Source organism: Callithrix jacchus, chromosome 2 (genome assembly GCF_049354715.1).
Source record: "Callithrix jacchus isolate 240 chromosome 2, calJac240_pri, whole genome shotgun sequence".
NCBI classification, from domain to species: Eukaryota; Metazoa; Chordata; class Mammalia; order Primates; family Cebidae; genus Callithrix; species Callithrix jacchus.
In genome coordinates this window covers 47,140,625-47,398,073 of record NC_133503.1, presented here as the reverse complement: position 1 = coordinate 47,398,073, position 257,449 = coordinate 47,140,625, and the positions used below count along the sequence as shown (strand labels likewise).

At 38.7% G+C, this 257,449-nt stretch overlaps 1 protein-coding gene across 4 annotated transcripts; it reads left to right on the top strand.

The window, feature by feature from the left end:
• The first annotated feature begins 39,750 nt into the window (after positions 1-39,750).
• Positions 39,751-252,175, top strand: HTR4 (5-hydroxytryptamine receptor 4). Of its 4 annotated transcripts, XM_035288086.3 has the most exons (8): positions 39,751-40,016; positions 56,782-56,854; positions 148,686-148,811; positions 150,081-150,281; positions 179,241-179,394; positions 192,282-192,850; positions 233,147-233,222; positions 246,974-252,175. In XM_035288086.3, exons 2-7 carry the CDS (start codon positions 56,829-56,831, stop codon positions 233,205-233,207), a joined length of 1,137 nt encoding a protein of 378 aa, XP_035143977.1. In that variant the 5' UTR covers positions 39,751-40,016; positions 56,782-56,828; the 3' UTR covers positions 233,208-233,222; positions 246,974-252,175. The 4 variants fall into 4 exon arrangements, with proteins under 4 accessions (XP_035143977.1, XP_002744394.1, XP_008985741.1 ...); XM_002744348.7 differs by lacking the exon at positions 233,147-233,222; XM_008987493.5 differs by lacking the exons at positions 233,147-233,222; positions 246,974-252,175 and adding an exon at positions 215,998-219,899.
• Positions 252,176-257,449: the final 5,274 nt, after the last annotated feature.

Here is a 257,449-nt window from a genome sequence, read left to right as displayed (position 1 = left end):
TACTTGCTCCACCGCTGTGCTATCCCACCTCTTTAAGTCTCTTACAGGCTTATTTAGAGCCCAAATCTTACCATCTGAAATATCAGTGGTGGTCATTGTTACCTTTTAATTAACTTTGTGGGGAAAAGAATGGATTGTCTTGTTGATATGGTTTGGCTGTGCCCCCACCCAAATCTCAGCTTGAATTGTATCTCCCAGAATTCCCACATAGTTTGGGGGGGCGCAGGGAGAGGTAATTGTATCGTGGAGGTCTGTGTTTCCCATGCTATTCTCATGATAGTGAATAAGTCTCATGAGATCTGATTGGTTTATCAGGGGTTTCCACTTTTTCTTCATTCTCAATTTTCTCTTGATGTTGCCATATAAGAATGCCTTTCTGAGGCCTCCCCAGCCATGTGGAACTGTAAGTCCAATTAAACCTCTTTCTTCTCAGTCTCGGGTATGTCTTTGTCAGCAGTTGAAAACAGACTGATACACTTGTCTTTAAAATATTACTTGTGATTAGTTAACCTAAGAGAAGATATGGATATCAATGAGAGCAGTTTTCCAATATAGGAAAAGGCTCACATGTGAAAGGGCTCACTGATCTATTTCACATTACTCCATAAAACCGTGTCTGATAAAAGCAGTGTATAGAACATCATAGAAGTTACAGTTAAATATATAACTGCTATGAGACAAACACCGTGCCACAAGAACATTATATATGTTATTTTGGAGAATCCTTATCACAGTTAAAAGTCGTGGGTATTATATATATTTTTTTCCCTTGTTTATAGATTAGGATGTTGACACCTCAAAATGTTAAGTAACTCATCTAACATTGCAGAAACAGGAAGTAGCACAGCTGGTATTTAAATTAAGCAATCTGACTTCAAGACCCGACATCCTATCAATCATTTTTGCTTAATTGTCTCTTCTGAAAACTATAATAAGGCAGAATGTTAATCTATAAAAAGGAAAACACTAAGAATGTGGAGCTTCAGGAGGTACCAGATGGACTGATCCTTGTAGAGGCTATGCCCTATGTGGGCTTTGCCCACAAAAGAAAGAGGGACTCTGTGAACTGAAGCTCATTCTAACTAATCCTGTGTAAGACTCTAGAACAATATTTTTAGAAATAGAGTGAGTAGTGTGAGATAGAAAAGTCAGACTGCTTTGTGTCAATGGGTCAAGTGGAGTAGGTGAAATATCTTCTTACAGATAGAATCCACATTTAGATGGACAGTCTAACTCTATGCTCTTTTAATTCTTTTTCAGTGGCCTTTAAAAAACTTTTTGAAATTAAATATTAATTTTTGTTTTGCCATCAATAAAAATTAAAACAAGAGATCTCAGGTTTTTCAGTGTGTAGTTCACATTCATACACTAGAAATTTAGAATTCCCCTCAAGATAGTAAGAGATTCAAGAGAACACAAAAATATAATTACAATGCAAATACTAATCTCATACACAGGTGTCTTGAAGATTCTATAGACACATCTATATTTGTACACGATAAAAATTTTTCACCCATCAGCACAGTAGGGCTCCTTGAGGAAAGCCCTGATTGTCCTGTGCAACCCCTGTTATACATACATATGGCCATGTGCAGGAGATGTGCACCCTTTCTTAGATGCCAGGTTAATATTAATCTATACCAATTATTCAAAATAAGTTATACCAACTCTACAGCATTTTGATAATTCACTCAACTCAATGCTATACCTAACAAACTTTGCCATAACAGTGTTTTATAGTGAGCACCATGGAACAGCTGTATGTATCAACAGTTAAGACAAAATTAATTTTATACATTCATCAATCATAGGGCACACCTGTGATGAATCCATAGTACAACTATTTATTTGATAAGCACAATGAAAGCTATTGTATTTTAATCACTAATGCTCCCTGGGATAAGCTGGTGGCTGAATTAAGAATCTTTTTATTATCACTGTTCATGAACTGAACTTTATGTCAATAAATCTTAAGCATATCTTCATTTACAGGGAAGGTCTGCCCCCTATTTTACTATTGGATGGAATAACCCCTAACTGAAGTCTTCAGACTGCATGGGAAAGTCTCACTGTGACTCAGTGGCCACTGTTGCCAGAGGAATAAACTCCATGAGCCCCTGTTTCTGATTATTGACTTATTGCCATGAAACTCAGGCAAGTTATTAAACTTTTGTGAGTTTCAATTTATTTTCCTATAAAATGCTGATATTGATAGTATCTTCTCTGTGAGATCATGTTGTAAAAATAAAATGAAATAAAGCCTTAAAAGACTGTCATACACTGTAAAGTACCATGAAGGAAAAAAGTTATTACTGTTTAAACAGTGACGATCTGGCAGAGCCTGGACTATAGCCAAAAGAGGCTGACTCAGAAGGAGGTTTGTAGGGGAGCTGGAGGCTTGCTGAGGCATTGCTAAGGAAACCAGTAGAGAAATATACGTCACTCAGCCCCATCCTTATCTGCCTACTGCAGAGTATCTACCAAGAGCACAAACAGTGCAAGGGATCAGTCATGGATAATTTGAGAAAAAACACATCAGATTCCATTTAAGGAAAGAGAGAAAGTGGGAGCAAGCTCCAAAGAAGGAAAATGTTTCTCTTGGTTGCAAAGAGAAAGCACTTCCTGAACATTTCTAATCGACATGTGTAATGCCATCTGGAAGGCAGAGGGAGAAAGCTGGCTCTTAGGTTTCCTTTCTGAAGGGGAAGCCTTTGTCCCTGGCATCATTTGAATATTTGTAAGGAGCTGAAGTTTAGTAGCATAAGCCCTGGGAGTCCCTCTGGGCTTAGCTAGTGGATTTCACCGTCAGCTTCTTTGCTGAGTATAATAAACAAGTTGGGGTAAAAATGAGTTTTGTGACCATGGGAACTAAATTTGTGGAGAGTCCCCTATGTTCCTTTTTATCTTAGCAACATCTTTCATATAATCTCATACTTTTCCATTAACGCTTTTCCTCCCATAGTCCTGATTGCTGTGAGGGGTTATTCTTTTTGTTCCCTCTGTAACTGAAATCGTGGGTACCAAGTAAACATGACAGCCTGAACTTTCCTGAATGGAAGTCCTTACTGCCCATTCTCACCCTCAAGAGTACTCCTCACCCTGCATCAGAACTTCATTCCTAGGTGTCTCTATTTATGTTATCTCTATTTATGCTATCACTAAAAGCCACAAATGCTGGCTGTTTTTGACCCTTCTCTTTCTCTTACCTAGCATAATGTCAGTAAATCCTACTGATTTTATCTCCCTGGATCTACCCAGCCCTCTTCCTCCCACCAGGACTTCTCTGATTTGAACTTTTATTATGTATTGTCTGGACCATGGGTTTGGGCATCATCTCTAGCTTTCAGTCACTTTAATATCTCTTCCTAAACCAGCTAAAAACATCTTTCCAAAGGGCAGACCAATGTGTGACATTTTCTTGCTTGAAAGTTTCTAACTCCCTATTACCTACAGAAGTGCATACTCCTCTGTGCCATTTGAGTGAGTTCCTTTTAGGGGAAATACTGCATGACCAAACAAATAATTGCAGTGTTAAATGGGGCTTAACGGAGTGTGGTTTTGAACTAAGCCCTTGACATGATCAAGATTCCTCAACAGAGAAGGAATGGTTGTAGAGAATACAGAGAAGACTAGGTATGTAATCAAAGTTGTGTTTAAAATATTCGTCTCATAATTCCATTGGTCATTAGCAGCTATTTAGGTTTCTGAATTATATTTGGCTTGGATAACTGGGAGTAGTAGAGATGTCATGTGATAAACGAGGGATGTGTTAAATAAACAGCTAGAAAATCTGTTCCTTTGCAGGTTTGGAAGTATGAAAATTGGACTTGGGATCATCATTGAGAATAGGTAGGTGGGGTTTGTTGGAGAAAGCTGTTTATGGCCCATTTTAAAAACTAGATCACACTCAAAAATATTTGTGTTTTGCTTAGTAGCCTGCATGTTCTCATTTTAAGCACTGTTATTTGTAGCATTAAAAAACACTTAAAAGACAAAAAGTCTGGCTTTTTAAGAACTAGGAATCTTTTGCTGAAATCTCTATTTCTGTCATTCTTTTACATAGGGAATGGTTCAGAAATCGAACTAGAGGGTCTGTGGTTGATAGTTCAGATAACCACATGGGGAGAGGAAAGAGAAGAAATTGAGACCACAATAACTGATTTTGGTTAAGGCTAATTAAAAGTAGAAATAAGATATGCTCTCATATGCTTAAATATTCAAAGGGATACAATAGTTAGTTCTGGGAATGTATTTCTGCAATAGTATGAGATATTTTCACTTTTAATTTAATATCTTTATATATGAATTGTGTTTAACCATGAGGATATACTACTTTTATTAAAAAGTAATCAGACAGGCTTATATGTACTGCCATGGAAGGAATCCTAACTATACTGTTAACTGAAGAAAAGTGATAAATGTTATATATTGCATAATTTTACCTTGCTAGTAAATGTTTACATATATTCACATACGTGTATTTCTATTATAAATTTGTTAGCAGGCGTATATGTATGGAGAAAAAAGTATATTGAAGAGTAGATGCAGTAAATTGTTAGTTATATTTGTGTTTCCTGTGTGAGAGATTTCAGAGACGTTAACTTTTTGGGAAATGTAGGCCTATTACGTTTTAATTTTAAATAATGGGCTAACCTTATATGGTGAGAAAAAATAATAGAAAGTATATTTCTTATCAATTTCCAAGAAACACCCCACATTTGATGTGGTTTATCATAACAAATTTTTTTTTTTTTTTTTTTTTTTTGAGACGGAGTTTCGCTCTTGTTACCCAGGCTGGAGAGCAATGGCGCGATCTCGGCTCACCGCAACCTCCGCCTCCTGGGTTCAGGCAATTCTCCTGCCTCAGCCTCTGCATAGCTCCATGGCAGCTGGGATTACAGGCACGCGCCACCGTGCCCAGCTAATTTTTTGTATTTTTAGTAGAGACGGGGTTTCACCATGTTGACCAGGATGGTCTCGATCTCTTGACCTCGTGATCCACCTGCCTCGGCCTCCCAAAGTGCTGGGATTACAGGCGTGAGCCACCGCGCCCAGCCTCACAACAAATTTTTAAAAAATAGTATTAAAAGGAAAGCAGAAAAGTACCATGGAAATGTTCAGTTCCATAAAAAGACATAAAAATAGGGACTTATAAAAAACTTGATGATAGCCTATGTTGACCCTATGGATTAGGTAATCACTGGTCAGTGGCATATGGGCTATAATCCTATCATATAGAATTTAATTGTTCGTTTTTCACATTTGCTTTAAGGTCTTATTACATTTATATTGGTGTGTTACATTTTGTTCTGAGTTAAACATACTTTTCATAAGAATATATTTAAATATGTGATGATGGCATTTTACGAGGTCTAGTGATCCTACCACATTAGTGAAAGCTGCTCTGCCGCTTAACTTTGCAGGTTACTCAAGCTTACTGCATTTGGTTTTTTAATCTGTAGAATGGGGATAATAAAAGGAGCTTGTTCAGAGGCTTGTTGGGTGGAATAAGTAAGATAATACACTTAAGTGCTTAGAATAGTGTCTGCAATAAATCACTCTCTGATAACAGAGACACAGTGACAACAAGGATGGTAACGAGGTTAGTAAAATGATCCTGAAGGATCTTTGCACAAGGCAGTACTGCAGGGAGGATCCAAAATGCATCCTGAAGGCAAAGCCTCTTTTTTTTTTTTTTTTCAACATTTTCCACAGGAAGCAATGGCCAAGTCTCTACCTTGGGAGATAACCAGCAAATATGATACCAGTTTACACTTTCCCAGTTCACTAACACTTTCCACTTCTATGGAAGTAGTATGTCTTCAGCCTGAAATCATTTCACTTGAAACTTGCAAAGTATGAGAAACATGAATTGTCTGTCTAATGTAGCTATTCCTTACAAATCTCATTCCACACACCTGAGTGTGAAAGAAATGTAAGTTTATTTCTATGAATCATATGAAATTTGACTCCAAGTTGTCATCTTGACAGTAGGAGAGCAAATTTAATTCTCATCACTTTGGGGGAGGTTTTTCCTTATCTAGAACAAATCATCATTTTGGGGAAGGTTTTCCCTTCTCTACAGAACAAATCCTCTTGCCCCATCCATAGTGGCCACTGATACTCACTCTGTACACACTTGCCTGGTTCCTTAGCTGGGCACCAAGGTGCCTAACATGCTAAGCCTAAAGGGAGAATCTATTGAGACTAAACTTTCACTCCAAGACATCCCTCCAAGGTCCTAGCTCTTCCTTAAGGGTGGCTCTGGGAATCACAGCCCAAGTTCCTATTTGTGGAATTCACAGACCCATGCTCTCTTGCCCATATTGAGCATTCTTCTTTTAGCATCACCTTCCCCAGCACAAATGACCCCAGGAGCTCAGAGTGTGAGAAAACAAGGCCTAGAAGAGGTTTTGTCTTCAGGGCAAAAGTCCTGGCTATGTTTTCAAAATCTGTGTGTGCATAAATAGAACTAAAAAGAAAAACCATAGAATTATCTCAATAGATGGAGAAAGGCTTTCAATAAAATTCAACATCCCTTTGTGTTAAAAACTCTCAACAAACTAGGAATTGAGGGAACATAACTGAAAATAATAAGAACCATGTATGACAAAACCATAGCCAATATCATACTGAATGGGCAACAAGATAAAATTGCCCACTGTCCCCACTCCTGTTCCACATAGTACTGGAAGTCCTAACCAAAACAATAAGATAAGAGAAAGATGTAAAAAAGATCCAAATAGGAAGACAGGAAGTCAAACTATCTCCATTTGCAGATAACTTGATTCTATATACGCAGCAAACACCATAGTCTCTGTCCCAGATCTCCTAGATCTGATAAACAACATACAAACACAGTATTTTTTTTCTGTTTCTTAGTTATTTCACATAGGATAATGGCTTCCAGCTTTATCTATATTGCTGCAAAACATATGATTTTATTATTTTAATGTCTGATAATATTCCACTATGTATATGTGCCACATTTTCTTTTCTTTTCTTCTTCTTTTTTTTTTTTCACAAACTGGAGTGTGGTGGTGCGATCTTGGCTCACTGCAACCTCCTTCTGCCAGGATCAAGCAATTCTCCTGCCTCAGCCTCCTGAGTAGCTGGGACTACAGATGTGCACCACCGCGCCAGGCTAATTTTTTCATTTTCAGTAGAGACCATGTTAGCCAGGCTGGTCTCGAACTCTTGATCTCAAGTGATCCCACTGCCTTGGCCTCCCAAAGTGCTGGAAATTACAGGCACGAGCCACCACGCCTGAACCTGTACCCATTTTCCTTATCCAATCACCTGTTGATGGACACTTAGCTTTATGCCATGACTGCTGTTGTGAATAGTACTGTGATGAACATACATGAGCAGGTATCTTTTTGATATGATTATTTCTTTTCCCTTGGGTAGATACCCAGTAGTGGTACTGCTAGGTTGAATGGTAGTTTTATTGATTGATTGATTGATTGATTGAGACAGGGTCTTCCTCTGTCATCCAGGCTGGACTGCAGTGGCATGGTCAAGGCTCACTGCAGCCTCAACCTCCTGGGCTAAAGTGATCCTCTCACCTCACTGCCCCCTTCCCGAGAAGCTGGGAGTACAGGCATGTGCTAACATACCTGGTTATTTATTATTTGTTTAATTTTAGTAGAGATGAGGTCTCACAGTGTTTCCCAGGCTGGTCTTGAACTCCTGAGTTAGCAATCCTACCATCTTGTTGTCCCAAAGTGGATTATAGGCATGAGCCATTGCACCCAGCAGAATGGTAGCTTTATTTTTAGTTCACTGAGAAATCTCCATACTATTTTGCATAAAGGTTGTCCTAATTTACATTACCATCAGTAGTTTTAAGCGTTCTCCTTTCTTCACCTCCTCACCAACATCTGTTGTTCTTTTACTTTTTAATAGTAGCCATTCTGACTGTTGTAAGATGGTATCTCATTGCGATTTTAACTTGTATTTCTCTGATTAGTGATGTTGAGTAATGTATATGTTCCTTGGTCATCTGCATGCTTTCTTTTGAAAAATTTCTGTTCATGTCTTTGCCCACTTTTTATTGGGGTTATTGTTTGTTTTCTTGTTAACTTGAGTTCCTTGCAGATTCTGGATATTAGTCCTTTGTTGTCTGCATAGTTTGCAAATATTTCTCCCATTCTGTAGGTTGTCTTTTTACTTTGTTGATTATTTCTTTTGCTGTGCAGAAGCTTTTTAGTTTAATTAAATACCATTCGATTATTTTTATTTTTGTCACATTAGCTTTTGAGGCCTTAGTCATAAATTCTTTGAGTAGGCTAACATCTGGAAGAGTTTTTACTAGGTTATCTTCTAGGATTTTTATTGCTTTTTGTGTCTGATGAGAGATAGGGGTCCAGTTTCATTCTTTAGCATACAGCTATCCAATTTTTCCAAAACCATTTACCGAATAGAGGGTTCTTTCCCAATTTCATGTTTTTGTCAACTTTGTTGATGATAGTTGCTTGTAGGTCTGTGGCTTTATTTCTAGGTTCTCTGTGCTGTTCTATAGCTCTAACGTGTCTGTTTTTGTACAAGTACCATATTGTCTTGGTTACTACAGTCTTGTAGTATAATTTGAAGTCAGGCAATATAATTCCTCTAGCTTTATTTGTTTCGTTTAGAAGTTCTTTGGCTATTCAGCCTTTTTCTTTGGTTTCATATACATTTTAGATTTTATTTTTAATTCTGTGAAAAATAACGTTGGTAATTCAATAGGAATTGCATTGAATCTGTATATGGCTTTGGGCTATATGGTCATTTTAATGATATTAATTATTTTAACTCCATAAACATAGATATTTTTCCATTTGTTTCTATCACCTCTAATTTATTAAATCAGTGTTTTGTATTCTTCTTGTAGAGATCTTGTACCTCTTTGGTTAAATGTCTTCCTAGGTGGTTTATTTTTTGTGTGGTTTTTGTAAGTGATTCTTGATTTGGTTCTCACATCGAACATAATTGGTGCATAGAAATGCTGCTGATTTTTGTATGTTGACTTTGTATTCTAAAACCGTACTGAAGTAATTTATCAAATCTCGGAGTCTTGGAGGAGTATTTAGGGTTTTCTAGGTATAAAATTATGTCATTAGGAAGCAGAGATAATTTGACTTTCTCTTTTCCAATTTGATTGCCTTTTATTTCTTTTTCTTGTCTGATTGCCCTGGTTAGGGCTTCCAGTATTATGTTGAATAGAAGTGGTGAGAGTGGGAATTTTTATTTTGTTCCAGTTCTGAAAGGAAATGCATTCAGTGTTTCTTCATTGAGTATAATGTTGGTTATGGGTTTGTTGTATATGGCTTTTATCATTTTGAGGTATGTTCCTTCAGTGTCTAGTCTGCTGAGGAGTTTTATCATCAAAGGACATTGGATTTTATTGAATGCTTTTTCTGCATTTCTGTTGTGACAATTGTATGGCTTTTGTTTTGTGGCAAATCACATTTATTGATTCACGTATGTTTACCCATCCTTGCATCCTTGGACTAAAACCCACTTGATCATGGGTCACTTTTTGATGTGCTGTTGCATTCAATTTGCTAGTATTTTGTTGAAGATTTTTGCATCTATATTCATCAGAAATATTGGCTTGTATCCTCACCTGACTCTGGTGTCTTCACCTGAGTCTGATCCAACCTGATTCTGTGATACTTGTTTCATAGAATGAGTTACGGAGGAATCTCTCCTTCTCAATTTTTTGGAAATAATTTCCATAAGATTTGTAACAGCTCTTCTTTGTATGCTAGTAAAATTTCACTGTGAATCCATCTGGTCCTGGGCTTTTTTTAAAGGGGATTTTTATTACTGATTCAATTTCACTACCCATTATTGGTTTGTTCAAGATTTCTACTTCTTCATGGTTTAATTTTGGGAAGTTGTCTGTTCCAGGAATTCATCCATTTCCTCTAGCTTTTCTAGTTTGTGTGTGTAGAGATGCTCATAGTAGTCTCTGATGATATTTTGCATTTCTGTGCTATCGACTGTAATGTTACATTTAACATTTCTGATTGCACTTATTTGAATCTCCTCTTTATTCCTTGATTAATCTATGTAGCGTGTATAAATTTTATATTTTGGAATGAGTAATTTTTTGTTTTGTTGATCCTTTGTATCACTGTTTTGTTCTCAATATCATTTGTTTCTTCTCTGGTCTTTGTTATTTCTTTTCTTCTGCTAGCTTTGGGTTTGATTTATTCTTGCTTTTCTAGTTTTTTTGAAGTGTGACATCAAGATGTCAATTTGAGACCTGTCTTTCTGATGTAGGCATTTAACACTATAAACTTCCTTCTTAGCACTGCTTTTGTTGTATTTCAGAGGTTTTGGTATATTGTATTTCTGTATTAATTTTTTTCAGAAAATATTTTAACTTCCACCTTAATTTAATTGTTTACCCAAAGATCATTTAGGAGCAAGTTGTTTAATTGCAATATATCTGAATAATTGTGAGAATTCCTTTTGGTATGAATTTTTAATTTGATTTCACTGTAGTCCAAGAAGATACTTGATATAATTTTGATTTTTTAAAAGTTTATTGAGATTTGCTTTCATGGCCAAGCAAACGGTCTATTTTGGAGAATGTTCCATTCTCAGATGAGACAATTGTATATTCTGCAGTCAGTGGGCAGAATGTTCTGTAAATGTCAATTAGGTTCATTTGGTCTGGAGTCTAGTTTAAGTTCAGAGTTTCTTTGTTGATTTTCTACCTCAGTGATCTGTCTAGTGCTGTCAATGGAGTATTGAAGACCCTGTTATTGTGTTGCTGTTGATCTTTTTTCTTAGGACTAGTAAAGACAAGGTAAAGAGCTTGGAAAACCTACCTGAGGTTTTTTTCAAAATGAATCTGTGTGCTCCAGAGATGGGTGCTTACATATTTAGAATAGTTATAAGTTGTTGTTCAATTGAACCCTTTATTATTATATAATGACCTTTTTGGTGTGTTTTTAAAAAAATATTGCTATTCATTTGAAGTCTATTTTATCTGATATAAGTATATCAAGTATATAGTATATATTGCTGCCTGTTTGTGTTTTCTGTGTGGCACACCTTTTTCTACCCCTTTATTTTGAGTCTGTGAATATCTTTACCAGTTAGGTGGATTTCTTGTAGTCAGAAAATGGTTGGGACTTACTTTTAAATCCAACTTACCAGTCTATGTACTTTAAATGGGGCATTTAGACCATTTAAATTCAAAATTATATTGATATGTGAGGTTTTTGTTCCTGTCATAATGTTGTTACCTAATTGCTTTGTAGTTTCAATTGTGTAATTGCTTTATAGGATTTATGAGCTTTGTACTTTCATGTGATTTTATGACAGTGAGTATTTTTCTTTTGTTTTCATGTTCAGAACTCTTTTGAGCATTTCTTTTAGAACTAGTTTAGTGGTGAGAGATTCCTTTAGCACATGTTTGTATGAGAAGACCTTTGTTTCCTCTTCATATATAAAGCTTAGATTGGCAGATATAAGATGCTTGGCTGGCACTTTTTTCTTTAAGAAGGCTAAAAATAGACCCCAAATCTCTTCTGGCTTATAAGGTTTCTGCTGAGAAGTCCACTGTTAGTCTGATGGAATTTCCTTTATAAGTAATCAGATGCTTCTCTTTTGCTGCTTTTAGGATTTTTTTCCTTGGTGTTGACTTTGGATAATATGAAGACTATATGCCTTGGTGGTGTTTATGTAGCAGACTATTCCTCAGGTGGTGTCTGAGATTCTTGTACCTGGACGTCTAGATTTCTAGCAAGACCAGTGAAATTTTCCTGAATGATTTCCTCAGGTAGGTTTTCCAAGCTCTTTACCTTATCTTCTTCTCCCTCAGGAATATCTACATCTCATGTTTGGTCACTTTACAGAATTCCATTGTTTTCCTTAGAGGCTTGGTTCTTTTTTTAAAATTGTTTTTTATTTATTTTTGTCTGACTGGATTAATTTAAAAGGCTTATCTTCAGCCTCTGAATTCTTTTTTCTGCTTGTTCTATAGTATCTTTAAAGCTTTCAGTTGTTTGTTGTAACACTTTTAGTGAGATTTTTATTTCCAGAAGTTCTGTTTTTGTTTGTTTGTTTGTTTGTTTTAGATGTCTATCTCTTTCCTATCCTGAAATGTTTTTCTGATTTCTTTGTGTTGGTTTTCAACTTTTTCTTGGATCTCACTGAGCTTATTTACAATCTACATTCGAATTCTTTATCTGTCATTTCAGAGTTTTCAATGTGGTTAGGATCCACTGCTAGAGGGCTAGTATGATTCTGTGGGGGGTATTGCCACACTTTTTTATAGTGTCAGGGTCCTTGTGTTGATTCTTTTACATCTGAAGAAACTGCCACTTCTTATTTTGGAATTTACTTTCATGGAATGTCATTTTTCCTCCTTGAGGGAGTGACTGCTGTGCATATTGATGAAGGTTCTTTGGATTTATTTCTATATGCTTTTAGGAGCCAAGGGTCTGTACGAACTTCCTTGGTATAGACAGTCTTAGTGTAGTAGTTTTCTCAAATGCTAGTTGTTTCTAGATTTTAGTGTGAACAGGCTTATTGTCTCCTGCAGAGATTGGAGGTAATCTTGGAAGGCTTAACTTGTTCCCTATTCTGCAGTACTTCTGTCTGCAGAAATTATGTTGGGTTGTGCAGTTCACCCTACAGTCCAGTATGTGGTGCTTGTGGGTAAGAGCTATTCAAGCACTATACATTGGTGTCTGCAGAAGTTATAATGGACCATGTGGGTTGACCTCCCAGCCAGCAGGTGGTGCGATTTATTCATTTATTTTGTTTCATTTGGAAACTACAGAGGAATCTGGAAGCACAGCTGAGAGAGAAGGTGAATGGAGTGGAGTCACAAGAATACTGGCATGACTTAGTCCAAGATTCTCCTGCTCAAAACACTCTACATATTAGAGCTTCAGAGACACAGAATTCAACCCTGCAGTGTCAGGAGAGCCCCTTACAATCACATTGTTATAGTAACTGTAAGAGTGAAAAATTCAGTCAAACTTCCCCTGATTTTCAGCCACTTAGTATTTAAAAACTTGTAGAATAAATGCCAAATTGCTTGATTTTTTTCTTTCTTTTCAATCTAAATATGAAGGTTTGCTATGGTAGACAAACATCTTTAAATCCTTGGATGACTGTAATATGAAAACCATGAAGTTCTAGGATTGGAGGAGATTTTAGCATCTGTCTATTTTGCAGTTTTCAACTTTTTTTCTCCTTAAAAGCACTGTGCTGGGATATTTGGTTTTAAGCTCAGCTTAAAAATCCACTATTTATAATGTATGCCAATGAGGATATTGAGAAGATCTGGGGTAACTCACAGATCCCAAAGAAAGTTGACATAACAGGCAATAGAGAAGACTCGCCTGGACATCTTGGGAGCAAACTAGGCCGTTTTAGTCATCTTGGGCTAACATAACAGAATACCACACATTGGGAGGCTTAAACAACAGAAATGTATTTTCTCATGGTCTGGAGGCTGGAAGTCCAAGATCAAGGAGCTTGCAGGGTTGATTTGTGGTAAGGCGTCTTTTCTTACATTGTAGATGGCCACTTGCTCATTGTATCCTTATATGGCCTTTTCTCTGTGTGCTCACTTCTAGTATACCTTTCTCTTCCTATAAGGACACCCATCCTGTTGGACTAGGGCTCCCATTTATGGCTGTTGGACATTAATTACCCACGTAAAGGCTCTATCACCAAATATAGTCACATTAGGTGTTAGGACTTCAACATATGAATTGGGGTTGGGCAGGGATACAATTCAGTCTTTCACACCTATCTTCTCAAGAGCCTTTGGGGGGATGAATCTGCTCCAATTTTGTTCAGTTTTTGGCTTCCACACTTTAAACTTGTGTTCTCAAAGGATTTGTTTGCTCTGATTTGAGCCATGGAACCACCTGTAGGTCCAGAGTGTTTAGGGCCCTTGACTGACATCCCCACTGGTCCATGAAAAGTGGGAATGAAGGTAATTTCTTAAAGAAAAATTAAGTAAAATTATGAGGAGAAAGAAGAGTATGCAGAGGAGGGAATGGCAGGTGGTTAGGCAAAAGCAATATTTGGCTATTTTTTCAATTAACAATGTAATTAGGGCCCATTTGTATAAAGTAACTGTGGATGTATTCTGTTTTCTGTGGGAACAGGTAAACCTGCATTTGACTTATTCTTCCTCTGTCTAACTCCTAGAGGTGATCCTGTAGCCATCTATGAAGCATAAAGCATAAAAGCCATTATCCTAGTACCATTCACTCATTTCACAAATGGGGAAAGCAGGGTCCCGAGTGGAAAGGAGCTTTGCTCAAAGCTGCCCAACGGATCCAGGCAGAGTAATAATCATGACCTAGTCCTTCAAGCTCTAGTCCTAGGCAGCCCCTACTTTTGATAGTGTGATCACTGTGCATTCCATTCTAAGCAAGTTCAAATTAGAAACTACATTACATAGCTCGCTGGGGTATTTTTAGGCACTAAGCACTTTTTCAAGGGTTTTTAAAAACAACAATATCCAGACAGTCAAAAAGAGAAATTGCAAACATTGTGGGCAGTGCTTATCATTCATCAGCAGAGATCAGATATCCTTCAAAACTGTATTGTGTTGGGCTGATCTGCTGCATGATTAGAACTGAATGAAGCCATCAGTTCTCAAGCTTGGCTTCACATCAGAGTTAAGTGTGTGTTCTAGCAAGTGCTAAATCTGAAGCTGTTTAACATGGATTGGATCCCAGCAACACTGCCCAGCTGTATGACCCCCTGAAAACTGCTAAAGGTCTCCAAGCCTCAGTTTCTGCCTCTGTAAAAGGGGAACAAGTTTATTTTCAAACTTACAAAATTGGGAGCATTAAACAAACAACTGTCTGTGAACAGTGTAGCATAGTAGCCTGGCCCTGATGAATGCTCAAAAATGTTAGTGGTACAGAGTCAACAAGATTCTTCTTCCCTTCATGTGTTTTTTAGGCTTTCCCAAACCCTTTCCCATATATCCCTCCCCAAACTACAACAGTTCATTAGGTCCGCTACAATCCCATAAGACACAAAATTAGTTATTTCATGGAAGCAGAATTTCAGAAGTAAATTGGAATTGATCTGCTCTTAGAAATGGAAAGTACTCAATCTGGAAGGCTTGCTGTTATATTTAAATCAAACAGTGCTTAAAAGAGCAGCAGAGGATCCCGTCCAAAGCGGAGCAAAATGCTTTCCCCTTTGAGGGTGACGGTTCCTTTCCAATGGGAAAAGGCAGTCACCAGGGCTCACACTATCTACTTGTTCCGATTTGCGAATGAAGAATCTTCAAGCTGGAGGCCAGGAATCAGAGCAGGGAGACAATTTGTTGCCTTCTTCTTGCCTTCTCTTAAGATCCTGCTAGTGGTCTCAGGACAAAAAGATAGGTAAGGTGGTGGGCAAGGAAATCTGTGACTTATAGGAGGTACCCACAGAACAACTCCCTGCCAGTACTTGCGGAAACCTTAAAATTGACATCAAACTTCCTGCTCTCCCAGGAGGGATCTGTTTCCAAGAAAACAGGTTATGATGAGTAAGAAAGCAGCGTTCTGATCAAATTTGCATGCAGATTGAATTGTGAATCATGCTGCAGTTTGTGAGAAAGGTGACAGTTTGTGAACAGGTTTTCATATCTCCCAAGTTTTTCTGCAACCAAGTAAAACTAGATTTGCATGTGATATTCCTTTCTTTTTTAATCTTCTTTAGCTACTAACAGTGACTTTGGCTTGCCAGGGTTTCCCTCTTCCCTTAAAGGACCTATACCTCTGATGAGAAGGAAGATAAAATTACAAATTCTGTTAAAATGCCTTATTCAAGTGCCTTATAAGATTAAACTCTGAGTTTATTGATTCTGCAAAAGAATTGAACGTGAGCTGAGGCCATTGCAGCAGAATTGGTTGAGGGGTTGGGCAGCAGAGAGGGGGATTGGTAAGGTATGGAAAGAGTCCTATGTGGAGTTAGTTTAAATAACAAAGGGAACTATTGCCAGTAGATATTCTAAATATTTTTTTAAAAAGGAAGGAATAGGTAAGAATGGGATTTAGTAAACCTAGATTTTGGAGCTGTGAGCCTCTTGTTCTGGTTATCTGTTTCTATGTACCCTAATGATCTGACCTTCGCCAACTAGTGGCATAAAACACCACCAATAATTTTGTTATACTCATGGACTCTGGGTTGGGAAACTGGTGGAAGCTTGCCTCTGCTTCAGTGCTTTGAACTTCAGCTGGGAACGCTGGAAGTCTTGGGGTGACTCAACAGCTGGGGGCTGGAATTATCTCAACATTTGCTCATTTATATGTCTGGAGGTTAATGCCCTCTGTCCAGTGGGGCCTCAGTGGGGGCTGTTGGCTGGAACTTGTCATGTGGCCTTTCTACATAATCTGTCTGCTTCCTCCAAGTATGATGATTGAGTTCCAAGAATAAGCATCTTAAAAGGACAATGCGGAAGCTGCATCTCTTCTTATAACATAGCTTAGGAAGTTGTGAGTGTCATTTGTCATCACGGTCCTTCCGATCCAAGGAGAGGGAACATAGACCCTGTATCTCAATAGAGTTTTGATTTCACATTGAAAGAGGAGCACATGGCATGGGATATTTGGTGTGACCAGTTTTGGAAAACATGCTGGGCCACATCTCCCAACAGCATCTATGCAGAGCTTAAATTTTCTGCAATTTCTGATGGCAACATCTTAACCTGTTTAATATCCTACCATGGCCCAGCATGATCTGACTCCAGTCTCTCTCTGACCCCACCACTCCTTTGCTCTCTGAGCTTCAGCCATACCAGCCTTCCTTCTGTTCTTGAACACATCAACCTTTTTCTCACTTTGAAACCTTCAAGCACACTGCTTTCTCTGCCTATAATACTCTTTCCCTTTTGTATTGTTCCTCCCAAAAGGAAGATCAAAGAAGGTGATATGGTTTGGGTTTTTGTCCCCACCCAAATCTCTCACAAATTGTAATCCTCACATGTCAAGGGAGGGAACTGGTGGGAGGTATTTGGGTTGTGGGGGCAGATTTCCTCCTTGCTATTCTCATGATAGTGAGTGAGTTCTCATGAGATCTGATGATTTAAAAGTGTTTGGCAGATCCCCCCTCATTCTCCCTCTCTCTCCTGCCACCATGTGAGACATGCCTTGCTTCCACTTTGCCTTCTGCCATGATTGTAAGTTTTCTGAGGCCTCCTCAGCCATGTGGAACTGTGAGTCAGTTCAACGTCTTTTCTTTACGAATTATCCAGTCTCAGGTAGTTCCTTATAGCAGTGTGAAAACAGATTAATACAGTGGGTATATTTTTTGTTTTAAATTCCTTGATCTTGTTTCTGCAAGCTGTTGTATTAGCATGGAGAAAGCAGGCAACCAAGCTCATTCGCTGTTTTTTGCTTACACCCTACCTTTCTGAGCCACTGACCCTAAGAGAGGGTATAAATGATTTTAGCAGGCCAAACCATACCACCTCTTTTTAAATCTTCCTATGTCTGTGCATCAGGAGAAGCGATTTTGAGTATCACAGGCCCTGGCAGCCTTGATGACATCAAGGCTGCTAATTCAGAAGATGACAGGTCCCATAGGCTGTTTTGGTTTTTTGTCTCCCCCCTCTCTCTTTTTTTTTTTTAAAATAAATGGGCCACTGCAACTGCAACTAAAATCCTCCCACTCTTGAAAGTGACTGCCTCGTATTAGCAGTGGCAAAGTGACTGTATTCTATAGAAAAGAAGCCATCCACTAAAGCCTCAGTTATCTCGTAGGGACACCTGGGGCCAAAGAGCGGGCCAATCACTTTGACAAAGGTTGAAAGCATGTTTCCCTGAACCGATGTAACTCCACTACTGTAAACATTTAAACCCTTACCTCAAGCAGCAACCTCAACACTGACAATTTGATCTTCTGAAAAGAAACGCTTTCTTATAATACAGAGGTTGGTAAACTTTTTTTTGCAAAGGGGCAGATAGCAAATATTTTAGGCTTTGCAGAGCCATGTTGCAGCAATTCAATTCTGCAGCTGTAGCACAAAGGGAACCATAGAACATAAAGACGTGGCTGCGTCTGTGTTGCAATGAAACTTTATTTATGGGCACTGAAATTTTTCCATATTTAACATAATTTTCATATGTCACCAAATATTATTCTGTTTTTGATCTTTTTTTCAGCCATTTAAAAAGTAAAATCCAATCTTATCTCATGAGCTGTACAAAAATGGGCAGCAGGGCTGGATTTGGCTCACTGGCCCTAGCAATTTAATTCATTACTCTGGAATACTCCATTCCCTCCAATTCCTGATTTAAATCATCAGGTCACACAATTTCCCAGGAACAACTTGGCCAGTGGCAGCGGTTTCCTACTATCTATACTGGGACATCATCCCCCTCTGCTTTGTTAATTATTACATATTCTTTAAATACCAGTGTGAATTTCAATCCTTAGAAAAGCCTTTTAGGAGCTTTAATTGGAGTAACATTATGTTGCTTCATAGTTTCCTGTACATTTTGGTACTTATTATTCGCGTTTACACCTTTAATTTGTGCAGTCATACGATTACTGTCCGTCTCTCTTGCAAGACCATAAGCCCCAGGAGAGCAGAAACCAGGTTCCTTGCTCTATCTACTATATCCTTAGTTCTAGTGAAATCCCTGACACATAGCAGGGACCTCAAAAATCTTTAATGATTGAAAGAAATCTAGTTTTCTCTTGTTTGTTTTTGTTCTTTTTCTGAAGAGAAGCAGAGCATGTAAGAAAATGGCATTTGAGAAAAATCAGACTAGCTGTGGAGGCAGTAGGAGAATTTCTTGCTAGGGGTTTAAAATGGAGGCAGCCAGAACTGAACTCTGAACTCAAGACTGGAGAAGAGTGTGAGTTGTGGCCAACCATCACCTCCATGTTCTGAAAGCTAGATCTCTATGCGTCTATTAATTATGCCATCTTTGCTCACAATTCTCCTATTTCATTCTACTCACCACAGTTGTAATTATAGGTTTGTTTGTGTAATCATTTGATTACTCTCTGTCTTCCCTTCATGATTGGAGTGGTTATGTATATTTTGTTTAAAAATTGTCAAAATAAGAAGAATTTTAAGGCAGACATAGAATTTGAAAATGACATTAGATAAGATAAATAAGCTGGAAAATAAGTCCATTAGATTCATTTACTTGAAGCACAGTTTTTGGTCAAGTAAATTTTTCATCTCTTAATTTTGGTCTTGCATTATTCAGATTAATCTAACTGTATCTGATGCTCTGACAGGCTTTAGACTCTCTCTCTTATATTTAACATATTATTTAAGGGTAATGCCAGAGAAAGGCTGAGAATGTATTCATTTATTCAACAAATTTGTATTAGGAAATGCAAGATTACGAAAATACAACCCTTGCCTGAAAGAAGCCAAATATGGGATATTCATATGACTTCCCTTCTCCATTCCTATCTCATCCTTTGCTTGCTCCTGATTCTTCAAATTGGCATTTGGTTTATGTCAAATCTGGACTAATTCAGGAAGCCAATGGCTTATGAACACATTTGCACTGGTTTCTAGCTCTCTCTCTGTGTCCTGAGAAGTTGGCATGAGTGAGGGATTATATTCGTCAGGGTTCCCTAGAAGGCTAGAACTAATAGAATAGATGTGTATATAAAGGGGAGTTTATTGAGAAGTATTGACTCACAATCACAAGGTGAAGTCTTACAACAGGTCATCTGCAAGCTGAGAAGCAAGGAAGCCAGTCCCAAGTCCCCAAAGTCTGTGGTTGAAGGCTCGAGAGCCCCTGGCAAACCACTGTTGTAAGTCCAAGAGTCCAAAAGCTAAACAACTTGAAGTCTGATATTCGAGGGCAGAAAGCATCCTGCATGGGAGAAAAATGAAGTCTGGAAGACTCAGCAAGTCTGCTCTTTCCACTTTCTTCTGTCTGCTTTATTCTAGCCACAGTAGCAGCTGATTAGAGTGTTCCTACCTAGATTGAGGTTGCGTCTGCCTCTCCCAGTCCACTAACTCAAATGTTAATTGCCTTTGGCAACACTCTCACATACACACGCAGGAACAATGCTTTGCATTCTTCAGTTCGGTCAAGTTGACACTCAACATTAACAATCACAGGGTTATTGTCTGTGCCTTGCGTTTTCCATAGCCTGAGGATCTCCCTTCTCTGTTCCTGTATGGAAAGAGACATAAGCAATAAGATTTGGCTCCAAGTCCATACAAGGAATCTCTTGCTAGTAAGGGAAGGAAATCCAGAGAACACTGTGCTGACAGTTGGAAACCCTGGTGCCCTCCCAGCTCAGCCACAAACTCTTTATGTAGCCCTAGGCAAGTTGATTTTCTCTCTCTGGGTCTTAATTTCTTTTCAAAAAAGAAAGAAAGAAAATAAAAAAACTAGAAAAATGATTTCTAAGATTTTTCTGAGGGCTCATATTCTCATATTCAACTTGTCACTATAGGCCTGTATTTGGGAAACCATAATGAACATTAAAATCTATAATTCTTAGTCTAATGATCATTCTGTTTTGTGAACTTAACTTTTCAATATTTAAACAAGATCAGCCCCTGTTAAAGAGTCTTTGACTGAAAACAGCTGAAGGTTAAGAGGGTTTAAGATGTGCAATGGCAGTGATATTCTTTTAAAGGGGAAGAATCCTTTTGGGGGATATTTTTCTTTGAGTCAGCTCCAATCAGATAACAGATAGTGGGAGAGGACTTTTTAATTTAGGACAGCCACTATTTATTGAGCATCTATTAGATGCTATGCACTTTCCTAATTGCTTTATGTGTATTACCCCATTTAATCATATCGCAAGCACATAGCAGGATGCTTAGCCTCAGGATGAAAGTGTGAAGGGAACAATTAAAAATGAATTCTTGGCTGGGTGTGGTGGCTCATGCCTGTAGTCCCAGCACTTTAGAAGACCGAGGCGGGAGGATCACTTGAGGTCAGGATGATGTTCAAGACCACCCTGGCCAATATAGCGAAACCCCTTCTCTACTAAATATACAAAAATTAGCCAGCCATGGTGGCTTGTGCCTGTAGTCTCAGCTACTCAAGAGACTGAGGCAGGAGAATCACTTGAACTCAGGAGGCAGAGGTTGCAGTGAGCCAAGATCGCACCACTGAATGCCTGGGTGACAGAGTGAGGCTAGGTCTCAAAAAAAAAATGCATTCTTACTAGTTCAGGACTATGTAATGAAATGCCAGTGTTTATTTTATTCACCAACGACTTTCTAGCAGCCTTCTTAGTCTAAAAATAAGCCACTCACTATTCCATGTCACTGTAGCTTAAATCTCATGTTTATTAAACATGCGATTTAAAAGAGAGTGGAGAAGAATGATGTGGGAAAGGCCGACTAAGGAGGGTAAGGCCTTAGTAAGTATGTGGAAAGGGGTATGTGTTTGGCCTCGACTTATTAGCCCAGGGGATGGTTCATGTAGTTATAACCACATGAGTAGTTTGGAAGGGTGGGTTGAAGGAGATCTGTAGGAGGACCTTATTTAATGATAAAGTCACTCTTTTTGTTTGCAGGAGAGGCAGAAGCCAGATATATAGTGACATCTATAAGCAAAGGCAAGAGACATTGGTAGACAATGTGGGAAAAAGACAGGATGAAGACAGAGCTCACCATGGAGCAACGTAGAGGTTGTCTCAAAATAAGGAAGCTCCAGGGATGTGTGCAGGAGAGAAAGGAAGTGGTGAAGGGAGGAAAGAAGGACAAAGGAAAGGAGAGGGGAGAAAGCAAATGAGCATCCAACTATCTCTTTAGTTATTCTGCTTAGGTCTCTCACAGTTTCCTCATAATCAATATTTCTTACCTTCTAGAAAAAGCATGTTCAACTTTATTTTATTTGAAACACTGACTTTATCACAGAATAAAATAGGGTTGAGCTTGTTTTTATTCTGTCATAGAATTCTAGAATTGAAATTGTCAGATAGATTTTGGTGTGTCTCTTTTCAAAATATTTCTCAAGCACATTTATGTGGTCCCATCTCTACTACCACCTCCTTATTTAAACCACTATCATCTCTTGCTCAACTGCTTGAAAATCTTATCGTTGGCTTTCACATTTTTTATTTGCCTTCCAAAACTGTGATCTTGGAGTAACTTCAGTGATCTTTTGAGACGGGATTATAGCACACTCCTCCTTAAAATGCTTTGGTGAATTCCCATTGCCCTTGGAGTAAAATCTAAATTTTCTCCATCAGACACAGTCAATCTCCTCCTGTTCAGCTCTGCTGTAGCCACATGAGCCTTCTTTCCATTCTTCAAGCTCCTGACTCCCTTTTTCTTGGACTCTTTGCACCTGCACTTTCTTTGGCCTGGAACAGTTTACCTCCAGCTCTTTGCACACCAGTCCCTTCTCTTCCACTTGGTCTCATGTTAGGTGCTTCTTCCTGAATGATGCCCAACCCAACAACCTCTCAATTACTCTCCATAGTAGCACCTTGCTAGTTCCTGCATGTGACTCGCACAGTTTGTAAGACTGCATTTATTTGTTTGCTTGCTTTTTAAGTTGTCTGTTTCTCCTGTGAGACTATGTACTCCATGAAGAAAGACTATCTTGGCTCTTTTAGTTACTGTTGTGTCCCTGAGGCTTAGCATGGTGTCTAGCACATTATTGTTGGCATGCAGTAAAGAGTGGCTGAATGAATAAATAAAAGGAAGGAAGAAGATTATAGATCTAAACATTTTAGATATTTTATATGTATAAATGTATAAATGTATGTATATATATACATGCACCTACATAGATGTATATATAGTATTATTAGGATTGATGAATAAGCTTTTTAATTAACAAAGAACCATAATTTTATAAGCTGTTTTAAACATACTCCTACAAGAAAGAAAGGGCAGCAGGTATAATGTGAATACTTGAAATAGTGACATTCCTTTACTTTGTAAAATGATATTTTTAGTGCATTCATTTCGCTTCTAATTGTTGCTGCATTTATTTCAGTTCCCATGGGAACCTAGAGAAGGACTTTCCCTATCTCTCTGGGCTTCAGCAAAGGAAAATGGACCTCAACGCAGACTTCAAGAGCTGCTTCAAAATTGACTGCTCATCAAAGCACTGGCTGAAGACTGGCTTCATGTCAGGGGCTGTGCTGGGTGTTATGGAGAAGGAGGTGAAGGAGATATGGTGCTTACCATAAAGGAATTTTATGCTTACCATAAAATTCATGCATGAATGAATTTTAGTTCATTTAAATGAATGTGGTGGTGAGCTTGGCAGAGATTTTATGGAATTAAGGGAAGAGGTCAGGAAAGCTTTTAGAAACTGTAGAGGTAGTGCCTAAATTGTGTTTGAAATTTGTCCCGAGTCAGCAAATGAGAGAGGGGAGGGAAGAGTGGAAAGAAATCTAGGTTAATCATCTCCTATTTCAATTCAAAAGCGTAAAGGAGATTTAAAACATGGAAGGAAAAAAATGAGAGAAACTGAACTTCAGAAAAGTAAATTACACAGTCTTCCATTGCTATGTCCATGTGGGAAGGATGGATGTGGGTCTACCTAAAGAAAACTGAACTATGGAAGAAAAAATTTTCACACATTTGTCATTCTGGGTTTTTCCAAGTAAAAGGGGTCAAGTAGTCACCTTTGGGATACATTCAATAGTCTCATATAAAAGATTTTCTTAGGCTGTGGGTGGGAATGATAGAAGAAGACATACCAATCTGAAAGGGAGTAAGCTTGACCACGTGGCTGAGTGGCATCTCTGAAACCAATAGGGATAATGATAATGCTGTCATCCAGCTGGTTGGTCTAGCAATGGTGTTTTCATCAAAAAAGCACAGTCCCGCAATCTACAGCCATTTCAAAATAACCCAAATCTTTTGTAAGTATGTCTCAGCAACAGGAAAGTTAAGCATAATTTCCAGGAACATTCAAAATCCCTAATTTCCTGGTTTTTTTCCCACCTGCCTTTCCATCTTCAGGTGCTGTCTTCAGTTCCTCTGCCCTTTAGCTCTCTCCTCAAATCCTCACGTCCTTTTCATTACCTCATCATTTCCTCTTGACCTTAAATCCTGCAGTCTCATGAATTATAAGGAGGAACTCCCCATTTATGTGGGGGAGGAGACTCAAAGCTAATTATTTTAATTTAGTCACATTCTCATTAATAGAATCACTGGGACCCAATTCTGCTACAGACATCGAATCTGTAGTGTGAGAAGCAGTGTGTGAGAAGCAGAAGGAAATCGGTTAACTTAGGATAATGTTCTCACTTTACAGATTAGAGGTCTAAGGTCTAGAGAAAGGATCCCAGAGTAGCTTCTCAGTGCCAGGACTGAGATAAGTAAGGCAGTGTGTTCCTACTTTAATAGCTAAATGCCCTTAAATGAGGCTCAGAACTTAATTTTCTACTATGTAATTCTCATCCCAGAAGATTCTAGAGTGTCACAGTGGGATCACAATGCTACCTTAAAAATTTTCCTCGTGAAACTAAAATAGAATTTTTGCCTTCTATTTTTATGTTTGAAATATGTTAACATTGTTTTTGCATTACTAAATCTGCAGGGAGTTTACAACAAATGATCATAATAATGAGGTGCCTGCCACTGAGTCTGGCGGTTCACATGCATCATCTTTCTTAAGCCTTGCAGCATTCCTGTGAGTGAGGTAGCTCTGTTTTTACTTCACAGGAAACTGGAGATTGGGAGAGGTTAGGCTTCAGGTCACATGGACAATGGTGAGGCCAATGTCCAAGCCCAGGTATGGCAGAACTAAAGTCTGAGCTCTTAATCTCTGCATTACACTCATGAAATACATTGATTCAAAGGTGTGGTTATTGTACATCCTTATTCCCACAGACTAGGTGTCATAGATGAACACAATGAGAAGGAATAGTTTTCACTGTTGTGTTCAGCTCTGAAAAGGATTTAATTTTGGTGAACTATTGCAAGGCTGTGAGGAGTTTTTTGGAAAGCACGTCTGGGGTAGATTAACCTAAATTACTACCTGTGAGAGTTTTAATTTCTTATCAATTATTGCCCTGAGATTATATCTGCTCATTCTCCCTTTCCTCCAGGGTGTGTATGCTCAGAATCTTTCTGAGTTCTTGGAGCAACAGTTAAACTACTCCTTCCTTATCAGGTTACATGCTTCACTGTTCACACACACACACACACACACACACGATTCACTTCCTTTGCTTCACAATTCATTTCTAGTGTGTTTCAGGTTTAACTACTAGCATAAAACTGTGTGGGCCAGGTGCGGTGGCTCACGCCTGTAATCCCAGCACTTTGGGAGGCCGAGGTGGGTGGATCACGAGGTCAAGAGATCGAGACCATCCTGATCAACATGGTGAAATCCTGTCTCTACTAAAAAAATACAAAATATTAGCTGGGCATGGTGGCACTTGCCTGTAGTCCCAGCTACTCAGGAGGCTGAGGCAGGAGAATTGCCTGAAACTAGGAGGCAGAGGTTGTGAGGAGCCGAGATGGCGCCATTGCACTCCAGCCTGGGTAACAAGAGCGAAACTCCGTCTCAAAAACAAACAAACAAACAAACAAACACACAAACGAACAAACAAAAACAAAACTGTGTTTACATTCTTTATTATTTTAATTACTGTGACAACTCTGATTGCCCATTAACTTTAAGTTACTTCTACAAATAAGACTAGAGTCACTATTAATTAACTGGGATTTAATCAGAAACACAAGTATAATGTAATTTCTCTTGCTCTCTCATAGGTCCATAGAGAGACCCAAGTGGTGATAGCAACCAACCATTCAAGGCAATGTATTTCTGTAAATCCTTGGAGGACAATAATGCCTTAACCCAAAGCTGGCTCCCTAGGGAAGGTGTCAGACTTGGTAGTGGCCATCTATTCTCATGTCCTTAACAATGAAAATAGCTCCTTCATCTCCATTTCTAGCCCAGCTCTCTCACACAAGATCTCAGTGCTAAACTTTCAAGTTCCTGTAGGCATTATTTTTCAAATGTTCTTCAGCTGAAGCAAATTAAATGTTTTAAACTAAACTGATTATTCTAGAACTGTGCCATTCAATGTGGTAGCCAACAACCACATGTGGGTATTGAGCATAAGAAAAGCAGCTAGTCTGAATTTGAAATGTACTATATGTGTGACCACAATCAACCTCAAAGACTTAGTACAAGAAAAAGAGCACAAAATACCTCATTAGTGACTTTTATTGATTATGTGCTAAAATAATATTTTCTCTGTATAGAATTAAATAAAATACATTATTCTCCCTTGTTTCTTTTTACTTTATGTGGCATGCATATTTCTATTGACTAGAATATCAAAACTGCGAGAAACTGTCTAATCCTACACCTTATTTTATGATTAATTAAGTGTTAATAACTAGTGTTTATTAAGTGAGTGTTCATGCCAATCATGTGCCCTATCACCTTACTTCTACTATCTCATTTAATCTTTACTACAATCCTATGAGGTAGGTATCCTGGTTATGCCCACGTTAGAGAGGAAGTCTATAGAGGAGAAGTAGTTTGTCCAGTGCTACATAGCTTGTAACTCAGACACTTGGCCCAGCATCAATGCCTGTGAATGATGGAATATACAAGTACTTCCCAAGACTTATATGCCTGTGTATGGCTCCCTGGTTGTCTGTCACTGAATCCACCTATCTCTGGTAGCCACAGTACCATGGACTTACTCTTCAACTCTCCTAGCCCTCAATTCAGATTTCTTTTTCTCATTGAAATAAATGTGTGTACAATTTAATGGAAAAGTGATTTCCCTGGAGTAGGGGCCTCTAAAATTATAGCAAAATCTATTGTCTTATCTACAGAGGTAGAGGAAAGTAGCAAAATGTGAAGCTCCATGATGGAAGGTAAGTTTTCATTCTACCTAGAGCTGGATTTCTGTCATGTCAACACATGCAGTACAAATACACACACACAAACATCCCAAAGAGCAATCCCTCTTCTCAAACTCTTCAGGTATTTACAGTGTAGTTACATCTTAGACTTGATTCTGAAAATTAGTTGAAAGGTTAAAATGCCATATGGACAAAAATGATAACATTAACACATTTCCTTATAAAGGACAACATTGTAAACCATTATGTCATTTCAAAGTAAACCCAACCCAGCCAACTTCTTTTTCATCTTAGAATGGATTGTTGCTTATTTAGTTGAGTACCACATGATATTGCTTGTTTGTATTTATGGAGAATGTTATATAAAAGGTGTATTACCTGAGACACTAAAATCACAGCACGGTGAGATGCTTGCTTTGGGAGGAGTACATGAAAACTGGGAAATAAAATTTGCTCCTCTCATATGCTAACTCTAGGGAATATAGTTGCTGAATGATATAGATAATATAATTTATCTTAGTATTTGAATTATTTCTCTATGTTTTGACAAACGTGTAAAATCAAACTTATGTAACTTAAGTGAAAATGCATGTTACTCCACTATGTATTCAACTTTCCAGTTCCTCTGGTAAACAACATTAGTTTCTTATGGATCTATCATTTATGAGGGTTCTTAAGAAAGGAATATTAGAGATAGCAGGGTGTGAGCATTTGTCTTTAGTGAGCTTGAAGAATTCATGAATTTATTCATCACTTATTCTTAGAACAGTAACAAGGGTACCTTCTATGTGCCAGACGCTGTCCCAGGTGCTGAGATATTTGAGAGAAATGAAGAGATCAACCCTGTCTTTAAGCCACTCAGAAATGTTAGATGGTTTACTCATTTTCAAAAAATAAATGCTCAGGAGCATATGGGTATTGTCCCAATGAGTCAGGTAAATATTTTACATGTTATCTTATTGCTAGCATTATTACTATTATTATTAGAAAAAGAAGGATAAATAGGCTTGAAGGAAACAGGAAGTTGAAAAAATATTTCAGAACCTCTTGATCTGGTGGGACCTACTATAGTACACAATGTAGGAAAGTGGAAATAAGTCTGAGCTTTGGAGAAAGTGTGAAATAGTTAGGTACTTGAGTGGAAAAAAGCTGGAGGCTAGAATGGCAATTATTGCTTTTTGTTTCGTAAAGCATCTCTATTTTAAACTGCATAGAACCAATGCAGACAAAAAGATCTAGTCTGTTAATAAACTAGCGTGAATCTGTCACTGCAATTCTACACTTTTGGCAGTTTCAGTGTATATCTCTCCAAAGTTTTCAAACCATTAATCTTGTCCTGCTACCTCATTTTTTTAAGGCTATAAGCTCAAGAGAATCAAATTTCCAGTGAATTTGCGATGTAAATATTTGCCTTTCTGATTGCTTTTTGCTTTATTTTTTCCTCCTAAGTTCATGCCTTTTTTTCCCTCTGTTTTTAAAAGCTAATTGGCTAACTCATTTCAAAGACATCTCCTTGATTTTATATCCTTAATCTGGAATTTATTATACTTACTGTTGCCACAATGAGAGACAGTATCTACATCACCTTTTACCTTCCTCTATTTTCCCTCTTCAGGGTACTTTATGACCCAGGCTGCCTTCGGGATCAGAAAGACTCAAAGCTGTAAAGCTCACACAAAGCCAGGCTTTGTTATCAGCTGTGTGTGCAGAAGGGCACTAGCGCTGAGTGTGTGCCACCTCATACTCCTCTCACATGCTTTTCTGTTTTCCCCGCTTCACTTTCCTGGGTTCATTCCAAGATACAGAATGGAAGAAACCAGAGCTAAACTTGTGTGCCTGCGGTCCAGCTGTTATGCCTGGAGGTGAGTTGTTGTGAACCTATGCACACATCAGTTTAGAGTATGTGGGATGCAGTCTCTGCTTTAGCAGATTTGGTCTTGGGCCACACCTGCAGCTCTGAAGTCTGAGAATGTGGTGTTGGAAGACTGTGAGGTCTTCCAATTTGCCCTTGGAAACAACAGCCTGCTCCATTTTCCTTTGCTTTGAGCCCCGTGTGGTCACATCCTATACTTTGGTCTCTCCTCAACACATCTGATGCCAACTGCTATTCCCAAGTAGCTGTGTTATCGAGGCCCAGGATTCTTTTTTCAATTGGAAAATATTTTGCAAACATTTTATAGAATGCATATTGTGCCTTTTCTTATTAAAAGTAAGACATATTTAATGTAGAGAATTTGGCAAATACTGAAAATTATGAATTTTAAAAAGCAGCATGGATTTGGTTCTACCTTTCAGAAACAACCACTGTTAATATTTTGTGAACTTTCTCACAGGTTTTTAATCTAGAAACAGAAAAATTTCTACAGTAGGATGCTATTAAATGTGCTGTTAGGCATTCCACTTTTTGTCTTTGCAACATTTTGTGAACGTTTCCTCATTTTATTTAAGTAGTCTATGTGACCGCATTTAGAAATGCTTATGTGTGTGTACATATCCAGAAGGCAGTGATGTCTTCCATAATTTAGCTTTGGATTAGGCAGTGACCCATCCAGTATTCCTAATAGCATTACTCTCCCATTTGTGGCACAGCTACCACAAACCATGTAGTTTTATGTTTTACTCCTTACTCTTCATGCCTAATTGCATTTTCTTCATATTTTATTATTTACATCATTTTTTTAAATCTAGTAATACAGTGCTTGTAAGAAAAGACAAAAAATAATCTATTTACCACCTCCAGAAGAGAGACCTTTTTGTCTGAGTTCATCTATCAGGAATGTTTAATTTTGAAAAGTATAAAAAACTAACTGCATTGGTTAGAAGGAGGTTTATTGTATATAATGGAAAATTCAAATTAATAGTAGCTTAAACACTTTATTATTAGTTTTCTCAGGTATCAGAAGTCTGAAGATATATAGTCAATCTTTACTACTTAAGCTCTATCAGGGACAAAGGGTCTGGTAGTTTTCTTCTTCCTTATGACTTCCATTTTCAAGTTTTTGAAATGCCTGCTGTTGGAGTTCCTTATTCTACAGAGCAGTAATGAGTAAGGAATCAGTATAAATATGGCATCTGTGGTCATATCAGGAACTTTGAAGGAGACTTCTTGGAAGTTCCATACAGCACATCGGCTTAAATTTCACTGGCCAGAGCTCAGCCAAGGGCTGGGAAGTTACAAATATAGTCATTTGCCACTGAATAAAATTGAGTTTTTACTATTCATGGAAAGACATCAAGAACATTGGGCAGGCAATCAGACAACATATTGCTTCACATAACTGAATAGTTCAAGGGTTGTTTATAGCTTCAGGTACAGTTTGATCCAATTTATGACAACATAATCAGGACTTTGATTTCATTGTCTCAGAGTCTCTGGCTAATTCTCCTCATGGTGTTTTTACCTCTAGACTGGCTCTCTCTTGGCTGGCAGAGATGGCTTTAACATTTCATGATACATCATTCTTGTACCTCACTGTCCAAAGAAGTAGAGAAACGTTCTTTCTGAGACCTCTCACAGGAAGGCAAACATATTTTATTCCCAGAATCCTAAGCAAAGGCTCTTTGTGTTTCAGTAGCAAAGCTGGATCACTTGCTTATGCCTGATTCAGTCATTATGACCAGGCAGATGGGATACACTGATTGGTTTAGCCCAATTAAAATTATCCCTAGCACTGGCAATGAGTTTAGCTTCCCTACCAATACAGGTTGTCTGGGTGGGGGAGATGTGATTACTGCACATGAACATGGGCATAGGTACCTAAAGAAACCAGTGTTCACTACAACTTTTCTGGAAATTACCTCCCTCTTTCTATGTAGTATGCTTACATAGACACGTCTTCATTTGTTGTTTAGCAAACTCCCAGTATTATTTCCTCTTCTAGTCACCTCTGCAACTTTAAATGGCACAATTAAACTTTTATTTGAATGTTCACTCCATTAAACACAGGGGGTGGACATCTCTTGACTCTTATTTTGTATCATGAGGACATCAAAGTTTCTTTATCCACTCATCACACCTTCTCACCTCTACTTCCCAATTATTAATGCCAATTGTATCATTATTTTTATAATGTTGGGATTGACAAATATACATTCTATCCTGCTACATTCGTTAAGTCTTTTCAAATGTCCAGGTTCATTCTAAAAGTTTGAAATTAGAAAACAACATTTAAATTTGTATGACATTATGAATGCTGTTCCTCCAGGTGATTACACTTTCCTTCTAAGTCATCAAAGACATAAGCCTGTGCTACTGACATTTAAAATGGCTTCTCTGTTTCTAACCACCACAAATACCTTTACCACTGCTGTAAGCTTTTCAAGATCTTAAACTGATTTACCCTTTTTATTTATTTAATTTTCTTTCCTTTAGAGACATCTCTTCCATGATCACCCAAGGTGAATTAGACCAGGTCCTCCTGAGACTAGCAGCATGGATATTTCATATCCAAAAGGTAGATCTGGGGCTTAGAAAAGAATCTGGGTTGGAGCACAAAATTTGGGACTCGTTAGGATACAGATGATAATTAAGCAAGGCTTGTGGATGAAATAGTATGGGGGGTGTTGTAGAGAGTGAAAGGAGAAGGGGAGGGCTTTGATATTTAAGTGCTAGCCAGAGAAGGAGCTGGCAAAAGAGACTGAGCTTTTCAAATCTTAGCATCAAAGAATCAACAAGTTTGGGGAGTAGCAGAAGTGATGTTGAATCTCACACCTGGAACAGGGGTTCTTGCTTCAGCATTCCTGGCAGATGGCACCTAGCCTGTGCTTTGGTACCTGCAGTGCTAGACAGCCCCAAATGTTGAAACAGTTTTACACTAAACTGAATGCTTTTTCTGTAATATCCTAGCCCCTATTCCACCTTCTCATGCATCAGAAATCTGGCCTGATTGTATTGTTTCCCTCTGCATAATAGTGCTCCAAATAGTCTGAGATACTTAAGTGCTCAATACTTTTGATGCAATCAACCATTAATGTTGTTTTTACATTGTTGTTACTATTAACAACATTTTATTTCATAGTTGCTTGTGGCAAAAGCTTTAATGTCGGACAGCTTGAATTCCAATCTTGGCTCTGCTCCTTTCTAGCCATGTTTTCTCAGTATCAAGTTTCTTAATCTTTCTGCGCTTTATTTCATTTTCCTTTGGAAAATGGTAATAATGATGGAATCTCCTTCATAGACTTGCTATGAGGCTTAACTGAGAAAATGCATATAAAGTGCTTAGTACAGTGACTAGCAAATAGTATGTACTCAATAAGTGTTTGTTATGTAATAACAAAATAATGACAGTAATAATAATAACAGTAATAATGAGCTCCATTTGCTTACTTAATTAATGATCTCAGTGAGTTTAAATTGTCTGGGTCCAACTCCATCTCCTCTACTTGGCTTGGAGTGCTTTGAAAAATAGAGTCCTATCTTCTCATTCATCACACAGGGGCTACCACATAGAAAATGAGTAAAATGTTTATGGAACAAATACTTGCCAACCCCCTAGACAGCCTGGTTGCCCTTTATTTAACATTGAATGATAGTTCTGATTATCCACTAACCATCTTATTATTATCTGTAGGAGACCCCAAAGGATCTACCTGTACCCACAAATGCAAATATGTCAGCCACACTCACCTTGTCCCTCTTTTCCCTGACTATCTCCACTGCCTGCAATGCTGCCTGAAGATGAATCACTGTTGCCCTGCCCTTCATGGGAGCACCAGTGTCTGTGACAAAAAGGCTAGCTGAGAATGACATGAAGACCTGTCTCTCAAGGCCCGAAGAAAGGGCCTCCTCCCTGAGTCTAGCCCTGCCTTATTAATTAGACCCAGAACATAGCATCTTGTCTTGTGCCCAAACCCCTCTTGAACACTCCTATTGATTGTTGCTTCTAACACCTTCTCTTTAGAGCTCAGACCAGTCTAAGGGATCTTCTGGAGCCAGAGGCCATTCCCTCTCTCCTACTTTTCTTCCTACTGTAGCCCTTTCTCCTCAGAGCTTCCTTTCCTAGTTACAAGACAAGAGCTTCTAGGTGTATGAATGGGACCATCTTATTATTATCTGTAGGAGACCCCAAATGGATCCACCTGTACCCACAAATGCAAATATGTCAGCCACACTCACCTTTTTTCTCTTTTCTCCAACAAGAAGGGGTGGGGAAATAGACAGTATGGAAGCGAAGGCATGATGGCCAATATGAAGCAGAGACTCATTCAAAGATGCCCTATTAATACGCTATTTAAAATGTTTCTCTAAGTACACTTGTCCACGTTAAAGTTTACTTTTGCTGTATTCTGAACATGATGATTTCACAACTCTATAACTTTGTCAAAATTCACAGAACTGTACACCAAAACCAGCATATTTTACTACATATACATCTAAAAATAAATTATAAAATTTTAGTCTTGTCAGGATTTTCCCAGTACTTCATACTCTTGATGTATGTTTCATTGCTTTGGTTGCCCTTGCCCAAAAGAGCTGACTCAGAAGACTGTTTTCTAGATTTACTTTCCAGTACCCTAAATGTTCATTTATTTCATTTTTATTGATAATAAAACATGAATTAGTTAACTGCAATCTCAAACATAAATAGATTAAACCAAGCAATACTGGGAAGACTGGAGAACAAAGACTAGCTAGCACAGAAAGGGGCCAGGAGGCTCTTATCTGGACTGCGATAACTCTGCTTCACCACCCTTTATCTGCCTCTATTCTCTGCTGCTTCAACAGTCGGCTTTTCTGTGTTCAAACAGCAGGTTAATATGGGCTTTGATGGATAGTAAGTGATTAAGAATGCCCTATCTTGAATTGATGTGGTTTTGAGCTCTCTTGCTCAATTCTATTAATTCTTTTTGAACTAGGCTGACTTCTGGGCAGCTGTTTCCCAGTTAGAGGCAGTCTGAAGTCTCTCTCCTCCTTCTCTGGCTCCACATTCGTTTTTAAGTTACAGACATATGATGTCACTCTGTCTGAACACCTGTTCTGCTTTACAACCCCTCTTGCACATGAGTCAACTTCTTCCCAAGCCATCTCCTCTCATAAAATTGAGTGATCATCCTTTACTCCACACGGAATTGGTTTCCTTTGACCTCCAAAGGCCCTTGGTTCCTGGGTAACTGTGATCCCTCTGAAGAGGCCAAATGCTTAAGGGAAAATCCAACCGTCCCTGTGTTCATGTTTTCACCCATTCACCTCTTACCAAGTGAGTGTCCTAAGCCAGGTTCCCATGAAGTGCATTATCTCTTACTTACAGCAGATTACATTTCAGTGAGGGAAGCAGGGTAAGTGAAAAACACAACAATGAGTTAGTTTCAGAGTGAGATAAGGGTTATGGATGACATCAACAGAGGCTTGGGACAGAAAGTAATGGGGTAAGGGATAAATGGTTCAGAGAAACCTGAACCTGTAAAAACCCATAATAAGAGATATTTATCAGCTGGGTGCGGTGGCTCATGCCTGTAATCCTAGCACTTTGGGAGGCTGAGGTGGATGGATCACAAGGTCTGGAGTTCGAGACCAGCCTGGTCAATTTGGTGAAATCCCATCTCTACTAAAAATACAAAAAAATAGCTGGGTATAGTGGCGTGTGCCTGTCGTCCCAGCTGCTTGGGAGGCTGAGGCAGGAAAATTGCTTGGACCCAGGAGACTGAGGTTACAGTGAGTCGAGATCATGCCACTGCACTCCAGTCTGGGTGACAGAGCAAGACTCTGTCTCAAAAAAAAAAAAAAAAAAAAAAAAGATATATTAAGATATTTATGCTGAAACAGAGGAGAAAGCATTTCAGTTCTGGGAAACTGTAAATGCGAGGATCCTGAGACAAGAAAGAGCTGTGTGAAAACCTAAAGCCCACTATAGTTTCAGCACAGCAAGTGAGGAGAGAGCTGTGAACTGGGATGGGAGAGGAAGCAGTTTCTAGAACCTGAGCTTCCTGGAAGCTGAGTAGAAAAGTCGGAGCCACAAGACCCGCTCATGAGTCTGATGTGGGTTTAGGAGATAATAGTACACTTCAGAACATACAGCAAAAGAAGGATAAACATGGCCCTCTGCTGTAAATTTGACTCCTACAGCAAAGGTTTCTCCATTTCTAACTTTATTTGGAGGAGGTCTTGTTAGAAGTTCCTTCCTGACATAGCATGATTGTCTATAAGGTAAACTGAGATGCCTGTGAATGACCCATGTGCCCCTCTATGACACAGTGTCTTGCTCTAGGATCTTATCTACTCTGTCATATTTATTAAAATAAAGCCAGTCACCCTGGCTTTATTATGGGAAAGGTATTCACAGTTTGGTTTCCATGACTTTGCAGCTGCATTAAAACTCTTTGAATAACTGTTTAAATTTTTAGCAGCTCTTAAGTGGATGGAAGGTATGCAGTTTCAAGTTTGTGGATTCAAGAGAAGCATTGATTTATTTTAGCAATTTAAATTTGGAATTTAATTTCCATCTTCCTTGTTCCTTTCTCTTTGTTCTCTACCTATTTTTTTTTCTTTCTCTCTTTGTCTCACACACACATACACACACATACACCCCACACACAGGACTTTTCTGTAGCTAAGAAACCCTAAATAAAACAGGTTTAAAACAAGTTTTGAGACTTTTAAGATAATCTCCATGGTGTGGTGCTGATGACACACTCCAGGCCGTTTGGCAAGCTGCTATGTAGTAAGTACTTAGCAGGATATTTGTACCAGTTAAGCAAAGTATGGTGTGGACAACCAGAACAGAAACAAATAGAATTTATTTCTGTAGACTAGAAGAAATTAGCAACTGAAAACCTTAACATGTTCAAGTTTACAAGTGAAATAATAGAATGAAAGAACTCCATCTCTTTGAGTGGTGTTTCTCCATCTCTGAGCGGTAGCTCCACTGAGCTGGTTGTACTGGCGGGTTTCTGGGAGGGAAGCTGAGCCTGTAGCCTGAGCAGCACAGGTCTGGCACATTACAGGGACAGGGACTTGTAGCGGGCATTTAGGCTACCAGCTGCCATGTTACCTTCCTAGCAGCATCCTCAATTTACTGGAAAAATATATTGCCCATTGCGTGTAGTCATAGTGGTGGGACCAGGGCCTCTCCCTCCTATGCTCCGATTCAGAACAAGGGAAAAAAAGACACAGAGCTAAACTTGGCCATCCAGTGTATCTTTCAGGGACTCTGAACTTGGGAGAGTGCCCCACCCCAGGATGGAAAACTCATGGAAGCCATTCACTATGTCAGGAGTGATGCTGTGGTGTCTTAGTTAAGTTTGTCTGTGAACCAGTTACTGTGCTTTCTGCTTTTTCGTTCTCCGGAGCTCTTCTGGTGCCTGCTTCTCCAAGCCCGCTTCCTGGTATCTCAGTGGTTGGTTCTGTGAGTTTCTCATATCATTCTAATCGTTTTCTTTTGTTTAAGGTAGCTAGACTCTGTTTCCGTCATTTACTCTCAAAGGTCTTAATTGAGATGGCATAATAAATGTTCCTAGGGTGAATAAATTAACACAATAAAGATATGCCCAGATTATGTTTCAAGTCTTTTATGACTTTTCATTTCTTTCATCATAATCAGAGAATTGAACTGCATCTGTAGATGAATTTTCTTGAAGCTTGGATAAATATGAAAGTTTTATATGATGCCTTTTAGAGGAAAAACTGTTTTCTAAAAATTATTGAATCTTTTAAATATATGGTTATTGTATGGTAGTTAGAAAATTCAGACAAGCATAAAAAGAATATAAGCATATATACAAACATCTTATTATATAATAAATATCAATTGAAACAATCATGTTTAATACCTGAGCATATCTCATGGGAGGGATAATATAGTTTATGTGGTGAATCCCTCATGAGTAAACATTTGAGTTCTCTCCAAGTATTCACTCTTATAAAAAGTCCTGCAGTGAACATTCTTTTAGGTAAATTCATGTATGTATAAGCTTATTACCCTTAGGATACATTGCAAGAAATAGAATTGTTGGGCCAAAGACTTTGCATGTTTATAATGCTTTTACTCACAAAAATTGCCCTTTAAAAAGTTGATTTCAAAAATGAATAGCCCTTTTATTGTAGCTCTTCCTCAGCAAACAAACAAACAAACAAACAAAACAAAGAATGGTCTATGTTTCAAGGTATGCATCAGGCAGCCCCATTTAAAACCACATTGCATTAAGTGAGGTGCTTCAATTGATCAGCCCAACTAAACAGACGCAGATGGTGCAAAAAAATGTATTAATATCCCTGTCTGTTCAATACTACCAGACATTATACCTGCTCTCTTCGTTCATATATTTAAAGCTCATTTATGGAGTCCCTACTGTGTACCTGGCAAGGTTTGAGGGGTGGGGAGCATGTAAAAGGAGGCAAGATCTAATTTCCAGCTTTGAGGCATTCACAATCCAGTGAGCCATGGAGACCCAGAAATAACTCACAAACAACAGAGTGTAGTGGCCACTGTCATAGGGGAGGCATAAACACAGCATTCTGAGAGCAGCAAGCCAATAGCAGTTTCAACTTGTGTGTTTAAAGTCTTCTTGTTTCCTTCTCTCTCATTAGAAAGCACTACTTAAAATGAGAATGTGAGATACACCTTGAGAAGTACAAACAGAGAATTCTGTGGAAGTAAAGAAGGGAGACATCAAGAGCAACTCCAGGGAGTCCATGGGCGTTGGCGAGTGGTAGGACTGGCTTCATGTGGAGGTGCATTCCAGAAGAGAGGGCATTGTGAGCACCGGTACAGAGCAGAAAAGAAAAGAATGCATTTGGAGAACATGCTGCTTGAAATAGAAGGTTTGGGTATAGTAAGGTTGCTGAAAGTCTGAGCTACCTGTATTGACTTTAATAACAAGAGAAAGGATCTATGTGTAAATCCACATGTAAAAGAGAAGCATTGTATTAGTTACCTGTCACTGCTACAATGAATTACCACTTGGTGGCTTAAAACAACACAAATTCATTATCTTACAATTCTCTTGATCAGAAATCTGACATCTATCTCACTATGCTAATATCATGCTGTCTGTGGAGCTGCCTTTTTTTTCTGGAGGCTTTAGGGGAGACTGTGTTTCCTTGTCTTCTCCAGCTCCTAGAGACCATCTGCATTCCTTGGCTTATGGCCCCTTCTTCTGTCTTCAAAGCCAGTGACAGCTGGTTGAGTACTTCTCTTGTCCCCTCACTCTGACCTCCTCTTTTACCTCTCTCTTTTACTTTTAAGAATATTTTTAAGGGCCCACTTGTATAATACACAATAATCTTCCCATCTCAAAATCTTTAATCACATCTTCAAAGTCCCTTTTGCCATGCAAGGTAACATAATCACAGGTTCTAAGGATTAGGACATGGATGCTGACATCAATGAAGAGTTTAGACTGGAGAAGACCAGTTAGAAAATCTTTGATGATTACCAGTATATATAATTAGGCCCAGTGGAAATAAGAAGGAAGGGACAAATGCAAATAACAGAGTGGGAATAGACTCCCCAGGAACTGGCAAATGTTTGAGTAGAGAGTTAGGAGAAGGGGAACAGAGGTGGAGGTGTCAAAGATGATTCAGGCTTTGAGCATCCATGAGTGAGGGTAATGGCGTCATTAACGGAGGTGTTTGGTTTAGGGAAGTGGAGTAGTGCTAAATTCAAGTTTAGATCTTATTGTCATTAGAGAAATAATCTACAGCTCCTCTACTTTTAAATTTTTCATAGGGGATATGGGATAAATACATATTCAAGACATACATGCCAGGGAGAGAACTAATAGGTGGAAATGCCTGAGAGATATTGAGACAAAATCTCGGCACAACGATGGTGAAGAAGAGATACTTAGGATGGGGACGCAGATGGGAGGAGAAGGAAAGAGGAGAGAAAAAAGTGTAAGAGTAAGATGGGGAAGAAATATAGACCATGAGGATGATGGAAGGACCTAACAGAATAGAGGGAAAATGAGAGACAGGGAATATCAACAGAGAGAAACTAAGAAAGGGATCAACTCAGTGGTTTCTAGCATGAATAAATTGGCCAATTTAAATTTCCAGTTCACTTGAGATGTGCTCACAATTGTAAGTTGATAATTTTTAAGTTTGTCTTGGCAGATTTATTTACTTTCACAAATTAATCACTGTCCACAGCTTCTCTGTTTTGGTTAGGTTCCAGGACACCTCAGTGACTCCTGAGGGGGTGAATTAGTCACCCAGTAGCCACTTTGGCTCCCTGCCTGCCTCTGTGAAGGAAGGTTCTGCTCTCCCCTGTCCTTCCCAACATGCCTAGTCTAACTCTTGAATTATTTTATCCTTGGAATTTGAGGCCTTTGTCACGTGTTGAGGAAAAATGTTTTTCACTCTGTCACAGTCCTTTACAGATGATGCAACTCACTAAGTGACACACCAGCACCACACAGGTATGAGTTTACGCCCGCGTTACAGATGGGAACATTGAGGCTTGACTCTTGTTTAATTACATGCTCAAGGTCGCAGATCGTGAAAACTGGGAAGAACAGGCTAAGACAGTGTAATGGTGGGCTAACAGTTTGGGCAGGATGATCTAGGAAGACGTCAGGCAAATGGAATTATTGCCTCTGGAAAACTTCAGTATTATAGCCAAGGTGCTACGAAGCTCACTCTGAACCCTCCTCCCAAACTAACCCTGCGCTGGCAGAGACAGAGGCATAAGAAGGAAGTAAACTATACAGGGGTAGGATTTCCCCTGGCACAGACACCACAAACGCTTTCATATTTATTGTCTTTGAATAGAGGAAGTGGGCACTGAGAGAGGCTGACCAACTTGTCCAAGGTCACCCAGGAGCCTGCAGTGAGCCCAGGGCTCCCTCCTGCCCTCCATCAGATGGGCAGCGTTCAGGCCAGGGAGGGCGCGTGCTGGCCAGCCCAGAGCGGGTGAGATCGCTCCAGCCTGCCTCTGCGCCCACTCCCCTGTGCGCCCTGCTGCCAGAACGGCACCCCCGCTGTCCCTGGCGCCCAGTGGGGGCGGCAGCGGGGACCGCCAGGGCTGGGGGCTTGTTGAGCCCGCGGAGTTCGGCTCGGTCGGGAAGACGATGCGCGGCGAGCTCAGGTGATCCGGGGCTGGGGTCCTGCGCCAGCAGCCCCTGGCCCGCGCCTCGCGCCCGCCGGCTCCCCAGCGCGGGGGCTGGAGCCCGCACCCGAGGGGGCGGCGGGGAGGGCGCAGGCAGCGGCTGGGAGCGCAGCGGCAGCAGCGGCGGCAGAAGCTCGGCTCAGCGGCTGGGGGTGGCCGCTCGGATCTGCCAGGGCGCCTCGCTCCCTCGCCTCCGGCAGCGGGTATGTGCAGCAAGTGTGCCGGGGGTCGGGACTGCAGGAGCCCACAGGTGCCAGCGGGGACGCGGCGGGGGCGGGGCCGCCTGACAGAGTCGGGGGCTTGGGGGTCCTGGACTCAGGAGATTCGGCTTTGCGGTAGGGTGGGCTGCGTGCGTGGCGGCTGGGGTGTATGTGGGCTGGCTGGTTGTATACGACGTGTTTCCAGCGTGGGTCCACTGTAGGCTTGGGGCTGGTGCTTTGCACTTGTGTATGTAAGTACTTGTGAAACTGGATGTGTGCTCACTGACTATACAAGGAAGGTTGTGTATGGAAAGATTTGTGTTTGTGCCTGTGTGTAAGAAAGAGCATAGGCTATGCATCCATAGCCAAGTGTGTAACTGAATAACTGAATGTGTGTGTGAACTCTATGGCTGGTCCTTGATGTACAAAGAGTGTGATGTGTGTGTGTGTGTGTGTGTGTGTGTAAGAGAGAAAGAGAGAGAGAGAGGAAAGAGTGTGTCTTGAACGTCCACCTGGGTGTGTGTACGTGGCATGAGTGTTGGGTGCGCTGTGCTGCATAAAACCTTGGCGGTCACTGCTAGTACTCGCAACCATCCTGCAGTTGCCTTTCACAGAATCCCAATCCCGATTTCAGATGCATTTCCTCACAGCTTGCTACCCTGTGTGGCCCTGTGCTGTTAATTGCCTTTGGAAGAAGTGGCTGTTGATACAAGGAAGTGGCAGCTGGAGAGGTGAAAAAGTGGTAGGCATGAGCTTGTCTTCCTAGAGTTCAACGTTAAGAGAAAATCTTGGCTTGATTTCCATTTGGTCCAATCAGATGAAGAAACGGAATGTTTCTTAGGGTACAGGTTTGGCATGAACCAAAGATGACTTTTGATGGAAAGACACTGATTAACTTTGCCCTGCCTGTCTTCTATTGCTAGGATGGATTCTGGGGGCCTTAAAACTGTGGGGGACTGTGGTGGGTAGTAGTGGATATTTACCCTGTCCCCTGAGTGGAACTTCAGCATCAGTGACCAAGGGAGATGTTGCTACTCTCCTGGTGAGCCAGATAGTGAAGGAAAAGGACGTGGGTGATGGATGCGGTGCCCTGAAAACAAGAAAAAGTCAGGGCAGGGATGAGACGTGCAGAGTTCTGAAGAGCAGCTCTCACCTAGGAAATATACAAGTGTCAGGAAAAAAATTAGTAAAAAGTAAAGAGGTTTTGCAGCATTAGTAAGTGATTTCTTAATCATGTTTATTTTCCTCATGCATTTTCATCTTAAATTCTCTCTTATGTTTGCATCATTCCCTCCTATGGGAAATAGCCTTATTATAATTATAGAGGAGAGCCACAGTCATTATTTAAATGCCAGGAGAACTGTAGCCCACTGAAGCTAGCAGGAGCTTCAGGGAGTGTTTAGTCCAGCTCATATGGAGCAGAAGGAGGCCTGAGGTCCCAGAGGACAGTCATGTCTCTGGTTCCCCTGAGTTATCTGGATTTCAGTCATGATGCTGTTCCTTCTAGGGCCACCGTGTCCTTGTAGCCAACAAATCAAATGTGTAGCATTTCACCCTGCTCTTCCGGGCCTCCCTGATTCTATTCATCTCCTCATCTCCTCCCCCAGCTTCACAGACTAAAGGACAGCACCTGAAACCCAACATAAGCATCCTGCTGCCCCAAACCGCCTCCTGACTTTCCTGCCTTTTATAGAACACCACCATCCTCTACATCACCCAGTCTGGGAACTGAAGTCACCTTTTTATTCCTCCTCTTCCTTCATCAGTAGCTGCCATCGTTTTCATCAACAGGCAGGTTTTATGTCTTCTCTCAATACCTCTTAAATCTATTATGTTTTTCATTCCCACTGCCGCTACCTTACCAAGTAAGACCTTTATTTGGGAGTTTCTGGAGACAGGAACAGGTATAGACTGTGATCACTGAAAAAATGCAAAGCGAATACACCAAGTCAACACCCTCAATATGATGATCACTGTCTGACTAACAAGTAAAATCAGGTTTTTGGAAGAATCTGGATGATGGCTGTGGCATCATTATGTGACATAGATCATTTGTTTCCTTGTCTAAGTTTTGGTTTATTCTCCTGTGAAACGTAATTAATGATTTCAGCAAGAATCTAGTCACTACATCATTTCCAAGGATTCTCTCAATGCTAGAATTCTCTGATTGCCATTGATATTCTTGGTTTGAGCAAGAAACATTTCATCTAATTTTTTATGGTTACCTTTCTGATACTTAGCCAGTCCATTTGTCGATATGAAAATTCAATTTGTTGTTAGGAAAAGCAAACTGGCAAGGAGGGAAAGAGTGAAACACACTCTTGACTTCAGTCTGAGGTTGAAGCTCAACTGTATACATCAAGCCTTAGAGTTGGAGGAGTTTTAGAGATTACCCATTCTCACCTCCCATCAAGTGCCAGAATCTCCCATATCAGTGCCTTTTGAATATTGAAAAATGTGTCCAGCCTTATTAAGGTAACTTCACACCATGCAATAATTCAAGGTTTCTTGGCACTATTGGAATTTTGAGGTGTATTATGCATTGTTGTGAGGACTGTGCTCTGCATCATAGAATGTTCAGCAGCATCTCTGGCATTTATTAGATGCCAGTAGCAACCCCTACTTGTGACAACCAGAAATGTCTCTAGGCACATTGCTAAATGTCCTGTGAGAGTGGGTGGGAAAGTACCCCTCCTCCCACCAGTTCAGCTGAAAACCACTGCTGTCATTCAAGCATGAGTCTTGTAACCTTGTACAGAAACATCTTACAACAAAGTTTTTAAATAAACAGATGAATTGCTGTGTTGCTAGCTGCCTTCCCGCTCCCTTCCAACTTTATCACCCTCACACATTTACCTTTATCCCTCCCGGTTTTCACTGCCTTGTTGCTGTGCCTGGAAATGCTCAACATGCTGCTGAAGGCTGAGGAGCATTTGGGAGGCAAGATAATAATAATCTTAATAGCTCACATTAATCTAGACCTTGATATGTGCCAGATGCTGTTCTAAATGCTTAATGAAAATGATCTTATTTAATCTTCATTAAGAATCCTATGAAAGAGATACTTCTGTTACTCTCATTTTGGCAATGAGGTAACTCAAACAGAGAGGTAAAATAATGTACCCAAGTTCTCTCAGCTGTGGAGTAGTGACGCTGGGGTGGGATCATGTATTGTCTGATTCCAGAGTCCATGCTCTGAACCTCCATACTATAATGCCTTGCATGAATGGGATCTTGGTGTTACAGGGTGGAAAAGAGCTTAGTTAGATATCCCCAAGCCCAGTTGTAGATCCAAGTCTGCCTTTGGAAAACAGGAGAGACCATGAGTTTGTGAGTCGTGTTCAGCTGGAATGTGATTTCTCTCATTTTTATTTCTTCACACTCTCTCTGTTATTCAGAAATAGCTCAAAGGCATATGTAGAGTGAGAGGGGTGGTGGCAGGGTTGGGTAATAGAAAAGTGGGAAGGTGCAGGGGAAAGGAAGGATGGAGAAAGGAACAATGTATGATACCTTTATTTCTCCATTAACTTCTTCTTACCATCAATCTAACCTTCAGATATTTCTTCATTGTCAAAATTAAAGTTGCCATATTTTAAATCGACTCTCTCATTACACTTCCTGGTTTGTCCTTTGATTCTTTCATTCTTCAGGCTGTTGACTTTTTATACTATTAAGGCAGTAGAAAGTGGTACACATTTGAACAATGGGAGATACAATGTAAATGGCTATCCAATAGACTTATTCATAGGGCTAGCCTTAAATATAGTCAGAGTAAGAATGACTGCCAATGCTTGCAAATCTAAGGCATGTCTAAGAAGGTTGACTAATTTTTAAGACCTTATATCAACAAATTCACCGGTTTTGTAACTGCCAGTGAATAAATGATAGGACACTGGCTTTACCAGCCTCATGATTGGGTTAAGATAGTAGTTCTCAAACTTTCATGAGCAACAGAATAATTGAATTATTTGTAACACAAAGGATAAATGCCTGAGGGGATGAATATCCCATGTTACATAATCATGAAGTGATTATTACACATTGCATACCTATATCAAAACATCTCATGTACCCTACGTATCCACAAAAATTGTATATGAAAAAATATTAAAAAAACATAGATTGCTGGTAGGTTGAGGTCTGAGAATTTAAATTTCTAATAGGATCGCAGGTGATAATGTTGCTGCTGGTCTTGAGACCACTATTTGAGAACCATTGGGTTAAGACCTAAAGAACGAAAATGAAACTCAAAATCCAGCCACCTGGATTTTTAGAATGAAAATATATTTGATTTTAATATAACAAAACATTTGGATTCATAGGAATCAATGAGTAGAACAAGACTGAAAGGTCAATAATTACTAGGGATAAATTGACATTTCTTGCTAAGCATCTAAACTTTGCCTCCTGTTTCGAGTTTCAGAAAAACCTTTGCTTTTTCTCAGCAATTGTACTTCTAGGTTAGATTAATTCTGGTCTTAGATCTTGTCATATTCCTTGTCTCCACCTACCCCCACTGCTACTTTGATTTGGAAGATAAAGTTCCTCATTACTCACAGAGTAATCCAAATCAAAAGTCCTTTAATATCTTGTCTACTGCTGGATAAATTCTGAAGAGTCTCTTTAAGTTAAGAAAGCTATATTATCTGTCCATCCAGTTTGTATTTCTTCCCTTTCAAATCTACATTAGCACTATGGAGAAATCCAGCAGAAATTTAAGTCTGCACATTTATGTATAACTAATTAAATTTTTGATATCTCAATCAGAAAGTGTCTTTTAAAACCAAATTTCAAACTCAATCAACTCCTTCCTTCTTGAATATCAGCATCTATGATTTGCTTGTTGTCGTTGTTTGTTGTTGTTGTTTTGATGATCACACATCCTCATGCAAGCAAGGTGTCTCTAAGTACTTGCCCAGAAAGATCTGTTCTCAAACTCAGATTGACATAATCTTTATTGAATATTTTATAGGTTGTGGAGTTTCATACATCTAGTCTTCCTTGATTTTTCTATCAATTCCTGAGAGAAGTATTGTTTCTCTCATTTACAGTTGAGAAAACTAAGGCCTAGGCACAGTAAGAAAACTCTCGTATTAGTTAGAAGGCTAGGTGTATTAGTAAATATGTTTATTGGTTATACATAATAGAAGCCAACACCGGTTATTTAAACAAAAAAAGTTGGAATGTATTGAAAAGATAACAGTGCTTTTCCTTAGGAGTTAAGGAACTGAACTCCAGGAAGGATGAGAAACCAGCCAACTCTGGAAAACACTGCTCCCAGAGTTCATGACCCTTTCCCCATTGCTCTGTCATTAGTGTGACACATTCCCAGGAGTCTGTTCTCTTAGTTCAGATTCTCAAGAAAGAGATCTGATTGGCTCAATTGTTTATGGCCAAGAAGCTATAGCAGAAGTATAGTTGCCATAGGCTCATCCTTGTGGTTGTGGTAGATTTTCCCAATGACAAGTGGTCTTGTGGATGCCCAAATAAATGTCCTCTCCTATCACACAACTAGTACGGCAAAGACAGGATTTAAACTCAGGTTTGACTTCAAGGCCAGTATTTTTCTTCTCCAAAAGGGATGTTGGATGGAGAATCACATAGTGTGGCTTGTAATAAAGACGATCTGCTTTTCTTTTTGAGGTTACTCCACATTAGGCAACCCCAACAAAACATCCTGATCCTTTCATTAGTGCATCTGTCTTGAACTCTGATGCTACAGTGGGCACATCCGGGCTCCTCTCTGTCCACCTGGTTTCTGTGTCATGTGGCCTGGCTTCTCATTCTGCTCGTGTTTGTCACATCTGTTCACCTTGCATGACCTAACTCACAGATTGTACCCCATCTTCTACCTGTACGGTAGATCATCATTGCTGATGCCAAGCACTTACCATGAGCATTGCTGAGAGCTCTGTATCTCACTTAACTTTTCTAAAAACTCTGTTGTTGCCCTTTTGGGGCTTATTTTCCAATATTTTATTATGAAAATACATACTTAAGGGGCATGTTGAAAGAACTATATAGCGAACACTCATATAGTCACCAAAAAGATTCTATAAGTATCATTTTACCATAGTTGCTTTGTCATATTTCTATCTGTTCACCAATCCAGTTTTTGGATGATTGCAAAGTTGTTGTTTCTTGTTCTTGTTTTTATGCTGAGGAAACAAACCAAGACAGGTGACATGCCCTGCCCAAGGCCACTCACGAGGAAGTGATTGGGCTGGGACTTAACACTGGCAGTCTGGCTTCCCAAACCACCTTCTTTTTTGTTGGTTTTGTTTTTGAGACAAAGTCTTGCTCTGTCACCCAGGCTGGAGTGCAATGGCACAATCTCAGCTCACTGCAACCGTCACCTCCTGGGTTCAAGCAATTCTCCTGCCTCAGCCTCCTGAGTGGCTGGGACTGCAGGCACACACCACACCTGGCTAATTTTTGTTCTTTTAGTAGAGAAGGTGTTTTGCCATGTTGGCCAGGCTGGTCTAAAACTCCTGACCTCAGGTGATCCGCCTGCCTCAGCCTCCCAAAGTGCTGGGATTACAGGTTGAGTCATCGCTCCTGGCCCAAACCACCTTCTTAACCACCAAGCAGCTTTGTCTCCTCTGGAAAGGGAGAAGGAAAGACTCACTGAAGTTGAGGTAGTGGCAGAGCAATGTTTAGTGCACAAGTCATCTGATTCTCAAGCTCCATTAATTTCTATTACATTGAGCCACAAAAAATAGTCCATCTTCCAAGTAGTAGTTTTTCTTTGCTCCCCCAAAGATCAACAGTTTTGGTATTTTGCCATCTACCTCAGATCTCTGAAAAATTTGATTTTTGACACAGATGATTTCATAAAATGAATGAACTCTTTTTTCCTTCTCAATATTTAAAAATAATTTATGAAAATGACAGACTGAGAAATTATCATTTTGGATAACTTTTTGCAATGTTCGGAGGACTTTCACCTATGTTATCTTATTCGAGCTTCATGAGTAGCAGTGGATCTATAAGATAGGTGGGCTGGATGTCTTCACCACAGTGAACAGCTATAAATCTAGGGCAAAGCAAGGAGCTCAAGGTCACATGATGCCAAGAGCAAAGTTGGGCCTTAGTTAAAAACTTATTCTCTTTCAAGTGCTGATAGACATTCTGGATGCTTTGAGAGGCTAAATAAATACTAATTAGTAAATTAGGCTTGGCAAGCTGAGATAGGGACCACTGAGATCTGGATATTTTGTGGGATAACTTAGTGGTTAAGGATCTGGGCTCTGGAGTCACTGCCTGGAATGGCTTTGGGCAACTCCTCTTTCCTATGCCTCAGTTTCTTCATCTGTGAAATGAGAATAATTGCAGAACCTCCTCATAGTGTGATGCGAAGGTGAATGAGGTAATGCACAGGAAGGGTTAGGTTCTTGGTCTGTTATAAAAATGTGCCATTGCTCTTCTTCCACTTACTCCTCGGGAGCCCTTTCTTCTGTGTTAAATGGGCCCCTCTAAAATCTATGGGTATAGTTTTATTTTTTCTCCAGGGGTTGGTTTAGAAACTCTTGGTAGGAGACTGTAGACAGCAACCTTTCGGGAGGTGACATTTTATTAGTCTAGGAAACATGCAGATTTTGCTCAGGAATTTTCATCTAAGTGGCTGTAAATAGCCTATGTCTTTTGAGATTGCACTGATATGATCATCAGCACATGATATCTGAAATAGAGAATTCTGTATAAGTGGTTTCCTAATTCATGAGGTTCAGAAGAAATAGCACAGAGTGAGGACAGCAGAGGTAAACATGCCTGCAGAAACCTTCCTCTTGGCACGCATAGCAAATACTATAATTTTAGTCTCTCAGCCAATCAGGCATTTGCACAGATACAGAAAAATCATTAAAGAGGATTTCAGAAGGGTGCGTTCACCTGGACAGATTGCCCTCTATCCTGGCAGTGCAGGGTTTCTACCTGAACTACTTTCCAGGAATCATCTTCATCGGAATCTCTGGAGCATTTGTTAAAAGAAAGGTTCCCGAACCTACTGATTCAAAAATGCTTTGAGTATGGTGATGTCTGAACCTACAGTATTCCATGAGATTTTTAGATATACTAATGCTTGAGAACCACTTCTATGAACAGCGCAATTCTGTAAGATTCAAAATGCTAGCTGTAAAGAGTTAATTTAGATCAAATGTAAATTTTGGTATGACCTGCTCACAATTCCAGGCCTCTGGAATCAATAATGACAAGAACCCTTGGACATTTTCAAGCTCAGCCCTTAAGAGGCTTATCTTATAGAGAAGAGGAATAATTTCTGTAACCATATCCTAAAGTAGGTGAGATGGGCCCCTAGGTGCACAGCTGCCTTTTTGAAGAAGCAGAGTAGGAAACATGTACCCTCCAATGATTGGGACACAGAAAAGCTGGAGTCCACCTTGTTACAACAGCTGGCTAATATCATACTGTGAACTCGCTGAGCACCTGCTTTACAAGTGTTCATTTTCTGTTTTTAATTTTTGCATCAACCTTGTGAGGTTGTTGGTATGCTTATCCCCATTATACAGATGAGGCTGTTGAGGCTAACAAAAGTCAAGTATTTTCCCCAGGTCATATTGCTAATTAATAGAAGTAGGACAGATTCCAGGGTTGTGCTTTGAATCTGGGGTTGGTAAACTATCTGGCCCACTGCCTGTTTTTGTATGGCTTGCAAGCTAAAAAGAAGATATTTACATTTTTTAGTTATTTGAAAAAAATCAAAAGGAGAATAATATTTTGTGAGAAGTATAAATAATGTAAAATTTAAATTTCTATGTTTATATATTTAATTTTATTGGAACACAATGGTGTCCATCATTTATGTATTGTTTATGGCTGTTTTCATATGGCATAGCAGAGCTGAATAGTTGTGACAGTGACCTTATGCTCTGGAAAGCCTAAAATATTTGGTAAATAGCCAATTACAGAAAAAAAGTGCCAACACCTGCTTTAAACCATGATGCCAGCATTTCTCAAACTTCATTCATTTGAGTTCTACTTCGTGATTCTCACCACCTTTTCATACCATCTGGAACATTAACTGTGTAACATTTTTCTTTAGATCAATTAATTTTCCTTAAATAAATTTATTTTATAAAGAAACAGAAATGAAAGCGAAAACCAGTACCAATTGCGAGAAATAGAAAACAACTGTAAAAATAAATACAATATACCAAGAACAATGTATTTATGTTAGATTCAGCGAGATAGCTGGAATGGACAATGCTGGTGTTGCTTCATTTCCCTGCAGATTCCCTGACCATTTCTGTGTAAGCCGTCAGACTTCCAATGATGAACCTGCGACATTTTTGGAGGGCTTGTGTCAGTCTACTGGAATCCCCTTTGCACACAAGCACAATAAATTGGAGGTGCCTGAGAATCCTGAATATTCCACTGTGGATAGCTCTAACCAATAAATGGTGGGTATGGGAGTATCCATACTCAACCTTCCTACCCCCTTGTTTGGGATGATTCTGAGGCATATGTTTTACACCATTTCCCAATGCTTTCTTGTGAGATTAAGTTTCAGTGGCTTAATAATACACATCTTATTGACTGTGTCTCATTCTGTTTTTTATATTATTATTCTCCTATCAGTGTACTGGCACCTGCCAAATTAACCATGTGCATTTAGTCCTTATCATAAGATCTGCTTCTTGGGGTATGAACTAAGACAACAGTGTCTCTAGCAAAAGAAAAAAAAATTGTGAGCTTGAGACCTATTCTTCTCTATTATAAAAGATAGATTAGAAAATAACTAGAGGGTTTTCATAAACTAGCACCTATTTGAGTCCTTTTCATCAACATAAACAACATGACTAAAGTAGAAAATGAAAACAGAGCACATTTTTCACCGCATAATCTGATGAGTACTTGATGCTCTACATACCTACTGCCTAATACCATATTCTTTCTCCAGTGGGATATAAACCACACTTGGAGAATTGCTGTTTTGCCACGGTGGTTCTCAAAGAGTGGTCCCTGAACCACCAGCAGCAGTTAAAATGCAGATTCTCCATTCTAAATCTTCTGTATCAGATAGTTGGGAGCAGAGTTCAGCCTTTTTGTTTTTACAAGCCTCCGGGTGATTCTTATGCATGCCTAAACTTGAGAACCAAAAGAGTTCTGTTATCATTGCATTTCTGGATTTCATTAGAATTCATAATCATCTAAGATTTGTTTCTTTCCCTGAAACATTACTGACTGCTGGCTTTCTGGCCTCTACGCCTCCCACTGAGGTGGATCCTGTTGCTTGCCAAGGCACACAGATCAATAATTGGACAGAACTGATGATTGAAATGATCTACCTCACAGTGAGTCTCAAAATTCTCCTGAGCCTTGCACCCATTTCTCCTCTGGAGCCACAAAGACAAGGCTAATTCCTTCTCTAATTATCAAGTAGAACTTTCAGATTATGCCATGCCATTTATTCTCAGATGCTTGCTGATCATGTACTATATCTCTTTTCTCAGAAATTGTGGTCAAAAGCAGCTGAAATGTTAATCAAGTGATACCAAAAGCACATAAACTGAGCCTTCTCTTTTTTTTTCCCAAAAATTCTCAGATTCACACTTAATTCATTCTGATTTCTTGGGATCTCATCATATTCTTTGGTGAAAAATAATCTCTACCTTAAAAAAAATAAACCTGATTTATAGAAACACTCTAGAAGGTGTATTTCCATTATAACAGAATTGGATTCCATATTGGATATTCAGTTATGGAAATTAAATGGCTAGAAACTTTTTATTTAGGATTAAATCTTTCTAAATGACTTAGTTCAAATGGCATTTTTACTACCAGCACTAAAATGATTCAACATGTGGAACACAGGCTTTTCTTTTCTTAATAGTTTGTACATATTTTCACCTGTACACTGTAATTTAGAGCTCTAGATAAACAACATAGTTTTTTGGTGACAGACTAATTTATAGGCAAAAATTCTTTTAAAGAGAATGTATCAGCTGATTAAGGTTAAAAAATTGCCAAGACAGCATCCTATAAATTCTGAATGTTTCCCAGAAAACAAAATCCAAATAAATAGTCAAGGAGAGGATTTTTCTCCCATTTGGTGAGAGTACTTTCTCTGTTGCAAGTTTTCAGATGATTCGATAATTTTTTTCATACTGAAGGTCAAGAGAGTTTGGGGTACTAGGAAATCACAATTATCATGGAATCTATAAGATTGTTTGAGGGTTGCTTGCTTGTGTGATCCTGGTGGAACTGTGTGTTTTAGTGCATATGGCAGGTAGTATGTTAGAGCAGTGAGGTGAGAAAGCCAACAACAAACCTTTGGACAGGTAATTCTTACCAATATCTAGTCTTATACATTTCTCTTACTTTTATTCTACCTGATCAGTGGATGGAACCTATTTGAGACATTCTACAAGTTTCCTGTAACTTTAGAGAAGTTCTAATTGCTTGACATTTCTCCCTGGGGTTCATCTTCTGACCCGTTCCATTCTGCAACTGGGAAAATTGAGATCATGAATCATGAACAGACTTGTCTAAGAATAGGACAATGAGTTAGTAGCAGGGTCAGGTGAGGGTCTAGTTCCAGTAACTCCTTCTCCAGTGGGCCATAATCAATTATTCCATTATGTCAGGATCCCACCCTTAATTTGGCTGTTAACATAAATAATGTTTTACTTACTTCTGACACTTGTCCCAAAAAAGGGTATTGGATATGTCCTTTGAAGTAGAAATTTAACCTGGGTAGCCATACTCTATTTAAAAACATGGTCAATCCAAGCATATTTATGCATGAATATCCATCCATGCAACCAAAACCAGAGGAAACAAAACAGTGCACAGCAAAGCAAGCTGAGATTGTGACATAGCGCCAGGTTGGCAGATGTTGGCACTGTACCAAGCTACATCAATATTTCATTCCAATAGGTGGCAACTATTTACAGGTGAACCTTGTGCTCACATTTCTTATAATAGAGGTGAAACTACAAACCTTCTGTTAACCATTAACAACTATTTCACAGCAACATTTTGGAGAATTCTGAATCAAAAACAAGGGTAAAGATGGGGTGCACTTACCTTTTGGGTTTGCCCTTAAAACTTGTAAAGCCAGAAAACCTAGGATTAGATAGAATTGGCATTGAGTGCCTTAAATGAAATAAGCTCTTTCTCCTCCTCCTAGTCTTACAAGGAAAACTCAGCTTCTGAATATATCCATCAAGAAAAAGAAGCTCAAGGGAAGCTAATAGAGATTTTGTTGCTGCAATTTTACTTTTATGATGGATAAAATGTTCTGAGTAATTCCGGTGGTTTAAGCTTGTCTTCATGGTCATGAGAGACTATTGAAACATGGATTTTTACCTCACATGGTAAAAGTGTTTGACTCTTCACCCATCCCTTTTCCAGAACTTGCCAAGCTCTTTTTCCGATGATCTAGGACTGTCTCTGCAGGGGATTAGTATGGAGGGTATCATTTCTTGTCCCTTAGCCCAGGTATGGGGTACAGGGTGACTGTCATTAAAACACACTCACACCCCACATGCATACACACCAGGTATTAATGGACTTGAATTGGCAGAATGTTGAGAAGTGACACAACTTGCCCCTGAACATAGGAAATGTTCTGGGTTGATAGTGTTTTTAATTAGTAAGGCAGTGTTTTGTGAAGAAGCCAGAAATATAAGTATGCAAGATAAAAGCACTGGTTCCTTCCACATCCCCCTCACCCTATGCAATCTTCCCAGCAAGAGATGTTCCTATAATCATGGCTCTGATTAGTTCTCCCTAGTGAGCCCTGCAGAAAATAGTGGAGCATAATCAATTAATCAAATTAGGATAGGTACTAATCATCAACTCCTCCTTCCTCTGTTCCTTTCTCTCTGACAAAATACATGCTATCTCACTTGTTTGTTAAAGGCAATCATTTTAAATTTGCTCATTGGGTTTCAGTGCACAAAATCTAATAATGTATATGCTATGAATATATAAGATTTTCCCTGTGCTGTAACATTTTCATATGCAGTTTTAATGATATGAACTTTAGGTTTTAATGGCTTTTAAAGCTGAAACTATCCATCTTTTATTCCTTTTAATCTGTAAAACAATGCAATGTTGATTCTATTGTATATTCCTCAGGGTTCATTTGCTTGCTGACTGGAACACAACTCAAACTGGCTTAAGGAGGAAAACAGAATTTGTTGGCTCTAGTAATTAGGACATTCAAGTGTAAAATTATCTTAAGACACTGCTGGATCTTAAGCCTCAAATTACATAGGCAGGACAGTGGCATTCCCTGGGTTGCACCTCTGCTTTCCTTTGGGTTAGTTTTCTTCTCAGACAAGCTCATCCCATAGGGTGGCAATGATAGCCACCATCAGCTTCAAACTCTCTGACAACACCAGGGGAAAGAGAGATTCTTTCTAGCAAAAATTCTAGGCCTGGCTTTCCCTGGTCCAGCCAGTAACGTAAGGGATTCTTGTTGTCAGGAATGGACCATTCTGATTGACCAGCCCTGCTTATGTGTTCATCACTGGAGCTAGGGATTGAAGTGGGGAAGGGGTGTCTCCAGTAAGGAAAAGCAAGGAAAGGTGAAATAGATGGATGGATAGCAGAAAATTATAGTAAACATTCATTTTCATCAGGATACTCTCTTGCTCCAGTGAAAGGAAGTATAATAAGATGACAAGAATGATATAAGCTAAACCTGGAGTTTTGGAATTCACAGCCCTGAATTCTATCCCCAGATTAGTCAAGTGCTAGCTGTGTATGACTTTGGCAAGTCAATTAACCTCTCTGATCCTCATTCTCTTCATCTATAGATTGGAGGTTCGACTCAGAGGTTGGAGGAGGAGAAAAAGAGCAATGTCTGGCACTTATTAACACTTAGTAAAGGGTAACTAATTAAGATATAATGCTTTTGCTATTTTTTAAAATACAATATTGTATTCTGGGATGGTCCATATATTACCTCCCAGTGTGAAATAAACAACTCCTGAGTCTCAGTTTCCTCATTCACTAAAATAATGAACTACTTAGTTGACTCAGTAAATATCTATGATAAAACACAATATACTAGGCATTTTTCTAGGGCACTGAGGATGTCACAATAATCAAGACAGTGTCCTATGTCCTTTTGAAATGTATATTCTAGTGAGCAAGACAGATCACAAATAAAAAAGCAATTGACTGTATGTATATATAATATATATACTGGGAAGAAAAAAATAGAACAGAGAAAGAGGATAGACATTTTTAGAAAATGGGGTGTGAAATTGTAGTTAGGTGTTGAAAGACCTGTCTGAGGAAGTGATGTTTGAGTGGCACCCCTAAGGAAGTGAGGGAGTAATCCACGTGGTCACATTCCAGGGAAAAGAGGCAAAGTGAAAAGGCCCTGAGGTGGGAGTTTACAGTGATGGCCCCCAAAAGTAGCAAAACCAGTGAAATGGTGGGCAGGGAAGGGGAGGGGCATGGCTACAGTTAAGTTTGGAGAAGAGCTGGGGCCAGATCATGTAAGGTCTGGTTAGCTATGATAAGGAATTTGGATTCTGTTCTAAGTGTGATAGGAAGCCACTAGAATTTTATGCAAGCAAGAAATGACCTGACTTACATTTAAAAAATATCATTTTGTCAGGAGACAAATTGAGGGTGGGGTTATTTCAGAGAAAGAAATTGGTGGCTTGGACCCAGGTGCTGGGTCCAGAGGTGATGAGAAGGGTCAGGTGAAAGAATAATTTTCTTTCTTTCTTTTCCTTTTTTGTTTTCTTTCTTTTTTCTAGAGATAGGGTCTCACTTTGTCACCCAGGCTGGAGTGCAATAGCATAATCATCGCTCACAGCAGCCTTGACCTCCTAGGCTCGGGAGATCCTCATACCTCACACGCCCACCCCCCCCCCCCCACCCCCAGGTATCCGAGACTACAGGCATATGTCACCAGACCCAGCTAATTTTTTGTAGAGTTGGGGCTTTGCTATGTTTCCCAGGCTGGTCTCAAACTCCTGGGCTCAAGCAATCCACTCGCCTGGGCCTCCCAAACTGTTGGGATTACAGTGTGAGCCACTTCTCCCAGCCGGGAATCATTTTCAAAATAGAAAGAATGAGTTTGCTGATGTTTTGGTCTTAGGGTATGAGAAGAAGTTTTTTTTTTTTGTCTGATTCACTGGGTAAATGGTGGGCTATTTACTGAGATGGAGAACACTGGGGGAGAGCAGGCTTTTGTGCTGGAAATGAGAAAGGATGAGTTTAGTTTGAAATGCTTTTTAATTATCCATCTTGAGATGCTGGATGGGTGCTGTCTGTGTCTAGGGAAGACTCAATGTAGGGATAAAATTTTGGGAGTCTACAGTGAATAATATTGCAATTGTACTGTATTTTCAGCCACCAGATGGATGTGATCATCTCAGAAAAAAATTTAGATAGACGAGGAAAGAGGATTTAGCCCCATCACTTCAATAGTTAGGGCTTTATACTTGTATATTTCCAACAAAATATTATTCTAGATTCAAAATGTAAAACAGATAGATGTGGACAGAGCTTCTTTACTTCACGTTAGGAAATGGGGCTCAGAGTCCTGCAGGTGGAGCCTTCCCCATGCCTGCCCCAGGCCCAGAAATGCCCATGAGAGCTCACATTGTCAGAGGCTCTAAGAAACAAACATTGAAAAACACAGAGAGTCGAGGTCCTTCCAGATCTAATGATTGGTCCTTCTCTCCCTGGCTGCCAGCCACATCTGTTTAACTAACCCTGGCCAAGGTATCTAAGGGCCCAGGCTGAGCTTCATGGTTCTGTTACATAGATAAACAGATTTCCAGTTTCTTCTTGATAAGATTCAATTAGAAACTAGCAGAAAGAACTATAGAATATCAGAGCTAGGAGTGAACTCAGAGATTTTTTTTTTTTCAATCTCTTCTCTTTACGGAGAAGTGAATGATGATGCTCAGAAAAAAAAGGACTTCCTCCTGGGGACCCTGGAAGAAACAGTCTGGCCCGGCCCCTACATTCATCTATTCATCATGCTGTGGAACAGATGTGATGAAGACAATGAAATTATTTGCAAAAATGGAAATGAACAATTAGTTAAAAAGGTTGATTTTGTGGAGATCAGTGACTGCCCATCCATTACAGACTACAAGGTCATCTGAGAATCTGTGATGGAGGAACTTCGGTAATTTGAAAGTTAACTCTCCTCAATTGGGAATTCTTAGCCTGGAGTTTCTGGATGGGCCTGGAGTTACTGGATTCCTGAATTCAAGGAAGCATGGACTCTCTAGAAAGTGTGCATATGTGTGTATGCATATCTATTTTTGAGGGGCGCAGACCGTTCTTAAGAGTTTACCAGATTCTCAAAGAAATCTGTGATTTCCTACCCTCAAAATGGTTTAAACATTTATTACATTTTTTAATCCTCATAGGAAACAAAATGATTGACCAGTTTAGGCAATGTACTGTTTTAATCATAATGAATGTAGCTACATATTTTCACTAGTTACTGTCCTAATGTAGATCATAAAAAAAGCCATGTTTCTGGGAAAACAAAAAGAACAATAAACCGAGCAAAAAGAAGCATCCATATGTTTTAATCAACAGGCAATCAGTAGGATGTAAATAAACCTTTTGTGACACGTGGCTATACCACACCTCAATATGCCAAAAGCTTTTTGCTATAGTGTTGTTTATTAAATATTTCTACAAAACAAGTCATAATAGGAAGCAATAATTATTTGACTTTTTTTTTTTAAAAAAAAGGACTTGTATTTTTCAATGTTACTTTCATTTTTAACATCTTTTTAATTCCACATTGTAGGACCCTTTGGGCACTGAAATCCAGCTCACTCATGCTTATTTCCTGTAATGGACAAACTTGATGCTAATGTGAGGTATGTTACCTTTCTGTAAATATTGTGCTGTAAACTGTGAACGTTTCTGCTATGACGCCTCTAAAAATCTGTTGTTATAGAGTTATAAAGTTAATGGATGTGGATTTTCTTTGATGTTTCATATATAATCATGTCTATGGTACTGTTTGATTATTAGTGTTTTATCATTTTTGCTTAAGTGAAAAATGTAATATGGCTGTAAATGTTTCCAGTTTCCTATACTAAAAGTCTGCATTATGGAGATGCTGTTTGAAAATAGATTATTCATCTCTGTAATAGGAAAGAGATGTATTTAATTGGGGGTAAAAATAGCTTAAGAATATCTATCTGTACATCTAAACTTGAGACAAATTCACATTGCTTTTCATAGCAGGCTCTAGTTTGTCCACTTCTTTTCTTAACTAGATTATTATATTATGTGACATAATGGTTGCATGGTATAGTTACACAAAGCTAAGTGGTTTTTGTTTCATTTTGATTTGTTTTCCTGTAATTTTCTGCAAACCTTGGAGATGAAATAGTAGTCTGACTCCTAGGGAAGATTTTTTCTTTTTTTTTTCAAAAAGTCTTGCTTTATTTGGCACAATCAAATAGTACAAAGACAAATGTATTCAATAAGGCTTAAATGTTATGAATTGGCATTTGAGGCTGAGAAATGTCCATAGATATCAGTAGCTGGACTACATCCTAAAAAGTGCATGGTTGCTGTAATCATAGAAACTGTTTTTCATTCACTTGAGACCTATAGAAAAGTATATTTCAGGTATAGATCAGGGCCTTGTACCTCTGCGGTTAATGTAGTAGAAAACTATGACAAAAGGAGCTGTCAAATACCTTGACAGAAACTTTAGTGTAATATGACTTGAGTTCCAAGATGTACTATCACCCCAACCAGGGAATTCCTTGAGGGTAGAATGTATCTCATGATCCCTGGCAAAATCCCTGGCACATGGTATTTAATAAAGAGATGTTGATCAGTTTGTCATTACTGTACTATATATATATCAAATAAAGTTGTTATTTCCCAGAAGTACTGACTTGGTGCAGAGTCTTAGAACTTTAACATAGATTATTTGGGCTGGTGCCAGATCTTTAATTATCCTCTAAAAGTTTGTGAAATTATTTGCCCAGAGAAAGCAGAGTGAAATGCAGAGAATCTCAATTTTATTTTTGTTAATTAAAAGACCAGAGTGAGGAATATCATGGTGACACATTATGAAATTGTTTTAAATTTCAGCACTGTATCAAACTGGATGAGTTGGTCAAAATACACTTTTGGGGGAATAATTCAGATATTATGATCCCTAACGTTTCTAGCTTTTAAACATTTGTTTATAGCAGCATTAGATTCTAATGGCAGAACACAATTTGATTAAATGGACATTAGCCATCCTCCTGGGTGCTGTGGAACAATAGTACAGGATACAAGATGATATCACGCCCCAGAATCTCTGGATCATCCTCTCTGTCAGTTTTCTAACCAGATCTCTTCAACATATGTTCCTCCTCATCTACTCCCCCTCTCTATCCACAGTACTAATAACAGGCAAATCCCACAGACTTTCCACTCATGTCCTCTCAGTACAGCCTCTGAGTGTCCATAATAAAAGATGTTTGTAGCCTCACATTTACCAACTTAGGATGTATGCATTGTTAGGAATACATAAGGAATTTAGATGGTATACCAACAACATTTTTATTTTAAAATTAAATGTTTATTTTGAGCTTACCTTCTTATGATGATTAATACTATTTTGACACTTATAATAGTGAAAAATATTTTCTTGTATGATGAATATATTTAAAACATAAAAGTGGCCGGGCTCAGTGGCTCAAGCCTGTAATCCCAGCACTTTGGGAGGCCGAGGTGGGTGGATCACGAGGTCAAGAGATCGAGACCATCCTGGCCAACATGGTGAAACCCCGTTTCTAGTAAAAATACAAAAATTAGCTGGGCGTGGTGGCGTGTGCCTGCAGTCCCAGCTACTCGGGAGGCTGAGACAGGAGAATTGCTTGAACTCAGGAGGCGAGATTGTGCCACTGCACCCCAGCCTGGTGCCTGATGACAGAGTGAGACTCTGTCTCAAAAAAAAAAAAAAAAACTAAAACATAAAAGTAACCTTATTTTTAAAAATATTATACATTTTTATACTGATTAATAGAGGATTGTTCAAAAAAATCGCAAGGATATTATGCAAATGACTAAAGTCTAGAAACCCATGTCCTAGGTGTAATTAGCTAGAGTAAATTTTATCGTTTTAAAAGCATTAACCAGAAATTCTTATCTGGTAAGGGATGTCCCCACTTGGAAAAGTATCTACATAAGGTGAGTACTGAAAGGCCTGGGTTTCTAGACCAGGAGAAGAATCCTTTCACTTGCTCTGAAGATAGAAGAAAACGAATGGGAAAGGGAGTTTGGAGGAGAGACAATTCAGAGAAGGAGAATCTGGGCTCTGTTTGGAAAGGGGCAAAACATTAGTTGTAAGGGACTTTGAGAGTACAATCGCGTATCTTTTTGTTTTTTCTTTAATGTGGTGTGTTCGCTGACCTCTCTGAGGACCCAGTTCTTCAGGAAAATTGTTTAGCTTGGCTGTGAATTGATGTTGAATGTTTCTTTTGTTGAATGTGTGAGTTCAGCATGGGCTGATAGCTGATATTATCTCATTTAATTTTTAAAACAGTCCTACAAGATACATATCATTATTATCCCTATTTTACAATGTGTGGTAACTAAGACACAGAAGGTTAAATAACTTGCTCCAGGTCATAAAACTGCACTGCCTTTTCTTATATATAGATATTTTATCTCAATATGTATGTGCACGTGTGTGTGTGTGTGTGTGTGGGTATATGTACACATTGCTGAGATGACTGACTTTCCTGTCTTGATAAATGGTTTGGAAGAGAGGATGCTTGTGTGAGAATGAACACTCAAAGGAACAGGATGGCAGGAGACTATAAATGACCTAGGGAGATTTCAGAAATCTGAGAGAAAGCTTTAGACTTCCGCAAGTTATAGAATTGAAGGGCTCCAGTCAATTTTCCCCAGATGTCAAGAGACAGAGAAGTCCTAGTTGACATTTTCTATTAAGTAAAATGTCTTACAGTTAAATATTTTGTTCAGCCATACTGATCACTTCATTTTTTATTTGTTTGACGTCATTTAATTGAGTTTTCTAATTCAGCTCGGTCCTTGCTACTATGTGTTCGTCAGCATCCTTGGCAAAAAACATCAGAAACTAACTCTGACTAACATAATCAAAGGTAATTTGGGAGTAGCTATAGTGTACAAGCTCAAAAAATTGCTATGAAAAATGCTGGAGGACCAGGATTAGACATAAAAAAAGAACTTTGGGAGTTCCAGAAAAGTTATAAAATGGAATAATGTCCAACCACAGGAAGAAGTTGTCAGAAGATTGTCTTTATTAGTTATTACACATTAATTAAGCACCTACACTTTGTGTCAGAAAGAGGGAGACAATTTCCTTGGCTTAGGATCTCACAGTGTGCTAAAGACAATCACTGAAATAGAATATTTAATATGATGATAAAAGAATTCTAATAGTAAGATACATACAATGAGCTATGTTCTCTGAACTATAAGGTAAGACTAAAGAGTAGTCATACTAGATCTTGATTTTAGACATATGAGAAGTATTATAAGCATTTTCCTCTTAAGAGTCACCATGGCAGAGAAAGCAGTCGACATAGAATGGATTGAATCATGATGAAAAGCTGGTAGTGAATCAGATCCTAGTTGGGGAGGCAAGTTCCTGATGAGTCCTATCTCTTGGTAAATAGTGTCAGTCAACTTGGCAGTCAACAGGCTGCTCTTTCTAGACAATCTGACACCCACCTCGTCTGTTTTATTGGTCTGTTTTTCCCTCCTCAAGGCTTTGGAGGAGGTAGCTGCATTTTTTTTTTTTTTTGAAGAGTTGAAGAAAGAAAAATGGAAACAGTGGCTTTGGTGATTTTGCAGCCGATACTCTGTAGAACATCTTTGATTTGCATTTGGGGAGTGAGCCTTGCTGGTGCCTTACTATGCTTAATACAGCCCTAAAACACTTAATGCCTGGCCAGGCGCGGTGGCTCACGCCTGTAATTTCAGCACTTTGGGAGGCTGAGGCAGGCGGATCACAAGGTCAAGATATCGACACCATCCTGGCCAACATGGTGAAACACTGTCTCTACTAAAAATACAAAAATCAACTAGGCGTGGTGGCATGCGCCTGTAGTCCCAGCTACTCGGAAGGCTGAGGCAGGAGAATTGCTTGAACCCAGGATGCAGAGATTGCAGTGAGCCGAGATCGCACCACTGCACTCCAGCCTGGCAGTAGAGAGAGACTCAGTCTAAAAAAAAAAACAACCACTTAATGCCTGACTTCAGAGACAGCCATGCTTTTTGATTTTGTTTAACTAACAGATTCTCCCACTGATATGTGGTTTTCCTCAGTTGAAGTGTGATCCCTAAATGCAGCTCAGGTTTCTGTCAGTTTTTTCTTGCTGTTTATTACAATTTGAAAGTTTCTGCTTTCTAAGAAATTTTTTCAGTCAATTTATATTTTAAGTTCCGGAGACTACAAGTTTCAGGCAGGAGATACACAGGTGAAGGAAAGTCCATATATATATAAACCTGCACTTCAAAGTTTCTCAAGATAATGACTCCAGACATTGAGCAGAGGAAAAGTTTATTTTATATCTTGGTTCTTTTTAACTGTAGCTTCCTCCCACCCTTGACTCACCTGCCTGCCCATGTGCTGTCTACACTCTTGTTTTGCTGCCCCTGCAGTCCCTGGGGGCTTCTCCTTTAATAAGAACACCCTCATTTAAGAATCTGCTACTCCTCTACAAAATAACTTGTGCTTTCTTATTGATGTTTCTCGTTAGCAACCAAAAAAGCATCTTACAGAATTGTGAATCATATAAATGGTGGCATTTTCCACCCTTTGCTAAGGTTTCTAGGAAACTGAGAGCCAAATTTATAATCACCACTAATAAGTGTAGAAGATTTCTAGGTATGTTCAATGGCTCTACATGCATTTATTATATTTTCTTACCCTTTTGATCTCTTCATATTGTTTCCTTTGATTTTTAAATAATACATTGATCATTTTTGTAAGCCACTTTAAGGATGTAAAGGAAGAAGGAGGAAAGGGAGAAAGAAATCCAAAAAGGAAGCATTTTCCAGGGAAAGAATCTTTTTGATTCCTTTGGTAGGCTTGATGCCAGGTACTAGGAAGCCACTAAATATTTTTTAACTGAAGATCAAACTGGCAAGCTTTTATACACAACACAGAAAATCTAAGTCAATACCGAAAGCTGAACAATTTAAATATAAAATATGTAATCTTTATATAAAAGCAGTCACCTGCTATACACATGCAACAACATTAATTAAAAACCATAACAAAAGTGAGTAGTTGGCTTCAAATTAGTTACCCAATTGCCTTAATTCTGTCATGGCACCAAGTCGGTATTCATTACTGTAGATCAAGAAATTACATTTATTGGATTTCAGTGTAACCACAAGAATGAATTGAAATTTTCCAATCTTAGCAAATAAAAAAAGATAGAAATTTTTTAAATAGGAAAGTTGATTTTGGGTTTGATTAATACTGGTAAAAGTACATATTACATTTTACTAAAGTCTGAAATGAAATGGTAATTTTAATGCTGAATATTCTAAAGCCTTGAAATAATTCATAGAATTTTAAAAATCAATGTGTGTTAGTTGTTTGCCCTAAAGACTTATTGGTGTGAAATTGATTTGCAGCTGGAGTTAATTCATATTTGTAGCCTGGCAGTCAGAATTGTGAACTTATGCAACTTTAAGGCAATTAGATGTTTTGCAGGAAATCTCTCTTCAGGCTCTGAAATTGTGACATTCATTAGCATATAAGGAGAAAGTGAGTGGGCACCATTTAAAGGGGGTTATTTTTATGTTGCTTTAGAAATGCAAATGAGAATAATACTCAAGTTTATTGCTTGACTGACAAAATGGTGATTATTCAGTTAGTACTTTGATTAGTTCAGGAGCACAGTGAATATGAGGGGGAACTCATCCTATGTTGAAAACCCCTGTGCCTCCTGGGACCACAGGGGACCTAAAGCTAGAGACATCACGAACTACCAGAAGGAAGAAGACACATTTATATTTTGAAAGCAATGGTCTCTTGCAATGTGTGAAATTTTCTGGTTGTGGAATTAAGCTAGCAATCTTCTATATGTGATCCTATACATCTTCTAAAGTGCTCCTAACACAACTTCAACTACCACCACTATGGGATGCTGGAAAATTAGGGTTTATGGAAAAAGTATGATATGAGTTCAAGTCTTGACTTTCCCACTTACTGGCTGTACGACCTTGAAGAATTTATGTAATCTCTCTAAGCCTTCAGTTTTGGCATCTGAAAATGATATTTTTCTTAAGATTATAGGTCATCTTCAGAAAAACTAAGTAAAACTCTTAACATAGTATTTTGCACATGGTGTGCATAGATAAAATGATAAATGTGTCTTTAGTCATCACAAGTATCATGAGAAGTAGGTATTTATTATCCAAAGACTGATACTTAATTGCTATACTCCATAAGTTTCTTGATTGCTTAAATTTAGTATCCATTTATTTACTGGGCTGACCTTAATAATCAGTAATTAAAATTTTTGAATATCTATCCCTGATCATGCCCATTCTCTGGTGAGGAAACGAGGGTTTCCAAAGGTGATAGAAAACCTTCAATGTTGCAGCTAATAAGTGGCTTAGTCGGAATGAAACCACTGGCCTTCTATAACTTATTTAGCACCATTTTCTCTCTACTCTGCAGCTTCCATGGACTTGGGCTCAGTTCTGTTTGGGAATTGGAGAATCTGGGTTAAGATCCTGGGTCTCTTTGACTCCTGGTCTTGTGCTGGATTCCATACAGCCAGCTCTCCTTTATATGCAATCAATTTCTTGATTGGTGACCCCTGTTTACAAGAAAATACCCCTGGCTTATTTCTTTCTGCTTTTATATCTGTCAATGTCCAGGCAGGAAAATGGAAACTGTTTATATATTTCAAGCAAAGGGAGATTTAGTGCAGGTCACAGAGCTCCGGGGCAGAGCAGGGAGACAGAGATGTTAACCAGAGGTCAGGAAGCCTCATGATTCTCCTTGCTGTTATGAGTCTGCTGGAAGCACTGCCATTGCCACACTTCTGGAACCATTTGCTGTTGCTCTCACTGCTTATAGCATCTCCAAATACAGAAGAAAAAGACTCCTCTTTCTCCCCTCATCTCCCAAATTTCTATCTTGAGTCTCATTTGGAAAACATAACCAGAAGCCAGTGGGAAAGAAAGTCTGAAAAATATAGTTTTCAGGCTTCTGGCTCTCACTAATTGATATAAGTGCATAAAAACTGTGGCAAATAACAGATATAGCTTCCCCACTATAAAAGCTTGGGTTCTTCGGGAACTTACTGCTGTGGAGCCTGATTCACCCGGCTTTAGAAACCTGAGGGTGCAGATGTGATTGCATTAATAGAAGTATGTGAATCTCAATCTGCTTGACTGCAGGAAGTTCAGTCTTTTGTGCAGTTTACCTTGCCAGCCTGTTTTGAAGAATTTGATTATTACTAAAAGGGGTGCTCCTAAGTGTCCTGACTTTGTTTTGCTTGCCAAGCTGAACCTCGACAGCTTCCAGCTTTATCAGTTCCACTGGGGCATACTTTGAATTGCAGCCTGCTAAATGAGCAGTCTGTAGGCCTCAAAGCTTGCCCCTGGACTTTGGCAAAGCAGAAGCTCCTTGATAATGAAAATCCACCTCATTTCACATGTGAAATGAGAATATGTCTCCATGTCATACTTGATCAAAGTGGCTCCCATACTAAAACTGCTTGAGACAGAAGTATTTCAGATACAAGCAAGCATTGTAGCATTTCAAATTCTCAGACCTAATCTTCCCTGGAACACACGGTGGGTTGGGTTATGATGAATTTTGGTATCAACAGTTACATATTCTCAGAATTAGTATTGACCTGCATCGTTCTGGGTCTGTTGCTCAGTCAACCCTGGTGTATCTGGCTTCTTTTTTTATGACACCTTGTTATTCCTCCCTGCAGTTTGCTTCTTTTATTACCAATTTTTATTTAAATGTCACATTTTAATGAGATTTTTTAGATAGTTTCTTAGGACCTGTGCAAATCAGTGGATACAAATAGCTTGGCAGGGGTAGAAGTATTGCCCAAATAAAAAAGAAAAAAACATTACAAGATCTTTGTGACTTTCAGCTCAAGCCCAGTCAGAATTTCCTCTGTATCTAATGGATTACAGCATTGTCTAGATGGAAGGGTCACCTGGTTTCCTGTAAGACTGTGTCTTTTTGTCCCACTTTATAAGCAGGCTGTAATGAGATTCAAGAAATGTGATTGATGTTGTGAATTATTTACAATTTCTTAGAAGCTCTTTTCCATAAGCCTTGCCTATGACTTGTGGCTTCTTGCCGTCCTACAAAGCACAGTACACAAAAGAAATAAAAAAAATTTCAGAGAGGTTAAGTGATTTTTTTCCTCTGCTTATATAGCTAATAAGTAATTAACCTGGGATTAAAATCCAAGTCGTTGCTTTCAAAATCACTGCCTTTTTCAAATTATCTCCCAGCTCCCAAAGACAAACGATCTCCCAAGGTATATATAATTTAGATTAAAATGTTGCTCAACCATGAATAAATCTGTGAAAATTGATTTGGACAATAAAAGGAAAATATTAAATCACTGTTGTTTGATGCCTTGAATGTTTGACAGGAAGAACTCACTCTGGATCAAACATCTCTCCAAACATGTTACCCATGTGATCTCACTGATAGTGGCCCCAACATTACCTATGAGGCAACTGAGGCAGAGAAGAATCATTATTTTGCCCAAAGTCACATTTCTAGAAAGAGGCAAAGCTAGTATTTTCACCTAAATTTGTGTGATATCAGAGCCTATCCTTTGAACTTCAATGGTTTGCTTTTCTAAAGATTTCTTTGTGGCAGAAGGTCTATCATTTGACATTTTAGACTTAGGTTCTCAAACTGAAGGCCTAGCAGATAGGTTCATTTGGCCTGTCCAGGGTTTTAAAAATTGATTAAAATCCTTTTAGGGAACCTGGGCACTCTGCAATTTACCAGAGTCATAACTGTGAGTCTCTATTGTCTGAAAGGAAGCCATCTTGAACTGTCAAGTATTACAACAGCTTGCAGTTGTTCAGTGTGCAATCTGCCTGCCTCGCCCTGGAGGCCTTTTCACCTTATCACTTTCATGTTGAAAACAGTAGTAAGAATTATCCTCAACTTTGTAGAACCATATTATGACATTTAGTACCTGCTATTTTCTCCCTGGAATTCTGTTTTATTACCATTTAGCAAATAGGGTTGTGTTGAATTTCAGACATTTTTTCAATTGGAACAGATTTCTAAATAAATACCTGCTAAATGATTACCATGTTATCAGTCAGGTAATAATGTTCAGGCAATGCTTTTATTTGCATTTTTAAAGAATGTAAGAAGAATATTTTTTTCTGTTTTCTACCCACTCACTTACTCTTTAGCTTATAATGACTTCATTTAATTTCAGAAGGTTTTATACAACATTCTTATCTTTAAATATTCAATACTATTATACCTTTGTGCATATCAGATATAGATGCATATTTATTTTAAGCTTTCTCTATCAATAGTGTAACTGACGTTTCTAGCCTCATCTTATCTCAGATGCCACCACTGCTCATTATATGCAATTACTGCATTTCAAATTCTCAAAAGATGAATTCCAGAAAAAGTGTATATGCAAACAGATACATTAGAGTCATATTTTAAATGTTAAAAAAATTGGCAAACTTCTTAGCATTCAAAAAATGTTGGTAACTGTAAGTACAGCGGCATTGTAGAAAACTAAATATGAAAGTTCAGAAATACGATCTATCAGTCTGCACAGAAGACAGAAAAGTGTCAGGCATGTAGGAAGCATGATGGAGGCTGAATGCCAATAAGGTTACAGGGTTGACAGGAGGAGGGGCACGAGGAAACCATGACAGTAGTCCAGGGGACGTAGGATAAGGACCAGAAGGAAGAAGAAGGGAGTGAGGTAAAGGAAAGGACATAGACCCTAGAGAAATTTATGAAGTAGCATTTCTGGTAGATTATGATGAATTGCATGAGGAGGAAGAGGAAGGTATTTCTAAAGTGACCTTGGAGAGGAAGTGTGGTGCATAGGGAACGAGGACTTAGTTTGGCGTTGATTGAGATGGAGAAAACTGAGACATTCAGGTAAAGCATGTCTGCAGAAAGTTGGCTAACTTAGTGTGCCTTTCAGTTGGGAAATATTTTGGGGAGGATTCTAATTACATCTGCTGTATGCTTAATTAAATAGAAAAGAAATTGACTCCAAAAAAGGGCTAATGATCTAGAGCAGTAAAAGGTAAGCCTCTCTCCAAATATTAATATCCAGAAAGCTACCTTTATGTGCAACATCTGCCTTCTTCCGACTGAAGGGATCATTTTATTCTTTCATTTGCAACGACTACAAGCATTTTGCACAATTCTGAAGTGTGTAAAGGTTAAAACTACGACCTTTCTGATCTGAACTCAGAAAGCTTATGAGAGAAAAATCACCTGTTGCGTATTCATTGGTAAAGTGAGAAATACTATTTTCTTTGTACTTTCACTTCTAGTCAATCCGATTGTGAGAGCTGAGTCTAATATATTTAATAGTAAATACATTTTTTATGACTCATGAGGGTTACAGTGTAAGAAACGAGTAAATTTTTGGAAAATAAATAGTGCATTGAGTTACTGTGAGTTTTAGACGAGCTATGATAATTAAGAGTTTCAACTAACTTAACACTTTAGTAGAGGATAAGATAAAATCCCCTCCCTAAAAGGGAATGTTTTGATGGCTTGTCCTGGAATTGAACTGAATTTTATCATTGCACCACTGACAGACATTTTGCAAAACAAATTGAGTCATGCCATGGAGTACTGAGAATCGGAAAAATTGTGACTGATTTCTATTTGTAACTTCGAATATGTTATTTTCTAAGGTTGCGTTGCTGTTAGAATCACCCAGATTGACACCCCTAACTGAGGGCAAGGTGTATCAGCCAACCAGTCTTTCATGACTGAGTGACTCAGACCACTTCTCTGGACAGTCAAGCCTGAGGGTTGTGACTTTCTACACCAGTGAGAGAGAAATTGGCTATGAGTAGAGACTGGTCTTGGAATTCATAAAGCACATTTGTGTGAACAAAATCAGAAAAGAGGAGGGTTCAATCCACTTCAAGAAAGAAACTTTACTTCCAATAATCTTTTTTTTTTTTTTTGAGGAACATTGATGCTGCTAATTAAGAGTGGGGAAGTTGAAAAGTATTTAAAATATCTCATCTAGTCAAAAATTCCTAAGCTGTTAGTCATGTATTTCTTAAAGCTATAAATCATATTTGATTAATTTTGACATGCTTCTATCCAATTATGTTGAACTGATGAGGTTTTACTCTGGAAATAATAACTAGTACCCTTTTTATACCAGCTTAATTTTAGCAGTGTTTTATTTGGAATTATGTAACTTTTACTCTGCCACCCTCTCTCTACCCTTCCTGTCATTGCTGTCTTAAGACTGCCATCTCTTTTCTGCATGATTGGCATCATCTCCAAACTCCTTTTGACTGTAGTCCTCCCTACCTCCAATTCATTTTTTGACCAGATGACTGGCCGTCTTTCTACAGCCTAAGTCCCAGTCTTTCTTTCATCACCTCTTTCTTTGGTCAGTTTCCTTCTCGAACCTCAAGTATGAAGTCAGTTATCATCTCCTGACCCCCAAGCCTCCCTACCCCTTCTCTATGCTCCCAGACCGCTCTCTACAAATTGCTGTTATCAATGATTTATAATCGTCATCATTGTTTGTAATTGTTCGTTTAACATGCCTACCTCTGCTGACTTCATATGCCTGGTATTTAGTCTGACATCTTATAATGTTAGAAGAATTTCACTAAAATTGAAAATGGCTTTGTTTTATTTTTTGACTTTTTAAGCAATATCTCCACATCATTAAAGGGCCATGATAGAAAGTTTTGTGCCCAATGGATATTAATAACCATCACCCCCTCCAACCTATCCCCCCAAAACTTTCCCCACAACACACTGAATTTCACCTGCAGCCTGGAATCTGAGGCTATAGGATTTGGAGAGGAGACCAAAGGGTGAAAAGAACACAAGTTCTCTGTTTGAAGTTGAAAAGGCTTCTCCTGTGGTGCTGTTTGCAGATTTCATGGCAGGGGATCACTAATGACAGGGACAACATGCCCTTTATTTTGTATCCCTTAGGCGGGATCTATTCCTTTGCTCAGGTTGCCACCCTCACCACCATCCCTGCTGCTACTAGCTAACAGGCACTGAATGCTCAATTAGTGTAAGTGCTGTGTTCAACTCTTCACAAGTATTTTCTTGTGCACTCCATATGACTAGTCTATGAAGGAGTGCTCTTATTATCTGCATTTCATATTAAGAGGCACAAAAGTTAATTAGCTTGCCCAAATTTACACAATTAATAATAAAAGATAGGGCCAACCAGCCAAACCTGGGAGGTCTGATTGCAGAGCTCAGATGCCTGACTATCACATTACAGCTATTTGTAGAATTTGCAGACACTAGTATTATTACACCAGTTCCTAAGACCAGCATTACTCCTCTTACCTCTGCAAGTGCTATTACTGCTACAGCTGTTACTGTTCATTTTATTTCTACTGTCTCTACTATCATAACCGTAAACTCCCAAGACCTTGTTTGTTCCAGGTGCTGTGCTAAGGGCTTTAAGACCATGCCTTGTGTCACTGGGTCAGCAATACAAATAGTCCACTCTACTCTAAGAAGGAATGTCTATATCATCCCAGACAGGTGAGGCCATGTGCTCTGTGATTCAGGACCCCCTCCAAGAAAATCGGGGAGGGCGAAATGCCCTTTCAATAACCTTTCTATTTCTCTATGATTCATTCTCTAGGAATTCTTTCTCATCTCTAATCAGAAATCCTTCAGCTGCTGTTACCTCTTTTATTTATTTTATTTCATCTTTTTGCCATCCTTAGAGGTGACTGACATCAGCTGAGGACCTAGAATGTTAGCACAGGAACACTCCTAAAGAGGGTTGAACTCCTCGCCACGTATCAGAATTCCATTCCCACACTGCAGGATCCTAGAAAGCAGTAACTCTGCTTGGGCTTGAAAACTCCAGTCCTCTTTTTAAGTATCCAGGTAATTGATTACATTTGACTTTGCAGTTAACTAAACCTAGATTATTACATGTATCAGTGGAGAAAAGCAACAACAGTGAGATTGTGTCAAATCACGCAATATTTTAATAGGTCTGACAACAGGTTTTGTTTTATGGGATGTTAAGCTCATCCTTCGCTCCTTTGCTCCTCTCATTTTCTCTGCTGTTGTTAAGCATCCTAGTATTTCATTTGTCCGGTTGCTGTCCCCATCTCTTGTCTCTTCCCACAGAGTAGATATTGTCTGTATCTATGGAGAAGTCTTGGCTACTTATTTTCCTCACTGGGCTTGCTAAGATTTCCTTAAGATAAGTTCAAATGGCCAGATTTTCCTGCCTAACTGAAAGTCCCTGGGGGCAAGGAACTTGGTTCCATTTCAGTCTCTGAACATTTTCTAAGTGGGTAACTCTGGTTTAGGAATGGCTGGTGCCTTTTCTGTTCTGTTGCCTTTTCTCATTCCCTCCTGTCTTTTCCTCCTCTTCCTTCCCTGCATTGCATTCTGCTTGCCTTGTCTTCCCTGTTCCTCTTTCTCTCTTGAATTTCCACTCTGCTCAACACTCCTGCTCTCCTTCATATTCAAAATTTATATTTTTCTACCTCTTTTTCCTCAACATCTCTATCTCCCACAGGTTCCTCCCTCACTTAGTTTATTGGACATACATTTCCCTTTTGCTTTACAAATAGATTTTTAGGAGTACTTGCATACATATTTATTATGTGACAAATATTCACCAACTATCAATAATATGTATGGCTGTTTGTGGTTAAAAAGGAGTATGAGATAACAATTCTGGCTAGTGATAAAACCTTATATTAATGATTTATTTGTATAGTACTTCAAAGTTGCAATGTGCTTTCACATACATTGTTATCTAAATCTCACAAACTGCGGTAAAATAAGGGCAAGTATCATTAACCCAACTTATAGATAAGGAAAATGAAAATTTGAGAGGTATGAAAGATATTTTCTTTTGCAATTAAAGACACGCTGCTAGTAAATAACAGACCCAGTTTTGAATCTGAAGTTTTGTTTGAGTTCAATGTTTTCTTACTATACATGTGTCAGTAAGTAAACACAGGAGTATCAAAAGGATATCAGCCTGACAACGATGGCATCACAATATGGTAAACTATTGGTAGTAAACTATTGGTAGAGAGGCATGTTGGTTTCGTAGTGTTGTAGGCTGGAACACGTGGAAAGGTTAAGTAAAGTTTGGTGAGATGTGGCTGGGATTTGAAGACACAGTAACCCATCAGGATAGGGCTGGTTGTAGAGAAACATAACAGGTACATGAGGAAAGATTAGTCTACAAAGCAGTGTTGTAATAAGCAGATAGCATTAGGCAAATCCTGTAAATTAGACCATAGCAATAGATAATCTGGAAGCTGACAATTTTAAACCACAAAGAAATTTCTTAGTTTACTTAGAGAAGTTTCTCAAAATGTTGAGAAACTGTTGGAGTTCCTAAATTGGAAGGAATGATCAGGTAGACAGACTCCTGATCCTGAAGCTCCTGGAGTTTGGAGCAATTATTACAAGAGGCAGTCAGAACATCAGGATGCATTTGGATGCCAGTCAAAGCAAAGTGACATCTGGGTCACAGGATCCATACAGAAGCCAAGAGCTCAGAGCTGGGATCCAAATAAGCAGCAAGAATGACTTGATGTTGAATATTGTCAGTAATTCAGAATGAAGTATTGAAATGACCTTTGAATCACCTTTATTGTGGATGAACCAGATCTCCAGGGCAAGTTCTAATAATGTTAAGCATGCCCTGTAGACCATTTTTTTTTTTAAAAAAAAAAAAGACAAATGAAAAGGAAATTTCACGGTGAATGTACATCATCAGGAGAGACTTCACTAGAAGCTATCCCTTGAAGTACAGAAAAAAATAGATTATCCATGGAATTACTAAATATCTGAAGAGTGCTGTTAGTATTCTTACAGTTTTAATAAGAGAAACTTAATTCAAAATGGTTTCAGCAACAGTGAGAATTTACTAGCTTACCTAATTGAAAAGTTCAAGAACACAACTTGCTGGACCACAGCCTCAAAATTAGGTTATTTTGGCTCATAGGGTTTGGAAAGAGCAGGAGTTCAGAGAAGACAACTAAGAGAGTAGAATCCAATTGTGCTGGTTGGCTGATCACACTGGAGGTTTTTATGCCAAGGGCAAAGCCTACTTCTGACTCTCTGTCATGCATGGGCAGCTCTGAAATCTTGATTATAGATAGAAGCAATATGTTGGAATCCCCTCTCAGTGAACTGCTTTCTTGTTAGGAATTGGAAGACATGAAGTTAAATACCCTTGAATTTCAAAGAACCTCTTCTTATGAACAAACACTAATGAGTCTCCCGAATTCAAACAAATAATTACAGTTAAAATGTAATTTTCACTGTGACAAATGATTCAGCTAATATTCCTTCCTATTTATGGATATTTTTCTGACATATGCAAATGTAATTGTATACATATGTAATGAATGGGTGTACATGTGAGGAGGTGGCAGTGACTGTTCTTCTAAAGTGTGTATTCCGACATGGTATGAGTTGTGTGGTTACAGCAGCTGTTGAGTCTCAATGTGGTTTCCTTTTGGTTAGTCTGAGACAAGGCTCTGCTTGAGATGGAGAAGATAGTGAGGGCTAGGTCAAGGCTTCCTAAATATCATCTTATCACAGAAACTTGGAGAGAGAGGAAAGGGACTTTACAGAGCAGGTTGTCCAGTAGAAATATAATGCAGACCACAAATGCTAGCCACATATGTGATTTTAAATTTTCTTACAACTATGTTAAAAATAATTAAAAAGAAACAGGTGAAGCCAATTTTAATAGTTTATTCAATTTAGCTTAACATATCCAAAGCATTATTTCTGCCTATGCTCAATATATGAATTATTAAAATAGTATATATTTTTGTACTTAGTTTTCAAAACTCAGTGGCACATTTTCCACTTACAGCTCAGCTGAATTCGGTCCAGCCACATTTTAAGTATTAAACATGACTAGTGGCTACCATACCAGACAGTACAATTCTAGAACATACATTCCAAGATCAGCAAGTTACTCGAGTGGGTCACCAGCTTCCCTTCCTATTGCCATCCACACTGGAAACACTGCCAATCTATCATTCTTTATTCCTGTACCTGGTTCTGTTGTGACTTCACCTTCCTTTTCAACACAATGTTTAAGGCTGCCATTACAAACTGATCAGTTTCTTGGCAAGCAACTTAAAACCATTTTGCCAGCACAGATGGTTCAGCTTCTGACTTTTCTTCTCTTTTCCTCCACCTTCATTGTTGAGGCTGTGAAGCTCTCAGTGGATTTGGTACAGTTACTCTGCCCTTGCCTGACCTTGCCCCAGGTGAACATCCAGCCCTCAAGGATGGAGTCTCTTTTGCTCACATTGCCTCTTTTCCCCTAATATATCAACACATTTAGTTTCCCAAACTCAGCTTGTCTGTTGCTTGTTTCTTATACCCTGGCTATTTATAATGAGTATTTTTAGCATGAAATACCTCAGAGCTTTTAATTTTTTTTGGTATCCTTTTTTTATATTATCAATTGCCTCATTTCAGAATAAACAGACTATATTTTCCAAGTTCCTTCTTTGGACCTGATATGTTTCATGCTTTTCTGTTTTCTTTTGTGACTCTGTCAAGTTACAGCTCATTTCCTGCTTTGGCCTTCTTTTTTGATCTTCCTCCTACAGCTTGTACAATCTTGGCTGGACCAGGCAAACCACACACAAAGAAGTGTGAGGATACCCTCCTCTGTGGATTTGCAGTCGTGTTTTCAACTTTGCATTGCGTCAGTGGCTAGGCTGTGTGGGCTCCTGCTGGCTTCATTAGTGTTTTCCTTGGGCTTCACCGCAGATCCCTATTGATAGCCCCACGTTGTGTGTACATAGAATTTGGTCTGCAGCAAGAATCTGAACAAAAACAATTTTGTTTTGAATTGAGAGCAGGCAGTACCTTGGGTTTTCATTCCATAATTAACTTAAATGATTACCCAGTTTTCAAAAAGATTTTGCTTTGTCAAAAAAAAAATATATATATATATCTAATTTAGTAAAGTATCTTAATTTTCTTTGAACAGGCAGGGTTTGTAAGGACTTTTTTTCTTGCAAGCTTCATTAATTGTAGTTCATTAGAACTTCATAGATTATTAAAACTGGAAGGGACCTTAAAAATGATCTGGCCCAGTCCCAGTGTTTACAAATTAGAACAATTAGGTCTGGTGAAAATGGGAGATGTCCCAAGTCACCTACAATGGTCAAAAACAAAATTGGACTGAATTCTCAAGTTTCCTTACTCCAAAATCAAAACTCCTTATTCCTCTGTCCTTTTTCTTTTTCCTCTCTCTTCCTTCTTTCCTCCTCCATTCTTTCCTTACTTTCTTCTTTTCTTTCTTCATTCACTTTCTTTTCAATCTTACTAGAGAATCAAGATTATCTCCACTAAAATATAACCTTTACAGAATATAGTCAAGATATACCCTAACTCAATCTAAATAAAAGTGACTGGAATCAGCTGTATGTGTTATAATCCTAAGTATACTTCTGTGGTCACCAAAGCTTAAGTTATAATAGCTGGCAATTTGTATTAAACTGACAGTGGCCCTTAACTTTGAACTTTTAATATTCACATTCATTTCTTGAATGAGGACTTTAATGATTAACCAAATTTGAGGTTGACATGAAGGAATAGTGACAGGTTGAGCAGCCTCATACGAGGTCCCAGAAGAACGGAAAAGCAGGCACTAATGGGTTAAAGGTATGTGCAAGGTTAAAGTCAACAAAGGATGGTGGAATGCCCTGGAGCTTAGCACAGCAGTGAGCTGTTATCATCCCTGTGCCTGAAGGGCCGAGGGGAAAGAGTCATCACCAGACTCCACAGAGAGATCAGGAACATAGCTACTGCCAACCTGTAACCCACCAAGGCGGGAGATGAAGAAATGCCATGACTTCACTCTCTTGGTAATCTGTCCTGTTGAGTAAACCCAACTGGAAGCCGGAGGAAAAGGAGCTGGTTGATATGGTCCATATGCTGCGCCTGGCTGGAGAAAAGTGTGAAATGGATCAGAAAGAGCAGATGGAGCACACAGGACAATGGTAGTGAAAGGTTGCTGCTTTTGGCTGTACAGTATCTATTCCCCTTTTCCTTGCTGATAGCACCTTGATTTTGCTTTGGAGGAATGAATCCTCCTTGACTTTTGGGCTCCTGAGTTTTGGGTGGGGTGAGCTATGTCACCAGGCTTCAGAGTGGGCATGTTCTGTAGGTCTGGCCCCACTCAGAGCACCTGACCCCTGGCTACAGTGATTCAGAAGGGTACAATCAGAATGATTCCCAAGACTAAATCAGAGTGCTGCTTTTTCCCCTAGAGCTCTTGAGAACATAGAGGCCTAGAGATGCTGATGGCCATCTCCTCATATTTTGGAGAGTCTGCCCAGTGATGAAGCCATAGCTGAAGAGGTAATTGTTGAGAGACAGTGGGAGTGAGGCTAAGTCTTACTGACTTATTTGAGTCTGTGACTTCCTTCCACTGTGCATTCACCTAGCCCCTCCTACTGTAACTTTTAGCAATGCAGCCACACTTTGCTTTTGCTTGAGTCACTTTGAGTTGAAGTTTCTGAAATTTGAAACCAGAGTCCTGATTAATTCATTACCGTAAGAACCAGGCAAAGACTTGACTAGCGTAATACTACAAGCAGTGTGTGTTAGGCTGTGCTTGCATAGCTATAAATACCTGAGACTGGGTAATATATAAACAGAAGAGGTTTAATTGGCTCATGGTTGGTCAGTCTGTACCGGCATCTGCTTGACTTCTGGGGAAGCCCCAGGGAGCCTTTATTCATGGCAGAAGGTGAAGCAGAAGCAGAAGCAGGCACCAAAGCAGGACCAAGAGAGAGGAAAGCAAGAGAGACCACACACTTGTAAACAACCAGATCTCATGAGACATCACTCACTATTGTGAGAACAGCACAAAGGAGATGGCATTGAAGTATTCATGAGAAATCTACTCCCATGATCCAGTTACCTCCCACCAGGCTCCACCTCCAACAATGGGGATTACAATTCAATGTAAGATTTAGAGTGGACAAATATCCAAACCTTATCAAAATGGAAAGGAAATAATGATATAAGATTCTGGAATTAATAAAAACAACTATGATTGGGTTCAGGTGATTAACAGGAAAATGCAATAAGACTAGTAGAGTTATCTTGCAGCTGATCATTTATCCTGTTAATTACTCTTCCAAGTTTCATTAAAATAGTTAAATGATCCTGATGTAGTGCAGATCCTGGTGTATGTTGGCTATTGTGGAGTTTATAAGGTAAGTTATAACCTTTTTATATGGGTAATAGAAGAAAAAATTCTGTATGTACAAAAAATAATCTAGAAGGATATGCACCATTGCTTTCATTTACATTTCATTATCCTTTCTGGTGAAGATGATCACAGATACTGAAGTTCATTCACGTGTTGATATTTTTCCATTTTTTTTGTTAATGATCATCTATTGCTTTGTAATAAGAACAAAATAAAGCAGACTTATTATAGTCAACAATATTATATTATCACAGCAACTGAAGAGGGTAAATGCTGATCACAAGGGAGAGGAGTTGCTCACTAGCAGATAGAACATGCCCTTGTAATTTATCAGCTAAGTGAATGGACTGCTATGGGAGGGAAAGAAAGCTCGCCTATTAGGATCCGGAGGGAGGGTGTTAAAATAACTCAGCCTACAGGTAATGCAGCCCTGAACTAGAGAAATAGAAACAGACCATTTTTACCTACTTTCCCGTCTTGAGATAATGATCATTATAACACGCTGTGTCAACTTTCCATGAAGGAGAATTCCAAACATATTTTGGAAAAATAAACCGCCAGAAGGGTTTAAAATAAGTGTGCCTTTTCTCTTTCTCAGGCATCTCCAACAGCATGTATGTCAAAAAGCAGTAACCCCTGTGGTTATCGAGACAGTTCACTTGCAAACTCCTCATATTTCTCCTTCGTGTGGATGCCCAGAATCCATTCATTCGGCTAATACATGGCCCTTGTTGCCTAGCAACATTTGTGGAATTGCTATGTGTGCTTCTTAATCACTGTAAAGTCTTGTCCTTTATTTTATATTGAAATATAGAAAAGGAGAGAAAGCTCATGGAAAACAAAGGGAAAAGATAATGGCCAAACTATATCTTCCAGCTGCAAATTAAAGCATAGCATCTGGTTAAATTTAGACAGGACGACATTTTTCAAAAAACTGGTTTGGGTAGCACTGGAGAAATTGATTGACAAGTGAAAGTCCTGAATCAGCATTTTACCTGAGCAGTCTGCAAGAAGAGGATCCAGGAATTTAACCACTTAACATACCTTTAGGAGTTTACTATCCACTAGGCTATGAGGGCTGAAGAAAGCCTCCACTCACTCTTTTTCTCAGATAGTTGTGATGAGCAATTTTTATTGGAAGGACAACATCGTATTAGAATTGTTCCGAAATGCCCTGGCTTCTGATGATCCTTCTGGAACTTATAAAATTTGTATTTTCAGATTCTACAACTTCTGAGATAGTGTAAATTCCATTAATTTATTCTTCCCTGGAGTCAAATCTCACTCAAAACTTTCTAAGATTAATACTTAGGGTGAATTTTCACAGTAAAAAAAATCCTTAAAAATTTCTTAAACTGTATACATAAAGTACATTATACAAAAGTGGGACCTAATATTTCCTTTCTCAATAAATCCACATTACCATTTTTCTAGTGTTGGAACAGATTCTCTCGAGAACTGTAATAAGTAGTTGCCTTATATTTTGGGGAGTCGTGATGTTTGAAAATTCAAAAATTCATATCTTTGATCACCAGAATTATAAGCGAAGTGCCAGAGTTTGTCCCCAGTGAAGAACAGTGGAGACTGAGTTGACAGAAGGAAGAGAAGATACCCAGCTCTTGTCTCATGTTTATTTAAGAACATGTGATCAATCATTGGAAAACTGAACAGAATTGCCTGTAATATTCCATCGGCTCCTCTCTTTCTCTGTCAGAGGAGGTTAGCTGTGTATGCAATGCAATGCCATTATAAGTAGTGCTTTCTTTTATTTCCAATATCTTACCAATTTTTAGGCAACAAGGGGGTCCCTACTCCTAACATTCAATAAATCATTTATTAAATAATTATTCATTCTTATTCCCTATCTTCAGCACAGATCTAAAGTACGGCAAACTTGAAAAGGATCCTAACTGATATGAACCAATCTGTCCCTTGTCTGATGTGAGAATCTCTTCTGTATTAACACTCCTGATAGAATATGTAGCATTCTGATAGGCCATCTGGGAGTTGATGGCTGAAGATCAGGCAAGCTCCAGAACCAATAAAGTGTTAAATCCTACTCCTTCTACCTCCTTAATCCCTCTGAAATTCTTTCACATCTGTCTGACAATGGCTTGATTTAGAAAAGTATCATCTCTCACTTGGCTTACTGCAACATCCTTCTTGTTGGTCACGCTAAGGGGCTAATAGAAATGTTATTCTCTTGTCTCCCTCCAAAATCCATTCTGCATACTACATTTGGAGTGATGCTTCTAAAATGTCAATCTTGTTATGCTTCTTTTTTGCTTAAAAGTCTTCAGTAGGCCGGGCATGGTGGCTCACGCCTGTGATCCCAGCACTTTGGGAGGCCAAGGTGGGCAGATCACAAGGTCAAGAGAACGTAGACCATCCTGGCCAACATGGTGAAACCCCATCTCTACTAAAAATACAAAAATTAGCTGGGCATGGTGGTGCACGCCTGTAGTCCCAGCTACTCAGGAGGCTGAGGCAGGAGAATTGCTTGAACCCCGGAGTTGGAGGTTGCAGTGAGCCAAGATTGAGCCTGGCGCCTGGTGACGGAGCGAGACTCTGTCTCAAAAAAAAAAAAAAAAAAAAGGAAGTCTTCAGTAGTTCCCCATTGCTTTCAATGGATTAAAATCCAGACTTTTTCAACACGGCTGTTAAAGACTTGTGAGTTCGCCCCTGGTCTGTCTGTATTGTATCATACCACTTTCTACTTTACTGCCTGTATTCCAGTTCTAATGCATTACTTCAGTTTTTCCATAAATGGCATTCTCTTGCTACTGAGAGCATTCTTCTTCATGGCACATTCTCTGGAAAGCTTTTGTGGACTACTGAAGCCTGGATTAGCTGCTTCTCTAAAATGTCCCCATAATATTTTATATACTCTTCTCATTATAATATTTATGATATGATATGATAATTGTCTGTTTGTTTCTCCTGTAATACTTTAAGATACATGAAGGCAGGCACTGCTTATTTTACCCAGTTTCTTAGAACAGAATACACTGAATAAATATTTGTTGAATGAATGTGAAAGTAAGCTTGGTTAAAACTGTTGTCTCCAAAATAGCCTTAGTTATCACTTGATAAATCAGCTCTTCATCCAGACAAGTATATATTTTTGGATAGATTACAGATTTGGTGTATAGTCCATTCTGCCTAAGTTTGCAGTTGCAGTTAGACAGTCCAGAGCAAGGGTCTAAGCTCCTGCACCATTTCTCATCTTAGCTGTTGCCCTCCAGTGTTCCAATTGGGATTCACCAGGGATCAATGATTTGGCAGTATAGGACATTGCCAAATTAAATTTGAAAGTCTAAATAAGTAACTGTCATGGTTTCTCTAATTTCACATTGACTCCCCTAAAAACTCTAATCAGTGAGTAATGTGGGGCTTATCCATGGGACATTTATGTTTTAGTCTCCAATTATTGAAATCCACTAAGACAGCAGAAAGATAGAATATTCTGATAGCTCCTACACATATCTCCTTATTCTTATGACTGGACCAAATTGGACCATGGTTCCTGTGATGATAAACTAATTACTATGGTCAGAGAAACTTGGTGCTCCAATTGACTGGACCTGAGTCACATGCTCCATCTCTGGAGGCACGTGATGCCCACCCAGGGCACTTGAACTGTAAGTGGGAGTGGAGAAGTTCATCAAAGGTGAATTAAGGCCTTCTTAGGAAAAGAATGGGGAAATGATGCGGGGAGGATGGGTATAGAAACAACAAAGACCTATCAAAAAATGACTAATTTTATTTCTTTCAACTATCTTCAGTCAATTCATGAGCCCTGTACAGCACACATCACTGCTGCCTGAATCAGAGCATGCACAGGCCAGGCCAACATTGGTCCAGTCTGTGCCCACTGCTTTTTTTTTCCCCTTCAACAGTATTTGTGCTGTGATCTCAGAATATGGAAAAGAAGTAATTATCATGTGTCTAAGCACTGTGTTAAGAATATAAATATCTTCATTTCATTTTACAAGTGAGGAATTGAATGCCTGGGAAGTTAAACAATTTCTCTGGAGACGAACAGGAAGGAATAGAATTGAGGCTCTTATCTAGATGAAGGCAACGCCAAAGCCGGTGCCTCTTCACAATATCTTTTTACTTTCACCATTATGATTAAGGTTTAACTGAAAAAAGAATTGCTTTTATCTCCATAAATGATCTACTGTAATATTGCTTAAGTTAGAGGGACATAAAACAATTACCAATTAAACCTTGTACCTACAGTGATTTGAAACAGTGCTGTTTCAGGGAATGAATAAAAATCTTTTAAATGTTACAGAGAACTTCCAATAAACTGTTATTTTTGACAGGAGGCTAATTCATAGAAGTGACAAATCAGTTACAGACCTATCTTACATATCAAAGAACGATGGGACCTGTCACCAAATATTTTGCATGGATTTAAGCCATGCATCACAAATGTAAATCTAAATAAAATTTAAAATAACTCAGGAGCTGTTTTTTTATTTTTATTTTTTTAGGAGTTTTGGAGCAGAGGTTTAATAGGCAGAAGAGAAGAGAAAAAGAAACAGCTCTTTCTATAGAGAGAGGGGTCTCCTAGTGGAAAGGACCAGAAGCTGGTTTTTAATCATCACATAAACTTGATTATGTCTTTCTCCTTCATAGAAACAATAACAATGGCAGCTAACATTTATGAAGCACATATTATATACTGGATATTTAATAGTGTTAAATATATTACATGCATTATTACCTCATCTTACGAGTCAGATTTGGGTGGAGTTAAGCAATTTGCCTAAGTCAGAGAGCTAGTAAATAAAATTTAAATATGCATATGGCTCCATTTTTTAAAAACCAGTGTGATATTGCATTAACATCCTCAGTTGTGTTCACATGAAAATTCAGATTTCTTACATTGGCATTCCAAGTGTGTCAGCCTATCTGCAGTCTTGTTATACCTCATATTTACACCTGCCTGTATGCCAGGTGTCCTAGCTGTATCATGTAAACTGCAGTTCCTCAAATCCTTCCTGCATTCTCTCAGCTCTAATTTTGTTCATTTTCTATCCCTTCCCAATAATGTCCTCGTTCCCCATCACTGCCTTTCAAAGTACTTCTCATATTTCAAGTTCATTTGAAAGGACACCTGCTCTTCATTCCTTTTTTCCCCCGTCTCTACAATTCCAAATTAATCTGTTATTCTCTTTCAGTTTGTATTTTCAATATTTTAAAAAATTCCATGTACATTAAAATTATTTATCTGTTGAACTTCTCTTCTACCAGATTGTGAGACCCAGAGGGCACTTGCCATGCCTTATTTATGGGACTATCCCCTACTAAGCATAGCACAGATCCTGACATATTGTAGGGTGTGTAGAATTGAGTTGTGTTAATTCACCAGCATCAAAGATTTGCATGCTTCTTGGTAGCAGTTAATACACCGTGTGTTGTACAGGCCATTCAGAAAGAAGGCTGCTATACTCTGTAGGGTTAAAGATCTCTGCTGCAACAGTCTGGGTTGATTTGTTTTCTATTTTTTTTTTTTAAATCACAGAAACATTTAGTTTCTTCATCTGTACAATGGTGATACAAATCTGTTATATGATCCTGACTTCAGGGCCATAGACAAGTTTTCCTGAAGGGGACCCCTGGCCCACTTTGTCCACTCTGTCCTTCAGTGTAGCTAGTAACTGTGGAATGTGAAGATCCAGAGCATGCTTTTCTCATGAAAATGTAATCTGTGGTAACATAGAAAGAATTGAACATACTGAAAAAAGCAGAGACCCAAAAGACCAAGCAGTAGAATATCCTGGCCACAGCTGTGTCCCTGGTTCCAGTTGACCCTGGTACTAGTGGAGCCAATACCAGCTGTATTGTGCTTTTGTGAGATATAGCAGTCAGTTCCTATACTGTCTGAGCCATCAAATGCACTAGGTATACAGAGATACCTTATTTTACATAGTGGTTTAGAGTTTACAAAATGCTTTCCCTTTGTCATCTCATTTAGTATACTAGGTAGCCAGCCATCTTCTCCACGGTTTCTACCCCACTGGTCCAGGTAAGTGGTGAAAAACGTGTTTCCTGGAACAACTGTGTCAAGAAATAATAACATTACCAATGCCCTTAGTGCCCAGTCCCTACCTCTACCCTGCAAATGTAATTGCCATACATCAGTTCTGAATTTCATATAAATAGAATCATACATTCTATATTGTTTAGTGTCTGGCGTCTTTCACTAATCATTATATCTTTGAGATTTATCCATTTCTTTGCTTGCAAAAATGGTTAATCCCTATTCATGGCTAAATATTCCATTGGATGAATGCACCACAGTTTGAAAGTTCATTTTAACAGTGGGCCTTTGAGTTGTGTTGATTTTCATGCTCTTACAATGAGTGTACTACAAGTTTTTTTTGCTTTTTATTTTTCTTCCTTATGTGTACCCATTTCTGCTGTACTTTGAATTCATAGCAGGTTTGCTTAGATCACAGGCTATGTGTATATTCAGCTTTGCAAGATACTATCAGTTTTCCAACAACAGCGTAAGAGTTCTAAAAGCTGGCAAATGCTGGTATCAATATCCTTTGTTTATGAAGATTTCGTTCAAGTCTTCTGTTCATTTTACTTTTGAATTGACTGCTTTTTTCATATTGTTATGAGCTCTTTCTGTATTCTGAATAAAGCCATCTTTTCAGATATACGTATTGCAAATATATCCTCCCACTCTTTTAAAGGTTACTTTTGATTAACAGAAGCTCTTCAAAATGTAGTCAGATTTATCAATGGCTTATTTTATGGCTACTTCCTTTTATATCTTATTTAAGAAATCTTTGGTTACCTCAAGGTTGTGAAGAGAAAATCTCTAAGATTTTTTTTTTCTGGAAACTTTATTACTTTATCTTTCACATTTAGATTTACAATCCACTTAAGACTGAGTTTTTACATGATGTATGATAAGGTAAGGGTTATGATGATTTTTTAAAAATATATCTAGACATCTGATTGACCTAGGGGCATTCATTGAAAAGGCATTTTTTTCTTCACTGCACTCTGTATGTTAAGTCCGTGATGATTATGGCAGGGGTTTCCGAATCCTATTTTGTCCCTTTGCTTTGTTATTCAACTCTTGTACCAATACCACATTGTCTTATTTCCTGTAGTTTATGACATTTCATGTGTTACAGTGTGTCTATAAATGGCATCACTTTCAATTTAACTTACTGATTGTTTGTTGATGTTATGTCAAAATAAAATTAATTTGGAAATTAACCTTATATCCAGTTTATTTTCTAAATTAGTTTATTAATTCTAACACTTTGTTTTCAAATTATTTGAGATTTTTCATGTATAGAGCCATGCTTTTTGTAAATAATGACAGTTTTTCTTCTTTCATTTCAAACTCTGTACTTTGTTTTCTTACATTATCACACTGGCTAGGACCTCCAAAACACTGTTCAATAGAAGTAATGAAAGTGGACGTCTTTGCCCCTTTTTCATATTATGGAAAAGCTTTTACTACTTACCTATTATGTATAGTATTTTGTGTAAAATATCTTTATAAGATATTATTTTCTTATTGCATTTTAGGTTTGGGGGTACATGTGAAGAACATGCAAGATAGTTGCATAGGTACACACGTGGTGGTCTGATTTGCTGCCTTCCTCCCCTTCACCTATATCTGGCATTTCTCCCCATGCTGTCTCTCCCAACTCCCAACCCTCTGCTGTCCCTTTCCTATTCCCCCCAACTGACCCCTGTGTGTAGTGCTCCCCTCCCTGTGTTCTCATTGTTCAACACCCGCCTATGAGTGAGAACATGCGGTATTTCATTTTCTGTTCTTGTGTCGGTTTGCTGAGAATGATGTTCTCCAGGTTCATCCATGTCCCTACAAAGGACATGAACTCATCGTTTTTGATGGCTGCATAATATTCCACAGTGTATATGTGCCACATTTTCTCTGTCCAGTCTATCATCGATGGGCATTTGGGTTGGTTCCAGGTCTTTGCTATTGTAAACAGTGCTGCAATGAACATTCATGTGCATGTGTCCTTATAGTAGAACGATTTATAGTCCTTTGGATATATACCCAGTAATGGGATTGCTGGGTCAAATGGAATTTCTATTTCTAGGTCCTTGGGGAATCGCCACACTGTCTTCCATAATGGTTGAACTAATTTACACTCCCACCAGCAGTGTGAAAGTGTTCCTATTTCTCCACATCCTCTCCAGCATCTGTTGTCTCCAGATTTTTTTGTTGTTGTTTGTTTGTTTTTTGAGATGGAGTTTCGCTCTCATTACCTAGGCTGGAGTGCAATGGCATGATCTCGGCTCACTGCAACCTCCGCCTCCTGGGTTCAGGCAATTCTCCTGCCTCAGCCTCCCGAGTAGCTGGGACTACAAGCATGCGCCACCATGCCCAGCTAATTTTTTGTATTTTTAGTAGAGACGGGGTTTCACCATGTTGACCAGGATGGTCTCGATCTCTTGACCTCATGATCCACCTGTCTCGGCCTCCCAAAGTGCTGGGATTACAGGCTTGAGCCACCACACCCGGCCCAGATTTTTTAATGATCGCCATTCTAACTGGTGTGAGATGGTATCTCATTGTGGTTTTGATTTGCATTCCTCTAATGACCACTGATGATGAGCATTTTTTCATATGTTTGTTGGCCTCATGTATATCTTCTTTTGTAAAGTGTCTGTTCATATCCTTTGCCCATTTTTGAATGGGCTTATTTTTTTTCTTGTACATCTGTTTTAGTTCTTTGTAAATTCTGTATATCAGCCCTTTGTCAGATGGGTAGACTGCAAAAATTTTTTCCCATTCTGTTGGTTGCTGATTCACTTTAATGACTGTTTCTTTTGCCATGCAGAAGCTGTGGAGTTTGATTAGGTCCCATTTGTCTATTTTGGCTTTTGTTGCCAATGCTTTTGGTGTTTTGGTCATGAAGTCCTTGCCTACTCCTACGTCCTGAATGGTTTTGCCTAGATTTTCTTTCTAGGGTTTTTATGGTGTTAGGTCTTATGTTTAAGTCTTTAATACATCTGGAGTTAAATTTTAGTGTAAGGTGTCAGGAAGGGGTCCAGTTTCTGCTTTCTGCACGTAGCTAGCCAGTTTCCCAACACCATTTATTAAACAGGGAATCCTTTCCCAGTTGCTTGTTTTTATCAGGTTTATCAAAGATTGTATGGTTGTAGATATGTTGTGTTGCCTCCAATGCCTCTCTTCTGTTCCATTGGTCTATGTGTCTGTTTTGGTACCAGTACCATGCTGTTTTGATTACTGTAGCCTTGTAGTATAGTTTGAAGTCCAGTAGTGTGATGCCTCCCACTGTGTTCTTTTTGCTTAGAATTGACTTGGCTATGTGGGGTCTCTTTTGGTTCCATATGAAGTTTAAGGTAGGTCTTTCCAGTTCTGTGAAGAAGGTCATTGGTAGCTTGATGGGGATAGCATTGAATCTGTAAATTACTTTGGGCAGTATGGCCATTTTCACGATATTGATTCTTCCTAACCATGAACATGGAATGTTTCTCCATCTGTTTGTGTCCTCTCTTATTTCATTGAGCAGTGGTTTGTAGTTCTCCTTGAAGAGGTCCTTTATGTTCCTTATTAATTGTATGCCTAGGTATTTTATTCTCTTTGTAGCAATTGTGAATGGCAGTTCGTTCTTGATTTGGCTCTCTTTAAGTCTGTTATTGGTATATAGGAATGCTTGTGATTTTTGCACATTGATTTTGTATCCTGAGACTTTGCTGAAGTTGCTTATCAGTTTCAGGAGTTTATGGGCTGAGACCATGGGGTTTTCTAGATATACTATCATGTCTTTGGCAAATAGAGATAATTTGGCTTCCTCCTTTCCTATTTGAATACTCTTTATTTCTTTCTCTTGCCTGATTGCTCTGGCTAGAACTTTCAGTACTATATCGAATAGAAGTGGTGAGAGAGGGCATTCTTGTCTAGTGCCAGATTTCAAAGGGAATGCTTCCAGTTTTTTCCCATTCAGTATGATATTGGCTGTTGGCTTGTCTTAAATAGCTTTTATTATTTTGAGATACGTTCCATCAATACCGAGTTTATTGAGGGTTTTTAGCATAAAGAGTTGTTGAATTTTGTCAAAGGCCTTCTCTGCATCATTTGAGATAATCATGTGGTTTTTGTCTTTGGTTCTGTTTATGTGGTGAATTACATTTATAGACTTGCCTATGTTGAACCAGCCTTGCATCCCTGGGATGAATCCTACTTGATCATGGTGGATAAGCTTTTTGATGTGCTGTTGCAATCAGCTTGCCAGTATTTTATTGAAGATTTTTGTGTCTATGTTCATCATGGATATAGGCCTGAAATTTTTTTTTCTTGTTGAGTCTCTGCTGGGTTTTGGTATGAGGATGACGTTGGTCTTATAAAATGATTTGGGAAGGATTTCCTCTTTTTGGATTATTTGGAATAGTTTCAGAAGGAATGGTAACAGTTCCTCTTTGTGTGTCTGGTAGAATTCAGCTGTGAACCCATCTGAAACTGGGCTTTTTGTGTGTGTGGTAGGCTCTTAATTGCTGCCTCAACTTCAGATCTTGTTATTGGTCTATTCATGGTTTCAACTTCCTCCTGGTTTAGGCTTGGGAGGAAGCAAACGTCCAGGAATTTATCCATTTCTTCCAGGTTTACTAGTTTGTGTGCATAGAGTTGTTTGTAATATTCTCTGATGATGGTTTGAATTTCTGTGGAATCTGTGGTGATATAACCTTTAACATTTTTTTATTGCATCTATTTGGTTATTCTCTCTTTTCTGTTTTATTAATCTGGCTAGTGGTCTGTCTATTTTGTTGATCTTTTTGAAAAAACAGCTCCTGGATTTATTGATTTTTTGAGGTTTTTCGTGTCTCTATCTCCTTTAATTCTGATCTTAGTTATTTCTTGTCTTCTGCTAGGTTTTGAGTTTCTTTGATCTTGCTCCTCTAACTCTTTCAATTCTGACGATAGGGTGTCAATTTTGGATCTCTCCACTCTTCTCATGTGGGCACTTATTGCTATATATTTTCCTCTAGAGACTGCTTCAAATGTGTCCCAGAGATTCTGGTATGTTGTGTCTTCATTCTCATTGGTTTCTAACAACTTTGTTATGATTTCAATTCTTTTCCATTTGCTGAGGAGTGATTTACTTCCAATTATGTGGTCAATTTAGAGTAGGTGTGATGTGGTGCTGAGAAGAATGTATATTCTGTGAATTTGGGGTGGAGAGTTCTGTAAACGTCTATCAGGTTTGCTTGCTCCAGTTCTGAGTTCAAGTCTTGGATATCCTTGTTAATTTTCTGTCTGGTTGATCTGTCTAATATTGGCAATGGAGTGTTAAAGTCTCCCACTATTATTGTGTGGAAGTCTAAGTCTCTCTTTGTACGTCATTAAGAACTTGCCTTATGTATCTGGTGCTCCTGTATTGGGTGTATATATATTTAGAATTGTTAGCTCTTCTTGTTGTATCGATCCTTTACCATTATGTAATGTCCTTCTTTTTCTCTTTTGATCTTTGTTGTTTAAAGTCTATTTTATCAGAGATGAGAATTGCAACTCTGCTTTTTTTTGGCTCTTCATTTGCTTGGTAAATCTTCCTCCATCCCTTTATTTTGAACCTTTGTGTATCCTTGAATGTGAGATGGGTTTCCTGGATACAGCATACTGATGGGTTTTGGCTTTTTACCCAATTTTCCAGTCTGTGTCTTTTGATTGGTGCATTTAGCCCATTTACATTTAGGGTTATTATTGTTATGTGACTTTGATACTGCCATTTTGATTCTAGCTGGCTGTTTTGCCCATTACTTGATGCAGATTCTTCATTTTGTTGATGCTGTTTACCAGTTAGTATGTTTTTGGAGTGGCTGGTATTGGTTATTTCTTTCTATGTGTAGTGCCTCTTTCAGGAGCTCTTGTAAAGCAGGCTTGGTGGTGACAAAATCTCTGAGTAATTGCTTGTTTGCAAAGGATTTTATTTTTTCTTCACTTATGAAGCTTAGTTTGACTGGATATGAAATTCTGGGTTGAAAGTTCTTTTCTTTGAGGATGTTGAATATTGGCCCCCACTCTCTTCTGGCATGTAGGGTTTCTGCCGAGAGATCTGCTGTGAGTCTGATGGGCTTCCCTTTGTGGGTGACCCGATCTTTCCCTCTGGCTGCCCTTAGCATTTTCTCCTTCATTTCAACCCTGGTGGATCAACGATTATGTGCCTTGGGGTTGCTCTTCTTGAGGAATATATTTGTGGTGTTCTCTGTATTTCCTGGACTTGAATATTGGCCTGCCTTGCTAGGTTGGGGAAGTTTTCCTGGATAATATTCTGAAGAGTATTTTCCAGCTTGGATTCATTCTCTTCGTCACATTCGGGTACACCTATCAAACGTAGATTAGGTCTTTTCACATAGTCCCATGTTTCTTGGAGACTTTGTTCATTCCTTTTTGCACTTTTTTCTCTAATCTTGCCTTCTTATTTTATTTCATTGAGTTTATCTTTGACCTCTGATATTCTTTCTTCTGCTTGGTCAATTTTGCTGTTGAAGCTTGTTCATGCTTCATGAAGTTCTCGTGTTGTGTTTTTCAGCTCCATCAATTCACTCATATTCCTCTCTAAGTTGTCCATTCTTGTTATCATTTTATCAAATCTTTTTTCAAGGTTCTTAGTTTTTTTGCATTGAGTTACAACATGTTCTTTTAGCTCATGGAAGTTTCTCATTACCCACCTTCTGAAGTCTGATTCTGTCATTTCATCACACTCATTCTTCATCCAGCTTTGCTCCCTTGCTGGTAAAGAGTTGTGATCTTTTGTAGGAGGAGAGGTGTTCTGGTTTCAGGTGTTTTCCTCCTTTTTGCTCTGGTTTCTTCCCATCTTTGTGGATTTATCCACCTGTCGTCTTTGTAGTTGCTGATTTTCAGATTGGGTCTCTGTGTGGATGTCCAGATTGTTGATGATGAAGTTATTTCTGTTTCTTAGTTGTCCTTCTAATGGTCTGGCCCCTCTGCTATAAGACTGCTGAGGTCTACTCCAGGCCCAGCTTGCCTGGGGATCACCTGTAGCAGCTGCCAAACAGTAAAGGTTGCTACCAGTTTCTTCTTCTGGTATCTTTGTCCCAGAATGATGCCTGCGAAATGTCAGTCTGATCAGTCCTTTGTGAGGTGACTCTTTGGATATTCGTGGGTCAGGGAGCTGCTTGGGGAGACAGTCTGTCCTTTATAGGAGCTCAAGTGCTGAGCTGTGAATTTCATTGTTCATTCAGAGCTGCTAGGCAGGTACGTTTAAGTCTGCTGCAGCAGAACTCATAACCCCCACCCCTTTTTTTCCCCAGGTACTCTGTCCCAAGGAGTTAGGACTTTATTTATGAGTTTCCCTTGTGCTGCTGCCTTTTTTTTCAGAGCTGCCCTGCCCAGCAAGGAGGCAGCCTAGTCACCATCTGCCTGCAGAGGCTTTGCTGAGCTGCTGTAGGCTCCGCCCTGCTGCCCTATGAACTTCCCTGTAGTCCTGTTTATATGGGTGTGGTTAGAACTGCCTCAGCTGTGGTGGCACGCCTCCTCAATGGTGGACTCTCTCTGTTATGGTGGGTTGCCTCAGCAATGGTGGGTTGCCTAGGCAATGGCAGGCTGCCTCAGCAATGGCGGACTACCTCCCTAGGGTTGGAGTGCCTCGGTAATGATGGATGCCCTTCCTCCTCCTCTGATCTGGACCATCCCGGGTTCAGCTTGCCGTGAATCTCTCAACCCCGAGCATTTCCAATTGCTGTTTTTTCTGTTTGTTTGTGTGGGGGTGGGACCCGCTGAGCCTTATCACCTGGCTCCCTGCCTCAGAGCCCCCCCTTTTTTTTTTAATAAGTTGAATGGTTGACTCTCTCTCAAGTGTTCCAGTCGCCTGCTGAAAAAGGTGCTGGGATCTGTGTGATTTTCTGTGCGGTGACCCACTGTGCCAGCTGAAACCATGGCACTGAGATTTGTAGTGCTTTTTTTTGCCAAGGAATCTCCTGGCCTGGCTCTCTGTTTCAGTCCCATTTAATCAGATGAATGGGCTAATCTGCCTTCCCAGAGCTCCAATTGCCAGCTTAAAAGGGCAACCAGACCAGTGTATTCTGTACAGAGAGCCGCTGCACTGGGGGCGCCAGCAAAACAGCTGTTCTGGTGATCCATGGGGCTCCTCCACCTGGGAATCTCCTGGTCTGTGGGCAATAATGATCCATCTGGAAATGCGGCATCCACTTACCCTCTGTACTTTCACTGGGAGCTGCAATCCTGAGCTGTTCCTACATGGCCATCTTGCTCCACCCTCCTTTATAAGATATTCTTTTGGATTACAAAAATTTCCCTCTACCTTAAGATTGCTGAGTTATTTCTCTGCAAATCATAATTATCACATTTTTCAAATGCTTTTTTGAGGAGGTAACTTAAATATTCTTCTTTATTTATTAACATGGAGAATTGCATTGATTTATATTTGTTAAACTAACCTCACAGTGATGAAATAACTATCATTTGTTGCTTTAGATATTGTTGTGTTCAATTTGTTCATGTTTTGCTTAGAATTTTAGATATTTGTGATATAAATATGCATATATCTATGGTTCTTGTAACACCCTTTTAAATTTTGATACCAAGGTGATTCTGGTCTTTTTTCTTTAAAAATTTTTGTGTAAGTTGGTGTTACTCATTTCTTAAGTGTTTGGAATTCACTGGTAAAGTTATCTGGGCTGAAGATTTTGGAAAGTCTTTAACTTACAGATTTTTTTTTTACTGAGTAAATTTGGTAAATTATAATTTTTCTGGGAATTTCTCCATTTCATCTAAATTTTAAATTTATTGACATTAAATTCTTTATGTTTTTATTACTTTTGTGATATTTGTAGAATCTCTGGTATGTCCCATTTGTTATTCCTGATAGTAGTAACGTGTGTCTTATTTCTCTCTTTAAAAAAATTTTAATAAGTGTATCTAGGTCAATTGTATTAGTCTTTTCAAGAATCAAGTGTTGCTTTTGTTTTCTGTGTTGGTTTTAATATAATTAACATATGCTTAGCCTTTTCTGTTTCCTTCACTCTATATTTTGGGATTAACTTGCTTTTCATTTTCTAACTTCTTAGTTGGTTGTTTAGATAAGCTGTTTTGAAAAAATTATATTCTTAACAATTTTTTATAATATATACATTTAAGGTTACAAATTTCCCACTAAGTGTTGCCCTATTTGGATACCATAAATATTAATACATCATAATTTACTTATTGCTTAGGTTGAAACATTTATATATTCTCATTTTGGTTTCTTCTGTGACCCATGGTTTATTTAGAAGGATATTGCCTAATTTCCAAACATTAAAAAACTTTAAATTTATTTTTTAAGCTACTTTATTGAGCTATCATTGACATGTGGAAAGCTGTATATGTTTAAGGTCTACAACTTGATGAGTTTCAGGATAAGTATACACCTGTGAAACCATCACCACCATCAAAGCCATAGACGTGATCATTACCTCCCAAATTTCCCCCCAACCTGATTTATTATTATTATTTTGTGGTAAGAACACTTAACATATAACATAAGAGCTACTCTCTTAGCAAATTTTAAGAATATAATAGAGTATTTGCAGCTGTAGGCACTAGGCTGCGTGGAGATTTCCAGAATTTACTTATCTTGTATAATTGAAACTTTGTACCATTTGACTATTATCTCTCCATTTTTCTTACTCCCCAGCTTCTGAGAAATTATGATTCTACTTCTGAGTTGGATTAATTTAGATCCCATATAGAAGTGAGATCACACAGTATTTGTATTTCTGTATCTGGTTTATTTCACTTAGCATAATGTCCTGTGAGTCCACCTATCTTGTCACAAATGTCTGTCTGTCTGTCTGTCTGTATGTATGTATATATGTATGTATGTATGTATTTATTTAGACAGGGTCTTGCTCTGTCTCCCAGGCTGGAGTGCAGTCGCACTATCTCAGCTCACTGTAACCTCTGCCTTCCAGGCTCCAGTGATCTTCCCATCTCAGCCTCCCAGGTAGCTGGGTCTATAGGTGTATGCCACCATGCCCAGCTAATTTTTGTGTTTTTAGTAAAGAGGGGGTTTCACTATGTTGCCTAGGCTAGTCTCTTACTCCTGAGCTCAAGATATCCACCCGTCTCAGCCTTCCAAAATACTAGGATTACAGGAGTGAGCCACCACACCTCATCCACTTTTTAAAGGCTAAATGTTATTCCACTGCATGTATTTATCATATTTTATTTATCCACTCATTAATAGACATTTCAGTTGTTTTTCTACATCTTTCCTTTTGTGCAAAATGCTGCAGTGAACATGACAGTGCAGGTGTTTCTTCAAGACCCTGATTTCAATTCCTTGGATAAATACACAGAAGTAGGATTGCTGTATCATATGGTAGTTATATTTTTACTGTTTTAAGGAACCTCTACACTGTCTTCCATAATGTTTGTGCTAATTTGCAGTTTTATTACCAGTGTAGGGGTTCTTTTTCTCCATATATTTGCTCATACTTACCCTTTTAAAAAACAATAATAGCCATTCTATGGTGTGAGGTGTTATCTCATTGTGGTTTTGATTTGCATGTTCCTGATGATTAGTGATGCTGAACACCTTTTCATATGCTTGTTGACTATTCATGTCATTTTTGGAAATACATTTATTTGAGTCCATTAGCCAATGTTTAATTGCATTATTTGTTTTTAGTTTTAGTTTTGTTTTCTTTGCTATTGAGTTGTAGGAGCTCTGCATATATTTTAAATATTAACCTTTTATCAAATATGTGGTTTGTATGTATTTTCTCTTATTCTGTGGGTTGCTTTTTCATTTATTTTACTGTGGAGAAGCTTTTTAGTTTTATGCAATGCACCCTTAATTTTTGCTTTTGTCACCTCTGCTTTTGGTGTCATAACTAAAAAAACTGTACCCCAAAACCAAAAACGCAATAAAATATATATTTTTAAAAAATTATTGCTAAAACTAAACTCAAAGATCTTTTCAATTTCTTCTCAAATTTCTTTCATTACTGTTTTTTATTGTTCTTCTTGTCAGTATACAGATCTTTTGCCTCATTGGTCAAATTTATTTATAAATCTTTTATTCTTTTGAAATTATTGTAAAGGGGATTGTTTTCTTAAATTTCTTTTTTTATCATTCCTTATTAATGTATAAAACTACAACTGATTTTTGTGTGTTGATCTTGTATCCTGAAACTTTCCTTTGTATCCTGAATTCCTTTGTTAGCTCCAACATCTTTTTTTTCTGGAGTCTTTATGGGTTTCTACATATAGGAACATGTCATCTCTGTCAGTTCCATTGAAATAAGCCCAGTGAAGAGACTCCTTTAGTGACTGGTGCTGCTTAGGCCCCCAATAGTGTGTGAATACATTTGTATATATTAAGATAGATTCATATTTTATTTGTCCTTACATTTAAAGTAGCTGTCTTAAAGCAGTACATGTTTTTTGGAACCCAGTTAACAATGCTTTTCTTTTTATGAGTTTATTTAAAATATTTACATTCTAACATATTTTGATGTATGTCTACTATAGTAATTTTTATTTTCTAGTTGTTCTTTGTTTTATAATTATTTTATATGCTTTCCCAACTTATTTTGGACTAAAAATTTGTCTCTTATTATTGCTTTTTCTCCTTTATTGATTCCTTAGAAGTATATTCCTTAATGATTATTATAGAGATTAAAATATGCAACTCTGTGTTATTAACTTAATATAAATTTATACTTTTACCATTTCTCAAACAATACTAAGCCCTGAAACACTCTGACTCTATTTGTCTTTTTTCTTTCTTGTATGTTTTGCATATTAAAGCTAGGTATGTTTAAACTGCACAAAACATAATATATCGTTTGTATAGTAAGAAATAATTTAAATGTACTTACATTTATCCTTTCCATTGTTTTTCATTTCTGTTTGCATTCTCATGTTTTTCTCTGGGATCATTTTCTTCACAAAGAGAACTCTTTTAAACTTTACCAGTACTAGACATGATGACAAATTCTGTTTTTATTTGCCTTAAAGTGTTTTCATTTTTATTTCACTTTTGAAGGATAATTTTAATGGATATAAATGTCCAGGTTGACAGTATTGTTTTCTTTCAGCAATGTAGAGATTTCATTCTTGTTTGATTTCCATACTTACTGTTGAGAAGTCAGATGTAAGTTTTATCTTTTCTTTAAAGGAAGGTGTCTATTTCTTCCCCAGCTCCCAGGCTCTTTTTTTTTTTCCATTGTACTTTAGGTTCTGGGTTACATGTGCAGATCATGCAGGATTTAGCACAGGTATATACGTGGCAATGTGGTTTGTTGCCTCCATCCCCCCGTCACCTATATCTGGCATTTCTCCCCATGTTATCCTTCCCCAACCTCCCCACCCCACCACTGTCCCTCCCCTGCCACCCCCAACAGATGCCAGTGTGTGATGCTTCCCTTCCTGTGTCCATGTGTTCTCATTGTTCAACACCTGCCTATGAGTGAGAACGTGGTGTTTGATTTTCTGTTCTTGTGTCAGTTTGCCGAAAATGATGGTTTCCAGATTCATCTATGTCCCTACAAAGGACACAAACTCATCATTTTTAATGGCTGCATAGTATTCCATCATGTATATATGTCACATTTTCCTTGTCCAGTCTATCATCAATGGGCATTTGGGTTGGTTTAGTTCTTTGCTGTTGTAAACAGTGCCACTATGAACATACCTGTGCATGTGTCTTTATAGTAGAAAAATTTCTAATCCTTTGTTTATATACCCAGTAATGGGATTGCTGGGTCAAATGGAATTTCTATTTCTGGTCCTTGAGGAATCACCACACTGTCTTCCACAATGGTTGAACTAGTTTACATTCCCACCGTCAGGGTAAAAGTGTTACTATTTCTTCCCATCCTCTCCAGCATCTGTTGTCTCCAGATTTTTTAATGATCACCATCCCAAGCTCTTTTTAAAATTTTCTATTTACAATAGAGTTTTAAGCATCTTTTTTCTCTTTATTTTGTGCCTAGGTTTTCTTTTACTTTTTATTGCTCTTGGTTGGGATCATAATATTTCTTGATTTGTGATTTGATATGTTTCAGCAATCTTAGAAACTTCTTCAAATTCTGCTTTTGCCCCTTCCTCCTCTCCATCTTGTGGACTACCAATTGCATAAACCTTATACCATTTCAATGTATCTCATCTATCAGTAATACTTTTCTTTTGGTGTATTCCATTCTTTCTTTCTTTCTTTTTTTTTATTAAGTTCTGGGGTACATGTGCAGATTATGCAGGATTGTTACATAGGTATACACATGCCCTGGTGATTTGCTGAATCCATCCCCTCATCATCCACATTAGGTATTTCTCCTAATGTCATCCCTCCCCAATTCCCCTACTCCCTGCTATCCCTCCCCTACCTCTCCCACCCACCAACAGGCTCCAGTGTATTCCATTCTTCCTTATCCCTGTTATCCAGTCAGTGTTTTTCTCTACTGGCCTATCTTCCTGTTTTTTTTTTTCTTAATGATCTCTTTATCTATGTCCTGTAATCCATATCCTGCTATTACATTTATCAATTAAATTAATTTCAATAATTGCATTTTAAAATTCTAGAATTTACATTGATTTTAAAATCTACTTGTAAAATTCTGTCCATCTTCTCATCTGTTTTCTTGAGCATGTTAACTAGTTCTTTGAAAGTCTGTGTCTTAAAACTCCAGTTAGCTCACCAGTCATTCTTTCAACATGAATTTTGTTAGCAGAGAGAAGGCTAGTGGTTAGGCAATTACAAATATGTCTGACAATACTAAAGAGTAGATTTACTTTAAGTAGAAGATGATTTGGTCAGAATTTATTCAATAAATATTTTTTTAGTGCCTACTGTGTTCCAAAACACTTTTTAAAGTGCTAAACTTTATGGCTTGAAGGTCTTACTGACCACTAACCTTCACTGGTTTTACTTTTTCTGACATTACTGCCCTTCTGTTTTTTTTTTTTTTTTTTTTTTTTTTTTGAGGCAGTCTCGCTCTGTCACCCAGGCTGGAGTGCAGTGGCATGATCTTGGCTCACTGCAACCTCCACCTCCTGGGTTCAAGTGATTCTCCTGCCTCAGCCTCCTGAGTACCTGGGCCCACAGGTGTGCACCACCACACCCGGCTAATCTTTGTATTTTTAGTAGTGATGGGGTTTCACCTTCTGGCCATGCTGGTCTCCAACTCCTGATCTCAGATGATCTGCCTATCTTGGCCTCCCAAAATGCTGGGATTACAGGCATGAGCCACTGTGCCTGGCCTCAACTACCGGCCTTCTGAGCATCACTTTTCTGTCTCATTTCTTTATCACCAACATCTCCCCCAAATCAGTCTGTCGAACTTCCCTCAGCTCCTCCTCATTTCTTCTGATTATCCTATGCACATGTCTTTTTTATGGTCCTACTCTTTCCTCTTAATCTCAGAATCTTCCCTCAGAGTTTACTGAGGAATCTTAAGTCATACCAAATAAACCTTTCTTTACCTCCAACATTCTGGAATGAAGTTATTTTGCCTCCCTTGTCATAAATGTGCTCAGAATGTTGATTGTTCAATTATGGACATCTTCATCAGAACTTAACTACTTTAAAAAATTCATTTGTTCATCAACTTAACAAAATCTTTAATGGAACACTTTCTATGTGTCAATCACTGTTATGAGTGTAGGAGGTGCTTGTTCTCACTGATCTTGTGATATAGTGAAGAAGATGAGCCTTTATCAATCATAGAGGCAAGAATTTAATAGAGTCTAAATAACTTATGCAGGAAACAAACTTTATTCTTTAACATGTTTCTGAAAAATCATATGTTGGTTGGAGGGTCAGAACAGGCTACCTAGGAAAGTGACAGTTGAAAGGTGCAATGAAGAAAATATACAGTGATTGGGGAACAATGAAAAGAGCAGTGCAAAGACCCTGCTTTAGGAGATAACATGGCACCTTGGAGCAATTGGAAAGGAGTGAATATAGCTAGAACACAGTGACGGGCACAGTGTTAACTGGTAAGGACTAACAAGAAGCATGAGTCAGGGCTGGGCGAGGTGGCTCAGGCCTATAATCCCAGCACTTTGGGAGGCTGAGGTGGGTGGATCATGAGGTCAAGAGATAGAGACCATCCTGGTCAATATGGTGAAACCCCGTCTCTACTAAAAATACAAAAAAAATTAGCTAGGTATGGTGGCGTGTGCCTGTAGTCCCAGCTACTTGGGAGGCTGAGGCAGGAGAATTGCTTGAACCCAGGAGGCTGAACCCAGAATTGCTTGAACGCAGAAGGTTGTGGTGAGCCGAGATCGCACCATTGCACTCCAGCCTGGGTAACAAGAGTGAAACTCCGTCTCAAAGAAAAAAAAAAAAAAGAAGAAGACAGGTGAGTCAGTCATTAGGGACTTTTGGTGGCTACTTTTAATGCTTTGTTCTTAATTCTAAGAGTGATAAGAAACTGTTCCAAGTTGGGTTTTAAGGTGGCGTATGACATGATCGGTCATACATTTTGAACATATTACCCTCACTACTCTGGAAAAGAGCTTGGTTGGAGCCTAGAATAGGTGTGAATTTAGCTTCTTTGTGTAAAGAACTGAACTTGTTGTGGATAAACCGAAAATGAATATGACATGCATCCTATACATAAGAGATTCATGTAGTCAGAGATGTATGTAATAATGGGGCCATGAATAACAACCAATACAGAGCAGGGTGCCAAGTACCATAGAGAATGTCTGCTCTGGCTGTGCAGAGGATAGGAGATTGCTTCTGCATGAAACTATCAGAGAAGGCTGAATAAAGGCAGCATCTGAGCTGGGCTTCAGAGAGTTGGTAGAATTTGTATGTGCTGAGTCCTGGAAAGGATGTCCTAGTCAGGTGAGTGGTGGCTTCTGCTCTCAGAACACTTCTCACTACGTCTTCATGGGCTGCTTACTCTATGTTCTGCCTTCTCAGCTTATTACATTTAATCTGGTTTATTTCATAAGGCTATCATCATCTCTTCAAAGTCAGGGCCATAATCATCTTGTTCACTATGAAATTCTAGCACCTGGCCGAGTGCTTTTCATAGAGTCAATGCTCAATAAATATATGCAGAATGAATGAGAAATGGACATGGAGGCAGGAAAAATCAGAGTTCATTTAGGAAAAATGAGTAATTCAGTTTTGTTAGAGCAGTACTTCTCAATGGGGGCAGCTCCCTCCCCCCTCCTTCCACCACCAGGGGACAGTTAACAATGTCTAGAGAGTCTAGAGATGTTTCTGGTTGTCACAACTGAAGCGGGTGGTGATGCTACTAACATTTAAGGGTTAGAGGTCAGGATCCTGTGAAACATTCTACAATGCATAGATCAGCTCTCCAAAAAAACAAAACAAAACAAAACCCCAGCCCCCGAAATGCCAAGATGGGGACCCCTGAGCGAGAGACAAGAGGAATGGGGGGATACTAAATGAAAAAGTTGCTTGTGGTGAGTTAATAGAGAGTTTTTAATGCCTGGGTAAGAACTGTGAACTTTAAAGAAAAAACAAGAGTTGAAATTTGAGGTTTGCTTTTGGAAGATGAATCAGGATTACTTATTAATGAGGTGATGATAATTGCACCATTTAAATTTTCAGAAATAGATTTCCTGGACACATTCAGAGACTAGTAGTAAGACATTATCAGCACATACTAAGATTTTTACAAGTGTATTTTCACACAAGTTGTGCCTGTCACTTAAAATGGGTGACAAGTAACTGTAATCCATACATTCATACATTTGTGGAATTTTTTAGTCTGCTCATTAGCATGTGCTTAATTACTCTGTCCTCAGTTATTGCTCTGGGTGATAGGAGCACAAATGCCATGTGCTGCAATTGATTTGCAGCCACAGTCTTTGATCAGAAGTGTGTGGGTTGCTGATTGGTGTCTGAAGCAACTGATCATCTGCACTATACTTTCAATTAACTTGGAGAGATAAAAACATGATGTCGCAATAATTATTAGTCATTGGAGTAAATAATTGTGTCACTATGCTAACTCCTCATGCAGCCTACAATTTTATCCATTTTTGTCCTTGTAAATGGGTTGCATCATTTTTATAATTTATATGGTCACAGCCAAAGAACTTCATGGAGACTTACAAGATCAGGATTAAGGCCAGTCTTGCCCACAGATAATTGTGTGACCTCGAATACATCATTGTGTCTCTGGGCTTCCAGTTTCTTATTTGAACAATGACTGGGTTGGGGTAGTTCAAAATGACTTTTGAACTTAGTTCTGTGTAACCTCTGTTGTGGATAGATAGGAGAAGGATTACCTGTGCACAGGGATGCAGTATTATAGTCTTTAAATGAAGTCAGAGGAGATTCACACATACCTGTCTCATATGTTGGATTTCAAAATGTTTTATTTGAAACCAATTTTCTGGCTAGGAGCACATTTCAGAAACCATTGAACTAAATTATCTTTGAGATTCCTTTCAGCAACAATATTTTATGATTTTATTGCTTTTCCCACTGAATTACACTGACTGTAGTGCCAAGTAGGTAGCTTTATACACACACACACACACGCACACACACACACACACACCAGAATTATAAAATTATGAACCAGAAAAGAACTCATTGACCTCAACTTTTTATTCTTATAATTTCTAACCATACTATCTAACAACCCTTTTAGAACTCACTTAAGCATTTATCCATCCATGAGATTCTATTATTATATTTGTCACTGACAATAGATTTAAACACAAACACTCTCATATTATTATTAGAAACATGTGTTATACTGTTACTGAAATATAAACAAATGAATGTAATTCCTAAAAAGAAGAATATTGCTGCTGACTATAATTTAATATACTTTCACCACTAAGCATACACTTAGTATAATGAAGTGTAATAAAGAATAATAATTCCATCATTAGAAAAGATGTGACAATAATTCATGCTGAGAAGCTTTCACCTGGATTTTATGGATCAACACGTTGATTTCTCTAGCATATAAAAATATTCTAGGAATTTGAGCAGATTGAAAATTTAGTATTTTTGCAGCATTGGTCATTTGTATAAAGGAATTCAGAAGAAATTGACAAGAGAAAGAAGCCAAAAACAGAGCTCAGATTGCCAATAAGCTTGAATTTCATCTTAGAATTCTAGGCTTTTCTTTTATTTTGAAGGTGATTGAATTACAGTAATGATTTTTAAGCCGTAGAATGACAGGATTCAATTTGAATTTTTAAAATATTAGTTCAGTTGTGGTATAGATAATGAATCAGAGAAGGTTAAGTCTTGTAGCAGAAGCAGTAATTAGAAGGTTTATTTTAGGTATGAGATCGAAGAATTAAGTTAATCACATTAAAGGTAGAGAGAAATTGAGGCATTTCAGAAAAAGTAATGAGATAGAAGCCACAGGATTCACATATTTGAATGAGGGAGTAAGAAAATATGAGTCATTAACGATGATGTTGTGTTTCTTTCTTGGTTAGCTGACTGAAACAAAATCAGAGAAAGAGTAGTTTTAAGAACAAATGATGCAAAGTTTTATTTTTTAATGACTATGTGGAGTTCAAATGTATACTACTGTCACTGATCTAAGAACTCACAAGCCAAGAAAATGTCATGAAATTTGCCCTGGCGGGTCTGCTACCTGAAGGAACCTTGATACTCCTCTGGAGGGGCACACTCTGAACCAAAATTGTCCAGAATTCTCACAGGAAAAGTCCCATGAAAGAAGAGCTCACAATAAAAAATGCAAAAATATATGAGCGTAAAAGCTGTTTTGAGTGAGAATCAGAGGACCCAAAAGCAGAACATTTTTAAGTATAAAAACTTTAGATTGCAGACCAATTTGATAGAGATTACAACATTGTTTAAACTTAATGAAGAATAGAATAAGTTGAAACTATAAAATCGCCATGAGACATTATGATGAAGAATAAACCAATGTAGCCAAATATAACTTCTAAAGAGGAAAATATAGTAATCAAAATTTAAAATCATCAAAGGAAAATCAAACATTAGGTAAACTATAGTTGAAGGCAGAAGTAATGAACTAAAAGACTGAAGAGAAGAAATTAGCAAAGTTGTAGCACAGAGATAAATAATATCTGAAATTTTGAAGGACATAAGGGACAGAGGAAAATAAATTAGTATACATTTAGTATGAGACACAAAAATCAAATATGATGAATGGGGGAGAGGCAACATTAAAAAAAATAATGGCTGAATTTTTTTCAGAATTGATAAAGGAGATGAATATTAATGTATAAGAATAACAATGAGGCTGGACACGGTGGCTCACGCCTGAAACCCCAGCACTTAGGGAGGCCGAGGTGGGCGGATCACGAGGTCAGGAGTTGGAGACCAACCCGGACAACATGGTGAAACCCCGTCTCTACTAAAAATACAAAAATTAGCCAGGCGTGGTGGTGCGTGTCTGTAGTCCCAGCTACTCACAACGCTCAGGCAGAAGAATTGCTTGAACCCAAGTGGAGCTTGCAGTGAGCCAGCCAACATTGCACAACTGCACTTCAGCCTGGGTGACAGAGCAAGACTCCATCTCAGAAAAGAAAGAAAGAAAGAAAGAAAGAAAGAAGAAAGAGAGAGGGAGAGGGAGAGGGAGAGGGAGGGAGGGAGGGAGGGAGGGGGAGAGAGGGAGAGAGAGAGAGAGAGAGAGAGAGAGAGAGAGAGACTCCTAAGTAGAAAAAATGAAAGTAAACCCATATATAAACACATATTGGTGAAGCTGCGTGCTATCACAGACATAGAAGACAAATGATTATTAAAGAGAAGAGTCTGCTTATTTGCAGAGCAACAAATTTTCAGCAGCAGTAGAGACTAGAAAACATGGGCTATTATCCTTTGAGAGCTAAGATGATATAATTATTAATTTAGGCATCTATTCTCAGTAAAAAAGTATTTCTTTTTTAAACTCTTATTTTAGGTTTGAGGGTACGTGTGAAGGTTTGTTACATAGGTAAGCACGTGACATGGGATTTTGTTGTACAGTTTCTTTCATCACCTGAGAATTAAGCCCAGGACTCAATAGTTATCTTTTCTGCTTCTCTCCCTCCTCCCATCGTCTGCTCTCAAGTAGACCCCAGTGTCTGTTGCTCCCTTCTTTGTGTTCATAAGTTCTGATCATTTAGCTTCCACCTGTCAATGAGGACATGTTATTTGATTTTCTGTTCCTGTGTTAGTTTGCTAAGGATAATAGCCTCCAGCTTTATCCATGTTCCAACAAAAGACATGACCTCATTCTTTTACATGGCTGCACAGTATTCCATGGAGTATCTGTACCACATTTCCTTTATCTAATCTGTCATTGATGACATTTAGGTTGTTTCCAGGTCTTTGCTATTGTGAATAGTGCTACAATGAACATTTGCCTGTAGAGTCTTTATGGTAGAATGATTTATATTCATCTGAGTATATACCCAGTAACAGGATTGCTGGGTCATATGGCAGTTCTGCTTTGAGCTCTTTGAAGAATCACCGTACTGCTTTCCACAATGCTAAAACTAATTTACATTCCCTCCAGCAGTTTATAAGTGTTCCCTTTTCTTTGCAACCTTGCCAGCATCTATTGTTTTTTACTTTTGAGTAGTAGCTATTGTGACTGGTGTGGGATGGTATCTCACTGTGGTTTTAATTTGCATTTCTCTAATGACCGGCAACACTGAGCTTTTGTTCATATGCTTATTGGCAGCATGTACGTCTCCTCTTAAAAAGTGTCTGTTCACCTTCTTTTTAATGAGGCAATCATTAAAAAATGGGCAAAAAATTGTAAAAGGCAATCTCATTTACAACTGCCACAAAAAGAATAAAATATCTAGATATATATAGATAACCATGGAGGTGAAAGATCTCTACAATGAGAATTACAAAACACTTCTCAAAGAAATCAGAGATGATACAAACAAACGGAAAAACATCCCATGCTCATGGATAGGAAGAATCGATATCATTAAAATGGCTGTATTGCCCAAAGCAATTTACAGATTCAGTGTTATTTCTATCAAACTACCAATGATATTCTTCACAGAACTACAACAAATTTATTTTAAAATTCCTATGGAACCAAAAAAGAGCCCTAATAGCCAAGGAAATTCTTAGCAAAAAGAACAAAGCATTATGTTATTCAACTTCAAACTATACTATGAGGCTACAGTAACTAAAACAGTATGGTACTGGTACAAAAACATGCACATAGAACAATGGAACAGAATAGAGAGCCCAGAAATAAGGCTGCACATCTATGACCATCTGGTCTTTGAGAAAGCTAACAAAAACAAGCAAGGAGGAAAAGACTTCCTATTCAATAAATAGTGCTGGAATAACTGGCTAGCCATATGCAGAAGATTGAAGCTGGACCCCTTCCTTACACCATATACAAAAATCAACTCAAGATGGATTAAAAACTTAAATATAAAACCCAAAACTATAAAAAACATGGAAGACAAGTCAGGCAATACTATCCTGGACATAGAAACAGGCAAAGACTTCATGACAAGGATACCAAAAGCAAATGGAACAAAACCAAAAATTGACAAGTGGTATGTAGTTAAACTTAAGTTTCTTCACAGCAAAACAAACTATCCACTGAATAAACAGATAACCTACAGAATGGGAGAAAATATTTACACACTATGCATCTGACAAATCCAGCATCTATAAGGAAAAATATTTCAATATCAATGTCAAAACAAAAATTTTCAAACAAGACTGAGAACATTTACATAGAGTCTCTCACTTAAGTGTGAAGGACGGAGTTAGGAAAAAGGAAATTAAACCAAAAAGTAGAAATACAATTTAAGAAGTGATATACCCCCAAAATTTAATGAACACGTGGGTAGTGCTGAGAAAATATCAGCTTTGCTATTCCGTAGAAATAAAATAAAAATAATACCAACCCCATCTCTACAGAAAATGCAAAATTAGCCAGATGTGGTGGTACATGCCTGTAATCCCAGCTACTTGGGAAGCTGAGGCAGGGAATCTCTTGAACCCTAGAGGCAGAGGTTGCAGTGAGCCAAGATTGTGCCATTGCACTCCAGCCTGGGCAAGAAGAATGAAATTCCAACTCAAAAAAAGAAATAAAATAATAATAATAATGCCAATCATTTAGGTTAATAAAAACAAGATGGAAATAAAATCCTGGGGTTGGGGGAGAAAGAATACCATTTTTAATTAGAGGGGTGTTAGAAGTTTCTAATATGCTATTATGGTAGGCAAAATGTCTTCAACAAAACACAAAAATTGTAACCCAACAGTAAAGATTGTTATGTTTGACTGTATTAAAATTAAAGCTTCTGAAATTTAAAATCACAGAAGCAGAGAGTGAAGTAGTGGTTGCCAGGGATTGGGGAGTGCTGGGGAGAGGAGATGTTGGTCAAAGGGTGCCAAGTTTGTTAGACAGGATAAATAAATACTTCTGGAGATCTACTGGACAGCATGGTGACTATAATTAATAACAGTGGATTGTACACTTGAAAATTGCGGAAAGGGTAGATCTCATATGTTCCCAATACCAAAAGATGATGTTTGTGAGGTGACAGACATATTAATTAGATTGATTTAATTATTTTAAAATGCATATGCATATTAAAGTATCACATTGTATACCATAAATACATTTTTTTTTTTGTAAACTGTATCTTCATAAAGATGGGAGAAAATAAAATGGAAGCTTCTGTACAGCAAAATACACCCAAAACAAGGCGAAAAAAGCCAAACTAGATGAATTATTTGTAAACCATATAATCAATACAGTATTATAATCCAAGATATAAAATGTTCTTACAAAACACTAAGGGAAAAAAACCAGACAACCTAACCAATTTGGCAAAATTTTCATCTACGTATTTAGCAAAATTTTGGTATAACTATTTTGAAGAACCTTAAAATGAATACGTATCCAGTAACTTAGCAACCTCCCTTCTAGATTTTTGCCCTAGAGAAACTCTTGAACTTGTGCACAAGGATGTTGATTGCAGGTTGCTTATGGTAGCAAAATAGAGGAAACAAATTATCTATCTCTCATAGGAGAAAAAAATAATTGTTGTTTATTTATATATTGAAGTACCAATTAAGATGGACTCAGTCTATATGTATACTATAGACAATCTCAAAAGAATGGCATTGAATAAAAAAGCAGCTTTCAAAAGGATACCATTAGCATGATACCATTATTCACATAAACATAAAAATGCAGAAAACATTTAAAAAAACTAAAAATACTATATTTTTACTGTATTTGTATTTTATTTTGACTGTATTTATTTATAGATTATATATTAAATATATTTGTATATTTATTATACATTTATGATAAAAGACCCAAAACATACTGTGAATGATAGACACTGACTTTTAGTGTAGTGATAACTTATGGGGAGAGGGAGCAAAGCAAGAGAGGCTTTTTCTTCCCCCTGGTTCTTCCCCATTCCCCAAGTCTAAGACCCTCCCAGATTTTAACCTTGGCCAGCTGAGCTTTTTCTTATAATCATTGCTCAGATCTGATTGTACGGTTTGTTTACTCCACATAATGTAATGTTTTCTGTACTTTTTGGAATGTTTCAGAATTAGAAATTGTTTTAAAAATTGTTAAAGATAAGGTTGGTCTACAATGCAAGTGTTGCAGAGATTAAATGAACCAATCCTGAGAAAAGTCCATTGGTCCTGCAATCAGAGAGCTGACTGATGGTTCAGCAGGGGAGACTTAACTGGTTGGTGGCAGAGCAGGACTAGATCTAAATCTTATGAGCCTTGGTGTTTTCATTTCTTCCACTTGATCACGTCGCTTTCCTATGTGGTTAAAATTCCTTCAGAGATCCCCAAATCTAGCTACAAATCTAGTGGCAGGGTTAGGAAAACTGAGGGCAGTCAGTTATCCTGTTGAGGCAGGTACAGCCAGAAGAGGAAGTATGAGGGTGCAGAGGTTGTGCCAGAGGCAACTGTGGTATCTGCTGAGGGATGCTGAAGTACTGACTCTCACTTTTAAACAGGGTTTTCCCTGGAGCGAGGTGGGAGGATGGGGCCACAGCAAGAAAAGAGAAGAAAACTCTGCAGCCGGAGTTTCCCTTTGTTCCAGACTGTCTTGTTTCTGTAAAGACTTCCCCAAAGTAACACCATTCTCTCCCACAGTTTGGATCCCCACACACTCTGCTTGGAAAGAGTAAACAGTAATTAGTTATATAAAGTGACAGAAAAGATACGATACAAATTAGTGAAGGAGGATGAAGGTACAAATGTATCATTACGTAGGAGGAGCAAGCATCCTACCTTCCAGAGTTGTACTGAGAGGAAAAGCCCGAGAAAGGTGGGCTCAGCCCAGGCAGAATCTTGGAGATGTTCTGAAATTCCACCACCTGCCATTCTAGCTTCATTTCAGCTTCCAGTACTTCAAAGCATCCTTGCTCTATACCAGACCACAGTGGTCTCAAGTCTAAATTTACTGAAATTTACCAGATATGCCACTAACTTGCTCTGTGATCTTGAGCAAGACACCTACCTTTCCTAAGCCTGTTTCTTCATTCTCAAGTAAAAAAGTGAGAAAATTCTATGTCTAAATTTCTTCTCCCCTTGATATCCTATGCAACTATAAATATCTTCAAGATATCATCTTCCGTGCAACAAAATTGATCATTTACTCATGGTCAAATGTAATCTATTTATAGCAACTGGAGAAATTGCACTTTAGTCCTAAAACAAAGATGGTTCCAGGGACCCAGCAGTTAAGATAAGTTTCTAAAACAGCCAGAGGTGAGACAACAGGGAGCAGTGGGAGTTCCGGGCAGCTGCAGAGTGTCTGCCTCACCAAAAACATCCACATGCAAAGGTTTCAGAAACACTGTGCTGCCCAGGGCCATCAGAGTGCAGCCCCAGATTTTTAAAAAAAAGGGAAAAGAAAATCTGTGATGGAATTTCAGGCATCCATCCTATGAGATTTAAGAGGATTAGGGCAGCAGAGAGTAAAGGAGTGGGTGAGAGAAGTTGGAACATTTCATAGTAGAATCATCAGTTGCTGTCTAATTCACTATTTTTTTAGCTCTTTAGAGAAGTAGCCACAGATAGATTTCCCAGCCTCACCCTGCATACACATAGATTAATTTAGCCAATTAGATCTTGAGGCAAGTACTCAATTTCACTTTCCCCCTTGATATGGTTTGAGTGTTTGGCTCTGTGTCCCCACCCAAATCTCATCTCTAATTGTAATTCTTACATGTGGAGGGAGGAACCTGATGGGAGGTGAAGAGATCATGGAGGTGGTTCTCCCCATGCTGTTCTCATGACAGTCAGGGAATTCTCAGAAGATCTGATGATTTAAAAGTGACAGTTTCCCTTTTGCTCTCTCTCTCTCTCCTGCCACCATGTAAGATGTGCCTTGTGTGAAAACAGACTAATATGCTCCTGTTTCACATTAAAGGATTGGAGTAACTTTACCTCAGGATCTAATCTTATAAAGCTTAATACAAAATGGTCCAGTTTTTATACACTCACTTGTTCAACATAGGTTGCCAAGTATAGCTAACAAATATTTATCAGACAAAGATTGTCTCAGGAGCCTAGAATTCTAGAACTAACAGCATCACCCAATGTTCTTTTGACAAATACTTATTGGGTACCAGCTCTGGTTGCAGGCATTGTTCTGGCCTCTGGAATGCAGCAGTGAGCAAGACAGATAAGGTGTCTGCCTTCATGCAGTCCAGCAACAGGTATGAGAAAAAAAAAACTAGTAAGATAATTTCAGCTGGTTATATATATGAGCTGAAAGGAATGGTGAGTGAGGTAGAGAATGACAATGATACATTTTAAGGGGCAGTCAGGACAAATGGCCCTCAAACTGAGGCTTAAATGGTGAATTAATGCCATACAAATAAAACTAGGGATGCAGGGCATCCAGAAAGAGGGATGATAGTGTAGAAGTCCTGTAAAAGGAGGACGTTCGGCATGTTTGAGGAAATCAAACCAAGACTATACTTTTTAGAGCATAGGGAAATGGGAGAGTAGTAGGAAATGAAGAAACTCGGGGATCGAGTTTTTTATTTCAGCCATCCTGGTGGACAGCAATGAATACTTTGTGACTGTATTCCAACAAAAATATAAATCAGGAGTTTCAGGATATAGAGAAAAGACCAACCCAGTGGGAGTCAGGAGGCTTGAATTTTATTCCAATATCTGCCATTAACTGCTATGGATCTAGGTACACCTGCAGGTCATTTAACATCTCAGGGCTTCAGTTTCCTCAGCTGTGATTGAGATGATCATGTTAGATATACTTTGGGAAATGCCCCCACTATAAGGTAAACCCTGTAAGAACAGGAATCTTATTTCACTGATGTATTCACATATCCACAGTGACTAGCATGGTTCTGAACATATATTTGGCACTCAGTAACTATTTGTTGGATGAAGGTTAAGTTATCTTTCTATCTTTAGCATTCTAGGATTCTAAAGCAATCTTTGATGAATATTCATTAGCTTTATTTGGTAATTTGTGCCCCTCCATGACCAATCTACATATAAAGTTCTGAGTGTAATACATGTTGTTTGCTGAGCAATGAAATCGATTCTGCATGCATTCCCTGAATAAACAATGGATAATAATAAGACAATTGCAGAAATAGATTCCTACATTTAACCAGGCTACCATATACTGAAGGCTTGCAATGTGCCATTATAAGCACCTTATATATATTCTTTTATTTAAGTTTTAAATCAATCTTGTGAGTTGGGAAAACTGGCACTCAATAAAGGTAAGTAACAATGTCAGGCAGCTAGCCAGGACTCACTTCTGTAAGTCTGTCATACCCAGGCAGTGCTTTCAGGTTCTCTACTATGTTGTTTTCTGAGTTATTTTTTCTTTTACTGAATAAGATACTGAGTTATTAATAGTTCAGGGCTGGTGCAGCTGGCCAGTGATATCAGTGATGCATACCTCTAGCTTTTCATTTCGTTGTCCCTATATATGGCTTCCAGGTGGCTGCTGTTGCTCTAGACATCAAATTTAGGTTCAAAGAGAAGAAAAGGGAAGATGTGATGCCAGCAATATTTATTCATTTACTCAGAAAAACAAGTCTTCCCCAAATGCTTACTCAGCTTCTGCCTGTAACTCCTTGGCCCAAACTACATCTTGTTGCTGCTGGCAACAGGAGAGTTTGAAAAAGAGAGTAGCTTGATAGAATTGGGTATATTGGTGCCCACAAACAAAACTGGGGTTCTGTCACCTAGGAAGACGGAGAGAATAGCTATTGGAAAGGTAGTTAGCAGTGTCTGCAGTACCTAATAGGATAGCCTAGCCATTGCATTGTTACAGAATGTATGATTGCTCAGGAGTACTGTTGAGTTATGATGAACTATTTCCACTTTGTAATTTCTCCTTTGAGTTTTTTATATATAAATACACACACGGAAAGAATAAAAATAGTTACTAAGCAGAGCTTTGGAGGTCATAAACTAGGCACCAAATGGAGTGATGTAATTGGAAACTATGTGGCATTAGGTGACTGGACTCCTGATGTCCATCTGTCTAGTCCTGGCTCTGCCACCAGCTCATGACTTTAACACAGAAAATCCTTTTGTTGGGGTGACCCCCAATTTTCCATAGTAAAATTAGGTGTTTGTATTAGATAAAGTTTAAAATCTCTTAGAATACCACCCTTTGCTAATCTTATTTATGTCACTTAAGTATTGACATTAGAAAAGAATGGAAGAGCACAAAATATTTTATATGCTGTTATAAGAATTGAAAGAGCTTCGGAGTATTACTTTTCTCCACTAAAAGTTGGGTAATATGGAGTGAAAAGCTTTAAAACAAATAACAGATAAAATTAGATAAAGTAATCTGTATAACCAGAAGATAAAGATCAAATGTAAATGTTAAATGGGCTGTATTTTGCACTAGGCAATGCAAATTTTTCAAAGTCTAGTATCTAAATCCCAAAGACAATTGTTATAATTATAAATAAAACAATTCTTAAATTTTAAGAAACTAGGAGATTCTGGATCCTGGTGTTGTCAGTTTCAGGACTAGAGCTTCAACCACAGCCCTTCTTGGGCTATTAAAAAAGCAGCCGGGAAGCCAATGACCAGGCAGCTTTCCACTGAGCAGTGGATCTCCAGAAATACCTTGGAAAGACTCATCATCTCCACAGTTTTTACATGACCCAGATTAGGAGTGGGCATGTGTGTGGTAGGTGCTGCTGGAGACTTTTGCATATCTTCTATTTAATATAAAATGATGATGATGATGGTGGAAACTAGTATTAATGAGTGTTTCCTTTTTGCCAGAGGCTATAACTATGATAACCGCTTTTAGACATTGTCTCTAAGTTCAGTTTCTTCATCTGTAAAACATGAGTATTATTATTCTTTGCATCATTCTTTTATATAATGAATAATTATTGGGGACCTAATCAGCGTCAGTCACCAAAGGAGACACCATATTGGGCTTATTTCAAAAGGGCTGCTGGGCTGGAGGCCATAATCCAAAGCAAACTAACACAGGAACAGAAATCTGCATGTTCTCACATCTAAGTGGGAGTTAAATATTGGGTACTTGTGGACATGAAGATGCCAACAGACACTGGGGACTACTAAAGGAGGAAGGGGTGAAGGAGGACAAGGGTTGAAAAACTAATTATTGGGTACTATGCTCAATATCTGGGGTGAAGTCAGTTATACCCCAAACGTCAGCATCACACAATATATCCAGGTAACAAATCCACACATGTACCCCTTGAATCTAAAATCAAATTTGAAATTATAAAAAAAGACCACTGGAATGACATGATCTTATATGTAGAAAGCCCTAAAGACTCTACAAATGAACAAAATGGTTAGCACTTACAAAGGAATTCAGGCTACAAAGTATAGCTGAAGAATACCAAATCAACAACAAAAGTGAGTTGCATATTTATTCATTAACAATGAACTATCCAAAAAGAAAATCAAGAAAATCTCATTTACAATAGAATCAAAAAGAATAAAATACCCAGGCATAAACCTAACTAAGAAGGTGAAAGACTCTTTTGTATACTGAAAATTATAAAACACTGATGAAAGATTAGATAAAAATGTGTGATTTAGTATGCTTTTCCCAAAAAGACATTTGATGTTAAAATGTTTATCCTACCCACAGTAATTTATAGATTCAATATAATCCCTATCTAAATACAAAAGGCAATTGTTATAATTATAAATAAAACAATTCTTAAATTTTTATGCAACTACAAAAGATCTTAAATAGCCAAAACAATTTTGAGCAGTAAGAACAAAGTTGGAGTTACCACAATTTATGATTTGAGAATATATTACAAAGCTACAGTAATTTACACAGTTTGGAACTGGAATAAAAGACATATAGGTAAATGAAATAGAATAGTAGGCTCATAAGTAAACCCACACATATATGTTCAATTAATCTTCAAGAAGGATAGCAATAATACATAATAAGGAAAGAGTTTCTTCCATAATTTTTTGGGAGGAAACTGTATATCCACATCCAAAATAATAAAATTGTATCATTCATCATACACAAAAATTAACTGAAAATGAATTACAGATTTGAACATAAAACCTGAATCCATAAAATGCCTGGAAGAAACAAGGGAAAAGCTTCTCGTCATTGATTTCAGTAGTGATTTCTTGGATATGGCGCCAAAAGCACTGGCAAAAAAGCGAAAATTATAAGTAGAGCTACATTAAATGAAACACTTCTGAACAGCAAAGGAGACAGAGTGAAAAGGCAACCTACGCAATGGGAGAAAATAGTTGCTAGCCATATATCTGATAATGCATACATTTCCAAAACATATAAAGAACTCCTACAACTCAATGGCAAAATAATAAATAAGTAATTTGATTTAAAAATGAGAAAGGATCCAAATAGACACTTCTCCAAAGAAAACATGCAAATGACCAACAAAAGAGATGCTTACCATCACTAATCTCAGGGTAATGCAAATCAAAACCACTGCGATATCACCTCACACCTGATATAATGGCTGTTATAGTTTTTAAAAAGATAAAAAATTGTTGATGAGATTATGGAGAAATAGAAGTCCTTTAAAATGTAAAGCGGTACTGCCATTATGGAGAACAATATGGAGTTTCCTCAAAAAATTAAAAATAGAATTAATCCCAGCACTTTGGGAGGCTGAGGCATGGATCACAAGGTCAGGAGATTGAGACCATCCCAGTCAACATGGTGAAACCTGTCTCTACCAAAAAATACAAAAATTAGCTGGGCATGGTGGGGCATGCTTGTAGTCCCAGATACTCGGGAGGCTGAGGCTGGAGAATTGCTTGAACCTGGGAGGCAGAGGTTGTGATGAGCTGAGATCGCGCCATTGCACTCCAGCCTGGGCAACAAGAGCAAAACTACATCTCAAAATAAATAAATAAATAAATAAATAAATAAAAATAAAGAATTAGCACATGATCTAGCAATCTCAATTCTGGCTGTATATTCCAGAGAATCAAAATCAGGATCCCAAAGAGACATCTGCACTTCCATGTTCATAGCAACAATATTCACAGTAGCCAAAATATGGAAATAACCCAAATGTTTATCAACAGATGAATGAATAGGCAAAGAAAATGTGTTAAACACATAAAGTTGAATATTATTTAGCCATGAAAAGAAAAAACCTAATATTTGTGACCACATGTTTAAACCTAGAAGACATTGTGTTAAGTGACATAGGTCAGTCACAGAAAGACAAATATTGTATGATTCCTTTTAAGTGAGGCATCTAAAACAGTCAAAGGTATAGAAATAGCCAATAAAACGATGGTTACCACAGGAGTTTTTATTCGATAGATATAATGTTACTTGTACAAGATGAGTAAGTTCTAAAGGTGTATACAAAATAGTACCTGCAATTAACAATAAGATACAGTGCACTGGCCAAGGCGGGTGGATCACAAGGTCAAGAGATGGAGATCATCCTGGTCAACAAGGTGAAACCCTGTCTCTTCTATAAATACAAAAATTAGCTGGGCATGGTGGTGTGTGCCTGTAGTCCCAGCTACTCGGGAGGCTGAGGCAGGAGAACTGCTTGAACACAGAAGGCAGAGGTTGCGGTGAGGTGAGCCAAGATCGTGCCATTGTACTCCAGCCTGGGTAACAACAGCAAAACTCCGTCCAAAAAAAAAAAAAAAAAGATATAGTGCACTTACTCATTGGTTAATAGGATAGCTCTCATTAGAGTAAAAAGGATGATTTTTGGGGTGGTGGATATGTTTATTGCCAGGATTATAGTGATGGTAACATGAGTGTGAACATGTTCTAACTCACCAAGTTGTATATATTAATTATGTAGAGTTTTTGCATCTCAGTTGTATCTCAGCAAAGATGGGGGAGAAAGATTACTGGGAAGATGAAATAATGAAAACAGGCAACCTAATCCTGAGCTTAATCAATACTTGGAAGTATCTAATTGACTTTTTCTCTGCAGTGAGAACCATTGTTCCCATTTCATAGCTGAGGCTTGAGGCTTGTGAAGCCAATATGACTTGCTGTGAATGGCAATAATGTAAGCTATACCCCAAAATATCCTGCTCCTTAGGGTATGTACATAGTCCTTCTCCCTGGTATTCAATAAAACACTTATCTAGGTACTAATGTGAAGAAATTTGGCATGTAATATGAAGGTCTCCAAATCAGCTGACCTTAAAATAGAAAAATTATCCAGGTAGGCCAGATCCAATCAGATAAGCCTTTTAAATCTGAGTTCAGAGGAAAGAGATATAGAAATCATAGATGTGAACTAGGAGAGTGATTTGATATGAGGGAAAATTCTATGGCTAGCTTTGAAGATGGAGGAGACCATGTGTCAAGGAATGTGAGCTGCTTCTTGAGCTGTAAGTTGCCTCAGCTGACAGCAGTGAAAGAATGGGGTTTTTAGTCCTACAACTGCAAGACAGTGAATTATGCCCGCAATCATGTGAGCTGAAAAGGGGACCCTGAACTCCAGATGAGATCAGCAGTGATCCCTACCTACATTTTGATTTTAGACTTGTGCAGAGAACCCAGTCACCATGCCCAGAATGTGAGATAATAAATGAGTGTTATGTTAAACTGCTAACTTAGCAGTCATTTGTTATCTAGCTATAGAAAACTAATGTGCTTACTCAGGGCATGTGCCTAACCCATGGCAGAGCTAGGATTTGAACTCAGGTCTGGTTGACTCTAAAGTGTTGTTCTGAATCTCTCTTAATGTAGGGAATTACACAAATCCAGAATTCGGTATTAGGTAAGAAATAGACTAACTGCAAGTATAACATAGGTGATGTGATAAATTTGAAGTAAACTCTGAGGCTATGAGAAAAATAAATTGCCAAAAAATTACATATGCTATGTGCAACTCAACCAAAGTATAATTAGCATGAATGTGAAAAAGGAAGAAGATTGGCTGTGCCCCCAGGCTCAACTTAAAGAAAGAACGGTGACATATAAACACTTATGTACAGTTCTTTAATCGCCAGACTAACTTGGCAGAAGCTGATAGCTATAAGTGACTTGAAGAAATTCTCCTGTAAGAAAAGATCTGGAATTTGGACAAATAGAATTTAGTGTGTAGAAGTCGAAAGACTGAACATCACTACAGGTTATAATCCTTTGGGTAGGGATTGTTAGTTTGCTGAGTATAATAGCCTCCACCTCTGTCCATGTTCCTGCAAAACACATGATCTCATTATTTATTTATGGCTGTATAGTATTCCATGGTGTATCTGTACCACATTTTCTTAACTCAGTCTGTCATTGATGGGTATTTATGTTGATTCCATGTCTTTGATATTGTGAATGGTCAATGAACAGTCACGTACATGTGTCTTTACGGTAGAATGATTTATATTCATCTGGGTATATACCCACTCATGGGATTGCGGAGTTGAATGACAGTTCTGCTTTTAGCTCTTTGAGGAATCACTATACTGATTTCCACAATAATTGACCTAATTTACACTCCTACCAACAGTATACAAATGTTCCCTTTTCTCTGCAACCTCTCCAGCATCTGTTATTTTTTGACTTTTTACTAATAGCCACCGTGACTGATGTGAGATAGTATATCATTGTGGTTTTGATTTGCATTTCTCTAATGATCAGTGATATTGAACTTCTTTTTCATAAGCTTTTTGGCTGCATGTATGTCTTTTTTTTGAAAAGTGGATGTTTCTGTCTTTGCCCACCTTTTAATAGGGTTGTTTTTCTCTTGTAAATTTGTTTGAGTTCCTTATAAATGCTGGATATTGGACCTCTGTCAGATGCATAGTTTGCAAATTATTTTCTCCCATTCTGTAGGTTGTCTCTTTTCTCTGTTGATAGTTTTTTGTTGTTGTTGTGCAGAAGCTTTTAAGTTTAATTAGATCCCATTTGTCAATTTTTGCTTTTGTTGTGATTGCTTTTGGTGTCTTCATCATGAAATCTTTACCTGTTCCTATGTCCGGGATAGTATTGTTTAGCTTGCTTTCCACATTTTTTTTATAGTTTTGGATCATACACATTTCAGTCTTTAATCCATCTCGAGCTGATTTTTTTCTGTGGTGCAAGAAAGGGGTCCAGCTTCAATCTTCTGCATATGGCTAGCCAGTTATTTCAGCACCCTTTATTGAATAGGGAGTCTTTTCCCTACTGCTGGTTTTTGTCAGCCTTATCAAAGATCAGATCGTCATAGATGTGCAGCCTTATTTCGGGGATCTCCATTCTGTTCTATTGGTCTATGTGTCTGTTTTTGTACCAGTACCATGCTGATTTGGTTGCTGTAGCCTTGTAAGTAGAGTTTGAAGTCAAGTAACATGATGCCTTCAGCTTTGTTCTTTTTGCTTATGATTGCCTTGGCTATTAGGGCTCCTTTTTGGTTTCCTATGAACCTTAAAATAGTTTTTTTTTCCTAGTTCTGTGAAGAATATTGTTGATAGTTTGATAGAAATGGCACTGAATCTGCAAGTTGCTTTGGGTAGTACAGCCATTTTTATGCTATTGATTTTTTTGTATTCATGAGCATGGGATGTTTTTCCATTTGTTGTATCTTCTCTGATTTCTTTGACAAGCGTTTTTTAATTGTCACTGTAGAGATCTTTCACCTCCATGGTTAGTGATATTCCTGGCATTTTATTCTTCTTGTGGCAACTGTGAATGAGATTACCTTTCTGATTTGGCTCTCAGCTTGTCTATTGTTGATGTATAGTTATGCTAGTGATTTTTGTACATTGGTTTTGTATCCTGAAACTTTACTGAAGTTGTTTATCAGCTGAAGGAGCTATTGGGCTGAGACTGCGGGGTTTTCTACACAGAATCATGTTGCCTACTAACAGAGGTAGTTTGACTTTCTCTCTTCCTATTTGGATGCCCTTTACTTCTTTGTCTTGCCCTATCGCTCTGGCTAGGACTTCCAATATATGTTGAATAGGAGTGGGGAGAGAGGGCATCTTTGTCTTGCATAGGTTTTCAAGCGGAATGCTTGCTTTTCAGAAACTCATTATTTGTGTAAAGTATCAGTATTGATATGTTTGGCTTATTTAAACTTTTTTATTCCTATGGAGTAGTGAACTTTATGACTATAGTTTATTTTCTGATTATCCTATTAATGAATATTTAATTTCCAGTGTTTTGCAAATGTAGAAAATGAGTCCATAAATAATCACGTCACCTTGTGTACATGTGTGAGTTTCTTTAGGTTCTGTGCCTAGGAGTGGGTGGCAGGTGTATCTATCTCTACTTTACTAGTTAGTACCCAAGTTTTGTCAGGTGGTGATGCTCCTACAGTAGTTCATAATGGTTCCAGATATGTCAACACATGGCCATGCCAGACAGTAATTATTCCTAATTAAATTTTGTTAACAATGAGAATGTGTTCATATTTTACTCACGTAATTTAAAAAAGAAAGAGAGAAAGGGGGGAAGTGAGGAGAAATAAATAAGGAACAAGGAAAGAAAGGAATCCAGTTTCTGAGCTGGTGTGCAACTTCGGTGTTTGGACAGAGTGACTGGAGTCACAGGAAGGCCGTGTTGAGGTACAGACCTCTTATAATTGATCGGGAGATGCTTACTTCTCCTTTCATTAAGGTTTATACTGGCCTCAAAATTGGAGGTTGAGAAGAGCCTGTAATGGTTTCAACTTGGGGAAAAAAGACAGGTAGAGGCAGGCAGAAAGTAAAAAGGCAATGTATCCAGAAGCCCTTCTCAACTGGACCAGTGAGCAATACATGGTTCAATCAGCCAGCCAGCCATTTTATCTACAGCTGGTTTAGCTGATTTTCTAGTGTGTTTGGAGGTTGACTCTCATATCGACATACTAAATAGTTATCCTATCATGCTTGCTTCCTCTTGGGATAGTGTAATAAACTCCACTATAAGGACATTTTAGCAGCAGAATCCAGAGAAAATTATTTTATGTCACTTGACAATGTAAAAAATAAAATGAATTTTGTGGTGGATAGAAATTTCGCTTACTGTAGAATGTCAACGATAAATTATTTCCCTGAGCATGTAAGAAGTACCATATATTACAGGAACTGTGGTCCCTCAAGCCCAACATTCCATCACCAGCACCAGCAAATAGTGGTGGTGTCATGAAGTCAACTTTGAAAGATTAAGAAGTTAGTTTTTGTCACACATCCATTCAACATGCTTTCCTATGCACTACAGATGTAGACCCATGTGCACTCGAAGTGAATAAAATTAATCTTTTTGAATCTGAGTTTCTTTATCTGAAAATATCAGTTACAATAGTAATTCTAATCTCCCTGAATTATGTGGATTAAACAGAAATCATTTAAAAAGCTTTAATTGAAGGCTGCATTCAGATGTTGATTTTTAAAATTTGTCGTGTGTGTGTGAGAGAGAGAGGAGAGAGAGAGAGAGAGAGAGAGAGAGAGAGAGAGAGAGAGAGAGAAGAGAGAGAGAGAACGTTTACAGTATATTTGCCCTTTTATCATGTATTTCAGATGTTTTCTGATTAGTCGAACAGCCTTGGGTGAATAGCAATGCATTTTCTCACCCAACCATTTGCTGTACTGTCTGTAGCTGAATAGACAGCTACAGAGACTGATGGTCAGGTTCTGATTTTTATAAAGAAATATTTAGCACTACAAACTTTGCTATAGCAGCTTTTTCAATAAAAATCATTTCTCTCACTTTATGTTGATTTTTCTGATTATTGTCTCTTATTATGGAGAGAGTTAATATGCTCTATCCTTCTGCGGGAAGAAGAGCAATGATGCAAATATAATGGTCAGCCTGTTTCTCCCTGTTTTAAATGAGCAAAATTCATCCCATTGCTTGGCTGTTTAGCTGGTCTGATAACCATTTATTTTTCTTTAAATATCTGGTACACTTAGTGAAGTATTCTATAATTCCTAATTCTTTTTGTTTCAGAGTGGCAAGAGACCCATGTAAACCCATGTAGAGCATTAGTCAACTAGATAATGACACCGTAACCTTTATGGTGTCATTAACCTGCACTCCTCTAACCTTTGCTTGCAACACTCTGATGTTAGGGAGCTCACTACATTATGAGGCTTTGCAAGGCAGCTCTGGTGATTAGGGCAGGAATGAGGAGTAGCTACATAAATGCCAGAATGCTTTTCCTAGACCCAGGAGGTTAACTGCAGCTCATGCCACTGCTTGTGGTGCTCATTATGTTGTTCATTGTTCTGTCCTTCTGGACACACTGTATATTTGGACTCCCCATTCTCCTATGGTTAGGTGAATCTTTCTGACTAGCTCTGGCCAGTGAATTATTGAGTAGAAGTGGTATGAGTCACTTCCAGGCGGAAACACTTTATTACCACCTTGTTGACACACACGCTTTAACCCCTCGAGATCTATTTCCCCCTAGCATGGCAAACGGGAAGATCTGAGATGGTGACCACTCCATCTTTCTGGAGTGAATGAGATAAGCAGAGCCTCCCCAACAACACAAACAGACATGTATACTGAGTGAAAAATAAACCTTTGCTGTATTACACTACTGAGGATTAGGGGTTCTTTGTTCCCAGAGTATAATCTAGGCCAATCTGACAGAGACAATGGTGACTGACTGAGAACCCATTCTCAGAAACCTTCTGAGTACAGCATTTCAGCTATACAATTGGATTGTAGTTGTAGTATGAGAAGAAAAGTACCTTTCATTTCCTCTTAATTTGAACTGAACTCTACCTTCCAGGATCTTCCCTGACCGGGATTCAGCCAAACTCTTTAGAACTGCATGACAGTGTTCAGAGATTGGAGATAGCTACTCCAGAACTTCTGAGCTTTTTGGTCTGTCAACTGAGATCTCCATTTTCTCAACTGCTCTGCTTGTGCAGCAGGGAATAATTCTAAAACTTTCACTGTTCTGGTTAATTGTCTAGATGTGTTTTAGTGTCACTGCATTGTCATCATCCATGACAATTCTCAGGGAATCCTTAATCTTCCGGCACTTTTAGCATTCATGCTATCTTTTAGAATCCATAGCCTGCCTGTGGCATGTCATGCTCTGGGACGAAGAGGATGAGCGACAGTGAAAACGTATTAGAATTAATAGGTTGATTATCCTGAGACAGTCAAAGAATTACTGGAATCGAGAGTGCTAAAGAAAAAAAAAACAATAAAAAAAGAAAGAAAAGTGTTCTAGAGATAGGAAATGATGGTTTAAGAGTGGGATATTTTAAACAGAAATTGTTGGGAGTTACAGCTATTGGTAATGATGAACTCATGGATTGAACTTTGGAGTGAGTAACTGAGGAATTACAGAGCACAAACTCATTGAAGGAGAGCGGTTTGGTTCACAAAGCAGTTATCAGATGATTTTTTTAAGCGGCAAAACTTTCTATTCATCCATATTTCAGATCATGTATTTACTCTTAGATTACCTTCATAATTATGCCACTGGTGATTAAATAAAAATATTATTAAATTTAATCTATCATAGGGATTAAGATATCTGGTTCTGGACCATCTACCAGCTATGCGACTTTGGGCACATCAGTTCAAGTATCTGAGTCTCAGTTTCTTCATCTCTAAACTGGATATAGTAATGATATCTATATCCATATGCTGTTGTGACAATAAAAATGAGTTAATGCATAAAAATAGTTATCACTCTTTCTGGCATATAGTAACACTCAGATAATAACAGTTCTTTATTCCATTATTATTAAAGCAGAGAAACTGACAAGGCCTGAAGGCTTGAAAAGCTGCCACAGTCAACCAGTCAACCTTAAGGGGATATTTATATTATATTATATTTATTATATTATATTATATTATATTATATTATATTATATTATATTATATTATATTGCAGATTAGAGCCCACAATTTATCTTCAAGCTAACCACAAAGTCAATTTTTTTATCTCAGCAGTTTCTAGCACATAGAAACTTTTCTACCTTAAGAATTATTCTGAGAAAGAACAAAACACACACTCACATAAATACAACAAAATCCCACAAACTTGATTTGTAAATATTGTCAAATTAGATATTTATGTGATAATAAAATACAGCTTTTTATGGAAGATGTGTTAAAAATCCTTCAGGACTTTGAGAAAGGCTTGAAACTGGAGCAGAGCTTTCTAATTTTCTTGATAGGGAAGTAGTGTCACATCTGCCCCTGTGCTGCTCTCTCCAACCTTTGACATTCACTGAGCTTCTTTAACTGCCCATATCCAGGACTAATAAATCAGCAACACTCCAGTGCATTCATTTAGACAAGACACCTGAAGTGTGTCTTGTCTATCAAAACAGCCTAGCTCTTGAAAGTCATATTTTTCTAGGCTAATAATTCTCAATCACCTTAGATCAACTGCCACTCTCTTTTTTAAAACAAATATGGTGTAATACCCATTTACAATACTGGAATGAAATCTATGAGTAATCTAACATATCTATACACAATGAAAAATTGTCAATATAATGCCTTAACCGAAATACAAAGAAGCAATAAAAGGAGAGTGATTTTAAGTAAAATAACATACATTTTGTTGTATAAAAGCTCAGGTTCATCTACAACAGAAAACATAATACAGCAGTCAGATATGTGCATTTGTACATTAAGTTGTCACCATTGGATGTGACAACTACCAACCAAGTCTAACACAGACACCTTATATTGTATGTAGGTGACATACAGTGAATATTTGTTCTGAACCAAGTGAAAGCATGCTCTTCTCTTCATTCAGTGTTTGGAAATTACTGAGCAAAATTCTTTTTATTTATAAGTAAAAGGAATTATGTTCTAGATTAGATAATAATAAATAAATATTTTACTTACACAAGTGGCTGGTAGGATTTTCTAAAATCATAGAGAATGTGGCCTATAGAATGACATTTTTCTTATGAGGGATTGTTCCTCATGTTGTAATGTGTCACCTGATCTTCCTCTAGATTTATATTTGCTCCCCAATCATAACTACAACCCAGTATCCCAAAGATATTTCAAACATCCCCTAGGAGGTGGCACCACTTCCACCAAGAACGAGGTTCTAGATACGTTGACTGGTATTAATACAAGGAAAATGTTTTTAAATTACTAAGTCCACCCTAAACAAAATAAAACACACACACACACACACACACACACACACACACACACACACACACAAAATATACTGTTGTCCCTTATCATTTATACTCCAGACAGGCCAAAATGCAAATCTGATCATGTCACCCCCAGTTTCAACCTTCTTAAAACAATCACTGACTTGATGATAATACCTAAATACTTAACACAACCCCCAATCCCCTCCTGATGTGAGCCTTCCTGGCTGCATCTGACATGGGGAATCCCCTCACTGTCTGTGGTCTAGTCATCTTCATCTTCTTTCAGTTGCTGGACTAAGTTATGTAGTTCTCACGGGTGCACTTCCAACCTCCGTCCCCAATGTTTTCTGCCTTTTTTTCCTGTCAACTTCTATTCCTCTTTAAGTTGCAACTCAATTATCATCTCAAGAAAGTGTTTTCTGTTCTTCCATCAGGGTCAATGCTACCATGTGTACCTCCCTTTATAAAAGCCACCATAGCTGTAATTTTACGTATATGCAGTTACTGGATTCATGCCTGTCTCCTTCACTAGCCTCTGAGCTCCCTGAGTGAAGGAACTATGCCTGCTTCCTCTTCTCAGTACCTGCAATACAGTGGACTACCATGAGTTCATCTATATATGCTTGAGTTGATGAAGGAATGGTTAAATGAACAAATGGACAACCGTATGCCTATATCTAACCTAACATTTTTTTGCTAAGCCTCTTTTTGAGTCAGTGAGTTTGTTTTTTCCTGCTTGGATCAGGGCTCACACCCAGCTGCTTGGAGAAATTAATACTCTTGGGTATGACCTATTTGGCAAGAACAACACATTATCCTTCTAGTACAAAATGAGAAGTCTTGTGAGTTGACCAGAGTGCAAAATATGGGATTCACAGGTGAGGGAGAAGTCTTTCCTTATTCTTCAGTTAAACAAGTAACCCATAAGCATGTACTTTAAAGTTCAGTAATATTCCAAATGAAGAAGTCTCCCATCATCTTCAATCCCCTGCCCAAAATATTTGTGATTAACAATTGGATGTGCATTCCCATGGCCATGACCTCTGGATCTACTTATATTAAATGTGTACATGTGTATGCATACATATCCATATCCATCTTCCTCCTCTTCTCAGTTTTTATTTAACTCAAACTCCTATGATGTCGTTATGTCTAATGATCTATGATTTTTTTAAAAATATTTTATTGGATTTTAGGTTTAGGGGTACATGAGCAGAGCATGCAAGACAGTTGCGTAGGTACACACATGGCAGTGTGCTTTGCTTTTCTTCTCCCCTTCACCCACATTTGGCATTTCTCCCCAGGCTATCCCTCCCCACCTCCCCCTCCCACTGGCCCTCCCCTTTTCCCCCCAATAGACCCCAGTGTTTAGTACTCCCCTTTCTGTGTCCATGTGTTCTCACTTTTCATCACCCGCCTATGAGTGAGAATATGCGGTGTTTCATTTTCTGTTCTTGTGTCAGTTTGCTGAGGATGATGTTCTCCAGATTCATCCATGTCCCTACAAATGACACAAACTCATCATTTCTGATTGCTGCATAATATTCCATGGTGTATATGTGCCACATTTTTCCAATCCAGTCTATTATCAATGGGCATTTGGGTTGATTCCAGGTCTTTGCTATTGTAAACAGTGCTGCAGTGAACATTCGTGTACATGTGTCCTTATAGTAGAACGATTTATAGTCTTTTGGATATATACCCAGTAATGGGATTGCTGGGTCAAATGGAATTTCTATTTCTAAGGCCTTGAGGAATCGCCACACTGTCTTCCACAATGGTTGAACTAATTTACACTCCCACCAATAGTGTAAAAGTGTTCCTTGTTCTCCACATCCTCTCCAGCATCTGTTGTCTCCAGATTTTTTAATGATCGCCATTCTAACTGGCGTGAGATGGTATCTCAATGTGGTTTTGATTTGCATCTCTCTGATGACCAGTGACGATGAGCATTTTTTCATATGATTGTTGGCCTGATATATGTCTTCTTTCGTAAAGTATCTGTTCATATCCTTTGCCCACTTTTGAGTGGGCTTGTTTGTTTTTTTCCTGTAAATCTGTTTGAGTTCTTTGTAGATTCTGGATATCAGCCCTTTGTCAGATGGGTAGACTGCGAAAATTTTTTCCCATTCTGTTGGTTGCCGATCCATTCTAGTGACTGTTTCTTTTGCCGTGCAGAAGCTGTGGAGTTTGATTAGGTCCCATTTGTCTATTTTGGCTTTTGTTGCCAATGCTTTTGGTGTTTTGTTCATGAAGTCCTTGCCTACTCCTATGTCGTGGATAGTTTTGCCTAGATTTTCTTCTAGGGTTTTTATGGTGCCAGGTCTTATGTTTAAGTCTTTAATCCATCTGGAGTTAATTTTAGTGTAAGGTGTCAGGAAGGGGTCCAGTTTCTGCTTTCTGCACATGGCTAGCCAGTTTTCCCAACACCATTTGTTAAACATGGAATCCTTTCCCCATTGCTTGTTTTTGTCAGGTTTATCAAAGATTGTATAGTTGTATGTATGTTGTGTTACCTCCGGTGCCTCTGTTTTGTTCCATTGGTCTATATCTCTGTTTTGGTACCAGTACCATGCTGTTTTGATTACTGTAGCCTTGTAGTATAGTTTGAAATCCGGTAGTGTGATGCCCCCCGCTGTGTTCTTTTTGCTTAGAATTGACTTGACTATGTGGGCTCTCTTTTGGTTCCATATGAAGTTCATGGTGGTTTTTTCCAGTTCTGTGAAGAAAGTCAATGGTAGCTTGATGGGGATAGCGTTGATTCTGTAAATTACTTTGGGCAGTATAGCTATTTTCACGATATTAATTCTTCCTAACCATGAACATGGAATGTTTCTCCCTCTGTTTGTGTCCTCTCTGATTTTGTTGAGCAGTGGTTTGTAGTTTTCCTTGAAGAGGTCTCTTACGTTCCTTGTGAGTTGTATTCCAAGGTATTTTATTCTTTTTGTAGCAATTGCGAATGGCAGTTCACTCTTGATTTGGCTTTCTTTAAGTCTGTTATTGGTGTAGACGAATGTTTGTGATTTTTGCACATTGATTTTATATCCTGAGACTTTGCTGAAGTTGCTTATCAGTTTCAGGAGTTTTTGGGCAGAGGCAATGGGGTCTTCTAGGTATACTATCATGTCGTCTGCAAATAGAGACAATTTGGCTTCCACCTTTCCTATTTGAATCCCTTTATTTCTTTTTCTTGCCTGATTGCTCTGGATAGAACTTCCAGTACTATATTGAATAGGAGTGGTGAAAGAGGGCATCCTTGTCTAATGCCAGATTTCAAAGGGAATGCTTCCAGTTTTTGCCCATTCAGTATGATATTGGCTGTTGGTTTGTCATAAATAGCTTTTATTACTTTGAGATACGTTCCATCGATACCGAGTTTATTGAGGGTTTTTAGCATAAAGGGCTGTTGAATTTTGTCAAATGCCTTCTCTGTGTCAATTGAGATAATCATGTGGTTTTTGTTTTTGGTTCTGTTTATGTGGTGAATTACGTTGATAGACTTGCGTATGTTGAACCAGCCTTGCATCCCCGGGATGAATCCTACTTGATCATGATGAATAAGATTTTTGATTTGCTGTTGCAATCGGCTTGCCAATATTTTATTGAAGATTTTTGCATCTATGTTCATCATGGATATTGGCCTGAAGTTTTCTTTCCTTGTTGGGTCTCTGCCGGGTTTTGGTATCAGAATGATGTTGGTCTCATAAAATGATTTGGGAAGGATTCCTTCTTTTTGGATTGTTTGAAATAGTTTTAGAAGAAATGGTACCAGCTCTTCCTTGTGTGTCTGGTAGAATTCGGCTGTGAACCCGTCTGGACCTGGGCTTTTTTTGTGTGGTAGGCTCTTAATTGCTGCTTCGACTTCAGACCTTGTTATTGGTCTATTCATAGTTTCGGCTTCCTCCTGGTTTAGGCTTGGGAGGACACAGGAGTCCAGGAATTTATCCATTTCTTCCAGGTTTACTAGTTTATGCGCATAGAGTTGTTTGTAATATTCTCTGATGATGGTTTGAATTTCTGTGGAATCTGTGGTGATTTCCCCTTTATCATTTTTTATTGCATCTATTTGGTTGTTCTCTCTTTTATTTTTAATCAATCTGGCTAGTGGTCTGTCTATTTTGTTGATCTTTTCAAAAAACCAGCTCTTGGATTTATTGATTTTTTGAAGGGTTTTTCGTGTCTCAATCTCCTTCAGCTCAGCTCTGATCTTAGTTATTTCTTGTCTTCTGCTGGGTTTTGAGTTTTTTTGATCTTGCTCCTCTAGCTCTTTCAATTTTGACGATAGGGTGTCAATTTTGGATCTCTCCATTCTCCTCATATGGGCACTTATTGCTATATACTTTCCTCTAGAGACTGCTTTAAATGTGTCGCAGAGGTTCTGGCACGTTGTGTCTTCGTTCTCATTGGTTTCGAAGAACTTCTTTATTTCTGCCTTCATTTAGTTGTTTACCCAGTCAACATTCAAGAGCCAGTTGTTCAGTTTCCATGAAGCTGTGCGGTTCTGGGTCTGTTTCTGAATTCTGAGTTCTAACTTGATTGCACTATGGTCTGAGAGGCTGTTTGTTATGATTTCAGTTGTTTTGCATTTGTTGAGCAGTGCTTTACTTCCAATTATGTGGTCAATTTTAGAGTAGGTGTGATGTGGTGCTGAGAGGAATGTGTATTCTGTGGATTTGGGGTGGAGAGTTCTGTAAATGTCTATCAGGTTTGCTTGCTCCAGGTCTGAGTTCAAGCCCTGGATATCCTTGTTAATTTTCTGTCTGGTTGATCTGTCTAGTATTGACAGTGGAGTGTTAAAGTCTCCCACTATTATTGTGTGGGAGTCTAAGTCCTTTTGTAAGTCCTTAAGAACTTGCCTTATGTATCTGGGTGCTCCTGCATTGGGTCCATATATGTTTAGGATCGTTAGCTCTTCTTGTTGTATCGATCCTTTTACCATTATGTAATGGCCTTCTTTGTCTCTTTTGATCTTTGTCGCTTTAAAGTCTATTTTATCGGAGATGAGAATTGCAACTCCTGCTTTTTTTTGCTTTCCATTAGCTTGGTAAATCTTCCTCCATCCCTTTATTTTGAGCCTTTGTGTATCCTTGCATGTGAGATGGGTTTCCTGTATACAGCACACTGATGGGTTTTGGATTTTTATCCAATTTGTCAGTCTGTGTCTTTTGATTGGTGCATTTAGTCCATTTACATTTAGGGTTAATATTGTTATTTGTGAATTTGATACTGCCATTTTGATGCTAAGTGGCTGTTTTGCCTGTTAGTTGTTGTAGATTCTTCATTATGTTGATGCTCTTTAGCATTCAGTGTGATTTTGGAATGGCTGGTACTGGTTGATCCTTTCTATGTGTAGTGCCTCTTTTAGGAGCTCTTGTAAAGCAGGCCTGGTGGTGACAAAATCTCTGAGTACTTGCTTGTTCGCAAAGGATTTTATTTTTCCTTCACTTCTGAAGCTCAGTTTGGCTGGATATGAAATTCTGGGTTGAAAGTTCTTTTCTTTAAGAATGTTGAATATTGGCCCCCACTCTCTTCTGGCTTGCAGTGTTTCTGCCGAGAGATCTGCTGTGAGTCTGATGGGCTTCCCTTTGTGGGTGACCCGACCTTTCTCTCTGGCTGCCCTTAGTATTCTCTCCTTTATTTCAACCCTATTGAATCTGACGATTATGTGCCTTGGGGTTGCTCTTCTTGCGGAATATCTTTGTGGTGTTCTCTGAATTTCCTGCAATTGAGTGTTGGCCTGTCTTGCTAGGTGGGGGAAATTTTCCTGGATGATGTCCTGAAGAGTATTTTCCAGCTTGGATTCATTCTCTTCGTCCCCTTCTGGTACACCTATCAAACGTAGGTTAGGTCTTTTCACATAGTCCCACATTTCTTGGAGACTTTGTTCATTCCTTTTTGTGCTTTTTTCTCTAATCTTGGTTTCTCGTTTTATTTCATTGAGTTGGTCTTTGACTTCATATATTCTTTCTTCTGCTTGGTCAATTCGGCTATTGAAACTTGTGCATGCTTCACGAAGTTCTCGTATTGTGTTTTTCAGCTCCTTTAATTCATTCATATTCCTCTCTAAGTTATCCATTCTTGTTATCATTTCCTCGAATCTTTTTTCAAATCTTTTTTCAAGGTTCTTAGTTTCTTTGCATTGATTTAATACATGATCTTTTAGCTCACAAAAGTTTCTCATTATCCATCTTCTGAAGTCTAATTCTGTCATTTCGTCGCAGTCATTCTCCGTCCAGCTTTGTTCCCTTGCTGGTGAGGAGTTTTGGTCCTTTCTAGGAGGCGAGGTGTTCTGGTTTCGGGTGTTTTCCTCCTTTTTGCGCTGGTTTCTTCCCATCTTTGTGGATTTGTTTGCTGGTCGTCTGCGTAGTTGCTGACTTTTAATTGGGTCTCTGAGTGGACACCCTGAATGTTGATGATGAAGTATTTCTGTTGCTTGGTTTTCCTTCTACCAGTCTAGCCCCTTCGCTGTACAAGTGCTGAGGTCCGCTCCAGACCCTGCTTGTCTGGGGTGCACCTCTAGCAGCTGTGGCACAGCGAGGGATGCTACCAGTTTCTTTTTCTGCTATCTTTGTCCCAGGATGATGCCTGCCTAACGTCAGTCTTTTGGATATAGAGGGGTCAGGGAGCTGCTTGAGGAGACAGTTTGTACTTTATAGGGGCTTAATTGCTGAGCTGTGAGCTCTGTTGTTCATTCAGGGCTGTTAGGCTGCTATGTTTGATTCTGCTGCAACAGAGCTCATTAAAAAAACCCTTTTTTTTCTCAAATGCTCTGTGTTGAGGGGTTTGGGCTTTATTTTTGGATGTCCGTTGAGGTCCTGCCCAGCTAGGACGCAGACTAGCCACTGTTTGCCTGCCGAGGCTCCGCCCTGCTGTTGTGAGGCTCGCCCTGGCTCTGCTGTTCTGCTGTTCTCCGCCACGCCCTGCGGCAGAGTCTCTCTCTTGTAGCGGGTTGCCTCGGCAATGTCAGGCTGCGTCAGCAGTGGGCGTGTATCTCAGTAGGGACGGGTTGCCTCGGCAACGGCTGGCTGCGTCAGCAATGGGTGTGTATCTCAGTTGGGGCGGGTTGCCTCGGTAATGGTGGCCGCCCCTCCCCCTCAGAGCGTCTCTGCACGGGGCTTGTTTGAAATCGCGGTTTTGTTCGTCCCACTGGGCCAACCCTAACGCTCTGTCCCGGCAATCCCCTGGGCTGGCCCACTGTCCAAGTCTAGCTCAGTCTCAAGTCCCTCCCTCTCACGTCTCCGGTTGCCGGTTCAACGAGGCACCCAGACAAGCACGCCCTATGGGGAGCGCTGGGTAGGGCCAGTCGCCGCCACCCCGGCTGCCGGCTTCGCCAGGTGGAATATCTGCCTGGCGTCCCGCGTCTCCTCTTCACTTGGGAATTTCCCCGTTCCGTGGGCAACAAAGATCAGTCTGGAAATGCAGCTCAGACTCACCTCTCCGCGGACACAATGAGAACTCCAATCCTGGGTTGTTCTCACAGCGCCATCTTGAGTACTCCCCTGATCTATGATTTTTTATTGACTCATGTGTCTTAGATACATTATATTATTTGATTGTAACTATAGTACAGCTTCTGTACAATAGAATAACAACTAAATAAGTATGATACACATATATACAATAAAATGATAAAATATATTTTCAAATAAGTTTTTTTAATTTAAAAAGTCATTTTAAAAATTATTTTAAGTTCTGGAATACATGCATAGGTAAACGTGTGTCATAGTAGTTTGCTGCACCTATCAACCCATCACATAGGTATTAAGCCTCACAAGGTTTAGCTATTTATCCTCATACTCTCCTTCTCCCCCCAACAGGCCCCAGTGTGTGTTTCTCCTCTCCCTGTGTCCATGTGTTCTTATTGTTCAGTTCCCACTTATAAATGAGTACATAAAATGTTTGGTTTTCTGTTCCTGTGTTAGTTTGCTGAAGATAATGGCTTCCAGCTCCATTTTGGATATAACAAAAAGTCCGGAGGAAAAAAAACATGAAAGAACACCTGTGTGCCCATGACCCAGCTTAAGACATAAAATATTACACTATGACTGAACTTTCTGCTGATCAAATATCTTCCTGATGAAAGTCACATCTCCTTCTAATTAAAAAAAACCTTTTCTTCTGTCTGTCTTGACCCTACAACTACTTCTCTGGTTTCATTGTTTATGTATGTCTGTATACTTTATGTTATATGTATATGAATCCCTTCTTATTCTTCTTAAGACTTGCATAGTATTTTTAAGGGTATCAATGTGCCATGATTTAATTAATCACTTACAGATTTGTGAAGATTTGTACCGTTTCCAAATGTTCATTTTTATAAAAAAATATAGCAACACTTAACCTTCCACATGCCTTTGGACACCTCAGCAAGTATTGGGGCATTTCCCTAGAATAGATATGTGGAAAATGTGTATTCAAAAATTTCAAACATACTGGCAAATTAGCATCCAGAAAGCTTTACCAATGTATCCTTTCACAACCAGTCCTGAGAGTATGCTTTCAGCACATCCTCATCAATTCAAAAGATTAGCAATTTCATGTTTTTTGAGTCTGATGGGTGGAACTTGTATCTCATTGTTTGAAGTTATATTTTCCAGGCTACTTATAAATGTCTGCATCTTTAGTTAAGCTCATGGACATTTGTAAAAAGAAGAGTGATTCTACAATACATAATTTGTTACCACATGCTCTATGAGGGAAGGGGCCAAATCTGGGTCACTGTCAGCTATAGTTCCAAGGCCAAGCAAGGTAAATAAGTAATAAATATTGATTGGTTGGTTAGCTGATTGATTTATAGATTAGTTAATTACCAGACGTATATATACTTTTAAAAAATTCTCTAAAGAGATAAGATAATCTAAACTAAAAATAAAAGATGAATCTTATAATGGTTATGAAAGAACAAAAAAATGGGGACTAGGGTGGCCAAAAACCCTTAACTTTGAAATAAAGACAATTCAACTGAGTTCTGAAAACAAAACAAACAAATAATGGAACTGGAGAGGACAAACTTGTGAGCTCTATTGGATGTAACATATCCAAAGTCTTGAGGAAAAGATAGAGTATTTTATTTGCAAGATGATTGAAGTATCTGAAGGCAGTACTTTGGATAAAGTGGGTAAATAACCACATGTTATTGTAGCAGGTGATACAACCATATTTCCACGATAGTCTACAATGGCACCATTCAACGCTCAACTTGTATCTGTTAAGTATCTATTATAGGCCAAGAAAATGGACAAAGCCTCTGCTTTCATGGCACTTATCTATTCAGGGAAGACGGTTAATAGACACTAAAAAAGAAAGGAACATACAATACGTTCGAGAAATACCATCAGGAAAAATACAGTGACATAGTGGATCTGAGAATGACAGAGTATACTACATTCATTAGAATAATCAGAAAAGTGCTCTTTAATGGGGCTACCTTTGAGCAGAGACCTAAGTGAAGACAAAAAGGGAACTTAGTGGATATTTGGAAGTGACAATTACAGGAAGAATGCACAGGTCAGAGTGCATTTGACATACTGGAAAAATACAGAGAGGGTGCTATGCCTGGAGCAGAGGGAGGAGAACTGGTAGAAATTGAGATTAAAGGGACAGGTGGTACCAGATTCCTTATATCCTGGTATATTCTACCAAGTCATGTTAGAAACTTGGGATATTCTGCATGAGCTGGGAAGCCATCAAATAATTTTCAGTGGGAAATATACATTGTCTGCCTTTGATTTCAGAGACATAACTCTAGCTTTTGTGTAGTGCATAGGCCATAAGGGCTGGAAAATCAAGACAAAATTTTATTGCAAGAAATAAACTTGCAGGAAGTAAGTTAGAGATAATAGTGGCTTACAATAATATTAGTGACACCAATGACGAGAAGTGGTTAGATTTAGGACAAAGTTGTAAGCTCCAAAACATCTACAAAAGAGGGGAAGATTTTGTTAAAAAGAAAATTCTTATTATTTCTTTGTAGAAGCTTCAGGTGGATGGGCGAAAACCAAGAAAATTTGTTCCATTAAGCCCCGCACCAGTTTATAGCTACATTTGCAATTAAAAACTTCTTTTTTTAAAATTTTTTATTGGATTTTAGGTTTTGGGGTACATGAGCAGAGCATGCAAGACAGTTGCGTAGGTACACACATGGCAGTGTGCTTTGCTTTCCTTCTCCCCTTCACCCACATTTGGCATTTCTCCCCAGGCTATCCCTCCCCACCTCCCCCTCCCACTGGCCCTCCCCTTTTCCCCCCAGTAGACCCCAGTGTTTAGTACTCCCCTCCCTGTGTCCATGTGTTCTCATTTTTCATCACCCGCCTATGAGTGAGAATATGCGGTGTTTCATTTTCTGTTCTTGTGTCAGTTTGCTGAGGATGATGTTCTCCAGATTCATCCATGTCCCTACAAATGACACAAACTCATCATTTCTGATTGCTGCATAATATTCCATGGTGTATATGTGCCACATTTTTCCAATCCAGTCTATTATCAATGGGCATTTGGGTTGATTCCAGGTCTTTGCTATTGTAAACAGTGCTGCAATGAACATTCGTGTACATGTGTCCTTATAGTAGAACGATTTATAGTCTTTTGGATAAACTTCTTAAAATAAAGTGCACCAATTAGTAAGTTTAATAACTGGTTAGAGGAACAATACATGCAGATTTCATGTAATTATCAGTGCAGTTTCATGAGAAAGCCAGACATAAGCAATGCATTTTGAAAAAAACATTTTTCATGCATTAGCAATGTAAACATCCTTGATGGGAAATATTGGGAAAAAATTATGAAAAAATAATTCAAATTTTTTAGATTAACATCACCTAGAGATAACCATTTTGGATGTAGACAATATTAACATATGGAGTCATATCTAATAAATATAGGTATGTTATATGTATAAATATGAGGTAGCATGTATATATCATTTACCTGCACATATATATGTTTGTATATGTAAGGATGTGTGTGTATGTATATCACACACATATACCAGATTTGCATTTCAGTTTTACTCTACAATATTCAGATGTATGAAATGCCACATTTCTTTTAATCTCTAAATTAGTTAACTTTTCTGTGAGCTCTTCAAGCTAGGTCTCTATGGTGAATTCAACTTCAGACATTTTGTGGCCCTCTTTCTCTTTCTGGATTAAGCTGGACCTTTTGTTTTTCACTTCATGCTGGTCACCACCACCTCTACAGACTCCTCGAAGTCAGGAGGTTCTGTTGTTTCCCTGTCAAGCTTGACACCTTGTAGTTGTGCAAATCTTAGTTATTTTCTGGAAATGGAGGAAGAAGGTGGAGGAATGAATACTCATTCCTTGTAGCATTTTTGGAATTTTTTTTAAAAAATGTCACAAGTTAATCTTTCACTCTAGCATCTGGGCCCATATAAAAATATATGTATTTTTGTAAGAATTGAGTGTGTGCTTTACTGTGCTATACCTGCTTTTAACTTTGGATGGTATTTCTAAGAAATGTCCCCTGCTATTAAATATTTTAAACCTGGATTTCAATGGCTGTGTATTAAATAATTGTTTATGTAACCAATACCCAAATATAGACATTTAGATATTTCATGTTTTCCATTGAAATGGGATTCTTAGGTTTGCCAGATTGGAATGCCACAGCAAGCATTTCTAAATGAGCCTACTTTACATGATTCTGTCTTTGGCTCTAGGGATGACTAGTAACCATGTGCAGGGGAGAAATAGTGGGTGGAGGGTCTAATCCAGGTAGAGAATCTGAACTTCCATCTGTCTATTCTTGGGCAACCCCACCATTGTTCTCCACCTGTCTCTCCCATCTCCGTCACTCTCTCATCTTCTCTTATATATTGGGAACATGGTAGGGTGTAAGTGTGAGTGTATAGGTGTGGAACAGATGTAGAGCCTTTCTCTTCAAAATCCTTATGCCCCATCAAGGTATTGGATACTTTCTGCTTCTCTTATGATTATGCCAGCTCCACAAGTTCCCAAATTCTTACCCCTCACATTTGTTTACCACTTTCTAAACTCCACCTCCACTCCTATGAACTTTCAGCAGCTTCATTTCTATGTTTCTTTATTGCTATAATTAAATTTTGTTTTCTACCAGTTATGTCTGGAAAAACTCCAGTACATTCTTACTCATTCCCTCTTTTCTCTGGCCGCTATTTATACTTGTCATTTCAACAACCCCCAGCTGTTGAAATTACAACATGCTGTCATAACGATCAGTCATTGATCAGGCTGAGTTTCTTCCTATATTGTGAGCTAGAGGACCAGGACCAATGTCAATGTTATTTTTGTCTATTTGAAATGAATAGAAAAGGTGAATATTAATTCAAAAGCTAGGATTCAGAGAGCACACAGTACATGCCAAACAATAGTGTAAGTGTTTTACATTTATTAATCTTTTTAACAACTTCAGTGCCCAGAAGGTGACTAGAAAATAGACTTAAAAGTATTATTAGCCTACAGAGTACAATGTGGGAAAGGCTCCTGCTATTTGCTGGAGAAACTAGTTAACTCTTTAGAGGTTTGTATGTTATGTTAACAGCTGTAACTTATAACTCAAAGAGAGGATTGGTGGTCCAAATGCACTTCTCTAGGGGAGTGGTTTAGACACAGAATTAGTGGAACTATTGAGGTGAATGGGGGGAAAATCCCTTTATGTTGATTACTACTTTAAAATTATTTCAAATGAGGGCTACCTTGTATATCTTTTTACTTGTCTAACATGTATTTGTTGTGCTAAGTACTGTGGATACCAAAATCAGTAAGATAGTGTGGTTGGGAGGCACAAATCTTTAAATAAGAATTAAATATATCATGATAAAAGCTATGATATGTAATTGTATGATATGTATACAATTGAAGTATATATGACAGGGACAATATTGAGGTCAGGATGGCTTCCCAGACAATAAGAGATTTAAGCCAAGTGCTGAAGGACATGGAAGAGCTTGCCAGGTAAAGAAGGGGAAGGGGAAAAAGGAGTTTAACAAGTGTTTCTCATCTCACTGATTGGGAATTTGGGCACTTCTCCATTTAGCGTTGGTTATGGAACAATGTCAGAAATAAAGCTAGAGAGGTAAGTAGGCACCAGGTTAAACCAGGTCAAGATTTGCTATTTTATCAAAATTGGAATAGGAAGACATTACAGGATTTTGAATAAGAGGGAGAAATTAGCAAATTCCTTTTGGGAAAAAACATTGTAACTTCAGTGTTGAGAATGTTGGGAAATAGTAATTGTCGGGGCAGAATAACTAATTAAGAAGTAGCTCTTAATCCAAGGATGTCCCTGATATAGAATAGTGTAGTATTTGCATTTAACTTAAGCATACCCTCTCATATACTTTAACAACACCTAATGCAATGGTAAATACGATGTAAATGGTATTTATATGGTATTGTTTATGTATTAATGACAAGAAAAAAGTCTGCAGATGTTCAATACAGGCACCATTTTTTTAAAGACTATTTATGATTCACAGTTGGTTTAATCTACGGATATGGAACCACAAACAGAGGACCAACTATACTTTCACAGCACTACTATGTGCTAGGTACTATAAAACAGTATCTAAAAGGTGCTGGAAAATACTACAGTAAACATAACAGACTAAGTTCTTGCTTTCAGTGATCTTACATTCAAGTTATTCCAGTGTGTGTGGGAGCATAAGACAACAGCTGTGAAAATCAGTAATGCAAGTCAAGAGAAGAGAGTGATGGGAGGTTCTTTTTTAAATAAGTCTTTTCTGAAGAGAGGAATACGAGCAGACACCTGAATGAAGTAAAGGATGAGCTTGTCTGGTCACTGGGGATGGAGAGATCCATATGGAGGCAGCATCAGGTGAGAGGTGGGTGGTGGGGGTAGATGCATAATTGGCATCATCTGGGAACAATGTGGAAGTCAGGAAGTCTCCTTGGTGGGAAAAGCCCAGAAAAGGGAGAGAGTGGTGAGAGTTGAGATCATGGAAGCAGCCAGCGGCCAGCTTTGTAAATTCACGTAGGTTATGGTGAGGGCTCTGGGTGTTACTCTTAGTGGGATGACAAGCCATCTTAAGGGCAATGAGTATGGAAGTGATACATTCCAATCTCAATAGTTTACAAAGCTCTTTCTGTCTAGAGGATGAAGAGTGGATTGTATGTGAGAAACGATGGAAGCAGGGACACCAGTTGAGAGGCCTCTGCAGTCACCCAGTGAAGCATGATGTAGTTGGAACTAGAATGGCATAACAATAAGAGGCTGGTAAAGGTTGGGATCAGGAAACATTACGAAGGTAGAGCTAACAGGATTTGCTGATGTATTGGAAGGAGAAGAGACAGAGGATTGTTAAGAATGGCTTCCAAATTTTTAACCTGGGCAACTAGATATGATATGTATTCAGATGGGAAGCAGGTTTGAGGTTAGGGAAATCAAGCGTTCAATTTTGAACATGTTCAATTTAAGCTGTTGAATAGACTAAGAACTGAACACAAAGACAGAGTAGTCAGTGGGATAAAAGTGGTTGTGATAGGCTAGGCAAAGATGAAAGGAAGGCCTCTCCTAGGGTATTGACAGCAGATTGGAGAGAAGTGAAGGGATTTAAGAGATTCTCAAAGTAGATAATGACCTAGGTAAAGGAGTGTTAAAAATTAGCAAGATGCTGTTTCTGCCATGATGAACAGGAAGGGTGTTGCTTTCCCCTTAGTGAGAGAATCCAGAGGAGTGAATGACTCCCAGTAAATAGGCTCATTTTGGGCTCTTATAGGTCTTTGTGTCTCTATGCCATGCTCTTCTTTAAACATCTCGGGTCCCAAAAGAGCAAGGGCCATGAGACTTTTTCATAAAGGGTCTCTTTCTTTATGATCCTTTCATAAAGGGTCTCTTTACGACAGAGATTGCATGGTCTTCAGGCCGCGCAATCTCTGTCATAATTACTCATCTTTACTTTTGTAGTGTAAACTCAGCCAGAGGAACTACATAAGTGATTGAGTGTGGCTGCGTTTCACTAGAACTTTATTTATAGATACAGACAAAGGGCTGGATTTGGCCCACTAGCCATTGTTTGACTACTCCTGCAATAGCATAAAATTAAGCTGTTTCATCTCTCCTTGGGGAAAAGGATTTTTTTGCATCGTTAGAAGCAGAATTGAGAAGAGAAACTTTGTAGTAGTACTTTGCAACAGCAAACCAAGATCCTGGTAAAATATACAGAGCTATATCCTTTGGCAATTGGGCCCAGTGACAGAGGCAGCAGTTGCAAAGGAATGGAGAGCAGGTTACTATCAGAGTATGGGAAATGCCACGTTTCCTTGAGTGCTTATGCTTGGAGTAAATGACTGACCGAAGTGGAGAGGACATATGTGGTCCACATTTTTTTCTGTGTGTTGAATTTCTCATAATCACAGGAATAATTTCGAGGAAATGATCAGCCAAATGCTGAAAATGTGTCATGTGTTTTCCCAAAGGAAGACATTTCTGTGCCTGGTGAGTGTATTCCTGAACAATTGTGTGTAAAGAGATGTTTTCAACACAAACCAGAGATCCTATACTGTGCACATATAAAGCAAAAATGATACTGTAAAGAAAAGTAATCTATCTCTGTAACTGTTTGCTCAGTTCCACTTTTGGAAAATGGGGTTTCTTAAAGAGAGACTACCTCTGAGGTCTAATTTACTAGCACTGTTATTTGGCATTTCATTCCCAAGAAAAATGGAATCCTTGGTGGTTAACATGCTGTGAAGCAGTGGGAAACTCCCCAGATGTAGATCTCACCTTGTCTATCTGTTCTGCTTTGGCTTTACATTCAGAAGAAGTGGCCTCAGAAAACTCTTTCATCCTGAAATCCTTTGTATTCTTTACAGCTCTTAACTCTATTATACTCTATACAGAAAGATCCTCTTTGGGCTTTGACGTTTGTTTCCTGCCCATTATGTGTGATATTTGATGTTCCTGAAAAGTCTATTAAGAGTTTGCCTCAAGAATTTTACTCTGCATGTTTGCAGTTCAAAACTCCCTAACCTTCACCAGCTGTGCACCAACCATCTCTCTATGCTGCTGTCCTTGTCTATAGGGTTTTCAGAAAAAATCAAACAGAATTATTTTAGAATTACATAAAAACTCCATTACACATAATTTCCATTCTATAAGGTTTATTCCTTTTTTCTCTTACCATTTTCTACAGCCAGCACATTTTACAAGGCACATTAAGCAGTCATCATCAGTATTTTGAGTCTTAAGTTTCTAGACAAAGAGCAAAACTTTAGCGTGTGTTTTTTAAAGGAAATGTATTCACTTCTAAGTAAGCATATTTAAAATATAGTGGGAGAAATACTGGACTTGCAATCAAAATGCATGGGTTTAAATGCTAGCTTCATCACTTAATAGGTATAAAATATTACACCTCTTAACCTTGCTGAGCTGCAGCCTCTTTCGAAAAACAGGCATTATGATATATGATATAACGTCACATGATAATTGTGAAGACTGAATTAGCCAACATGAAAAATCTTCCAGCTGCATTGTTTGCCATACGGTAGGTGCTCAGTGCATCAATGTCAAAGTCAACCCACTACCAAGGAAGACACTTCAAAGTAAGGAGCTTCTGCTTTGAAAGGAATTTGCAAAGGCAGAATGAAGGTTAGGATTAAGGGCATCCCTTATAAGGTTCCAGGTCAGTGGTCTTCAAAGTATTGTCCTAAGACCAGCATCAACATTAGCATTACCTAGGAAATTGCTAAAAATGCAAAATTTTGTTTTTCACCCCAGATGCACTAAATTAGAAACTGTGGGTGGGTTAAGCAGCCTGTGTTTTAGCCAAGGTCTTCAGATGATCCTAGTGTTTGCTGGTGATTTTGAAGCACCACTCCTCTGATACTTCATATTATGGAACAATACTATTCAAACTATCTTATTTAATCCTCCTCAAAAAAAAAAAAAAAAAAAAGAAAGAAAAGAACATTTACTTGGAGACCTGAAAACTTATTTTAAGAACCCAAAGTAATATAAGCCAAATCATAAAAAATATTTTCTCCCTCAGAGAGGATTTCTACTTAATTCAAAAACACAGGATTTCAAATAAGTGTCATCTAGAACACATCTAGAATGTGAACAAATATGAAGACCACAGAGATGAGAACAAACAGAAGCAATTCATTCAGAGGATGATAAAGCAAGAGGATCAGCCACCATCCTTGGAATTTAGCAACTTCTCAAAGACAGGCAGGGGAATAAAAAAGCTTTATAAGCAGGTAAAAGAAGACTTCTGGTATCCTCGGATTGGAGGTTGTTGGCACTATGAAGCAGCAGGTGCATTAACAAGCAGTGGGACATCCTACGTAATTGCTTTGGGAGCAGCATATTTGGCATTCTGTTGTTAGTCTTGAGTTGGAAGCAGGTAGGAGGGTTAAAAAAGGGGGAAGCTAGCTTGCGGTTCTTGAACAAGTGTTGATCATTCTGGGCTGGCTGCCAGAGGTTGTCCATTGGAGCTTTATTGTTACACGTGGTCTGGCCATTGTCCATTTCTATGTTTAGTCTCTCAAGAATCCTAGGGGGAAAGAGTGCATATATTTAAAGGAAATGATACATACTTTAAAATGGTTACATAGTGTAGCTCAGGTTACTTGTTATAAGGAAAAACAACATGTTCATGGATTCTATTGTTTCCATTTTAAATAAAGAGGTATTTGAAAAATTAATTTACGTAAGTCATATTAGCAACACGATTATTATCTGATTTTAACTCTCCTCTATATTAAACTCTGATTTTGTTGATGGTCAGTAATAAAGGTAATAAAGAAGGTACACACATATAATTACAGATGGTCCCCGACATGATGGTTTGACTTAAGAATTTTTTTACTTTACCATGGTGTAAAAGCAATATGCATTCCGTGGAAATCATACTTCCAATATTGAATTTTGATCTTTTCCCAGGATAGCAATGTGCTGTGTAATACCATCTTACCATGTATGGCAGCAGCAGTGAGCTACAGCTCTCAGTCGGGTGGTCATGAAGGTAAACGACCTGTATTCTAGAGTACTCTGCTGCCAGATGACTTTGCCCAACTCTAGGCCCATGTAAGCTTTCTGAACGCATTTAAGATAGGCTAGGCTGTTAGGATGTCCTGTAGGTTAGGTGTATTAAATGCATTTTCCATTTAAAATATTTTCAATTTACAATGGGTTTACTGGAAGGTAACCCCATCGTAAGTCTAGGAGCATCTGTACTTGTAATAAATGATGTATACTGTCAAAACAAAAACTGCACTGGATGAAGTTAAACAGGTAAAGATGACTTTTTCTTTTCCAAGGCTACAGCAATAGGGACAGACCACAGTGCAATCTGATCTCAACTTCACTAAAACAAAGGGTAGGAGAGTTTTTAAGAAATGGAGTCTGGGCAAGGGATTACCTCATGTGTTATCTAATTAGCCTTACCCAAAGGAAAGGTAAACTTTCTCCTATCTTTATGACAGGAGATAGTTTTACAACTTGAAACAAGGTGTCCCCTTAAATTAGGCTCCTACCCTCCCATGCAGACTGAGAGATAAGAGCACTGTATTTCTTGCAGATTTCCTTTCAATGGGATGACTCCCAGGTTCTTGAGAATGTCAGTCTTAGCTTGTAAAACTGGTGAGTGTCTTTCATTTACACCTCAAGGCGTTAGAGAAAGAATTTGCAATTACAAATTTTCTAAACTCAATGCTCTAAGAAAAGGGAGTTCAGAGCTTGGAGTCAGGAGGAAGGCGATCTAAAGTTTAGTCAAGCTGAGTGGAACGTTAAGGCCTTCTTGGTTAATATTCAATCTTTTATCAGTATAGAAACCACCAGGGACCTTACATTTAAGGTTAATAAAATTCTAGAAAAAATAATTCAATTTTAGGCAGGCTCTCCCTTGTACTTACCTTCCCCTAACTGTTGATTGGTAAGAAAATGAAACATTATTTTCTCTAATTTAAATGTAATTCCTTTACAAAAGATTGTGCAGTGCTGGGTGGGATAGGTGAAAAAGATAGTTGGACAGGCAGTAATGGGATCTTTTGAGGATATGCTGTGTGAATTTTCAAGGATGTTTCTGGTGTACCTGACACTCCTCACAGGTGGGAGAGGAGGCACTAGCTACAGAGATCATTGGTGCAATGGTGGAGCCCTGTGGTCTAACATAACTTTATTGCAAAGTTTGATACATAAAAAGAGAAAAAGAAAAAGTACTCTAGTTTCCCTGCCTCCTTGCTTCCTGTCATTCTCAGAAATGGTCTTGCTGTAGTTCCAGGGAAGTATCAAGAATATATATATATATATATTCTTGTCTATATATACATGTATACACACACACACACACGTGTTAAAGATAATAAAGTACACACATATAATTATAGATGGTCCCTGATGTGATACATTGACCTAAGAATTTTTTACTTTACCATGATGTAAAAGCAATATGCATTCAGTGGAAACTGTACATCCAATATTGAATTTTGATCAATACTGGAAACTATACTTCTAATATTGACCAATATTGAATTTGATCTTGTGTGTGTATATATATATAAATTAATCTTGTGTGTGTATTCAAATATATATTGAATTTGATACATATATATGTATACATGAATATATATGTGTGTGTGTATATATGTGTGTGTATATATATGTGTGTGTATATATGTGTGTGTGTATGTATATATACATACACACACACATACACAAGCACATATATATATATATATATATATATATATATATATATATATATATATATTCCTCTTGGCTTCCAAAATACCACTCTCATCTGATGTTCCCAAAACATCCCGGACAGTCTTTCTCCATCTCCTCGGCTGGTTCTACCTTCTCTACTGCACGTCTCAGTACTGCCATTCTTCAACACCCTGACCCTCTTCTTGGGTAATCACATCCCTCTTCAGTTCTCTAAATCCTGTAGATATTCTGGCAATTCCAAGTATTTATCTCCTGCCCAGTCATCCCTTCTGAGCTCCAGACACACACATACATCCAATTGCCTACTCGATGTCTTCACTTGAATGTGTTATAGGTATCTCACACTTACTGTGTTTCACCTATCTCATTAAATTGTACTAACATTTATTCAGATATGCAATTCTGAAATATGGCTTTTATTTGTGCTTCTTCCCACCCACTCATGGAATCTATTTTTCTTATCTATCTCTTTACTCTCCAAATAAACCTTTAATCCATGCACATATCTCCATCTCCCCAGCGACCATGCTGCTTTTACCCACCATCTTCCTTTACCTGGACTCCTGCAGGAAACCCCTGCATATTTTCACCTCCCATGTCATTACTCTGCTTACATCACTTCTGTGTCTTATCACTTATCTTCCAATAGAACATAACCCTCCCCCCAGAGCACAACAAAACCCTCAGGGTCTGGCTTCTGACTACTTTCCTGAGCTCATCTCAGATGCTTAATCCCTTGCTTATTCTACTGTGATAATGAACATGAAAAGCCTTTCCTGTCTCAGGGCCTTTGCACTTGCTCTTCCCTTCAAATACAATGTACTTCTCCTGGTTCCCCTGACTCCCAAATTATCTGCATACATCAGAACTCAGCTGAATGTCACCTCCAGAGTTCCCCAATGACCTAACGTTTCCCTTTAACCCAGCATGTTCTCTATTATAATATCATGTTTATACCTTTTATACTTTGCTATTCCACTTGTTACTCAGGAACCAGCAGCATCAACATACTTAGGGGCCTGTGAGAAATGCAGAATCCCAGACCCTGCCTCAGACCTAAAAAAGTCAGAATCTGCATTTTCCCAAGATCCTCAGTGGATTACTATGAACATTAAAATTTGAGAAATGCAACTCCGAAGCCCTGATCACAAACTATATTTATTTCTTTTATTATGCATTTGCTTATGTCTGTTTCCATCCATACTGTGAACGCCATGAGGTCAGGGACTTTGTCCGTTTTCTTTACTATTGAATCTAGTACTCAGAACAGTGCTTGGTGTGTAGTTGGCACTCAATACATATTTGATGAATGAGAAATTTAAACTAACTTTCTCAATTGACCCATGAAGAGCTGAGGATTGGAAAAGTCAAGTGAATTTTTGAAGTCATACAGCTGTTTATGAACAAAACCAGTGCAAAAAAGCCCACAAAAAATAACAAGAAAAACATTCTTGATTCTCCAGAAACTATAAGGCAGTGTGTGTGCATGTGTATGTGTATGTGTGTGTGAGAGAGAGACAAAGTATAACCTAAGATTTCCTTTGCTATTTTCTCTGTATAACTATCACTGTTAATAGCAATAATCACTTATTTATCATACTTTTATCATTCAGAGCCCATTTTCACATATACTAACCTATGTGGAAATTTACCCAGAATTTGTGTCTTTATATTTTCTTTCATTAAGAGCAGAGAAAATGGCAAACACAGCCCACAAGTTTGTGGAGTTTACTAATGGATCAAAAGATCACCGAGAAAGCAAAAAAGAAGAGAAAGTAAAATTTCTCATAAGAATAGCTGTCAAAGAAACAATTTAGTGGAGTGGACAGCTCTTCAGCCAGATGAGAACTATCCAGTTGTGGTTGATAGGATTCCTTGAGGGTGTCAGAGGCAACCCAAGGACCTAACATGAATTTCACAGAAGTGGTTTTGAATTTATTTTAATTGTCATTACTGGACTTACTTTTGGTTCAATGGACAGTTCTACCTAATTAAAAAAGCTTCTTCTATGCTTAAATTTTACTTGTCACTCCTAGTTTAACGTTAAGCTGTTTCTAGCTCCTAATTGGCATGCTATAAATGGACCATTACATTGAACTTGGTGCTCTCTAACTCTGACTTTCCCACTTGATTCAAAATGTACCCTCACTGGAGCCAGAGATCTTCATCACAGAGGCTCTGAATCTGTTTTCTTCTTTTACAAGAGGAAAGACACCACAAGAGAGATGATACTAATGGTGGTGGTGGGGTTGATGGATAATTCATATTCTAAGGATATGTTTAAATCATAGACTATAAACAAAAAAGCAACCTAAAACAGCCAGGCCAGCCTGCCTCCAATACAGGAGCCTAGTACAGTATCTTGATATGTGGTCATCCAGGAATTCTTTTTTAATATCATGCTAAAATATAAGTAACAACATTTGTCAACATATAAAATATGTATTTTAAGCATATAATTTAGTGATATTAAGTCCCCAAAGAGAATGAGATCATGTACTTTGCAGCAACCTCGATGGAGCTGGAGGCCATTATCCTAAGAAAATTAACAGAGGAACAGAAAATCAAATACAGCATGTTATCACTTACAAGTGGGAGCTAAACACCGAGTACATGATGGACACAAAAAAGGGAACAAGAGACACTGGAACCTACTTGAGGGTGGAAGGTGGGAGGAGAGTGAGGATCACTACCTATCAAACTATGCTTATTACATGGGTGATGAAATAATCTGTACACCACACCCCCTGTATAACAAATCTGCACATGTACCCCTGAACCTAAAATAAAAGCTAAAAAAGAACATTCACAGTGGTGTGCAACGATTACTACTCTCCACTTCCAGAATTTTAAAAATCATTTCAAACACTCTATACTTCTTAAATAATACCTCCCCATTCCCCTGAGTTCCCAGTCCCTCCCTGATAATGACTTTTCTATTTTCATTCCCCACCAATTTGCCGATCTAGAATCCTCGTGTAAGTGGAATCACAATATTTTTTCCTTTTGTGTGTGGTTTATTTCACATATATATTTGTTTCATTTATTTTTAAGGTTCATCCATGTGGTAGCAAGTATAAAAACTTCATTTCTTTCTACAGAGAAATAACATTTTCTAGTATGTGTATACCACATTCTATTTATTCACTTATCTATTAGTACAAACTTGAGCTGAGTTCACCTTTGGGCTATTGTGAACAATGCTGCTAAAGACATTGGTATACAAGTGTCTGTTTGTATCCCTGCTTTCAGTTCTTTTGGGTATACACCTGGGATTGAATTGTGGGATCACACAGGCATTCTATATTTAACCTTTACAGAAACCATCAAACTTGTTTTTCCACAATGGCTGTACCATTTTACATTCCCACCGGCAATCCACAAGTGTTTCAATTTCCCCACATTCACACTGACACTTTTTATTTTTTGTTTGTTGTTTTGTTTTTTATAACTGCCATCCTAATGAGAGCAAATTAGTATCTCATTGCCATTCAGGTATGATGGCACTTAAACACTTTCTGTGCCAGGGAGCACAAAACAACACCAGGAAGTTATTGCAGATGATCTTTAGTTGTTAGAAGGCTCTTATTATCTGGCACTAAAGCTTGCCTCCCTCTGTCAGTGACTAATCCTTCACTGCACATCAGAGTCACTTGGGAGCTTTTAAAAATTTCTCCATCCAAGCTGCAATCCAGACCAATTAAATCAGCACCTTTGAGGGTGGATTCCCAGAATCAGCATTTTTAAGGCTCCTCAGGTAACTTAAATACACAGCTAAGGCTGTGAACCACTGCTTAAAATCCACCCACTGGTCCTAGTTAGCCTCACAACCTGTGAAAACTTTATCAATGAGCTTTCTCTGATATCCTTTATTAAACAGTGAGCCTGCAATCCCCCACTGTCCATCCAGTCCTCCTTACCCTCCTAGATTTTTTTTTTCTTTTGCCGTGGAGTATATCATCAGCTGACACCTTACATACTGTCCTGTGCATCTGTTTATTGTCAGTTTTGCTCTCTGTTTTGACTATTGCTGTCTCTCTGGGACATACAACAATGCCTAACACAGAGTAGGTGCTCAGAAATTACTGAATGAATGAATATGTAAATCTACTATTATTTAAAATGGCAGCCCTCAGGTAGTTAAAAATAGCTTTTTTATTTCATCCATGGACCTTCTTTTCTCTAGGTAAAATCTCTATAGTTTCAACCAGTCTTCAAAGACATTGAGTAATAAATGTTACCATTATGAGCATAATATAGCTCTCTTTCACTCAATCAGCAAGTAACTGAGCACTTATTATGTAATTCACAGTCTACATATGTAAAATTAATACATAATAATACATACTCTAGACTAGACACTGTACAAAAAAAAAATTAGCTGGGCATGGTGGCACGTGCCTGTAGTCCCAGCTGCTCAGGAGGTTGAGGCAGGAGAATTGCCTGAACCCAGGAGGCGGAGGTTGCGGTGAGCCGAGATCGCGCCATCGCACTCCAGCCTGGGTAACAAGAGCAAACCTCCATCTCAAAAAAAAAAAAAAAAAATGAAAACCAAAGTCAGTCTGTGGAACTGGGGGACAGACAACAATCAGTAACAAATCATTTCAGATAACGGTAAATGCTATAAAGAAAATGAAAAATGTTTGTTGGCTGTGGTACATTAAGTGGGGCTTAAATTTAATCTGAGACCTGAATGACAAGAAGAAGTCAGTCACTGAAGAAACATTCCAGGAAGAGGCACCTCAAATACAGAGGCGCTGGGGGTGGAGGAGACGAGTTTCAGAGGGGCTGTGAGTCAGTCTCAGAAGGACAGGGAAGAGAACTACCATCACCTCCTTTGCTAGTGCTTTAACTCAACTAACATGACCTAAGATCAAATGAGTTTTTGGTGGCCACATCAGCCTATTAAGGTCTTTTTCCTAAGTGTACAATTTTCCTCATTGAATTAAATCTTCCCTATCTAATGTTTGTGCTGTCGATAGTTAGAACTTAAGTGTGGAAGAGTGACTGAGATAAGCATATCTGGAATTTCTTTTCATCTAAACCCCAATCACAAACAATCAATCTGTGTATCAAAACTTCTCAGCAGAATGGAGGGATTTTCTCATTCTCCAACCACTGCCAGACTGGTTCCTCAATCCCTTTGGCACCTTTTCTTCTGTGCCATCTTAACAGAAGTTCTGGACAATGCCAAAGCCAGGACTTTGCAGGCTGCTGCCATTCAGAGTGAGCATGCATCTTAATTTTCAGTCAAAAGAGCTCAGGAAAGATAGAGAATTCTTGATTTTTGGAACCCTGTGTTCTCATTGCTGGGCTCACAGGACAAGCGGCTCTTCCAGACCAGCCACTAGCATGCTGTAACAAGTCAGTTCTTCTGTCTGGGCCCAGTTTTCCTGTATTCAAATGTGGAGTTTGGGTCTAGGATAAACTTGTTCAATCCATGGCCTGTAGAGGCACATGCAGCAGCCCAGGACAGCTTTTGATGCAGCCCAACGCAATATAAACTTTCTTAACACATTATGAGTTTCTTTTCACAAAAAAAACTTTTTTAGCCCATCAGCTGTCATTAGTGTATTTTATCTGTGGCCCAAGACAATTCTTCTTCCAGTGTGGACCAGGGAAGCCAAAAGATTGAACACCCCTGGTCTAGGAGTTTTAAGATTCTTTGAAACTTCATTAAAAAGAACATTTTATTATACTATTAAAGTTATTAAAATTCCTATAACTTCTGAATATTAATCTGCAGATATCATGCTTTCATTGAAAAGGGATCTTCATTTTCAAGTTAATAAAACAAATGCTGAGTTTACATGGGGAAGGCAACATTTGTAGACTTAGATGCTGAAATTCATGAGAACACAAATTTGAACTGTGAAAACAAGGACATACTGTGAGCACTAAAAGAAATGATCAATGGGGTGAAAGGAGCCACTGAGCTTATTTATTGGTTGCTATCTTTCCAGCGATCTTCACAGAACCTGAATTCATTTTGTCCAGGTGAACTGATGTAAGAACAACCATCAGACCTCTCCCACAATCTTTTTTCTCTGGGAGAGCCTATCTGTAACCAGAAGTTTCTGCATGGGCTGGAATGAGACCCTGTAACAAGATGGCTTTGCATTCAGGCAAAGTAACTGCTTGAATGCAAAGCAACTTGCCCAGTAACAACTGGTTCAAGTTGTTACTGAGCAAGCAATGGGATCCTTGCTGATGTTCATAGAAGCCAATACTTATAGCCCTGGATTTTGAGAAAAGAAAGGCTTTATTATAAGTTGACTGGCAAGGAAGAAAGAGGCAGAGCTCAAATCTGTCTCCCTGAGCTGAGAGCTGTGGCAGGTTTTATAGGGAGAGAGTAATAAGGCATGATCTGATTGGATCTTGGTGATAAGGTAATGCCAGGAGGTATGATCTGACTGGGTTGTGCCCTAAGGTGATGCTAGGGCTCTATATGATTGGATCATGGATCATGCCATGAGATGTCCACTTCTTTATTTGGTCCCCATGCCTTGGTCCAAGCACTTAGGTTCCACCCTGGGGTTGCATGCTTGGTTCATCTGGGCTTGGTCAGTTCAACCTGCAACCTGGGATTCCATGACAACTAAAACACAGCTCTCCATTTTATGCACAAAGTTGAACCAGATTGGGCTGCTCCTGCGGTTACAAAGTTACTATCATTCATTCACTCAACTTTTGCAACCTAGTTGAGTAGGTGCACAAAACAGGAATCAACCATATATGTCTGAATGTGAGTTGAACTAAGTGCCCTGAAGGAAAGCCGCAAGTTCTTGGATGGAAAATAACTACAATCCCAGTCTTGTTACCTCAGTTCTCTAAGCCTCATACTCCTCTTATGTAGGAGCTAACCAGGTTAACATGTCAAGTGGCAGGATCAGATTTTGGTGTATACTAAATGCATGATGTGTCATCAGCTGATGGTGAAGTTACCTTTCTGAAGGTCAATGATGAAAAGATGAATTTTCTATCCTGTGCCCCAGAGTTTCATTCAATTCTTTGTGTTCATGTGTGTCTTTCAGTTCCAAGGAGGGTTTCGGGTCAGTGGAGAAGGTCGTGCTGCTCACGTTTCTCTCGGCGGTTATCCTGATGGCCATCTTGGGGAACTTGCTGGTGATGGTGGCTGTGTGCTGGGACCGGCAGCTCAGGTGAGCAGCAGGAGGAAACCTTTTGAGGAATCATAGGTGGAGTTCTGAGCTCTCCCTGGAGAGTTGGTTGTGAACATTTTCACTATAATTTGTAATTAAGAAAGAAAACATTTATGGGAACTATATTTTTAAAATGAAAGAAGAGAAAAAGGGATTGCAATTAATTCTGAAACTCTAATACAACCAGTGTAAACACTTCAGTAGATTTCCATCCTGTCAGTTTTTTCTTTGTCAAATGTGTTTATAGTTGTGATCATTATATGCAAAATTGTTGAGAGCACATATAATCTAACCTCCCCATTTTATCAATGGTTTAGGGAAGACGTGGCTGACAAGGGACAGACCTAGAAATTAAATGTGTGCTTTTTGCACTTCTACTTCGTCAGTCTCAACCCTGGCTGCAATTAGAAGCACCTGATGCACTTAAAAAAACTATCATCCTGTGGTACTAGTGTGTCTCACATAGTATTTTGGAAATAGTTATATTTAAAAAGTTATTCATTGTTAAAGTTCAAATCTAATCAGGCATCCTGTATTTAACTGGCAATCTTTGACGAGAGAGGTGTTAACTCCCAGGGTGCCTGAACTAAATGATCTGGGGTGAGATCTCAGCATCAGTATTTATTAAAATGCATCAGCTAATTATAGTGTATAGCCTGGGACAAAAACCTTTGGGCCATAAAAAGGTATAATGAAGGAGTTCCTCTCTAAGTAAGACATCCACACGTCTAATGATGATGCAGAAAAGTGTAAAAGTGCAATTTTGACCAGTGTTATAAATGTGAGGTGCACAGTAGCCAGTCTACTAGTGTAAAATGGTGGACTGTGACTACAGTCACAGGGCATACCTTGGGGGTATTTCCTGAGAATTCCCGACCACAGACTGATGCGTGGGTGGGATGTAGCTAGGCAACCGTTGGAAGAAAGAGCATCTGCCTTGGACCTCAAAAGGGAGCTGTATGTGCAGGGGAACTCAGATTAGGGCAGGGTGGCCAGAAAGGAGAGGAAAAAAGAGCTTTTGGTACAAGGTAGGTCTAGAGAAGTCAGAAGAGGCTGGGCCATGCTGGGTCTTCTCAGCCATGTTACCGAAATGGAAATTGAATCTCACAGAATATGCTAAGCATGTGACTTTTTCTTTCCCCTTTCCCCCTCCCTTCTTTTCTTCTTCCTTTGCTTCTCTTTATCCTGTTTTCTCTCTTGATCTTTTCTCCCTCCCCTTTTTCCTTTATCCCTCCCCCTGCCTCCTCTCTTACACTTTTTCACTCACAGGAAAATAAAAACCAATTATTTCATTGTATCTCTTGCTTTTGCGGATCTGCTGGTTTCGGTGCTCGTGATGCCCTTTGGTGCCATTGAGCTGGTTCAAGACATCTGGATTTATGGGGAGATGTTTTGTCTTGTTCGGACATCTCTGGACGTTCTGCTTACAACAGCATCGATTTTTCACCTGTGCTGCATTTCCCTGGATAGGTAAGGACAGAGCAATGTGCATAGTGGAGCTCCATGCTGGAGACAATGACCTGATGGATATTGGGCAGTGTCTGCCTTTCCTTATTTATTAGAAGAAATGAATCTCAGAGAGGAAAATTTGGTAATTCAGTTACACAGTCACTCTCCAGCTTTTGTGGAGTGCCCCTTTTTAGTCAGGCCCTCTCTGAGGTGCTGCAGACGCACAGATTAGAAAGACCTGGAACCTGTCTGCAAGGAGTTTGCAACCTAAAAAGCAATAGAGGTCAGCAATCAAGTTTACTGTAGAGCTCTAAATTTTATATTGATGGCATGAAGAAAATTCTGAAGAAGCTGAGTGTCAAGAATGAGTACATCTTCCCAGAGGGCAGCAGGGGTGGTGGTTCAGAATGAAAATGCCCTATGTTTGAACATAACCCTTTCCTGAAAATATGTTTCTGTTATAATTTTATGTACATATTTATGTATGTGCATGTGATTATGAAGACTCTTTTCCAGAAAGTTACAGATGATAATAAACTTCTCAGTAATTTTATGCATTTTGGACCCAGGTCTAGCATTTCATTCTTGTTGCATAATTTTATTCTTTTTCTTCATATTTGACTTCAAGAGACCTAGTGATTTCCATCTTTGCCTCATTTGTTGCAGATTTATGCATTTATCACTTGTATTATTTTCCAATTTCTACAAATCTACATTTTATCATAAATGTAGAATGCAATCCAAAGTCAGGTGATTATACAAACATATGCTGTTCTCAATGTAGTCATATCTTAGGGGTTAGCACTCAAAAATGTGGGGGTGCAAATCACATATTGTCAGAATTGCCAGCGACAATGATTTCTTACTGTCTCTTGAGCAGCACAACAAACCCAAGTTTGCCTCCAGTCTTGGATAGATGACAACTCATACCTACTCAGGAAAAGTTTACTTATTTGAAAATTGCATAAGAATAAATCTGAAGCCAAACCTTTCTAGGAAACCTCTAGCCCTTCTCTCAGGGCCGCCCAAAGCAAACTCTCTACATCAGGCAGTTGATTCTACACTTTCTCCCATTTTTTTCCTGGCTGACTGGCTCAGCCTTTTAAAAATTTATTTGTATTTATTTATTTATTTATTTTATAGGAGCAAGTCTCGCTATGTTTCCCAGGCTGGTCTCAAACTACTGGGCTCAAGTGATCCTCAGGCTTCAGCCTCCCAAAGTGCGGGGATTAGAGATGTGAGCCATCATGCCCAGACAATTACTTTTTTTTTAAATTGAGGACTAGGAAAAGTAGTTGACTAAAACTAGAGATCATGGTATATCTAAAATATATAGATATATACTTTTAAACACTAGCATCATAGTCTTCCCAGAGAATTAATCACACTGGGAGAGGTAGTTAGAGACTGAATCCAGCTGAGGGGAGAGCAGGTTCATCTCCTATTTCATGGGACATATGTGCACTGATTGGAATGACAGGCATAATGGCCTGCTCTATTTAAATTGCTTTCTTCTTTTGCTCTGCCAAGTACATATAGTGGAATACACTTAAGTTAAATGCATGTATAATGAGACTGCACTATATAGCTAATGACTCTGGTAAAATTGATCTGCTGGCAAGCAACCATACCCATTACATGTCATAGTTAAAAATTGTGTTTATTAGCTTGTTTACAACAATCCGACTTCAGTATATGAAAGACTTTTAAAGACAGTCAGGATACACTGTCTGAAAGTTGACACTATTGGAAATAAAATGTAAAAAGTAGAAAGTTTATGGAAATCCTGCTGGGTAACCTGCATATGATCCTTGCTAAAATGAGTAGCAAGACTGTGGGAATTTGGAGAAGGCCAGGCTGGGGAGTTGGAGGCAGCTGAGGTAACCTCGAGGCCTGGGTAAAAGCAAGGGTAAGAAAAAGAGCCAGTCAGCCAGGAAAAAAGTGGGAGAAAGTGTAGAATCAACTGTCTGTTGTGGAGAGTTTGCTTTGGGCAGCCCTGACAGAAGGTCTAGAGGTTTCCTAGAAAGGTTCGGCTTCAGATTTATTCTTACGTACTTTTCAAATGAGGAAACTTTTCCTGAGTAGGTATGAGTTGTCATGAAACAGGATGAATTGGTCATTAAGAAACATCTACTTTAGAATTAAAGAGATTTGGGTTCAAATCCCAGCTTTTAACAGTTTTAGTTCTGAGAATGGCAATAAATGATTGAGCTTGAGTCTCGGTGGTCTTGTCTCTAACAACTGAGGAGCTAGCACCTATTTTATACGACTGCAGTTAGGTATAAATTAGATAATCCATTTAAGGCATCATTTTGGCCCAGCTCATCACCGTACTCCATTTTAGTGGATGCTGTGTTAATGTCAGTTTCTTGTAACTATCCTTACAACTCATGATCTTTCTCACCAAACTTGCACCTCCTCAGTGAATAGCTGCTCCAATAGCTGCATCATCTAGAAACCAGTTAGTTATTCTAATAGCAATCTTTCCGCATCTCCTACATTTAAATAACAACACGTCCTGTTCATTTTCTTTCCTAAAGAGATCTTAGTATTTCTCTCTAATGCTATAATTTGTCCAAAGTAATAACATTTCTTGAATAAATCACTCAACACTTTCCTAATTATTCCCTCAAAATATGTTTTATTCCCTTCCCATTCACTTGTCACTCACAAGGTCAAATAGCCATCTTTTTAAAATGCCACTCTGATATTGTTGCTCCTTTGCTTAAAATCCTTCAGTGGCTATTCATTGTACTGAAGACCAAGACCAGACTCGTACAGAGTTTTTCACCCTCTGTTTCCTGTCCATGTCCCCAGCTTCCCTTCACACCCTTCCTAACCTCACCTCTAGGCCTGTTGCCTTGGCCTTCTTTCTAGTTCTCCAGGGTTCTGTGCTCAGCCACCTGAGGCCTTGGCTTTTCCCTCTGCCCCTCCTTTCCTGCATGTCTTTCAGATTTTAGTTAAATCCTCTCTTCTTTGCAGAAGTCTTTGCTGACTCCATCAAACCCATTTTTCTCCTTTGTAGAACTCAGTGTAATTATAGTTAAAATCAATTCTATACTTTCTTCTTAAATGTCTTTCTATTCCAATGGGAGGAAGTTCAAGGCTACAAACAAGGGCAAGATCCCTGCCCTCAAAGAACTTGCATTGTTATGGGGAGGTTGGCAATTAACTGGCCATTTCATAAATACTTATTTAGGTATTAGGCAAACAGGATTGAACAAATGAAGTGGTCAGCACGTTTTCTTTGTGAGAGTCATGCCAATAATTCCATTTCTTTCTCTGACGGTGGATGTCAAAAACTCCAACACCATAAGTAAGATATCAGATGGGGTTTCTTTTACTTTGTTTTCCTTGGGGAGCTTGGGGATCTTGCCTCCAACTTGTATCCAGCTTTCCCTGTCCCAAGAGTGGGCCTCCCGTAGTGCTGGAGTCATTCATCCTGAACATAGCAGGGCAGTGTTTTAGCTTGGAAAAGTGTGGTTTTATTTATCATCTAGCATCTGTTTTTGCTGTGCCCATCCCATCCTAACAGTTTGATTTAGTTGGGCTGGGCCAAAGCACTGAGTGAATGTCTCAATGAAGTGTGATGTCCTTGTTAGATGTTATTCCTGGCAGTATGCCATGCCCTTCTCTCCAGAGCTGCTACAAGTCTTCTGGGATCAATGATAAGGGGTAGTGCCTTGGAGCAAGAGAGCCCACTTTGATTTGTAACTTCTCTCAGATGGCAGACTCCTGGATAAAAGCAAAACGTAGGACTCTTTGAGTATTACAAAATGCAGTTTCCCAACTCTCATTCTCAGCTCACTGTGCTTCTTGATGCTTTCAGAATTGAATTCTGTTAACAAAAGTTTATTGCCTCGAATATAATTTCCAAAGTGTAATTAAAATAAATGCACCATATAGTATGGTCATAGGAGATTGAAAACTGCTTTAAAAGCTTTACAGTACAGTTGATTTTTTTTAAGATCTAAAGTTCTGTGTGAATAAAAACTAACCAAGTAGTCATAATAGAGTACCAGTTTTAAAAGTGAAATATGTGGCAGCCATTTAATGGTAAATAGCTATGTGTGTTGTCCTAAAAAGATCTCACTGGTGTATTATGTTGGGGGAAAAAAAGCAAGTGGCAGACTCTAATCTTTAGCATAATTCCACTTTTATAAAATAAATATACAGATGTATGTATCTGGATTTACATGAGTGTGTGGAGAGAGAGAGAGAAAGAGAGAGAGAGAGAGAGAGAGAGAGAGAGAGAGAGAGAGAGAGAGAGAATGAAAAAGAAAGAACATGAATGAATTGTCCCCAAAGCATTAACAGTTGTTTATATGAGGGGTAGGGCATAGGGTGTAGTGCTGGCCAGAGTCAGTTGAATTGGCATTGGGACCCTTCACTTTTATTAATTTCTATAATATACAGTTTAAACTTCAATTTTCTCTTTGCTAGAAGGCTCAAATGCAAGCCCATCCACAAAAGCCTTTTAGCTGAAAATGTTGCTAGAATGGCACATTCCTCAGTTCTCTGAGAACATTCTGCTTTAGTGCTGGGAGTTCCCTCTGAGGTCAGAACAAGCCGGAGACCATGGAAGTCTTCCTGACCAGTATGTTCTCTCTGCTTTCTCACCAAACACCCTTGCTTCTCCCTCTAAGGGGCCCTTGCAATCTCTTGTGGGTGCATCACTCCCACATTGATCTTGGTTAACCTCCTCCCTGTTCACAAGCTTGTATCTGATTTATTCTAACAGTTCCTTATCTAATCCTCACAGATATTTTAAATCACAATATTAATAATACCTGAACATTATAAAAAATGTCATCAGTTCACAAGTAGAACATAAAAATGTCCCCCGTTCTTTCGATATCCACTTCCACAGCTGCATACCCTGAGATAACCACTGTAAATAGCAACTGCCTGTAAACACCAGTGATTTCGTATGCAATAAGCAGACCTATCTGAATATATTTTGAGTTTATTATTTAAGTAAGCCTTTGAAGAGTGCTTGTACTGTATATATGCCAATGAATTGCCTGAATGCAATGTTTTTACCAACTTGTTTATTGGATAATCTATTAGCAAGGTTTCTTTCAGCAGCATATGACAGATAATAAGCTGATTGTTCAATTAACTGGAAAGTGTGGCTTCCGACATGGCTCTCTACAAGGATTTGAACAATATTATCTAGTTTAACTTTGCCCCTCTCTAACTCTGTTTACCTCTCCTCTTTGTCTCCATCTTGTCTTCTCATTCTCCCTGTTTGCTTTCCTCTCTGTTTCCCTATGTCTCTTTCTCTCTTTCTGTCTGTCCCTCTTTGTCCCTATGCTGTCCATCAGCTCTGGTTTCTTGTTAGATTTTTTTCTTAGGCTGGGTTCTTCTGCCGGGAAATATAAATAGTTGCAGGCAACAAGTCTTAAACCATTCTTAACATGTGAGTCCATAGGAAGAGAAACCTAAGCGCTGTTTCTTACAGAAGAACTTCGGTTGGCTTTGCTTGAGTCAAATGCTCTTCACTTAGTGAGTCACTGTGGTGTGGAGATGACACATCCTGGTTCCTGGGCAGAGGTCAGGCACCATGACTCTCAGCTTTACAGAAAGCGTATGCTGTGAAGGAATGGCAGTTCCTACTGAAAAGATGGGTGTTGGACAGACAAGAGGAGATATCAACTCCCCTTTGGCTGGCCAGAGCTGACACATATCTTTATGAAGCCTACACAAAAAGCAGAAGTATGTCCTCTCCAAGTCTTCCCTATATTAGGCAAAATATTTCTAGATCCTTCTGCTAGCCTTGTAAGCCATACTTTCAGACTCTTAACCATTTTGATCCCCTTTCTCTGAACATGCTGACTTTGTCCTTTACTTAGCATCAAATGTAATTTCCTTTAAAAAACAAGTCAATTTCGGCCGGGCGCGGTGGCTCAAGCCTGTAATCCCAGCACTTTGGGAGGCCGAGGCGGGTGGATCACGAGGTCAACAGATCGAGACCATCCTGGTCAACATGGTGAAACCCCGTCTCTACTAAAAATTACAAAAAATTAGCTGGGCACGGTGGCGCGTGCCTGTAGTCCCAGCTACTCGGGAGGCTGAGGCAGGAGAATTGCCTGAACCCAGGGGGCGGAGGTTGCGGTGAGCCGAGATTGCGCCATTGCACTCCAGCCTGGGTAACAAGAGCGAAACTCCGTCTCAAAAAAAAAAAAAAAAAAAAAAAACAAGTCAATTTCACTTCATTGAAGACAGCACTCTCAATAGTATTGAAAAATTCTCTTTTGGATACAACCAGCTGAATTGTCGCCCTTCCTCTGCACAGCTCAAAAACCGGATGTGTTTTATGTGCAAAATTCTCCAACAGTTTCTTAGTCTCAGATCCTCTTTTAAACAGGTTTACTTGTAAAACATACAATTCTTACTTCAAGGTTATATGTTTAATCCTGTGCTGAAGATAAATGTGTCTGCATTTCTTCATGATCTCCCTGGAGTGTAACTCAATTTCATAATGTATAAATGAAAAGTGTCTGTCATTGCGAACTGTGTCACACAATTACATTTGTTTTCCCAATAGGATTGAAATGCATTTCACAAGGAATATATTAAAAGTTTCCCCTCCTCACATACCCTTTAAGGGCAGGTTCAGGCTTTGTGCATAATAATATTTGTTGAGTCGAATTTCATGCCAGAGGTATGAAATGTTATTTTCATATTCATTTCAGCAAACATTTATGAAGTGCTTACTAATTACTAGGAGTCGTTCTGGACATTGTAAATACAATGGTGAATGATCAGAAAAAGCTTTGAATCACAGAACTTTTTGTCTAGTTGGGAATATAGATAGTAAATAGGTAATTACAGTAAAATTGGTGACCCTTTAATATTGTAAGGAGAAGTTTGAAAAAAAAACAGCTATTGGAGTCTGCTAAGTTGCAATCTTCTTACAACTCCTGAGGAAGTGATGCTGACGCTGGGATCTGCAGGTGCTGTGGGTATCAGTAAGGGATAGGGAAAAGGGTGAGGCCTGGAGAGTGGCTGCTCCTGAAAACACATGTGAAAACCTCCAGGAAAGCCCTTGTTAACCAAAATCTAAATTCTGAACTTGGCTTTCACTGCTTTTCCGATGCGTTCTCAGTCTGATTTTCCTATCTCAACTCCTACCCATGAGTGATCTGTTATCATTCCCTGAATAGGCTATGTTTCCTCATAACTGCATGCTGCTACCTGTGCCTTGAGTTTCTTTTATTTTTCTGGCAAATATCCACCTTTCTTCAATATTCAGAGAAAATGTGTCACCTTCTCCAATGACTGACTGGGATTCATTCATAAAAATTTGTCATTTCTTCCTCTGAGCTCCCATGCAGCATTGAATGTAAGCATCATGATTAATACAAGGGTCTTAGTATGCACTTCTCAATAATTGTTGAATTTGTCTGCCTTGCTATAGAACATAAACTTCTTGAGAGTATGCCTTATCTCATCTATTAGTGTGTTTTTCTTACTGGAACATAATAGCTGCTCCATGCAAATTTGAGCATAGAATGTTGAGATGGTTGCTTGATATGACTCTGGGATTAGTTTCTCTGTCCTCACAAAACTCTCAATATACAAAGTGTTTAAGAATGAGTTTTGGGGTGCTAGTCTGCTTAGGTTCAGTCACAGCTTGACTGGTTGCCAAGTGTGTAATCATGGAGAAGTTATAAAATCCATTTTTGTTTTGATTTGCATTTTTTTAACGATCAGTGACAAAGGTTTCTGGCCTTTGTCTTATCTGTAAAAATTGTGCTGATAATAGAAAATTTATTCCCTTCTCTTTTAATACTTGTGAGGAATAAATAACTGAATGTTATTATTCAGTTAATAAACTGAACACTACATAGACCAGTGCATGGTACTTGGTGAGCATTCAATTAATGTTAGCCACAAGGACTATTCCAGTATTATTTTCCTCTTTAAATGCAAATTCCTAGTGGCTGTAGTGAGGCCCTTCCCAGACATTGATAGTCATCTTTTTCATTCTGACTCAAAGCTGAGTGCCCTTGAAGGTTAGTTAGATCCTTAGCTTTTCAGCCCTGAGTATGTCCCCTCTTTCCTTTGGAAATTTCATTCATCCCGTGGCTACACCTAAACCTCTGCTCTTGTCTCTTCCCTCACCTATGTCGCACACTGGGCCTTAGGGTTGTTTTTTTATACTTTAAGTTCTGGGGTACATGTGCAGAACGTGCAGGTTTGTTACAAAGGTATACACGTGCCATGGTGGTTTTCTGCAGCCATCCCCCTGTCATCTACATTAGGTATTTCTCCTAATGTTAGCCCTCCTCAATTCCCCCATCCTCTCTTATCCCACCTCTAGCCTCCCACATCTTGATAGCCCCTGATGTGTGATGTTCCCTTCCCTGTGTCCATGTGTTCTCATTGTTCAACACCCACTTATGAGTGAGAACGTGTGTTGTTTGGTTTTCTGTTCTTGTGTCAGTTTGCTGAGGATGATGGTTTCCAGATTCATCCATGTCCCTGCAAAGGACATGAACTTATCCTTTTTTTATGGCTGCATAGTATTCCATGGTGTATATTTGCCACATTTTCTTTATCCAGTCTATCATTGATGGGCATTTAGGTTGGTTCCAAGTCTTCGCTATTTTCAATAGTGCTGCAATAAACATACATGTGTGTGTGTCTTTATAATTGAATGTTTTATAATCCTTTGGGTATATACCCAGTAATGGGATTGCTGGGTCAAATGGTATTTCTGTTTCTAGATCCTTGAGGAATTTCCACACTGTCTTCCACAATAGTTGAACTAATTTACACTCCCAACAGTGTAAAAGTACTCCTATTTCTCCACATCGTCTCCAGCATTTGTTGTCTCCTGATTTTTTAAAGAACACCATTCTAACTGGCATGAGATGATATCTTCATGTGGTTTTGATTTGCATTTCTCTAATGACCAGTGATGATGAGCTTTTTTCCCTATGTTTGTTGACAGCATAAATGTTCTTCTTTTGAGAAGTGTCTGTTCACTTTTTGATGGGCGTGTTTTTTTCTTGTAAATCTGTTTAAGTTCTTTGTAGATTCTGGTTATTAGCCCTTTGTCAGATGGGTAGGTTGCATAATTTTTTTCCCATTCTGTTGGTTGCTGGTTCACTCTAATGATAATTTCTTTTGTTCTGCATAAGCTCTTAAGTTTATTTAGATTCCATTTGTCTATTTTGGCTTTTGTTGCCATTGTTTTTGGTGTTTCAGTCATGAAATCCTTTCCTATGGCTGTGTTCTGAATGGTACTGCCTAGGTTTTCTTCTAGGGTTTTTATGCTGTTAGGTCTTATGTTTAAATCTTTAATCCATCTGGAGTTAATTTTTGTACAATGTGTAAGGAAGGGATCCAGTTTCAGCTTTCTGCATATGGCTAGCCAGTTTTCCTGACACCATTTATTAAATAGGGACTCGTTTCCCCATTGCTTGGTCAGGGTTCTATCTCTATCTGCCTGCTCAACATCTTGTGTTAAACATCTTTCTGTTTTCTCAAACTCAGTGTGCTCAAAATAGACATTTTTATTGTAAACTGACACTGTATCATCTTCCATGTTGTACATTGAAGGTGAGTGTATTAGCTATATTTTAGTCATTGAAACATGATATTTTGAGGTCATCTTTTACTTATCTACCATAATCAGCTGGATGCCAAATTGCACCTATATCTTTTTTAAAAAGCTTTTATTTTAGTTTTGGGGGTGTATTTGAAGGTTTGTTACATAGGCCACCACCAATGTATAAATGTTCCCTTTTTTTCACAAATTCGCCAGCATGTGTTATTTATTGACTTTTTAATAGTAGCCATTGTGACCAGTGTGAGATGGTATCCTGTTGTGGCTTTGATTTGCATTTCTTTAATGATCAGTGAATTGAGATTTTTTTTTTTTTAAATATATGATTGTTGGCTGCATATACGTCTTCTTTTGAAAAGTGTTTGTTCATGTCCTTTGACCACTTTTTAATGGAGTTGTCTTTTTTTTTCCCTTGTAAATTTATTTAAGTTCCTTATAAATGTTGAATATTAGACTTTTGTCAGATGCATAGTTTGAAGGTATTTTCTCCCATTCTGTAGCATCTGTTTGCGCTGTTGATAGTTTCTTTTGCTGGGCAGAAGCTCTTAAGTTTAGATCCCATTTGTCAAATTTTGCTTTTGTTGTGATTTCTTTTGGTGTCTTCATCGTGAAATCTTTGCTTGTTTCTATGTCCAGGATGGTATTGCCTAGCTTGTCTTCCAGGGTTTTTATAGTTTTGGGTTTTACATTTAAGTCTTTAATCTATCTTGAGTTGACTTTTGTATATGGTGTAAGAAAGGGGACCAGCTTCAATCTTCTGCATATGGCTAGCCAGTTATCCCAGCACCATTTGTTGAATGGGAATCTTTTCCCAATTGCCTGTTTTTGTCAGCTTTGTCAAAGATTAGATGATTGTAGGTGTGTGGTCTTATTTCTCACTCTCTGTTCTGTTCCACTGGTCTATGTTTCTGTTTTTGTACTAGTATCATGCTGTTCTGGTTACTGTAGCCCTGTAGTATAGCTTGAAGTCAGGTGAGGTGATGCCTCCAGCTTTGCTCTTTCTGCTTAGAATTGCCTTGGCTATTTGGGCTCCTGTTTTTGTTCCATATGAATTTTAAGATAGTTTTTTTTTCTACTTCTGTGAAGAATGCTTTGGTAGTTTGACAAAAATAGCATTGAATCTGTAAATTGCTTTGGACAGTACAGCCATTTCAACAATATTTATTCTTTCCCGCTATAAACATGCAATGTTTTTTCATTTGTTTGCTTCATGTCTGATTTCTTTGAGCAATGTTTTGTAATTCTCATTGTAGAGATCTTTCTCCACCCTGGTTAGCTGTATTCCTGGTATTTTTTTGGGGGGGGGAACAATTATGAATAGGATTGCCTTCCTGATTTGGCTCTTAGCTTGGCTGTGATAGGTATATAGGAATGGTGGTGATTTTTGCACATTAATTTTGTATTCTGAAACTCAGCTGAAGGAGCTTTTTGGGCAAGTCTATGAGATTTAATAGATACAGAATTATGTTGCCTGCAAAAAAGGATAGTTGGACTTCCTCTCCTCCTATTTGGATGCTTCTTATTTCTTTCTCTTGCCTGGTTGGTCTGACTAGGACTTCCAATACTAGAAGAGAGAAGGCATCCTTGTCTTGTGCCAGTTTTCAAGGGGAATGCTTTCAGCTTTTGTCATTTCATTATGATGTTGGCTGTGGGTTTGTCATAGATGGCTCTTATTATTTTGAGGTATGTTTCCTCAATACCTAGCTTTTTGAGAGTTTTTAACATAAAGTGCAGTTGAACTTTATTGAAAGCATTTTTCTGCTTCTATTCAGAATACCATGTGGTTTTTGTCTTTAGTTTTGTTTATGTGATGAATCACATTTATTGATTTGTGTATGTTGAACTAACCTTGCATCCTGAGGATGAAGTCTACTTGATTGCAGTGGATTTACTATTTGATGTGCTGCTGGATTCAGTTTGCAAGTAATTCGTTGAGGATTTTTGCATTGATATTCATGTGAGGCTACTGGCCTGACTTTGTCGTTGCTGTTGTTTCTCTGTCAGGTTTTGGTATCAAGATGATGCTGGTCTTATACAATGAGTTGGGGAGGAGTTTCTTCTCCTCAATTTTTTGGAATAATTTTAATAGGAACAGTACTAGTTATTCTTTGTACACCTAGTGGAATTAGGCTGTGAACCCATCAGGCATGGGCTTTTGTTGGTTGGTGGGTTATTACTGATTTAATTTCAGAGCTAATTATTTGTTTGTTCAAGGAATCAATTTCTTCCTGGTTCTTCCGTCTTGGGAGGGTGTATATGTCCAGGAATTTGTCCATCTCTTCTAGATTTTCTGATTTTTGTGCATAGAGGTGTTTGTAGAGGTTTCTGATTAGTTACTTTTATTTCTGTGGGGTCAGTGGTAGCATTCTATTTGTCATTTCTAATAGTTTATTTGGATCGTCTCTCTTTTTTCTGTATTACTTTAGCTAGCATCCTATCTCCTTCATGTTTTCAAAAAACTAACTTCTGGGTCCATTGATCTTTTGAATGGTTTCTCGTGTCTTGATTTTCTTCAATTCTGCTCTGATTTTGTTTTTCTTTCTTGTCTTGTGCTACATTTGGGCTTGATTTGTTCTTGCTCTCTAATATTTTCAGTGGTGATGTTAGGTTGTTAATTTGAGATCTTTATAACGTTTTTTTTTTTTTTTTTTTTTTGAGAAGGAGTTTCGCACGTTACCCAGGCTGGAGTGCAATGGCGCGATCTCGGCTCACCGCAACCTCCGCCTCCTGGGTTCAGGCAGTTCTCCTGCCTCAGCCTCCCGAGCAGCTGGGATTGCAGGCACGCGCCACCATGCCCAGCTAATTTTTTGTATCTTTAGTAGAGACGGGGTTTCACCATGTTGACCAGGATGGTCTCCATATCTTGACCTCGTGATCCACCACCTCGGCCTCCCAAAGTGCTAGGATTACAGGCGTGAGCCACCGCGCCCGGCCCTATAACTTTTTGAGGCATTTAGTGCAATGAATATCCTCTTGAGGCATTTAGAGCTATGAATATCCGCTCAACACTGCCTTTGCTGTGTCCCAGAAATCCTGGTATGTATATCTTTCTTCTCATTAGTTTTAAAGAACTTCTTGATTTTTGTCTTAATTTTATTATTTACCCAAAAATCATTCAGAAGCATGTTGTTTAATGCCCATGTAATTGCATGGCTTTGAGTGATTTTCTTAAACTTGACTTCTATTTTATTGCAATATAGTGTGAAAGTGTATTTGGTATGATTTTGTTTTTTTTTTTTGCATTTTTTGAGGATTGTTTTATATCCAATTATGTGATTGATTTAAGAGTCGATGCCATGTGGTGATGTGGTTCCATGTGGTGAATGTCATGATGAGAAGAATGTGTCATGTGGTGATGAGAAAAATGTATATTCTGTTGTTTTGGGATAGAGAGTTCTGTAGAAGACCATCAGATCCATTTGGTCAATGTTGAGTTCAGGTCCTGAATATTTTTGTTATTTTTCTGCCTCAGTGATCTGTCTAATGCTGTTAGTGGGAGTGTTGAAATCTTCCACTATTATTGTGTGGGCATCTATGTCTCTTTGTAGGTCTCTAAGAACTTGCTTTATAAATCTGGGTGCTTCTGTGTTGGGTGCATAGATATTTAGGATAGCTAAGTCTTGTTGAATTGAACCCTTTGTCCTTTTTGACCTTTGTTAGCTTGAAGTCTGTTTTGCCTGAAATTAGGTTTGCAATCCCTGCTTTTTCTATTTTCTATTTACTTGGTAGATTTTTCTTCATTCCTTTATTTTAAGCCTATAGGTGTCATTACATGTGAGATGGGTCTCTAAGACACATACCATTGGGTCATGCTTCTTCTTCTTCTTTTTTTTTTTTTTTTTAAATCCTGCTTGCCACTCTGTGACTTTTAAATGAGGCATTTAACTCATTTACATTCATGGTTAATGTTGATATGATTCATACATGTCAGCATATCTCAAAGGCCTGAGAATGTTTCCTCAGCTTGGTTTATTCTGCTCTTAATATTTGTGATTGCATTGTGAAATTCTTGTATTGTGTTAGCTCTGTCAGATTCCTTATGTCCTTTTTTTAAACTGGCTATTTCATCCTTCAGCTTCTGTATCATTTTATCGTGGTTCTTAGCTTCCTCGAATTGGGTTTTCCCATTCTGCTGAATCTTGGTTTTCATTCCTCTTCATATTCTGAATTCTATTTCTGTAATTTCAGCCAGCTCACCCTGGTTAAGAATTCTCCTCGGAGAACTGGTGCAGTCATTTGAAAACCTACAACACTCTGGTCATTTGAGTTACCAGAGTTTTTGCATTGGTTGTTTCTCATCTCTGCATGTGGGTATTCCTTTAACTGCAGTGTAGATTGAGTACAGTCAATAAACTCTTTTCCTGCATGTTTTTACAGGGCCAAGGCATTGTGTAAGGTCTTTATTTGAAGATGACTTCTTGTCTTTGGTTTCAGAAATTAGGTATTTTTGGTGTTTAAGCTTTGAGGTATGATCATGTGGGTGGCATTTAGGCATATGGTCAATTGGAAGACTCTTGCTCAGTTGTGTGGTTTCCCTGTCTCCTCACAGTTGCAGCAGTGTTCCCTCTAAATGCTCTGAAAGTGTGGGTTCTTCTTTTCCTTGCATGCTGGCTGTAGATCATGGCTTGGAACTCCTAGGCTTCCCATTGCAGCTCTAGGGCAATTTTGGTGTTCATGTTCCTTCCTCCACTTTGAGGTGGCAGAAGAGGGACCTTAGTAGTGATTGTGGCCAAGGATCTTTTGCTTGTTTCTTGGAGGCTCCACCCTAGAGAGATTGAGGTCAGGAATTGCTCAGTGCAATCAGCCGAGGATGGAGGGTATGTGCTATGGGCTCAAGTCATGGGTTCCTTATCTGGTGCAACCAGAAGGAGTAGGTGGGACCCATGAGAGATGGTCTGGCCTTCTTTCCTTGGGTCAAGTGCAGCTTGTTGGAGGTATAGAGAAGGTACTGAGGGTCTTTGCTCTTCATTAGTCCAAGGCCAGTTCCACTGCAGAGGCAGTGGCAGAGAGGCTTTCAGTTGCCCCTGGAGTCTCTATCCAGGGAGGTTCTGAGTCACTGCTGGCTGGATACCTCTGGCAGGGGATGGCTCGAGGCCCATACTTGGAGGACCTGCCTTTTGAGGGGATATGGGAACAGGAATCTTCTTAAGTCTGGCCACTTTAATGTAACTGCTGCAGTATGCTGGGGGCCTTCTCTAGTTACTAGTCACTGTGGATTTCCCAGTACCTGGAGGTATCAACAGTGAAAAGTGCAAAACAGCAAACATGGCAGCCTGCCTCTCCCTCTAGGAGCTCCATTCTGGGAAGGTACATAGCTGTTACTAGCCCAAATGCACTTGTAAAAGGTGGCCAGGGACCCCATTTGGAAGGTTTTGTCTAGTGAGGAGGAATGGGTTTGGGAATTCACTTTAAAAAGCAGTCTGGCTACGTTTTTGTAGAGTGGCTGTGCTATGCTGGAGTTCTGCTTCAACCACCAGTCACCTCAGACTCCCTAAAGCCCAAAGGCTGGAACGGCTAAGTCATTCAAACAGCAAATATGGCATTCCACACTCCCTCTGGGAGCTCCATCCCAGGGATGTTCTGTCGGCCAGAAAGCAACAGCAGGGGATGGAGACCCCAGTTGGAAGATCCTGCCCAGTGAAAAGAACCAGGATCAAGGACCCACTAAAAAAAGCAGTCTGGTCACATTTTCATAGAGCAGCTATGCTGTGCTATGGGACAGTTTCTGCTCCTAGTCAACTTGGACTCTCCAAAGCCCAAAGGCTGGAATGGCTAAGTCACCCAACAGCAAAGACAGCATCCCACAACTCCCACTGGGAGCTGTATCTCAGGGAGGTGCAATGCTGTTACCAGTGGTGGCTGGCTGGGAATTCCCAGCCAGTTGCACTTATCCTGTGAGGTACTGTGGAAGTGGGGCCTGCAGACTGTCACTGCTCAGCCTGCTGGATTCATACCCTTTTCTAAGGGTATGTACAGAGATCTAACCTTTTGCTTTGCCAGGGTTGCAGCTACTTTTGTTAGGAAGCACAGGAAGCCCAGATATCTAGGGCTCCCATGTCTCTGCATGTCCCTGCATGGCTGCTCTGACAAGACTCCATGTAGCTCTATGGGTCAAACTGAAGGCTCCTTTGGAGTGGGTTCACAGTGGAATCTCCTGATCCAAGGGCTGAAAAGATCTATGGCAGCATCATGGGTTCTAGGGTTTGCACATTCAATCACTGCTACCCTGGGAAGGGGGTGTTCCCCGAGCTCCATGTCACTCCGGGGTGGGCCATTGTCCTGCCTTGCTTATCTTCATTCTCTGTGGGTCAAGTTGTTTCCTTGAGTAGTCCCAATATATGTATGAGAATGTACCAGTTGAAGGTGCTGTATTTACTCACTTTCATTCCTCTCCATGAGATTTGTGCATTTCTACGCTGCAATCTTGGCCATCCCCTGATCTTTGAAATACATCTTCTTCTTTATTCCTTCTTCCCATCCCATTTCTGGATTACTGTAATAGATCATGAGTTGTTCTTCCTGTATATTATCTTATCTGTCAGGTTCATAATTAAATATGTCTTCTTTCTGTGTGTCCTCAGCCCATACAGCTTCTAGGGCACTGCATAGTCTTCTCCTCTTCCTAGATAGGGTTACTTTTGTCTAGCTTTACCCCACTTACCAGGCATATACTACAGTAGATGTGGGTTTAAAACCCAGTTTTACTGTAGCCTAGTTGTATGATCTTGGATAAGTGGATTCAACTCTCCAAGCCTGAGTTCTCATATTTTAAATGAGGATGAGCACTGCAGGGTTCCTTTAGAAATTAGATATAACATAGAATACAGTTCCTGCCATATAGTGTGCCCTCAATAAATGAATGTTGTATGTAGCAGGAATAGTAGTAGCTGCAGCAGGAGAAAACAATATGGACAATTGCAATATAGTTAGGAAAATGCTGTGTTGTAGAAATATACAAGGTACTACAAAAAAAGAAAACCAGAGCAGAGATGGAGAACCACTCACTGATTTCAAGAGCCAGAGAGGACTTTACAGGGAATGTAACCCCTGAGCTGTATCTCGCTGAGTCAGTGAAAGAGTCAGTATGATGCTTTGAGATGTCATTTTTAGCAGGTTATTTTTTTTCTATAGTCTGTTATAAAATGCCTTTTTAGATGGATGACACTCCCTTTCTTACAAATTTTATTATCATGAAGGTACAGAATAATTTTTTCTTTTGAGATGGAGTCTTGCTCTGTTACCCAGGCTGGAGTGCAGTGGCAGGATCTCAACTCACTGCAACCTCTGCCTACTGGGTTTAAGTGATTCTCCTGCCTCAGCCTCCCAAGTAGCTGGGATAGCAGGTGTTTGCCACCACACCAGGATAATTTTTGTATTTTTAGTAGAGATGGGGTTTCACTATGTTGGCCAGGCTGGTCTTGAACTCCTGGCATCAAGTGATCCACCCGTCTCGGCCTCCCAAAGTCCTGGGATTACAGGCATGAGCCACCCACCCACCCACAGAAGAATATTTAAGAGAAGAACATAATAAACATTAAATTGAAGATTGCTTATGGGATCATAATTCCTTCAAGAGCCCAATCTGATGTCCTCTACATCTGTGAGAGAAAGGAGTCTCTCTCTGTCCCCCTACCCCTACAGCTTTTCCTTCCTGGAACCCACAATTCTGCCTCCACTCTTGGCTACTTTCTCAGCACTGCTTCCTGTCTCCAGCTCCTGGTGAATAACTTTGCTGGGTCTTCCTCACTGATCCTCCAGGTGCCTGGAAGCTTGCCAAGCCTGAGGACCACAGGGAAGAGGCCTTTACTTCTACCTTAAAGCTACTGCTGCTTTTCTCTCTTCTCTCACCTCCTCAAAGGGGGAAGAAGGGGAATTAAAATATAACAAAAAGAATTACTAAGAGCAGAAACACATGTCTGTTCATCCAGAGTTCTGCTACAAAACTGTACTGAACCACCTTCTGCTAGGAGGACTGCTATCCAACCAGTGAACCCCACAATTACCCCAAGCTACACATGACCTGTTTACCTGTCGTTATCTATTGGCATGTAACATCTACTTCAAAACTCAGCAGCTTAAGAAACAATGTATGATTACTAGATCTTACATGTAACCAACTCCATTGCACATGGCAAATATGATCTTAATGCTTTCCTTCACCTTTAGAGACCGATTCATTCACCTTTATATTTCTTAGAATCAACTGCCTGCTAGGGAGAGATGCAGAACCAAGCAACTTCTGTATTATTTGTTAGATAATGTAGAGCTCACAATTCCAAAATATATTCAAGTCTCTTTATAATAATATGTATTAAACAGATATTTATGTGCCAAGAACCTTCTATGTTTTAAACATATTATTTCATCAATTCTTTTTTTTTTTTTTTTTTTGAGACAGAGTTTCGCTCTTGTTACCCAGGCTGGAGTGCAATGGCGTGATCTCGGCTCACTGCAACCTCCGCCTCCAGGGTTCAGGCGATTCTCCTGCCTCAGCCGCCCGAGTAGCTGGGATTACAGGCACGCACAACCATGCCCAGCTAATTTTTGTATTTTTAGTAGAGACGGGGTTTCACCATGTTGACCAGGATGGTCTGGATCTCTTGACCTCGTGATCCACCCTCCTCGGCCTCCCAAAGTGCTGGGATTACAGGCTTGAGCCACTGCACCTGGCCTATTTCATCAATTCTTACAGTGAAGGAGAGGCATAATTGGGAGTAGACCTAATTATTCCCATTTTAAAGATGAGGAAACTTGCTGAGGTTAGTAACTGATTCTAAGACCACAAAGGTACTAAGTAGTTAAGGCAAGGAAAGTTGGTACCCAATTGTGAAGACAGAAAGTTGACTGGTACTATCTCCCCAGTTCTGACAGTCCAGAATTCCAAATTATTATCACTGCTTCTTGTGCCTTTTCTGTGGTTGGGAGGGCAGGAAGTGAGGAGGTAGAATTTTCCTTAATTGCAGAAGGAGCACGGAAGGGATTAGCATGGAGCTTAAAATACATGGCTGTCTACTAAGTTGTCAAAGTAAATTGTGTCCCCAGAGACATTTAAAAGCAATTTGATCACACATTTGCACATGGCTGCAGTGGAAGAAGCTGGTGGCTGGTCTGCAAAAGTGGATTTTAATGGCGTTTTATGAGCAATATTTTTGAAATGTTTTGCATAAGAAATTACTTTGTAAATATCCTTGCTTCATTGTAGTTGATCCTGGCCATCTGGAACCTCACTCATCATTTTAACATTTCATTTAACTACTTTGTAAAAGTTTTCTAGTTAAGGACGAATGGGAAATATCTAATGGAAGGCTGGAGAACGTTGCTGATTCATGTATTCCTGAGATGAGATAATCACTTTACCAATTGAACACTGTCCATCTAGCATATGAATCAACGGCCTCTTCTCTTGATTTTGTTTTAATTCAGCTTTTTTAGTAAAGTATGCAACAATGTTGCTTATGATGGACATTTTTCAGTTTAAAAAACTTTTGGTAATTCCTCCTAGCCTAACATTCAAAACCTCTAAGTCAATGGTTCTCAAAGCGTGGTCTCCAATCCACAGGCAACAGCATTACCTGGAAGCATATCAGATATGCAAATTATTGGATGCCACTCCAGACCTACCAGCAATCTGTGTTTCAACACGTCTTCTAAGTGATTCAGATGGATGATACGATCTGAGAACCACTGCTCTGAGACTTGCTCCAGTCAGCCTTTTTAGGCTTATTTTTGTCTGCTTCCCTGTGAACAACCTACAATGCCATTAACTTTGCTCTATTTTTATAGTGATATATGGATATAGAAATATACATTTATGGGTATCTATTTCATATAAATATGATTTCTCTCTTCAGGCCTCGGCTATGCTGTTTACAGCACCTAGACTATACTTCCCCACCATCCTGAGCCAGTCTCTAACATTTGACTTAAAAACCACTGTTGTAGAAAACCTCTCCCCATCCCTCACTAGATATGCCTATTCACATCTCCAAAACTTGGTGACATATTTTAATGGAATTTATTGTACTTAGTAGTGATTGAGAGTTTATTATTTTTTAAAAATCCAGTTTGTCAATATCCACAATATATCTGGCATTCCGCTAGCCATCATGAATACAATGCAGAACAAGGCAAACATTACTACCCTCATGGAACGTATACATCAGTTTGGGGAAGTTTTTACTTTTTTCCACCTCCTGTCCTAGATTATTTGCTCGTTGAGGGGCACAGGTGTTCTATGCTTCTGGGTATCTCCAAGGCTATATTAAGTTATGGTGAGTTGGACGTGGTGGCTCATGCCTGTAATCCCAGCACTTTGGGAGGCTGAGGTGGGTGGATCGTGAGGTCAAGAGATCGAGACCATCCTGGTCAACATGGCGAAACCCCGTCTCTACTAAAAATACAAAAAATTAGCTGGGCATGGTGGCATGTGCCTGTAATCCCAGCTACTCAGGAGGCTGAGGCAGGAGAATTGCCTGAACCCAGGAGGTGGAGGTTGCGGTGAGCCGAGATTGCACCATTGCACTCCAGCCTGGGTAATAAGAGCCAAACTCCTTCTCAAAAAAAAAAAAAAGTTATGGTGAGCAGAGTGGAAAGCAATGCAGTGGTTTTTGGTCTGTATACAATGCACCAGAACACAGTGCTGTCCTTGTGGCACCCCACTCTTAAGAGATAATGACACATGATAGCACATACAAAAGTCAAGGAGCCCCTGCTATTGGTGAAAAGTCCCTCATCTAAACCAGGGGTCCTCAATCTCGGCACTACTGACATTATAAACCAGTATTGTTATTGGGGGCTGCTCTATGCACTGTAGGATGTTGAGCAGCATTCCTGACTTCTACCCACTGGATGACAGCAGCATCTACTTCCCAATTGTAACAACAACAACGAAGTCTGTAGACATTGTTAAATGTCCCATGGTGAGCAAATTCACCCCAGTTGAGAGCAATAGGAAACTTTTTACCTGCAGAAAGTAAGACTTCAGAGAAATGTAAAAGCTCTCTTCAGACGTCTCTAGAACCACTATGCAGAAAAAGAATTAGGTAGAAATTTAATTTAAGTAGAGGAAAAAACTGGAGGTTATTGAAAACTGATTTTTAGAGAAAACTTTCTTAACTTCAGGATGCCCTTAAGTTTGGAACGTACTGCAGTAGGACAGGGTGAATTCCAAATCCCTAGCAAAATTAAGCATGTTTGGATACACACTTCATTTTGGAGGGGATGTATTAGTCCATTTTCACACTGCTGATAAAGAGATACCCAAAATTGGGCAATTCGCAAAAGAAAGAGGTTTAATGGACCCACAGTTCCATGTGACTGGGAGGTCTCAGAATCATGGCAGATTAAAGGAACACCTCATATGGTGGCAGACAAGAGAAGAGAGCTTGCACAGGGAAACTCCCCTTTATAAAACCATCAGAGCTTGTGAGAACCACTCATCATCATGAGAACAGCATGGGGAACACCTGCCTCCATGATTCAACCACCTTCTACTTGGTCATTCCCACAACCCATGGGAATTGTGGGAGCCACAGTACAAGATCTGGTTTGGGTGGGGACACAGCCAAACCATATCCTTCTACCCCTGGCTGCTCCCAGATCTCATGTCCTCACATTTTAAAACCAATACTGCCTTCCCAACAGTTCCTCAAAGTCTTAACTCATTTCAGCATTAACTCAAAAGTCCACAGCCCAATGTCTCATCTGAGACAAGGCAAGTCCCTTCTGCCTATGAGCCTATAAAATCAAAAGCAATTTAATTACTTCCTAGATATGATGATGGTATAGACATTGGATAAATACAGCTATTCAGAATGGGATAAATTGACCGAAACAAAGGGGCTACAGGCTCCATGCAAGTCTCAAATCCAGCAGGGCAGTAAAATTTTAAAGCTACAAAATGATTTCTTTTGAATCCATGCCTCACATCCAGGTCACGCCGATGCGAGAGATAGGTTCCCATGGTCTTCAGCAGCTCTGCCCTTGTGGCTTTTCAAGGTACAGACTCTCTCCCATCTGCTTTCACAGGCTGGCAAAAAGTGTCTGTCACTTTTCCAGGTGCATGGTGCAAGCTGTCAGTGGATCTACAATTCTGGGGTCTGGGGATGGTGGCCCTCTTTTCACAGCTCTACTAGGCAGTGCCCCAGTAGGGACTTTGTGTAAGGGCTCCAACACCACTTTTCCCATCTGCATGGCTCTAGGAGAGGTTCTCCATGAGGGCCCTGCCTTTGCAGTAAACTTCTTCCTAGGCATCCAGGCATTTCATTACATCCTCTGTAACCTAGGCAGAGGTTCTCAAACCTTAATTCTGTGCACTTGCAGGCTCAACACCACATGGAAGTGACATCTGTGCACTTGCAGGCTCAACACCACATGGAAGCTTCCAAGGCTTGGGCTTGCACCCTGTGAAGCCATGGCCCAAGCTCTATGTTGGCCCCTTTTAGCCATGCCTGGAGTGGCTGAGACACAGAGTACCAAGACCCTAGGCTGCACACAGCACAGGGACCCAGGGCCCAGCTCATGAAATCTTTTTTCTCTTAGGCCTCTGGGTCTGTGATAGGAGGAGCTGCCATGAAGACCTCTAACATGGGCTGGAGACATTTTTCCCATTGTCTTGGGGATTAACATTCAACTTCTCGTTACTTATGCAAATTTCTGCAGCCATCTTGAATTTCTCCCCAGAAAATGGGATTTTTTTTTCTATTGCATTGTCACGCTGCAGATTTTCCAAACTTTTATGCTCTGCTTCCCTTATAAAACTAAAAGCCTTTAACAGCACTAAAGTCACATCTTGAATGCTTTGCTGCTTAGAAATTTCTTCCACCAGATATCCTAAATCATCTCTCTCAAGTGTAAAGTTCCACATATCTCTAGGGTAGGCGCAAAATGCCACCAGTCTCTTTGTTAAATCATAACAAGAGTCACCTTTGCTTCAGTTCTCAACAAATTTCTAATCTCTGAGACCACCTCAGCCTGGATTTTATTGTCCATATCACTATTAGCATTTCAGTCAAAGCCATTTAACAAGTCTCAGGGAAGTTCCAAACTTTCCCACATCTTCCTGTTTTCTTCTGAGCCCTCCAAACTCTTCCAACCTCTGTCTGTTACCCAGTTCCAAAGTCACTTCTATATATTTGGGGGTATCTTTTCAGCAGAACCCCACTCCTAGTATTAATTTTCTGCATTAGACCATTTTCACACTGTTGATAAAGACATATCCTAGGCTAGGCAATTTACAGAAAAAGGAGATTCAATAGGTTCACAGTTCCATGTGGCTGGAGAAGCCACATAATCATGGTGAAAGGTGAAAGCCATTTCTCACTGTAGCAGGCAAGAGAAGAGAGACTGTGCAGGGAAACTCCCCTTTATAAAACCATTAGATCCTGTGAGACCCAGTCAGCATCATGAGAACAACACAGGAAAGACCCACCCCCATGATTCAACCACCTCCCACCACGTTCCTCCCACAACATATGGGAATTGTGGGAACCACAATCCAAGATGAGATTTGCATGGGGACACAGCCAAACCATGTCGGGGGGCTTGGGCATTTCATGATTCTCAGCATCCTTCAAGTTCTGAGATTCAGAATTTGTATATTTTGATTGTTTCCAAAGTGGCTTTTCAATGAGAGAGGCAGCTGAGTGAAGTAATAAGAGGTTTATGTCCTGGCTCTTGAGTCAGGCGGCCTGGGCTAGATGCCCAGGTGGTAATCTGTGAGACTGAGCAAATTTCCAACACTCCTGTGCTTCCCTTTCCTCATCTGTGAAATGGATACATTTATTGTTCCTGTCTCAAAAGTATTAGGTTGGTGCCAAAGTATCATGGATTTTGCCATTAAATGATACTTTGGCACCAACCTAATAGTTGTGAGGATTAAATGAGATCAAACGGGCAGAACCCTTGGTAAGTAAATAAGTAGTACCTATTATTATAAAATCAGCCAGGGCATTTTGCCTTACCTCCCTCCAAAGAACTTGCAAATTTAATTAGCTAGTTCTGTCTAGTGGTGGTGTATGTGTGTTGCAGGAGCAGTTCATGATAGGTCAGTTTTCTTTTTGTTATTAGCAGGGCATTACAATCCAAATATAGGAATTGAAAATCAACCATATATATAAAAGTCCAGTTATCAGATTTCTGTCTAGTTTATCTACAGACAAATATGAAATTTTTAAGGAAGCACCATTAGTTAACACTAGAACTCAATTTTTATTAATCACTTTATTCACTGATGTTTATTTTCACCTACCTAATTTAGATTCTTGAGTCTAGCCTTCAGAGGATGTTTACTTTTTTAGATTTTTTGCTTGAAAGAAAAGATCAGAAAGATGTTGGAAGGATATGAGGTGACTTATTTAGGTCTGCTTTCGCAAGGATGCCAGGTCTTGGTATGAATCTTGAGCACATAAAGTTAAGTAGATGCTGGAGTTTGAGCTCCAAATAAGAACCTTATATTCTATACTCAATGCCACTTACAAATCAAATCATGTTTACCCTAAGACAGAGGACAAGATTGAAGAAGATGTAGAGGACAAAATGCAAATAAAACATACACCTAGACATAATTCAATATTTCTCTTATTCATATTCTTACCTATCACTAACAATTTACCTAATCTAATTTAAATTGAAGTAAAATAAAATCCTTTTCCCCCCTTTACTTATTGATAACTAAAAAAATAGATAAATGATTTTTTCTGGGCTTGCCTGAGCACCCCAGATCCTGCAGTAGTAACTCTCTACATCTGTGTTTGGGTGTGTTTCGATGTAGTCCATCTTAGCCCCCTACAGGATGGGCTTGCTGTTCAAAACGCTTTATTTCTGGTATGCACTTTCCAGGAAACTGACTGTATATGTTAAATGTGTAAGGGGGCCAGGTGTGGTGGCTCATGACTATAATCACAGCACTTTGAGAGGCTGAGGCTGGTGGATCACTTGAGGCCAAGAGTTTGAGACCAGCTTAGCCAACATAGTGAAACCCCATTCCTACTAAAAATACAAAAATTATTTAGGTATGGTGATGCATTTCTGTAGTCCCAGCTACTCAGAAGGCTGAGGCAGGAGAAACAATTGAGCCTGGGAGGCGGAGGTTGCAGTGAGCTAAGATTACACAAGCACTACAGCCTGGGTGACAGCAAGATTCTGTTTAAAAAAAAAAAAAAACGGTGAAAGAGACTGGTAAAATGTGTACTACATTCATAGTATCCTCTTTTAAGTTGCATTTTAAAAGGAAATCGGTTGCCACTATTTAATTCTATGTAGCAGCAGCTCCTAGAAATCTAGGGTAAAGCAAATTAAAGCATAGAACATTTGGACAGCAGAATGTAGGGCAATATTGTCCATGGTATATTCATTATGTCAAGAGAAACTGGCAATATCCCAGGCCATGCTAGACTTAGAAATAAAGGTTTTCAGAAAAATGTTATGAGCACCAATGTAACCATACATTCTAAAGCCCTTTTTTGCAAATTCTTTTATTTTCCTAACATAACCCTCTAAACATCCACATCCATTTATGGAAATCAAAGAATCTTCTCAGGTAAGACATCCTGCTTTCTCAAATGTACTTTTTATCCTGCAAGATATTATTCATCTATTTAAAAAATTTTTAATTTTATGGGTACGTAGTAGTTGTACATACTAATGGGGTGCCTGTGATATTTTGATATGAGTATACAATGTGTAGTGATCAAATCAGAGTAGCTGGGATATTCATCACCTCAAACATTTATTGTTTCTTTGTGTCGGGAATATTCCAATTCTACTGCTCTAGCTATTCTGAAAGATATAATAAATTATTGTTAACTATCGTCACCCTGTTGTGCTGCACAAACATCTTATTTCCACTATTCAATTGTACTTTTGTATGCATTTGCTGACCCCTCTTCATATCCTCCTACATACTACCCCTCCCAGCGTGTGGTAACCATCATTCTACGTTTTACCTCAATGAGATAAATTTTCTTAGCACCATCACATGAGTGAGAACACGCAGTATTTATCCTTCTGTGTCTGGCTTATTCACTTAACATAATGTCCTCCAGTTCCATCCATGCTACTGCAAATGATAGGATTCTATGTTTTTATGCAGAATAATATCCTATTGTGTATATATACCACATTTTCTATATTTATTTATCCACTGATAGATTCTTAGGTTGGTTCCTACCTTGGTTGTGGTGAATAGTACCCTGAAGGATCCTTAATTTGGCCTTGTCTTTTGGAACTTTTGGATTTTTGTAACATCGGAGATCCAACAAAAATTTCTGAAATCTGCTCTTTATTTGGCAACATCATAGCACCTGGTTATGAACATTGACAATTATATTGATTACACAGCAAAGATAGGGCAGAACTCATTCTTCATTTATATCCTCTATTGCCCTTTTGGGATAATAGAAGAAAGGATGTCAAAACTTGAGCTATGATCTGAAAGTATATTGAATAAAACAAAGATATTTTTACTTAGGAAAAAAGTATACTATGAAAGAAACATCTGGCATTCAAGCCACATTTACTGTTCTGTGTGAGGCAGGATACTTTGCTTGCAAGCAACAGAGATTGCCTTTAACCAACTGTATTGGTTTGCTAAAGCTGGCATAACGAATACCACAAACTGGATGGCTTAGAAAAATACAAACTTATTGTCTCACAGTTCTAAAGACTGAAAGTTTAAAATAAAGGTGTCAAAAGGGCCATGATCCAGCTGGAACCTATAGGGGAAGGACTATTTCTTGCCTCTTCCTGACCTTTGGTGGTTGCTGGTAACTACCAAAACACTCTTGGCTTATGGACGCATCACTCCAATATTCCATCTTCTCATGGCCACCTTTCCACTGTGCATATCAGTTTCTGTGTCAAAATTTTCCTTTTCATAAGGACATCAGTCACGTTGGATTCAGGATCACCTGAAGACCTTATTTTGCTTTGATTGCCTCTTTTACAACCCTATTTCTAAATAAGATCACATTCCAAGGTTACTGGGAGTTGGAACTTCAATGTATCTTTTGGAAGAGTGAGGACACAGTTCAACCCATGACACCAGCTTAAGCAAAAAGATAATTTATTGGAAAGATATGAAGTGGTTTATTTAAAGAGAGAGCTAAGGAGTGAGGTAAGAGCATGCTGCAAAAGATCCAAGAAGCAGGAATGAATCCCCAGCCCTGCCATGGGGCTGCTGCTGGGATAAAGCGCCCTCTTTGCATCCCTCTGCAGGGCATTGCATCCTAGGAGAAAGTCAGATCACCTCACTCCTTGGCTAGAAAAGTCAGAATCCCATCATTTGTTTTCCCAATAACACCATAGCAACAACAAAGAGATAACTCTTGAAGGATTTGGAGTGCTATTAACAAGAGAAAGGAGGAAGGATGTTAAATGGAAAGGGACTTGCCCCCCAACAGGAAATCAAGAAGAAACAAAATTTGAAAAAAAAACTATATTTCATCCACTTCAAATTCATCATTAATTCTATGTTAATAATAAACCTTTGATGATTATGAATATCACCATTCAAAAAAATTTGCCTCTCATATAATTTGCCTTCCTTGTAAGCCAACAGTATGGAGGGAATCCAGCTAATCAGCATTCTTTCAATAACTGAGTTATCTTTAGTTTGACTTTGTAGCCATGTCAGAATTATAATAGAGACAATGGTTTTTCTGAGCAAGCCACTCTCCCATTCTTTGATCTGTTGTTTCTTGCACTCTGGCCCAGATCAGGACGCCCCATCAAGCTTCCAGCTACAAGGAGCTCTTGGAACAATGCGGTCAGCTGCTTCTCAATGCCTTGTAGGAGAGGGGGTATTTCTCCTCTCCCTGCTTTTGAGGCACCTATTCCTCATGCTCCAACACTGGGCCCTCCTCATTCCACCCTCTCTCTCAACCCATCCTACTACCACCTCTTCAAAGAATGTAGCCATTGTTATGTTAGTTATGCTTTGAATTAAGAAAAGAAAAGAAGAGGTGGGGAAAATTAACAAAGTGAACTGCACAAAATGAGGGATGTGTGGGGGTGGTTCATCATTAAATGATATAAAACCTTAGATAATAGACTTAGTCTCCAGGCTCTTTTGCATTTGTATTTTTTTACTCTCCCAAAGAGAAGTAGATGATAGATCTCCTGTAGCATTCTGCCTCTTGCGAAATTCCATGCCATGCCTGGGCATGGAAGAGGTGATTTCCAAGGCCATAATAATATGCAGGAATGGTCTAGGATTTACAGGCCAGACTGTTAAATGGGCAGGTTGTACATCTCTCTGGAGGCAGGACGAAAAAGCAAGAACATAGGCAGAACATGGAATCAAAAAAGTGTGAGCACTGAGTCCCATAAGAGAGGTCAGACTCTAATAAATGGAACTGGGGTGTCTCATCCAGTAGACAGGAAATGATGGAGCAGAAAATATACAAAATTTTACATCTTAATATCCCAGAAACAGTAAAATGGTTTGTCCCAGGAGTGATGCATGTTAATTCTATTCATGATTCATTGGTCAGGACCAGTCGCTTGGTCCTACCCAACCATAAGGAGGCCAGGAGGTATACGTGTTTGGAAGGTGGAAATTGGGTATCCTTAGCGCACAGCAGTAATGACTCACACTTGTCAAAATGCAAGCTCCAGGTCATTCACCAACAGGCTCTGATTCAGGAGATCCTTGGGATCTGCATTTTAAAAAGGCTTCCTCAGGTGAGTTTCATACAGCATGGCAGGGATGGGGGGATGGAGGGGAATCCGTGAACTACAATTTAAAAAAAAAAACACTGACTTAGAGCTCCATTTCCATGTAGGCAGGTGATCAAGGGGAAAAGGACAAATCTGAGATACAGTGGTTAGAGCTCAGATGTAGGGCTATGCCTGGGTCACCTCAAGTGGTAAACGAATAGGCTACAGGTGCCTGGACACTGAGGCCCAGAGGGCTGAACAGAAGCTCCTCAATGCACAGGCATCAGGATAGTGTTCGAACAGTGCCTGAGATAGAAAAGAAATTCTGGTGTGTGTGGAGCTCATCCAGATAGTGGGAGATGGAGAGGACCGTGGGGCTAACTGCAGGCAATGATTCTCAGATGTGATCCAAAGTATATATTAATATTTATATTAACAGAAACTCACAGGCCAGTATATTATATTGTATTACATAATCATTTTTTCCTCTGTTCTTTTCTCCCTTCTCTCTTCCTTCTTTTCCCCTTCCTCTACCACTTGCTCTCCTCTTTCACCCTTTATTATTTCTTTTCTTCTTTCCTTCTTTTTATTCTGTTTCCCCTCCAACTCTTCTCAATGTTTGTTCCTCTCTATCCCTTGCTCCATCCCCTCTTCCTCCCCTCTTCTCTCTCATACGTTCTTCTTTCTCTCCCTCCCATTCCTCCTTGTCCATGCCTATGCTCTGCCCTCTATTCTCTCTCCAGGTATTATGCCATCTGCTGCCAGCCTTTGGTCTATAGGAACAAGATGACCCCTCTGCGCATCGCACTAATGCTGGGAGGCTGCTGGGTCATCCCAACGTTTATTTCTTTTCTCCCTATTATGCAAGGCTGGAATAACATTGGCATAATTGATTTGGTGAGTACACACAGACCCCACTGGCTTACTGTCTGATCACCTTTACTTGGGATTCCTAAATGAATAAATAATATCAGATTGGGTATTCTAAGAATCTGATAGTGGTCTAAGTGATAGCTTAAAAAAAAAAAAGCTAACACTTATGAATGCTTATTGACAAAGATCCTCTCCTTAACCCAACTATAGTCAGACTTTTCTGAATCCTTCTCCCAACTAGGTCTTGACTTTTGGTCTTCTATGTCTGTTTTTGCATCACCCAGTTTTAGCAAAAATCTTGCTAACTTGGCTTAGCCAGAATCCCCTACCCTTGATATTTGATTGGGTTCTTCATCCTCCACCATCTCCCAGGTGATGTCTGATCACCTTGTCCTGTCTTCAGCAAGAGCCCTGCTAGGTTTATTTAGCCATAATCCTCTCTTACTCCTGATGTTTCCTATTGGTAATTTTCCATTCACTGACTCCCAGTCACCATGCTGTTTGGCTATAAATTTCCACTTTTCCTGGTTGTGTTTCAATTCTCTCTTCTACTGCAAAACCCCCTCACAGTAGTCCCTATAAGCTATCTTGATGGTCCTGAATAAAGTCTGCTTTACTGTTTTAACAAATGTCATGAATAATGTTTTCTTTAATATAGTTGTATACCAGAGTATGCTAAATACTTTATATATAATCTTGAAAATCTCCTTGTGGGGAAAGTATAGTTCTTCCTCCATTTCTCAGATGAGAAAACCCAGGATCACAAGCTTATGTAGGTTCAGGTTAAGTAAGATGCCCAATATCACACAGCTTGTAGATAACTGCACAAGTACTCAAAGCTTAGACTCCAGGGCCTGAGGCATGTCATTTGTCCCAAAAGGTCTATATTCCATTTTATGTTAAGAGTCTATAAGGCTGATGTATTAGTTGGTTTTCACTCTTCTTATAAAGACATACCCCAGATTGGGTAATTTATAATGAAAAAGAGGCTTAATGAACTCATAGTTCCACATGGCTGGGGAGGCTTCACATTCATGGCAGAAGGTGAAAGGCATGTCCTACATGGCAGCAGACAAGAGAGAATTAGAGCCAAGGGAAAGGGGTTTCCCAATATAAAACCATCAGATCTCGTGACATGTATTCACTACCATGAGAACGGTATGGGGGAACCACCCCCATAATTCAATTATCTCCCACCAGGTCCTTCCCACAATACAGGAGAATTATGGGAGCTGCAATTCAAGATGAGATTTGGATGGGGGCACAGCCAAACCATGTCAGCCGATGTGGACCTGAAGAAAATATGTCGTGTGTGTAGAGGCTGCCAGGGAATGAAGAGAGCCCCAGGCTAGACGTTGAGAGAACTAAGCCCTGAGCCCAGCTCTGAACTGTCTCATTTCCTGAAGGGCTGTGATCAGAGGATCTATTGGTCTTCAGGGAAGAAAAATTTTTACTAGGGATCTAGGAAGGTGTGCAATATATGCCAGGCATTATTCCAATCCCTGTGTATTGATTCTCCAGATAAACATAACTAATGAATGTGTGTGTGTGTGTGTGCGTGTGTGTGTGTGTGTGTGTGTGTGGAGAGAGAAAGAAAAAAACATATTGTAAGTAATCGGTTCATGTGGTTATGGAGGTTTACCAGTATCAAGAATTACATTCAGCAAGCTAGAGCCCCGGAAAAGCCAATAGTGTAGTTCCTGTTCAAATGCAGGCACACTAGAGCCCCGGGAAAGCCAATGTTTTAGTTTGAGTCCAAAGGCAGGAAAAAACTGATACCACAGCTGGAAGGCAGTAAGGCAGCAAGAGTTCCCTGCTATTCAAGCCTTCAATGGATTGCATGAGGTTCACCTGCATTGAGAAAGGCAGTCTACTGATTCATATGTTAATTTCATCCAAAAATTTCCTCATAGACATACCCAGAATAATGCTTGACTAAATGTGTAGGTACCCCATGGCCTGGTCAAGTTAACATATAAAATTAACTGTCTCACTCTGTCTAGATACAAACTTTTAAGAGTCTTTCAGCTTTGACATACTAAACTTATAATGAAAATCAAAATCTATGGTCTGGATTCATTAGCAGGAATCTATATTCCATAAGGAAGTTGTCAGGCACTCATTTTAAAATTGGTCCCAGGATACATGGAGATGTGGGAAGGGGAGTGAAGAGGAGAGACTGAGAGCAACAGAACCCTCAAAAGAAGGAGCTGCCCTTTCCTCTTTCCACCTCATTCTTAGCTCTTAGCCCTGCCTTGTTCCTTTTCAAGGATAAGACTCTAAACCAAGCCCTGAGCCAGGATTTGCATGTGGTATGTCAGAACAAGTATTCCTTGGGATTATGAAAGAAATGCTGGAGGCAAGACAGTGAAATCGAAGGGTGACTGCATGGATATTTTTAAAATCCTATCCAATTTATTTTAAACTGTTGGTTTTATCATTCTTGGAGAAAATGAAATCCAAATTTTCAACAATTATTATTACTCCAAGAATAATAATGGCCAGTAAATACTGAACACTTAGTATGTATGTATGAAGCCCCTGTTAATCATTATTCCTGTGAATCTCACTTAGGCCTTACAACGACATTATGAAGTAGATCCTATTATAATCCTCATTTTATACATCATCAAACCTTGGATCAGGGAGATTATTCACTAAAGTCATTGGCAGGAAATAGCAGGGACTGTATCTGAGCCCAGGCTTTGGATTCGAGTCTATGCTCTTAATTTTTATGCTAAACTTATTCCCTAATGGAGAATATCTTTGGAAGCATATGCTTCTGTGCATTGGGAACTTCTAATGAGGGATTAGCACTTTTACCTCCTGGCATAGAACTTCTAAAGGAAATAACCCAGAAAGTTTGTATTCATTTAGAGTGAGCCAAAGGCATTGCCTATTTAATTTTAATCGTGGTTTAAAATGGACCCTAATTCACCTAAATGGAGCATCTGCTTACTGTTAACATTCCTTATATTCATAATTGTCCACTAATTTGCACAGCAAACCTGCCTAGAGAGATACTAGCACAACCCACGTGGTCACAATATACATATGGCTGATTCGTGTTGTTGGCAGCAATTAAATTTTATATAGTCACTGCAAATACTGAACTGGCAAATACTGAATCTGCTTTCAGGAGAAAATACAGGATTAGGTTCCTGAGTCTCTGGTCACAACATTTTCATCAGCCAATCAATGTATAACCTTATTTTATGTGTGTCTCTTTTTAAAAACTCCTATTTAATTTATACTGTTGACTCATTAGCATTGCACTCATGGATGGACAAAGCATTATAATTCATGCCTGCATGAAGCTTGTCTAAAACATGTATTTTCTCTGTAAAGCACATCACAGGCTTTTTGTAATTATCAACACAAGATAGCACTTCAGCATTACACTTAGGGTCCATTTTAAACCATGAAATCACCATCAAAACGCACAAAAAGGCAAAATATGTGCTCGCAAATAACAAAAGGGACACCTGTTGAAGTGAAACAAGATGGTAGAGCATCACCTTGTTTGACTTCAGCTGGAAACACACCTGTCAGGAAACAAATTTTCCACGTGCGCATGAATATCTACAAATGACCACAGAGGCACTGTGAAAGCACCTCAAGTATTGATTTGAGGGATTGGGGGTTACAAATAAATTTTAGTGAGTGAATGAATTCACAGAGATGGAATCCAGGCATAATGATGACCAACTATATACTCACACATATAAACCTGCACATACATGCAAGTACAGATGCCCAAGGCCAGGAACCGACTCCAGGGACTTTTCCTTTGCTTAATGGAATCGGCTGTGCTTTTAAAGCTAAGCTTGCTAGAAATGTCCTATTCCACCCCTAAATTTTACAAATTGGTAACCACACCAACCGAGTGTAGGGTTGTTAACGTAACAGGAAAGAAACAGCCTAAAATTTCAAAGTGTTCATATAATAATTTTCTCAATTATGTTCCTAAACCTGCTTTCTCTTTCCATCATCACTATTTATTAAATATTTATAGATACTATACTAAATTCTTCACATGTTTTAATATCATCTAACCAATACAATATTACTATGTTTAATAGTCATTTTATAAAGAAAATCTTATGACTTCAGAGTCTAAGCTCATAACAGCTGCATTATTTATTCAATTACTCATTCAAGAAATAATTGAATGCCCACTATGTTCCATAGGTAACTGAGTAATTAGTGGTAAAAACTTCTCAGTTCATATGGCATTTAAAATCTAGTGAGAAGAAAGTACAATATATTTCAGGTGTTACATTTTATTTTAAAAAAACACACACACAAAAACAAGTAAAAACTGAGTGATGGGAAGATATTATTTTACATGTAACATTCACCTTCCTTAATAAAATATTCCTGGAGCAGAGTCCTGCAGGAAGAGAGAAAGCAAGGCATGTAAGCATCAAGAAAAAAAGTGTTTTGGAAGAAAATTGCAATAATCATGAAGTCCCTTGAGTAGGAGCATGCTTGGGTAGTTCAGGGAATGGCCTAGAAGATTACAGACAGCAGTGAGCAAGGAGGAAATTGGTAAGAAAAGTAGAGGTCGGAGAGGTAGCCTGGAGTCAGATATGACTACTCAGAGTGATAGAAGAAGCTTTCTAGGGTTTGGATGAGAGGAATGACATTATTTGCCCTATGTTTTAAAAGAATAATTCTGGCTACTCTGTAGAGAATGACTGTAGAATGGCAGAAAATAGTGGCAACATTTGGGAAGGAATTACAATTATCATGGCAAGTGATGATGCTAACATGGACCAGGACGATAGCAATTTGAGGTGGTGAGAAATTGTCAGATTTTACATATTCTTTTGCTCTATAAGTATTTATTGAGCCCCAACCATATTTGAGTATCTAATTCAGATGCTTAGGGTACATTATTAAACAGTATAGACAATGACCCACTTCCTTGTAAAGTTTATATTCTAATAAAGAGAGGCAGACAATAAGTGATGAGATGAAAATAGAGGAGATTAAAAATAAGCAGATATCTAGGATGTTAAAAGATGATAAATAGTATGAAAGAGCAGGTGAATGGGAGAGCAGATTGTAATATTAAATAAGGTGTTAGACCAGGCTTTATTGAGAAGGTGATATTTGAGTTAAGCCTTTAAGGAGGTGGGGGAGTTGTACTTGTGGATATCTCCGGGAATATACCAGGCCAGAAAAATGGCTAGTGCAAAGGTGCTGTGGCAGAATATTCCTATCATATCAAGGTTAGTGTAGCTGTTGCAGAGTAAATGAAGGAGGGAAATGCAGGAAAGGAAGTAAAAAAGTATGTAGGAGAAAGATAGTGTAGGATCTTTCAGGTTATTTTAAGAGCATTGACTTTTACTATGAGAAAAATGAGGAGCCATTGCAGAGTATTAAGCAATGCTCTGACATGACCTGAATTATATTGTTAAAGATTCTTTCTGTTTTTTTTCTGTTAAAAAAGCAGTCAGTAAGGGAGTCTGTTGAAATAATGTGACAGGTGAGTCACAGTCATGCTCCAACCTCCATGATAACAATGGAGACTGTGATTTAGAATCTGGGTATATTTTGAAGATTTAACCAACAGGATTTTTAAAAAATTAGAAGAATGTGAAAGAAAAACCTAAGTCAAACATCACCCAAGATTTTAGACAAAAGCACTGGAAAATTAGAGTGAGTGACCATCAATCCAGGTGGGAATACTGTGTGTAAATTAGGGTTTATGGGGTGGGGAGAGTTAAATGCTTGGCTTCCATGACATGCATTTGAGATATCTATTAGATATGCAAGTGGAGATGTCAAGTAAGCAGGTTGATATTAAATTCTGCAGTTCACAGGAGGTCCTGACGACAAAGAAAAAAGTGGAGCATTCTTAAAGATTAAATACCATCGAATTCCATATGACTAGATGAGATCACCTCACGAATGCATGTAGGTAGAGAACAGAAGTGGTCTAAGGAATGCAGAGCAGTAAAGGACAGTTGGAAGGAACAGCCAGTGAGGAAGAAAAGAAAGAAAGAGAAAATTGTCTTGGAAGCAAATATACCTTAAAACATGTTGTAAGGAGGGACAGAGAATTGTGTTTCTATATAAGGTGGGAACTCTCATGAGCATGACTATCAAAGCTAAATAAAACACACTGAATTAAATAGAAAATATGAAGATTAAATAAAATACTGTTTGAAAGATCGGAAAGTAACTGAAGCAAATAAGACTTGAGTAGCCATACTCTCCAAGAGAAAAAGGAGACCTCTACTATTTCCATAGGGGCCTTTATTAAGTCATATAAGGCCTGTGCAAAAGTAATTGTGGTTTTTGCCATTGAAAGTAATGCATTAAACACAACTTAAACATGATTGAGGTGTGCTTTTTATATTCTATCTGCTTGCCAGAAGAAAATCTAATTCTTCCTGGAGTAGGCTACCACCATCTAGAGTTTACTGTTAACATGCCTAATGCTAACTGTACTTTTTAATACATAATGTCTGTCCCTTAATTAAGTCACCAGGCCTTGTAAGAAGCAAGACTAAATGACCAAAAACTAAGAACATAGACAACAGAAACAGTCTCATAGGCAATCTGGATAATGGAGTCATTAGATGAGGAACATCTACGAAAAAAAAAAAGGAATTTAATGGAAATCTTACAACTAATAAATTCAGTAAAGTAAATAAGTATAATGATAAATTTACTAGTAGATTTGACATAGCTGAGAATACCTGTCCTGTAGTAAACTGGAATTTAGGTGATATCATTTTTTCATAATGATAAAAATATCAATTCAAGATGATATTATACTATAGCCTTGTAAAAAAAAATCCAGATTGAAGCACATATAAATAAATGGGCAAGATTTTATTACAGATCATTCTGGTACATATGTATCATATAAGAATATATATATATAGTGTGTGTGTCTATATATACACTTTTATGTATAGTGTGTGTGTATATATATATATGTGAGTTTTATATATACATATATAAAATACAGAAAAGTTCTGACATTCATATAACTAGTATTCTATTTGAAGAGAGAGAGAATGGGGCAAATGCAATATTTGTAGAAATAGTGCCTCAGAATTTTCCAAAACAGATAAAAGCCATTAGTCACGGATTCAAGAATCTCTCTCTACAAAGCCCCAGCAGGTTAAACAAAGAAGAAAACTGTATCTAGACAATTCATTTTTAAAATCTGCTGAAAATAAAAGTTGATAAATCTCAAAAATAATTGGAGAAAAATGATAAATCGTATTTAACTGGAAAAATAAAACTTAGAGCTTACCATGCAATAAAATGAAAGAAGTGAGAAGACAATGGAATGACATGGTGAAAATCTACAACTTAGAATTCTATACCCAATGAAAATATGCTTTAAAAATTAAGATGATATTAAGACATTTTTAGGCAAACAAAAATGGAGGGAATTTTTCCACTCCAGGTTTTATAATGACTTTTATAGGAATTTTTCAGTCAAAAAGAAAATAATTCCAGATAGAAGCACCATAATTCAGGACAGAGTGCAGAGCACTCGAAATGATGATTATGTGGGTGGTATAAGAGAACATTGACTATTAACATAGCAATAATACAAATGTCTTGTGGGTTTTCAAATGTATGTAGAATTAAAATGCATGAAAACAATAGCATAAAAGGCAGGCATAGGGCAGGTAAATGGAGACAGACTGTTTGGAATCTTTGCATTGCCAAGGAAATGGTAAATGTATGAAATAGACTGTGATTAGTTTTCACCCCTAAAATAAAGATAATAAAAGAATGTATATCCAATAAGCTAATAGAGAGAATGTGTTAATATAAAAAAGTATTATTCCAAAATAAGCAATAAAGATGGAAACAAGGGACCAAGAAACAGAAGAGATTAATAGATATCAGTAAGATCATAGACAAACCTAAATCAATCCGTAATTTTAGTAAATACTAAATTATTAAAAGAATAGATGCTAAAAGACAAAGTTGTCAGACTGTATCAAAACAAAATATGAATATATGCTGCTTGTAAGAGAAGCATATATTCTGTCACTAAATATAAAGTGACAGAAAAATTGAAAATGAAGTAATAAAAATACATACACTGCACAAGTGATAAACCAAAGAAAGCTGGTATCACTCTACTATTGTAAGTGATAGAATAAATTTAAGGCAAGCAATATTACTTGAGGTAGAAATATAGAAATATTTCTTGAACTGATAAAAATATCAATTAAAGAGGATAATACATGATAGCCTTATAATAGTCTATAAAACAAGATACTGAATGTGTAGATGAATAAAATGGTTTGTTTGTGAGTATATAATATAGATGTATATTCTTCATAGCTTATGCATGTATATAGCCACACTGGATGCAGATTGATCCCAAGAAGGGTAAGTGACATTGTGTTAAGCAGTTCTCTTCAATCAAGAGCTATTTCTAGAGAAGGTTGATGACTAAGACCTGTCAGCAGGCAGGGTTCATAGCTGGTAGAAAAGTTCTTCAATCTTTAAAAAAAAAATTAGTGTGTCACAGGGTCCAGTACAAATAAGACTTATTCCAGGAATTATAATGCGGTCATTGTAATTCATCGCATTGATAAAAGAAAGGAGAGAAAATCACATGTTCATCTCATTACTGCCAAAAATGTTTTGACAAAATTCAATGCCCATACATGATTTTTTAAAAATCTCATCAAACCAGGAGTAGAAGGTAATTTTCTTAATCAAGTAGAGCTTGTTGACATACAATTTTTAGAAAATATCATACTTAGTAAATTATTGAAGGCTCACTTCCTAAAACTGGAAATGAAACAATGTATCAACTACTCTCACTTCTATTCAAAATTAGACCGGAGGTCCTATCAAACTCAATAAAGCAAGAGAAAGTGGTATTAAGACTGAAAAGAGAAAAAAAATGTAACTGCCTTTATTTGCAGATCATTTGAGTATTTCCTGGAGAAAATTCAAAAGTATGTAAAGATGAAATATTCATTGATATCTAACTTAGCAAAGTTGCTGAATACATAGCCAACTTGTAATAAAAATCCTCACCAAGTTCTACGTATTAGCAACAATTAGCAATAGGAATTTTAACATGGTACCATTTACAATAGAACAAAGACATAAAATACTTAGAAATAAATCTAACAAAAGATGTGCAAGACATAAAGAAAATTATAAAATAAAGTATTATTGAAATAAACTTAAAAAGACAAAGGGAAGGAATTACCATGTTAGTTAATTCAAAGGCTTAACATTGTAAAGATGTCAGTTTCCTTAATCTTTTTCCTCTCATTCCAATCAAAATTCTATGAGATTTTTATAGACACTGAGACATTATTTTAAATTTTATATGGAAATATTGAGATATAAGATTATCCAAGAGTCTTCAAGAAGAGAAATCACAGTTCAAAGACTTTTGTAACCAGACATGTAAGATGTATGAAGTTATAAAAGTTAAAACAGTATATGCAGAGAGAGACAACTCAAGAGAACCAACAGGAAATCCAAACATGGAGCCATGCATATGCAGTCCTCTGATTTATGACCCGGTTTACACTGCAATGCAACTAGGAAAAGATAGTCCTTTCAATACCTGTTGTGGGGTCAATTGAATATCCATGTCTTGTATATTCATAATACCATACAGAAAAATAATTTCAGGTGAGTAGAAGAGTTAAACATAAAACCTGCTCAGGCACAGTGGCTCATGCCTATAACCCCAGCACTTTGGGAGGCTGAAATGGGCTGATAGCTTGAGCCCAGAGTTTGAGACAAGCCTGGGTGACACAATGAAACCCTATCTCTGCAAAAAATATAAAAAATTAGCTGGGCGTGCTGGCCCATGCCTGTAGTCCCAGCTACTAGGTAGGCCGAGGTGAGAGAATTGCTTGAGCCTAAGAGTCAGAAGTTGCAGTGAGCACAACTGCACTCCAGCCTGGGCAGCCCTGTCAAAAAAAAAAAAAAAAAAAAAAAGAGAAGAAAAGAAAAAACAAAACCAAAAAAGCCATAAATACTAGCACAATAAAGACATGCTAAGTGATCATTTGGAGAATGTCTTTAAATATTTTGACAATATTTTGTTTTTCTTCCAAGTCTCACTCTGTCACCCAGGCTGGAGTGCAGTTGTGCTCACTACAGTCTCTGACTTCCATGCTCAAGCAATTCTCCCACCTCAGCCTCCCTGGTAGCTGGAATTACAGGTGCCTGCCACCACACCTGGCTAATTTTTTATTTTTAGTAGAGACAGGGTTTTGCCATGTTGGCCAGGCTGGTCTTAAACTCCTGGCCTCAAGCGATTTGCCTACCTTAGCCTCACAAGGTGCTAGGATTACAGGTGTAAGCTACCGCACCCGGCCAGTATATTGATACTTAGAGGTAAACAAAGATTTCATAAACAAGATGCAAAAAGTACTAACCAAAAATATAAGTTCTTTCAGAACTTTTTTCTATCACAAGATAGCAAAGTGAAAAGCCATGTTACAGAGTGATACATTTACAACACATAAATCTGACAAAAGACATCTAGAATATAAACGAACTATTATATTAAAAATCAATAAGAAAGAGAGTCACAACTCAATTTTTAAAATGGGAAAATACCTGAATAATCAATTCACAAGAGAGGATATTGAAAGGGCAAACCAGTGATTAACATGATTAGTTCTCAGGAAATGCACAGTAAAACTGCAATAAGAAACTGAAGGGTTGTAATGAACTTAGATTTGATTCAAGTTTATTGGATTTAATTCAGAATTACAGTGCAATAGCCATGACATAGTAAACAGGGAACAAAGATGCAGAGAGCAGGGCACACTGAGAGTTTGATGTGACTTACTTGGATTGAAACTGAAGGTTCAGCTGCAAGAACTGGGACTGGCAAGATCTAGGCAGATTTCCTCATTCTCAAGGCAATGCTCTGATCCCATTGAAAGAACCAGAGTGCTAATCAGGAAACAGATGCAGAAACTCAGTCTCACATGCTTTCCAAAGGGAGTGATGTCAATGCACTATAATTATGTGGATGTGGATGCCTGGGACACTTTTCAGTAACAAAATATAAGACGAATTGTAATATAAACTGGTGGAAAGAGTCAAAAACACATGGAATATTTTACTTACGTAATCAAAGAAACTTTAAGAACATCATCAATAAATCCACAATGAGATACCACCACATAGTGACAATCAATTCCAAGTGTGAGAATGTGGAGTAACTGGAACTCTCCTGCTCTCATGGTGGGAATATAAATTGATACAGTCCCTTTGGGAACCATTTGGCTGTGTATACCCAAGCTATGGCACAGCAATTTCAGTCCTGGGTATATACCTAAGAGAGATGAAAATATATGTACACACACACACACACACACACACACACACACACACACACGTACAAGAATATACCTAACAGTTTTATGCAAAATAGCCCAAACCCAAAAGTGACTCAAATTCTGTCAGTATTGGAATATGTAATGTTATAGTTTATTCCTATAATGCAATATTATACTACAATAAAAAAGAATAAATTACATGTACATGGAATAATGTGAGTGATACAATATTAAGTTAAAGAAGATACAGATTGCGTGTGTTTTATTATTATATTGACAGTTGAAAACAAACAAAATTACATTATGATGTAGATTAGTGGCTATGTTTGAGCATATTAATGACTAGGAGAAGGCATTTGGGAAGCTGCTAGGTTTTTGATAATATTCTATAGTTTGATTTGAATAATAATTACACAGACATATTTACTATGTAGTATTTATTCATCTGTACATACACTTAATATTTATGCACTTTATATGCATTTGAAGAATGATGAGGGGTTCAGCTGTGTCAAAGGCGTAGATGACTCATTTAAAAGGAGGGACGGCAACATAGAGGTCACTGATAGCCTTGACCAGAGCAGTTTCAATGCAGTGATTAGGATGAACACATAAACGGAATGGGTTCAGGAGAGACTGGGAGGAGAGTAAGCTGAGGCAGTGAGTATGGTCTAGATTCTAACTCTGGTTGGGATCCAAGGTCCCTCATGATCTTGTCCTACCCAATCTATATATTCTTTTCTTCTGTTAAAATATCTGTCTTTTTTCCTCCAAAGTCCTCAGGTCTCTTTAGGCTATTATTCTATAACACATGCTGTTACTCTGTGTTATCTAAATGAGACAAACATTCATTGGGGAACTCAATAGGTAGAGAAATAAGTCTAGAAAAGTGCTCCTTGGCATCCCCAAAGAGCTAGTTTAGAATGGTATAGAGCAATGGTTCTCAAATATTAATCAGCTTTAGAATTATTGGAAAAATCTTGCTAAAAATATGTATATTTGATCTTCATTGCCCAGAGATTTACAATCAGTATATCGGCAATGAGAATGGAGGAGTGGCAGCGGGGAGTATGCAGGAATCTGCACCTATAATATGTGCTGTGAGGAACTCTAATGTTACTCATGTACAGACATCCTGTTAAGAGACACTAGTCTGTTATGTGCAAGCAGACAGGAAAGAGAATAGAGGCGGAATTTCACTACTGGTAGGGTAAATGGAATAAACAATGATTCTGTCTTTATTTTATTTCTCTTTGTCCTGGAGCCTTCAGCTCCTCTTGTACAGATAAGTTCTCTGAGCCCTGGGATATGATCATGTTCCTTTTCTGTCATCAAGGTTCTTTGTGTTGTAAGCTTATAAGAAAACCAAAGCTTTGCTGATAAACTTTCTTCTTTCTTTCCTTTCCCCTTTGCTCTTTTACTTTCCCTTTTTTCTTTCCCTGTTCTCTTCCCCTTCCTTTTATCTTCAATCCTCCCTTTTCTTCTTTTTCCCTTTTTTCCTTTATACTCTTCCCTATTTTTCCCACTTCTTTTTCACTTTTTCTTTCCATTTTACCTCCCTTCCACATTTCCTCTCCCTCCAACTCTCAGATAGAAAAGAGGAAGTTCAACCAGAACTCTAACTCTACGTACTGTATCTTCATGGTCAACAAGCCCTACGCCATTACCTGCTCTGTGGTGGCGTTCTACATCCCATTTCTTCTCATGGTGCTGGCCTATTACCGCATCTATGTCACAGCTAAGGAGCATGCCCACCAGATCCAGATGTTACAACGGGCAGGAGCCTCCTCCGAGGGCAGGCCTCAGCCGGCAGACCAGCATAGCACTCATCGCATGAGGACAGAGACCAAAGCAGCAAAGACCCTGTGCATCATCATGGGTTGCTTCTGCCTCTGCTGGGCGCCATTCTTTGTTACCAATATTGTGGATCCTTTCATAGACTACACTGTCCCTGGGCAGGTGTGGACCGCTTTCCTCTGGCTCGGCTATATCAATTCCGGGTTGAACCCTTTTCTCTACGCCTTCTTGAATAAGTCTTTTAGGCGTGCCTTTCTCATCATCCTCTGCTGTGATGGTGAGCGCTACCGAAGACCTTCCATTCTGGGCCAGACTGTCCCTTGTTCAACCACAACCATTAATGGATCCACACATGTGCTAAGGTGAGTATACTAACGGAGTTCATCAGTTTGGTGGATTTGTATTACTCAGAAGAGGTAATGCTCCAGTTTTCTGTTTCCAGTGGGTTATCCCTGAAACCTGCATATAATTTGCAAAGATTAAAAAAGATTCTACCATCTGGTCATTGAATAGAGTGGTGATTAAGAGCTCAGGCTCTGGAGGGAGACTGACTTGCATTCGAATCTAATCTCCATAGTTCTGTGACCTTTGGCAGGTCATTTAAACATTATTAACCTTAATTTTATTTTTTTAAAACTTAAGATAATGATCACTGTATCTACATCACAATGTTTTCATGAGAAATTAGCTAGTGTATGTGGAGCACACAGTATACCCTGACACTTAATAAGTATTTAGTAAATGTTGGCTATTATTATTTAAAGGTGATACTTTAGAGTAGCGGTTAAAAGCATGGGTTTTAAAGTAAAATAGATTTTGTCTTGACTCTCAGTGCTCCTACTAGCCATCTGCGTACTCTTAGTTTTACTTTCCTTATCTTTAAAGAAAGGTAATAATATTATTTTTCATTTCATGCAGGTTTTGTGATGAGTAGAGATAATATATTTATATAGGATCTGACATACAGTAAGCACTCACAATAGTACTAAAAATGTTATTAATAATATTATGACCAGTAGTAATAGCATAGTGCCTAAAAACCTAAGATGGCCATAAATAACATGATAAACTGAAAATAAATACAATAATAAATATAAATCAGTAATACCTTGTGATATAATGGTGTATGGGCAATCTAGAATTGGGGTAGAAAGAAAAGAGAGTTGATTTGGCTTAAGAAGCTCAGGGAAGGCTTCACAGAACATAGAACAGTATTTCATAAGAATTTGAGACATGGAGGAGAAAGCAGAGAAGCCATTTCAAGCAAATAGAACAGTAGAACAGTATAAGGAAGGAAATGAAATATAGGAGAATATGCAAATGTGCAGTGATTTTTTTTTTCCCAAGGTCACATAGGTGGATGGAGGTGGGAGTGATTTTGGAGTCAAATGTTCAGTGTCTAGTTATGATACCTCTTTCTAAACCCTGAGAAATTTCTGGTCACCCTGGGCTAGAATTGTTCTCAGCTAGGAAAAGCCATTTGTGATGAGTGCATTCATCCTGTAGCAAAACTGGATTGTCAATGACATTTTTTTCTTTGCCCTGAGATTCACAGGAATTTTTAAAGAATAGCTCCTTCCTTGAGACAAGCATTTAATTTTTCTGATGATGATTAGTATTCAGCTGTTCTGGCAGCTGAAAATTGGGGGATATTTTCATTTGCATGTGTAAGAAAAGAAGAAAAGAAAAATAAGAATTGCTTTAAAATATAAATGCTGTGCCTCAGAGGCTGCTCAGAGCATGAATTCCATTTTTTGCTACAAGTGTAGGCAGATTTGTAGCGAAAGCCTAGCATGGTGTTGTGGTTTCAGCTGGTCAAAGGCCCCAAAGGATACTCCTAGAAGCTGACATTCTCTTAATTATTATGCCTTCATGAGTGTCATAGAAAGAATTCAACCATAAAGTGTGTGTACAAGAACTTCTGTGTGGGTGCCAAGTAGGTTTTAGCTATTTAAGCTAGCAGTTGCCTAAGTACGGGCTGTTGACAACTTACAAATAGCGTATGCTCCAGCACTTCATTTGCTAAGTCAGTTGTTCAGCAGTTGATGGGTTTTTCCCCATAGAAACTGTCATAGAGAGTTTGGGAGTTTGTAGGGCAGCCCAAGAAAGCCTATTTTACTAAATAGGATGTATTGGTAAAATCCTGCTGTGTCTGGTAATCTGCAGGATGATCGTAAAGCAGAGAGACAACTTAGAGATGGCGTATGGATGTACACTCCATATTTTCTTTCATAAATTTCTTCATGAGGTCTATGACATTTTCCTGTGAGGGTGGAGAATCTTATAAGAGTAAGGGTAGCCTACACAGAATAGTTGAAACCTGCATCCACTAGAGGGTAAATCTCACAAAGGACAGGAATTCTGCCTATTTTATCCAATGCTATATATACCAGATATCCAACATGTTGTCTGTTATGTATAGGAAGTTAATTTTATGATTTGTCAATTCTTAACAAATCATAAAATTAATTCTCCTGATAAATTGTTTTAACTTAGCACAACTAAGAACATTTTGCATATTTCTTAAAAATCCCACAAGTAGAGTATCAGCAAATTCAGATGAATTCAAGAAATATAAAACCAAAACAATGAAAATTAGTATCAGATTTTATCCTGCTAATCCTACGCCTGTTCCCAGAGAAAATAATTAACATTTTTCTGCTGATCTTTTCAATGTATTTACAAACATTCATAAAACTTTTCAAAAACATAGGTGATCTTTTTCTGTGGGGGTGGAGAATATTTGACTTAGAAAATGGAATCATTCTATATGTACTTATCTACATTTTGTTTTTTATCCTTGAACAAAACATTTTGAAGATCTTTTCACTGGGGAAAATACAGCTCTAACTCATTCATTTAGCTGGTCCATAATCTTCTGTATTAAAAATACATATTCAAATTTATTTAATATTTTGCTATTAGTGGTGATGTAGGTGTTTCCAATTACTTGCCATTGCAAACTGTACTGTTTTTAATGCTCTTGAACACATTTTTTTGTGCATATGCTAGTATTTCTTTCAGATAGCTATCAAAAATGAAATTGCTCTATTGACAGGTATGGTCATTTACGTTTACTGTAATAATATTGGCGTCCTAGCACACTGTAATAATTTGCATTCTCATCTGCGAGTGTGAGAGTATCCTGTACTCCTCCTCACCAACGTTGATATTATTAATCTTTAATATTTTCTTAATTAAAATATATTAGGCTGGTGCAGAAGTAATTGCCATATCATTTAATTTGCATTACCCAGTGATTTATCATATTGAACTTCTTCTAAATTTGTTATTTACTATTTATATTCATTATTATATAAACTGCATCTTTATGTGTTTGGCCCTTTTTGTGACAACTTTGTTGTCTTTTTCTTATTAATTTCTGCGTATTCTTTACTATATTCTGTGTCCTAGACTTGGCAAATACACCTCCCCATCTCTTGCTTATTTTTTAACTTTGGTTAACCTTTGACATATAGAAGCTTCATATTTTGAAAAGGTATTCTTACTTGACCTCTTAGAGTTGGCCCAGCTTCCTTCTTAAAATACTTCCCACATTAATTTTCCTTAACAGCGTACATTCCTGGTTTTCCTGCTAACTCACCAGTAGCTTTTTCCCAATTTCTTTTACAGGCTTTTTCTTCTCTCTTTGGCCTCTAACTGTTGGGTTCTTCAGGACTTGGCTTTTGGTACTCTTCTCAGACTATGCTCTTACTTTACACATTCACTATCTATAACTTTAAATACGATCTTCATGCTGTCGACTCTCTCTTTAATCAATATCTCCAGGACATAACACTCCTCTGACATCCAGAGAGAAGATCCAATTTGCTTCCTTGACAACCCCATCTAGGTATCTCTTAGAAATCTCAAGAGTAAAATGAGAATAATAATCTTACAGATGAAACTGAAGGTTTAAGAAATGAACTAACTTGCCCATGATTCTATACAACTAAGAGTCTAACCCAAGCTGCTGACTCCCGAATCCACCTGCCTAACCAGTACAACATATTTTCACATGAAATAGCAATAGAAAACTGAGATCCAGGTCTCAGATTGGTTCACCCTAGTCTGCTCAAATGGAAGGAAAAAGCTTCACTGTATTCCATGATTTCCTCCATCGAACAAACAATAAAAATAACCTTCCATTAAAAAAAAAGTCTCAAAAGTAATGCGACCAAAACAGAATTCTTGGTTCTATACTCTTACCCCCTGGATTGGCCCATTGTGTTGCTATAAATGAATACCTGAGGCTGGGTAATTTATAAAGAAAAGCGGTTTATTTTTCTAATGACTCTACAGGCTGTATGAGCATGGCATTAGCATTGGCTCAGCTTCTGGTAAGGTCTCAGGAAGCTTTTAGTCATGGCAGAAGATGAAGGGGGTTTCACACATGTCTCACGGCAAGACAGGGAGCAAGAGAGGGAGGCGCTAGACTCTTTTTAACATCCAGATCTCACAATTACTGATACAGTGACAATTCACTCGTCACTGCAAAAAGGTTACCAAGCCATTCATGTGCCCTCCAAGCCCATGACCCAGACACCTCCCACTAAACCCAACCTCCAACTCTGGGGATCACATTTCAACATGAGATTTGAAGGGGACAGACATCCAAATTATCTCACCCTCTAACCACAAGTTTTCTGAGTCATCCCTATCTCCATAAATGGAATAATCTTGTATCATGTTACTAAATCAAGACACTTTTCTGTGGCTCTGAGGGAGAACTAACATATTAGAGGGCAGGCTTAAAGGTTTAAAAAAGAAACCAATCAACTGGTATTGAAGAGATGGAGCTAAATAAAAATAACTCTAAAATTCAACCATGGGGGCAAATATAAATCATAAAAATGTAAGATAAATAAATATCTAGCTGCATGTATAAAATTTAGAATTTTATAGGTGTGCCTTCATTTACCTCACCCAAGGCAAACATTTAAAGAGTACTGGACAAGTCACTAGAGACCTCTTTCTATTTTATTAATAATAATAATTATGATACCAGAAAATAATGTTTGTTACTATATTTAAGAGCTCTAAATGCATCATCGCATCTAATTTTTATAACTCAAAGAGGTAAGGTATTATTATCATTGTCATTTTAAAGATGAGAAAATTGAGCGTTAGGGTAAATAACATGCCCAGAGTCACACAAATAGTAAACAATGAAGCTGGAATGAAGACCCAACTCTTTCTGACTTCAAAACTCAGTCTTGTCCAGCCACTTAGAGTCAGAGTTAAGATTACAACTTTCCATGTTCACCTTGACATTTTGGATAAAGTTAACGAGTCATTCTTTAATCTATCAACTCTACCATTTTGTTCATATTTCTCTAGTTTGCCTACTAACCATGGAAGACTAATAACTTGTTCAAATGAAGGCATTTTCATACTCATTTTTTTTTAAAAAGGAAGTAAGTTTAGATCAAATAGGCCTAGTCTTAGTAACCACTTGTTGACTTCTATCTTTTGGTACTCACTGACTGTTCAAATAAATAATCAATTTAAAATAAGTTCATCTCAGGATTGGGATCAAACTCTTCTTCCTATAGTTTTCAGAACATACCTTTTCAACACTTCTTCAACTTGGTCATTTGTTCTTCTCTATTTCTGCTGGATGGCAGTGCCCTGTTTGCCGCACCATTTCTCATGATGTTCATACCGCCTTAGAGTAGAGAATTCCTTATTTAATTCCTATCACATCAAATATTCCTTGAAGGGAGAAACTATGGCTTTCTCTTCTCTAGTATCTCACATAGTATCTGTATAACAGTAGATTATCAACTGATTAATACATTTTTCCTGATGAAAGGTCTTCCTGATTCTGTTCAGATTTACGAAGGATTAAAATAATCAAAATTGAAGATTATGTTTTGTTTTTTAAATCTTCCCTGGGATCCTAAAACGTGTAGAGAACTTAGTCTACAAGATTCACATTGGGAAGACCCAGTTCATGACAGCACTCTAATATTGTGAGGCCTCTTTCTTTTAAAGTCTTTTTGACAGAATGGAATTTTATTTCTCCAAGTTGAATTAGAAACAGCCCAGTCTGGCCTCAATGGTTTAGAATCATAGGTCTCCCAAGCTTGGCCCTATCTTTATGGCTCTTTGACTGACATAAAATTTTATTATTAAATATGCAGACGGGTAGCCAATGAAATAAAATATGCTTTTGCAAGACATTCTTAGAGGATTTTGGTTACTAAAATTGTACTGACTAGTGTACACAGTAGCAGAGATGTCTGCAATTGTGTTTAACTATTTTCTGTTGAACAAGTGTCTTTGGAAATATGCAACCCATGATTAAAATAGAAGTGAAGATGGCATTTGGTTGGAATGATGACACGTTTGTCTAGACGTATAGGTTACATAGTCTTCTAAATATAACTTCTATAAATTATTGTCATATAAATGTTTTGGGGAAATTTTTAATTTGTCTGCATGAATGTATTAGAAAGAGGCATAATGCCAGTGTGTGGCATTCTAAGAGGTTCATCAAGTGCACAAACTCAGATTGTCAGTGAATTTTGAGTCAGCCTCTTTCTCCTTGTTTCATCCTTAATCTTTTCTGCAGCTGTGTTTTCCCCACCCACCAATACCTGTCCTACTCATAGAAATCACTTTTCCCATTCTAGGAAACCCACACTGAACACAGCGGCAGAGAAGAAAAGAAATAACTTAATGATAAAACACTAGCTGCATTCCTACTAACGTCAGGAATAAAACAATGATGTTTTATTATCTCCTGTGGACAACATTGTACATACAAAATTCAAATGATAGAAAAAAGAAATATGATATATAAAAATTGAAAAAAAGAGCAAAGTTGCCATTATTTATTAATCATCTATATGATCTATTATGATCATATTCCAGGAAAATCCACTGTAAACTGTGAAAAGTAATAAGATATTTTATAAAAATGGCCAATAAGAGATAACACTCAACCCTCAGTGACTTTTCTACACACGAGAAATAACCAATTAGAATGCTCAGGTGACTGAGCCAGACCCTGTCCCAAAAAACAAAAAAATGAAAAGAAACAAACAAAAAACACCATCCACAGAGGCAATAACTACTAAAATTCCTTAAAACTGTAAGACCTTTATTGAAGGAAACTTAAACTTTAAAACTGTACTGAAGGAGAAGAGCAGACAAATTGCTAAAGGTTCATCATGGATAGTAGAAGAGATGGCTATAAAACCCAGATTTTGCTTTTGAGGTTGTAGGCCTATTAGAACTCCAGGTTTGCAGATTCTGGAACCCAGTGTATTAGGTTCTGAAGTTTGATATACAGGAACTATGTTCTGAGCACTTAATGCAGCAGGCAGCAGGCAGCAGATATAAACAGGAACCACTGAAGCAAGGAATACACAAGCAAGGAATTACAGTAAGGTGGACATCACTGCAGGTATGCACAAGATTCATCAGGAGCTGAGGGAATTGCTAACACATCAACAGTTTCCTTGTCATTACTGGCAATGGACATCCAGTCTCTGCTTGAACTCCTGCAATGAGAGAAGCTTGCCACCTGAGGAGCCTGCTCAAAGGTTGGGCAGCTCTAGAGCTTAAAAGGTTTTCCTTATATTGAGTTGAAGTTTCCATTCCTGTGGCTTCTACTCACTGACCGTCGGTCTGCCTTGAGAAAGAGAAAACTAGGTTATATCTCTTACGTTAGGACAGCACTTTATGTATATTTTGCCCATAGGTTCTTTCTGAGGCTTTTCTTTTTCAGAATAAATATCCCAATTTTTTTTTATTGTTCTCCATGTATATTACTGTTGGAAATTTGGGGAGTGCAATTATCTTCCCTTAATTTTAATTTTTATTGATTGTTTTTCCTGCAAAGCATGATCAGCAGACCACTCACATTAGAATCATCTGGTAGCTTAGTAAAAACACAGATTCCTGGGTCCCACTCATTGAATCAGGACAGGGCTTGTTTAGAGCCACAGTCCTAGACTTTTGTGGATCAGAATGGCCCAAGGCGTGCTGGCACTGATTGTGATTCAGGGCTTCAAGTTATGAAACATGTTACAATTCTTAGGTTCTTATAGAATCTCTCTCTCTCTCTCTTTTTTTTTTTTTTTCGAAATGGAGTCTCACAGTGTCATCCAGTTGCAGTGTGCAGAGATCAAGTGTAATAATGGTTTGATCTCTGCTCACTGCAACAACTTCCGCTTCCTGAGTTCAAATGATTCTCCTGCCTCAGCCTCCCAAGTAGCTGGGATTACAGGTGTCTGCCACCAAGCCTGGCTATTTTTTTGTATTTTTGGTAGAGATGGGGTTTCACCATGGTGGCCAGGCTGGTCTCAAACTGCCGACATTGTGATTCACCCACCTCAGCCTCCCAAAGTGCTGGGATACGGGAGTGAGCCATCATGCCCAGCCCAGAATCTCTTAAAAGATAATAACTTTATCTAAGTTAACTGGTAAACTATAATTAGTAGAATATTCCTTTTTTTTTTTTTTTTTTGAGGCGGAGTTTTGCTCTTGCTACCCAGGCTGGAGTGCAACAGTGCGATCTCGGCTCACTGCAACCTCCGCCTCCTGGGCTCAGGCAATTCTCCTGTCTCAGCCTCCTGACTAGCTGGGATTACAGGCACACACCACCATGCCCAGCTAATTTTTTGTATTTTTAGTAGAGACAGGGTTTCACCATGTTGACCAGGATGGTCTCTATCTCTTGACCTCATGATCCACCCACCTCGGCCTCCCAAAGTGCTGGGATTACAGGCGTGAGCCACCGGGCCCAGACCAAAAATTCCTTTTGGAAGTCTGCTTCAGTTCATCATGGTTTAAGCCAAGTGACTTTCCCCACTTGGGAGACATGGTATGACTACGTAGTCTCGTGGCCACGACAAGGTGGCAGGTGGTAGGAACAAGTCGTATTGATTTGATTTGAGGTTCTTTGGGGATTTGATTATGGGGCTCTTTGTCCATTGGATAAATACCAACGACCTTGCCAGTGTTGCTGCCTGTTGTATCCTCAGAGTCTAGCAAAGTGCCTGGAACATTGTAGGACTTGAAGAGGGGATGGGTGAATGCTTTGTCCGTACTCCACTGGCCTACTCTCTCTTGTGTTTACTGCCTCCATGATTATTAGCCCAGATAACAGAGGGCAGAAAAGGAACTAGGGGTGCTGACTGTCACCTTAGAACAGAGATTTTTCCCTATACAAAATCTGCCAAATACTCCAGTTTTGGCTTCTTTGGTAGATAATCCCCATCCTCCTATTTCACTACTTTATTGTGAAAATAAAACAAAATAATTGATGTGAAATTGCTTTGCAAAGCTCTGTCCACATCGGAGTGATAATTTTAAGAACAGACTATTCATAAATTAGGCAACACAGCAGAGATTGTATGGAAAGTTTAGCTTTGGAGATGGATTTCTCTGCTCTCTCACCAGGCTTAGATTCTTCCCTAGTTTCCCAGGTTCAGACCTTACTCAAACCAGGACACTTACCCCATTCCTAAGAAGTCTAAGAACTTTTGCAAGCACTTTCCAAAGAACTTATTGCCTATCTAACTCGGTTCTTGGATATCATCCTCCATTATCCACTGTCAATCCTCATGATAAACAGGCTGTCCATTGACTTGAGATCTCTAGATCTGTGTTGTACAATAGGATAACCACTAGCCATATGTGACTATTTAAATTTTAATTTAACCAAAATGAAATACAATTAACAACTCAGTTTTTTATTCACACTAGTTATATTCCAAGTGTTCATTAGTCACATGCAGTGAATGGCTATTGGCTTAGATACCATAAATACAGAAAATTCTCATGATTGTAAAACGTTTTGTTGACCAAGTAGCTCCAAAGCTATATGTGCCTTGTCTCTGGAAGGAGGCAATACAACTTTCTCTCAGACTCAATAACTCTTGTTACTAGCCAGTGTTCAACAACGAATCAACTAATTCTAGAGGATGTGCTATATAAATCTCTAACATTTCCATGCACAATATTAATGTATTCAGATTTCCATATGTAATCAATAGAGGAAGAAAATGTAAACATAGAAAAAAAGTGAAAATGTATAAGGGGCAAACAGAATAAGATTCCCCCCAAAACACAGCAGAATAAAAAAAATCTGGGTTGTCCCTTCTTATCTCCTTTATAAATAACAGCTATGATAACTTACAATATATTTTGTTGTTGTTGTTGTTGGCTTCTTGTCTGTCTCTCCAGCCAGACTGCTAGTCTCTGAGGGCAGGTACCATGCCACTTTTATACCCTAAAATTTCCCCATGTGCAGAAATTGCTCAATTAATATATTTGTTAAATAAACAGATGTTCTTATTATACTTCATGGTTCATCTGGACTGTGTATGCCAGAATAAGTTTTCACCACTTCAAAAAATATGTATTAATTTCATAACTGAAATGCTTGTTTTTTCACTGTGAAACCACTTATCAACTTTAACACCTTAGAACTCCCCATTTAAATAAAGGTTTTCGCACTGTGAATTGGAAGAGTTTTGCCCATGGATGAGAAAATGATTTAGATTTGATTTACTTTAAATTCTTGGAGGTTTCTGCTAATGTTGGAAAGTCCTTTGACATTTAAAAGCCATCTTATGGCCTTTGCCTTGAACTTTGGAGGTTACAATTGTATTCAATGTTTACCTCATTGTTTTGAGCCAAAATAGACTTAATCTGGGTCAAGCAATGATGGATGAGGATGACCTTCTTTGTCTCCATTAACCCCTACCATGGCAGGCTACATAGTTTGCTGGCCAAATGCAAAATAAAAATACAAGCCACTTGGTCAAAAGGCAGGAAAAAGTCTTCTTAAAGGTATTAAAATGTAAGGCCTTTTTTTTTTGTTCACTCCCTCCCAACTTGTCTGAGTGTTTTCTATTTGCTAATATGTTTGTTCTATAAAGACATTTAAAAAATTCGTAGCACCAATTTATCATTCATTTATCATTATACATAACTCAATTTATCATTCACTTTTACATTGTGCAATGCCAGCTTCAAATAGAAATAAAAGAGTATTTAACTTGTATGTGGAATTATCAAAATTATGCAAATCATGGCAGGTAGTTCATACATCCTTATATATTTTGTTTTCACCAAAATAGTGCAGAAAACTAAGTCAGTTGTTTTTATTTCACTTTTTGGTACACACACATTCTAGTAGCATTCACAAATTTAAGAATAAAGTTATTAAGAATTTTCAAGGTGGAAATAGCAGAGCATTAGGTGGAGATCTGGGTTCCTGTATCTGCACTGGTCACATACCCATAAAGCCGGCCTTGGTCCCCATTACAACATGAAGTAGCCGCTCAGAAAACACTGTTCTTGTTGAGATCACACCAGAAAAACAGTGAGAATAACAACTGCAAAAGAACCCCGATGGTCTCATCAAATACTCAGGATTAGAAAAGTTAGTACTATTTGTAAAATGTACCTGCTCTTTAGAAATGTGTTACTCTGGTGGCCTAAGCTTCTCTCCTGCTTCTCTTCTGGACAAATGTGTTGAGGCTGAAATATTATCCCCTCCACTGAGACTTACTGTGCAGGAAAAGTTCCTGCTTCTAGCTTAGTGGAAGGCAATCATTGACATGTAATCAAAGGGCAATCTCACTCGTACAGTGTCATGGCTGCAGGTGCTGGAATCTGGGCCACCTGGATTTCAGTCCTGTCTGAGATGTACCATTTAGTGTCAATATGACCTTAATCATTTGACCAAACATCTCCAAGGTTTTTTCTTCATCTGTCAAATAGAGATAATATTATAACCCATTTAATAAGGCTTTTGTTAAAGTTAAGTATGATAACATCTGTTCAGGGATATGCCACTTCCTATTACACAGAAAGCACTCAATGAATGGAAACTGCTACATTTTATTATAAGTATTTGTATACCATCAGTATCTTGGTAGAACATCTTCCTCCAGGTCTCCAGTTATTTTCTTAGCTTCCTGCTAAGTATTTCTTAAGAAATGAGTCAATAGAAATCTCCATGTTCTAAACACTCTTCCTGAAACAAGGGACGTAGAGCTCCTCAACTAGAAGAAAAGGCATAAATAAATTAATCACACTGTTTATAAATAATTGTTTAAGCAACATGAAACAAGACTTGTTTCCTGGATACCATGCCCTGTGCTGAACAGTTGGGACTGTTATATTGAATATTCCTTCTGGATTTTGAATAACCTGTAGGTATTTCTTTGACCCAACATAAAATATACCAGCCAAGTCAAACAAGTCGAGCACATTCTATGTGTGTTTGTTTTCCCCCTTTTGCTCCATAGGTGCACCCGCTGTCAGAGTGTCGGGATTCTATGTACCAGCCCTCTGAGATCAGCGCTCACAATAAAGAGGGACTGTGCATGCCACCCTGCGGGGCAAGCCCCCAAACATGACTCAGCTCCAGAAGTGCCCAATGCAGTTTATTTGAGGTCAAAGACAAAGGCAGTGTGATGTGTGCCCTGGCCCTCAACCCTGGCTACACATTGCAGCCACCTGCGGCCCCTTAAGCAATACCTGAGCCTGAGCTTCGCTTGTAGAGATTCTGTTTTAATTGGTTTGGTTGGGAACTAGAAATCCATTTGTTTTAGGAGGTTGAGTGCACAGCAGGGTTGACAATCGCTGATGTCCTGGAAAGAGCAGGAGACTTGTCTTCTAATCCCTTGGTGATCATCATGAAGCCATTATGTCTCTCAGCACCAATAAAATGAGGAAGTTAAATTAGATCACGCTTTAAGTTTAGATCTAACTGCATGTCTTAGACCACTGAGATTGTATGGGTTTAAACCAGTCGCTCTCTATCAGGAATGATCTTGCTTACCAAAGAATATTTGGCAACATCTGGAAGCATGTTTGGTTGTCACAGTGGGGGAATGCTATTGGTAAATGGTGGGTGGAGGCTGCAGATGCTGCTAAACATCAGACAATGCATGGAACAGCCCCACAGCAAAAAATTATCTGGCCCTAGGTTTCCAGATAGCGCCAAGGTTAAGAAATCCTGCTTTAAACTAGTCCTTTGAGCTTTACAACAGAGAACCTCTTTGCCACTGCCAATGACAACAGGAGAGATCATTTAAGAAATCCAGGAGTTTCAACCCCTGCACCATTTGGCTCCTTATAATCCTCATACGTTCTTAGGGCATGACGCCCCCGCAGAAAAAAAAAAAAAAAAGCCCTGTAAAAGGCAACTGATATGGTTTCTAGGAGGAAGGGTGCTGAACTTCTGTGGTTAGAGTGCCAGCAGTAACCTTGTAGATAAGCCCTTTCTACAAGGCAGGCTCTAGGAGCTTGTTCTCTTACAGCATGTACTTGGCGAGGACACAGCCCTCCCAATTTAGTCAGAGCAGCTGTTCAGGAAGAAATCTCCTCCAAAGCACACTGAGATACCCACTGGAAAACCATATTCCCATGTAAATGTGTGTTTAGTCCATGGTGCAATGGTGCAGGTACCTGGTCCATAGAAATGATAAAAGCTTCATCTTACGCTGGGAATTGACAAGCTGAATTCAGAAGAGGGTAAATGCCGTGATTTTCTCTGCAGAATTTATGACATATAAATAACAGTGTAAGAAACTGGGAATGCTGAGCTTAGAGCAAAGAAATTTTAGGTCATAATTATTGTTTTTACATATTTAAAGAGTTAGGGGAAAGAGGAATTCAACTTCTTCTGCATAGTGTGAGGGAGAGAGGTAAGAAAGGATTGAGGTTATAAGAACCTGAATTTCAGCACAAAATGAAATGGATTGATTGCCTTAATAGGGAGTTGCTAGTAAAGTTGAAGGAGGAAACTGGATGACTGTCAGTCAATTAAAACTGTTGATTGACTGAATATCAGTAACTGGAAGAATGAATGATCATTAGTAAACATTTCTGGGGAAGAGGTGAATAGATTGAATAACATGTTCTCAGCCCCTTTTTTGTGATTCTGTTAGTTACAAAATCATGAGCATCTTCCCACAGTGCAGTTCAGTGTAGGGGAGAGCAAACTCTACTTCAGCCAGTGTAACATTTTGTTTGGTTGAAGTTGGAGAGAACTTCTGGAAATATTACTAGTGAGAAGAGATATGTCAGAGATGATATTGTCAATTTCAGGGGACCATTCTGTTTTCCTTTACTGAATATTTGGCAATCTGGGGTTGGTAGAAAATGTAGACACTTTCAAAGGAGAAATATCCCTAGATGCTCAGGGGTAAACAGATGATTTGCCTGAGATTGCATTTGGAAAAAAAAATTGGATGTATTCACTGATCAGGATAAATGTTTGTTCTTTGAATCTTTAATACGAAACAAATTGCTGTTCAAAGCTTTGCAAGAAGGGGCTCTGGGCTGGAATTAGGCATACATCCTCTCATTCAGTTTTTAAGATACTTCCTTTTTTCATACAGAGGCAATTAAGATTGGGACTTCAGGCTCTGGAAAGGAAAAGATAGAATCTCAATGCAGGAGGAATCCCGTTACTGATGAAGTGGCTTAGTGTTATGTTTAAAAGCAAAGGAATTGGTATTTGATGAGCCTTAGTTTGATTTTTGGTCCTGCCACTTTGAAGCTGTGTGATCTTGCCTAAGTTACTTCATCTCTTGGTGCCTTGGTTTCTTCCTGTGCAAAATGGGAGCACAAGTGGTTCTTGCCTGGTAAGACTGTTGCAAGACTTGTGTGAGATACTGCACCTATACCTAAAACACAGTAAGTTATCAATAAATGACATTCGTGTTATAATCACTGCCATCTTATTAGGCAAAAAGGCAGGAACAGTGGTTAGTAGGACAAGACTCTTATTTCTGGAACTCTGGTTCATTATTGAAACAGGGTTTGAAGGGAAATGGTGTGGTGTCAAAATCACCATAAAGCTCTCTGATGAGGAACAGGATTGTTCCTGAGCAGTACGTTCAGGAGGAGGAGGAAAGGCACTTCAACTGCAAGGATAGGTGAAACCGTGGGAAAAGGAGGGATGCAGAATTCCAGCTGCTGTCCTGCTGGAAATGTTGTGAGGTCATCTACAAGCCCTGAGCAAGGAGACCCACTGAATGTCTCTGGTTATGTAGACAAACAGCTGAGGACATTCTGCTTATATTCAACCAAAGAGCCAAGAATCTACTTTTCGAAAAATGGTTTCTGAATTGTCTTTATTTCCATGCCTGTTTCAGGTTATTTTTAACAAGATTCTTAGAAACATTTCACAGCTAGAATTGCATTTGGAGAGTTTTTATTATTCTCAAAGAAATGAGTGAATTCATATTTTGGTAAACCTGACAAACAAATACATTTGGCATCTACTCAAGTTCCTTTTATCCTTTTCTGACTTTTGTTTTCTCTGCTGGCTGATAAAATTTAATTGCTTCATCCATGTGTAAATTGGGATTTCCTGCTTTGAGTTTCTGACTTTAAGGAAAAGAGTGTCTGTATATGTTTATACACACATGTACACACACATATGTATGAATATATACACATATACAGATATAGATATGAATGACTGTCGTATATAATGACTAGTTGCTTTAGGAATACTTTGGCTTTTTGGTTCACTCGTCACCATCTTTATAATCATCAGTACCTTATCTTAGGAGCTACCATTTATTGAGCAGCAGTTTATATGCCAGGCATTGAGCTAAGTGCATTGTGTACGACATCTCATTGAGTCATCTCATTTACTCTGTGGAGCCCGTATTATCGTCCTCATTTTTCTGATGGAGAAACTGTGACACAGAGAGGTTAAATAACTTGGCTAAGCTCTCACAACTGGTGATTATAAGGCCAGGATTCTAGTAATTTCCACATCTCTTTGTTAACCACTAAAAACTGTACTCCTAATGGTTAACTCAAAACTCTTGTAAAAATTCAGAATTGCTGATTCTTAGACATGGAGAGGGCTTCAGAAGTGATCTGGTCAAATGTCCCACCCAATACAGTGATATTTGCTCTCACTTGTCTGTAAGCAGCTGTCTATCTCTTCTCCCAATGAAGGACAGCTCGTTATTATCCAAGGTAAGGCATTATATTGTTTGACAGTCCTAGTTGTGGCAAAGTTTTGTCAAAGTTTACTTCTCTTTGTCTTCATCATAAAAGCTTAGAATCGTCTAGCTGGAAGTGATATGAGAGCTGAAACAATCCAGTGGTTATCTAATAATTTTGGAGAGTGTAGCAATCTTTTCTTCAAACGAAATCTCACTTGGAATTGCAAACAATGAAAATAGAATTGCTTTGAACAAAACAGGTGTTGGTGTGGAGCCGTGTGTGAGAATCATGACCATTGCCCCGTCCCTCCGAAGTCTCCTATGACTACTCCATGAGGTTATTTGTTAAAGTCTTCTTTAACAAATAAAAAATAACCTGAAGTAGAGTGCTGACCTCAATATCTTTCAGATAAGAAAAGAGAGGCTCAGAGAACTTTAGAAGTTCGCTAAGCGAATGCAGCCACATCATCAGAGGAACAAACACCAGAACACAGATCTCAGAACTCCGACGTCATTTTCTCACTTACTCATTAATTCCTCCATTCATCCATTGTCTTTTATTACATGCCTAATAGGATGCAGACACTATTCTAGGCAGTGGGACTACAGCAAAGATCTAGACAGGCAAGATTCCTGCGGTTAAGGAACTTAAGGTTGAGCTTTTACCTTCACTTGACCATCCAGTTTCTTCCCTTGGAAGCTACATACAGACAAACACAATCAAAAATTAACCAGACCATCCCAGGAGACTTCTGCATTCAGTTCATTTTTTGCACGACTTTTCAAATGGGTGAGCTCTAGAATTGAACGGAAAGATTATTCACATATTTTGGTGATTTTTTAGGTGCGCTTTTCTCGACAGAGTTGCAGATTATAAATTTTTTTCTCTGCCTCTGGTTTTCTTTTGGGACTATGTATATAATATAGCCATAAAGAGAGAAGCTGCTTCGTTTATCACTCAGGAAGATGGAAAGGCCATTTAGACATGTGGGATTTTAAACTGCAAATACCAGCTGGGTTGGGTTGGAATAGGATAACCTTGAGCGGTATAGCGGGACTTGCAGTGGGCAGAGAGGGAAGGGCATATGAATCCCTTCTTGGCCTGACCCAGTCTGTTTTTCCAGCTCATTTCCCTCAGCTCTCCCCACCCCTGCAGCCCAGCTCCCCTGACCTAACTCTTTGTGCAATAAACATACAGGATTGGTCAGCTTTACCCAAACAAGTAGTGAATTATCTTGTCTCTGGATCATCTCTGCTGCCTCAAATGCTGTCTCACTTTCCAGCCTGGCACAAGCCTACTCATTCCTTTAGGCACGGTTCCAATAGGAGCTCTCTAAACTTTCCTGCCCTTCTCTTGGAAGCTCAGCTTATCCCTCAGTATCTTAAGCATTCTTTATGTACCTGACTCACTGTCACTCACCTGGGCAGCTTCTCACAAGCACTGTTTAGGGGTTGAGAATGTCTGCTCCATGAAGGTGCACATTTAGTGATATTGTTTCAGTGAGGCTTTGAGTTCAGTTCTGCACTCCACCACTCTCTAGATATTCTACCTGGGGAAAATTACTAGGGTTTTTTCTACTCAGCCAGAGTCTGCAAATAATAAAACCCATGTGATAGGATTACTGTGAAATTTATCTGAAATAATTAGTGAATTTCTTAACATAGTAGTTGACACATAATAAACACTCAGTAAATACTGGCTGTTTTCACAACATACTTTTCAGGTATATTCTCCTAGATATTTTTAGGTTCTTTTATATTGGAATACTACAGAAAAGGCAGGTAGATAATCCGACTCCCAAAGATTCAGAGTTTCAGTTCTTTTATTTTTCATTTAGGAACTGTGGTACACAATGAAAAAAAAAGTCTCAAAGGATATTGGTTTGACCTCTTGGTTCTGTGTACATATTGAGAAACAGGGAAAGAAGTACTTTGGGATTAGAATCAGCCATACCTGATTTGATCTAACTTTGGTGTTTTGAAACATGGACATATCTGAAGCTGGTGATGGAATTAAAGGGCCCTTGAAAATACATTTTGTCCAGAGACCACAATGTTAGCCATCCCAGACTGTGAAAGCTCAGCTTTCTGCAAGCTTCACAAAACAGTAAAAAGATCCTAGAGTTCGTGCTCTGTGGATGCATTGCTTCATGTCCTTGCCAAGACACTATGCTTTCAGCAGTTTAGTTTCCTCATCTGTCTGATAGGGGCTTTTGTCACTTGCATGCTATTTTCATGATTTGTTAAGTCATATCACCGCTCCACCCATTCCATGCTATTATTTACTATTTTTCTTTAAATACATTTTAAATGTAAATAAGTATATTTGTATAGGAAACTCTGGATCTTAACCTTAAATGCAAAACTATATATAGAAGATTTTTTTTTAAATAAATGCAATGAAAATAAAACAAAGTTATTAAAATTTAACTTTATCCTTTTTTTTTTTTGGCAATAGCTTTGAGCCTGAAGCCTGCAATGCATTTTTTAGGTGTTAGAGACTTGTTAAAGCAGAGTGGGACCACATGGAGTCAGAATGACTGAATGAAATAATTTGATCCCCTTGCTATTATGCAGATTATTTAATGCTGTGCCCATCGTCTGGGATATCACTCACAGAACACATCCCATGTTTAGGAAACACTTGATCTTCTAGCCTCCGTAAAATTCTAGTTGATATTGAATCTAAAGACAAATGAAGAAATGGAATTTTAATAAGCAAACTTGCTAATAACTTGTTACAAATCTATGTGTCTTGCGGTTTATAGACAACTCAGTTTTTATCAGCTAACGATACCCAAGAATTCTATTTCTCATCCCGTGAAGAGCACCTAAAAAAACGTTGCTTTGTGCATATCTCTTAACATTTTTTTGCTTTTTCATTTTCATGATCATCAAGTCTTTTCTCATCTGTTTACCTATCAATGTGATGAAAACCAATAAATACCCACTTATCCAATAAATAAATACAAGCAGGTATTTATTGGTTTTCATCCTTTGCTGAAATGTATGTCTCATTTCATTATTTCCATTCCTTTCCCTTTGGGATCATTGATGAATGCCTCAGACTTCTAGCTCTGGCCCCTGTGACCTGCCAGTGCTTTCTCTCTACTGCACCCTAAGTCTCTATCTCTAAGCTCTCTCTCCCATGTGAGTAGAATATCCAGAGGGAATTATCATACACCTGTGTGCATAAGAATCAGCTGAGAGCAGTTTTTTAAAATGTAGATTGCTGCTCTCTCCACCTCACCCCTGCCCTCCTGCCCTCACTGTCAAAGGTCTGGTGTAGATCCTGGAAATATGTATTTTATACAAATACCCAATATAATTCTCATGCACATAGCCCTGGGCCTTTGAGAAAGATGACTTAGCAAGTGATTCTCTTCCTCCTCCTCCCTCTTTTCTTCTTCCTTCTCCTCCTATTCTTTCTTCTAGAGAACAGGCAATTGTAAGTCTGTTTCATTAACTGCTAATATTAAACTTCATTATAAAACTTCCCACCACAGAAATGATTTCCATGTTTCCCAATGGGCAGAAATACTGATTTGGGAGGCAGAATACCTGAGTTATAGCATTAGATCCACCATTACCCATCCATCAATCCATGCCCCTGCATCACACTCTCCTCTTCCTTTCAAGTGGAAATAAGGAGTACCTTCTTATTCTGTACCTTCTTGCCTTACAGATTTGCATTGAAGATTAAATGTGACAAAACTATGAAAATGCTTTGTAAATTGTCAAGGATTTTACCAAAACTATTACAACAAGAAACTGCATTTTAAAAACTCACCCGTTAAAATACTGGAGAAAGATTCTTTTTAAATGATGTTTTGCATCAGGGATTTTGAGTGGCTCTGCCAATGTTTTTGATCAAACATATGTTTGAGGAGAGACAGTTGTGATCTCGCTGCATTTTAAGTTGTAGCATCTCAGCCCCACCCTATCCTATCCTACCCAGAGACGTTTAACAGCTTTGCAATGTAATTTCACAGATTCAGAAATTGAGGTCTTTCAGATTCTTTAATACAGATCCAAAAATTACCCTCCCTGTGTTTCCAGTGAAACCTCTTCCCTCCACATGGAATATAAAGTATCAGATACTAACAATAGAATATTAAAAGCCAAATTTGAAGCAATTACCCACAGCTTTGGAGAACAGTCCCACACACAGCTGGTGCCCAATCAGAAGGCCTGTCTCTGTCACCCACCATCCCTGCTACTCATAGAATCAGAATGTCAGAATTGCAAAGGATCGTATAGATTATCCTCCCCTTCATTTAACAAATGGGAAAAGTGAGGCACAGGAAAGGAACGAAGTCATCCAGAGTCACTCAACTGGAGGCTCCGAAGGCATTAGAACCCAGGTCCCGTCTTCTGGTTTACTGCTCACATTACTACACTCTGCTGCTTTCTTCTCTGAATTAGTAGGGTGACCTGGTAGCTGGGACTGAAGTGGGCTTTCTGAGCATTAAAGCCCTGTGCACTGAGCATGATCTATTGCACAGGAGGGAGGTCTCTTGTGGGGTAGCAGAATGTACCATGCATTGTTTTTAATCACATATGAAGACCTACAAGACAGATGACACTAAACTGTTAACTGTGAACAATTATGTAAGTATAACAATACAAACTGCAGCTATGAGCTGTCTGTAAAATCACTCTGTCATTAGTCTCAAGTTCCCATTTGTCCTGCTGAGAGAAAGATGGTTGTAAGTCCTTCATGGAGTTAGAGGCTGGGCCATTGTCCTTTCTCCATGGCCAGAGCTATATTGATGTAACCGGGCATTAGGCACCAAAAGGCAATTTTAGAGTATTTTCAATCTTTATTTAAATCTCTAGAAGAATTGTACAAGAGAGCCAATGTATTGAAGCTGAGTGTGCCAGTGTATGAGGGGGAGAGAGAGAGACAGAGAGAGACAGAGAGAGAGAGAGAGAGAGAGAGAGAGAGAGAGAGAGAGAGAGAGAGAGAGAGAGAGAGAGAAACGAGGCAAGAGAGAGAGAAAGTGCACCTATGTAACCCTTTGGAAAACACTTCTCAAAGAACCGCTTCCTCTCTCCAGCTGCTCTGGAGCCTTGCACATGCCCAGCCACATGGCTTTTTTTTTTTAGCTCTGATCTTTTTGCCTTGTCTTTTATCCTCACCCCTCATTGTTATGTTCATTCATGTAGCCCCTCTCTTTGTCTTCCCTACTTTCCTCCTACCTTTGCAGGGATTTTTTTCCCCTTCACACCTAATCTCCCTAGTTCTACTGCACAGAAAATATTGGCTCCATTGGCAATGACTCTTTAATGGTCAGATGGAGTTAGCAGGAAGGAGCCCCATGTTAGTGTCACAGTCATATTGTGTTGCAATGAATGAAGAAGCCACGTCACAGTGTAGGTTTCTCACAGGTGGCACATTTGTAACATGCACCCCTGTATATATTCATTTCACCCAGGAGTCTGCCATATACTGGGACAAAAAATGCTAGAGACAGTGATACCTTAATACTGTATCTAGTGGTAGTTGTCAAAATGATGAATGATAATACAGTAGAACAATTAATAGCACAGATGCTTGTATCAAAAATGACTTAAATGTAAGGTCTGACCCTGTCATTTATTAACTGTGTACCCTTGGAGAAATTACTTACTGAAGCTCACTTTCCTTATCTGTTAAACGGGTATAATACATGAATTAAGGCACATAGTGCACTTAGCCCAATGCCTGGCACACCACTACTGCACTAATGGGTGGTTATTTTTATTGTTGCTAATGATCATATTAACAAATATGATACAAAGGGAATTTGGCCAATGAGAGATGAGAAATTCTTATTTTCTTTCTTCCCTCTCTCCCTCCTTCCCTTCCTTTTTTCCTTCTCCTTTTCTTCCTCCTCCCTTCTTCCTTGTCTCCTACCTTCCTTTTATACCTTCATTCCTTCTCTTTTATTCATTCTTTTTTCTCTCAATAGATGTATTCAATGAATAAGACAGATAAAAATGTAAAGGATCATGTGAAGGCCTGAGGGCACATTTTGAGTTATCTAGAGAGCTTACACTTTAAAATGGCATGTGGAAAATCTGGAGGAAGGAACATGTAACCAAGGATGAATCAAGGATGAACAAAAGCTATGTTCAGAGCTATGTTCAGATCTAATCCAGAAATAGTTAGATCTCATTATTTAGGGAAGAAATCTTGCATATTCTGCTGTAATAAGAATAGACTTCCAACTGGAAAGAAGAGAACATTTTAGGGAGAAAGTTGCTGTCCAGGATTGATGGAAAGCATTTAACTCTTTCTGAGCCAAGATGTGTCATATCTCAGCGGCTTAAAGGAACTTGTTGCTAACAAGTCTGAATGATCTCCTCTAGGACTGGGGAATAGGTGAAAGCATGGAGATAGTAAATATTGCCCCAATTTTTCAAGAAACACTAAAGCTAAACTCCAGAAACCAGAGACTCATAGCTTGAGAAATGATTTGTAAGCAAGATTCAGCGTTGTATAATGATTCATGCCAAAAAATTTCTTTATCTGTTAGGACAGATTTTCTGTTTGGCAGAGACATTTTAGCAAGGCATTGAACAAAGCCTGTCAGAGTGGGTCCATTCTCAGGCACACTGAGTGTTAGATGCTTGACTGCAAGGAAGCCTGTCTTGAGGTAACTATGATTCTCTGTTTTATCTTGCTCAACGTTTTTTTACCTTGCCTGAAAAACTAAAAGGCAGAAGACACTAAACTGAAATATCTACCATTGTAGATTATTTGATCTTCCTATGTGCTTGCAAAAACCTTAAAATCTAGTTAGAGTAGGTGCTAAATAATCATATCTTGAATGCTAAAATTGCTATGATTTAGAATGATCTCAGCTGACTAAAGTGATACCAAACCAATATAACAAAGTTTGAGAAAAATGTGATGGTTTATATTTTGGCTCAAATAAATAAAATCAACTATGCAGCAATGTAATAAAGAACCTCAGGAATTGACAGTTGTTGTATCGAAAAAGATCAAAGTTGGCAGGAGGCTCAATATAAGCCAATAACTTATTATCATTGTTAGAAATGAACTGGATTTGACTACATTCATAGGAGTAAATCCAATTGATGATGAAAAGTGCATGATGTCAATCTGGCTCACTGCAAAGGTTTGTGCACTGTCCTTCTACCATAATTCAAGAGAGGTATTCAAAGGACAGAGCCCATTATGGGGAATAATCTGGAAACCATAATATATAATGAACTGTTAAAGAAAACGGGAATGTTTAGCCTGGAGTAGAGATAATTTGGTGGATATAATCGGTAGAGGGCACAACGTTGAGTGGACCTGCTAGGCTCAATAGGTCCACCAGGTAGAAGTTGTATGGAGGCTGATTTTGGCTGAACATTAATGGGCTATTTCTAATAGCTTTTGTTGCCCCAAATTTATATGAACTGGCCTGTCATTGGAAATTCCTAAGTAGAGGCCAATTAGCCACCCATCTGCATGGCACAGAGGGTTCCTGCCATGCAGCTGGTCTCTTTCAGGAGATGATCTGCAACATTCATTCCAACTCTGAGGTTCTGTAATCTTCTCCTCTCTCTAGGGATGCAGTGGAGTGTGGTGGCCAATGGGAGAGTCAGTGTCACCCGCCAGCAACTTCTCCTTTGGTGGCTGCTCAGCCCAGTGACACTTAGGCCCCTGGGACAATGACCCAGAAGACAGCCATGCATCTGAAAGAGGGCCAGGTCCTAAGCTGCTGCTTGTGCGCGACTGCACCCGGTATTCTCTTCACCTGAGGCCCTCCGTCCGCTGGTGCAGGAACCTGGTGCACCCTGGGCTTTTCCTCCGAGATTCCAGCAGGTGGCGCTGGAAGGAGTCAGGGGACATAATGGCCTCCCTGTTCACTTATTTCCCAGCACTCCCTCTTCCCAGAGTATCTGCTCTTGTTGCATGGTCTCTGGTGTCTGACACGTTCCTGTCACTCACTGTACCTGGTCTGTCTCACGTTCTAACCATGACCTATCTCGGACACTGATGTCTTGCTGCGTCCTGTCTTGGTCACTAATGTCTCCAAATACACCTTCTTTGCTGTGTGGGCTCACAGATATTGACAAAATACTCCCTCTCTGCTCCTGTCTTAGCCAGTGTCGTTGCTCCTATCTTGCTTACTTGCTTGGTCACGTCTGTCACAGCCATGCTCAAGCTACCCTGTGTCTCTTCTTCACCCTGTTCTATGCCAGAAGCTAACACACTTTTCTCCCTGTATCTGGGTCCAAGCGTGCATACTCTTGGCCCACCTGCATGTCAATCCCAGATGTCCCACTTGCTCTTCCTTATGTCCAGTGTCCGTCCTCCTCTTCAGGACATGCTCCATTTATTTTCCTTGGAAGACACAGGGTCAGAGATTTGTCAGAGGAAAATGGTCTCCACAGCAACTCTGGAGGGAAGCTGAAGACAGATAGCTTCCCACTGGTGTCCTGGCCGCTGGCGTGTCTGCCCTGAGATGCTCGCTTTTCCTGCTGGGCTAGAACGGGACATCTCCTAAAGAGCCTTGGGCAGGGCTAGCAACATCATAGATGTTTTTTAGGCTTCAGGATCTTTCCCATGAGCTTGTGATATTATTTTAAGACTTATTAGTCTGGCTTTGTTGCTCCCAAAGGAGAGAACTGTTGGAAGTTCACACTGAGTAGACTCGTTTTCCCCTGCAGCCCCCCAGGTGAAGGAGGGCAGGATCCAGCAGTACTGGGGTTGGTAAACAATGCTGGGCTTGAAGCCAGAGGACTCAAGTTGCAGCCCTGGCTGTGCTCCTAACAAGCTGTGAGATTTTGAATAATATTCTTTCATCTCTGGACCCCACTTTGCATATCTGTGCACTCAAGTTTGGACTAGAGGATTTTTAAGTTTTCCTTTTGTTTCTAGGACAACAGCATGCTGCTATAGCCGTCTGCTACCTCAAGAAGCCATGGCCTGACTGCCTTTTGGCTTTTTTTCAAAGGAACGACCCTCCTCATTTGGGCCTTTTAGACCCCTGACCTTGCCAGCTTTGTCCTTCATATTAACCTGGATATGTTTGGTTCAAATCTGAGTCAGTAGCTCTTGCTAATAATGCCCCAGAGCAAAAGCCCCAGGAAGGTAAATGCCAAATCCAGAGCCATGTGAGGTTCTGACTCTGATCTTGGCTGTGGTTTGATAGTATCTCAGGACTGTTTATCAGACTCTCTGTTTTTCTTGTTGCTTATGAAGTGCCAGTTATCATTTCCATTATTGTTTACTTTAGTTCTGGAACTGAAACTGGCAGGAAGAAACTTTGGAATAAGGAAGAGAAGATTGACCAAACCATCCAAATGCCAAAAAGAAAAAAAAATAATAATAAAGCCTCTCTGTCCTATGAAGGCTTAATTCCACTGGGGATAAAGTCATGTTTTAGGGATAGGAAATAGCCTCTGAGAGAAATGCTCTTCAGAATTCCTGAGAAATATCTCTCCATGCTGAAATGCTCTTTGTGTAGATTGGGATTCTTCCTGATCAATGGAGCAGATTGAAACAGGGACCCATTATTGTCATGTATGAAGAAAGTTTATTTAAGTTCTAACTTGCACCCTGACTCTGGCTGGACCACCCCCTTGGATTTTTCAAGTCATTGTTCCCCTGCCATCACTACGCTCAGCAACCACCATTAGGAGGCAAGCACCATTTTGAGGATGGTCGTTTTCTAATATGAAGAAGGGAGCAGCCAGCTTCTGGGCCCCATGGCTCTGGATCCGATGATGAGGCCCAATCAACATTCTGTGGCTGCCCACACGCCCACCCACTGCCTGCATGAGCACGTTGGTGGGAGGCATACAGCACAGAGGCGGTGCATGTACTGGGTCCATTGCTGACTTATTAAGCCAATTGACCTAATTGCTGAATGTCTCGGACCTCAGAAAGAATTTCTCTTACCTACTCCACTAAGTTGTTGTGGAGATAAATATGATAATTTTTTGTATGAAAACATTCTGTAAATCATAAAATGCCATTCTACATATTTATTATTACTTTGGGTGTTTTAGATTACTGTGGATGCACCTGAGGACTCAAGGACTAAGAATTTATTCACCAGGAGGTGACCCAACTTAGAGAGTAAATTTCTATGTTGATAAAGAAACAGAAAGAAATGCCCCAGGGCAAGGGTTGCAGAAACGTAAATGTCAAACCCAGAGCCTTGTTAAAAAATAATATTCTAGGAACACCCTTTGGGTATTAATTCTTCCCTTATTCCCAGCACTTTGGCAGGCAGAGGTAGGTGAATTGCTTGAGGTCAGGAGTTCGAGCCTGGTCAACATGGTGAAACCTGATCTCTACTCAAACTACAAACATTAGTTGGGTATGGTGGCATCTGCTTGTAGTCCCAACTACTTGGGATGCTGAGGCAGGAGAACTGCTTAAACCCATGAGCCAGAGGCTGCATTGAGCTGAGATTGCACCACTTCACTTAAGCCTAGCCAATAGTGAGACTCTCACAAAATCAATCAATCAATAATAATATTCTAGGAATTGTGGAAGCACCCTTTAGGTATTAATTCTTCTAAATCCACCTGTTCTAATTTGGTCATTTCAGGTTGTCCAACACACAAATTTATATATCACAAAAACTCATTTAAAGGGATTTTGCTATTCACAAAGTAGGGGACTACAGGCTGATTTTGATAATAATGAGTGTAACTTCTCATATAACTTCAGAGTTACACGGAATAAGATTCAAATGTCTGTTCTCTATGAAAAGTGTATTTGGAGAAGTAAACACATGGGCCATCAGAATCACCCCACACTATAAATTACATATATATAAATCCTATGAAAAAAAAATCAAACTTGGACCAGACTATGACCAGCTAATACAAATACTATATAAAGAGTCAACTAAGATATTGAACATGATAGATAACTTTTGAAAATTTTCCTGATCTGATAGTCTACATATATGATTGTTAATTTTGGTTTAATGTTATTTTAGCTAACACCTTAATTTTATTTACATTTAGTAGAATTACAAAGGGGCTACTCATACAGTTTATAATGCACTGAGTTTCCTTGTGTGATCAACATGCAAAGCACATGTGTGCCCACCACATAGAACATAAAACTTAATTTGATAATTTCAGAGGATTGCAAGTTGTAATGATGGTTGCGTTTTTGGTTTATGAGGTTGTTAGTTATAGCTATGATTTATTGGAAGCTAAGGCTTTGAAGGTCCTAGAATCCCTGATTCTAACTTTGTTTACATGGAAAGCATTTTTGGCTTTATGATTATCTACTTTTTGATGCAGTTCCATGGAATGTGTTATGGAAAAAATTGGAGCCAACATAGATTTTTTAATTGATAAATTCTATTTATTGATAAATTATACATATGTTTATATGAGTACATTCTGTACATGTTTATATAAATTATATATTCAAGGAAAAATTGAGTCTGAAAACTAATAACTGAATTTTGAATATGCAATAAAATGCCAAAGTCAACTCCCATGCCTCAGTGTTGTACAGCTTCTCGCTAACCTCCAGGATCCCAGAGCACCCTCCAGTAGTTCTGTCTTTTGAAGCTGGAGAATTTTCTGACTCAAGTACCAGGTTCCCTCTAAAGGAAAGCTAGAAGCCGTGAGCCCCTAGATAATTGATTTTTACCAGATTCTACCTGTCTGTCACCTTCATCAAGGCCTCCAGCAATAGGACAGATCTCTATGACATGGTCACCTCATGAGCAGAGGTTGGGGATCCCGACCAGCTACTCTCAGGGCACAATGAGGAGCCATTTAAGGCAGTGTGACAGTGTATATCTGGAGGTCTTGGATTGAGGTTAAGCATGTGCATCCCTGCTGAAGCCTTTAGAAAAAAAATTGGGGGTGTCATGAGCCATCCAAGAGCCTGGAGTTCATCTCTCCCTTAGGTCTAAGTCATATGTCAGTGAAATCTAGGTCCCATCTCTTCTGGGCATGGAACAATGGAATGAACCCTGTCAGCATTCAGGAGACAGAGTAATGTCCAGAGTAAAATAGACTTAGCTCTTCCCCCCCCCCCCGCCTTGGGACTTCTGTCTTCTTACACATAAAATGCTGGGCTGAACAAAAATTAGGTTTTCATATCATAATCTTTTCTTCATACACAAATTTATCTGGAATTCCATTACACAAAAGTTTCAAGCAGGATGGGGAATAGGTAGGTCTGGATCCTCCATCTCTGTTTATTATAATCTATGCCCTGGAAGTAATCTTCTTGGGAACCTAAAGCCCAATAGCTGGACTGGGAAATATCCTCTGTGCCAGTGCTTGTTTTCCCCGTCTTTAGTTTTTTTGAGGCAGTGTTCATAATACTGCTATGAACTGTTTTTTCCAGGTGACAATCATTTCCTCAGAATCACACCTCCCCATTACAAAATCTCTTCCTCCATTCAGAAAGCACACCATCTCCTGAAACTTCCTTTCTGAAATAAAGACCTGAGCCTTCGCTGGCTGTAAAGCACCTGCTAGTAGACTCCAGAAACTACCTGTAGAATCCACTTCCAAATTAATCTACCCTTGAAGGAATGCCCTCTTTCTTGATTTCTTTCCAAATTGTCTATTTTTATGTTGGAGCATCTCTAGATTCATTCAAGAGGGAAAGGCTACTATTGATTTAGCACTTACTGTGTGCTAGGTGGTTTCTACTTGCTGTAATTTAATTCTCTCAATAGCACCATGGCATTCAGAGAAACAGAGATTTTCTGAACACTGACTATGAGGCAGGGTCTCCTGACAGAGGTGTATTAATAAAGGAGCCTGAAAATGTCCCTACTTTCTCTTGTCAGGAACCAGAAAATAAACAAGGAGACATGTGTACATGAATAAGATAAATTTGGATACTGACATGGGCTATAAAAAGAATAAAAAATAGAGATGGGCAAGGGGGTGTTTTAGCTGAAGTGGTTAAGGAAGGTTTGAAGGAGGAGGTATGCTCAGTGAGCAGGGGGACAAGAATGCTAAGTAATCAGCCATATATTTAATCTGAGGGAATATCATGTCAGGCAAAGGGAAAGGCAAATACAAATGCACTGGGGCAGAAATGTGCTTGACAGCCAGCTACAGTCTAATGAATGTGAAAAAAAGTGGTAGGAAATGGAATCAGAGAAGTAAGTAAAGGCTGATGATCATTCAGTAGCTTTAGGTGTCATTTATCAGTTACTCACTACATGTCGGGCTTGGTAAAAGCATTTTACATGAGACACCTCATTTAATCCTGTAAGGTAAGTACCATTTTCCCATCATACAGACAAAGAAACCAGGCTGAACATCAGAGAAGTTAATCCGGATTTTTTCCAAAGATGCAGAAATTACATGCAGCTGGAAATGGAGCCCATGTTCTGCCAAATCTAAGGGACTTGATCCACCTGAGGGCTGTTCTCGTTAGCAGCAAGAACCATCCTTGAAATGGATGGATTCTCTTTTTTTGTGCACTTTTTCCCTTTGCCTCCTTGTTTCTCCATGGAGTTCGGCTGTCTGCAAACAAAAAAATAAGTATTCATTTACACAGTAGGTCTTCATTGATTTCAAGTTAGCTAGTTCCAAATAGCATCTAATTGGAAGGAAAAGCTAATTATTGGCCAGCCAGAAAGTGATCCTTGATAAAAAATTGTTTTATCAGAAATGAGTGCAAATCAATCTAATTATGTAATCTGTAGACTTTCTCATGCATTTCCTTATCTCTATCCTTACTGACATCATCCTTTCTACAACTGACATTATCTTTCATCTGGACTGGGGCATTAGGCTCTAAAACATAACTTTCAGCATGCCATTTCCCCAGTCGAAATCCCTCAAGGACTCCTCGTTGCCTACCAATACTTTCTCTAAGTGTACTGTTATAGTTTTTCTTCCTGTTATTCCCCTTCATCTCTGCAAAGCAAACAATATGCTCAACTCTTTGGATTTTCGCATTCAGATACTAGTCCTGCTGTTCTTTCCACTGGGCATGCTTCCCCTGGCATCTCTTACATAGTGTATTTCAAATGCCACCTCCTACTCAAAGTCTTTCCCAGCCTCCAGGTCAGCATGAGGTTTTTGACCTGTTCCAATCCCCAAACATTTTATTTTTTCTCCTGTGACATTTTGATATGCTTTTCAGCATATCATTAATTATGTCCTTTTTGATCACTCCTACCAGATTTTGAGCTCCTTGAGGACTGTGGCCAACTCTTATTGCTCACCTTTTTCTTTCCTAGGGTCCAGCACAGGTTTTTGTGCAATGGAGTTATCAAATAAATTCATTGGATGTATTTGTTTGGAAGACTGTGAAGCTCATTGTTACGGCATCTCCACTGTACCAGCAGATTACTTTGCCCCTTCAGTGCCAAATCTCAGTGCTGCTCTGCCATTAGTACCCCACCCACTGCAAAAGCTGTAGCCTTCTGATAAGAGAAAAATATTTCCATGACAGTTTTGAATAAAATCAAGATGTTTATCATACATACCTCTTGCAAGTGGCAGAAGATTAGAGTTTTAAAATACTGTTATATCCCTGAGTTATGGCAAGTTTATTTTCTCTTTTGGTTCCATCTATTGAAAAAGAACTTAGGCTTAAAGTCTCGTATTTATAGAATGCTGTGATGAAGCAGACTGAAGTTTTGTGAGTTACTTGACATTGTATAATCCTAGAGGACATTGGCCTCCATTTCACCAATAATGACATTTATTGAGACAACATAGAGTGAAGGAAGTGTGAACTGAGCCATGGATGTAGAATGGACCCAGTGAAAGTTATTCAGGCTAGAGTGTAATAGAGCATATTTGAAAGATGTCAGAAAATGTCTAATTTGTCCATAGAATCCTTCAAATTTGCTGTATGATTGGGCATGTCTCTGCCCCTTTCTGCTTAAAGATTTGCAATTTGTAAATTGAGAAACTGTCTTTGGTTAGGAGCTTGGGCTTTGACATTAGATGGACCTAAGTTGAGACTGAGCTACTACTAGTTACTGAACGTGTGACACAGGCAAATGCCTCATCTCTCTGAGCCTCCGTTTCTTCTTTGCAAAGGGATAATGATAGCACGTTCCCCACCCAGTGTGATGAGGCTTCAGTGGGTTAAAGCATATAAATAGTGGCACACAGTCTCTGGCATACAGTAAGCTCTCACTGAAGTGTAGCTGTTACTATTATTACTCTGAATTTCATGATATTTGAAATTCAGAAGCAGTATGTGAAGTCATATGGAAAGGGTGCTGAGAAACCAGGAGCGGGGAAATGGTGGAAGTGGCAGGCAGTGATTGTTTCGGTGCCAGTTTTCTAATCTGAAAAGGGAAAGGCTAAGAAGACTATTCAGGAGAAGATGGAGATGGTAAAGGATTTGGCTGTTGAGTCAGAGAAGAAACATAATTTGCATGGATGGGAACGCCATCTACTTGTCATTCAGTGTCTTGTTATGACGCTCTTAATATGTCTCTTAATCCTCTCCAATTAATGTGTCTCACAAGCAAGAGTCTCACTTCACCTTCTAGGATAGTAAAAGGATGCATCTTTATTGAGCATATGAGATATGTCAGGACTACCTAAATGCTTTACATATTTGGTAACATTTAATTCTCATAAAAGTGTGGACTGGAATGAACCCCTGTTTCCCCATTTGCCAAATTTGTTTCTTTGGACACCTTAATTACTTTCTCTGAGCTTCAGTTTCTGCATTGGTAAAAATAGAGGTATTAACATTATCTAACTTATGAGGTTATATAATTTAAATAAAATTATAAGAGCAATTTATACACTGCCAGGGAGATAATTGGTAGTTTCTATTATTATTTTTATTATTATTGTATATAATGCCCATTTTATGGATAGGTAAAATGAGGCTTAAGGAGACTACTTTTCTGTACAGGTTATTAAAAGCAGAGTCAGGCTACAAACTTAGATCTATGTTGAGAAACTATGCTCTGTTTTTCTCTCTGCCTGAAAGGTGAGAGACAGAAGTTATGCCATCAAACCTTGAAGAGACACTCCCTCTGAAATTAGAAGATATTTTATAATATGTAAGAGTAGCCTAGTAGCCTGGATGAATAGTCATTTAAATTGGTCTGGAGCCTTGAATGAAAGGGCAGACATTATCTGTACTTTTAAAAACTTGGTTGAGATCAGAAGATTTAATTTCAATTTAGTTTTTCTCCATATTGAATGCTATTAGGTAGATATGTCATTTCATTCTGTTCTTGGTCCCCTGAATCAGCAAGGCAATCAACAGTCCATAGGGTACAAATAGGGACCCATATGCCACTCCTTAATGATGAAATTCTTGAACAGGATAAAGATCAGCCCTCCCACCCCATCCCACATTCTTCCTCTAAAGCCTTATAGCAATCTCTTTCTTACCATCCTTGGGAATTCGCCATTGGGGAGATTGTGAGTCATTAACTACTAAAGCTTTGTGAAAGAGAACCCAATCCAGGCTTCTGTAATTTCAAGTGAAAAGGCCTTGGCTGACTGAGCAGAGGCACCATTTCTGGTGAGACCTCTTGCCCCAGCCAGCTAGAGAGTGGGCAGTTGGTCAAGGGATGTGAGGCAATGGAAGGAACTAGGAACGGGTACACTTATCAGGGTCACCCTTATTATTGCATCTCCTTTCCTCAGCACAGAGACATCTGGAACCACTGAACTTGTAAGGCCAAAAGACCAACATCATTCTTGAATTCTGTCTCATCTAATAGTAGCCGTCTCAGTGGAGAGCATTCTCTATTTATTCTCTAATTTCCTGGAATTTCTTTGCTATTCAGACCTTCCTGTTGCAGCCGATGGTTTCACTGTGGTAGCCTGAATAATGGAAAAAAAGAGATGGATTCTGATTCCACCTTGCATTTTGCCACTCACCAGCTGGGTAAATTCCGGCAAGCCACTTACCCTTCTGGGTCTCAGCTTTCTCATGAAACAAACGCCCTAGACTACCCCACCAAATTTTATTCATTCACTTGATAAGTGTTTTTGTGTTGTTAGAGGAGAGATACATAAATCAATTTTGTTCAATGGCCATTGAATAAAAAACAATTGTGATTATGTTAATAGGTGAGAAATATCTAGTCACAAAACCCAAAAAGCAGGGCAAAAAGCATTAAGACCAGTGAGGTTTATTAAGATACTATATTCTAAAATATGTAGGACTGGGCAACAAATTCAAGATATTACTATTATTATTACTGTTTGTCTAATATTCCAGGCGGGAAGTCATTTTTGATTTTTGTACCTTCCAAGTCTTTTACATTTCATCTTCAAATTCTCTTTGAACAGCTTATCTGGTCTTTCACTGCTCATCACTTCATGAGGACAACTACGGCTGTCTTCTACCTCTTTTCCTTCTACATCTGGACATACCATCAAGTTGATGTTTTTAAAAATCACACATACACACACAACAACAAATACAAAAAGAAAAAGAATAAACTAATATCCCCCTAATGTTCTATATTTGGCAACTCTACTCGAAAACTTTAAGTAGTAGTGCCCAGTTGCTCATCAGTATGCCATCCACACCTGCAACACAGTGCCCAATTTGGAGTACAATAAGTAAAACAGGGCCAACTCCCACTTCTTATTTCAGCTCTCAGGCCATGTGCAACTTCTCTCTGCTCTGCTGCAGCCCATCAACCATGCTTTGCCTCCCTCACCTGCCAGTTAAAACCAAGGCCAAGTTCATTGAGTACCATGTCTATGAAACCTAATCAAGCCCACCCTGGTCTGTTTAATACATTTTTCCACAGGACGTAGTTCCCTGGGGTAACAACCATAATCTCCATGTATGTTCTCAGGCCTACATACAAAAGAGAAGCATCCAGATTAGCTATCTCCACATTAAACTAGCCAACAATACCAACACCAATGTCACCAGCACCACCAGCAGCAAAGAAGACAAGGTAAAAATCACCCTCTAATTGACAAAGACACATAGGGCCATATAGATAGAGTATCTCAGGAGATAACAGAAATGAAACAACCTTATTAACCATTTCAGAAATGTAAGGAAAAAATGCTATCAATTTCACCATTATGCTTGGTTTCATTTAAACAAACTTTAATGAGACACCCACTGTATGCCAAGCATTGTGCTAAGTGCTAGTAACACAAAATAATAGACTCAGGGCTTGTTATGGCAGTCTCTATGGGCCTGATCTTGGGGCTGAAGATCAAATGGAAGAGACTCGATTGCTGCCTTCTGCAGCTACATATATCCTGTTGGGTCCTCTGAGTGCTGATCACTGTGGCCAGCCTGGACTGCGTTTAATATTCCAGATGGGTTTGCAGACCCAGACACCTATGCCAGTGGGAAACTGGTGAGTGGGACCCTATGTAAGTATCTTGAATGTCTAAGAAGGTTTCACATAGACAAGGACATCTGGAAAACCTAGTACTGATCACCACACACCAACAACTTTAATGTTTCCCTTTTTCTCATCAAAGGTAAACTACACTGAAACGATTCTATTGTAGTGCCAACATTCAAGGCATAATAAATCCTTTTGAGAGTCTGATGAAATCTTTTCCCTAAAACTCTGGACATATGCACAAAATTTTTGCCACATTTCTAAGAAATTCACTTATTCCCTGAAGTAAAAATCCAAGGTTAAATAAAAATTAAAATTTCTGCTTTAATGTGAAACTGTACTTGTGGATACAACAATAGTGATTTACAATGAAGTCACTAGTTCTCCCTATTTTCCTGCCTGTGGTTAGTGATGTATTTATTTAGAAGTCGTAAGTACAGTCTTCTAGTGCCATTTTTGTCAGCACAATGACTCATTGTAAAAATAATATTCCTACATATAACATCTTTCTTTCCTCCAAATAGTTCTATGGAAATTATCTCATAAATTGTTCTAGGTTCCCTAGAAACTGGATTGAGGAATATATTACTGCCTTCCTTTATAAAGAAGGGAAGGTTCAAATGCAAACTATGGAAGAGTCTGGGAAAATGGCTGAGATATTAGGGAATGATTGAATTCAATCAGAAATCAGAATTATTTCACTCAATAAAGAGTTATTTGTTATATGCCTACTATGTGTCAGGCATTGTAGTAGGCCTGGGGTCAGCTAACTCTCAGCCTGCTATCTGGTCCCTCAGTCTGTTCCAAGAGGAGAAAGTATATTCAATTTGAAAATTGACTGGAGCAAGTACAGTATCTCTCTTTTTTTTTTTTTTTTTTTTGAGATGGATTTTCACTCTTGTTACCCAGGCTGGAGTGCAATGGCACGATCTTGGCTCACCGCAACCTCCACCTCCTGAGTTCAGGCAATTCTCCTGCCTCAGCCTCCCGAGTAGCTGGGATTGCAGGCACGCGCCACCATACCCAGCTAATTTTTTGTATTTTTAGTAGAGACGGGGTTTCACCATGTTGACCAGAATGGTCTCGATCTCTTGACCTCGTAATCCACCCGCCTCAGCCTCCCAAAGTGCTGGGATTACAGGCGTGAGCCACCGCGCCCGGCCGCAAGTACAGTATCTCTAACTCAGTAATAATATCCTACATTTTAACAGCATACATGGAGACAGTATAGTTTAGGTTGACACAATTTTTGAAAGTAAGCAAAACTGGATTCAGATCCTGATTTCAGCACTTATTGAATTGCCCTAGTTAAATTCCTGAAGCTTTTGATCTTTAGTTTTCTTATCTGCAAAATAGAAATTACTTTTAGAGGCCAGGCCCATGGTGGTTCATGCCTGTAATCCCAGCACTTTGGGATGCTAAGGCGAGCAGATCATTTGAGGTCAGGAGTTCAAGACCAGCCTAGTCAACATGGGGAAACCCCATCTTTACTAAAAATAAAAAATTATCTGGGCATGGTGGTAGGTGCCTGTAATCCCAGCTACTTGTGAGGCCAAGGCAGGAAAATTCCTTGGATCTGGGAGATGGATGTTGCAGTGAGCTGAGATTGTGCCGTTGCACTCCAGCCTGGGCAACAGAGCAAGACTGTGTCTCAAAAAAAGAAATTACTTCTAGAGCAAGAGTTAGCAAACTACAGCTCTGTGGGCCAAGTTCAGCCATATGGGTGTTTTTTTTTTGTGTGATCCTTGAGCTAAAAATGTTTTTTTTTTCTTTTTGCATTTGTAAAGGGATATAAAAACAAACAACAAAAATCAAACAGGAAAAAAGGGAAAGCAAAAAAGAATATGCAACTGAGACTGTATGTAGCTTCAAGGCCTAAAATACTTACATCTAGCCCTTCAAAGAAAAAGTTTGCCAACTCTAAAAAAGTTGGCAACTTCTATTCTAATCAAAATGCATGCATTTGAATCCTTATGGCCTCTTATGATCAGTATGATCTTGAGCAAATTATCCAACTTCTGTATCTAATTTTCCTCATATGTCAAGTACAGATGATAATATTACTTATTTTACGTGATGGAAAATGCTGGGACTGGAGGCTTGTATATAGTAATTATTTAAGAAATGTTAGTTATCCTTATTAAGATCATCATTAGCATTGTCATCAGTTCTTCAAAGGATACTTGTGGATATTAAATAAGAGAGTGCACATCAAACAAATAGGACAGTGCCTTACTCGTAACAGGCACTCAATAACTGTCAGCTATTTTTGCTATTATCATCACCATCACCATCACCATTATCATCATTATACTTTTCAAAGCTCTTTCACATACATCATCTCACCAGAAGCTCCCAACCACCCCGTGGTTGCTGTTATGATTTCCCTCTAATACATGAGAAAATGAAGCTTGGAGAAATGAAGAGTTAGATACTCAGCCAGGAAGAGGCGGAATGTGGACTAGTGCCAGAGATTTTGCATTCTGGACCAGTGTGTCCTTTTTCCACACCATGCTGTCTCTCCATCAAAATATCTGAGGATCTGTTGCTTGTTAGTTTTCTCCAAACAATATACATTGCATCCTAGGAGCCTGACAAGGCAGGCAAACATGACTATGCTCCTCCCTGGCATGGTTATGCAGACAGGAAGCTGAGATAATTGGATTCCAGCCATTTGCTATCAGGACTGCATTTGTAAACAGCTAACTGCTGATGACCAAGCTTAATGGATGAAGCCCTGACCAAACAAACACAACCCCCATGTAGGAACTTACTGTTTATGCTGCAGAGAAAGATACATTGCAGCAGACAACAACCTTCTAATGGTTCTTACCCAGGGCAAAGCTGGCCTCAGAATGTGCCAGGACTCAGCCTGCCACTAGAGACAAGCAGAGGTATTTGGACTGGAGAAATGTTCGGGTGAGGAGCCAGGACATTTTTGACAGAAGAGCTTGTGTAGTCAGATCAGAACTGTTTTATTATTTGGTGTAGGCCAAAGACTAGGGCAAGACTCATTTAAGCAAAGTGTGCACAAGGATTGATGTTTAAACAAAGTTAAGATCATAGCGGTACAGAGTGAGTTGCTACTATAAAAAAAAGCTAACATTTTGAAGTTAGTTTATAAAAGGAATCATTATATCTTCATATTACCCTGTTGTTTCTATAGTACTTAAACCGACTTTAGCTCAGATTTTTTTTTTTAAGTCAGGAGATTCAAATAGACTTTATTGTGGAGTGGTGTGTAAATTTGCATTTCCTGGTATTGTTGCTGCAAAAATAATAAAAATTATGTTTAAGAGGTGTATTTGTCCATTTCACACTGATAATAAAGACATACCCGAGACTGGATAATTTATAAAGGAAAGAGATTTAATTGACCCACAGTTCTGCAGGGCTGGGGAAGCCTCAGGAAACCTACAATCATGGTGGAAGGGGAAGTGAACACATCCTTTTTCACATGGTGGCAAGCAGAAGTCCCTAGCAAAAGAAGGAAAAGCCCCTTATAAAGCCATCAGGTCTCATTAGTACTGACACACTATCATGAGTAACCACCCCCATGATTCAATTACCTCTCACTGGGTCCCTCCCACAACACATGGGGATTATGGGAACTACAATTCAAGAGGAGATTCAGGAGGGGACACAGCCAAACCATATCAAGAATCTTCAGCATTGTCCTTGATGTATAGGGCAGAATAAATAAAATACATTTGTAGACAGTGTTTTGCCATACGAGGATAAGCAGATGACATCTGCTTCCAATGATGGAAGTAAGCTGTGCTTAGAAGCAGTTCTGAGACTTGTTCCCCAACTGTTGTCCAGAAGACACAGAGCTGTCAGTCTGAGGAAGAGGACAAGATGACCTCTCTGCCTAGAAAGACACTCCTATGGGTCCCTACGGTAAAATAGATGTAGTTCTTCCTTCTAGGGCAAAGGCAAACAAGTATAAGGTCTTACAACTCGATATTTGTAGATAAGACCATTTTAAGTTGCCAAGAGTTCTTGCCAGGGTACAGGAGATAGAAGTAATAGGGAAAGCCGGGGTTCTTAGAAACTCAAAGCAGGTCTGGGAGTTATCCAGGTGTTTGAAGCACTCTGAGCCCGTGTTCTGGGATCCCATCTCTCTGCTGACCTCTTCTTTTTGTTGGCTGCATAAGCCCTGTCTTCTTGGCTTTGGGTTTTCCTAACACCTGCTGCCAGGCAGGTGGCTAACCACCAGCCAATCCCTGGCCCGTCACATCACCATCCATACAACAGCTAAGACAACGGCCACATGTGCTGCTTGCTAGGCCTCTGACCTACCTCAGCTCTACCCCAGGCTGATAGGCTAAAGTCCTGACTGTACCAAACATATCTGAACTTAAGAATGGAAATATTGACCTTTTAGCATAGGCTGCCATGGTCATTTAAAGTTTTCTACATTCTGGGAAGTGGGGATTGGGAGAAATGTGTAACATTCCTTTTCTGTTCCAACCTTCACAGTAGCAATTTCAAGCATTTGTGCTGAGTAGGAAACAATAATAGATGCCCAAGGGCTTTATACAGCTATGGTTTGCAATACAAACGTAACTGACAATCTCTATATGTAAAAACATAGGTTAAACTTGGTGTGGTTTTATGTGGTCATTCCATCCAGTGAAAAATACAAACAGCCAGAGGTCTCAGGAAAACTACGTTGTTAATTCAGCAAAGTTGACATGAATGGGGGACTGTGGATAAGGCATGTTATACACATGACAGTTCTGAAAATCTAAATTTTGGTTTTATAGTAATACCTTAAATTTCATCTTAACATTATTGTGTGACATTAATCACATTTATCATTTTAGAGTGTGTTGTGGTGCAAACAAGTGTTCATTCATAAGCTTGATATCTTCTTCTGAAAATTTCACACAAAAAGGTTTGATTTTTTTTTTTTTTGCCAGAATTTGATCACCACTTTCAGACATGTCTCTGTTATCTACACAATGCACACTAAAAGTTCAGTCATTAAACTCTTTAAGGGTTATATCCAAATAAAACAACATTATTAAGTGACTTTAGTAAGAAATATTAAGTAGGTATGTAAACGTTAGGATCATAATTATATAATTATTAAGGTTCAATAAAATAACATATATCTGCCAAATATTGGTGATTTGTAATAATTTATAATATTATCCCATGTGTAATTCTAGCCCCACACAGGAACATTCAGCACCATTTAACTGTGGGAGATAAAGAGAGAAGGAGTGGTTTTGGATATCCTTTGTGCACAAAAATTCGACAGTCCTTCTGTTATTTGGGTGAATGAATCTGTTGCCTTGAGGTTTAATTTTCAGAGAAGCATGACATACAGATACTCAGATATTTAAATTTTCAAATGATTACTTAGAGCCCATTGAAAGTTTTGAGTTTCTTTCTTAGATTTTGACATTGTCATATGAATTACTGAAATTGGAAATTTTCATAAAATACACATAGTTTTCAGATGGTAACCTTTAGAGAGCTTTGTTAGTTCAGGATACCAAGGCATATCATCAGGTTAATGAAATACAAAACAAATCCAGTTGAAGGAAGAAAAAATTGGAGGTCTAAATTAACAATTATATATTTAACTTAAAGTTTGATTCAAGTGACACTCAGTGATATTTATAAATGTAATGCCAGGCATTATGTATACATGATGAACATGACTTACTTCACCATAACTCACTGACAGAGGGTACTGTTATTGTCTCTATGTGTAGATGTGAAAATAGAACCATACAGAGGTCTGAGGTTGCAAGGCTACTTAATGGAAACGAGATTAGAATTCTGGACATTTGGCTCTCAGCACCATTGCTCAGTTAGTGGTCAGTGAAATACCTAATTGTGCTGAATGAGTAAGTCATGGCTCCTTTCCCCAAAAGGCATGTAATTTATCTGAAAGCATGCTATTTCAATTCATGTGCAGTTGCATTTAACATGCCACAGTGGCTTGTATTGTTAAACGAATTGCAGAAAGTGCTGTTTGTTTAAAAGAAGAAAGGAGAGTATCACGTTGGGATGGTCAGAGATGACTGTCTGAAGGAAGTGGCCATATATATATTCAACTATATTTTCAAAGAGTCTTCAATATATACACATTATGAAGATTAGCTACAGGAGGGAAGGGGAGGCTGAGTTTCCTTACTTGGTAAATTAAGGTAGGAATGTGCCATGTGAACATCCCAAGGTGTTGTAAGACTCAAATGAAACACTAACTTAAATGTGCTTTTTAGACATAGAGTGTGGCATAACCATGTTATGCAATAATTATGCTCCCCTGCTTATCCTCCTCTAAAAGCACTTTAAGAATATTGGCAGGCTCATTTAGGCTGAGATCACGTGTCTACTAATCTCTATGTTTTCTTTCTTTTTTGTTTCCCAACTTCTGCTTGGCTCTCCCTCATCTGTGGCTGTTTTCTGTTTCAACTAAAAGTGGCTGTTCCCCTGTCTCCAGCTTCCTCCTGCTCTTCTGCAATAGACCAGTTCCTGTCTAACTCTGAAAGTGCTCTGTAAGTCTGTCACTGTCTAGTGAGTCTGTGTCTGCCTATTATTTCTTTCTACAAAATATCCTTAAGTGTCTGTTTATACTTCTGTCCTCATAGGACAAAGTTAAGGGGGCACATTTGTTGGCACAGACCTGTCAAGCCCAGATTAATATGGTTTTGGCTGTTTATTTAATTTCCTATTTTTAAATTTTTTAATGATGTGTCCAGCTTCTTCCCTGTTTTGGGAGCACAGCCTTCACAAGCCCTGTGGGAGATGAGCACTGTGATGGAGCTGACTGAAGTCACCCAGTATAAATGTGATTCTTAGAAGGTCTCTCATCTGGATTACCCCTAGTGCTCCAATTCATTATCTTCTTGGCTGTAAGTGGTGGACTCCGTCATACTCCTTAAACAATTGATTGTAACTAAATAAGGTACTTTTTAAAAAAAGTTTTTTAAAGAGACTACTTTTTAGAATAGTTTTGGGTTCACAGCATAATTGAGGGGAAGGTACAGAGATTTCCTATATGCCTCCTTACCCCACATAGGCACAGTTTCCCCAATTATCAATATCCTCCTCCAGAGTGGTAAGTTTGTTACAACTGATGAACCTGTATTGACACATCATTATCACCCTGAGTCCATTGTTTACATTAGAGTTCATTCTTAGTATTGTACATTCCATGGGCTTGGAGAAACACATAATGACATGTATGTACCATTGTGGTATTTTATAGAATAATTTCATTGCCCTAAAAAGCCTCTGTGCTCTGCCTGTTTATCTCTTCCTCCTCCTCCGCAATCCCAACGTCTGGCAACCTTGATCTTTTTATTTTCTCAATAATTTTACCTTTTCCAGAATGTCATATTATTGAAATGATACAGTGCATAGACTTTTCAAATTGGCTCCTTTCACTTAGTATATGCATTTAAGATTCCTTCATGTATGCTCATGGTTTGATAGCTCATTTCATTTTCGTGCTGTATAATATTCCATTGTCAGAAGCACAGCAATTTATCCATTCACCTACTGAAAAATTTTCTGGTTGCTTTCCAGTTTACCAATTGTGAATAAAGCTCCTATGAACATGTGTGCAGGTTTTTGTATTGACATTTTCAACTCCTTTGTGTAAGTACCAAGGAGCTCAATTGCTGGATTGTATGATAACAGTATGTCTAGTTTTGTAAAAAAAAAAACTGACAAACTGTCTTCCAAAGTGGATAAACCATTCTGCATTTGAACCAATCATGTATGAATTACTGTTGCTCCTCGTTTTTGGCAGCATTTGATGCTATCAGTATGATGAATTTTGGCTGTTCTTATAGGTGTGTAGTGATATCTCATCTCCATCTGCAATTCCCTGAAGATATCTGTGCAGCTTCTTTTCATATGCTTATTTGCCATCTATATATCTTCTTTGGTGAGGTGTCTGTTAAGGTCTTTGGCCCATTTTTAAAATTAGGCTGTTCATTTTGTAATTATTGAATTGTAAGAGTTCTTTGTGCATTTTGGATAATAGTTCTTTATCAGGCATGTCTTTTGCAAATATTTTCTCCCAGCCTATGTCTTGCTTTATCATTCTCTTAACCATGTTTTTCAAAGAGCAAAATTTTTTATTTTAATAAAGTCTGCCTTATCAATTATTTCTTTCATGAATTGTACATTTGCTGTTATATCTAAAAAGTTGTCGCCAAACCAACAGCCATCTAGATATTTTCCTATGCTATCTCATTGAATTTTTATGGTTTTTATTTTATATTTAAGTGTATGATGCATTTTGAGTTACTTTTTCTGCAGGATATAAGGTCTGTGTCTAGATTCTTTTTTTTTTTTTTTTTTTTTGCATGTCAGTGTCCAGCTGCTCTACCACCATTCGTTGACAATGCTATCTTTTTTCCATTGTATCGCCTGTGCTACTTCGTTAAAGATAAGTAGACTGTATTTACTTTGGTCTACTTCTGGGCTTTCTATACTCTTTTATTGATCTCTTTGTCTATTCTTTGGCTGAAGATATACAACTGCCTCATTTACCAGAGTTGTATATTAAGTCTTGATGTTGGGTAGTATCAGTCCTCTGACTTTATTGTCCTCCTTCAATATTGTGTTAGCTGTTTTGTGTCTTTGCCTTTTCATATAAACTTTAGAATCAGTTTTTCTGCGTCCACAAAAAAACAAACAAACAAACAAAAAAAAACCCAACAACAACAAAAAAACCTCACTGGGATGTTGACTGGAAATGTATTAAATCTATAAATCAATTTGGGTAAAACTGAAATCGTGACCATATTCAGTCTTTCTATCCATGAGCATGAACTATATCTCCATTTATGTTCTTATTGGATACTTTTCATCAGTTTTGTAGTTTTCTTCATATAAATCTTGTACATATTTGGTTAGATTTACATCAAAATATTTCTTTTTATACTAATGTTAATAGTAATGTATTTTTAATTTCAAATTCCACTTGTTCTTGCTAGTACATAGAAAACTGATTGACTTTTGTATCCTGCAAACTTGCTATAATTGCTTCATAGTTTTAGGATTATTTTGTGAAACCTTTTGTATATTCTACTTGGATGAGCATAATTGTATCATCTACAAAGAAACTTTTATTTTTTTCTTCACAATTTGTATTGCTTTTCTTTTTAAAAAATTTTATTTGATGTTTCAGGATATGTGTGCAGGATGTGCAGGTTTGTTACATAGGTAAACGTGTACCATGGTGGTTTTCTGCACCTATCAAGCCAACACCTAGGTATTAAGGTGCATGCATTAGCTACTTACCTTGATGCTCTCCCTCTTCTGGTCCACCCTCACTGACAGGCCCCAGTGTGTGTTGTTCCCTTCCCTGTGTTCATGTGGTCTCAGTGTTCAGTTCCCACTTATAGTGAGAACATGTGGTGTTTGGTTTTCTGTTCCTTGTCTTGTCCCATTGTGTTAGCTAGGACTTCCAGTACAATCTTGAAAAGCATTGGTGACAGAGGACATCCTTGCCTTATTTCTGATTTTAGGGGAAATCTTTTTCTCACCATTAAGCATGGTTTTGGCTGTGGGTTTTGTGTCAATTTTCTATATCAAAATAAGTTGTATTTGCCCTGTATACCTGAGATAAATCCCACTTAGTTGGGTAGACAATTCTGTGTATACACTGCTAGACTTGATTTGCTAATATTTTGTTGATGATTTTTGCATCTATGCCCACAAGTGTTATTGATTTATAGGGTTTTTTGTTTTTTTCAATGTTTTTGATTTAAGTACAGGACAGTGCTAAACTCAAAGAAAGGGGCAGAAATTATTCTCTCTTCTTGTATCTTCTGAAACGATTCTCTATTTATGATAGAGAATTGGTGTAATTTCTTCCTTCTGTGTTTGGTAGAATTCACCTGTGAACCCATCTTAGCCTAGTGCTTTCTGGTTTGAAAGGTTATTAATTTTTATTCAATTTCTTTACTATATATATAAGCCTATTCATATTGTCTATTTCTTCTTGTGTGAGTTTTGGCAGAATGTGTCTTTCAAAGAGTTGATCAGTTTCATCAAGGTTATCAAATTTGTGGGCATAGAGTATTTTGTAGTACTTTATTATTTTTGATTATCCCTTTAATGTCCATGGTATCTATAGTGATGTCACTTCTTTCATTTTTTATATTAGTAATTGTTGTTCTTTTTCTTTCTCTCTATTTTTGTTCAGACTGACTAGAAATGTATCAATTTTACTGATGTTTTCAAAGAACTAGCTTTTGGTTTCATCGACTTTCTCTATGGATTTCTTATTTTCAGTTTCACTGAATTCTCCCCTAATTGGTATTATTTCATACTACTTACTTTGGATTTATTTTCCTCTTCTTAAATCATAAAGTATTTTATGAGTTAAATACATTATAACTTATTTTGAGATTTCTTTTTCATCCTTATGTTATTTAGAAGTGTGTTATTGAATCTCCAAGGATTTCAGGATTTTCCACCTTTCTTTCTGTTATTGATTTCTACTTTAATTCCACTGTTGTCTGAGAGCATTGTGTAATTTCTATTCTTTTACATTTGTTAAGGTATGTTTTATGTAGAATGTGAAATATCTTGGTGAATGTTCCATATGAACTTGAGAAGAATGTCTATTGTGCTCTTGTTGGGTAAGGTAGTCTAGTGATATAAATTTTATTGTTTCATAGTGCTGTTGAGTCCAGTTATGCTCCTTAACTAATTTTCTGCCTTCTAGATCTGTTCATTTATGATAGAAACTTTTGAAGTCTGCAGTTACTATCGTGAATTTATCTATTTCTCCTTGCACTTCTTAGTTTTTACCTTGTGTATTTTGATGTTCTGTTCTTAGGTGTATGCAATATTAAGGATTATTGTATCTTCTTGGAGAACCGACCCCTTTATTACTATGAATGTCCCTCTTTATCCCTGATAACTTTTCTGCTCTGAAGTGTGTTCTGTTTAAAATTAATATAACTGCTCTCATTTTATTTTGATTAATATTAGCTTGGTGTATCTTTCTCCACCCACTTACTCTTAGTCCATATGTGTCTTTATATTTAAAGTGGGTTTCTTATACACAACATATAGTTTTAATGGGTGTATTTATACCATTGTCAATCAAATTGATTTTTAATACAGCTAAATTAATTATTTGTCTTTGATTTGTTGCCCTTGCTCTTTGTCCTTATTTTTTTCTTCTCTTTTTCTACCTTTTTGGTTTTAAATAAGCATTTTATATTATTCCATTTTCTTTCTTTTCTATCATATCAATTTAACTTGTAATTTTACTTTTTTTAGTGGTTGCTCTAGAGTTGGCAAAACACATTTAATAACTAATTCAAGTCCACTTTCGAATAACAGTATACAACTTTTTGGTAGATTAAATGCCTTACAATGACAAAATAGTCATAATTTCCCTTCTCATCCCTTATTTTATTGCTGTCATTTATTTCATTTATACATAAACATATGTACAGATAGTCACCAGCTTATGATGTTCCAACTTAACAATTTTTCAACTTTATGATGGGCTTATCAGGATGTAACCACATTAAGGAGCATAAAAGCATACATAACTAATACATTATTGCTATTATTATTTTGAACAACGTTATTTATTTGATCAATTAAGAATAAAAAGTCCATTATTTTACTTCACTTATTCCTTCTCTGATACTCTTCCTTTTTTACGTAAAACTGAGAATATGGCATGTTTATTTTCCCTTAATCTAAATAATGTCTCAACATTTTTTCTTGTAAGGCAGGTATACTGACAACAATTTATCTCAATTTCCCTTTGTCCCAGAAAGTTATTTCTCTTTACTTTAGACGAATAATTTCACAGGGTTGGAATTCCAGGTTGCCATTTTTTTTTATTCTCAACACTTTAAACATTACACTCGACTCTTTTCTTTCTTGCATGATTTCTCAGAAATTGGATGCAATTTTTATCTTTTCTCCTCTATAAGTATTTTTCCACTCTGGCTTTTTGTCAGAATTTTTTATCTTTGATTTTCTTTAGTTGGAATATGAAATGCCTAGTCATAATTTTGTTGGCATTTATCCTGCTTGGTATTCTCTGAGCTTCCTGGATCTGTAGTTTGGCATCTGACATTCATTTGCAGGGAAATTCTCCATGATCATTTATTCTCCATGAAATATTTCTTCTGTTTCTTTCTCTTTTTTTTTCTTTTACTGGTACACTCGTGGTGCACTTGTTTTTAGTTGTTGCACAGTTCTTGGGTACTCTGTTCTGTATTTTTTTTCTTCTCAGTTTTGTAGGTTTCTATTAAGATATCAGAAAGCTAAGAGATTCTTTTCTCAACAATGTCTAGTCTACTAATAAGTCCATCAAATGCAGTCTTCATTTTTGTGGCAGTGCTTTTGATCTTTAGCATTTCTAGTTGGTTCTTTCTCAGAATTTCCATCTTATTGTTTACATTACTCATCTGTTCTTGCATGCCATCTACTTTTTCCATTAGACCCTCAGCATATTAATCACAGTTGTTTTAAGTCCCCAGTCTGATAATTTCAACATCCCTCCCATATCTGATTCTGGTTCTGATGCTTAAGTTGACCTTTCCAACTATTTTTCTTGCCATTTAGTACAGCTTGTAAGTTTTTCTTGATAGCTAGACAAAATGTCTTTGGTAAAAGACACTTTAGTAAACAGGCTTACTATCTACTGACATGGTGTAAAGGTATGGGAGCATGGAAATTGTCTATAGTCCTATGATTAATTCTCTGTCTTCTAGAGAGCCTGTGCTTCTGGGCGGTGAACTTCACATGTGCTTCTTAATTTGTCACCCCTTTGGTGTATGTGATGGCTTTCGGTGGCTGGAGTTGGATATTTCCCTTCCCCCAAGGTCAGCTGGGCTCGGAGAAAAATCTAATAGGTTAGGCTTTGCTAAATCATTTCTCCTGAGGGTAGACCTCATTAAGAACAGAATGCTCTGGACTATTTCAAAATAATTACTTCCCACCTCCTCCCTGTCAGAAGCATGAAAGGATTTTTCTCTGATATTTACTGTGAAATATGGTTGAGTTCCTGAAGGTGAAACTTACAAAAATGAGAGGTCCCCTATTATTGGCACCCCCTGTCCCCAGAGTTTTGTCTCTCATATACTTGTCCACCCAGAGCCTCTAACAGTCTATCAGTGAGTGAAGCCAACTCCACGCCCATGCCTGGAATGTCCTCACTGCTCCTACATTCAGTGCATCAGCAGGCCCTGTCAGCTCTACCTTGAAGCTATATCCTGAATCCAATTACTTCTCAATACAGTACTTCTAAGCTCCAGAAACATGAGATAATAAATTTGTGTTACTTGAAGTCACTAAGTTTGTGTAATTTGTTATGGCAGCAACAGGAAGCTAGTACACCTCCTAATTTACCTCTGTGCTTTCACTCCAACCTCACTTCAGTCCATTCTACACACCACAGCCAGAATGTTTCTTAGAAACATAAAGTCTTCATGAACTTACTCTGCTCATGACCTTGGCTGGCATCCTATTGCTATTAGGATGAAGACAATGGTCCTGAGTGTGGTGGGTCCTTGCTGACTGTGCAACCTCATCTTAGGTTGATGACAACTTTATTCCCCTCTCACTGCATGGGCATGTCTCTGAGACTGTGGGCTTTGCTCTTGCTGGTCCCTTTGCCTGTATTCTCTTCCTCTGGCTTGGTGAGCCCCTACCCAGTTTTCAGTTCTCGTCTCCTATTGCTTCCTCAGTCACAGAACCCTGACCCACTAACTGAGATCTCATCCCCCTCTGACATGCTCTACTAACAACACCAAATACCTCTCACTTCTGACACTTCTTGAGCTATAATTTCATGGCTGGCTGTGGGTCTCTAACACAACACTGCTCACTCCATAAGGACAGGGACTGTGTCTCCACTCTGATATCTCCAAGGCATGGTATTGTGCCTGGACTGTTGTAGGCACTCAAAAAAAATATTTTAAGTAAATAAGTAGCTAAATAAATAAATGCCTAGGATTTGTGTTGATGGAAAATACACCAACCGTAAAATCTTTGTTTTTCGCTAATAGAGCTCTGGCTTTTGTGAAACTCTGCCTTAGTGTTGAATCTCTTTAAACCAAGGCACTTTATATTTTAATATTTAAAACATCTTGCAAACCTCCCTGCTCACCCAGTGTGTGTGAATGCTGCCTTGTAGAAGGCTGGGGTGGTGTATAATAAAGTCTAATCATTTCCTGATAATGCCAAGCTGGGCAGGCAGAGGGAGCTATTATTACCCTACTAATTAGCACATCCAGGCTGCTCTAAGTGCGATGCTAATTGCTCAGTGAATGAATTGTAGACTCAGGTAATTACCAAATCTAATGTGGCTCCCGTCATGTTTGAGTAAATTAATACAAATGGGAGAAGCAACCCAGCTTGAAGGGAGTTGCCTTTTGCATTACTGTTGCTTGGGAAACAGCAGTTTTTTTTTATTAGATGTGAAACTGCCCAGGTATAACCACTCATCTAGAGTTGTCTTTCCACCAGAGCAGCTGTGGAAGGCAAGTAAGATCTCACACCAAATGGAACTGGGAGACTTTTGCCACTCTAACAGATGATTGTCTCTTTCTGAAGCTGTTTCTTTATCTGTGAAGCCATTTACAGATAACGCCAGGCTAGGCAGGCAGGGGTTCTTATTATACTACTAATTCCCAAATGCAGACTGCTCTAAATGACCTTAATTGATCACAGGGTTAAGGTTTCTTTAGCTCTGCGATCAATTAACAAGTGAACAAACGTCTGTTCAGTTACCAAGGAAAGGGTTTCTGCACTGAATTGGGAACTTTGTACTGAGTTCCAGTTCTACCTCAATCATCAGATTAAGAGCAATACCAATAGATATTTACTGAGCATCACCAAATGGACATTACTTTTTGGCTGGCACTATTCTAATAAACATTATATGTACATTATTTCATTTAATGTCTACAATGAGCCAGAACATTTGTGGTAATTTACAAAATTAGTAAAAGGCAGAGCCAGGATTTGAACCAAGGCATTCTGCCTCAAGAACCTGTATTCTTAAGTATTCCGTATTTATTTATTTATTTGACCCTAGGAAAGTCACATTTTCTGAATCTTGTTTTACTTACCAGTGAAGATTTCTCCATCCATTGTGTGCCAGCCCATCTGTTAAGGCATTTGTAGATGTTCATTGTCACAGCAAAGGTGTCAAGGAGGTGGGCGTTACTTATTTGACCATGCCACATAACTAGTAGATGGTAATTTGGGATTTGAATGCTATTCAGTTTCCCTGCAGTACACTGTGCTTTCTTTTCTCTCAATATTTCCCAAATTGAGGGTGTCTAGATCCCCGTGAATGTGCCTACAGACTGCTGGAGGTTTGTACATTCCAGTTAGAGACAGTACATGAAGTTAGCCAGCAACAGCAGAATGGGCATGAATGCAACTGTGAGCTCTGAACACACAAGGCAATGTAAATTTAGAAGGTGGCCAACCAAATGATCCCAAATCTATTCCTATTATTTATTTATTTATTTATTTATTACCAAAGTGAAGATACCAACTTAAAAATATGTGCTTGACTCATGGAGACTTGGAATACTCAACCCCAGGGAATGTCTCTATGAGCCAGACTCCAACTGGGACGTGCTAGCCTCCTGCTAAGGAAAGCTTGGACTACTTCCTCCTTTCTGTGTCTATCAGCCACCATACCACGGTAAGAAGAACCACTCAAATGTTGTACAGTTGAGCCTTGAACAACATGGGTTTGAACCATGTGGGTCCACTTACACGTGGATTTTCTTCTGCCTCTGCCACGCCTGAGACAGGAAGACCAACCCCTCCTCCTCCTCCTCCTCCTCCTCCTCCTCCTCCTCTTCCTCAGCCTCCTCAATGTGAAGATGTTGAGGATGAAGACTGTTATGATGGTCCACTTCCACTTAATAAATAGTAAATATATGCTCTCTTCTTTATGATTTTCCTAATAACATTTTCTTTTCTTCAGCTTACTGTATTAGAAGTAATACACATTAATTGACCATGTTATCAGTAAGGCTTTCAGTCAATAGTAAACTACCAGTATTTAAGTTTTAGGGGAGTTAAAATTTATATGCAGATTTTCAACTGCACAGGGGGATAAGTAACCCTAACCCCGACATTGTTCAAGGGTAAACTGTAACTGGAAAACGTGCCCGTCTTCTTACTCTCATATCCACAGAGAGTTGTTGCCTTTCAACTGCCCTCTGGATAAAGGGAACCTCCACTTGCAATATCCGCTCCATTCCCACACTTCTTTTCTAGTTATTCCTGACAAGTGACTCATTAGCACATGAGAAACAGATGCTTATGAGGAGAAATGTGTGAAAAGCAGGCTGTGATAGAGGTTGCCTACATTCCACGGCAGCTCATCTTCTTATGTGGTCAAAATGTCTGGTTGCCTTCTCAACAAGGATACCTTTTTTCCTGTGAACTGGGTGTAGGAGAAGGTGCCACTGCTCACCAGTGAAAGTGATCTATTCACCATAGAACAGGACAAAGGTTTGGGAGTGCGTTTTGAGTTTAAGGGCACCGTGCACATTGTAATCTTAGATAACCTGCATAACTGTTCTGAGCCTCAGTTTTCTAATCTATCAGATCAGTCTAAGTAGAGTGCCTATCACTTAGTGGGTGTAAAAAGTAAATTGTATAAATGGAATAATGTATGTAATTACCAAAAATCATACTTGGCATACATCCTAATTTCTTAGTAAATTGAGCTGTGCATAATTTCTTAGTATTGTCATTGAGGTTTCTCCTGCATACACATCTAATTCAGGGATATCGCTGCACCTCAGATTCTGAAGTGCAGCCCCATTTCCTACGGCTGTTTGGTCCTGAGCCCTGTTTTGAAAACTCACACAGAAGTCATTAAGCAGTACTGCTCAGGGGCAAGAGCAATGGCAAGGGGCGCATGGCCTTGGTCCTGGCCAGGCCTGCACTCACCCACCATGATGCTCAGGAGACTCACTCAGCTGCTCCTATGTCCCACTTCTCTCTTCTGTTTAATACCAGTCTTATCACCTGCCTTGCCTGGCCTGCAGAGTTCCTGTGATTATAAAAGGAGTCTGTGGATAACGAAATCAACTGGTGTTGCTTTAGTACGCATATTTGCCAAAAGAGGATTTGTGATTCTAAAAAAGGGAGAAGGGAAAGGCAAAATCCGGGAGGCTTCTATATCTTGAGGCCAGTTAAGTTTCATCCATAAAGGAAATAAAAGAGAAAACTATTTCTAAGCCATTAAGGCTTTATGTACATCATCATAGTCATCATCATCATCAGTATCATCATCATCAGTATCATCATCATCATCATCATCACTTACACTTAACTAAATGCAGAAGAGCAAAGTGAGGCATAGAGAGATTAAATAACTTGCCAAATGTCACAAATCTGGTAAGTAGTACATTTTAATCTCAATAAAATAGAAAAATTAAGATTAAAAAGTAAAATAATTTTAGTTTCAAGTATATCGAGCTTCTATGTGGCAGACCCTGTGTTAATATTTTTCTTACATTATATTATTTAAACCACAGAGCAAAGCTATGTAGCAGGTATCATTACCCTCAGTTACAGAGGTATAGAAAGTGAGGCATAGAGAGATTAAACAAGCTGTCAAATGTCACAAAGCTGGCAAGTGGGAGAGCCTGAGATGGGAACTAGGTTTGCTTGACTCAAGTGAGGGTCTTGGTCACTATGCCACATAACTCAGCCCTCTAGCTGATGAGACAAGACAAGGGAAATAAACACACATGACAGAGCCTGAGAAAAGTTGCGAAGGCTAACCCTTTTGCAGAATTCAGTACAACAAAAAATGGTTACTGGGAGTTATATTTCTGTATCCAGAGTCTGACCATTCCTCACCACTTTTACAGTTACCTCCTGGACCCAGACACTGTCTTTTCTCACCTACATTATTACTGTAAACTCCTAATTAGTGTCACTGTCCACACCCTACTTCCATCCCATATACTCACAATAGAGCATCTAGAGGGAGCCTACTGAGAGGTCCATTCAGACCGTGTCGGTGATCTGCTTAGACCCCTCACATGTAGTAAAAGCCATAGCCTTATAGGGATTTTCAAGCCCACCCACGCCCCCTTGGCCCCGACTACTTTACTGACCTCAACTCCTTTCATCCCTCCCCTTAATTTTTCTGCCTCAACCTGCTGCATCCTTGCTGTTCTTCAGATATGCCAGGCAGGATTGAGCCTTAGGACCTTTGCATCTGCTGTTCCCTGTACCCAGAATGTTATTTTCCCAGATATGCGCATGCCTCTATTTCTCACTATATATCACAGAGCTCGGTTAGGAGACAGAAATGTTAAATACCATTTTAACATAAGATGTTGTTAACTAGACATATAGTCATTAACTCCTGAAAGAATACTCTGAAGTATTATGGAGTTAGCAAATGCAGGAGGCAACTACTAGCTCTAGGGCTGAGGAAATAGATAAAATAATCATAAAAACTTAGACACTTAGAGTAGAGACCCCTGCTGAGCAGAAACTTAGACCTTTGGTAGAAGGAGGCACCGTCCAGATGAACCTGATGTCTCTGAGGGGCTGCTGCAAGGCTGGTTCTGCAAGAATTAGAAAGACTAACCCAGACTCAGTCGCTGCTCCAGAAAGGCACTGCGTCTGCTGCTGGGGTAAAGAGGCATTCCAGGAATTATGCTTATAGGAACCACAAACAGACAGAAAGCTCACAAAAGTGAGCCCTTTTCTTTCTCTAACATCCACTCCCTGGTGACACTCCAAGTTCATGGAGCCTGAGAAGAAGCCAGCCAACAAAGCAGACATTTGGTTTGCAGAATGGCAAAGCCAAGTATGCAAGGCATGGTTTGGAGGCTGAGCATCTGCAACTCACTGGCTGGGACTATAGCTTCCCTAAGTTTTGAACATCTCACCGGGACCTTCCTGGCTACCCTAGTTAATGGTAGCTGATCTGGCCCTTTCTATCTCCTTTCTTATTTTATTCTTCTTAACACTGACCTATCTGGCTAGCAGTAGCAGATGCTTTGGGTCTGTATGTTATACCCGCTTGGCTCAGCTCTCTCAACAGCAGCTGTGGTGGACGGTTCTGTGAGAGCTCAGACTCATGGCCTTCGCTGAGGCCCTGTTCCTCAATTAACACCTGTTTCTAGCCAGCTAAAGAGACTAGTTATTCTAGATTAGGGTTTCTCAATCCTGGCACTGTTGACATTTTGGGCCAGATAATTCTTCATTGTGAGAGGCTATGCTATGTATTGTACAACATTGATTAACATCCCTGGTCCCTACCCACTAGATGCCAGCAGCACTACCTCTTTAGTGACGATACTATCTCATAGGGCTATTATGGGGATTAAATAATTTATGTAGAGGGCTTAGTACAAACCAGTTGGTCAATCCAAATCAATAATGAATTATTGTAATTCAAAGCAAAGCATTAATGTAAGTCATGAGAAACCATCACCAAGTTGTTTTGTTAATATATAATGCCAAATAGCTGACGGTATTTGTTTGTTTGTCTCACTGAAAGTGCTTGACACTGGCCTCAGAGAAATGAGTGGTGGTCATGCTTCTAAAATCTGTAGAAATGTCATAGGAATGACTGCCAGATGCTGGAATCTGGGTAACTGATGATGAGACTCGCCTGCAATCGAGATGCGTTTAAAGGCAATTAAGATATTGAGTGCAACTGTATGACACTGCAGAAAAATAATAAACACTTGTCAAGTAGTAAATTTGACTGTGATGCTTAGAGTCAACTTGCTGTTTGATTCATCTAATTGATTTACTGTTCCAAATGGCACCAAAAGGAATCCAAGGAACAAATTCAGTTACACTGTATTTCAGGTGCTGAGTGGCTTATTCATCTCAGTCAGCACTCAGAACCCTAAACTATCCCTGGTGGATGGAATGTGGCATATTCAGGCACAGCTTGAGGTGGTACATAGGGTTCGTTCTGATGAATGACACAAGAACCCCAGACTTTGTGGGCAGTAAGAAATCTGGGTTCTACTTCCAGCTCTGCCACTTACTTCCTATGCACCCCAAGGCCTGTTGTTTCCTCTAGGACTCAGTTTCTCCACATATAATATAAGCGATCTGGGGGGAGTTCATTAGGTCTTCTATCTCTGTGAAGTATCACCCACCTCCACTCCCACTTCACATACCCTCAGAAGTATGCAAAGAAACGAAGTCAAGAGTAAACGGAGTGCTGTTGACTTTGGTGCAGTTGAAGCATGCCTGTTTAATTCTCATGCCTTCTTTCCTTCCTTTCTAGGTACACAGTTCTGCACAGTGGACATCATCAGGAACTCGAGAAACTGCCCATACATAATGACCCAGAATCCCTGGAATCATGCTTCTGATTGAGGACATGGCTCACAACTTAGCCATTCATTCCCATTCATGTTTGTATGAACAGGTCACCCTGGCATCACTCCTGATCCTCATCACCACCAGTGAGGCACAAGGCAGTAGGGGCTGAGGGCCCATGGCAGGTACACAGAGGATGGTGTTGGGTGGGACCTGAGGCCAGAGCATCAAGGATGTCAAAGTTGTGAAGGAACTTCAGGCATCTTCAGATTCAGCCACCCACCCAAAGCAAAAGTAGCATCTTCTATTGCATCCCTGAAAGTTGGTCGATCTCTGCTTATACACCTCCAGTGATAGGAGCTCACTGCCTCCTAATTCAGGCCCTTTTATTTTGGAGAAACTTTAATTATAAGGAATCTTTTTCCTTTCTTGGAACACAAACCTGTTGCTACTCCAGCTTCCATCTGGAGCCATGCAGTTAGCCCCCACTTTCCCCTAAGAGCCCTTAAATACTGGAAGAGAGTAATCTGTCACCATGCCTTTCAGTCTTTTCTATAAACTGAACATCTCCACTTTCCTTTCCATTGTGGCCATCTTCTTCTGGACATGCTTTAGTGGGTGAATTAATTATGGCTCTTCTAATAAAGTTAGATTGATGTCAATGCCAAGATGTCTATCTAGAAGCATTGACATAGTAACAAGTGAAGTGTCAAGATTTTTGGCCTATAGCCATGAATATTTTCCAGATTTTGGAAATTCTACTGAGGTTTTAGCTTCACAGCCATTACTAAAAGGCATCTTTGCAGCTTGTCTGGCATGTGTGTGTTCATGCACACATGTGTGTTTAAAGTTGACATTTTCTTATTGGTATATTGGTGTTGAGGTCATTAGGAATTCACTTTATTTCTATGGAAATGGGAGAAGGATTTTACTTCTTTCCTGAGAATGTTGATTGAGAATGGCCTTATAAACCAGAGTCTGGGAGGGAAACTGACTGTTCTTCACCCTTTATCAACATCTCACCCTTTTGAAATACCTATGGAGATGCTTCTTTTTCTCAGTCAAAGCAATCACCATCTTACTTCATATTGGGGTAAATGATATACTCAGCTTGAGGGTCTAATGGCAAATTTTTAAAGCTGTCTTGCTTTTGGCTGCTGAGCTGATTTTTTAAAACCCTATTGAAAGGATTTACTACTGGTCCTCCTTTAGTGAGACAAAGGAAACAGGGCATGTGGGTGATGTTGGGGTTCATATGTAAATGCTTCTGATTGAGGACATGCCAGGAATTTAACAGCAAGATAAAGATGTGCCAGGAGTTTACACCTCACAAGTTCTCTTTGCCCTCCTACTTGTTCTATTGATCCTTCTTCTTCTTAACTGATGTCAGATGCCATGATTGCCTCCTTAATACTCATTTCTTCCATGAAGGTAGAACCCATTCGCCAGCCCTCTCTCTTCTTTCTGTGCCCAGATATGGTGAGAAGGGATGGTCAGACATCGCAGAGGATTAGGGTGATCATCCTTCTGGTTTTAGCATTCAAGTCCCTCATCCCAGGAAACTCCATGGTCCTGGGCAAACTAAACAATATTGGTTACCACACTGGTAGGGCCTCCCTGTGTTGAGGATTAATACCCCTCCCTCCTTAGAGTAGATTCTCTTCCTTCTCTTTTTCATGGAAAAGGCAAAGATTAGTGAATTTGGAAGTTCATAGTTCTCCTTTCTAAAAATGGTCTCTCTTCTCCTCCAACCATAAAGCATTTCTTCGGAAAGGACTAAAACAGGGATAATAAGAATACTGATAATAGTGCTTTGAGACTGCTGGTAAACTTTTGTTTAATGCTGCCAATGTTGACAGGATTACTACTTAATACATACATGCCTACACATATACATAACTACAGGATTTCTTCCTTATGAAATACTTCTCTTCCCAGAAGCTTAGTAAGCATGTTTCCTTAGGTAAAACATTATTTATCAGTGGCAGATCTTCCATATTATATGGCAACTTGGATTCAATGGAGACACAAAGATTATGAGATAGGGAGGAATATGAGATCTTACTATATCACAGAACTCTTTTTAACTCTCTAGGTGTCCTTCTGTGAGCCTGCCCATGGTTGGTGTCTGTAGAGGTCACAGGCACCCTGGATCAGGGAAAAGACAGCAATTGCAAGAATAGTACCTCTTGTCATTGTCAAGAAAGGGGTGTCCTTTGCAGAGGAGAGCCCCACAAGCTTGCTTTCTTACCACTTTGGACTAGGGCTGGGATGCTCTGAGTGATTCATCGAATGCCAACATTGGTGATTTACAGGACAGGGCCAGACTTGTTCTCTGGTGAGCAGCTGCTAGCCTTGCCTAGAAATCCAGGTAATATAGCATATGTATGAAAGACTCAGAAGGAGAAGACTTATCGCTTGTCCAAGGAAAAAGGAGACCTATACCTTGTCCTCTTCTCTAAGAAGGGCACCCTCTTCCAGGAAGCCTGTCATGTCAAGAAGAGAAGCATCTGGGAAAGAGGATGTTGTGCTGCAGACACATCTGCAAGATTGGCCTTGATAATTATTGGGGATGATAAATGCTACAAACAGACTGTCCTCATGTCTAAGAGAAAGGAGGTTCACTGTGCTTCCTTTCCACTTGACTCTCCAGGCTACAAGACCCTCCAGCTCTAAAACTAGAGAGGGATGCATCATTCCAGCCATCACCATTAGCAGCTAGAAAGCAAAATAAAAACCAACTTCTTCAACTGATACCCAAGTATGTGCTTGTAGAAAAACCTTTTCCTTCTGAGACTCCACCTTTTGGTCTTGACAACTTTTCCACCTTATGCTGCTAACTTGCTCTTTCCTGATGCAAATTGCCATTTAGCTGGGGATTGCAGGAGTGGGCATGGGGTGGATGAGGGAGGGGACCTATGGAGGGGCTGGGGAGTGGATATAACTACATTACCTTCAATATTGTCTAAAAGCAAGAACAAAAATAATGTTTTCTTGGTGCTGTGCTGTCTACCCATTTATCTCTTTGTTGTTGGATCTCTCTTTGGTGAGAAACCATTGTCACTTCTTTTTCTCTATTCACTTTGCTGAGGTCAAAATCCTGTAACACCTAGTCTAGGAAGGAAACAAAGACTATTGCATTTATCTCTTCTGGTCAAAATTTGTAATCTCTTTTCCATCTAATTTAGAAAACTGAGGCTGAATATTTGGTTTGAATTCAAACAATTCAGGAATGGATTTGACGTCCTAAGTATGAACAACATGTTGCTTTGGGCCTTACCCAACACTTCGCTTCACTTGTCTCATCTACAAAATAGAGATCATTTCTGAGTTTGTAGGATTGTTGAGTGCTCCAACATGGGTCATTCAAGGGCCACTGTTAGGATTTTTACCAAATATGTGTTCTGCCTATTCTGTTACCTACTTAATATCTTTATTTAAGTCCATTCAAGTTTTCACTTACATAAATTTATTTTAGAAGAAAACATTATATCAGTACTCAAAATAGAGAACAAGGCTATTGAGTTTTAACTAGATGCCAGTGCTCAGCGTGCATTCTCTGTTTCTGTGTTTAAAAAGGAAGTGAGTGTTGGAGAGTTGTTAGAAATACCCTACATGTAGCATGGGGCTCTTTCAGTTAGTCGGAAGGGTCAAAAGATAATTTACAAAAGATGAGCTTCCAAACGTTAGGAGTTACTGTGATTTGGCTACAAGCTGCATTCTACATTTTTGGAAACATGGAGAGAAGGGATAAGAAACTGCATATATTTTTAACTACTGTTATAGTGGATTCAGATTAGGTTTCTCCTTCTCTACCTTTTCTTTCAGCTTGCCCCAGACCTATATCTTTGTTGTTAATAATAATAAAATAGCAGTAATAAGAGTAACTGACATTTAATGAGTTTCTTTCTGCCTGGCATTGTGGTCATTGCTTTACATGGATTGTCTCATTTAATCCTTATAAGATTTCTTACAAAATTAGTATGAAAATTACCACCACTTTACAGCTGAGCAAACCTCAGCCGAGACATCTGAGGGTGACTAGCCCAAGGCAGCAGACCCGGGAAGTGTGGATTTGAAATGCAAAGCCAGGCAGTCTTATTCTAAATAAGGCCCAGTTTTAAGCTACTGTGTTTATTATGAGGATGTATGCATTCCACCTTCACCTGTTAGACACTGTGTTAGGAGAGAGCAATGAACAAGGTTGATTAAAGAATTTTTCCTTTCCACATCAGCCTGGGACCGGAAAAAGAACTCTGGACATGCCTATTCCAGTCTGAACTCTGCCACTAACTTTCTTTCTTGTTTTCTTTTCTCTTGCTTCCACTCCCTGAGTCTCAACTCCCATCTTTAAACAATGGAAGATTCTGGTAAATGATCAGCAGGAAAGGCTCTTCTGCACTGATCTTTTAGTCTTTCTAGTATTTGGCAACCTGGGATTACTGAATAACCAACAATAGACTGTAAAAACAAGATGTGTGAGTCAAAGAAAGCATTGGCCCTTCATATTCCAGGCCCTCATGGAGGCTGCTCTAGTGGGCGTGGCTCCTGCAGAAGGCAGTTTGCCTTCCCCACATTTCTTGGTTGGAACCTGGAACACTATTTGAATATGCTCTCATTGGTCTCAGTAAGCATCAGCCTACCACTGAAGGCTTTGTGCAGTTTCTGTGCACTTTTATAAGATCTCTAAGCTTCTCATAACAGCATATGAAGAGGGATTGCTGACCTCATTTTATAGAAGAGGGAAGACTTTGACATGGAAAGTGATTTGTCCAAGAACAAGAGCTGATATGAAGCTGAAGTCAGGACTGAAAATATTTCAGACTTCTCAGTTCTAGCAAAGTGTTTCCTTCCTTCTTCTTTAAGTTTATCTTATTTCTAAACATATAAATTATACATTTATAGACTATATAAATTATAGGTTACACAAATGATATATTTATGCAATCCATATCCACTGTAAAAATTTGTTATATATTAACAGATACAGCAAAATATTCCTTGACCCCAAATCAATCCTACTCACCTTCCCCAAAAGTAAATGCTCATTTCACTTGGCTTATGTAATTCAAGAACATTTTCTATGCATTTACATATGTATAAATGTACATATAAAACATATGGCTGTTTTGTTCTTATATGTAAATAAAATGATGTTGGTATATAATAATCTGCGACTTGCCTTTTCAACAGTGTACTCTAAACATCATTTCACATCAATACATATAATTTTCTTTTTAGTTGCTGCGTATGCATTTCATGCTATAGATGTTGTATGAATCACAGTGTTTCTTTTGCATTCTACCTGCAGCCCGGGTGTAAATGGAGCATCTCCTGCATCAGAAAATCAGCCTGTTTTTCTCAGACTGTGCTAACCATAGCTGGAGTGCTTCCAAGTTAAGTGGCAGCAGTAAGTTGACTTGGCAGCTTCCCTGTTAGGGAAGGCCCACCCTTATATGGGCCTCCTTTCATTAGGAAGAACTAAGAAAACGCACAAGTTGCACAGGGTGACAGCATCCTGCTCCCATCAATTCCTAGATGTGTGCTTTTGAGCATTATGTAACTTCCTAAAACCAAGTTTTCTTATCAGTAAAGTAGGGAACATATTGATCATACATTTAAAGTGTTATTTCAAGAGGTATGGAAATACCTCTTGGTAATAATTACTTTTAAAAACGCTAGTTTTCATACTGTCATGATTTCCTCTTTCTCAACAGCTTCACCAGTTATGTTACCTACTATCCTGGAATATGGTCTGAGGAACAGGTTATAGAATGATAAGTCCAAAAAAACCCCCAACCTCCCCTGCCAAAAAAAAAAAAAAACCCAAACTTGGCTGGGCATAGTGGCTCATGCATGTAATCCCAGCACTTTGAGAGGCTGAGGCAGATGGATCACCTGAGGTCAGGAGTTCAAGACCAACCTGGCCAACATGGCAAAACCCCATCTCTACGAAAAATACAAAAATTAGCTTGGTGTGGTGGCGGTTGCCTGTAATTCCAGCTAATAAGGAGGCTGAGGCAGAATAATTGCTGGAATTAGGAGGCAGAGATTGCAGTGAGCTGAGATCGTACTACTGCACTTCCTCCAGCCTGGGCAATAGTCTGAGACTCTGTCACAAACAACAACAACAAAAAACCCACGTTTTTTTTCCCTAAGTTATATTGGAAGCAGTATTACCTCCACTGTCATCACACTGTCCAGTTTACTGGCAGCTCCTATTGGAAACCAATGACTGCCCAATGGGGTGGGTGGTTATTAGTTGTTACCACTTGACAGAAGAGAAAACTGGGAGAGATCCAAGATGGCTGATTACTAGCAGCTCAGGATTGTAGCTCCCAGTGAAAGCGCAGAGAATGAGAGGACGCCACACTTTCAGACGAATTTTTATTGCTCATGGACCAGGAGATTCCCAGTGGAGGAGCCCCATGGGTTGCCAGCACCACTCTTGTGGCCGGCATGGCAGTTTTGCCAGTGCCCCGGTGCAGTGGTTCTTGGTGCAGAGTAAATGGGACTGGGTTCCCTTTTGATCAATGTTTGGAGCTCCGGGAAGGCAGAGTCGCCTATTTAGCTGATTGAAAAGGGGACTCAAGAAGGAAGCCAGACCAAAGATTACCGGGCAGAAAAGCACCACAAATCTTAACACCACTGTTTTAGCCGGTGCAGTGGGTTGCTCAGATTCTGGAACTGGGAATTAACAAGTTGGATGTCCACTCAGAGACCTAATTTGAAAGTCGGTAATTACAAAGACAACAGGTGGATAAATTTACAATCATGGGAAGAAATCAGCATCAAAAGGCTGAGAATACCCAAAATCAGAATGCCTCTCCCTCTGCAGGGGATCACAGTTCCTCATCAACAAGGGAACAAGGCCTGATGGAGAATGATTGTATTCCATTAACAGATTTAGGTTTCAGAAAGTGGACAATAAGAAACTTCTGTGAGTTAAAAGAACATGTTCTAGCCCAATGTAAAGAAACTAAGAACCTCGAAAAAAGGTTTGACGAAATCCTAACGAGAATAGATAATCTAGAGAGGAATATAAGTGAATTAATGGAACTGAAGAATACAATACGAGAACTCTGAGAAGTATGCACAGGTTTTAACAGTCGAATTGATCAAGCAGAAGAAAGGATATCAGAGGTCGAAGACCAACTTAATGAAATGAAACAAGAAGACAAGATTAGAGAAGAAAGAGTAAAAAGGAATGAGCAAAGTCTCCAAGAAATATGGGACTATATGAAAAGAGACCTTTTGATAGGTGTACCTGAATGTCATGAAGAGGATGAATCTAAGCTGGAAAATATTCTTCAGGATATTATTCAGGAAAACTTTCCAAACCTAGTAAGGCAGGACAATGCTCAATTTCAGGTAATACAGAAAACACCACAAAGATATTCCTCAAGTAGAGCAACTCCAAGACACATAATCATTAGATTCACCAAGGTTGAAATAAAAGAGAAAATTCTAAGGGCAGCTAGAGAGAAAGATCAGGTTACCCATAAAGGGAAGCCTATCAGACTCACAGCAGATATCTCAGCTGAAACCCTAGAAGAGAGTGGGGGTCAATATTCAATATCCTCAAAGAAAAGAATTTTCAACCCAGAATCTCATATCCAACCAAATTAAGCTTCATAAATGGAGGAAAAATAAAAGTTTTCATGAACAAGCAAGCACTCAGAGATTTCATCACCACCAGGCCTGCTTTACAAGAGCTTCTAAAAGAAGCACTATATACAGAAAGGAACAACCAGTATCAATCATCCCCAAAACTTATCAAAAGGTAGAGTATCTCCATAATGAAGAATCTATATAAACTAATGGGCAAAAAAGCCAGCTAGGATTAAATGACAATATTAAACTCACAAATATCAATATTAATGCTAAATTTAAATGGATTAAATGCCCTAATCAAAGACACAGACAGGCAAATTGAATAAAAAGTCAAAATCCATTGGTTCACTGTATCCAGATCCATCTCATAAGCAATGACACACAAAGACTCAAAACAAAGGGTTGGTGGAAGACTTACCAATCAAATGGAGAGAAAAAAAAAAACAAAAACCAGTAGTTGTAACTTTCATCTCTGACAAAATAGACTTTAATAGTAACAAAGACTAAAAGAAACAAAGAAGGACATTACATAATGGTAAAAAGATCAATGCAACAACAGAAGTCAATGATCATAAATATATATGCACCCAATATAGAAACACCCAGATATAGAAGACAAGTTCTTAATGACTTCTAAAGAGACTTGGACTCCCGCACAATAATAGCGGGAGACTTTAACACCACATTGTTAATAACGGATCAACGAGATAGAAAATTAACAGGAACATCTATGAATTGAACTCAGACCTGGAACAAGTAAACTCAGTATTTATAGAATTCTTCACCCCAGGTCCACAGAACATACATTTTTCTCAGTATCACATTACACCTATTTTGAAAGTGACCACATAATTGGAAGTAAATCACTCTTTAGCATTTGCATAGCATTTCACAGACTTAAACGAAATATTGGTTGGCTATTATTTTCTTCCCTTATTCCTTCCTGTTTCTGCTGTTAAGCACAATTATCGGCATAAAATAAGTTTTTAATACCTATTTTTAGATTGCATTCCTGCCTGGGCAGTAGAGCAAGACTTGTTCTCTCTCCCCCTTTTTCTTTCTTTCAAAAAAAAAAAAAAAGAAGAGAAAACTTAGTCTCCAGGGTAGGGGTTCCAACCATCTCCTGGTCTCCCACCAGTTGTTTGAGGAAGTCAAAAACTGAACTCAGGTCTTCTGATTTTACAGATGAAGTCCCTGAAAGAACTGTGGTATCAGCTATTATTTAGGGAGATTGTTAGACCTACACACCTGGCAAAGAGACACAATTCTCTCACTGATATTAAGTCATATATCATCCATGAAGTATTTTTAAGGCCTTTAAAAAATTTGTGGGACACTGCACTGCGCCAGCAGCTGGTGATATAATTAAATGAATGAATAAAGTATCTCAGTTCTTTAAGGCAGTTGTGGCCAAACCGTGGCCTCTGGGTCTTTGGATATTTTACTTTTGTCAATGGCTGGGAAAAAAGCTGCAAGCGTAGTTATTTTGTGACAGGTGAAAACTGTGAAATTGAAATTGTCCATAAAGTTTTATTGTAACAGTCATGCCCATTCGTTTATATCATCTATGATTTTCACAATAGTTGAGCAGTTGCCACAGAGAATGTGGCCCATTGATTCCGAAATATTTACCATCTGGCCCTATACAGAATTTGCTGACCCTTGCTGTAGAGCAATCACTATCCAGCCCTCATATTACATATATTCACCGAGTGACCATCATAGTTGGCATCTTCCATATTTTTTTTTTCGGTTGTTCCAATCTTAGCACCTTTTGAATGATTTTAGCGTTGCCTGCTGTACTTCCACTTACGTAAGTTTGAGTTAGGTTAGACAAAGACGTGGCTAAGCCAAGAAAAGTAACAAAGCAGCGGCCTCTTGTGGCCAATGTAAGCATTATTTAGATACTTTGGTTAACAGGTTATAGTGAAAACCTAGGCATAGATCGTCTGCGCTCAGGGTTGGGGATTGTAGATTATTTTGAAATATCTAGGATATTCTGCAATTTATCTCCTGCCTCTTATCACAGTTATAACCTGCATAGTGAAACACACTTGTCTAAGTTAGCTGAGTTAAAAATAATGCAAAAAGGAGACAATAGAATTACGTCTAATTGAATTACTCTTCCTAAGAATTTTTAAAGCCTGGGAAAAAGCAGAACTTTAAAGAAAGACACTGATTAACATGTAGAATATTTTAGTGTTAGAAAAACTTGCTGGCATCCTTGTATTTTTGTCATGAAAAACAGATGCAGCCTAGTAGGAATCAGAAATTTGGATTCTTGTCCTACCTACCCTAAAAACAGGTCCTGATCACGGCAAGAGCATTTTTCCTCTTGTGCTTCACTTAATCCCTTGTAAAATGAAGGTGCTGAACAAATCTCAAAAGAACTTTATACCTTAGATCAAATTTCATATCTATTTAGAACAGATTTATAAAATTTTCCCACAGACCTTCAGTTTAGGTCATTTGCTGAGGTCACTTGGCTGCCAAGTGGCAAAGCCATGACTCAAATGTAGGCGTCACTCTAAAGCTTTTGCCGATGACCCTTGACACTGTAATACTATCTATATCATTGCCTTATCAGGGCAATTAATTCCTCACCTTGAGAGGGGAGAAGGGCCATTTCCTGATGACCAGTATTTTGGAAAACTGCTGTTCCCAGTAGCTAAAAATTTTTAAAGAAGAGATTAGAAATTGGATTACACTGGATCCTTACTTAGATACAACTAATACACTACTCTTGTGTACAGTATTTGCTACTCTTCTTTAAAAGAGGGATTCAGGTCCAAGGCAAGAGAAAAGTTTTTAATAAACTTTTATTTTA

Excerpts from the sequence above, each read along its gene's own strand:
- HTR4 (XM_008987493.5), top strand. The coding sequence starts at position 56,829 with ATGGACAAACTTGATGCTAATGTGAG. Across the intron at positions 150,282-179,240 it reads TGCTGCATTTCCCTGGATAG|GTATTATGCCATCTGCTGCC; the intron begins GTAAGGACAGAG and ends TTCTCTCTCCAG. Across the intron at positions 179,395-192,281 it reads ACATTGGCATAATTGATTTG|ATAGAAAAGAGGAAGTTCAA; the intron begins GTGAGTACACAC and ends TCCAACTCTCAG.